Source organism: Nuphar pumila, chromosome 1, assembly GCF_984573655.1.
Source record: "Nuphar pumila chromosome 1, dmNupPumi1.hap1.1, whole genome shotgun sequence".
Taxonomy (NCBI): Eukaryota; Viridiplantae; Streptophyta; class Magnoliopsida; order Nymphaeales; family Nymphaeaceae; genus Nuphar; species Nuphar pumila.
This window is the reverse complement of record NC_143249.1, coordinates 168,399,331-168,687,688: the sequence shown is the minus strand read 5'-3', so window position 1 is coordinate 168,687,688 and position 288,358 is coordinate 168,399,331. Positions and strand designations below refer to the sequence as shown.

The 288,358-nt window shown below is 36.6% G+C and overlaps 2 protein-coding genes and 1 long non-coding RNA gene across 6 annotated transcripts; 1 reads left to right on the top strand and 2 right to left on the bottom strand.

Moving 5' to 3' along the window:
- The first annotated feature begins 68,447 nt into the window (after positions 1-68,447).
- On the top strand, positions 68,448-221,952 carry LOC149851230 (protein TRANSPARENT TESTA 9-like). 4 transcript variants are annotated; one of them, XM_089999380.1, is made up of 21 exons: positions 68,448-68,855; positions 98,631-98,682; positions 98,776-98,852; positions 98,948-99,081; positions 99,172-99,268; positions 99,418-99,475; positions 100,193-100,301; positions 101,075-101,198; positions 101,922-102,111; positions 102,222-102,547; positions 113,697-113,785; positions 113,879-113,949; positions 141,194-141,304; positions 144,913-144,978; positions 177,361-177,498; positions 215,097-215,202; positions 215,286-215,360; positions 215,495-215,541; positions 215,816-215,975; positions 216,150-216,316; positions 221,344-221,952. In XM_089999380.1, the coding sequence occupies exons 1-21, from the start codon at positions 68,803-68,805 to the stop codon at positions 221,659-221,661; spliced, it is 2,568 nt and encodes an 855-aa protein (XP_089855506.1). In that variant the 5' UTR covers positions 68,448-68,802; the 3' UTR covers positions 221,662-221,952. The 4 variants fall into 4 exon arrangements, with proteins under 4 accessions (XP_089855506.1, XP_089855499.1, XP_089855513.1 ...); XM_089999373.1 differs by having other exon boundaries at positions 102,216-102,547; XM_089999387.1 differs by lacking the exon at positions 141,194-141,304 and having other exon boundaries at positions 102,216-102,547.
- LOC149851231 (uncharacterized) lies at positions 87,527-89,068 on the bottom strand. Its single transcript, XR_016430809.1, has 2 exons — positions 88,935-89,068; positions 87,527-87,750 (listed from the first exon to the last, which is right to left on the bottom strand). It is a non-coding gene; the product is annotated as an uncharacterized LOC149851231 (long non-coding RNA).
- A 53,089-nt stretch (positions 221,953-275,041) lies between the features above and the next one.
- Positions 275,042-278,843, bottom strand: LOC149851229 (protein SMAX1-LIKE 4-like). The gene is made up of 3 exons (XM_090008035.1): positions 277,594-278,843; positions 276,690-276,939; positions 275,042-276,502 (listed from the first exon to the last, which is right to left on the bottom strand). Exons 1-3 carry the CDS (start codon positions 278,841-278,843, stop codon positions 275,042-275,044), a joined length of 2,961 nt encoding a protein of 986 aa, XP_089864161.1.
- Positions 278,844-288,358: the final 9,515 nt, after the last annotated feature.

Genomic DNA, 288,358 nt, shown 5'->3' with positions numbered 1-288,358 from the left:
TGGAAGACCCCTAAAATGTGAGTTTTTTCTTAAATTTTCTCGTAATGTAATGTGGAGACATGTTCGTAAAGATGAAGGTACAAATGAGCATTCTTGAAACAATTTCTTACATTTTTTGCTATAATGTGATATAGGACCAACCATGAATAAAATGTTATCATAGGTAATGTGGTGCCCTTATATGAAGATAACTAGGATGTAGTTGTGGAATTGAAGGGTCTCACGATGAGGGATATTTGGTTGCACAACATGAACGAAATTGAGTGCCAACTAGCAAGCTGAGTGGTTCGACAATTTAGCTATGTTCAGCAGCAACCACCGGATCGCTCTAGTGTAGCAAGCAAAATCATTCATGGCACATACAAGGATCAAAAAAAGGATTTCCCAACGTTATTTGAATTCGAAATTGAAGATTGGTACGACATCGGGGAAGTCATCGGCATTATGATACATGATGATGTGGAAGTTAAGGTCTAAACTGAGGAGGAGGAGGAAGTTGGGGCAAGAAGTCCAAACATTCATATAGAAATGGCCCTTTTAAGGAAAGAAAACCAAATGTTAATAAAGTTGCTTAAAAAAAAGGATGTTGTAATAATAAGTCAAATTGTCCTTATCGAAAACATGGAGAAGATCAACAACGACTTAAGGATATGACTAAATGAGTGATTTTGAAGTTGTAATTAATTTGTTGGATTGTATTGGACTCTTATGATTCTTGTTTTGTATATGGAGTTTTAATTAAATTGTTGGATTGTTTTTTACTATTCTGTAATTATTGTAATAATTGTTGTTATAGAATGTATTCAATTATATATGCCTAGTTATTTGATTTGAAGAGCAGTTTTTATAATAACAAGGAAATCTAAAATTTGAATTGAAGTTTAAAATGTGTTTGAAGTGTTCTGTAATAGCAGAGTTTGAAGTTTGTTTGAAGTTTGTTTGAAGTGTTTTAGAACTATTTTGTAATAACAGAGTTTGAAGTTTGTTTGAAGTGTTATATTTTTCTATAATAATTGAAGAGTCATTTAGAGATATTTGCATGATTTCATGCAAATTTATCAAGAATTGAGTGACTTTTCATATAACTATGCAAAATTCTATAAAAAATTGCACAATTCTGTGTATTTTCTTCTAATTGAGTGAATTTCTATCAAACTATGCAAAAATTCTACGCAAATTTGCAAGATTCCATGCAATTTTCAGTTTATTGTAGCGAATTTCCATGAAACTATGAGAAAGTTTTATGCAAATTCATACAATTCTATGCATATTTTCTTCAAAATTGAGCGAATTTTCATCAAACTGTGTAAAAGTTCTATGCAAATTTTCACTATTTCATGCATATTTTCTTCTAATTGTGTAAATTTCCATAAAACTGCAAAATTTTAAGCAAAATTGCACAGTACCATGCATATTTTCTTTTAATTATGTGAATTTCCTTAAACTATGTAAAATTTCATCTATACACTTGTTTAACAATTTAACTATTACAGAACAGATCAATTTATCAAACATCTAAAATTTACAAAACATAAAGAATTTTATATTCAAATTCATCATCTAAAATAGAAAATTTGAAATTTACAATTAAAATTGATGCATAAACATAAATAAACAATTATAAATTTCAACCATAAATGAAGTTTACATCAATATTACATCTATTGTATACAGGGGCGTAGCTAGGATTCATGTGAGGGGGGGGGGACAGGGGTGTAGCAAAAAAAAATGGGTGTGATAGTCGGGTTAAGGGCAGCACCCCAAAAAAAAAATTTGAGATAAAATAAAAAAATGCTACAATTATTAATAAAAATCTATTTCATATGGACAAATCAAACTATCTGTTGCAGTCTTTCTCAACCTCGACGAAAAGTTTTTAAACATTATCTAATGGCAATATATACCAAGTGAGCTCAACTAGGGCCGATAAACTAGCCAAACTAGCTAAGCTTAAAGTGTTCAAGTTTGGCTCATTTTTGTGGTGAGTCGATTCAAGTTGGAGTTTATAACCAACATGAGCTAAATAAACCACGCTTGAACTAGCTTATTTATAGAAAAAAATACATCTAAAAATAATATGTTTGCATCAAAAATGACATTGTTTCGTAGTTGAAAGCAATAAGATTTTATCTCTAAACCTATTGCTTATGGTTAGGCCAACCATAAGGAGTTTGGTGCGATGGCATGAGGCCTAGGCTACTAGGCAGGCAGGTTAAGATCTCATGGGTGTCACCTCTTTGTGCAAGCTTAAGCAAGGCGACGAGGAGTAAGGCCATAGAGTTTTACGCTATGAGGACAATGCCATGTAATCATTTGAAAAAAAATATGGTTCGACACTTCAGGATTCAAAACATTTAAAAAAAATAATTCTTTCTTTTCAAAAATCGGACAGAAGTTGCTTGTATTGCAATATTACCTGTTGGAATGACTCTCTATCTATTGTTCGTGTTTTGGATTTAGATCTGGTCTAGCATGATCCAATCTGAATCTTACACCTACTCGATAGGGATATCAATGGGTTGGGTTTACCCAGACCCAACCCGTACCAAACCCTATAGAGTTCAAGTATGGTGATAAATAAGAAGATCCGATTAAGACTCAGATTCGGACCCAAAAGTATGATTAGTACATGGATTCAGGTATAGTTTGTGAAATTTTATACCAAATCCAGTGTTGATACAAGTTTCGATTAAGGCTTGCAATTTTTCAATATAAAAATGATAAAAATAGTATATTTTATCGAGTTTGGTTTATGTAGTTCTTATCATATCCAGGTATGGTTTCTCTTATGGGGAATCTGATTAAACCTGAGTTCGAAGTCGGTACCATACCCCAAAATCAGAGTCAGGTCTGGTTCCACCTGTGTAGAAATCAAAATCGACCCGTTGACACCCCCATAAAAGAAAAAAAAATTAAGAGAGAAAATTGCAAATCTGAGTTTTATCAACTCCTCACACACATCCACACACGGCTCAAATCTGAACCCTCACACGCACACCAACACACAGTGGCACCGATTCCCCTAATCATACTACGGGCATCGACCCGCACGGAAGTACAAACCCACACGTATGCCAGCCCAAAGCCAGAATAGGGTTGGGCTAGGACTGGGCTTTTAAAAAAAAATTTAACTGGGTCGAGAGGCAGGACTTGGATGCAGCCCTGTCCTGCCCCCCCCCCCCCCCCAGCTTCGCCTTTGCCAGCCCAAAGCCAGAATAGGGCTGGGCTAGGACTGGGCTTTTAAAAACAAAATTAACTGGGTCGAGAGGTAGGACTGGGCCGCCTTTGATTGTATATCAATTTGTGTCCAGAGCTCAGCTAAGTTCACCTCACCATCTGACAGTTCATCATCCAATGGCTTCTCTTCCTCTCCCTCAGCATGATCTTCCTTAAAGTTGTTGCTTACCTTCTTTTCCTCTCCCTCGACCCTCTCTTCCTCCTCCTCAGCATGATCTTCCTTAAGGTCATTGTCTTTCTTCTTTTCCTCCTTCTTAGCCATCACTTTGGCCCACTGTTGCCAGACCTTCTTCCTCTTACGTTTATAAAATTCATCATTTGCTTCCTGTATGTTTCTACATCAGCCTGCAATAAGGGTTATATTAGTAACTTTCTAACAATAGCTTAAAACATAAAATAAAAACAACAAATATTTCACATTCAATGCATAATCCACAATCAAATAAGAGTTATTAATAATTTGAGTGAAATTTAATTCTTTGCCTAAGCCCAAGCAATGCATGTACATGAAAAATATACTACAATCATAGTTGTAACAATGATATAAAGAGTCAATAACATGAGCACATATCCATTGAGCACTACATGAAAACAAGTCATTGTCGATAATATTTATCGTCGGTAATATATGATTTATTATCGCCAATAACATAAACAACAATAAATATCATTGCCATAGGCGTCAACTTTTTATGATCATTTATATTATTACTTTTGATGATATTTATATATCAACATTTTTATAAAAATAAATTCGACAATTTGATATAGTCAGTATAAAACAATTGGCTCTAAAATATCAGCAATAATAGTAATTAAAGGCGATGATAATTATCGCCGGCTATACTAATTAAAATCAATGATAAATATTGTAGTCTATATTATTTGAAGTCAACAATAAATATCATCGGCTATACTAGTTAAAACCGACAATAAATATTGTTGCCTATATTATTTAAAACTAACAATAAATATCATTGGTTATATATTAAAAGTCGATGATAGAGATATTGAAAAATCATATATGTTCAAATAGCTGACGATAATTATCATCGATTATAGTAATTAAATTTGACGATAAATATCATCGACTATATTTAATATCAACGATGATATTTATCATTGATTTTCTATAGGCAACGATAATTATTGTCGTATTTATATTGAAAATCATATACGTCTACATAGCCGATGACAAATATCAACAGCTATGTCAGTTAAAACCAACGATAAATATTGTCGCCTATATTATTTTAAGTTGATGATAAATATCATTCATTATATATTAAAGTCGATAGTAATTATTGTCGTATATATATTAAAAAATTATATATGTTCAAATAGTTGACGATAATTATCGTTGACTATATTTAATATCAACGACAATATTTATTGTCAGCATTGACTATAATTTTTTTTAAAACCCAGTGATATTTATCGTCGATATTGATTATAGTTTTTTTTACAAATTTAAATCCTAGAATTTAAAAAAAAGTGTAACAATATAAACAATTAAAAATAAGAAAATACCATCAAATGAATGGTTGTATCTTACATCATCAAATGAGAAAATACCCTGTCAATGATGGCAATGGATGCTAATCAGAAGGATTAAAATACAGGGTCATGTATCATTAAACAGAAGCTAGCAGAATTGCTACAACTTGAAAACTTTATTGAAAATGAACAAATTATAATTCCAGTTATAAAATCATGCATAAATAGTTTCATTAAACAAAGATACAAATGATAAACCTATGCTTTATGACTTAATAAATTATTTTTCTTTCAAAAAAGATAAATCCATGTTTTCCTAACCCAACAATTTAGGATCACATTAGTTATTTCATGGTCTATATTCTAGAAAATAACCTTTAATTTTTGCTAGTAAAGCAACATAGCAATTGGTTCCTAAGCATTGGTATGTGGTGATATACATAAAACCATGGTTACCATGCCATTCCAAGTGTCAAGCAAACCCCCATATTCAGGTAAGCTGGGTACATAGTGAGTCTGTGTACAGTAAGTGCACAAGAGTGTCACGTCCATATATACATGTACCAATGTGTACATATGCATATGTATGTGTATATCTATATGCTTGTTTGTATCACAATCAACTGGAAAAAATAAGGGTGTGATTGATTGCCTAGGATCTCGTATTGGAAGTGATCTGAGAGCCTATGAACTCAGATCCTAGGAGGAGTTGTTTCGCCTGAACACTGTAATGAAATATGCGAAAAAGAAATGTATGCCCTACAATGGACATTCACACATAGAAATCAAAGAACAAGTCCAAAAGAGGACATACACAAAAGCCAATAATGGCTAGAAAGCATAAAATCTTATAAAGGCACTAAAAGGCTTGAAGAAGCCACACTTACAAAGGGGGAGACCCCACTTATCTATAGGCAAGAGAGAAGTGAGGGAGAGTTAGAGAAAAGAAAGAGAGAGGGACCATTGGGAGTCCCAACAAGGAGTCGTTGGGCTCCCAACAGTCACAATTGTGACCGTTGGGGGCCCAACGACTCTTTGTTGGGGCCCCCAATGGCTGTGCATTTAATGCACAAAAGGTACAAAAAAACAAAAAAGAAATAAGAAAAAATAGGAAAAGAAAAAAGGAAAAAAGAAGAAAAAGAAAAAATCTACAATGCCCCTATTGGGCGAGTTTACAGAACTACCCCTTATCGAGTAGTGTATGATAAATATATATATATATATTAACACCCTCCCTCAAGCTTTACGAGGATACAACGAAAAGCTTGTTGAGAAGAAACATGAAACGAGGAGCAGCAAGAGCTTTGGTGAAGAAGTCCGCCAACTGGTACTCGGATGTGACGTAGGGCAGTGCTATGGTTCCTTTTAGGTATTCATCTCGAACATAGTGGCAATCCATCTCAATGTGTTTAGTACGCTCATGGAAGGTGTGGTTGCTTGCAATATAGATAGCACTCTTGTTATCGCAACACATCTTCGAAGGAATTGAGATGACGATGCCCATATCACAGAGGAGACTTCTAAGCCACACAAGCTCCATGGTTGTAGTGGCCATTGCACGATATTACACTTCAGTTGAGGATAATGACACTTTATGCTGCTTCTTGCATCTCCAAGAAATCATAGAGTCACATAAGAAAACACAAAAACCAGTGGTTGAGACTCTATCATTGGGATTTCCTCCCCAATCAGCATCTGTATAAGCAATTAAATCAAGGGATGATGAAGAGGAAAGAAAAACTCCCTTAGTTATGGTGTTTTTAATATATCTGACAATCCTTAAGACTGCACTCATGTGCACAGTTGTAGGTGCATGTTGAAACTGACTGACAGAGTGAACTGCATAAGCTATGTCTGGCCGAGTGATGGATAAGTATGTCAGAGACCCAACGAGTTGACGGGAGGGAGTAGGATTCTCAAGAAGTGTCCCATCTTCCACCCTTAGCTTTGCATTGATAACTTCAGGGGTTTCTGTCTTCTTATCATCTGAAATTCCAGACTTGGAACAAATGTCAGCAGCAAGTTTCATCTGAGAGAGAATAAACCCTCGGGGAGAATATGCAACTTCAATACCTAGAAAATATCTTAAGAAACCAAGGTCAGACATGTCAAAATTTTCTTTTAAAATTTTCTTAATATCACGGATTCCTTGCTCATCACTTCCAGTGATGATCATATCATCAACATATAGTAGTAGAATAACTACAGAGGACCCTGCACTTTTCACAAATAACGCAGTGTCAGTATAACATGAACGAAAATTTAAGCTAATCATTACATTGCTAAATCTGTCATGCCAAGCCTTTGGAGCTTGTTTTAACCCATATAGTGCCTTTTTTAGTTTAAGAATTTTATTTTCATCAATAGATACTCCTGGTGGAGGATCCATATAGACCTTTTCACTTAGTTCGCCATTAAGAAATGTGTTCTTAACATCCAATTGATAGATAGGCTATTTTTTAACGGATGCAACCGCAATAAGAGTCCTAACACTAGTCATTCTAGCTACGGGAGCGAAGGTTTCTTCATAGTCTATTCTGTACTCTTGAGCATATCCTTTGGCTACCAACCTAGCTTTATAACGTTCTAATGACCCATCACTTTTAGTTTTAATTTTGAAGACCCATCTACATCCAATAGACTTCTTTCCAGTGGGTAATGAAGTTATTTCTCAAGTTTTAGCCTTTTCAAGGGCACTAAGTTCTAGTTTCATGGCTTCAACCCATTGATATTGTTTTTGGCTTCATTATAGTGTGATGGTCCATGATAAGAGTGTAATGCAATTAGGCATGCCCTATATTTAGGTGTTAGGGACTCATAGGACACAAACCTATTCGGAGGATTGGAGATTCGGCTAGATCTCCTTAAAGAGGTTTCTTCTATGTTGGAATTTTGAGAATATTTTTCTAAAGCGCTTATGGGAGTTTCTTGACCACGCCTAGCATATGTTTGAATTGACCTATTTTCAAAATCATTACTTCCATTTTCAACATTACTAAGAGGAGTATCCTCTAAATCATTAGGAACATCTTCTTCGTGAGGAGTCACATCTTCTTGAGAGAGAAGATCAAATAAGAAAGCATATTCGCTTTCATCAATATCTTTATTTTTCTCAAAGCCGTTCTCATTTTCTAAAAAGGTAACATCTTTAGATACATATAGTTTGTTGCTTTTGGGGTCGAATCACCTAAAACCTTTTTTATTTTCTTCGTATCCTAAAAACACACATTCGATAGCTTTGGGAGATAACTTATCTCTTTTATGTGTAAGGACAAAACACTTACACCCAAAAATTCTTATTCTATTAAAATCGGGTGTTCTTTCAAAGTGTTTTTCATATGAAGATATATTTTGTAGGGATGATGATATCATTATATTTATCAAATAAGTGGAAGTTAAGGCAGCTTCTGCCCAATAGCATTTTGGAATTTCTTTGGAAATGAGAAGAGTCCTAATGGTTTCCAAGATGTGTCTATGCTTTCTTTCGACTAGACCGTTTTGTTGGGGAGTCCTAGGACATGACCTTTGATGACAAATGTCATTGGTTTCCAAGTATTCTTGAAATTCATTTGATAGATTTTCTCCACCGGAATCGGATTGAAGAATGGAGATATTAGTTGAAAATTGATTTTTAACAATCATATGAAATTTTTTAAAGAAATTAGAAACTTTGGATTTTAGATTAAGAAAATAGATCCACACATATCGAGTGAAATCATCAATAAAAGTAACATAATATGAGTATCATCCTTTTGATATGACCGGAGAAGGACCCCAAACATCCAAATGGACTAATTCAAAGGGTCTTTTGGACACAAATGTTCTCTTTGGAAAAGGGGTGGATTTCATTTTTCCAAAAATACAACTCTTGCAAACAAAATGTTTCTCATTACAAAATTTCTTTCCAAAAGGAAAGGAGTACATTTTTGAGAAGCTTGGATGTCCAAGTCTTTGATGCCAAGTTTCAATATTTTTATCTTGGACATGATTACAAAATGAGTTAGTGGGAAGTTTCAAATTGTTCATGTAGTGGCAATGGCGGCTCCCGAAGTTGACGGCGATTTGAGTAGAATTTGAAGTGCTTCGGATAGTTGAGCAAGGGAAAAAGACTCTTTCACTTTCATTGGCTCCTCCTTCTTTTGTGGGATTTCTTCAATAATAGCAACTTTACCTTTTGGAGGTTCATTTATCTTTGGACAATTAGGTCTTATATGACCCGGTTCTTGACAATGATGGCAAATGGCTTTTCTATAATTACCATTATAGTTATTTTGCTTCCCAAAGTGTGGAGGCTTATAAGCTTTCATATGATTGTCGGGTTTAGACACGGCAAGAACTTCATCTCTTCCTTTAATCATGCTAAGACGCGTTTCTTCTTGGCATATTTCGGCTATGGCATCTTCCAATGGAAGCGGTTTTAATCTATGAAGAAGGGAGGACCTAACTTGTTCATATTCGGGCCTAAGCCCATGTAAAAATTGGAAAAAGTGTTCTTTTTTCATTTGTTCTTTTCGCATTTCCACATCTTCACTAGATACCCATTTGGGTTCAAGAAGGGATAGCTCATCCCATAAAGGTCCAAGAGTGCTATAGTAATCTGTTACACTCATTTCACCTTGTTTAATGGTACGGATTTTTTCTTGGATAAAGAATTGACGAGCAAGGTCTTTTTGGGTATACATATCTTTCATAAAGAACCATGTTTCATTTGCTAGGCGGAATTTAGCAATGTTGGCGCAAATCTTTAGCTCCACGTTGTTCATGAACCATGCAAGAATTTTTGCATGCTTACTTTCCCAATCTTCTACCTTGGATTGGTGATCTTCAATAGCCTTCATGCGAGCATTTCCTTTTAGAGCTTTTTCTTGATCACCATCCATTTTCGTAAGTTGAAGTTGAGGTTCCCTAATGGTGCCCATAACATATCTCCAAAGCTTTTTACCTTTGAGGTTGTTCTCCATGGCGGCGGCCCACATCATGTAGTTAGTACCATTAAGCTTGAAGGAGAGATCAATCTTTTGTTCTCCTTCCATCATATAATCAAGAATGGAGGACAAACCAAGCGAAAGGTAAAACTAGACAACTAGCTATATGAATCAAGAGCACAACCAAGGCTCTAATACCATGTAATGAAATATGCGGAAAAGAAATGTATGTCCTACAATGGACATTCACACATAGCAATCAAAGAACAAGTCCAAAAGAGGACATACACAAAAGCCAATAATGGCTAGAAAGCATAAAATCTTATAAAGGCACTAAAAGGCTTGAAGAAGCCACACTTACAAAGGGGGAGACCCCACTTATTTATAGGCAAGAGAGGAGTGAGGGAGAGTTAGAGAAAAGAAAGAGAGAGGGACCATTTGGAGTCCCAACAAGGAGTCGTTGGGCTCCCAACAGTCACAATTGTGACCATTGGGGGCCCAACGACTCTTTGTTGGGGGCCCCAATGGCTGTGCATTTAATGCACAAAAGGTACAAAAAAACAATAAAGAAATAAGAAAAAATAGGAAAAGAAAAAAGGAAAAAAGAAGAAAAAGAAAAAGTCTACAATGCCCCTATTGGGCGAGTTTACAGAACTACCCCTTATCGGGTAGTGTATGATATATATATATATATATTACATATATTTTGACAAACACCAGATCATCAGAATTTAGATTGGATATCAAAATTGTGCATCGACCGTTGGTGCCCGTTATGCATGGAGGCAGACCTCCACCAAAGGCAGCTGCATCAGCTGAAGTACCAATCTACGAAGGAAACATGCAGTTAAATATGCTAAGCAATCTTAATTTTGGCATTTAAGAACAGATGAAAAAAAATGTCACAATGTCAAGAATCATGACTACATGGAACCTGGATAAGCTTCTGATCAAAACTCCAGCAAACTCACCTGTGGGAATGCTACTGGATAATAAATTAAGCACAGTTAGTTACAAAAAGACAGGAAATGAAAAGACAGAAAAAGTTGAAATAGGCATAGAAGAAGATGATACCAGTAGGCTGAAGTCTGTACAGCCCTCCAGCATCACCATATCTGCTCTGTCTCACCAAATGAGAGTAAGAAATGTTGATTAGCAATATAAATCTCCAGGTAACCCAATAAGGGATTCACTTTTTGGAATACAATAGTCCAGCTTCCAGTGTCATAATAGACTTTTGTGACCAAGTGAACTGATCAGATACTAATACTATAATCAAGGAGGGTCCCATGATTGAAACTTACTTGAGAGGATTTGCCCTTTTGTTCAGTAGGCAAAGATGGATTTGTGAAATCTCTGTTGAATGAAGAATGCTTTAGACTTCAGAAACAAATTATAGCTAAATAGAACAAGTTTGGAAACATTAACATTACAAACAAAGAAAGATCAAAAGTATAAAGATATCAATTTACCTAAATCTCTTGCAGTGCACTGATATAACATCACCGACTGCATGAATACCATAAGTTACATTTCACAAGCACTTCATGGAGCTTATAAAAGTTTATTTTAGTTGCAGTAACTTAAACCTTATAACAAATCCCATCATGCCACAAGGGCTCCACTCATCTGGCTAGGGAGCAGCTCGTAATGTCATAAGTTGAGAGGACGTCATGAGTTTGAAACTGTGGTGAGCAACATAGCATGGATCAACCTATCGTACTTGGACAGACAGAAAATCAGATCTAATAAATAAATAAATAAATAAATAAATTCCATCATGTATTAGAATAGAAGGTTAAATGCTTTTGAGAGCCACATTGTTAAACAAGCAATGATCATGTTTCAACATGTAGTGTATGAAGTTAAATAAGATAGAGACCGTATATAAGATTTTAGCAGTTAAGAGTTACAAAAGAGAGTTTTTTAGACATGATACAACATTACGGCCAGATTTAGGTCGAACCACAAGGATGGAAACACCAACTGCAAAGCAGGGAGTGAATAAAGTCCTAGACCAATAAAACAGAACTAATCAGATAAAGCTCTACCAATGGAACAGATTTCTTCGTTCTATAATGTACCTGAGGCGCAACATTGCATCATGCCTTCAGCAACATATGAATAACCATTGCGTGCAAATGAGAATTCTAGTAATATGGGAATCACTCTTTTCCTCTGGTCACTAAGATGTTTCAGTTTGCCATGATGTCTCTTGCCTACCCATGGATTCAGCAGAAGTTTGAAAGGTTGAATCAACCGGAAATATTCCTCAAACACACACCGACATCTTTCAGTAGCTCTTTTCAAGATCAAATTCTGCAAGCTATGATTGTTTAAAATGTTTAAGCTCAAATACATCATCAAGATAAGAAACAACACAATATAAAATTCTAACGTTGTGAAGGCCTTCTTCCTCGTGATTGCATTCCAATCACCAATCTTGCAAAATCTATACAATAACATGTTATCATACATCAATAAACCATAATGAGCCCGCATAAATCATACTAATCACTGCTTCCGGAGCCCAAACATTACAAAACTCAAGTCCCAACATAGTAACTACATCCATTAATCAAGATACCAAACCAGAGGCCTGTATCCCGTTATGAGCAACCCCTAGACCGGCCATCAAAAACACAAAAAGAAAAAAAGGGGCCATACCAAGCTTTTTTTTTACAGAACACAACAGAAACACAAAATAGGTAGAAAAAACTGCATTATCAATCAAATTTCAACTCAACCAACACAAAATTCGTACACCAATGAGATTGGCAAGATCAAATTATCGAAACCAAAAATCACGATCGCACAAAAGGCCCAGCTCTTCACAACACGACACCAAAAAGAATAAAGTGAGCCTCAAATTCATTGTGGGTCTACAAACGAGGAATCCTACCCCACATAATCGTGGCCATCCACGTTTCAGACTGCACTCGTAAACGAGGAATCCGACTGGAGAGAAACAGGGCAGAGAAAGAGTGAATGAGATTATTCCGGTGATCAAGATCAGTGGGTTCCATCCAGTAGTATAGCAAAATAAAGAAGGAGAGGGTCGGAAACCACGAGCAGGTCGGGTTCTGGCTTGGTGGTGGTTGTGTGCGACGGTGATTGTGAAGCTCCGATGAAGGAGACATGCCCCCCTGTTATCGGGTCTGAATAATCACGTGGGATTCGTTTCCCGTGCATCAGCATCACTTAGCATCGGAGTCTGATGCATTTGTAAAGACTTAAAGTATCATTTCTCACCATTAACGTCATAAAACGACGTTGTCAGAAAATAACAAAAAATATCTTTCCATCAAAAAAGGTTAAAAGCATCATCGTTTTTGTCATAAAGAGTAAACTCCTCTTCTTTAACAATATCTTCTCACAATATGTCATCCTAAACGTTCCAGATCACCCTTTGATGATGCACCATCATCTACTGTAACAAGAACTCTGATTGATGATGCATCATTTATCATCATGTGTTACCACTGGAGCACCATTTGTCGCTATCTACTGTCATCGGAGCATCTTTTGTCGTTGTTTGTTGTCGCTAGAGCACATTTTGTCATCGTCATCATCTATTATCGGTGGAGCATCCTTTGTCATTGTCTGTTCGTGAGAAATAGTTGAACTACCAAAAAAATCAGCATTTTGTCTATTGTTCATCATGATACCAAGGTGCAAGCATCGAACCGAGTAGACAGAGAATAACGATTTACAACAGATATAATGGTGTCAACGTCAAATTGAGTAGAGTAGCGATTTACAATAAAAATCAGATAAGAGAGTAGTTATTTACAGTAGAAATCAGTTCAGAGAGTAGCGATTTACAGAAGAAATCAAATCAAAGAGTAGCGATTTACAATAGAAATCAAATCAGAAAATAGCGATTATAATAAAATTCAGATTAGTGAATAGCGATTTACAGTAGAAATCAAAACAGAGAGTAGCGATTTACAATAGAAATCAGATCAGATAGTAGCAATTTACAATAGAAATCAGATCAGAGAGTAGCGATTTACAGTAAAAATCATATTAGAAAGTAGTGATTTATAGTAGAAATCAGATCAGAGAGTAGTGATTTACAGTACAAATCAAATCAGAGAGTAGTGATTTACAGTACAAATCAGATCGTCATTCAATTTGCGATATTTTTCAGCAAATCGTTGTTCAATTTGTAGTGTCCTTCAGCAAATCATCATTTGATTTACTACTTTCTTTAGCAAATCGCTATTTCGATTTATGGTGTCTGACAAATCACCATTACGATTTGTAGTCCTCTTTAGTAAATCGTCATTTGATTTGCGACATTCTTCAATAAATCACAATTGTGATTTATAATTTTCTTTAATAAATCTCAATTGCGATTTACAGTCTTTCTTAGTAAATCGTTATGTGATTTACAATTGTCTTCAGTAAATCGCTATTGTGATTTACAGTATTTTCGGTAAATCGTTATTGTGATTTACAGTGTCTTCAGTAAATTGCTATTATGATTTACAGTGTCTTTAGCAAATCGCTCTTGCGATTTATAGTGATATTAGCAAATCGTTATTCAAATCAAAGCCAACTTGTCAGAAGTGTATCTCCCTAACTGAAGATCGTATTTCTGATCCATAAAAAGTGGTGTTCTTATGATTGAATCTAGTTTATTTCTGCTAATTTACAGAGATTTCTATGGTCATTTCATGCCCCATTTTGATTAAAAACCAGACTCGTATCATTCTGCATTATTTATATTGCACAAATTTTAGTCAATTTTCCTAGAGTCATATCTCCCCAACGAGAGATCATTTTTCAGATCTGTAAAAAAGGTTGTCTTCCATTATGTGTCTAGTTTATTCCTGTCAATTTTTAGAAATTTTTATATCTATTTGTTATTTTAATTCTGTTAAAAATCAGAACTGGTTACAAAACTTTAGGTTCTGCAATAGGTTCATTTCCTAAAATAGAATGGTGACTTCCCGAAGTCACCATTTCTAAAACAGAACTGATTTTCCTATTTTGTAACTTAGAAAAGGTTTCTAATCATGTTAGAAAACTTCTCTCATAAATTTGATAAAATTTGAATTCGTATGGCCTCTGAAACATCTAAATTATAGAAGTCTATTCGCTTTTTCTCAAATTCCTGTTTTTGACAAAAGGCCTTCAATTTCAAATTTTTCTTTTATGATTTCTCAAAAATCTTCAATCTTAAATAGTTTTAAAATTATTCCAGAGACTTCATAATGATTATGAGCATTTTGATACATTATTTATTTTATTTTGCTTAATTTTTCTTATTTTGGAGCTTGAAATGCCTATTTTGGATGATTTTCTTCAATTTTCTAATATTGAAAGAAAATTTGACTAACCTTACATTTATTACTAATATGTTTGCTCAATTTTGCAGGTATTTTAATTTCTTTGTTATTTTTCTTTTCAGTTGTTGTATTTAATTCGAGGGTTGTAATTAAATACTCAATGAGAATTTTTACTTTATGCTTAGTATAGGAATGAATGAGCATTTAGTTTAAGCTTAATTCATGATTACCTTGTTCTATTTTTTTTTTTCAAATACACAATGGAAAAACATTATGTATTCATCAATTAAGATAGAATTGCATCATTATTTTTCATCTTTTCCAAATTATTTCAAGTTATTTTCAAATTTCCAAGTGATTTTCAAAATAAGTTTTCAAAAATAATTTTCATTTCTAAATTCAAAGTCATTTTTTATTTCCAATTATAAATTCAAATTTATCTTTTTATTTTATTTTTCGAATTTATTTTTATTTTCATTCAATTTGAAGGTAGATATGCTAAGGCTTAACCTTTGCGTAAAATTGCTTTTTCGTAAGAACTAAGTCACTTGTGCATGGCCTGGATATGACCCAAGGTTCTATCTAAGGGTGGCAAAACCTGACACGAGCCGCCAACCCGCCTCTTAGGCGGGTTCGGGTTGGGAAAAAACGAACTCGTTTAATAAACAGGTTGACCCGCCTAACCCGTATATTAAATGGGTCGGGTTTGTGTTAGGGGTATGCCAACCTGGTTGACCCGTTTAATAAACGGGTTAGGTTGGCGGGTCAACCCGCCAACCTGACCCGCTAACCTGCCAACCCGTTTACCTGACCCAACTAGTTTATTAAGCGGGTTGGTGGGTCATGTCGGGTTACCCGTTTAATAAACGGGTCGGGTTTATGTTTGCCACAGCCGACCCGTTTAATAAACAGGTCGGGTTCGGGTTGAGGTATGTTGACCTACCAACCTGACCCGCCAACCCGACCCGATTGCCATCCCTAGTTCTATCAAACCTTGATAGATGCAAAGTACGTACAACAGTGCGCATCCATTCTCGAGTTAAAGCGTAGTGATTTCTCCGTCAAAGAGGGGAAGTGTTGCCTGAATTCTGAAAAGATGATCACCGAGCTTAAAGGAAATGCACACTTCTTCAGATAAAGAGAGTGAGTGTTGCATAAAATTCTGAAGAAACTCAGCCAAACTCGGAAAGAGCGTAGCATGTTACTTCGTCATATAGAAGAGGTGTTGCCCATATTCCGTCAAGTACTTTCTATAATGTAGAAAGGTTCGATTCACTCATGTTGTCGAAGCAGGGAAAGTGTTGTCAAAATGGTTGGCAGAAGAGTTGCCAGAACCAGTTGAATGACACGAGGATGCCATGTTGTTGGAACGCTGTCAGAATGACCCATTTCTATGTTTCACTTGTAAGGGCACTTTACTCATAAGGGCCGCAGAGCCAGAGTAGTTGTTGCGCCTTGACTAGGCCACTGCTCGTAAGGGCTGCAGAGCCATAGTAGTAGTTGCATCATGAATAGGCCAACTGCTCGTTACGGTGATTCATGCCGAGCATCCAATCTGTTAAGATTGAGTCGTATGCATGCTCATGGATACTGTTATACAACTAGACTTGTAAGGGTCATTGTGCCAGAGTACGTTGTTCACCCAAAAGAGGTGAGGTGCTCGTGATGGTTGTAGTGTCGAGAGCTCAGTTAAGCATGCATATGAATCAGACTTAAATGTCTCATGAACCCCGTGGCTGGTGGCCATGTTAGGGGGGATTACTGAATGGGGTCAGGTACATATACTACTGCAAGTAGAGGATGCATATGAACCGGCCTATTAGGGTTCTCTCTGTACGAGTTTACCGCCCTAACATGGATGGGGTTGTAATTGTTGCAAAAAATTTCTCTTTTCCCTTTCCTTCTTTTCCTTTTTAGGGGAAAAAACAGAAGAGTGATGAGAAACTCTTTGCAAGGTCTCACTTGACTTTTTGAAAAAGATGTTTTAAAATTATTCACTTCCGTTTTAAAATTTTGCGAAAAAAATAGAGAGACGAGATTCGCTTGTCGATACGAGGCTCAATCGTTCTTAGCGCCTTTACCAGAGGTAATTGAACCAAGGATTGAATTCATGCCCTTGCTTTGCCAAAATTTATCTAAGTGATTATTCTAAGTCCTAAATGTTGAGAAACTCTGTTTTGATGTCACATAATATGATACACTGTCGTATTTGATTTTATATGATATATGTCCTCTTGAAAAATGTTATACTATGACTGAATATGTTTTGCCATAAGTCTAACGAGTATTTGATGCAAGGATATCTCACCCAAAAAGGATGGAGACTTCTTGTTCAAGTACAACTAGTGCAATCATACTCCTTAAAGAAAAAGCTTGATGAGTCATGCATTCCTAAAGATCAACTGAAGAGATCGGCTACCTCAAGATGAAGATTTTTTTTTTCTTTAGAGTCATATGTAACAGAACTTTCAGGAACATGCATATTGCATATTACATACTCATTCATAAAAACTATATCATAAAAGTATACGATAGTTTCAAAAAGCTCCTTTTTGAAAACTAATAATTGTACCTTCTTACAACCCTTTATGAAAAAGGTATTTTGACATGTAATAATTGTACCTTACATCATATACAAGACAACATGAAAAGAAATGTAGGAAAAAGACAAAACATGAAATCGGCTACATAAAGAAAAACAAATATAATATGTTTTTGAAAAGACTCTAGTTACCTTCTTTAAAGAAATGATTTCAAATATGGGTAAAAGACAAAACATGAAGATCGGCTACACAAAGAAAACAAATATAATAAAGGTTTTGAAAAGACTCTAGTTACCTTTTTACAAACGCATAGAATGTCGACTTACTTGAAGTCATCATTCTCTTTGTATAGCATTAAATACCTCCTGTAAGAAATCCTTGTTAAAATATCCTTCTCAAGAATGTCGACTTTCTTGTAGTCCTCATTTTCTCTGAAGACTTTGAAAAACACAACATAAAGAAAACACTTGACATGACTATGTATAAATAAATATCTCAAAGCACTCATTGTACTTACACTCATTTAAAGTAAAGAAGTACTTATGTACCTCAAATCATTAATTAGAATAAAGACAAAATCACTATCCAACGTTCAATGTACTAGTGTAAGAAATAGACTTTTTACATAAAATATGTATTACCTAAAAAATTACAACGACTAGTGTACCCTATATTTTACTTTTATGGAAAAAGACTTTTTCGAATTTCTCTAAAGATGTTTTTGAAATGACATATCATTTCACATCTCAAGAAGGCTACGATTTCAAAATGTAACGACTACTTTTTTAAAAGCTATATAAACACACTCAAATAAACTATTCAACATGGAATGGACAGGTGAGCTTACAACAAGAAAAATTCTTATTCGATATTTGAAAAGAGAGCCTTGAAAAAAAAAGAGAAAAAGAAAAGAAAGAAAGAGAAAAAGAAAAGAAAGAAAAGAGAAAAAGTCAAGTCCAGCTCTTTGACAAAGAGTATCCTCTGAGTGACAAACAGAAACATTCTGAGAATCCTTCATTCGTGCATTCATATCATTCTGAAGGTTCTATAGGAAGTATTGTAACTCTGTTATTCACTGTTTTCCTTCTTTGTTGAAAGAAGTAGACCTCTGTGAAAGAGGGTGTTGTCCTTCTCTGTTGAGAGAAGAAGACCTCTGTGGAAGAGGGTGTGCCCCTTCTCTGTTGAGAGAAGAAGACCTCTGAGGAAGAGGGTGTTGTACTATTTATCCGGTGACTCGGATGTTATAGTGGAAAGCTCAAGTGGTTTGCTTGGGGACTGGATGTAGGTCTGGGTATTGACCGAACCAGTATAAATTCTGTGTTTTATGTGTTGTGTCTTATTGCCTGATTATTTTATTTTATCGATCTTTATCGTATTTCACTATTCACCCCCCCTCTAGTGGAATTTCATTTGGTATCAGAGCAGGTTTGCTGGTTTCGACATAACAACTCTTCCAGCACAAATGGCATCTACCTCTTATGCTCGTGATATTGAAGGTCAACACGCATCTCGTCATCCTTTCTTCAATGGCTCCAACTATGGATACTGGAAGTGCAGAATGGCTATATTTCTCAAATTCATAGATTTTGCTGTATGGAAAATTGTTGAGCATCCATACACATCTCCATCCGCAGACTATAACTTATGGTCTGATGAAGAAAAGAAAATGGCAAACCTAAATGCTAAGGCTATGAATGTCTTATATTGTGCCATTGATCAGAATGAATTCAATAGAATATCTATATGTGAATCTGCATATGATATTTGGCATTCTTTGGAGGTTATTCATGAAGGAACCAACAAAGTGAAAGAAGCCAAAAACTCATCTCTTGTCAGAAAATATGAGTTGTTCAAAATGAACAAAGATGAACCCATCACAGAGATGTTTACCAGATTCACCAACATCACCAACGATCTGAAATCTCTGGGTGTAACATATTTCCAGACAGAAAAGGTGAAGAAAATCTTGAGATCTCTCACAACTGATTGGGAGAAAAAGACTACAGCCATTAAAGAAGCTCAAGATTTATCTAAGCTTACTCTGGACGACTTAATAGGCAATCTTATGGCCTATGAAGTCCACATGAAAGAAAGAAGGGAAGAAGAACAACCGATAAAGAAAACTCTAGCTTTCCCAGCTCTATCTGAGAATGAAGACTCATATAAAGAATCCGAAATTGCGCTACTAACCAGAAAATTCCAGCGCTTCATGAGAAGAAACCGGCTTCCAAACAAGCACAAGGAAAGAAAAGATCCTAAGGAAGATCCCATGTGTTATCAGTGTAATAAGCCAGGTCACTTGAGGCGTGACTGTCCCGTTCTCAAAAGAAAGTCCAAGACTGAGGAACCAAAGAAGAGGTTCTTCAAGAAAAGGCTCTGCATGCTCAATGGGATGACTCAGAACCATCCACCAGTGAAGAGTCAAGTGATGATGAAGCCGAAACTGCAAACATGTGCTTCATGGCAAACAAAAGCTCTGTAAGTGAAATTTCTGATTTTTCCTTTGAAGAACTTCTAGATGCTTTTTAAGAACTATTTGAAGAATCTAGAAAATTAAGCTTCAAAAATAAAACTTTAAAATCTAAAAATTTAGAGCTTTCCCAGAAAAATGAAAAACTCAGCAGTGAAAACTCTGAGTTGAAAAAGAAAAATCTTCTTATTACTTCTGAAATCATATCTACTAGCTTCAAGACTAAAAATCTGCAAGTAGAAATTTCAGAATTAAAAAATAAAACTGAAAACCTTATGAAAACGGTTTTCAAGTTTACTAAAGAAAAAGAGAACTTGGATAAACTCCTATCTTCTCAAAAAGTCTCTTTCTACAAGAATGGTATTGGCTACTCTCATTTCAACAAGCCTTCTTGTATGAATCAAAAGACCACTTTTGTGAAAAGTTCGTCGGAACCAAATAAGGAGTATTATAATGTTAATTTTTTTAACTTCTCTAAGGTTGTAGACAAACCCAAATCCAAATGGATATGGGTTCCAAGGTCTAACAAAAAGGGACCCGATTGGGTACCAAAAAGAAATTTTACTTAATGATTTGCAGGCCCCAAACAAGAAGAACAGATGGATTCTAGACAGTGGATGTTCAAAACACATGACTGGACATTCAGACCTCTTTGCTGTTCTTCATAAAAAAGAAGGAGGAACCGTCACCTTTGGTGATAACAACAAAAGTTTGATAATAGGTATTGGTAATATTGGAAATATAGATAAACCTCTTATCAAAGACGTTCTCCTGGTTAAAGGCTTAAAACATAACCTTCTAAGTATTAGTCAAATGTGTGATACAGGTTATAAAATTAGCTTTAATCATAATGCTTGTCTTATAGCAGACACCAATGAAAATATTATCTTAAAAGGTATAAGAAAAAATAATATATATGAACTATACCTAGAAAACATCACAGAACATTGCCTCATAGCTAATAATGACTCTCAACATCTATGGCACATGAGAATCGGTCATGTCAATTCTAAATACATGTCTAAATTAGCTAAAGATAAGTTAGTACGTGGGTTACCCAAAATATCTTTTAAAAAGGATTATTTTTGTGATGCATGTCAATTAGGAAAACTGTCAAAATCTTCTTTCAAATCAAAAAATATCATTTCAAGCAAAAGACCTTTAGAGCTTCTCCACCTGGATCTTTTTGGTCCTTCTAGGATAGCTAGTCATAATCACAATAAATACGTTTTTGTCATTGTAGATGACTACTCAAGATTTACTTGGGTGATATTTTTGAAAAACAAAAGTGATACATTTTGTCAATTTGAAATTTTATGCAAAAAATTATAAAATGAAAAATTCGAAATTGAAGGCCTTTTGTCAAAAATAGGAATTTGAGAAAAAGTGAATAGACTTCTGTAATTTAGATGTTTCAGAGGCCATACGAATTCGAATTTTACCAAATTTGTGAGAGAAATTTTTTAACATGATTAAAAAACTTTTCTAAGTTACTAAATGAGAAATTCGGTTTTGGTTTAAAAATGATGACTTCGAGAAGTCACCGCTCTATTTCAAGAAATGAACCTATTACAGAACCTGAAGTTTTATAACAAATTTTAATTTTTATCAGAATTAAAATAATAAATAGATATAAAAATTTATAAAAATTGGTAAAAATAAACTAGACAAATAAAGGAAGACAACCCTTTTTACATATCTGAAAAATGAGCTTTCGTTGAGGAGATATAACTCTGGGAAAATAGACTAAAATATGTGCAATATAAATAATGCAAAATGATATGGGTCTGCTTTTTAATCAAAATGGGGTATGAAAGAACCATAGAAATCACTACAAATTGGTAGAAATAAATTAGATTCAATCACAAAGATATCACTTTTTACGGATCAGAAATATGATCTTCGGTTAGAGAGATACGCCTCCTGCAAGTTAACCCTTATTTGAATAACAATTTGCTGAAGACATTGTAAATCGTAATAGCGATTTACTGAAGACAATTATCAATCGCAATAGTTAAATGACGATTTGCTGAAGGACACTACAAATCGAACAACGATCTGATTTCTACTGTAAATCGTTAATCTCTGATCTGATTTCTACTCTAAATCGCTACTCTCTGGTCTGATTTCTACTATAAATTGGCAACTCTCTGATCTGATTTCTACTGTAAATTGTTATTGACCAATCTTATTTCTATTATAAATTGCTACTCTCTGATTTGATTTCTACTGTAAATCGCTACTCTCTGATCTGATTTCTACTGTAAATCGTTACTCTCTTATTTGATTTTTATTGTAAATCACTACTCTCTGATTTGATTTCTACTATAAATCGCTCTTTTCAACAGAGAGAGAATAAAAAAAACCACGGCCGCTCAAAGAGAAATCTTATTGCTCTTTTCAACAGTTACAAGAGGGAAAGAAAAGAAAGAATTTATAAAGGCAAGGGCGACAACCCTAAACCTGAACAAGTTGGGTCTGATCCATAAGAAACTGAATCTCAATCATAAGCTTAAAAAAATTTCTTCGAGGGGGGGGTGCTGCTCCCCACGACCCCCCTAGACCCCCGCCCGCTGACCACGCAACTGGACCCGCGCTGGGGGGAACCCTCGGACCCCTTTTCTGTAAGAGAAAAAACTATGAATCAGGCTCTACAACTCATTAGGCAGGAACGAGAAGGCGACCATGTGTTGTAACACAAGCTAAAAACAAAGGTGAAACATGCAAATCTATTTACGGGGAGTGGGAGGACATTTTTATCCAACGCATATCTATGTTACGGGAGGACATTTCCGTCAAAAGAAAATCTACCTTTTTTATATGTTATTTTATTATAAAGTCATTGTGGGCAACATAGGCATATAAATTATTGCGGGTCTCAAGATATTCCTCCATACACACAGAAAAACACAAATTTCTGTTTCGGGGAGAACACACACCACCCTCCCTGAGAAGAGGGAGAGGGCTATGAGACTAAAGAAAATGATGGAGAGTGAGAAAAAAAAAGAAGGGAAATGTTTTGGAAAAAAATGTTTTTAATGTTGAGGACGATAATTATTGTCATTGATAGAATATTGAAATTGATAAATATCGTCCATCCGTCATCACTATATTGACCATGATAAATATCATCATAGATATATTTAAGTCTGATGATATCAGTTTTAGATTAAACTAGTACAAAAATAATTGGTATATAATATTGAAGACGATAATTATCATTGGTTTTAGATTAAATTAGTACATAAATACTCAATATATTGACCATAATAAATATTATCAAAGATATAATATTAATGATGATAATTATCATCGGTAATTAATATATTTTGACTTTTTATAATTGTATATTTATGAAAATTCTAAGTCATTCATTTTCAAGTTTTAAAAAATCCTTTTATACATCGTAATCGGATGATCCAAGAGTTTTTTTATAAAATCATGCATCTAGATCGCATTTGTATGGTGAAATTTTAGAATAAAATAAAAAAACTATAAAAATCTCAGTGCATACCAGTTTAGATATTTGACTCGTAGTTACCCTAGATCAAGAAAAATTGTAACATGAAAACCGATATAAATCAAGATTTTCATAGTTTTTTTTTTTTGCAAATTTAACCCTGTAGATGCATTCAACATGGTCTATTTGCTTGGAATCGACTATTGGATCATCACAATCGGATCAAGAAATATGATTTTTTTATGCTTATATTTTTAAAATTCTAAGCCATTGATTTTCATGACTCAAAAAATCCTTCTTATATATCATATCTATTTCTATGAAACCATACATCTAGATCGCATCCATATTGTGAAATTTTAGAAAAAAAAAACTATGAAAATCTTGATGCATACCAGTTTGCATGTTTGACTGGTTTACGTATTTTAGATAGCCTAGATTAAGGAAAACTTTAACATGTAAATTGGTATGAACCAAGATTTTTATAAGTTTTTTTTTGCAAATCTAACCCTGCAAATGTATTCAACGTGGTCAATTTGCTTGGAATCGACTATTGGATGATTGTAATCGGATAAAGAAATATGATTTTTCATGTTGGCATATTTACCAAATTTTTGAGCCATTGATTTTCAAGACTTAAAAGATCTTTATTATACATCGCAATCGGATGATCCAAGAGTCAGTTTCTATAAAAGCAAGAGATTGCATATGTATGATGAAATTTTGAAAAAAATAAATACAAAATCTATGAAAATCTTGGTGCATACCAGCATATTGATGATGATAATTATCATCGTCAATAGATTATAAATAATCAACATATTGACGATGATAATTATCATCGATAATATGCTGATTATTTGTAATTTATTAACAACATATCGATGCCAATAATTATCACCATAAACAAATTATAAATAATTAGCCTATTGACGACGATAATTATCGTAGTCAACATGTTGATTATTTGTAATCTGTTAAGGACATAATTATCATTGTCAATATATTACAAATAATCAGCATATTAACGTCAATAATTATTGGTGTCGCTGTGTTAAGCATTTGACAGCTTATTGGTGATGATAATTATCATCATCAATGTGTTGTCAATAGATTACAAATGGTCAACATATTAACGACAATACTTATTGTCGCCAATATGTTGATTAATTGTAATATACTGGCGATGATAATTATTGTCGGTTATGCTAGTTTCAAAGTAAAAACAAAAAACAAAAATTGGACATACCTGACGATAAAAATTATCAGCTATATTTCTTATACCGACGATAATTTATCATCGGCTATACTAATTTCAAAATTAAAAAAGAAAATGAACATGACCAATGATAAAAATCATTGGGTATATTTCTTATACCAATGGTTATTTATTGTCAACTATATTAGTTTCAAACTAATAAAAAAAAAAGCAAATTTTGGACATAGCCGATGATAAAAAATTGTCAGCTATATTTCTTATAGGAACAACAAATTTTCATCCGCTATATTAGTTTCAAAATTAAAAACAAAAAACAAAAAATTGGACATAGCCGATAAAAAAATTGTCTGCTATATTTCTTATACCGACGATAATTTATCGTTGGCTAAGTTAGTTTTAAAATTTAAAAAAAAAAACAAAAATTAGACGTAGCCGACAATAAAAATTGTCAGCTATATTTCTTATACCAACGATAATTTATCGTCAGCTATATTAATTTCAAAATAAATAAATAAACAAAAATTGGACAAGCCGAGAATAAAAATCATTTATTATATTTCTTATACTGATAATAATTTATCGTCAGCTAAGTTAGTTTCAAATTTTATGAAAAAACAAAAATTGGACATAGCCAATAAAAATCGTCAGCTATATTATGTATATTGATGATAATTTATCGTCGGCTATGTTAGTTTCAAAATAAAAAACAAAAATTAGATATAGCTGATGTCAAAAACCGTCGACTATATTTCTTATATCGACAATAATTTATCATTGACTATGTTTGTTTTAAAAATTCAATAAATGGATATAGCCTACGATAAAATTTGTTAGCTTTGTGCCTTATACCGATGATAAATTATCATCGGTTGTGTTAGTCTAAAATCGGTGACAACTATCATCGACTATATGATTTTGAGCTGACGATAATTATCATCAACTATTGATTAAAATCGATGACGTGATTATTGGCGATGATTAATTATCATTGTAATTATAAATGGTATTGGGCGATAATTAATTATTGTTATAATTTAAACATGACGATAATATCGTCAGCAATATCTCTTCGAGACCATGTTCTACATCTTTCTATTCATATTATCGACAAGATAAGAGCGACGATAAAATATTGTCGATAATAGATGATTTTACTATGACATAAAATATTGTCAAGATTATATTATTATTGGTGTTGATAATTTATCATTGTTGTTTTTTGGTTGGTAATGACATATTTTCTTGTAGTGTAATGAATATGTGCAAATTCATTACGAGTTCACTTGCTTAATTAGGACTATCTTGCATGACCTTGGCCTTCCAGTCAGTGTAAACATCGTAGCCAAACCATCTTATAAAAAATGAACATGTAATACAACATTTAACCCGACGAGTACTCAAGAAAAATAAGCACATTATTGAATAAGTAATGTTACCATACAATATCTTCAAGATTCTGATAATAAAGATATGTAGACCTCATGAAATTGTACAACCTAAACTCCTTCACATTCATATCCATTTTCGAAAGAACCCAACGATAATTGCCCCAGTTGACATGAATCAATATCTGAAACATAAATCGAGTTTAAGGTTATTGTGTAATTGCAAATTTATTTTATGTAAACGTAAACATTAAGCATACCTTGTCACATTAATATAATGTATATGGCAACTGGTTAGTCCCCAAGCAATTGTGAGCCCCTTTTCAATTTTCTGGCGTCTCGAGCATTTGCTGTAAATTTCAATATTTACCAATTAGTTTCTATTATATGATAGAAAAAACACATAAACATTATTTTCAAAACTTACAAAGAAGTATGTGGTAAGGTAAATGGTCTTTGGCAGTCATGATCCTTTTTGGAATTCTCCATATGCAGCTTTTAAAGTCTCTTCATGAATCTTTTTAGGTGTTGCATCATCAAAATAAGTGATACATTGATGTTAGATTTAAATAAATTCATATACAAAATAACAAACAAACAACCAAATGACATGTGATATACTTACTTCACTGACCAACAATGTTTCTTCTCTTAACAAAAGTATTTCACTAATTTTTAGCTTCTCTATACCTTTTTTATTCACATCACCCTATTTTTATCGCCAATTAAAATCGAATATCAACACATACATGCAAAAACCATTGGTTGTATACACACATAACTCGAGACATTAATAATTATACCTTTGCTACCTCAATTGAAATATTGATTGGGGGTGATGTTGGAGTCAATGACTTGCTCTTGTAGACCTTTTTACACCACATCTATACGTAGCAGACATCGTGAGATATCTAAGATATACACAACAGACATATGACATTGGAAAATTTTATTGAAAAATCCTATATAAATTACAAAGTAATTTTGTAATAGAATACTCATTAAAAAGTAATAACTAAATACTGATTGTGAAGATGTCATAGAGATCAGGAAGGCTCCCTAAGGACCCAAGGATGTCATGGATGAGAGACCCTACCCTCTCTGATGGCTCACTCATCCATGCAAGGACTCTCTCTAATTTGTTTATATCACCAAGAGGTATGCTTTTATTAAGTGCATATTTGTTTAGTTTGTTGATAGCTTTTTTGACATTGTTTGGTGCAAGAAATAGAATTGTATTTGCATTAAAGATGCTCGAGGTACAATTTCAGTATAGTTTGTCATCTTTTTGCGTCAAACTTTTTAATTTTTCCAATGCTTTTTTATCAATCTTTGTTTGCTTGTCAAAATACAAGTTATGCCTTTGTTTGGAGTTCAACTAACAATGAAGATTAGGAATTCAGAAAAAAGACCCCTCTTGAAATTTTTGATATATTCCTTAGCATCTAATTACGTGATTTTTCTTGTTGGTGATTAGTTAAATTCACACCCATCTTCCATCTTTTTGTTAAACTTGTGATTTTCATGTGCTAAGTATTAAATAAAACAACCACAACAGGGAAACATGCATAATACACTAACAAGAATAACCAAACAAAATAAAAACACTACAAGGTCATTAACAACTTATATCTATAGAAAAAAAGATCAAAAGTAACAAGAATTAAAGAAATAAAGTGAAAAAAATAACTGGATAAGTCAATCAATGATGAAATGGAGCAAAAAGACTTTCACAGAAATTGTTGCAATAGTATATAAAGAAGGGTTAGGGTTCTAGAGATAAAGGGTTACTACTCTTTCTACATAAAAATGAAAAAAAGAATAAAATAAACACAAACCTTATATATATACATGTAAATTCGCACGCTAAAATGAAATCCCGCATATCTTAAAGTCGACTACAAGCGGAAGCCCATCATTTCTGCAAACTTTTCATGATTTTCACATTAAAAGTACACTTTCACAACTACCAACACAAAACTATTAATGGAATTCGCACCTAAGAGATTTTTGCAATTATTGTCATAATTTTAGTACTATATATGCGAAAATCGTGAGAGGCGCTCGCTAGGATTGTCGAGAGTTTTGCATCGAATATCATATGAAATTAGTGATTTCTTATGATCAATGTGCGGATTTCATTTTTAGTGATACTTTCCATACAATACCATCATTTTCCATTTAAAATTACTATTTACTTAATTAAATAAATTATGCTGATTATTTATAATCTATTGACGACGATAATATATCCTTGGTAAGTAAAATATAGTAGGTAAGTATTATCATCGGCTATATCCATTTTTTAAAATTTTGAAAGTAACATAGACGATCATTAATTGTCATCAGTATAAGAAATATAGTTGATGAGTTTTATCGTCGACATACAAAATATAGCCTACGAGTTTAATTATTGGTTATATTCATTTTTTTTATTTTGAAAGTAACATAGTCGCCAATTAGTTAGCATTGGTATAAGAAATATAGATGACGATTTTGATCATCGACAATTTCTAATTCCTTTTTTTTAAATCTTATATAGCCAATAATAAAAATGGTCGCCCATATTTTTTACAGTGATTATAATTTATCATTAGTTATCTTAGTTATAAAATAAAAGAAGGATATAACCGATGATAAACATCATCAGCTATATTACTAATACCAAGGATAAATTGTCATTGGCTATATTAATTTAAAACCAATACAAAATATCATCAATGTTGTCCATCTTTTTTAATTTTGAAACTTACATAGTCGACTATTAATTATCATCGCTATAAGAAATATAGGTGATGGTTTTTATTGTTGGTTATATTCTTTTTTTGTTTTACAACTAATATAACCAATGATAAATTATCATCGCTATACGTAATATAGCCAACCAATTGTTATCGTCGATTATATTAGTTTATTTTTTTTTAAAACTCGACAATAATTATTGTTGGCTATTGATTTAACTCGACAATAATTATCATTGTCTTAGAAATGGCAATGATTAATGATCATCGTAATTGTAAAATATTTTTTATGACAATTAATTATTATTAAAATTCAAAGTTGACGATGATATCATTGACAATATCTCCTCCCAACCATCTTTCGCATTTTCCTAATCATATTATCGACAGAATAAGAGTGATAATAAAATATCATCGGCAATATAGATTTTCACTACGACATTATATGTTGTTGGGATTAAATTATTATAACGACGATAACTTATCATCGCTATCTTTTTGGTGGGTAATGACCTATTTTCTTGTAGTGATATGGACATTGCAAGATGTGATTTTAGTTTGAATATTAGTATTTTTTATTACTTATCATAAATGCATAGTTTATGTTCACTACAACAAACCAGTGGATTAGCGATGACCTAAATTCATCGCTAATCTGCCGCTAATCCATCGCTAACCAGATTAGTAACGACTTAGCATCGGATTAGCGATGGATATATTCCATCGTGAATTTTTCGACGCTAATAAGCGACGACATATATTTGTCGCCCTTTCTGTCGCTAAGTAGCGACATACTGTATATGTCGCCAGTTTCGTCGCTAAGTTGGGACAGAATAACGAATGACAACTTCCATCGCAAGGCCGTCGTTACTAAATGGCGACTTCAGTTTGGCGACGGATTTACTGCCATCGCTAATCCGTCGCTAACTTTAACGATAATAATAAATAGCGACAGATATATCCATCGCTAATCCATCACAAACAAGGAAAAAATTTAAAAAAAAAATATTTAAAAATTAAATATCGAGAAAAAATTTCTCGTGCTACAATTTATATTTCTGTACAATTTATATTTCCTGTGAATAAAAAACAAAGTACACATAAAAATACATATAAAAGGAAACTAAAATAATTAATCATTCCACTTTAAAATTTACAAGTTTTAATTATTTACAATTCAACATTTACATTTTGGAAACAAAAAGAAAGTAGAACAAATTCAACACATTAATCTAATCATCACCAAGATTTTGTGCGTCTTCTTGTTCATTGCCTTGATCCGTCCCTTTAGCAACACTACGCTAATTATCACCAGCAACCTACACAAGAAAAGAAAGGTCAGTATTGATAAACAAAATATATTGAAATAAATTATATACCATATGTGATTCTATCATGAATGATATGTGTTCTAAGGCAGTAAAAAACTCTATATGTGATTATATCATGCTCATATGTGTTCTAAGGCAGTCAGAAAAACTCTATATGTGATTCTACCATGCTTATATGTGCTCTAAGGCAGTCAAAAAGTTGTATATGTGATTTTATCATGCTCATATGTGTTCTAAGGCAGTCAAAAAACTGAATATGTGATTATAGCATGCTCATATGTGTTCTAAGGCAGTCAAAAATTTTGTATATGTGATTTTATCATGCTCATATGTGCTCTAAGGCAGGCAAAACTTTATATGTGATTCTATCATGCTCATATGTGTTCTAAGGCAGGTAAAAAACTGTATATGTGATTATATCATGCTCATATGTGTTCTAAAGCAGTAAAAAAAACTCTATATGTGATTCTATCATGCTCATATGTGCTCTAAGGCAGTAAAAAGTTGTATATGTGATTTTACCATGCTTGTGTTGTATATGTGTTCAAAGGCAGTAAAAATATTATACTGAAATAAATTATATCCAATGCACCTAAGTTAAGGCAATCAAAGTTATATGAAATCTAACGATATGCAATATATCACATGAAACTTTCATACCTGAGAGGCACCTGCAATCGAAGTTCCCCTGTTCAGCAAAAAACTGTTGAACTCAACTCAGAGAACGTCGGCGATGGTTTCATGGAGGTAGTCATACATTGTGTCCTTAACGATCTGGCGTACATCATCACCGGAAAAAATAGGATGCTTGGAGCTTATGTCGACGAAAGAAGTCTGTGAGTCGTGACTGGAGGAAGCAACGGCAGGTGAGGTGTTCATATTACTTCCAAACCCGAACACACGACCCTTTTTGGGTTCACCTGCGGTAGTCACCCATGCTGCAGGATCAAATGATGGATGCTGAGTAGAGTCATCGCCATATCGCTCTATCATCTGTTGCTCATATGCCTCCTACAAAATAATGTTTACAATATGCATTAATAATTAAAAATTACAATGTTTATGATAACTTGTATATTACAATGATTATTAATAGAATAAATACATATCGTTGTCGTTCTTGCCTTTTCTGATACGAAGTCTCCTGTGGTCTTCCGTTTATGTGTTTCAACAAACACATCCTTATATGGTACAATGCCTCCTTTTTTTGCTTCCTACGAAGTTAAATGATAAAAGATTTAGTTAACAGGTTTGCAACAATACTTATAAAATTGATAATATATATATATATTGATGAGTTTCCATTTTCTTCAGGTGGCTCCCAAAAGTCTTAGATCCACTTGTGTGTAGATGGGCTTTGGGCATTTTTGCTCGATTTTGTGCATCCTTCGCAGAGCGATTTCAAAATGCATCCCCTGCCCACTTGTCGCATATTCCCTCCCAATAATCTACCCTAATAGTAATAGGGACATGGCTCTTCCACTGTAGTGGATCATCTATTCCGCCAGATGCATTTTTTGCTGCAGTCTTCATATTGTGCAGCATGTCTGCAAATCGATTGTCAGTCACCCTCTGCCACACCTCCCTTGCATCATGTTCCTCCACCGTAGTCGCGAAGCGATTCAAAGCCTATATATATTTTCAGAAAGTTAGTAGACATGACTATAAAAAAAAATTAAATATGAAACACATTAACTATAACAAACAACTGTATATCGTAAATGAGTACCACAATCTGTCTATCACCTCTTTTGGATACTCTTTCTATTGAGCGATCGATCCTGGTAGATGTTGAAGAAGTGAATTCCTAATCTCGTGTACTACTTCTTGTGGCTCAAACCTCATGTTGCACATGAATTGGTATACAATAAATATCAATATAAAATATTTATAAGATATGCAATAAGTAAAAACGAAATACTTGCGGTCGATTATCGATATACACTATTCGAATGAGTCTTCTTGTGCTAGACTGAGAAGACTCTGCATCTTGTGTTGGCTTCTGACTTGTATGATCAACTCGTGTAGGTGGGTCATGTACATGCGAAACATCATCTATAAAAAAATACGTTAGAAATTCTCAGAATGCCCATTTCAACTAATCAAGCATCCAATTAGTTAAATGATATATCTATCACAGGAGCCCATGAAGATGAAGGCTGAGTCTGACTACTACTGGATGAACGACCACTGTAAGCTCCACGAACTATATTCTAACAAATAGAAAATGGCATACAATACATTCAAATAATTTGCATCAAGTATTACAATACATTCAAATAATTCAAATCATTGGAATATTTGCAAATCATTCACATCATTGCAATACATTCAAATCATTCATATCAAGTATTGCAATACATTCAAATCATTCGCATCAAGTATTACAATACATTCAAATAATTCAAATCATTCACATCAAGTATTGCAATACATTCAAATCATTCGCAGCAAGTATTACAATACATTCAAATCATTCAAATCATTCACATCAAGTATTGCAATACAACCCATTCATTCGCATCAAGTATTACAATACTTTTAAATAATTCAAATCATTCACATCGAGTATTGCAATACATTCAAATAGAGGTTTGTATTACAAAATTATGCTCACTAGCTTGAGAATTCTTCCTCATCACTTGTTTGACTTTCATATTCTTCTTTATCTTCTTCTTCTTCTTCTTCATTGTTTGCCCATTCACTTGGTATATCATTTGGATGACATTCTTCTATTAATGTTTCATCGACCAATGAAGATATGACATGCATATCATGCACAACATCGTGACCATAAGAGAAGTCGTAGATATCATATGATTGATAGTAATCACAGTCTTCAGCTAACTTGTCTTCTTGTAACTGATTATACTCAGTGTATAGTTTGGACTTCACCTTGCAAACTGCCCACCATTCATTTCTATCTAATTTTTTTATACTCGGATATAAAGTATAATAAACTTGTTGAGCTTGTGAGGCTAATATGAATGGTTCATATGTTCCAAACCTTGATTTATGATTCACCTTCACAATGCCTAAGGCTTTGTCGAGTTTTGTTGCAGTTGGATCAAACCAATGACACTTGAATAAAGTTACCCTATTATTTATGCCTAAGTAAGTCAACTTCATTATTTCCTCTATAACACCGTAGTAATCATGTTCATTTTCACTGTAGTTGCTACCCTTGACACGCGCACACCACTATTCATCATTGATTTGTTTATACCATAATCTTTTGTATGGAATCGATAATCATTTATGATGTACCCGTTATAACATTGCACAACTTTGGTCGGATCATTTTCTAAATCACATATTCCTTGATCTTTAACATCACCATGGCAGACCTACACACAAACATAAACAATGATTGTGATCACGACCAATTAAGTAACTTAGTGTTGTTTACAAGTACAAAATTTATGTTAGCGTCCTTACCAACTGTTTCAACCACTCCACAAACTTAGTTTCACATTCTTTTGTACTTCTGCATCAGTGAGATGTGAAACTTCTCTTCGCAACTCCAGATCAAATTGTCTGCAAACCATAAATACTTATATTACTAAACCATGTATGCACGTATAGAACATAAAAGGATTTATAATTGTGTTGCGTCTACATATACTTACTTGATGTATGGGTCGATCGCTAAACAATTAAAAAGAATATAGATATGTGTTGTGTCTTGCTCTCGATCTGTCAAGAGTCTTGATCAGCAACTACCAAATGCATGCCCAAGCCCAAGTGGTTGAAATATCGATAGCTTGTTAGCTACAGTAAATTGTTCTTCATCATCGTTACGAGGCGGGCATGTGTAACGTGTTGGAATGTGTGGTTCAAAGTACATAGATAAGAAATTTGAAATCTCTTCTAAAGTGTACGCCTCACAAATAGAGCCTTCTATTTTTGCTTTATTACGAACCTTTTTTTTGAGGTCAAACATGCATCTGTCAAAAATATACATTTCAAATTTGAAATATTTGTCATTGAAGAGACAAATATAAGAAAACATATACCTTTTAAATGGGTACATTCATCGATATTGCACAAGGCCACCAACCCTTAGTTCATATGGAAAATGTATGATTAAATGTTTCATAACATCGCAAAATGCTGGCAGAAAAATCTTTTCTAGCAGACAAACAGTGGTGATGACAGAATCCTCGAGATTCTTTACATCAGATACTACGAATTCCGATGCGCATAATGTTCTAAAAAATTCACTCAACTCAAACAATACTCGCTCATATAGGTTTGTCTAACATATCATGTAATGCTAGGGGTATCAATCGTTGCATAAAGATATAACAATCATGGCTCTTTGTAAACACCCTAAATTTTCATCATTCATTCTCAAATAACCCTCCTCGGGTAGTGCCAACCCTGTTAGGTCAGTGTAAGAGTCAACCCCCGAGTCAGTTTCAGAAAATCACCATTTTACCAACTTTCATTAGGAAAATTACCATTTTACCCCTAGGTCATCCCGGACCCTAGTCAGTTGGAGTCAACAAAGCTCACTGGTCAGTTCAGAATAGTTAGAATATCAGTCATTTCAAGCTCATTTGAGCTCACAGTGAGAAGGCCATTTTCTTATTTCTGACCATTCTTGCAAAAATGGGATCATTTCTTCAGAAATGAGCTCATTTCTCACTCAAATCTAAGCCAATTGTCTCTGAGTCAGTCCCAGTCAGTCATATTCCCCAGAGTCTAACCCGAGTTCACCAGGAGTTCAAGTGCTCCAGTTTCAGTTCAAAACCATTTCTAAGTGTCCAGGAGCCCATTTTAGTCCAGTTCAGCTCTTTCAGCTAAAATTGAGCTGAGTTCAGTCAATTTAGCTAGTGTTCGAGCTTTGATTTTAGTTCATGTCAGTATTACTGACCTTTTTTATAGCTCAAACTTAGCTCAGATTTGTAATTCACTTCGCTTCAGTGACCATTCCCTACTATTTCTCTAAAAATGGCAGCTTTTCTTGAAAGTTTAGTCGGAAAGGTCAGTTGAGTCAATGTCTGGTTAGTTCACTTGAGTTCTGAAACTCTAAAACCCAGCTCAATCTAGCTCATTTCAGTTTAATTCAGCGCGAACCCCAATTTTCAGTGTCACTCTAACCCAGTAGAGTCCCGAAAACCATTTCTAGAGCTATTTTGCAAATTTTATCAATTTTAATGCTTTTTGAACTGGTACAAGTGTCAATCGGGGTCTAACATCCAAAATTCTTCATTTAGGGTCTGTATTTCGCATGTCATTTCTCATCATTTCATATCATTTCTCAGCATTTCATAACATTTCATTCCATTTTTGAAGTCCAGAACTCCAGTTTTATAAATTTCAATCCAGATCAAGTTTCAAAAGCTTTCAGAAATCAATTTCAAACCCCGAGTTTCCAAAATTGACATTTTTACCCCCGGAAGTCTAAATTTGGAAATATTTTCTCGAGAAAAATAATCTGGATTTCTTTCAAAATTAAATTTTTAAATTCTACACTGGATTTGCTTCGCAACGAGGTATTGAACTTCAAAATCCGAGCTTGTTTTAAAAACTGCCAAAAATAGCTTATTTCGTCTCGAAATTTTCTGAAAAGACTATTTTACTCCTTTAATTGTCAAAATGAATTTCAAAAGTGGAATTTGGACCCGCTCTGAGATGGCCCATCCATTTGCATTTTCTTGTTTTAAATTATAAGAAAAAAAAGATTTCTATCTTTTTCTTTGTTTTTGTTTTTGTTTTTTTGTTGATTGTTTTATTTTATTTTATTTTATTCTTCCTAAGGTGGGACCCACAAGGGAGTCAACCACCCTAGCCCACCTTCCAGCCCACTTCCTTTCCCTTTTTTCTATTTTCTTTTTTTTCTTTTTTTTCTTTTTTTTTCTTTCTTTCTTTTCTTTCTTTTTTTTTCTTTTTTCTTTCTTTCTTTTTTTCCTCCTCTTTCTTTCCTCTCTCAGCCATTCACGTGTACCCCTATCCAGCTTCTTCTTCTTCCTCTTCTTTCCCTTTTCCTTCTTCCCTTCCTTCTTTCTTTCTTTTTCCCCAACCTCCAACCCATTCACGTAAAGGGGGGATCTCCTTTTTCATTAGGTCATTAAGACCTAGGTTAGAAGGCAATAAAAACCTAAGTTAGAAACCAAAAACAAAAAAAGAAGGAAAAAACACACGGCTGCCCCCATCTCATCTCATGCCCATTCAATCTCTCTCTCTCTCTCTCTCTCTCTCTCTCTCTCTCTCTCTCTCTCTCTTGGCCTCATTGCAGCAGCTCCACCAAAGCTCCTTCAACCACATAAACCAGCCTTCTTCTCCATTATAGTAGCAGCTTCATCACTGCTCCTCCTTCAACCATTGGCACCACCAAAGGGAACACCAGCCTAGGCAGCCATTGCCACCCTTACATGCTTGCAGCCAGCCACCATCTTCACCTCTTCCGGCCTCTCTACAGCAGCCACTGATACTTCAACCTAGCAGACACCATAAGAAGGGTTCCAGCCAGCGCCACCACCGGTCCAGCCACCATCCTCACCATCGGTCCAGCCAGCCTTCATCACCCTCAATAGCAGTTGCGCTACCCTTTTGCTACAGCAACCGGCGCAACTCCTCTCACCTCCACAGCAGCATAGCCATCTCCAGCAAGCCTCCTTCACACCCTTGCTACCAGCCACAACCAACTTCAAGTGCAGCCACTACCTTCATCACACGTTCCAGCCAGCACCTCCTTCTTGACTTCCAACCATCCTCACCTTGGTGCCTTTGACGCCTCAACTTCCTCAACCTTAGATCATCTCCACCACATCTGCTTTCCTTCAGCCAATCCCAGCAAACCCAAGGTAAGAGCTTCATTTTTTTAATTTTTTTTATTTCCCTTACTTTCTTGCTTAAGGCTACATGGAGTATGGGATCCCTCCGATGGATGGATCGGATCCCCTATCACCATAGCCAAACTTAAGTTAAAATTGTACCCCTGATTATTTTTGTTTTATCATTAAATTCATGTAAATTTTGTATTATAGGCCTCATATTTAGATTATTTTAATGCTTTATAGGTATTTTGATTAGTTTCTTTAATATTTGCTTATTAGTTTATAGGTTTTGATTTTAAGCATCAGTCCAGCCTTCGTTTCATGTTTAATGGTTCATCTATAAATTTCAATTTTTTTATGATAGATGTATGGGTTCATCATTCATCTCTCTGCAAAAATTCGGATCAATTTGAGTTTAATAACTCTATCTAATAAATCCAAACTCTAGATCGGGTTTTAAACCCTCTGGAGATTCCAGATTCCCATTTAGCAGAGTTGTCGACCCAAAATCGCCTTCATGGACGATTCTACTTTCTCTCAAAAAATCACAGTGGATTTGTAATTGAATCTACTTATGATCTGGAAATTTTGAGGATTTTCCTGGCAGTTTTGATCTCTGTCAAAACTCGGATTTCCCAGCTCTCTGAGAAAATCTTGATTTTCCTTCATCAGGGTATAGACTGACCCTAATGCACCGCGTCCTTCCAATAAGTAACCTTTATGCAAAAAACTTTCAACATGAAAGTTGTTTCTAACATAAATTCCTGTCATTTCCCAAAAATTTGGGAACTTTTGGATCTGTTTCAGTATTTTTTACGGATTTTTAATTTCTCTCTAACAGGTTTCAATATCCAGAAATCTCAGAGATTTAGGTCTCTGATACCAGCGTGCCCTTTTCCAAACTGTAACCCAAATCCCAATTCTGTAAAAAAAACAAAATTTTCATATGTTTGTCAGGGACATTTTCCCACAATTTCAGACTTTTTACCATCTGTTTACTATTTTTGCCACATTTTCTACCAAAACCTATTTGTTTCCTTCATTTACTAGAGTCGCCGAATTCCGATCCGACTTGCAGGAGTGGCACAGCTCCGACCATAGGTCAAAACCAGAAAGTGTAAAATGCAAAAATCCTTGCCTTACTGTCCTCTATCACCCCATAAAATTTGGGAAATTTTTATGGAAGTTTGATATCCTAAATCCCATTTAGAATCAACATTTTAGGCAAAAATCACAAAATTTAGGGTTTTTACTTGAATTTCCATATTTAAAAATACAAAAAATTAGATTTTAGAGCTTCATTCTATTTTTAAGGATATTTTAGGTTTTCATGCCAAATTTGGCTTAATTCCAAGTTCATTTGAGTCATATGTTATTTTATCTTTAAATTTAGAAGCAAAAATCAAGCGAAAATCAGGTTAAATTTGATATTTTATGATATTTTCACCTTTTTAGGGTTTTTATCATGTACATGAGCATGTATAATCATATTAGGGTTAATTTCAATGTCATTGGCATTTCACATTTTCTATTTTTGCAAAATTTATTTCAAAAAACCCTAGTTTCAAGGCCATAGTCTTGTTGTCGGGGGCATTTTGGTCATTTTGACCTAAATTTCGAAATTTCAATTTCTAATTCTCCAAAATTGCATGCATATCATCATATTTTATCATATTGTGTTTGATTTAATTCATTTGATTTTCAAATTTCCAAAATTTACAAAAATTCTTTTAGAAAACCCTGATTTCAAGGTCATCAGGGGTATTTTGGTAATTTTGACCACAATTTCGAATTTTCGAGTTTATTTTCGAAATTTATTCATTATTTATCATGTTTATATCAAAGGGGGTATGATTTTGGGTTTATTTCTGAATAATATCTGATAATTTCTCATATTTTCGGATAAATTCAGAAAAACCTACATTTCTGTGCTAACCTTGTTTTCTAGTTTTGCAGGAACATTCAAGAAGAAGATTTAGTTTTTATTTTTTTTATTTCAATTCAATGTAAAAATCAATGTAATATTTCGAATAAGAGTTACTTTTTTGCTTAGAATAGGGTTGCATTGCATATAGTTTAATTTCTACAAAATTTCAATATCTGATGTATGATCCATGTGCATTTATTTTAAATCCACTATGGTTTACACGAATGGCATGTGCACAAGCTCTTATGGATTTTATAAACTCGGTGGGATTTGTATTTATGGCCATATTCAGAATACGAAGAAAACCAAGATTTATGATCTTCATATTAGCCACATTTAGCCTACACACTTAGGCTAACTTCAAAATGCACTGCATTTCTCAATGTTTTAAAAGGATTTCCCAATTCCTCAATTGAAATTCCCTTTTCAAATTCATATTCATTCATTCATATCATTCAAATTACATCATTTTTCAAATCATTTCCCAATTATATTGCAGAAAAATCAGTTTTCCCAAGAATTTCCAAGTCTTTCTTAGGATTTGATTTTCTCAGAATCCTAAGTTTTCAAATGACATTTCAAAGCATTTCCCAAGTTCAAATTAAGATTTTCCAAGGTTTTAACATTCTCAAATTTCAAAATCCCAAGTTTTCAGAAATCGATCTTCTCAGAATTCCCGTTTTTTTTAGAATTCATTTTCCTTTTCAAAAATCCTTTTCCAATGAATTTCTTGAGTTTCTCAGAATTCTCAAATCCATTTCCTTATAAAAGCAATCTAAATCTCAAAATCGATTTTCCAAAGTACAGGTTTTCCTGAGTATTCATTTTCCAATGCAAATTTCTGATTTCCAATGAACTTCAATGATTTTCCCAGGAATTCAATTTTCAAGTACTTTTTCAATCATTTTTCAAGCATAATTCAATTTGCCAAAGCAAACATCATCCTTTCAAAACTTGCATTATTTTCAAAATTTTATAGCACAAGTCTGATTCTCTGTGCATTCTAGGAAAAATAGAGCATAATTTAGATATTTGAGTCAAGTTAAAGCATATAATTGATCCTTGGTTCAATTACCCCTGGTAAAGGCGCCAGGAACGGTTGAACCTCGTACCGACAGGCAGATCCCATTCCACGAAATTTTTCCGCAAATTTTCAAAACGGAGGCGAGTTAATTTTCAAAACAATTTTCAAAACTTTGGTCGAGTTTGACTCGCGAAATTCATTTCTCTCTCACGAGGGAGGGAAAAAAATTTGCGATGATAACAGTTTTGGCGACCGAGATGGGACTTGTCTTCGCCTGATCAATTATGTGCTTTAACTTAGCTCAATTATCAAAATTATGTTCTATGGAATGTTAGCTTTAATTCCTGATATCATGTGAGCCTAGGAGCCTAGACTTGAACCCAGCTAACATGGATTGCATGTAGACTAGGCATGGTTTGGTAGGACCATATTGAGGAGAATTATTCATGGTCACTTAAACCTAGGTCTGTAATACAACACTTCTCAATCTAGGACTTGTATGAAAACAATGTTTGCTTCTTCGAAAGTTTTTGAAATTCTATCTCTTTAGAACTTAGAGCCCTCTATTTTTCTGCATGTGATCATTTTTCAAAAACCCACCTCACCTATGTCTACCCGGTCTTCACGTTGTTGGGCTCTCTTCCAGAACCATAGTTCAGGACCGAGCCTCACAACTGGGCCACTTATTTGGGCTAACGCCCCCCTGCCACGTACCAAGGGCCATAGTCCAACGTATATCGGCAGACGTTCAAGGATGTTGGGAAAACACAAGCCTAGAACCGAACATGAGTTTTATGCTACATACATTGAGCCTCAGCTCGAGTATATCGGCATAGCATGATTGGACACAGTTGATCTGAGCCTAGAGTCAGGATTAGGGTCCTAAAGCTCTTTCAAAATTGATGCATTTAGAGTCAGCTTCTTAGGAATTGTTGTATGTGCATAATTGTTTGATATTCATTTTTGCCTTATTTTCTTCATATTTTTCCCAATTTTTCCAAAATACCGAAATTTTTTCCAAAATACCTCATTTTCCATCTTTTGTGAAATATCTTCTTTTTCTCAAAAACCCTGGACGGTTTTTTCAAATTATCCACCTTTTCTTCAAAACTCCAGTTGATTTTCTATTCTTTCGTTTCTCTGGACTTCGAATTTCCAGTTTTTTATTTTATCCTGCCTGCAATTTTCAAAATTCTTGTATTTTTTCAAAAGTCTAATTTCTAATCTTCACATCTTTCAGTCCAATGGCAACCAGTCAGCTTGACTCTGTTTTTCCTGAGGGTCACATCTCCTACGATGTGCGACAAAGTCTTCCCGAGCATCAAGCTTTCAGCACCGGACCCTTCTTTCCCCGGTGGTACTACATTTGGTTCAAAAACTTCTCTCGTATGTATCCGGACCACTTGAGCGATTGTGAGTTGGAACTGGCATCTGCAGTGAGGAAGTTGACAGTTAATGGCAATCTGATCCATGCACTGGCAGAGCGGTGGAATCCGCGCACTTGCACATTCTGGTTCCCGTGGGGTGAGATGACACTACTCATGAATGAGTTTTCAGAGATTATGGGACTGTCTGAGCCAGCCGGTCAGCCTGGAGATCCGTTAGAGCAGCAGTTTCTAATTAATGTCAAGGGTCTGGACCCTAAAGATGTCATGGCTCGCATGACAGGGCGTAAGTCTTGGCCACTGATTGAAGAAAATAGGAATGAGTACGTGAGCCTGATCGAGATCTACCGGCAGTATGGAGAATTCGCAGAAGTCAGCTCATTGTCCAGAACAGCTCGAGAGAGAATTCAGCATGCGATGGTTTTGTGTACTGTGGGACTTGTTTTCTTTCCAAATGGACAGAATTATGTGGATGTCAAAATAGTTCAGCTTCTGAGAAGATGGGGAAGTCGACAGACCAGTGGTCTTTCGAAAGCCATGGCCGCGCTTGCTTTTCTATACAGAGGACTGACCCGCTTCACACTTGGAGAGTCCATCCTAGTCGAGGGATGTATTTATGCTCTTCAGTCTTGGTTCTCTCAGCATGTGCCGACCAGAGCTAGTTCGTTCAGATACAATGGCAAGAAACTTCTTCCAGTTGCGCGGTACCGATTCATGATCAATTATCTGCAGGAAGAAGAAGTGGTATGAGACTATTTTGATCGAGAATTATCGCCTCCCAGATACACCTATGCATATGGCAAGAGATTCAAGTTGCTTGGTTCATTCTTTTGTGCTTACTATCATCCGGAGCGGTGTGTTCGACAGTTTTCTCAGAGACAGAAGCACATAGAGATGCGGCTGCTATCAGGAGTCGTGCTAGAGTTCGACCTTACATCAGCACAGTGGTCCAGAATATACCATTCTGCCAGATATGGCTGAGACTCTTTTGTTACTCTTCCACTTTTTCTCGGCCCTTGTGTCTCTGCTAGTTATAAAGAGTGGTGGCAAATTGTCTGTCCACCCCCTCTTTCCCAAGTTTATTATTGATACAATCATGTTTTCCTTTCAATAAATAAAAAACTTGCAAATTCTTCAATTCTTGGTTTGACGACCTTGCCTAGGTAACAAGGCATAATTTTTGGTTGTTTATTTTCTTTGCAAAGGAATGACAACGCAATTGTCGTAATCCCAACTATGACTCAATCCCTAGTAATGGGATATTCTTTCAATTGTCTACCAAAATTCTCAGCAAATATTCTCTTCCAATCAAAATCTCTTTTAAAAGCGTAATCATCAATTTTGCCCTGCAGAGAGCATTCATGATATTCGATGGTTCAAACAAGGTCAGGGAAGAAAACTGCACCAGTCGAAGGCATCGCATATTCAACAGCCTCGGACGAAGAGATGGATTCCCCGCGCTCGGGCAAAAATCAAGGGCAGCAGGTTGAGGATGACATGGATCCTCAGATATATGCCATGTTCAAAAAGATGATGAGCAAGATGCTGGCAAAACAAGCTGAAGCCAGTGCAAAGAAGACCCAAGTCAAGCAGAAGGCAAAGGGCCAGGTAGTCAAAAGGGTTTTGAAGTTGTCTAAGAAGCCTATTCAGGATGCTGATACAACAAATGAAGGGAAATCAGTAGAGGACACTAATGAAGAATATGAAGCTCAACAAGCATTTCAAAGATCCCCCCATAGACAAGGGATAGCCTATAAATTGAAGAGTCAAGCAATGGATGATCTAGTCCAAGTGCAGTTGAAGAAAATGGCTGAGGTGATTAAAAATTTGCAAGACCGTGACAAGGGCAAGAAGGTCTTCGCTAGCAAAAACCTCTACAAAGGCATCACTCTTGTCAGGAATAATCAAGATCCAAAAAAAGAAGATGAACTTCGCCTTCTTCGTTAATGCCAACCGCGATGATTGCAAAGATAGCAAAGGCAATCATACAAGTCACAAAGAGAAATCTTCTAAGCAGAGTGGAAAATTGAGTCAACAGAAAGAAAAGATAAAGCGAGACGGTTGGGGTTACGATCGCCAGTTTACTCTCTCGAGCAGTCTCTCGATGAAATCCTTGAATATATGTTGGCCAAAGAATTGGTAAAACTCCCAAAAGTCACAAATCCTCCCACAATCATGGGAAGATTTATGGACCAATTCTGCAAATTCCATCGGGCGGTAGGGCATGATACTGACCACTGTTTTGTCTTCAAGAACATTGTCCAAGATTATATCGACAAGAATTTCTTCGTTGAGAATGAGAAAGGTCAAGAAAAGCCAAAGCACAAGGATTGGAGAAAGGATCAAAAGTTCACCCCTCTGGATCAGACACTAGAAAGTGTTCTGGAATACATGCTCGTAAAAGATATGATCTGTTTACCTAAAGTAGCTGATCCTACAACAGTCATGGGCAGATTCAAAGAAAAAATCTATAAATTTCATCGGGCAGTAGGGCAAGACATTGAGAATTGTTTCGTTCTGAAGAACATCATTCAAGATCGCATCGACAAGATCCTTGTTGAAAATGAGGAAGATACCAGTTGACCATCCTGATCAAGTTTTCCAAGAAACTGATACTGTCAAGGCTATGTCATATTTAATCATTTTGCTTTTTGTCATTTTAAAAGGACAATACAGTCTCAGTTTTCTTACCAACTTGTTATTTCTCTTCAATGATTGAATAAATTACCCATTTTCTTCATAAACTTGATGTCACCTTTTATTCTCCTTCTCTGCAAAATGTTCTTTCATGAAGAATGACCCTTTTCAGAGTCCCAGAATCAATCCAAAGTTAAAAAGCATTCTTCAAATATCAATTACTTATCCTTTCATCCAACTTCTCACTCCCCAGTTATACTGAGGCATTATTTTGAAAATTGTCTTCAAAACATCCTATATGCAGGCTGGATCAAACAAAACATCATGTGAATTCATTTACATCATTTTGCATACATTTGCATTTACATGCATTCATTTGCATCAAATTCATTTCCCCTTCAGGTTAAGGGATAAACCTGAACTTCCCCTTCAGGTTAAGGGATAAACCTGAACTACCCATTCAGGATAAGGGATAAATCCTGAGACCCCGACAGTTGTCTAAGTCATCGTGAGGATGAAGATTGAAAATCTCTCATAAGAATCAGTTGGGTAAATTTTCAAAAATCCAGTGTTCGTGCTGGTAAGATTTTCAAAAACCAGTGTTTGTGCTGGTAAAATTTTCTAAATCTGGTGTTCATGCAGGTAAATTTTCAAAATCCAATGTTCGTGCTGGTAAGTTTTTCAAAAACTAGTGTTCGTGCTGGTAAAATTTTCTAAATCCAGTGTTTGTGCTGGTAAATCTTCAAAATCTAGTGTTTGTGCTGGTAATTCTTCCAAAAGCAGTATTTGTACTGATCCATTTTCAAAATCCAGTACTTATACTGGTTTATTTCCAAAATCTGGTATTCACACTGGTACATCTTTCAAAATCCAATTGTTATTGGTCAGACTTTCAAAGTCCAATTTTCATTGGTTAAACTTTCTAAATCTGGTTTACTGGTTAATGTTTTCAAACCTAATCCATGCTAGTCTAGTTTTCCTTCGGGATTCGAGTTCCGACTCGAATTTTCTTTCCTTCTAACCGGTCTAGTTTTCCTTCGAGATTCGAGTTCCAACTCGAATTTTCTTTTCTTCTAACTGGTCTAGTTTTTCTTCGGGATTCGAGTTCTGACTCAAATTTTCTTTCCTTCTAATTAGTCTAGTTTTCCTTCGGGATTCGAGTTCCGACTCGAATTTTCTTTCCTTCTAATCGGTCTCATTTTTCTTCAGGATTCGAGTTCTGACTCGAATTTTCTTTCCTTCTAATTAGTCTAGTTTTCTTTCGGGATTCGAGTTCTGACTCGATTTTCTTTCCTTCTAATTAGTCTAGTTTTCCTTCGGGATTCGAGTTCCGACTCGAATTTTTTTTCCTTCTAACCGGTCTAGTTTTCTTTCAGGATTCGAGTTCCGACTTGAATTTTCTTTCCTTCTAATTAGTCTAGTTTTCTTTCGAGATTCGAGTTCTGACTCGATTTTCTTTCCTTCTAATTAGTCTAGTTTTTTTTCGGGATTCGAGTTCCGACTCGAATTTTCTTTCCTTCTAATTAGTCTAGTTTTCCTTCGGGATTCGAGTTCTGACTCGAATTTTCTTTGCTTCTAACCGGTCTAGTTTTCCTTCGAGATTCGAGTTCTGACACGAATTTTCTTTCCTTCGAGATTCGAGTTCCGACTTGAGATTTCTTTCTTTCTAATTGATCTACTTTTTCTTCAGGATTCGAGTTCCGACTCGAATTTCTTTTTCTTTCACAATGGATCCAGTTTTCCTTCGAAGATTCGAGTTCCGACCCGAGTTTTTTTTTTCTTCTGAATTGGTCTAGAAAATTAGAGTTCTGACTCGAATTTTCTTTCAAATCAAATTCGAATGTCTAGAATTGGTCTAGAAAATTAGAGTTCTGACTTGAATTTTCTTTCAAAACCCAATTTATTTAGTTTTTTCTTGAAGATTTGAATTCTGATTCGAATCTTTCCTCAAAACCCAGTTTAACACCTGGTCCATTCAAAGCTCACAAGTTGAATCCTTACTTCTTAGACTGTGATCCCTAGGTTAAATTCCTATGGAATTGATAGTTCGTAGGTCGAACCTCTGCAAAACCAATGTGATTTGTAGGTTAAACCCCTTTCAAACCAGTCTCATCCTCAAAAATTCGATTTGTAGGTTGAATTCCTATTGAATTCATGTTGTTCCCAGTGAACCGATGTCGTTCTCAATTGAAACAGTGTCATTCTTAGGTTGAATTCCTATTGAACCCATGTTGTTCCCAATAAACTAATTTTCAATTTTGACCATCGGGTCAATCAATTTCAAAATTTCCAATTTCTAAATTCAAAATTCCAATTTCCAATTTCCAATTTCCAATTTCCAATTTCCAATTTCCAATTTCCAATTTCCAATTTCCAATTTCCAATTTCCAATTTCCAATTTCCAATTTCCAATTTCCAATTTCGGCCCTTGGGCCGCCTAATTACCAATTTCAGACCTCTGGGTCAACCAATTTCCAAAATTCTAATTTCGACCTTCGGGTCAATCAATTTCCAAATTTCCAATTTTGACCTCTGGGTCAACCAATTGTCAAATTTTCAAATTCGATCTTTGGGTCAATCAATTCCAATTTTGACCTTCGGGTCAATCAATTTCTAATTTCCAATTTCCAATTTCCAATTTCCAATTTCCAATTTCCAATTTCCAATTTCCAATTTCCAATTTCCAATTTCCAATTTCCAATTTCCAATTTCCAATTTCCAATTTCCAATTTCCAATTTTCAATTTCCAATTTTCAATTTTCAATTTCCAATTTTTAATTTTCAAATATCAATTTCCAAATTCCAAATTCCAAATTTCCAATTTCCAATTTCCAATTTCCAATTTCCAATTTCCAATTTCCAATTTCCAATTTCCAATTTCCAATTTCCAATTTCCAATTTCCAATTTCAAATATCAAATTTCAAATTTCAAATTTCAAAATTTCAAAATTTCAATTTCCAACTTCGACCCTTTTGGTCACCGAATACCAATTTCAATCATTTCCTCTTGCGAGAGACCCTTTTTAAAGGGAGAGTTTGAGGGAGCTCGTTCTTTTCGCAGGCTATCCTTTGTTCACCTAGCCCCTTTTCAGGGAGAGTTTGAAGGGATTCGTGTCTATGTGAACCGTTTGCAAAACAAAATTCCAATTTCATACAAGGAACCCTTAGTTCAGGGAGAGCTTCGACGGAAGTTCGCTTTCCTTGTGACCATAATTTCGTACTAGGTCATTTCATCGTGAAGGACCCTCTTTTCAGGGAGAGTATGATGAACTCGCTCCTTCATGACCAATTCACCGACCTCACCATTACCGGCCCCCTTTCCATAAGAGAAGCCTAATATTAGGAAGTTTTGACAAAAACTTAATTTCTCTTCGAAAGTTCATTTTGCAAACACCTCTTCTTCAGGGAAGAGAGGAGTAATTTCTATTTCCAATTTCTAAATCTTCTCCTTTGGGGAAAGGAGAAGAAAATTTTTGTCATGGATGCATTGCGTTGTGCTTCAAATACTCGCTTCCACAAAGGATTTCAAGAAAATCTTGCCAATTTGTCATTAAATATTTGTTGATTTCAAAATTTTTATTGCACAAAAACAATACCTCAGAATACCTTCAGTATTATTTCTGAAAGGTCAAAGCTTTCATGAAAAAGGATTCAAAATTCAAATTCTTTCTATTGGCCAACCAAAAGAATGAAGAATAAATCCTCGATATGGCCAGCAAAAGGAAATTCAATGTTGTTGCAAAGCCATAAGTGATCGGTATTGATCGCAGTCAATGGCACATTTTTAAAGATCATTCTTGGAAAATAAAGCAGTCGAAATATCCTGGGTGATACAGAAAAATCCATTAAATCCATATATATCCTCAATCACCTAAGCTGCAATTAAATATCTGCAAAAGGGATCTCTCAATTGTCGTCAAGATGAAGGCGAATTAGGCGAGTAGACCCCCGGGGCCAAAGAAGATTTGAATCATCTCCAAGATGACGAAGTTTGTGACGGATCCTTCCAGGGAAAGTTCAGAGCACCGTCAACATGAAGGCGACTGCAATGAGCCTCCCGACAAACCCTAAAAGATATTTATTTTCTGCTATCATCAACCGATTTCCAACCAATGAGCCAATAACCGTCAATATAATCCCTGAGAGAAAAAGAAGGATCGGAACATCTCCAAGATGAAGGAGTTTGTGACGTACCCTTCCAGAAAAAAAGAGAGAGAGAAAAGTCAGGACATCTCCAAAATGAAGGATGATGTAATAAAATCCCCAAAAGCCTAAGAGAGCTCTAATTCTGCCAATAAAAAAAAATGGGCAGAAAGATCATCATGAGAAAAGAATCCTAGGATATCAGACTGTCGAATTTGCCAAAAGAATCTTCTTTAAAATTTGTGAAATTCTATTATCAATATTCCTTCACCAATTGCTTTCACAATATCAAGAATACTCTCTTTTCTATTCATATCAAGGAAATTGATAGCTTCCTTGAAAGAAAGTCAATCGCAAGCAATTTGAATTCGAATCCTGATTTTACGGAGTTAAGACCAATCAGAGGTAATACTTCAGGTAGAAAAGAGAAAATATTTTCAAAACAATGTGTATCACTTTCAATTACTTTGAATCAACAATAATTTTCAACATTTTGACAATAATTTCTAGCTATCCTGGCGTGAAGCGAGAGCTTGAGGTTCATCTTTGGCACATCTTAACATGAGTTGTTATCCCTTTTAAGGACTTGATAACGAGAGTTTTCAAGGTTTCTTCCCTTCTGTTGGTATAATTTGAGCGCATAGGCTCTCAGATTTGCATACTTCCCTGTGTCCCTACTGTCCCACCATAGACAGTCCAATTTCAGCTTGAGGTTAAGCCACCAATCATTTTCTCGCAAAAGGTCACCAATTTCAAAAGTTATTAGTCTCAGCAATGAGGCGCCCAAAATCAAACCCCTTTTCAAGCTTTAGGGACCCCAATTTCATTCTTTTGCAAAACCCCTATCGCATTCATTGTGCTGAAATCCGAAGGTTCCATCATGGTTTCTTCCTTCGAGGATTTCATTCATTTTCTGCCCAATCAGGATAAGGGTACAAACCTGAGCCTCCTTTGATGAGGTATTTCATTTTTCGCCCAATCAGGATAAGGGTACAAACCTGAGCCTCCTTTGATGAGGTATTTCATTTTTCGCCCAATCAGGATAAGGGTACAAACTTGAGCCTCCTTTGATGAGGTATTTCATTTTTTGCCCAATCAGGATAAGGGTACAAACCTGAGCCTTCTTTGATGAGGTATTTCATTTTTCGTCCAATCAGGTTAAGGGTTAAACCCGAGCCTCCTTTGATGAGGTATTTCATTTCTCGATCAGGTTAAGGGTTAAACCTGAGCCTCATTTTGATGAGGTATTTCATTTCCCGGTCAGGTTAAGGGTCAAACCTGAGCTTCGTTTCTACATGAGGTATTTCCCGTCCCATCCAAGTTAAAGGCAAAAACTTGAATCTCACTTCTTTTGAAGTAAATTTTTCCTCTCTATTCTCCATTTCATATCTACCATTTTCATTAGAGCTAATCTCTTCATACCTAATCAGATCCTTCTAACTGGGGCATTTTTATAGCCAAAATTTGGTGTGTTTTTCTTTGCCACTAAGCTCGTCTTCAAGCCAGCTTAGTAGCAAAGAGGTGCATCTGTAAACACCCCAAATTTTCATCATCCATTCTCAAATAACCATCCTCGGGTAGTGCCAACCCTGTTAGGTCAGTGTAATAGTCAACCCTCTAGTCAGTTTCAGAAAATTACAATTTTACCAACTTTTATTAGGAAAATTACCATTTTACCCCTAGGTCATCCTGGACCCTAGTCAGTCGGAGTCAACAAAGCTCACTGGTCAGTTCAGAATAATTAGAATATCAGTCATTTCAAGCTCATTTGAGCTCATAGTGAGAAGGCCATTTTCTTATTTCTGACCATTCCTGCCAAAATGGGATCATTTCTTCAGAAATGAGCTCATTTCTCACTCAAATCTAAGCCAATTGTCTCCGAGTCAGCCCCAGTCAGTCATATTCCCGAGAGTTTAACCTGAGCTCACCAAGAGTTTAAGTGCTCCAATTTCAGTTCAAAAACATTTCTAAGTGTCCAGGAGCCCATTTTAGTTCAGTTTAGCTCTTTCACCTAAAATTGAGCTGAGTTCAGTCAATTGAGCTAGTGTTCGAGCTTTGATTTTAGTTCATGTCAGTATTACTGACCTTTGTTATAGCTCAAACTCAGCTCAGATTCGTAATTCACTTCGCTTCAGTGACCATTCCCTACTATTTCTCTAAAAATGACAGCTTTTCTTGAAAGTTTAGTCGGAAAGGTCAGTTGAGTCAATGTCTGGTTAGTTCACTTGAGTTCTGAAACTCTAAAACCCAGCTCAATCTAGCTCATTTCAGTTTAATTCAGCGCGAACCCCAATTTTTAGTGTCACTCTAACCCAGTAGAGTCCCGAAAACCATTTCTAGAGCTATTTTGCAAATTTTATCAATTTTAATGCTTTTTGAACTGGTACAAGTGTCAATCGGGGTCTAACATCCAAAATTCTTCATTCAGGGTCTGCATTTCGCATGTCATTTCTCATCATTTCATATCATTTCTCAGCATTTCATAACATTTCATTCCATTTTTGAAGTCCAGAACTCCAGTTTTATAAATTTCAATCCAGATCAAGTTTCAAAAGCTTTCAGAAATCAATTTCAAACCTCGGGTTTCCAAAATTGACATTGTTACCCCCGGGAGTCTAAATTTGGAAATATTTTCTCGATAAAAACAATCTGGATTTCTTCCAAAATTAAAATTTTAAATTCTACACTGAATTTGCTTCGCAACGAGGTATTGAACTTCAAAATCTGAGCTTATTTTAAAAACTGCCAAAAATAGCTCATTTCGTCTGGAAATTTTCTGAAAAGACTATTTTACCCCTTTAATCGTCAAAATGAATTTCAAAAGTGGAATTTGGACCCACTCCGAGATGGCCCATCCATTTGCATTTTCTTGTTTTAATTTATAAGAAAAAAAAAAGATTTCTATCTTTTTCTTTGTTTGTTTTTTTTGTTGATTGTTTTATTTTATTTTATTTTATTCTTCATAAGGTGGGACCCACAAGGGAGTCAACCACCCTAGCCTACCTTCCAGCCCACTTCCTTTCCTTTTTTTTCTATTTTCTTTCTTTTATTTTTTTTCTTTCTTTTTTTTTTCTTTTTTCTTTCTTTCTTTTTTTCCTCCTCTTTCTTTTCTCTCCCAGCCATTCACGTGTACCCCTATCCAGCTTCTTCTTCTTCCTCTTCTTTCCCTTTTCCTTCCTTCTTTCTTTCTTTTTCCCCAACCTCCAACCCATTCATTAGGTCATTAAGACCTAGGTTAGAAGGCAATAAAAACCTAAGTTAGAAACCAAAAACAAAAAAAGAAGGAAAAAATCATGCACATTCAATCTCTCTCTCTTGGCCTCATTGCAGCAGCTTCATCACTGCTCCTCCTTCAACCATTGGCACCACCAAAGGGGAACACCAGCCTAGGCAGCCATTGCCACCCTTACATGCTTGCAGCCAGCCACCATCTTCACCTCTTCCAGCTGGTTCACCTCTTCCAGCTTCTCTACAGCAGCCACTGCTACTTCAACCTAGCAGCCACCATAAGAAGGGTTCCAGCCAGCGCCACCACCGGTCCAGCCACCATCCTCACCATCGGTCCAGCCAGCCTTCATCACCCTCAATAGCAGTTGCGCTTCCCTTTTGCTACAGCAACCGGCGCAACTCCTCTCACCTCCACAGCAGCATAGCCATCTCCAGCAAACCTCCTTCACACCCTTGCTACCAGCCACAACCAACTTCAAGTGCAGCCACTACCTTCATCACACGTTCCAGCCGGCACCTCCTTCTTGACTTCCAACCATCCTCACCTTGGTGCCTTTGACGCCTCAACTTTCTCAACCTTAGATCATCTCCACCACATCCGCTTTCTTTCAGCCAATCCCAGCAAACCCAAGGTAAGAGCTTCATCTTTTTAATTTTTTTTATTTCCCTTACTTTCTTGCTTAAGGCTACATGGAGTATGGGATCCCTCCGATGGATGGATCGGATCCCCTATCACCATAGTTAAAATTAAGTTAAAATTGTACCCCCTGATTATTTTTTTTTATCATTAAATTCATGTAAATTTCGTATTATAGGCCTCATATTTAGATTATTTTAATGCTTTATAGGTATTTTGATTAGTTTCTTTAATATTTGCTTATTAGTTTAAAGGTTTTGATTTTAAGCGTCAGTCCAGCCTTCATTTTATGTTTAATTGTTCATCTATAAATTTCAAATTTTTTATGATAGATGTATGGATTAATCATTCATTTCTCTGCAAAAATGCGGATCAATTTGAGTTTAATAACTCTATCTAATAAATCCAAACTCTAGATCAGGTTTTAAACCCTCTGGAGATTCCAGATTCCCATTAAGCAGGTTTGTCGATTCAAGATCGCCTCTATGGACGATTCTATTTTCCCTCAAAAAATCACAGTGGATTCGTAATTGAATCTACTTATGATCTGGAAATTTTGAGGATTTTCCTGGCAGTTTTGATCTCTGTCAAAAATCGGATTTCCCAGCTCCTTAGGAAAATCTCGATTTTTCTTCATCAGGGTATAGACTGATCCTAATGCACCGAGTCCATCTAATATGTTACCTTTATGCAAAAAACTTTCAACATAAAAGTTGTTCCTAGCATAATTTCCTGTCATTTCCCAAAATTTGGGAATTTTTGGATCTGTTTCAGTATTTTTTACGGATTTTTAATTTCTCTCTAACAGGTTTCAATATCCAGAAATCTCAGAGATTTAGGTCTCTGATACCAGCGTGCCCTTTTCCAAACTGTAACCCGAATCTCAGTTCTATAAAAAGACAAAATTTTCATATGTTTGTCAGGGACCTTTTATCACAATTTCAGACATTTTACCATCTGTTTACTATTTTTCCCACATTTTTTACCAAAACCTGCCCGTTTCCTTCATTTACTAGAGTCGTCGGATTCCGATCCGACTTGCCGGAGTGGCACAGCTCCGACCATAGGTCAAAACCAGAAAGTGTAAAATGAAACAATCCTAGCCTTACTGTCCTCTATCACCCCATAAAATTTGGGAAATTTTTATGGAAGCTTGATATCCTAAATCCCCTTTATAATCAACATTTTAGGCAAAAATTACAAAATTTAAGGTTTTTACTTGAATTTCCATTTTTAAAAATACAAAAAATTAGATTTTCGAGATCCATTCTGTTTTTAGGGATATTTTAGGTATCCATGCCAAATTTGGCTTAATTCCAAGTTCATTTGAGTCATATGTTATTTTATCTTTAAATTTAGAAGCGAAAATCAAGCGAAAATCAGGTTAAATTTGATATTTTATGATATTTTTGCCTTTTTAGGGTTTTTATCATGTACAAGAGCATGTAGAATCATATTAGGGTTAATTTCAATGTCATTGGAATTTCACATTTTCCATTTTTGCAAAATTTATTTCAGAAAACCCTAGTTTCAAGGCCATAGTCTTGTTGTCGGGGGTATTTTGGTCATTTTGACCTAAATTTCGAAATTTCAATTTCTAATTCTCCAAAATTTCATGCATATCATCATATTTTATCATATTGTGTTTGATTTAATTCATTTGATTTTCAAATTTTCAAAATTTAAAAAAAATCTTTCAGAAAACCCTGATTTCAAGGTCATCAGGGATATTTTGGTCATTTTGACCATAATTTTGAATTTTCAAGTTTATTTTCGAAATTTATTTATTATTTATCATGTTTATATCAAAGGGGGTATGATTTTGGATTTATTTCTGAATAATATCCGATAATTTCTCATATTTTCGGATAAATTCAGAAAAACCTACATTTTTGTGCTAACCTTGTTTTCTAGTTTTGCAGGAACATTCAAGAAGAAGATTTAGCTTTTATTTCTTTTATTTCAATTCAATGTAAAAATCAATGTAATATTTGGAATAAGAGTTACTTTTCTGCTTAGAATAGCGTTGCATTGCATATAGTTTAATTTCTGCAAAATTCCAATATCTGATGTATGATCCATGTTCATTTATTTTAAATCCACTATGGTTTACACGAATGACACGTGCACAAGCTCTTATGGCTTTTATAAACTCGGTGGCATTCGTATTTATGGCCATAGTCAGAATACGAAGAAAACCAAGATTTATGATCTTCATATTAGCCACATTTAGCCTACACACTTAGGCTAACTTCAAAATGCACTGCATTTCTCAAAGTTTTAAAAGGATTTCTCAATTCCTCAATTGAAATTCCCTTTTCAAATTCATATTCATTCATTCATATCATTCAAATTGCATCATTTTCCAAATCATTTCCCAATTCTATTGCAGAAAAATCAGTTTTCCCAAGAATTTCCAAGTCTTTCTTAGGATTTGATTTTCTCAGAATCCTAAGTTTTCAAATGACATTTCAAAGCATTTCCCAAGTTCAAATGAAGATTTTCCAATGTTTTAACATTCTCAAATTTCAAAATCCCAAGTTTTCAGAAATCGATCTTCTCAGAATTCCCGTTTTCCTGAGAATTCATTTTCCTTTTCAGAAATCCTTTTCCAATGAATTTCTTGAGTTTCTCAGAATTCTCAAATCCATTTCCTCAGAAAAGCAATCTAAATCTCAAAATTGATTTTCCAAAGTACAAGTTTTCCTGAGTATTCATTTTTCAATGCAAATTTCTGATTTCTAATGAACTTCAATAATTTTCCCAGGAATTCAATTTTCAAGTACTTTTTCAATCGTTTTCCAAGCATAATTCAATTTTCCAAAGCAAACATCATCCTTTCAAAACTTGCATTATTTTCAAAATTTCATAGCACAAGCCTGATTCTTTGTGCATTCTAGGAAAATTAGAGCATAATTTAGATATTTGAGTCAAGTTAAAGCACATAATTGATCCTTGGTTCAATTACCCCTGGTAAAGGCACCAGGAACGGTTGAACCTCGTACCGACAGGCGGATCCTAATCCACGGAATTTTCCCGCAAATTTTCAAAACGAAGGCGAGTTAATTTTCAAAACAATTTTCAAAACTTTGGTCGAGTTTGACTCGCGAAATTCGTTTCTCTCTCGCGAGGGAGGGAAAAAAATTTGCGATGATAACACTCTTCAACCCATATAATTGTCCATCATCAATCTTCACAGCCAGAGTAATGTTAGAGACTTATCCATCTGGATATCTCAATTGTCTCAACCATTGACATACATGCTTTATTTGATCAAGTCTAAGCATGCACTTTGCCTTTGGTTTCAATACTTTGCCATTATACTCTTTGAGTTTCAATTCTGGTCTTTTACATATTACTTTTAAATTCATACGGGCTTTCGAATTATCCTTCGTTTTCCCTTTAACATTCATTACTGTATTGAACACATTATCAAACACATTTTTCTCCGCATGCATCACATCCAAATTATGCCGTATCAATAGGGTCAACCAATATGGTAGTTCCCAAAAAATAGATTTCTTTGTCCAATTGTGATCCTTCTGAAATCCAACGAAGGGTATCAGACTGCGGGCATATGTTAATACACCTGGAAAATATCACAATCTTCTTAAAATCTCTATGCCAGACAATCTTGTAGATGGACCTTCTATTTCAGTTGTGCCTACTATAAATACATTCCTTTGTCGTCGAAACGGATCGATGATGACACTCAAACCAGCAAGGCTTCATTCCATGCGTCAATCTAAAAGCTTTGGTATCTGTGAACACTCAAAATTTTTTAAAATCTTTTAAATATTCCCTTTTTGCCCCTGATTTCATTTTCTGAGTAATTGAGTCACTTAAAAATCTAAATTCCATTTTATTTCTCAAGTTTTTCTGAAATTAAATTCATTTTATATATCTGACTCAATTTCGGATCCGGATCCAGATAAAAGATCCAAACCTGAGCTTCATTATCCAATTTTTAAACTAAATTCTCGAAATTTCCAAAATAACCTTTTGAAAAGCTCAGATAGTTCATTCGGTATCCGTTTGGACCCATCGCGTTATATTCCTCGATTCGAGGTTTAAAACTCGAATATTTTTCTCAAAACTTTGGTCCAAACCCATTTTCTGAAGAAATCAAACCCAAATTTCTTAGAAAAACCCTCTTTTGTAAATATTTCTCAAAAAATACAAAAAAATTTATTATTAGTTTAAATCCTTGTTTTTACATAAATTTTAGGGTTTTATTCCAAAAATATCAAATATATATATATATATATATAAAGTGAAGAAAAGAACAAAAAAAAATAAAAAAATATAGAAAAGAAACAAAATTCGAATTTTTTGAAAAAAAACTCTTTTTGAAAACAATCTTTTAAACTAAAAACAGTTTTTGCAAAAGCTTTTGAAAAAGAGTCGGCCTTTTGAAAATCGTTAAAACGGAAGGGTTTTTACGAAAAAAAGAAAAAATCGTGTTTTCTTTAGGGTTACAAGGGCTCTCTCATGCCTTCTCCACCCCCCCCCCTTCACTTTCTCTCCATCTCGGGTCCCCTCTCTCACCAAAACCCTCAGCCGCAGGATGCTTCCACCAAACCCTCCAGAACCTCCCTCCCCCCCTCCCATGTGCGATCTTCCTCCCTGAACCATCCATCTCCATCTCCCGTTCATCCCCCAACCGAATCCTCCTCCTCTCCCTTTAAGAGAAACCCGCAGGGAACTTCAACCCCATCTGTTTTCACCCTTTCCCCTTTCTTCCTTCACGATCGCGTTTCACCTCCCCACAGTTCACCCCATCTGTTTTCACCCTTTCCCCTTTCTTCCTTCACGATCGCGTTTCACCTCCCCACAGTTCACCCCATCCGTCATCACCCCACCACCCTTCTATACATATCGCTCTTCCTTCTCCCATTGCCTTTTTTCCTCCCTCTGACCCTTCTTATTCTTTTTCCCTTTTCCCTTTCATTTGATTCGATTTCCCATTCGGTTCGAGTGAAGAAAACCGACTGTCTCTCAGCCGGATCGCAGGAAGTTCCAGCTCTCTCTCTCATACCGAACAAGTAAGTAAATCTTCCTTTGCTGATTCTTTTTCAGAGATCCCCTTTCTTTTTCTTCTTAACCATTTCTTCTAATTTCTCCCCATCGATCAAGGGAAGTCAACCCTATAGCAGAAATACCACGAAGGTATGCTCTCCTTCTTCCCCTTTTAAATCTACTGTGAAATACTTCATTTTAAGGTTCATTATTCTTCGTTGTCATTTTTTTTAGGGCACGAATGGTAGGGTCGACCTGCATATAGCAGGATCGACCCACCTGTTGCTGCTACATTAATGGAGCAATCCGAACTCCAACATCTATTTTACTTTCTTTATTTTAAAAATTTTCTTTACATTCAAGTAAATTTTGAGTATCAATCGATTCAGCATATTATTATTCGATTTTCTACTGATATGATCGATTACCCATTCTTTTTTCTTCATTTTCAATTTTGGTTTCTTATTTGCCCTGTTTGACTTATCGTTTGCATCAGTCTGTGAAGCTTGATCTCCTGTTTTCCACTACATCATGCATCAGACATGTTTCCTTGTTCATCCATCGCATTTATATAATGTTAGATCATCATCTCTTATCTTTGATGTGTGTATGTTCTGCATCTTGCTCCCCAGATGGTTTTCCAGTTTCCTCTCATTAATGAGATCATGTGAATTAGTCATTCTTTTAAAATATTAGGATTGTTTTCTGGAAAATAATCTGTAAAATCCACTCATGATCGTGTTCTCAAAGTGAGGAAATGCAGTTGATATCTGCAAGGTTTTCTCTGAAATTGTTGAAGATAACTCGGTTCCATCCCATGACTGTGATGTCTGCAACATGCTCCAGTTACATCATCCGCAGAATCCAACCAGCTGGCCCTTCGCATTTCGACCATTAAAAGGATTCTAGGTCCGAAAGACCAAAGAGAGAATGACTCTGAACCATAGCTGTGATTGAAAATTCAAACTTATCTGTTACGCCTGAGCCTGAGATAAGCCTTGTTGTTCGATGCATCTTAGGCATGCATATACTACATCATGGTTGGAATCACAATCAAGCAAGAACATGTGGTTCCCAGGCTGAGTTAAGGCTAGTTAATGGCTCGTGAAATGTCCAAGGTATCGCTTTCAAGACAAATGAATCCATATCTTGCCATAGGAGTGTTGTTAGTTCCATCTTTGCTATCTTTATCTTTATTTTTATTTTTTATTTTTTACTTTTTATTTTGCCGAAGGTTAAGCTAAATGCTTCATGTTTTCTTTTAAATACCTTTCTTACTTACATTGCCTTAATTTGTTGATGAACAAGGATTCACCCAGAAAGCCAGCTTTAATTGGCAAACCTCGTTCTCTATGTGCTCTAATGGCAGTTATTGCTTGTTTATTTCTTTTATAATTGGTGCCCATGCCTATGATTTAGTCCCCTGCGAGTTAGCATTAGCCATTCCATCATGCTTACTTGATACTACATCTCATCAATTTGCTGGCCTCAGTATATTCTGTATTCAAATAAAAGGTTTTCTGATTTCTAAAATACCATTGTTAATAAGTTCTGCTGGCCCACCCGTAACGATTCTCTAGTGAAGGTTGGGATCAAGTAGATAATAGATCGCTCATCTGAAGGATGTAGGGCCTACCAACAGATTTATAGTCATTACAACTCCCAAAGTCCCCAGTTGGGCTCCCAAGCTTTTGGATATGGGGATCCAAAATGTGTTAGGATCCTGACAACATAATTCATCATGTAAAGTATTAGGTAGTTGTTAGATGCTGCACTGGTGCGTTTCTGTGCCCTATTGCAAGTTGTTTTATTATTTATTCCTTTTAATTTTTGTTATATCAGCTTGAGAACCTTGTTATTTAATGTAAATGCCTTGATTGGAATTTTGACCAGGACCAAGGAGTTAAAGTGCCTAGACTCACTTGCAATTTGATGTGTGAGCTGCAGATAATAATACATCATTGTAGGATGTGCTCAGAGTTGGAGATGTATTTAAAAGCTACATGCATCTGGAAGCCATCCACTTCATCTTTTATTAGACGAGCTGATCAATCTGTATATACCAGTTTTCTACGCTTCTCTAATCACCATTGCTGAGTTGTTCCCAGTTGCCTTGGCTTGCCTCCAGCTCCTTTCATTATTAGCTCGGCTGTGCAGAATGTTGCAGACATGGATACCAGAAAGACTGGAGGCGCTGACATAGCACAAAGTATACATCAAGAAAATAAGAAAAAGAGTTGCATCGATACAAGGGATTTGCTGGCTAGAAGAGACAATGAGAAAATTTATTGTATTTATGGGTAACTGATTCCCTTTGGGTAAAGTTTATATATATTTTATTTCATTCATTGATGAATGTCTCTAAATTGTAATGTCATATTTTATGTATTTGTGGATATAACTCATGCTTGTTTTGCAGGGAATTTCTATTGGTTAAGTTGCTTGCCTATAAAAGAGCTGATTGAAGCCAAACTTGTACATGATTGATCAACTTTGTTATATGGTGAGAGGTAACAACAAACAATAAGATTAGTTAAATATGTGGGATATTCTTTTTAACTGGTAAGAACTAGTGACAAGAATAGTTTATGCGCATCAAGAGAATGAAAAGTGAATATGTTAATGGAGATACTCAAGTTCTTTGGCTTTGTAGAATCTTGTAACATTAGAGGAAGTGCCTTGATGCACGTTAGGAGATTTCTATGGTTACTAACTCTCTTTTGAAGATGCTAAATAACGATCTTAAATGTTGTCCTTAAAGTCTTGTTATTGAACTTTGACTCGTTGTAAAAATGGGCATCATGCTTGTGCTTTGCAGCACACAAATGAGCAATTGAGAAAGCGAAAGTGCTCACGAGTTTAGTGCTTGCCAACCAAAATAACAACCTTCCTACTTCTTAGGTATTGGAGGATTTGTTGCTGAGAACTCACAATGGATTCATTTGTGCATATTTTGGAATACTATAAAATTTCTTTGTAAAGGTTGTCTAGCTTTGATTCTGTGGACTTGTTATATAATTAAGTACATACTAAGATATACTTTATATGGGTTATTTGGTTCGGCTGTTGAGGGGGCCATTAGCTTGTTCCTGTTTGTAAAAAGAAAAGCTCTCTGATTTGTTCCTGACATGCTGTAAAATTTGCTAAATTTCCTGTGTTATTTGGTTTGACTGTCAACATAAGCTGGGTTATTTTAGCCATTAAATCTTATGTTTCCATAGCCATCTGCCGCAACATCCATGGCAATGCCAACAGCTTCCCAGCACCCTATACCTATCACACACCAGCTACACAACAGTACTTTGCTGCGTTTTGCTTTTCCCCAATTAACATTATCTACCCCAGATGTTAAGATTGTTGTGCTTGTGTTATGAGATTAACTGATAGGAACCAATTCATAGGCTTGTTTATTGGACAGTACCCCAGGTTTTTGAGGGCTCACTGAAAATTTCTTAGGACTGTTGTGAATAAGTTGTTTGAGTACATGTATGGAACTCATCCTGGAGTTCATGATATGGCTTGTGATATATTCTTGAAGATTGTTCAGAAGATGCCCTGGTTGGTTCGACAGTTGATTTTTTATGGAGTTACACTTGGAAGGTGATTACATTATTGTCTCCTGACACCGAGACTAGAGCAGAAGTTCAGCTAGCTGCACATGAAGCATTGACTGATGTTCTGGGGGCATTATCTGCTAGTTTTTTTTTTTTTTTTGCTTGAAGATGTTCATCTAAAATGATGAATGATAAGTCAATGGATGGAGAGGCAGATACAAGAATCATTTTGGATTCTTTGGTGAACAAGTTTTTTGACTGCATCAATGATCTTCTTGCAATAAGGAAACTAGCATGCAGTCGGCAAGCTGTTTTAATTTACTGGAAGTGGTGCAATTTGGTTTCATTGTTGTCCAACCTATATCACATATTTGACAATGGAGTTGAGCTGGAAGGTGAAAATTCTTTCCTTCCTATGCTGAGATCAATTAAATTGGTAATGGGGTTGCAGTGTTCAGTAGGGACAGCTTCATTAGATTTATCAAGCATTGGTTTGGAAACTGAGGATCTTTGAGGGAAAAGGTTCACTATTGGCTTTCTCAAGACAATTTTGCATCTTCCTCCATTGAAATACCTCTCCTGAAGAAGTTATATGACTTCCCTGGAAAAATTATTTCAAATCATTCTTCTCACAGTTTTGTTACATTTGATGATGAGGACCTAAGCGTGTGGAAGTCAGAGGCACAGAGATGGGCTAGGATGCTCTTCCTCATTGTGTCAAAAGAGAGCCAATTGGAACATATATTTTCATTTGTCCGAAAGTATGGTTTGACTATCATCTTCAGAATATTCTGACAACGTCAGGACCAACATATCCTCTGCAAAGCTGGAAAGCCAGGGAGCTTCCACAAGTGGATCGAACCTCAACAGTCTGGGAAGAAGTCTGTCTGCAGTATTTGCTGCTTCCTTTGTGATCTCTAATGAATAATAAGAATACAAGAACTACGATCATTCATCAGATAATTGTTCCATAATTGGTCTGATTGAAGGGTCTGATGTGAAGCAAGAAGAGAAAGCTTTACAGATAAACATGATAGAAGCAGGTGAGCATGAGCATGCTTCAACTTCAACACTTTCTGTCACTTTTGGGAAGGGCCCTCATCAACTGAGTTGCAACATTACCTATCTTCCACAAGTATGCTCCATCGGTTGAGGTAAGTATCACCCTTTTTATTTTGAATAAGGGCATCTCTATGTATATTTTCCATATGAGTATAGCATCTTAGATTCGATTTAATATTGTCTATCATTTTTTTGCAAATCTTGCCCTATACTAACTCTGTTCTGCAGAAATCTTTAGAATTTGTTGAAATTCCCTCTTAGATTAGGATTCTATCATAGCATTTTCAATTTTAGGGTTGTAATAGTTAAGATATTAAGGAGAATTTTGTCTTTTCAAAGCATAGATTAGAGTGTATGAGCATTGTAAATATCATAAAATTGCTTATTTTCATGCTTTTATCTTTATTTTTCAAAATCTTACAAATGGTGAAACACGAATGGCACGTGCACCATTTCGTAAGAGGTAAATCAATCCTAAGTTGATGATTTACATCAATGGCCATAGTCAGGATGTAAACAAAACTTAGGATTTTTATCTCTTACAAAATAACACTGGATCCTCTTTATATTTTCCTTAAATATTTTTCTTCTTTTATCCGAATTTAACTTAAAATTAATTCAAAATATATATCAATGGTCATAGTCAGGGTATATTGAGAGTTAATTTCATTTTAAATTCTATAGAAGCACCAAAATGTATTTTATTCTCCACTTGAATTTAAATATAGATTATTATATAATACATTCAATGACCATAGTCAAGAATGTATTATATTTTCAATCTTATTTTAATTCATTTGAAGAATGCGATACGCTTTTCAAAATCAAATTTTAAATTCTTTAAATTCATTCATCATTTAGGATATAACTGCATCATATTTTCAAAATTCCTTTTTCAAAACTCCAAGTGATGTTAATATTTTCTTCAATCAATCTTCAATTCTTGTAAAATCCAATTCATCTTTTCATTTTCAATTCAATTTCATTTTTTTCAATCTCAAAGTTCAATTTGACTTTGAAATTCCAAATTCATTTTATATTCAAAACTCCAATCAAATTCAAAGTTCAATTTAACTTTGAGATTCTTGATTCATTTTCTAAAATTCCAAATTCAAGCTCCAAATTCAGGTCCAATTTGACTTTGAAATCCATTTATTCTCAAATCAATTTTGAAATTTCAAATCCAAAGTTAGATCCAAATCTTGGATTTCAGATTTCGGATCCAATTCCCATTTAGGATTCTGGATCCAGAATCCAACATCACCTTGGATCTCGGACTTCAGATCCAAATCTATTTTAGGATCCAGAACCCAATTCTATTTTGGATCTTAGACTTCAGATCCAAATCTATTTTAGGATCCAGAATCCAACTTCACCTTGGATCTCAAACTTCAAATCCAAAATCCATCTTAGGGTCCAGAGTCCCAATCTATCTTAAAATTCCAGATTTCAGATCCAATTCCATTTTTTAAATCTCATCTGGACTTCTTTTCTATTTATACCATTTAGATCTTCATTTCAAATCTTAAATATGGAATTTCAATTCCACTTCAAACTTCATCTTTTCTCCTAAATCCAGGTTCAAAATCCAAATTCAAAGTTCAATTCTGACTTTGAAAACTTCACTCCTTCTCTAAATCTTCAAATCATTTTTTTCCAAAATCAAAGATTTATTCTCCTAAAAACTCTGATTGTCTTCGAAGACTTAGAACTTCAAAATATCCTTCCTAATCCATCTCAAATTCTAAGTTAGATTCAATCACTCAGAAAATCATTTCTTCACTCCATTATCAAGCCTATCTCAGAAAACTTGGAGATTTCCAAATCATTTTTCAAAAGGAGCATACATCCTTGCATTGCACAAGCATGATTCTTTGTGCATTTAGACTTAGGATAAATCCTTAGATAATATTTAGGCAAAGCAAAAAGGCATAAATTCGATCCTTGGTTCGATTACCATTGGTAAAGACGTCAGAAACGGTCGAACCTCGTACCGACGAGCGAATCCCATCTCTCCATTTTCCCGCAATATTTTCAAAACGAAGGCGAGTAATTTTCTAAATATTTTTAAATAAAGGTCAAGTGAGACCCCGCAAAAGAGTTCCTCTCTCTCTTCTCTTCTTTTCTTTTCTCTTCTCTCTTTCTTTTCTGTCTTTTATTTTCTCCCTTCAAAAAGGAGAAAATAGGGGTTGGAAAGGAAAAAGAGAAGGAAGAGAGAAAAACTCCAAGAGAAGAAAATTTTTGCGATGATCACAATATCCTCCATGCAGTACAGACATGCCAACCTCTCATGTGTGCTCCAACCAGATAACATACCATATGCAAGGAAGTCACTAATTGTTCATAGAACAACGACCTTCATATTGAAATTTTGTTTTTTGTGGGCATCATACGTGGTAACACCGTCATCCCACAGTACTTTTAGTTCATTAATCAATGGCCTTAAATATACATCAAGATTTTGGCCAGATGAGGTCGAACCAGGGATCAACAGAGACAAAAAAATATTTGGATGCATCATACACAAGCTTGATGAAAGGTTGTATGTAGTTACAAATACTGGCCAACATGAGTATGGAGTTGATCTACCTCCAAATGGATTAAATTTATCTGTACATAGACCGAATCTAACATTTCTCACTTCCATTGTGAAGTTTTGATGAGTATGATCAAAGTGCTTTCAAGCTTCAGCGTCAACAGGATGTGTGATCTTGTCTTCATCGTGTCGAACTTTATTTGCATGTCATCTCATGTGTTTAGCTGTCCTTGAAGACATATACAATCGTTGCAATCTAGAAGTAATAGAAAAGTAGCAGAGCGACTTGTATGAAACTTCCTTTGATCTCGTGCTACCATTGTCTCTTGTCTTTGACTTGAACCGAGGATGCCTACATGACGGACATGATATGTTGTTTTCCTGATCCTTGAAATATAACATGTAGTGATTTGAACAAGCATCAATCTTTTTATACCCCATACCTAGAACATTGACCATAACTTTAACACGATAGGAATTTTGTGGCAATTTCTCATCTTTGGGCAACATACTCTTCACAATCATGCACAAACGGTCAAAACATGATTGACTCAAATTATACTCGGACTTCAAATTCATTATTTGAAGAACTGCAGACAAGATAATGTGACTCTCGCAACCGTTCCAAAGTGGTTCATCAGCATCTCTAAGTAAATCATAAAATCTACTAACTGCATCGTTTGATGATTCTTTATCTACTGCAGTTCTTACATCACTAGGACTCATAGTAGAACCCATTTCTGTTCCTGCGACATCAAATATTAAATCCATATATGGATTATCGTGCTCCACATTCACCTGTGCATCAAAATTATTTTTAATTCTTCTCCATGAAACGTCTAATTCTGATAATCACTCACAAAACCCTTTCTGTATAGGTGATGTCTAACGCCATGAGGTTCTACAAATTGATTATTCTTACAAATTTTCCAGGGATACCTAATCCGACCTCTGGGATCCACTATATGACATTTGTCGTTGCAAATTCAATAAAACTTTCAACACCATCTATATATTCATGCGATAACTCATTGTCAACTATCCTACGGTACATCCATTCAAGGTTTGCAGTCATTTTGTCATATGATGTTACAAATAGTATCCTAACCAGTTAAAAGAGAACCATCAGAATGCTATGATGAAGAAAATATCAAATTTATCATGCAATATATGATGTCATACAATCACAAGAATTATGATGCATGCATTAATAACTTAATATTTTCATGTGCAAACTATTCATGACACGATACATTTATTTGAATGATGCTTTCATTATACAATTTCACATGGAAATCATAATCAAATTGAAAATAACTATATGCAAGTATGGATACAATCACATCAAACATTGCAATACATCGAAATCATTCATATCAAACAAATGTCAAACATGTACCTGCAACAAACACACTTCAATATCCCACTAACTACTATTATGCCTAACATGAAATTCGTACTCAAAAAATAAAAACACTTCTATTCTCATACACTAAAATCATGCTCAGTATGATCTCCAAACTCCAACAAAGCAATCCTAGATGTCAACAACTAAGTGAGTATTTGAACAGTAAAGTGTTACATCTAATAAATTAAATAACATGTGATGCGCTTGCATCACTTACTCACCACGGGTATTTACCCGATTTGCATTGTTTTTGTCACTTACTTACCACGTGTGGTGGGGCACAAGCGGGTTCCGTTGAGAAATCTACACAAAACACTGTCTTAAAATGAAGTCACCACCTGCCGAAAAAAAAAACCGAGACAAGGTCGCCCTCATGCCAAAAAACAGGGGGTTGGGGGGCAACCCCCTGCTCCAATAAAAAAAACGGCAGAAGGGCGTCCCCCTACCAAATAAAAAAATGAGGCATGAGAGTGACCCCTACCGAAAAAAACAAACGAGGCATGGATCGCCCCCCTGCCAAAAAAAAAGAGGCACGGGGGCGACCCTCTGCTCAAATAAAAAAACGAGGCAGGGGGGCGACCCCCTGCCGAAAAAAATGAGGCACGGGGGCGACCCCCTGCCCGAATAAAAAAATGAGGCAGGGGGGCGACCCCATGCAGAAAAAAAAAAACGAGGCAAAGGGTTGCCCCACTGCCGGAAAAAAAGGTGGCAGGGGGGCGACCCCATGCCAGAAAAGCAGGGGGCGACCCCCTGCCAGAATAAAACAACAAGGCAGAGGGGTCGACCCTTGCCCGAATAAAACAACGAGGTAGGGGTCCACACCCCCTGCCGGGAAAAACAAAACGCGACAGGGGTTGCCCCCCCTGCCAGAAAAAAAAACAAACGAGGCAGGAGGGTCAACCTCGTGTTGGAAAAAACAAAATGCGGCAAGAGGCGACCCCCTGCCGGAAAAAATAGAACGCGGCAGGGGGTCGCCCCCCTGCCGAAAAAAATAGAATGCGGTAGGGAGCGACCCCCTTGATAGAATGCGGTAGGGGGCGACCCCCCTGCCAGAAAAAAATAGAAGGGGCACGCGGGGGGCGACCCCCCTGCTGAAAAAAAAGAACACTTTACCTGCGGCGGACGCGGTGCGATGGGCGGCGGAACGGGGGGTGACGGGCCGGGGAGTGCGTCGATCGGCGAGGCGACGACTGGGCGAAATGAGGGGCGACAGGCCGGGGAGTGCTCCGAGCAGCGAAGGAAGGCGTCAGGCCGGGCGAAACGAAGGGCGATGGGCCGAGGAGTGCACCGGGCGACAGGCCGGGGAGTGCACCGGGTGACGGGCCGGGCGGCAGAGGAAGGCGTCGAGCGACAGAGGGCGGCGTCGGGAGGGTGGGAGAGAGGAAATAGGAAAAGAGGAAAAATGACTTTAGTTAGAGATTTACGCAAAAATCAGCGACGACTTTGACGACGAATTCCCTCGCCAAGCCATCATAAATTTACAGGAGCTGTTAGCGACATAATATTTCCGTCGCTGACGTTGTCGCTAAGTAGCGACAAAAAACCTTCCGTCGCCAAATCCGTCACTAATCATCGCGTGTGTTGCGACAAAAACATGTCGTCGCTAATCCATCACTACGTAGCGCCAGATTTAGCGACAGAAGGTTTTCGGTCGCTACATCCGTCAATATCACAAATATTAGCGACAGATTAGATTCTCTCGCTAATCCGATGCAAAGTGGCGACAGAAAAAATCCGTCGCTAATATCCGTCGCTACGTCGCATTTTTCTTATAGTGGTTGTTTATAGTGATTAGTTTTGATTTGTTCTTTTAGAATGATATAAATGTTTAGTTTTAATTTTTACTTTTTGGTGTTTTTTTTAATTACCATTCAATCTGAATCCATGAATATTGTGTTATTTAATTTTGGTTAGAATATTAAAGTTTTTCTATATAGAATAAATGAATCATTTATGATATGATGTTTGTGGAAACCATGGATTTGATTTGTTTTTTTTAAACATATTATTAGTATTTTTCTTAAAAAAATATATTGTTAATAATAATTATTTTTGACTTTGTATTTGTGTGCACCCTAAGTTAGAATTGGAGGTGTCAACGGGTTGGGTTGGGTTTGGTTGGGAACCAGTGAAACCAGTCTTGACCCTAATTTTTGGGTAAGGTATTAGATCCAGACCCAGTTCTAATCAGACCCATCATAAGAGAAATCATACCCGGATCCCATAATAACTACATGAACCAGACTCGGGCTATACCGGATAAAACTATATATTTTTTTTATCATTTTTACATTGAAAAATTGCAGGTCTTAATCAAAACTCGGGTAGGGCCCAGGTCTGGCATAAAATTTTACAAACTATACCAGGGTCCACGTATTAATCTTTCCTTCTGGTCCCAAAAAAAAAATATATTTTTGATTATTTTTATTATTTTATGACACGCAAGCATAATGATGCTGGTTCAGCCTGTCATACTTACTATCATAGTGTGCCGACAACATAAACCTCTAAAGTTAGGGACCCTTGCCTCTAAAGTTAGCGAGCGACCATGAGAATCAAACCTTGACGGCCCTCAACCCACCACCGCGCAAGCCTTTTCTTTGTGCTTTTCAGAAATTGAACACCAATCAACCTGGCACGCCGAAAACCAATGCCTGTCTGGCAGGACAAGTTAGTGCACGTCACAATGTGTTGCGAGGTTGCAAGTTCGAATCTTAATGGCATAGTTGTATAATTGGTAACTCCAGCTTTGTCTGTCCAAAAGAAAAATCTGGCAGGCCAAAATATATAACACTGAAGTCACTTTAAAAAGCAAGTTCTTTACTCAGACACTGCCACGTCAAAAAGCATAAGATGCGTTGTTCTATTTTCTGCAGCTGGCAGCATCCCACTGAAAGACGTGATTTTTCGGAGCTACATGGGGTCAATAAAAAACCAAAAGACGACGAGGAATATAACGGTAAATTAGCGGAGGGGGAAAAAAAAAGGCAAAAAGGACTCCCTCTCCCTCCTCCTGCCGAGTGCTAAGCTGTGAACGCCAACGAGAAGCCAGGGCCTCTCCACGAAGAAGAAGAAGAAGAAGAAGAAGAAGAAGAAGAAGAAGAGGAAAGAAAAGAAGGAAGGAGAGGCACAGAAGGAGGAGGAGACGGACTCTTGGTTTCTCCGATTCGGAGTAGGAAACGAACAGATCGAAAATCGAGTATCTATGCGTCTGCGCTCGATCGGTATCGGAAGAGAGCGCGGAATCTGCTCCCTTCATGGGATTTCCCCATGCTTAGCCTCGCTTCCGTGGTCCCCGAGATTCTCCGGTGGCCGATCGGTGCGGTTCTTTCTCCGTTCGTGATCTCTCAACATGTGGTTCTCTTTCTGGAGGAGTCGGAACCGGATGTCGATGGACACTTTCAGGTGCCAATTTCGCTCTTTCTTGTGATGCGGTTTGCGTTTTCTAGGGCTTTCTTTTCCTTTCCCCCCATTTTGGGTTGTGGATTGAATCGAAGCCAAATCTGTGATGCGAAATCGCTGGGGTTTTCCCCTTTCTTTTGTTAGGTTGGAATTTTAGTGCTGAGTTGGCTAATTGAGATTGATTTCTTGGGGAAATTTGATTGATGATTTGTTTCGGAACCAGAATTCGGTGCTGGTTTAGTTGAATTTGTTGATCTTGTTTTGACTTTGGTGTGGCCAACCATGACTTCTGCTTGAATTGATGGAATTCTCCTTTTCCAATTTTTTTCTTTTGTTTGCTTCGGGGATTTTGTGCTTTTCTTCGTATCCTTCTTCTTCGTCCTCTTTTTTCATGGTTTAATTGCTGAACGGATTCATTGATGCTTGTACGTGGAAGGCTAATGGGATCATGGGAATTTCTGCTGGAAATGTGGGGGCTCTGAGGGAAATCTGGAACTTTGGTTGGAATGTTAGCATTTTAGGTGCGATGGAAGTAGAGGAGTGGGAATCAGGACCGTTACTAAGATGCTAGTGTGGTCGCAATTTTGGATACGGTGCACGCAAACGTCACGCTAGTTGCAGGATGATTATTCATATCGGCGAAATGTTCACACGATTTAAGGGATAATGACGTGTTTTTAGCATTTCTCATACTAAAGTAGATATTTTGTGGGCCTTAGCGAAAGAAAATTATGCCCTTGATTGTAAGTTTGAAGTAGTAGGGCAGCATGCCGGACGAGCATTGTTATGGGCTGCAAGGCTGCATGTGAGCTAAGGGCAGGTAGGAGCCAACTTTGTTGGAAGAAAATAAGGCCTTGTAAAGTTTCTCTTAAAAGGATGAGCAGTGTGATACCCACCCGATATTGTCATACATCAAAATAGAATATGGTCTTATGAAGGTCATGTAGTCAAAGAATGAGCAGTGTGATGGCCGTCTATTACGACCTATGTCACATGGATACGGCTACGGATACAGGGATGTGGCCATTTTTATGAAGTTTCCAGTATGACTTGTATATAAAGGGATACAGAGCGGTAGTCAAGGAGTATCCGTGTGACAGATTATGACATGTCATACATCAAAGTAGAATGAGGTTTATGAAGATCTTGTAGACAAAGAATGAGCAGTGTGATATCCATCTATTTCATTATAAACCAGTCACAACCTGTAATTGTCCAGGTTGCCTGCTGTTGGTGCCAGTTTCTTTTTTTTTTTAATGAATAGGCTTCCAGTGGGTTCATTTTTGATAAAGAACCTCTTGTTGACATCTATGTATTTTTCAGTTGCAAATTGAATCACACGTAGAGCTTATAGTAACTCCTAAGAATAAGGATGAATGACTTAAAGAACAACAGAAAAGAAATGAATGTAGTTGAGATTTGTGGCTAGAATTCTTTTGCAAACTGTTTCTGCCATGCTATAAAATCATGCCATATCATATGGTGCATTGCATTGTTTTGTAGTGTCAAAATAAACAACATGATGCAGCCCTTTGTATCAGAAAGAGGCGTATATTGTTTCATTCATCTTTTGTTCTGATTATTTTTGTCTCCTTTTTTTCTTCTTAAATTAATGCGTATTTTAGTTTCAAATAGGAAATAGAGGTGTATTATTACATATAATTTTTGTCCTGATTATTTCAGTTTCGGATAGGGCTGTTTCATCCATATTATCATATACGAACCCCCCCAACACTAAGAATATTGGATTTCCATTCATAATAAGGTTTTGAAGATCCTTTACATGGACATAATTTATCTTTTTTTCTTTCTTTTTTTCTCAAATGGATCATGAATCCTACTAAGCAGAGGGACGCTTCTTGAATATTCATGCTCAAACAAGGTGGTTTTATGAATGTGTGGAAAGAGGACCAATTTATGAGTGACATTGAAGTTTTGGGTGGAAGGTATATTAATGCCAGAAATAAGTGCATGAAAACTTGCTCAAGTGGTTCATGATTATCCTAACAGGACAAGATGTATTTTATGTTCATTTCACTGGGCAATGCATAGAACAACATATCTCCCTATAGTTATGGAAGATTTGGTTGCATCATGTGTTCATATTCTGATTGAGATATGAGGATAAGTGATAGTGAAGTTGCACTGAAGCAGGATTGTGGAGCAAAAACATCTAATTTGTAAGGTCAACCACCAGAACCAAATTGGGAAGATCAAGAAGAAAATTTTTGCCCTTCACCACCATCAGAATTTGAGGAAAATCAAGAAGAAGATCCAATTCTCCGCCACAACCAGTAGGCAGCAGATCTTAGAGGAAATTCTCTAATTATTACAAAGCAATGTAAAAATTAGAGAAAAAAATCCTACGGATTTAATTAAGGAAGAACTGAAAGAAACAGAATAGTGTTATGATCTTAACGATGGAGGATAGATGTATATGTCTATTCCTGCCCTCCGCCATAGAGAGAGGGGTATTTTATTAACTAGTTTGATCTCCTAATCATCCTAACTAGTTATAAAAAGCATAGTGCAGATATTTTCTTAATTTGAACTTATAGATGTATTCTCTATAACTTAGTTAAAACATGTTCTGGATTAAATATTTTGCATGTAGAAGTGTTTTTAGAGAGATAAAAAATCAATGAAAATGAATGACTCACATTGCACAAAAAGTTTGCAATAAAAAGTTCAAATTTTTCTTTAAATTAGTGTGATTCAAATCATGTTTGTTTGTAAATAGACATTCATAATCATATCAACAGGTTGAGATTAAGCAAAAAGCACTTACAATGATATTTTTTGATGTGGTTAGGACAGTGTGTGTATAGTTATTGTTATAGTTATAGTTACTCTCAATGTTGTTAAAAAGAAAAATTGCCAAGAACCCTAAGCTTCAAAAGTTTGCTTGATGGTAGTACTAGAGTTGCCAGTCGAGGAAGCGGGAGTGAGAAGCGAGTTACTTCTAAAATTTTAGGAAGCAGGAAGCACGAAAAAACTTAGTAGCGAATTGAAAATCATCCCAGAAGCGAACCATAAGCGACCTAGGAATCGAATCGAAAGCGAACCGGTATTCGAAGGGGAAATGAAGAGGGAAGCAACCTAAAATTCGAATGAGAAGCGAATAAGAATCAAAAGGGAAGCGAAAATGTAATTATAATTTTTCTAGTTTACCAAAATATAAGATTTATGTTATCATTGACAAAATAAAACATGAGTATATAATATTAAAGTTGATCTATTAATTTCAAAACTGAATTATATATGCAAGCAACTCGGCTGTTAATTTGTTTGGATCATGAAGTCTTGATCAACGTGTAAAAACCTACGTAGACAAATAGAAGCCAAGGTCTTCAATGGAACAAAAGATATTCAACAAATGAGCCAAGTCAAACTGAACAAGAACCCAAGCTTAAGTTTCTTAACAGCTTACTCAAACCACTATTCAACATAAATTTGAAGCTAGAACTTTCTTAAACATTCATTCACATAAAGTATAAACAATGCTCACTACTTGAAAGAAAAATCAAAATTTTATGCAATAACAATAACCAACCTTTATTCTCAACAGGGACAAACTTACATGGAAGCCCATTCTCCTGTGTGCATAATACATACATCTCCACATGTAATAACAGATAGAGGGGGGAGAGAGTGATAGACAAAGAGAAAGGGGAAGAGAGTGAGAGACAGAGAGAGCAAGAGACGAAGAGAGAGGGGGAAAGAGTGAGAGACGAAGAGAGAGGGGGAGAGAGTGAGAGGCAGAGAGAGAGAGAGAGAAAAAGAGAGAAAGAGAGAAAGAGAGAGGGAGAGAGTGAGAGACAGAGAGAATGAGAGAGAGGGGTACCTAAGGGCGCTGATCGCCATTGTTGGAGGTCACCCAAGGAGGCTCAGACACTGATGAAGATGGCCAAGAACTAGAGAGAGAGAGTTCGTTGGAAGACAACCATCAAAACCTATGCAATTTAGGTTTTTTTTTTCTCACAAAAAGACCATTTTGACCTTACAAAAAATAAGTTTTCTTTTTGTTTTTTGGTAAAAAACATTTAATTAGGGGGTAAAACTGTCAAATCGTTAAAAAATAAAGAAAACTCTAGGAAGCGAGCTTCCCAATATCAGGAAGCGAGCTTCCTTATTAACGGAAATCGACCTTCCCTTTATTGGGAAGCACATATCCTGTTAACTGGGAAGTGCGCTTATTCCTAATTAAAATGGGCACTTCCCCGTGAGTTTCGGAAGCACTGCGTTTCATGCTTCCGAAGCGCGTTTCGTGGAAGCGTGATTCCCCTATCCTACCAGCGCTTCCGGTAAACCTGGGTAGTACCTGTTGTCACAATATGAGTTTATTATTGAGAGAATCCCAAGAACACAATACTTGTTGCATGATGTACTCACAGAGGAATTGAAGGATTGCAAATACACTTGATGCAGTTTAGAAGTAATTGGGAATCCTGGCCAATAAAAGGTTGACTGCAATATGGTAATTTCTACAAAAAAAAAAATTAGGGAAAGTTATCTTAAAGAAGCTGATGCAATTCAAGGCGAATATCCCAATATAGATTTTCATTTTACTGCATATGGAAGGATAAGTTGCATAATTGATAACCTTGATGGACACATTTACAACTGAAAGTGTTAACATGGGTGATAGAACAAAATGTGCTCGATGACATCTTGATCCATAAAAGACAACTGTATACAAACAGTTCTTTAATTATCTAATTAGAGAAGAACGGGAAAGGGCATTGAACAAAAATTTCAAAGAATTGATTTTATAGAATACCTAGAGTTTGCATATTTTCAAGATGAAAGTGTATTGTCCTACATTAGAAACAAAGAATGTTGAAGAAAATTATTCACAACTAGAGATATTCATGCATGAAGTGAAAAGCTGTAGAAATTGCAGGAGAAAAGGTAAATGGGTTGTGCATCTGTTATTAGGAAGAATATTTAAGATTTCTCGACAAAGGAGAACCATAATGAGTAGAATGATGTGTCATGCATTAAGGAGAGAGTGTATTCTGTTCATTGAACTTTTGTTGTAAACAGCAAACAAGAATACATTTTGCCGACACCCCATGTAATAATTGTACATTATGACATACAAAAATGTTGTCAGCTCACAAAGTAAATAATTGTACTATATTGGCAGATAGGAATCTATTCTGCCAACTCATTATATAGTTTTAGTTTGTTAAAACTACAGTACCTTCCTGCCTCAAGGGAGCATATGGTTTTTTCCATCAACATTTGCTTTCATTTGTGTAGATTAGAGCTTGTGATGACAGACCCCACTTACTTTCTTCTTGGTTATGTTCCTTACATTTGGTATCAAGGCCTTGTATTTCAAACTTGGCTCCAGAAGGTGGGATAGCCTTTGATAACATCCCTCATTTTCACCTTCTATTGCTTTTATGCCAACTCATCATGACTTCATGCTCTCGGTTGCCACATAAATCATCATTTTCATCTGGTTTTGAATCGAGACTGGGCAAAGTTGTCTTCTGCAACGGACTCTTGGACTTTGGCTTGAAGGTGGATTTTGACTCCATCTTGGGGTTTATGGTAAGTAACATCACAAAAAACTGGAGTGAGCAAATCTATATGGGTAGGATGTAAGTCAGTGGGATACACATACAGCACAAATTCTCCTTATTCCACAATTTCATTAATGGGCATCTCATCCACTTGCAATTCAGTGTATTTCGCTTTAGGATCCAAGGGTGAAAGGGTTGGATAATACATGGCTTACACATAATCATGGGTGACTCATTTCTTTCTTGTATTTTCTTTATTAGAATGTTATATAGCAAGCTTTAACATTGTCATAAGTCTATGTCGAAACCCATCAGGGTAATGAAGAATATAATCTTCCTCCTAAGTTCTCACAAAAGCTTTCAAAAACCTTAATTCAAAAGAACTCGCAGAATGAAGAAGTTTAAGCTATACACTTTTGAATGTGTGATAAGCAAGAACAACCAAAATCAGAAAAATGATTTGCATGCCAAAAAATAGGAACATTTTGCAAAAAAGTTGTCCAGGAGCAAGTAAAATACTCTTTTAAAATCCAGTGGATATCATTGAGAACGAAGAACTTGAAGAATGCTTAGCAGAAAATGATCTTTGAATATTCATCAAGCGAATATGTGGCCTTGAAGCTGATGAAGAAACTATAGATACAATCCATCAAGCTGCAGATCAAGATCACATTTTCAACAAGATCAAAATGCAAAGTGAGATCTTATTCAATGTGATAGTTCAGATGGATAAGAAGATGGGTGGAAATCAAGCCATAAATGTTCAAAGATAGAAAAGTAAGTAGTTTGCAAGGAGGAATTTTGTAACATATTCTTTTGTACTTCCCATCCTCTCCTATGTAACATGGACTCTTCTAACAGGGCACCGTCCCCTCACCCGCCCCCGCACCCATGCGAGTGCGACACTTGGACACGGCTTCCTTTGTGTCAGGTGAAGTCAACCACACTGAGGTCCATTTCTTTCCAAAAGTGGATTCAGTTAACCCTAACCAAGTCCAGTTTTATCTATATTATATACATAAATGCACACACATACATGTAGTGTTAACTTAAAACTGTCCAAAATTATATATATACCCTCCCCGCACCCAAGTTTTTTTAAAGTGCCACATCGCCACCTTCACACCCACACCTATGTGACATAGATCCTCTCAATATTATCGGATTATTCAATCAGTAAGTTCCAAATTAAGCTCTGGCGAGGAAAGAGTTATACTAGGAGATGTGTTAAAGAAAAGTATCTAACTCAGCCTACTATCAAATATGACTAAAAAGACAATTAAACCCATAGACTTATCTAAAAAAGTCAAGGATCATTTGAAATTATAAGTTAAGCAAATCAAGAGAATGACGGGATTAACATCCTTGATAGTCATTCTTGCATAGATTGTCTTAGACAAAGAGCATATATGGTAAAAGTGCTAAGTGGTTGTGGATACTGGTGCCAATCATAACTTCTGTAAAGAAGAATTTGGAAAAGCCTACTATACTATGTCACAGGCAAACAATATTAACAATTACCAGACATGATACTACATGATTTTGCAATTGATATGCAAGTTAAGATTGCCAAAAGAATTGTGTCAATAAGTTTTGTGCAAATAAATGATGCTTGATATGATATGGGAATGGGGTTAGTAACTTTAGACAAATTAGTTCCATATACAGTTAGCGAACTTAGCCTAATTGGGAAGCAAGTGAGTCTGTCTTTACAGGTCTTAATTTATGCAAGGAACGTAAGTGTTTATGAAAAACACTCATGCTCCATCCAGGCAAGAGGTGATGTATTTATAACAAACTAAAATCACAAACTAAGTTGGAAGAATAGATTCCTATCTGTAATATAGCATAATTATTTGCTTTGTGAGCTTGCATAATATATTCTTGTTTGCCATATAATACAATTATTACATATGGAGCTAGTAGAATATATTCTTATCTGACATTTTTAACAAAAGTTCAATTAAGAGAAAATATTCTCTCCTTAATACATCATGCTGTTCTTCTAATTACGGTCCTTCTTTGTTGAGAAATATCAAATCTCATACTTGGGGAAATCTTAGGGAAAACCTCATGATATTTTCTAAAACATGGTTTTTCTTGAGAAACTGTTGGTACATAAAATTTATAACATATAGATAACTATATAGCAAACATATAAATAATAAAAAATTGCAAAGTGTTTTTAATGTGAATTCCATGTATTGAAAATGTGACAATTCAAATAGGTATTCTTTTTGCAAATCTCACATTTTTAATTGCAAAATAATGACAATGAAAAATATCATGTTAAATTCACAATATTCTCAAGATATTGGAATATATATAGGTTTAACATTTGCTAATGTCGTCCCGACCATCTGAATGAACTGGAAATCATATGCGCGGGTCGTATTGACCTAATCGGACCTCATGGATGGATTCGACATGGTCCAAATGCTAGGAATCAGCTTTTGGATAATGTATTTTCGATGAAAAAACATGATTTTATGAGCTGAGAAAATATCATGCGTTGTACGTCATTGATTTTTCAAGTCTCATAAAACCATGCCTACATGTCATAATGGGACGTGGTGCAACTTTTCGTGAAAGTATTTTTAAAAGAGTTTTTCAATGAAAATCGTTTGTGTAAATTGTGCACAAAATTTCAATTTTCGGCCCACTGCCTCACACTAGTGGCACTGGGTCGAACATAGGGAACGTGTTTAAATACTTTTGTACCCCACACAAATACAATCTTTATTGCTTTGAATAAAAATAATTAAATAAATAAAATGTATTACTTTCTGCGGAGGGCTTAAAAAATAAAGAGGCCTTATTACAATCCAACTTAAAATAAATGGCCTTCTGGCCCTAAAAATAAAATAAAATAAAGAAAAGTAAAAATTGCAGGGCTTATTTTCCTCGCAATCTAGTATTCTTATCGTAAAACGCGCACGGCCCTTCGCTATCGCGCTTTTATCCTCAAGGTGAACCCACCTGCAAAGCACAAGAGAAAAACATAAAAACACGAACCCACACACGACCTCTAGAAGGACAAATGTTAGTTACGAGAATAAAATCAATTAAAACTATAAAGACTATTAAAGCTATCTAATTAATTAGCCATGTAACAAATGAACAAGAGAGTCTAACTAACTAAATGACTCAAGCAAAACGTTGAAACCAAACTAACTACACGGTTGATTTGACAAAGTAACTACTAAACAAAACACTATAACAAACTAATTGTTAACAGCCTAATCATGAAATAATTTTGGTCTAAACAAACTACGGCACTACTGATCACAAGAAACCAAAACTTATTTTAAACTAATCTGAATAAAAAAAAGACGCAGAACCTAACTAACAGCTTATCAATGACCGTCACGCTGGACTGTGCACCGATCAGATTATTTTAACTAGACAGATGTTGTGATCTGATCAGATGAAAGGATTCTAACTACCATCCAATGCGATGCTGCACTAAATCACTAAAATAAAATATGAAAGAGAGGACACATGGCGATACACACACTATAGCAGTGGGGCCTGAAACTACAGCTTCAGGCTGCTTCAGCAAGTAACAGATTCACGCTGCTGTGCATGATTTAGAGATCACGCATATCAGCGTTTACAATAAGTCTGATAAAAAAAAACAGTTTTAATGCTGGAGCAATCCTAACAAAATATAACGTTTCCCTTTTTTTTTCTTTTTTTTGTTGTTGTGCAGACCCACACATTAACTCGGTCTGATCTGATCACTCAAGAATCAGATCAGATCAAAAAATCTCAAATGAGATCTGAGCAGCCATGCGTGAACACGCTGGTTCAGGTTGCTCTTTCGGCACTTAACAGATATAAACAAATCTGCCTGAACACACAGATCACTCTGATCTGTTTAAGGTTTCTGATTGGGTCGAAGCCGTGTATCCTCTAAAAAAAAATTCAACTACACCTAACCCAAAGAAATAAAAACCAGCAAAATGCAATGAATCTGATTTACTTCTAATCTAAATGCAAAAAATAAGATAAGAATCAAACTACCCTATATGTGATTTTTTTGAAAGATGATTTTTTATGCATGCTAAACTAAACAAAATAGGTAATATGCAGAAAAGTAATGAGAAGGGTGGGGGGGGGGGGCGAAGAAGCGTACCTCGACAGTTCGCCTTCGACGGAGAGGTTGAGCAGAAGAGCGGTCCTCCAATGAAATCACACGCGTACCACCACCCTCCGAAGACGGGGAGAAGAAGAAACCGACGACAGACAAGGGAAGAAAGGAAGAAAAGAAGAAGAATAGGGGTAGGGACCGGCTGGATAGGAGGGAAAAGAGAGAGAGAAGATAGAGAGGATGTGAGGGGGCGTGAATTCCAATGTGGAAGATGCCCCTCTCTCCTCTCTTAATACTATTTAAAGAGAAAACCTAGGGTTAGTGCCTCTTAAAAAAAATATTTTCTAAAACTCCCCAAATTTTCAAAAATTCAAGACACCCTTTTTAAAATGCTATTTTCAAAAAGGCTATTACAAAAATTATATTTCCAAAAAAACTCAAATGGGTTCACTTTGCAAAATTTTTCTCTTTTTTTGAAATAGACGAAGTGTCATGCCAAAACTTGATTAAATATGGGTATTTAGCCTTGTTTCACATATAATTATGCACATGAAATTTAAATAATATGTATAAAAATTATGCGTGATCAGGATCATCTAAGGGCCAACCTCCACTAACCTAAACATGTAGATCATGTCTGTAAGGTTAGTTTCATGAAAAATAACAAAAAAAAATTAAAAAATGAAAAAGGAAACTCATTTTTAGGTAACGTCAATATGAGCAAATGTTAATACACACACACACACACACACACACACACACACACATATATATATATGTATGTATGTATGTATGAGATAAGTCTCCGGTACACATGTCTATACGGTATAAATGAGTCGGACCTCATAGTGGAAGTTTTGACTCAATATGGGACCGTAGATGTGATCTATAGGTATGATTTAGTCAAGATCAGCCCTTGGATCACGGGATTCTAATGTATAAACAGGTTTTTCTGGCAAATAAAAAATTCAACGGCTGAAATCATTTTGGCTTAAAAACAAATATATATTTTTTGTCAGAAAACCATGGTCCACGGGTTAATCTCCACCAAAGCAAACACGTAGATCACATCTATGATGTCAGATTGAGTTGAAACAACCCGTTCCTATGAGTTTCAATTCATTGATACCGTATGGATGTTGATACCGGAGACTTTTCCATATGTGTGTGTGACACACACATGACAGGGATCTCAGAATTACTGCTATCTTTTTGGTTGGAAGTACCCATATGGGGGAGTTCATGTTGCAATACTGTTTTGCCTTTTTCTAGAGATGTGGTGAATCCTTTAATTTGCTTACTTTCATGCTTGGATTGGCATCTAGTGGAAAGGTCTGGGAGTTGCAGGAGTTTTCTTTTGCATCCAAGGAAGGAATTAAGGCTATAAGTAGCCCTTATATTGAACGTGGAAATACTATTTGAAGATGGAATTTGATTTGTATAATATATTGGTGTAATTATAGATGATTGCTTCTCCTTTTCCTACTAAACATGTTGTTTATCCCAATCTTGAAACTGTTAGAAAAAGACACTTGAAATTTAATAGGATCCTTAAAAAGATTTGTGATGGCAAGAGTAGGGTTTTGTGTATGTTTGGCTGCAGTTCGAGGTTGCTGTTTTTGGTGATTGGTTGGCGAGTCAGTTAGAAACGGCTTGAAAGTTAACCATTTTGACTGAAACATTATTCTCTTTGTTGGAAGATGAAAAATAAAGAAGATTCGGTATTTTTCAGATCCAACTTTGCCTGGTTATATTTTGCCTTCTAAAAGAAAAACTTTGCCTGGTTATAAAAGGTACATGGCTGATTATTTTAATTGGCTTAGTTGTTCTCATCAGACTAGTACCAAGTTGAGACCTTAGATGAGTTAATGTTTTACACATATTTTCTAAATATGTGTAGAACTGTGGGCTGGAGCAATACCTATCTTGAATAATGTATCATGTAATACATGCCCAAGTTGATATGTAAAACATAAATAGGTCATTATTGTAATGAAATAATGTGCACAAGTACAATTTCAAATGTGCACAAATACAAGGCTACTAAGGACAATACACAATAAGCCACAAAGGCTAAGAACAAGAACTTAAGAGCACAAGTACACAAGCCACTAATGGGCTGAACAACATATAAAAAATGCTATTTTATCACCAAAACATGCTCATATAAAGCCTAAAATATATAGGTTAGGTTCCCATATATTTATACAACAAGAAGAGGAAGAAGGGAGGCCTTACTAGCATTTGGGCTAGTCCCAACGACTATAACAGATGGGACAAAAATGCCCCTAATGGGCATGCCTATTACAAAAATAACAAAATTTAAAAATAATAAAAGAAAGAAAAATACAGAAGAAATCCTAAAATACAAACTATATAAAATACATATAAATGTATACTAATATATATACGATATATGTATATATTAATATAAATATATATGTATGAAAACAAATACGTTTAACACCCCCCTCAAACTGATGGTGAAATGACTGAAAATTTGTCAAGAAGCAAAGAAAAACATGGATAAGGCAAACCTTTGGTGAAGAAGTCGGGAAATTGAAACTTTTATGTCTTGTATGGAAGCTCTATGGTTCCTTTAAGGAATTCTTCTTGAACGTAGTGATACTCCACATCTATATGCTTTATGTGCTTGTGGAAGGTATGGTTGCTCGCAATGTAAATAACACTTTTGTTATCGCAACACATCTATTGAGTAGCCAAACAATCTTTGTAGTAGTGGTTGTCATTTTTTGATACTCTGCTTCAGTGGAAGAAAGTGATACCTTTTGTTGCTTCTTACATCTCCAAGAGATGAGTGAATCACCAAGAAAAATACATTAACCTGTAGTAGAAATACAATTACTAGGATTACTTTTCCAATTTGAATCAGTATAGGTAATTAAGCTTAAAGATGAAGAAGAGGAATAAAAAACCCTTAAGTTATGGTGCCTTTTGAATATCTGATAATTCTCATAACAATAACCATGTTGGATACATGTGAAAATTGGCTCGCACTGTGGACCGCATGTGCTATGTCATGTCGAGTGATGGATAAGTATGTGGGATTCAATTAACTAACAATAAGGAGTATGTGGGAAAATATATTAGTTAAAAGAGGTCGGGGTAGGCCTAGGAAGACTTGGATGGAGATGATAGGAAAGGATATGAATGCTTTGAACCTCACCGAGGACATGGCGTTGGATAGAAATGATTGGAGGAAAAGGATTCATGTGGAAGACCCAAAATGAATTTCTTTTTTGGTTCATATCGCTGACCCCAATTGTTTTGGGATGAAGGCGTAGTTGTTGTTGTTGTTGTATCCTCTAAAAATGTGCCATCATTGGCCCCCATTTTTGCATTGATAACCTCAGGAGTATCTATTACCTTTTCATCTGTCAGTCATGATTTAACTATTATTTTGGATGCTAATTTCATTTTGGATAGTAGATATCCTCTCAGGAGTACGCAACCTTAATACCTAAGAAAAATCTCAAGAAACCAAGGTCAAACATATCAAAATTTTTCTTTAAGAATATTTTTAATATCATTTATACCCTTCCTATTACTGCCTATGATAATCATATTTTTCAACATACAATAATAAAATAATTATACTTGTTCATGCATTTTTAACAAAGAGAGCAATGTTAGTATAACATGAAACCAAATTAATATCTGTCGTTACCTTACTAAAATGATCGTACCAAACATAAGGGGCTTGTTTGAGACTATACAAAGCTTTTTTAAGCTTGTTTGAGACTATACAAAGCTTTTTTAAGCTTAAGCAATATCTCACCCTGCAGGAGGATCCATGTAAACCTCTTCATTAATTTCTCCATTAAGAAAAATATTTTTGACATCTAATTTATAGATAGGCCATTTTATGATAAAAGTTACGACTATTAAGGTTCTAACACTAGTCATCCTAGCTACCAGTGCGAAAGTTTTCTCATAATTAATCCCATATTCTTGTGAGTATCTTTTGACAACTAACCTAGCCTTGTATCTTTTAAGAAAACCATCACTCGTAGTTTTCACTCTAAATACTCACCTACAACCTATGGCCTTCTTTCCTAAAGGTAGTTTTACTATTTCCCATGTGTTGGCTTTATGAAGGGCATCTAGTTCAAGTTTCGTTGCTTCTACCCATTGAGAGTGGTCTTTGGCTTCACTATAGTTGGAGGGTTCATAATAATAATGAATAGATATTAGGCAAGCCTTAAAATTAGCTGAGAATGATTCATATGACATAAATTGGTTTGGTGGTTTTAAAAGCCTTTGAGATTTCCTAAGACTAGGTTCTTCCAAAGATGGGTTAGGTTCACCTACAGGTTCATTTTCTGAATATTTTTCTAAGTCACATGGTTGATCCTCACTTTCACGGTTTGTGTAAACACAAATTTCATGTGATGAATCATTATTAGATCTTTCAAGTGAATCATTGGCATCCATATCATTAGACATTTCATCATCCACACTTTCAATATTATATCATCATTCAAATTAGATACTTCTTTTTAGAAACAAAAGATCTATTTGGAAATGTTTGAGATTTTATTTTTTCAAGTATGCAATCCTTACATATAAAATCTTTTTCATTATAAAATTTTTCCAAAAAAGGAAAAAGGATACAACTTAGGGTACATTTGGAAGCGAGAAAAACTCTCATAGGAAAAGAAATTTTTTCCAAAAGATTTTTTTTCGCTTGTTTGTGTAGCATGAGAAAAATAGGCTGGAAACGAAAGAGATTTTTTCGCTTGTTTGTTTGTGCATGAAAAATTTTCCTCTTAGCTAACAAATGGTAGTTCCCCTAAAATATTACTAATCCACTCAACCTGTTTATTGGTTGTGTTTAAAGGGCCCAGCTCAACCCACTCAGAACCTGGCCCGATAAGACCTGTGCCTAGCCCAAACCCAATAACAGTTGGGTCGAGCTCTTTGTGAGCCTGGGTCGATCTTGCTAATACACAAACATGTTGGAGGAGAAGAACATTCAAAGTCATGTGAAAGTTATCATCTATTATCATTTGCAAACCATGGATTTATGATTTCATACAGATTAGAAAAAAAGGAAGGTTCTGGATATTTGTGGCATAAGTTCTACAATGACTTGAATTTTGAACCAAGCACACAAGCAACCTCTCTGCTGTATGTAGACAACAAGTGCAAGGGCAATGTAAATAACTGGTACAGCTACATTGCAGAATTTATGTAGTAAAGAACATGAGTCTGAAGTCTTACTGCTGCGATGCCAATGTAATAAACTTTCCATGAGACAGTATTACTGCATGTGCATACTGCTGCAAAGCCAATTATAAGCTTTTTTTGTTTCATGAAAATATTGACTCAAGAATCTAACTAAAAACCAATAAAACAAGTGGAAACAGAGGATAGGAATGAAGATACTTTCAAATAAAAACAATGCAGTTCTTCCTATTGCATCTTATGTGGTATCTCTACAAACATCCATCATACAGCTTACCTAGGAAAACCTTAACCCCCAAGGATGGCTTCAAGTCTCCATTGGCAGTTCTTCATCTGACTGTAAAACAACTCAACTCCCTTGGGAGCCATTTAGTTTTGATCAAAAGAACAAGCTATACCAACACAACATCAGTGTGCAGAAGCTAACGACCTTCAAATCTTCATTGTTAGTTTAACCTGTATACTCGTCTGTGAATTTTAACCTGCTGTGATCAAACTCTTGCTGTGAGTTTTAACCTGTATACTCGTCTAAACAGGGTTATAATTGACAGTGGCCATGATACCTCATCGCTCGTCACTATCCCTGCTGATTCTGTGCTATTTATTATCAATGAAATGCCATTTCTTTAAAAAAAACTCTGCTGTGAATTTGATGCTTCCAGATCAGTATTCAGTGATTGGTATTTCCTTGTTCACTAGAACTTTATCACAACAGTTTTTGCTCTTATCACAATTCAATGCCACTCCAAATGAAAGAAAAAAGTTTTGACCAATTTCAGTTTCAACTGATATGGCAAAATGAAAACAAAGTTGCCAATTGCAGATGTGGTGTTTCCAGTGCTGCACATGAAATGCCCCTGCTTTTGGCATTTTGTTTGTCGCAAAGAAGAAAAATATAATTGCAGCAGCATACCTAGCAAGCCCTTGTCTGGATCATATTAGCTGAACAGGTTGGCAAAGATCATGAGGAGCAATCTGGATGACGGTATCAACAGTCAAGATCTGCCATCTCTGCCCCATTCAGAGTGAGGATCCGGTGAGAGGTACCCCCTACCAGTAAGCTATCAGGGGTCTCTCCGATCTCTTCAAAGCACCATATCCGGGTTGCTTATGTCTCAGATGGAACCCACAAAAATGAACATGATATATAGCACAAATGAATGGTTGGAAAACCAGGAAATTTTATGGTGGTTTGACGCCATTCATCACCATGGATGATGTGCTTTCGTCACGTTTACCCAAATCATGGAGACACAACAAATTTCCAAAAAAATTTCAAGGGGCAGTTACTTCTTAAAACAAAAAAGATTTGGAGCATCATTTTTAGACTTAGGTTATCATTTACATTGCATTTCATAAGTCTCATCATGTCACTGAGCATTATGTCATGCACCTTTGTAAGTCATAAATGTCATATTTGTCTGTCATGAAGTTCTTTATCTCCATGATTTCATTATCTTATTAATAACATTCATATTGCATCTAGTGATTTAGGTTGTCTCATTTGACCCACAAAGGTCTACAAGTTGGTCCCCTAACAAGTTTTGTTTTGACAAATTTTTTTATAATCTTTTGTTGATTTGATCTGAATTGGGCCTTTTTGCAATGCATTGATCATTATCATAGTTTTTGCAAGAAGTATCATTTTGAGTCAATTTTTAAAAATGTCTTTATCTTACTGCATTTCATCTTGAAACTGATGGACGATCGTCGACAAGACCTCTCACATTAAATGACTATTCATTTTGCTGATGAGACCCTCATGTAAGACAAGGTTCCTGCTTTGTTTTGAGATCGATAGTTGGTCGTTAGCAAGACCCTCCCACTTTAAATGACTAATCATTAAGTCAAGGAGTGAGGAACATCTGAAAATATATTTTGTCAACATAATCCTTCATAAAAAATGGCAATATCGACTTCAAGCAAGCCAAGTTCAAGTATCTTCTGCATTTTTTTTCTCAAAAAGTTGATCTTTCACGAGTTAAAAAATTTGTCTTAAGAACTTGCTTCGTGTTCATCTTTGATTATAATAGGTAAAATCAAAGCATTTCATCATGCATGATCATGCTATGTTTTTGCATGTTACTAACTAGTTTTCTTGCAACCGACATAGTTCCCAAAAACCCAATTGTCTCATTAGGAAAAGCCTATCTAGTCCTGTCTCAGGATCATCTTGTAGATAAACAAACATTAGGTCCTTAAGAAGTCCCATAGATTGATGAAGCAATCTGAAGCCCTTGACGAACATGTAAACCAACCTAAACCCAATCCCTTTCTCATAAATGCACATTTCTAAAATAGGAGCCATGTCATCTTTCCAAAAGTAAAAAATGTCTCAGTCTTTTCGATACTTTTGTCCTAAAAGCTTGTCTTTGTCTTTTCAAAACAAGACTTTGTCTTTTTTAAAAAAGTCTGTCTTTGTCAAAACCATCAACTATCTTTCGTGCTATTTTCAAGAAACAAGACACTTGTTTCATCTTTGTCTGATAGCGTTCAGTCAAGAATTTTCACTCATAATCACTAAATTCAAGTGAAAGACCTCGTGTGAAATGAGGTACTAGCTTAGTCTCCAAACCAACCTCATTTGGTCAGACCTCTTTGTCTATATAGACAAGCATTATAGGGAGACCGTAATGCTAAACTATGTACGCGCCTTTAGTTGCTATTTTGCACCGTTAGAGAGAGAGAGAGAGAGAGAGAGAGAGAGAGAGAGCTTAGTCAGCAGGAGGAACATGGTTGCAGAGTGGAGGGGCTGTCTCTCCCTGCAAACAAAAGAGGCGGGGGGCGAGAAAGGGGCTTTGCCCTAACCGAGAAAGCTTTTGATAAGAATGATTCCTCCACCCCTCTGTAGGAGTCTTTCCTGTAAAAAACAATACTTTTTTTCAACATGATTCTCAGTGAAAAGGTTTTGCTCATTTGGAAAGGTCAGAAAAACCGTACTATTTTCCAACCTCGGCTCACTTCTTCCATATGTTTCCCGCTTCCAAACATGCCTTTAGATAACTAGAATGTCTAAGTCTCTTGTGCCAAGTTACAATATTTTTATCTTGGTCGTTGTTACAAAAAAATTTAGTTGGAATAGTAAAAAAATCCATGTAGTAAAAATCTCCTCTTCTATGTCCACACCCAATCAACTGAAAAGAAGTGTTTTCTCTGGTTACGGGTCATGGATCTGAAGATCCAGACCCGTGACACCCACTTCTTCATTAATGGCATTATGTAATACTGATTATTGTAAAAAGGGTATTCTAGTACCCTAATTTTGTTTGTAATCACATGTTAACATAAAGGAATACACAACAGCCGACCCATACATAGCAGGGTATCGATTTTTCCCAAACCTCTCTCTCCCTTTCTCTATCTCTCTCTGTTTCGCAGCTCTCTCGTGTGGAACGATCGCAGGTTGCAAATCTAACATGGTATCAGAGCCACGCTTCAGTTGAAACTGGGATCGATCCAAAAAGGCACGTCTGAAGATCTTTTTCTCCTCTATTTCCTCTTCTAAAGTCTGAAAATCCAAAAAGGTACGTCTGTTCTTGTTTTTTTTTGGAATCACGACTGACCCAGTCAGTCTCATTCTTTTCATCCCACATCTGTTTCTCGTTTCCTTCTGGAATCACGACTGACCCAGTCAGTCTCAGTCTGTTTCTCATCTCTTTCTGGAATCACGACTGACCCAGTCAATTTTTTTTTTTTTGGGTTCACGACTGACCCAGACAACTCAGATTTTTCTGGTTTCTGGGGCTCACGACTGACCCAACTAACTCAGTTTTTTTTTTTGGGTTCACGTCTCATTCATTCCTTACTTTTCTCCCTACAGTTTCCTTTTCTCTTACTTCGGTGGTGGCCGAACCTTGGTTTCTCCACTGTTTTCCTTTTGTCTCTTGAGTGACTCAGCCCAGATTTCCTCATTCAGCCACTAACAAGCCGATACATTAGGAATACATATTCACATTGATATTTTTTTTTTTGGATTTTCATATCCGATATTCCATTTCATATACAAATCAGAAATCTGATTGACATTCAATTTCTGTTTCATATCAGCAATCTGAATTAGTTCCTGCAAAAAAAAAAAAAAAGAGTTACAAAAACTGCAGGTGTAAGCAGATTGTGCTGAATACATTCTTAATTCTGTGAAACATGAATTCTCTTCCTAACCAGTCAGTTCTTTCTTCAAGTTTCCTCAGTCAACTTGTGTCTGAAAAATTAAATAATGGTAACTTCTTGACTTGGAAGAGGCAAATCATACCTTTCATCAGGAGTCAGGATCTTTCTGGACATCTGGATGGATCTATTCCAGTTCCTCCTGAGTTCATATCACAAGAAGAAAGGGACAACAAAGGGGAATCTACTACCATATATGTTAGAAATCCTGAATTTGTGGCTTGGATGAAAAGAGACCAAGCGCTTGTTGCTTATATTACATCAACACTGTCACAAGAGGTTCTTGTAGCCATTCCAGATGACTACACTGCCATGCAACTTTGAAACAGACTTGTTCAGACATACTCACAGGTTTCTCAGGCCAGGATTATGTTTCTTAAAAGAAAATTTCAAATGTTAAGAAAGGATTTCATGACCATCATGGAATATTTGAACAAAATAAAGGTTATCACAGATCAGTTAGCAGTTGTTGGAAGTACAGTTTCTGATAAAGATTTGGTACAACAAACCCTCAGTGGATTGGGACACGACTATCATATGATTGTCACTTCTCTGTTATGTTTACCTGAGCTGCCCAACTTTGAAGATCTGCGCGCAAAATTGTTACAATATGAGATGAATCTAAAGGGATTTTCTGAAGAATCATCTATGCATGCTGGGGCACAAGAAGTTCTTGCTACAGGGGTTACTTATGCACGCGGACGAGGAAACTATGATATCAAGGGAAAAGGAGCACAAGGAAGAAGTGGTCATGGAGGTCGTGGATTATTGCCTACACCCAACTCATATACCAACCCACAAAGACAGAGGCCAATCCCTACTTGCTTTCTGTGTAATAAAAGGGGGCATATCAAAGCTAACTGCTGGTTCAATCCCCTAAATAAAGGAAAATCAACACAAACTGAAGCAAAAAGAGGCACAGACAATACAAGGACCAACGGCGAAGTAAAAGAGTTGTTGTTGTCAGCCTTAGCAGAATTGAATATGAAACAAAATGAGCAAGGTACTTGGTATGTGGACTCTGGCGCAACGACTCATGTTACTGGTGATGCAGGTAAGCTCCTAAAACTTGTTCCTTACATTGGTAGAAGTAGTATAGTTACTGGAGATGGATCACACCACTCTGTCTCGCATATTGGAAACTCCATCATACCCTTGCCCGAATCTTCCATCAATCTTTCAAATGTTCTTTATGCCCCTAATATCAAGAAAAACATTGTTTTAGTTTCTAAACTTGTTGATGATATCAAAGCCTCAGTTGAATTTTCACCCTCCCTCTTCTGTTCTTGTTAAGGATGTCTGCACGAAGGAGACGTTCGCTAGAGGAAAACGGCAAGGCAATATGTATGTTTTTCAAGAAGATCCTTCAACACATATTCGCTCTGCAGAGCCAAACTTGAAGCTCCAATCATCGTTGTCTTCTGAAAATTCTACCTGCGTTTTTAGTGTCTCTAAAATCAATAAGCCAAACCTTTGGCATGGTCGTCTAGGTCACTGCAGTAATAATTTCATTGAAAAGCTTGTTTCAAGTAACCTCATTCCCAAGTCAAGTTTAGGAATAAATGTAAATGACAACAAATGTTCTAGTTGTCTTTTATGTAAGAGTCATGTTTTACCATTTCATTCTATCAATAAAAGAGCTTCAAGACCTTTTGAGACTATCTGTTCTGATGTTTGGGGGCCTACTTCAGTTGCTTCTATGTCTGGAACTAGATACTATCTTTTATTTGTTGACAGTTATTCTCGCTATTCCTGGATATTTTTCATGAAACATAAATCTAAGACTTTCAAGTTGTTCCGTAACTTCCATTCCTTTGTCAGAAACCAATTTTCTGAAAACATCCTAAGTTTCCAATGTGACGGAGGAGGTGAATTCTCTTCCATTGACTTTACTAACTTTCTTCAAAGTAATGGGATAAGGAAAAAGGTGTCTTGCCCGCACACACCTCAGCAGAATGGGATTGCTGAAAGGAAGCATCGCCATATTGTTGAGAGTGCGATGAGCATGATGCATGATAGTAATCTTCCGGTCACTTTTTGGACAGAGGCTTTTCATTCTGCAGTTCATGTGATAAATCGATTGCCCATGACTATTTTGGAAAACAAGTCTCCTTGTCTCTTTTTGGTATCCACCCCAACTACTATGATTTGCATGTGTTTGGCTGTTTATGCTATGTTCATGTTGACAGTTCAAGGAGACATAAGTTTCAGGACAAGGCTTTGAAGTGCAGGTTTGTGGGTTATGCTGATGACTATAAAGGGTACAGGTGCTATGATTCGGTGAGCAAGCACATCAAAATATCAAGAAATGTCATCTTCGATGAATTGAATTTTGATTGTCAATGTACTGGTTCTTCAGAATCAAAACATAAAGTTCAGGCTTATTATCCTTGGTTGAATTATGAACTTCTCGCAGGAGCTAGTGATGCTTGCTCAAATTGCACTCAAAAGGATAAGATACCTGTGTCTACTGATGGGATGATTGATCATGAAAATACAGACTCAACTTTGAATCCAAGAAGATATAAAGGCTTTGTCTACACTCGACGAGAAAGAGAGTCACCCACCATAGTTGATTCAGACATGGACACATCCTCAACATCCAACATTGTTGATACTAGAAGATCCACACGTTCTCGCCATCCAATTGAAAGGTGGGTCAGTTATGAAAATTTCTCATTAGATTTTCAACTCTTTCTAACAGCCTTGAATAAAGAAGATGAACCCACAACTTTCTCTCAAGCATCAAATTCCAGAAGATGGATTGAAGCAATGAATGAGGAGATGAAAGCTCTACATGAATGTGGCACGTGAGATGTCGTATCAAGACCACCTGACAGAAATGTTGTTGGTTCGAAATGGGTGTACAAAATAAAGTATAAACCAGATGGGACTATAGAGCGATACAAGGCGAGACTTGTAGCCAAAGGTTTTACACAGGAGCAAGGACAGGATTATGATGAAACCTTTAGTCCGGTGGTGAGGATGGGGACAATCTGAGTCATACTTTCTTTAGCTATTGAACACCAATGGACCATTAGCCAACTTGATGTGAAGAATGCTTTTCTTTATGGAGATTTGAGAGAAGAAGTTTACATAGAACAACCCACTGGTTACGCAGAAGGTAATCCTACAAAATATGTCTGCAGACTAAAAAGGGCGATATATGGATTGAAGCAGGCATCTCGATCTTGGTTTGACAGCTTTTCTCTTGAAATACAAAAATATGGTTTTAAGAAATCTCTTCTTGACCACTCCTTATTTATATTTAAGAACCAAGACACAATTACTCTATTGTTGATATATGTGGATGATATCATCATCACTGGCACTTCCAATGAGCACATTGAAGAAGTCAATCATCTCTTGAATCAGAGGTTCAAAATGAAGGACCTTGGCAAACTGCGGTACTTTCTTGGAGTTGAAGTCGACAGTTCCTCTGAAGAAATGACTCTCACTCAACATAAGTATACCATTGATGTTCTCAATAAAGCGGGTATGAAAGACTGCAAGCCCTTAAGCACTCCTAGCGTTCTTCATCAAAGACTTAGCTCTCAAGACGGAGATCCATTTGATAATCCCACACAGTACCGTAGCATAGTGGGTATGTTACAATACCTCACTTTTACTCGCCCTGATATAGTCTACTCGGTGAATCAAGTTTCTCAGTTTATGCATGCCCCATGTGAAGGGCATATGGAAGCAGTTAAACGGATACTACAATATCTGAAGGGAACGGTTGGGGATGGTCTCATATATAAGCGAAAGACAAATGGGCAAAGTGCACATGAGATCACTATTTATTCTGATGCGGACTGGGCGGGAGATCCAGATGAACGCAGATCAACATCCGGCTATTGTGTATTTATTGGGATGAATTTGGTTTCTTGGAGTAGTAAGAAACAAAAGGCTGTTGCCAGATCCAGTACAGAGGCTGAATACAGGTCAATGGCAGCCGCCACTGCTGAGGCTACTTGGGTTAGACATCTACTGACAGAAGTAGGAGAATCGATATCTCGATCACTTCTTTTGTGTGACAACCAGAGTGCCATTAGTATGTCTTTTAATCCAATCCATCACAGTCGTGCCAAACATATTGAAATAAACCAGCATTTTGTGAGACAAAAGGTAGAAGAGAAAGAGATTGAGCCTGAATTTGTTCGAACTACAGATCAAGTGGCAAATATATTTACAAAAGGATTGACAAAAGACAGATTTTGGACGTTAAAAGGCAAGTTGTTCATGATTCAAGATCATGCACAACTTGAGGGAGGGTGAAAAGAAGTGTTTTCTCTGGTTACGGGTCATGGATCTGAAGATCCAGACCCGTGACACCCACTTCTTCATTAATGGCATTATGTAATATTGATTATTGTAAAAAGGGTATTCTAGTACCCTAATTTTGTTTGTAATCACATGTTAACATAAAGGAATGCACAGCAGCCGACCCATACATAGCAGGGTATCGGTTTTTCCCAAACCTCTCTCTCCCTTTCTCTATCTCTCTCTATTTCTCAGCTCTCTCGCGTGGAACGATCTGCAGGTTGCAAATCTAACATCAACTTCCCTAACTAGAGAGCCTGCATTGAGCAACCCTTAGATGAGAAAGAGATTTTACAACTGTGGTAAAAAATTGAGAGATGGAGACAAGATTAGAATTTAATTTTTGAATAATTCTAACTTTTGGAACAATTTTTTTTGGAATTTTCAAAATTTTTTTTCAAATTCTTAATTTCTTGAACTTTTAAAGAGGTTCCATAGGTGGTAGAAACACAAGATGGATAAGAATTGGTGCATGCATCGGATAAGAGAGAATCATTGAGAGTCATGTGAAAAGAGACTCTGGAGTCAAGTATCCAAGGTGTCATACCCGGAGGAGAGAAGATGAGACTGCGACACTCAAATTAGAAGTAGATGTCTTAAAAAATTGTTGTAGGGCCTCTACCAATTGTGCAATAGATAGATATTTAAGCTCAGCGCTTTTTTTGTTGGCATTAGTGTTGTTTTGGAGAAGGTGTCTCTAATTGAAGCCACTTTTGTCTTTAATTTTGGGCAAGTCAGCTTGATGTGCCTTGACTCATTGCAAAAATGACTAATAATCTTCCTTGATCCTCCATTGTTGTCTTCCAAAGTGTGGAGGCGTATAGGTCTTGGTGGAGGCATCGAGTTTGTTTTGTCTTCCTTGTCCTTCTTTAATCTTCCTTCCTCTATACTCAATTCGGTAAGAGTCTCGTAGAGTGAAGGGATTTTAGGTTTATGAAGTAGCATCAGCCTCACCCCCTCGAACTCGGGCCTTAGACCATGAAAAATTGTTGCCTTTTAAGTTTCAAGTTGTTCTTGTCTAAGGCGAAGATATCCGGGAGTCTCCTACTTAGGCTCCAAGACGGCAAGTTCTCTATAGGAGGGTCATTTCGTTGTAACAGTCCCAGATGATTTTGTCACCTTGCTTTAAGGATATCATTCTTTTGTGAATATTCTACCAATGAGCGGTGTCCATAGTATACATGTCCCTTAAGAATTCCCATATTTTCTTAGCAATTTTGAATTGGGTCACACTATTAAGGATAGAGGCGTCGACACTACTCATAATCCATGTTAAGATTTTTGCATTGTCCATTCGCCATTCCATGTGTCTTTTTTCGAACTCAAAGGTTGCGGCGACCTTTTCATATTTATCGAGGAACTTTTTGTTCCCATCCACAATTTTTATAAATGAGTCAAAGCCAGAGTTGCCAGTCGAGGAAGTAGGAGTGAGAGGCAATTCGGGAAGCGGAAGCGGAAGCGGAAGCGGGAAGCGGGAAGCGTGAGACGACTTAGAAGTGAACTGAGAATCGTCTCGGAAGTGAAGAGAAAACAAAGAGGGAAGCAACCTAGGATTTGAATGGGAAGTGAATAGGAATCGAGTTTTCCCGATATTGGGGAAAAAAATTTGTTAAAGGCTCCAAGCCCCCCCCAAAAAGAAAACTTATTTCTTGATATTAGGAAGCGAAATGGGAAGCGAGATGGGAAGAACGATTCCTAATTAAAATTGCCGCTTCTCCGCACGTTTCGGAAGCGTCGCGTTTCGTGCTTCCAAAGCACGTTTCGTGCTTCCAAAGCGCGTTTCGGGGAAGCGTGCTTCCCCATGTCTATGGGCGCTTCCAGTAACCCCAGTCAAGGCTCTGGACAATCAAGCTCAATGTATTTGATGAAGCATTTAGACAAGATATGATTCTCCATCATAGAAGCCCAAGTGCGGTAGTTGCAACCATTCAACTTGATGAGCATGACAAACTTAGACTCCTCCATAATGGACGAGAGAGTTAATGAAGAAGGATGGTCACTTGAAACTTTGGCAGGTTATCAAATTAGAGGCACGAGCACCATGACAGTTCACCACTAGGATCAAGATCCTATTGGCTTTGATACCATGAAATGAAATTTGAAATAATGTGCACAAATACAAGGTCACTAATGGCAATGCACAATAAGCTACAAAGGCTAAGAGCAAAAATTTAAGAGCACAAGTACACAAGCCACTAATGGGATGAAGAACATATAAAAATATTTTATTCACCAAAGAATGCTCATAAAAAGCATAAAATATATGGGTGAGGTTCCCATATATGTATACAAGAAAAAGAAGAGATGCCTTACTAGCCGTTGGGCTAGTCCCAACAGCTAAAGCAGCTGGGACAAAACTGCCCCTAATGTGCATGCCTATTACAAGGATAACAAAATGGAAAAATAATAAAAGAAAAGAAAAATACAAAAGAAATCCTAAAATACAAACTATAAAAAATACATATATATGTATACTAAATTAACTAATATATAGATATATATACATATGTGATATATGCATATTAATATAAATATATATATGTATGAAAACATGATAGAAGCAGGTGAGCATGAGCATGCTTCAACTTCAACACTTTCTGTCACTTTTGGGAAGGGCCCTCATCAACTGAGTTGCAACATTACCTATCTTCCACAAGTATGCTCCATCGGTTGAGGTAAGTATCACCCTTTTTATTTTGAATAAGGGCATCTCTATGTATATTTTCCATATGAGTATAGCTATTGTGTATTTATTGGGATGAATTTGGTTTCTTGGAGTAGTAAGAAACAAAAGGCTGTTGCCAGATCCAGTACAGAGGCTGAATACAGGTCAATGGCAGCCGCCACTGCTGAGGCTACTTGGGTTAGACATCTACTGACAGAAGTAGGAGAATCGATATCTCGATCACTTCTTTTGTGTGACAACCAGAGTGCCATTAGTATGTCTTTTAATCCAATCCATCACAGTCGTGCCAAACATATTGAAATAAACCAGCATTTTGTGAGACAAAAGGTAGAAGAGAAAGAGATTGAGCCTGAATTTGTTCGAACTACAGATCAAGTGGCAAATATATTTACAAAAGGATTGACAAAAGACAGATTTTGGACGTTAAAAGGCAAGTTGTTCATGATTCAAGATCATGCACAACTTGAGGGAGGGTGAAAAGAAGTGTTTTCTCTGGTTACGGGTCATGGATCTGAAGATCCAGACCCGTGACACCCACTTCTTCATTAATGGCATTATGTAATATTGATTATTGTAAAAAGGGTATTCTAGTACCCTAATTTTGTTTGTAATCACATGTTAACATAAAGGAATACACAGCAGCCGACCCATACATAGCAGGGTATCGGTTTTTCCCAAACCTCTCTCTCCCTTTCTCTATCTCTCTCTATTTCTCAGCTCTCTCGCGTGGAACGATCTGCAGGTTGCAAATCTAACATCAACTTCCCTAACTAGAGAGCCTGCATTGAGCAACCCTTAGATGAGAAAGAGATTTTACAACTGTGGTAAAAAATTGAGAGATGGAGACAAGATTAGAATTTAATTTTTGAATAATTCTAACTTTTGGAACAATTTTTTTTGGAATTTTCAAAATTTTTTTTCAAATTCTTAATTTCTTGAACTTTTAAAGAGGTTCCATAGGTGGTAGAAACACAAGATGGATAAGAATTGGTGCATGCATCGGATAAGAGAGAATCATTGAGAGTCATGTGAAAAGAGACTCTGGAGTCAAGTATCCAAGGTGTCATACCCGGAGGAGAGAAGATGAGACTGCGACACTCAAATTAGAAGTAGATGTCTTAAAAAATTGTTGTAGGGCCTCTACCAATTGTGCAATAGATAGATATTTAAGCTCAGCGCTTTTTTTGTTGGCATTAGTGTTGTTTTGGAGAAGGTGTCTCTAATTGAAGCCACTTTTGTCTTTAATTTTGGGCAAGTCAGCTTGATGTGCCTTGACTCATTGCAAAAATGACTAATAATCTTCCTTGATCCTCCATTGTTGTCTTCCAAAGTGTGGAGGCGTATAGGTCTTGGTGGAGGCATCGAGTTTGTTTTGTCTTCCTTGTCCTTCTTTAATCTTCCTTCCTCTATACTCAATTCGGTAAGAGTCTCGTAGAGTGAAGGGATTTTAGGTTTATGAAGTAGCATCAGCCTCACCCCCTCGAACTCGGGCCTTAGACCATGAAAAATTGTTGCCTTTTAAGTTTCAAGTTGTTCTTGTCTAAGGCGAAGATATCCGGGAGTCTCCTACTTAGGCTCCAAGACGGCAAGTTCTCTATAGGAGGGTCATTTCGTTGTAACAGTCCCAGATGATTTTGTCACCTTGCTTTAAGGATATCATTCTTTTGTGAATATTCTACCAATGAGCGGTGTCCATAGTATACATGTCCCTTAAGAATTCCCATATTTTCTTAGCAATTTTGAATTGGGTCACACTATTAAGGATAGAGGCGTCGACACTACTCATAATCCATGTTAAGATTTTTGCATTGTCCATTCGCCATTCCATGTGTCTTTTTTCGAACTCAAAGGTTGCGGCGACCTTTTCATATTTATCGAGGAACTTTTTGTTCCCATCCACAATTTTTATAAATGAGTCAAAGCCAGAGTTGCCAGTCGAGGAAGTAGGAGTGAGAGGCAATTCGGGAAGCGGAAGCGGAAGCGGAAGCGGGAAGCGGGAAGCGTGAGACGACTTAGAAGTGAACTGAGAATCGTCTCGGAAGTGAAGAGAAAACAAAGAGGGAAGCAACCTAGGATTTGAATGGGAAGTGAATAGGAATCGAGTTTTCCCGATATTGGGGAAAAAAATTTGTTAAAGGCTCCAAGCCCCCCCCAAAAAGAAAACTTATTTCTTGATATTAGGAAGCGAAATGGGAAGCGAGATGGGAAGAACGATTCCTAATTAAAATTGCCGCTTCTCCGCACGTTTCGGAAGCGTCGCGTTTCGTGCTTCCAAAGCACGTTTCGTGCTTCCAAAGCGCGTTTCGGGGAAGCGTGCTTCCCCATGTCTATGGGCGCTTCCAGTAACCCCAGTCAAGGCTCTGGACAATCAAGCTCAATGTATTTGATGAAGCATTTAGACAAGATATGATTCTCCATCATAGAAGCCCAAGTGCGGTAGTTGCAACCATTCAACTTGATGAGCATGACAAACTTAGACTCCTCCATAATGGACGAGAGAGTTAATGAAGAAGGATGGTCACTTGAAACTTTGGCAGGTTATCAAATTAGAGGCACGAGCACCATGACAGTTCACCACTAGGATCAAGATCCTATTGGCTTTGATACCATGAAATGAAATTTGAAATAATGTGCACAAATACAAGGTCACTAATGGCAATGCACAATAAGCTACAAAGGCTAAGAGCAAAAATTTAAGAGCACAAGTACACAAGCCACTAATGGGATGAAGAACATATAAAAATATTTTATTCACCAAAGAATGCTCATAAAAAGCATAAAATATATGGGTGAGGTTCCCATATATGTATACAAGAAAAAGAAGAGATGCCTTACTAGCCGTTGGGCTAGTCCCAACAGCTAAAGCAGCTGGGACAAAACTGCCCCTAATGTGCATGCCTATTACAAGGATAACAAAATGGAAAAATAATAAAAGAAAAGAAAAATACAAAAGAAATCCTAAAATACAAACTATAAAAAATACATATATATGTATACTAAATTAACTAATATATAGATATATATACATATGTGATATATGCATATTAATATAAATATATATATGTATGAAAAAATACATTTAACAGCTATTTGGATTAAAGCCTTTGTATATCCACTGTATGATGAAGCACATGTCCGTCTGGTGCATCATCTGCAAGTTTTTTGGGTTCTTGCACCAGACTAGTGCTATTTCAACAAGTGTACTAAATAAAGCATATCTGCTTGTTCTTGAGTCTCCTTAACTCTTAAAAGTTATCTTGGTATTAGATCATTTATGTCTCATCTTGTTGAAAGAGCTTATCAGATCATCTCTATCTGTTCACTCTATGGAATCGTCGAAGAGTTCTCTCATTGTTCTTCCTTAATTCCTGTTCTTGAAATATGAATATGGTGATATCATATTTTCAGAGCAAGCTCCATTCAGTAGGATATGTGCATCTTCTGGATCAAATAATATATGCACAACTTAGCATTGGTTTTTTATGTTGCTATTTTAGACATGTGAATAGTGATGGTTGCTCTATTATTAATAGCTAAAAGCATGTTGGATTGGTAGAGCCATCCTATATTGGCTAAAGCCAAGATGTCATGGGTTTGAACTTCCCCTGAGGGTTTTCTCACCTTTCAAGCAAAGAAATATCATATTAATTTAAGTTTCAATTTGTTTTTACTGATGGAGCTGGAAATTGTCTTGTTTCTTAATTTTATGTCTCAGCAACTTTCATCAGCTATGAAATCTGTGTTAGCTGATACTCTTTCACGTGCAGATATCTTGTTGAGCAGTTGCAGAAAATTCAAATTGTGAATGAGGTTAACAGGGTAATAGTTTGTGGAATTGTATTTTATAACAGCATTGAACTTTCCATTTGTAATCAACACATTTTTTTTATTTTCTTTATGTTCTTTGTGAAGGATTTTGTAATCGAGGCGCTTAGGTTAATTTCGGAGCTAGTGACATATGGTGACCAGCATGATCCCACCTTTTTCGAGTGAGATTTTGTTACACTGGATTTTCTTTTTATTACTTTTTCTTGGCCTTTCATGTGATTATTTTTTTGATTTGGACTATAATCGATTCTTCCAGATTTTTCATGGAGAAGCAGGTTATGGGGGAGTTTGTGCGTATACTTAAAGTAAATCGAACCATGAGTGTTGCACTTCAATTGCTTCAGACACTCAGTATAATGATTCAAAATCTAAGAAGTGAACATGCTATTTGTAAGTCAAGAAGTATGGAACTGGTTATAGAGTTTGTTGTTCTGGCTGCATATATATGATGATTTCTATATTCTATCTTGTGACATGCAGATTATATTTTCAGTAACGAGCACATAAATTCTCTGATTACATACCCCTTTGACTTCCGCAATGAAGAGCTTCTTTCGTATTACATTTCGTTTTTAAGGTTTGTGAAGCAATGGTTGCTTCTAAATCAAATCTTGCATTTTAACATAGCTGTAGCTTTAGCTATGCTTGTTAATTTTATTCTTGGATTTGCTTTTCGATTTCATTGTGTTGTTACCAATCTTTCATTAACTTTATAAAATTTCGTAGGGCCATAAGTGGAAAACTGGACAAGAATACTATCTCGTTGCTTGTGAAGACAGACAATGTAAGTTCAAGGTGTACAAGATATCCTGGAAATTGGACTAAATATGTGCTGTTAACCTGTAAGGCAGGTTATGTCTTTATCCACTTACTAATAAAAAACATTTAAACCCTCTTTTATTAATGAATGATACATATATTATATTTATGTAATTTTTTACTTTAATGATTAGGAAATAAGGTTAACAACTTGCTCAAATTTTAAACTAGAAAATGTGTATTCTGCATTCATTGTCCTCTCTACTCTGTAATTTTGGTTCAAGTTCCCCTTCATATTACCAAAAGTATGGAATTTATTACTAACTTTAAAAGATACACATTACTTAAATTGCGACCCTCATTAGTCAGTAATACACTCATTCATGTATAAGATTGACCAAAATTCAGATTTGAGAAGAGACATGACCATATGATATATTTTTTATTCAAAGTTTTCTGTAGTTATACGAATTGGGATACTTCTGGTCTATTGGGTTTACTAATTTTTTTTGTCTTTTCTGGTTTCTCTGTTGGATATGTTCTTTTGTATTGTTATTATTTACCATGATCAAGGTTTGGTTTATTTTGATGGCTAATTCTTCCAGCAATGTTGGCCGTTTAGACAGACAGATGACAACAGGATACATCTAACATATTACACAGCAAATTTTCTCCATGTTTGAAGTAGTCATCTGCATTGCCTTGTTAACAGTTTTGAATATTTCCTTCTGAATTTGATCAGGATGAAGTAGTTTCTTTTCCACTGTACACAGAGGCGATAAAATTTGCTTTTCATGAGGAGAACATGGTCCGCATTGCCGTTTGTGCTTTGACACTAAATGTCTATCATGGTAAATTCATTTCTTGCTATTCAAATATTTTGGAGAAAAAAATCTATATCCTTGCGTAGTGTTAGAATGGCATGTTCAATCTGCATCACAAACAATGTCTTTCATGATAAGTTCATTTTTTGCTGTTCAAATATGATGGAGAAAAGATCTATATCCTTGCCTAGTGTTAGACTGACATGTTCAGTCACTTTTTGTGGTCTTACGACCTATATCCATGAACCTTATTTCTGAATATTAATTGCAACAATCTTGTGAGAGCATCATAACAATTTTCTTGCAGTAGGAGCCTTTCTTCCATATCTTTAAGTCTTTAATTTTTCAGCATACCTGGAGTGGAAGTCATTGTTGGCCTGTATACTGTGCCCCTTCTCTTCTCTAGGAATCTCCATTGAACACTAATCTTCATGTTCTTTAAAACCTGAATATCACTTTTGTTGGTACATAAGACTTCACTCAACCAATATTGTTCTAGTTAATCTGAAGCTTTCAAGCTGAGTAATATCTTCCCCAATCCCTGTTTTTAGGCTATTGAAAAAATTGACATATGGGACGATTGTATTTTGCAAATCTTGTCATGGTATTGCAGTTATTTTTAGAAAGAGAATTCAACTTTCACCTTTAAGTAGGTAGAAAGTTGGATTCATCTGCTTTAGGTTTCTGCCATTACATGACATTAACCTGCAAGAATATGGATGGCTGTCAAATTTACTTTTGCACAATTCCTATTTTTCATGCATTTATAATGTGATTGCATCTTTTTATGTTTTCTTCAGTTGGAGACGAACATGTGAACAAATACATCACAGGCCCAGTTCTGGGAAATTATTTTTCTGATTTTGTCGCCTATTTCAGAAAGCGGTGCGTCAAACTGGATGAATGTGTCTCTGAAGCTTCAAAGTAAGAAATGTTACTGGTCTGTCAGTTGATATTTGGTATTAAATCTTGCTTCAAAAGCTACTTGATTTCATCTTTAATGACTTTTTAAAGGCCCATTCGAACAGATTTGTCATTCTAATCCAAACTTAAGCACTGAGTTTGGATTCGATAAGTAATCAAGTCAAGTTCTGGTCAGTTGAACTTTATAATGCCGGTCATAAGTATTGCATGTATTCATGTTCCCATGTGTTTGTGTTTGTGCATGTGGATATTATTTTCTAAAAGCTCATAATCCTTAACTTTCACTATAGGGTTGGAAGTTATATATATATATTATTGCAGTTTGTTGTCTCTTTTGATTGCAGAGTTATCTAGTCTTAGGATCAGCCACTCTCGCTCTTTTTCAATTGTCAATTACACATAATTTCCTTAGTTTGTTTTGTAGAAGCTTTATTGATTCTAGTTATCTTTAGAAATGTGCATCTTAAAATCAATGTTGTAAACCATTCAAAATTTACTTACTGAAATTGGTAAAATATCTGATCTCAAAACTAAGCTCGTGAATGAAACCAAACAAAACTCAAGCTTGGCTGGCTGGACTTAGTGTAAGTTCAACATCTTAATAAGCCAGACCACTAGACCTAAAGCTCCACTTATCTTTGCTCATTCATGCCTCCTAGTTATTGCATCAAGTCCTGAGCACTCTTTTGCTTCCTGACAAGCGTTCTCTGACTTGTATGACAGGAACCCTGGATCTGCTCATGCAACTTCTAGTATTAATTCCACAGTTGATGAAATTGAAGACAATCTTTACTACTTCAGTGATGTTATTTCTTCTGGTGTTCCTTGTCTGGATAGATTAATAACAGACAATATCTTGCAGCTTTTGGTGTTTCCATTATTTCTGCCTTCTATTAAGATGGACTTCACTGATGTATGCATGCGCCAAACTTTTTTGTTTTATGACTTCCCTTCTGGTGATTCTTTAAGTGTTATGTTGGATTGCGATACTAACATATCCAATTCTTTGTTGTTTAGTTTCAGATGGTAATTGGCACTACGACATCTTTATTTTTACTTTGCTGCATTCTGCGAATAGTCAAAACCAAAGACTTAGCGAGTGGAATAGGTGCTGCACTTTTCTGCCCACCTGAAGTTTTCATCAAAAAATTGGAAACAAAGTCCAATGGTGACACATACGAGTTCCATGTGTTTCATGAGGAATCAAAGCTGAAGCAAGAACCTCTTTATGGAAAGGAACACATAGAATGTTCGAAAGATACTATGCAGAATATTTCTTCTGCTCATATTGGTTCAGCTGAAGAGTTTTTCTTGCATCATAATTGTAGTGGGAGAAATTTGGCTTTGAGGTGAAACTCTTTTATTTGTCACGAACATAGTCTTATATTCCTTTTGAAATTCATGGTAAATAGTTTGAAACTTTGAATAACCCATCAAATCTTGCTACGTTGCTTTATGGCATCGTATGAAAATTTTCATTTTGTTGGGTTTTATTGTGGAATATCCCCAAAAAATCATCAAGTCTAACATAAATAATTATTTTGAGTAAAATAATTGAATAAACTTTCTTTCAGAGATATTGCTGATGGAAACATCGTATTAACTATTAAGCCACTATATTTTTGACATATCATGATTATATCATGGTTAAAAACTTCAGCAAGGTTTTATTTGGCAACATTTAGGAAAATATTGTGATTGACACTATGCTTGTATGTCGCAGCATCTATTAGTCTAGTTTGTGGTCTGTTGTGTTTGTGTTTTAAGAGACCTCTTCTTTAATTCCACTTTAGTATTTCAGGTGATGAACTGGCCTACTAGCTATCTAGCTTATCATCACCAGTAATCATAACAATATTATATGACTGTAGATCTTGTGTAGGGTTTTCTTTGTAAGGAAGATGTTAGTGAAAAAGGATGGGCTTAATGTTTACTTGTCTTTATCACTTTGCCTCTTTGAATCCGATATAGCTGTGTAAAGTTAATAACACTGGAAAGTAAATATTGGTGAGGCCTGCCATTAGTTAATGGGTACCACTTAATCTCTGAAGCATGTGATGGTACATTATTAGCTTGTTATATTACTTTGAATCATGATTATTTCTTAAGGAAAACAAAAACAAAAACCATTAGTCCCTTCGGGGGGTCTTACCTCTATCGGATACTAACCATTTCTATCGCATTTTGTTTATTTGATTTTGCTATTTAGCTGGTCAACCTGCTTTGTCATTTAGGGTCTTTTTTTTGGGAAAATTCCATATAGGGGCCAACCTTTTGCCCATAATTCCAAATATGGGCCACACTTTTTTGACATTCCAAATATGGGCCATTTTTTTTGAAAACTGTAAAACAAGTGCCTGCATTTATTATTATTATTCTTTAACTCAGGTTAAAACATAAGTTAAATTACAACAGTGACCTTCATCATTAAAAGTTCACCCAGTTTACTTTTTTTTATGAGGATAAGTACATACTTTTCAGTTTTCTAGAGACAATACAAGAAGCATGGCGACTCCTTGGGGGGCAAGGGGTAAGCCCACAGAGTTTTACACTGTCAGGACAGCGATGGCAGACAAAGCTAGCGCGGCTAGATCTCTTATCCTGGGGGTGGTTTCTCTGTGTAAATATAAAAAAGGGACAATACACGAAACCAAAAAGGACTCACATTTTCCAATATAATGGGTGTTGACATGACGTCCCTATTTGACAGTTTCCAGGAAAAGTTTGGTCCATATTTGGAATTTCAGAAACGTGTGGCCCTTATTTGGAGTTATGGTTAAAAGGTTGACCCGTAAATGGAATTTTCCCTTTTCCCACTAATAGAAGACACCTATGACTTTGTGCATGAATTCAAAATGAAGCCACATTTGGCAGCCAAGTCAAAAGGATGTTTATAATCAAAGAGGTTTAATTGGCATGTTCAATAGACCATCATGAGAAGTTTATCTATCATGATTGATGCATGTCTTTGTTTCAGATGGGCTATAAAAAATATTTATTTGTAAGACACAACCTTTGCGCACACCCTTAGTTGTAAGACACTCAGTGATTCGAGTAGAATGCACACCCTTGATTCAACATTTAACTTGACGGACTGGGAATAATCTTAAAATTTTTTTAGCCTAGTCTTGCAAATTGCAACTAGGCTTATTATGGGTTGCTTGGAGGTCCGGCAGTTTGTTGATTATTATACACTAATGCATCAGTTAAACTCAGGCAGTTTGGCTATGGGTTTAAGACAGACTCGTGTAAAACATAACCTTATGACTTGATGTGAACTTTGATCGCTTGCTTAAGAGTTAAAAATATTTAGTCTTTGTCTTTGGAGTCCCCACTGTTCTGTAACTCTTTTAACAACTTAGTGGTCTTGAAGTTTGACTTGGCTCATGTCAACCAGAAATCTCAATTCAAGATTGACTCTTCTTGTTAGATACTCATTTTATAAATGGCATGGTAGACAGTTTTTATTGTTGTCCTATGTTATATGTCGTGTAATACGAAAGCATGGTCCATACAATATTAAAGATTTTATGTGACATTCCGTACGATTGCTTAAAAAAGTTCGCCCTCCTGAAAGTTCTGACACCATTCTTCATCTCTTCCTGATCTTTAATCTAATATTTTTTTTTTCAAATGCAAGCTATTGTTAAAGTAGTATATATATATATATACTATAAATGGCATGTTTGTAATTTACTTTTTGAGTCAGGGGTATTTTGGTCCTTTCCCCTTATAATAAAATAGTCACTAGAGACTGCGTGTAGCCTCTTATTTTTTTATTTTCCTTTTTTTGTCCTTAACCAAAAGGCCAAGGTCTCTTTGGTCTTTGACCAAAGAGCTGTTGGGGGGCTGCCCAACGATCCTATTTATGACCGTTGGGAGCTCCCAACAGCTCTTTGGAGCTCCCAAATGGTCTCCTCTCAAAAGGGGGTTTTGTGTATAAATAGGGGTCAAACCCCTTTTGTTTCTTATTTTGATCAATAAAAGATTATATTTTTTACATTGTTCTTATTGTTGTTGCCTTGTTAGGCTTTTGGATTGTCCCATAGTGGACTGATAAGATATGTATATACTATTATATATGTATATACATATAATATTGTATCTGTATGCACATATTTATGTATATTATATATACATATATTTATACATATATATATATATAAATATAAATAATTGTATAATATATATTATACCCAAGTCAACTATTGGTTGACTTGGGGATGGCTGGCTATTGGATTGCTTTGGATTGGGTCCAACAGCTAGTCCCTTTCTTTTTCCTCTTATTCTCTATATAAAGGATGGGTGTGTGCCTTTGTATGTGTGATAGAGCGATGAGTAACTTTATAGGCTTTGAGTGTTTGAGTGTTGTAGTGAGGCTCTTGTGTAATTTTTCATTTATTTTGTATTATTTGAATTTCATACTTAATGAAATTATTTATTTTTAAGTCTTGTATTCTATGGGTATTTCCATTGTGAATATGTGTTTAACTATATTGTATTCTTGGCTCCAGAGGCGCATTTCAGTGTGCATTGGGATCCGTACCATTTCATGACATGAACTTGTGCATATGCATTTGTATGATTGTGATCTTGTGAGCTCTTAGTGTAAAACCTACTAAAAAAACCTTTTCGGACCCGGGTTGGATTCAGACCCGACCCAGATCTGATAACCCATTAAGGTTATAACACCCGATGCAAGGGTTTGTTAAAACTCCCTTTCTCCCCTGCGCCGCTTTCCCCTTTTCCCCCTCGACTGAAAAGGGAAACCCTTCGAGGGTTTCCCGAATCACGCACCCCCCCTCCCATGAGGGGAAACCCTCACCCCTGCGCTCCTCCTCTCTCGCCTCCCTCTCGTCCCGCTCGCCGCCGGCGACCTCCCAGGTACATTCCCCCTTTTTCTATCTCTTCTTCCTCTCCTTCCTCTGTTAGCTCGTCGGGGGGGCCGGCCCTGCCGCGCCCTCCCTCTCCCGCTGTTGACTTGTTGGGAGGCCGGCAAGAGGCCTACGCCCCCCTGCCGCTCCCTCCCTCTCCCCTTGTTAGCTTGCCGAGAGGTCGACGACCCCTTGCCGCGCCCTCCCTCTCCCTCGGTTAGCTCGCCTGGAGGCCGACAACCCCCTATCGTGCCCTCCCTCTTCCTCTGTGGTTGCCGGAAAGCTGGCACGAGGTCGGCGGCCATTGCCGCGCTCTCCCCCTTCACCCCCTGTCTCCTTGTCCAGCTTTCAGACATGGGGACTGACACCCCCTGCTTCCTGTTTGGTGGCAATCAGAGGGTACCTACCCTTCGACTGGCCTCCCTCTCTATCCTGCAGGCAGGGGCAAACATAATCTAGGCTATTACGGATCCCAATAAAGTGTTATAGGTCCAAAATAAAATTTTTCTCATTAACATTTAATTTAAACTTTGCGAATCCATTGAATTCTTCCTAGATTCAACTTAAGTACGTAAATTTCAAGTTTCCTTATCTGATAAAATTCACGGTTATTACAAATATATTCCATTTTCAAATAGAACCTTTGTTTTCACAAGACCTTTTGAATTGGTGCACTTGGATGTATGAGGTCATTTTCTCATCATATTTAAAGGTGGTTACTCGTATTATGTGACTTTTATTGATGGCTTTACTAGATGTGTGGGTTTACTTTCTTAATTTTAAGTCGAAGTCTTTTTATTGTTTAAAGAATTTCACATAAAAGTTAAGAATCGATTTCAAATCAATATATCTATTCTTAGATCGGATTCGGGTGAGAAATATCTATCAAATGACTTTCAAAACAATTTAAAAAAAATATGATTTTCCATTAAAGATCTTGCCCTAAGACACCACAACAAAATGGACTAGCGAAAAGAAAATATAAGCATATAATAGAAACCGCTAGAACACTACTTATTTATAAAAATATCCCCAAAAGTTTTTGGGCCAAAGGTGTTTTAACTTTCACTTATTTGATAAATCGAATGCCATCATCTACTTTAAAAAATGTTTAACCTTATGAAAAGTCCTCAAAATAACACCCGATTTCAATCATTTATGTTTTTTTGGTTGTAAATGTTTTGTGCTTTTACACAAAAGAGACAAGTTATCACTAAAAACAATTGTATTGTTTTCATTGGATATGATAAAAATAAAAAGGATATAGATGCTTTGATTTCAAAAATAAAAAACTTTGTCTCCAACGATGTGACATTCTTAAAAGATGAAAATGACTTTGAAGAGTATGATAAAAATAAAGAAATAGACTATATGTTTTTGTATGATCTCTCTACGAGAAGATATACATATTAATGATGACTCTTTGAATCATCATGAAATTATAGATGATATCAATCATGAATGCTCTAATATTGAGACATCACCGAGTAGTGATGACGTCATTAATAGATATCCTAAAAATATTCAAGTTTATACCTGGCGTGAGCAAAATAATCCTATTAGTGCCTTAGAAAAATTTTCTCAATATAGTGAGCCTATAGAAGAAACTCCTCTTAGGAGATCTAGTAATGAATCTATTCCACCAAATAGGTTTGTCTCTTATGAGTCATTATCTCTCAATTATAGGTGTAACGCCCCAAAAATCCAGGACTTGTAACTTTTTAGAATAGTTTAGAAAGCTTTGAAATCATACAATTATCAGAGTTTAAATAATACTTCAGCGGAAAATGATATTTTTAAAACCACAAGTCAATGGATCTTGAGCACATTACAGCGTAAACTTTCCTTTTTGTCAAATCCCGCACAACCATTGAAGTCAAATGGTTTAGAAACAGAGTTTCAATAATTGAGAATTCGTTTGTTGAAACCAAGAAGCTTACTAAAACAGTTTTATTAACTCACGGTTTAATAAAAGAGAAATTTTGAAACACACTTTATACCAAATTTACCAACATGTTCTCAGGAGCGTAGCGTCAGGGAAAAAGCTCTATCTTGACCTCATCACGCCATCGTGCCATCGCAGACTGTATTACCTATCCAAAACCTGCCCATAAAATGGGTCAGTTTCACTAAAAACTGGTAGGTGCACAGACAGGACAATATTGAACATAATTAAGCAGAATAATTTAATATGTCAAGTAGACAAGCAATTATATAACAATTTAATTTCAACAAATTCACAGAGCGACTATCATGAACACAATGTTAAAATTATTACAAGCATTCTACTGGCACAAGTAGGCTAACTATTACAAGCAAAGCACTGCACAAGAAAGTTAACCAGCAAAATACAATGCTTCATCAACCACACACACAATTCCATAAGTATTGAACCTGTTGTACCCTATAACTTTCATACGTGCATAACTGAACACATTGTGTGATCGGATTTAAATTATATTTCGATATTAACTGGCCAAGCGGGTACGCACAAGGCACGACTCTAGAAACAGCCTAGACTGATCCGGGGGTTTATTATGCTATGTATTTTATGATAACCCGGATAGCTGACTGAGTCCGCACCTAAGGGGACGGTCGGAGACCAAGAGAGAAATCCCCAAAGCAGCATAAACAATGGATGCATCCCAAACATGGAGAGCTACCACCTAGGATAATTATGGTAGTCTCATTCCCCTAACTCCGATGACTGGGGAAGCCGAGTCTTTTGCTCGTAACTGCCATTAATGGCCTGTCCATCAAAGTTTTGTACCTTCATGTCCTCTCTCCTGACAGGAGTCAGCGATTCGAATGAGTACATCAGGGGTAGTTAACTGAAGACTCATTCTACATACTCTGGTCTTTCGACCCACTCGAGTATCTTGCCGGTGAAGGCGAAAACATCACTTATTTAGGTGATCACAACATTTTGTTATTTGCGCTCATCGAGGTTGCCACAACCTACTCATCCAATCATCGCAACGTAAGAAGACATACTTGTCAAAAAGTACGGTCGTACATGTCATAAGTACGACTACGATGAAAGGGATATGGTTCCACAAAAGAAACCCCAACAGATGTTATCTGCAAAAGAATTAATACAACACAGCCTTGCAAGATAAATCTTGAATTCACTTCATCAACATTTTTCATATTTCATGATGCAAGGTCATCTCGGATCTCTCGTCCGATCAACAAAGTACTTAACATGTTGTGCATGTCTAAAAGTACGCTATACTGAACCAGAGAGGTCTGTGGGCTTCTCAAAAGGAATACCCAACACACAACTTCATAACAACTCAAAGAATATAGGAGTGCTCATTTGGCACGATTCATCCTTAAAAGCCATAATGCCACATTAAGTCATTCACACAAGACACAACACTATCAATCTTACATCCAAAATTTATCTTAGTATCGACATGTTACACTAGTTTGATACATAAAGAATGGGTCCTTCAACAGAACCCCACTCATTCATATGCTCATGCCCCTGATCGGGGTTATTCAAAATGAGCCGCAACTTGAGTCAAGGTTATAAAACATTTCTCCCAAGTGTGTGGACTTGGGAGGGGCCAAATGTGACTTCGCAATCCTGGGAGACTTAATCATACTTTGCAAAAGTTGTGCATTTTGAAGAGCCCTGGGTTTGTAGAAGGAAATCCCCTTTAAAAGAACTATAGTGCTCAAGTGCAACTTCTGGTGTTTTGAAAACAGGTGATAACAGGATATGCACAAGACTACAGTTATGTAAGTACATATTTACCATGAGTGTGAGCATATGCAGGTTATAACATGTCAACAAACAACTCTCGACTTGCGATGCCGCACATCGAGGGAAAAGCACATAAGTAATACATGAGGTACCAACACCATACATTGACCACTTAGACAGGCAAACACATAAGGTCATAAGTAATACACGAGACACAAGGTCGTACCTCACTCAAAGGAAACGTGCAGGCAAAAATGGATGCAAGCAAACAAGGCATATGTATTTCAAGAAATACGAAACCACACCTCAAATTCATAAACACTACGCAAAATAATAATCGAATAATGAAATTGTACATCCACCCATAGAAAGGTACAAGCGAGTATACATGCAAGCAACTTAGGGCATAAGTATTGCAAAAAGTGCGAAACCACCTTCAACACGTAAGCAAATACACAAATTACTACTCGAAGAGTAAAACCGTACATCGACTCATAAACATGGAGACAAAAATAATAAGTCACGCAAAAGCAGTATAAATCTAAGTACAACTAGCATAGACATTTTAATTATTTCACCTTAATTAGATCTTATTGCCCCTTGTGCGACTTTACCCTACCTTGGGATGTCGTGCAACTGCGTACGCCTACGCGTGAGGATAATATGAGGGTTGAGCCGCAGAGCACGATCGAGACCTGTTGCGTAAATCTGCAAGAGTGCGAAACATTTAATTATGTTAATATAATTAATGGTGCAACGGGGCAAGGGTAGAATTAGGCGACAGGGGACGAGGCCTTGCCGACGGCACTAAGGCGGTAGGGGGCGAGCCTCTGCCAATGACAGCGAAATCGACAGGGGGGCAGCCCCTGCCGATAGCAACGAAGCGGCAGGGGTCGCGCCCCTGCCGACGACAGCGAATCGGTAGGGGTCGAGCCCCTGCCGACGGTGGCGAATCGGCAGGGGTCGAGCCCCTGCCGACGGTGGCGAATCGGCAGGGGTCAAGCCCCTGCCGATGGCAGCAAAACAACAGGGGAGGCAGCCTCTGCCGTCTGCATCGAAGGGGCAGGGGGCTTGCCCCTGCCGACGATGGCGAATCGGCAGGGGTCGAGCCCCTGCCGACGAGAGAGGGATCGGGGCGGCAGGAGCCATCAGCCTCCTGCCGACCCCTACGAAGATGGCCCCTGCTGGGTTTAAAAGAAGAGAGGCCGGGAGACAGGGGGACGACCGACTTCCTGTGGGTCGCCCGATCTCTCACAGGGAAGAGAAGGCGTAGACAGGGGCCCCGTAGGCCCCCTGTCGGCCCCTAATGGATACGCAGGGCGCGGCAGGGGTCGCGCGCAGCCTGCCGGCCTCCCTGCGAACCCCTAAGAAGGGGGAAAAAGAGGGAGGTGAAGAGGGAAGGCATGGCACAGGCAGTATGCCGTCTGCCAGCCTCTCGGCACGCCCTCAAAGAGAGGGAAAGAAGGGAGGAGGGGTGCCGCAGGGGTGACTAACCCCCTGTAGGCCCACCTGCAACCTCAAGAGAGAGGGGGAGGCGACAGGGGCCCCGTAGGCCACCTGTCGGGCCTCCGATGGGTACAGGCGAGGCGGGAGGGCGCGGCAGGGGCCGTGCGCTGCCTGTCGGCCTCCCGGCGAGGTGATAGAGAGAGAGACGAAGAGGAGAAGAGGGAGGAGGAGAGTGGCGTACCTGGGAGGCGGTGGCCGGCGTCGGCGTGGGGCGCAACGACGGCGGCGGTGGCGAGCGCAGAGGAGATCGAGGGCAGCGGCGTCGGGAGGAGAGGAGGAGGAGGAGAGAAGGGAGGTGTGCCTCCCCTCCCCTCATGCCCTTCTCTTAAAGACTCGGGGAAGGCGACAATCGGGGAAACCCTCAAGGGGTTTCCTTAATTGTCGAGGAGGGTGGAGCGGCGTGGGCAGGGCGCGGCGCACAGGGGAGAGGATTTGTTTTAACAAATCCTCCCTCTGTGTCGGGTTATGAAACCCTAATGAAGAGGGGCCTGGGTCGGGTCCGGACCCGACCCGGCCCTGGTCCATTTTTTTTTAGCGGGTTTTACAATAGGACTTGCCTAATAGCATTACATTCATACCATGAGCTTTGACATTATAATGAAACTAAAAATGTTTTTCATTGGATTGAAGCTATGAACAAAGAACTAGATGCCCTTAGGAAAGCAAAAACTTGAAATGTAGTTGAGTTACCTTCAAACAAAAAACCCATTTGATGAAGCTCTAGAATGATATGAAGTTAGGTTAGTAGCTAAAGGATAATCTCAAGAATATGAAATTGACTATGAGAAAACCTTTGCACCATTAGCTAGAATGACTAGTGTTAGGACTCTAATAGCTATTGCAGCCACTAAAAAATGATCTATATATCAATTAGATGTTAAAAATGTCTTTCTTAATATAGAACTAAATGAGAAGTTTATATGGATCCTCCGCCGGGATTTGATATTGAAGAAGGAAAATCTCTTAAATATTTAAAAGCTTTGTATGGTCTTAAATAGAGCCCTAAGGCCTATGATATATTAAGTAATGTTACGATTAATTTAAGTTTTCATTCATGCTGTACTGTCACTACTCTCTTTGTGAAAAGTATAGGTACTGGCATAGTTATCCTTCTACTTTACGTTGATGATATGATAATAACATGGAATGACAAACAGGGAGTTAGTAATGTTAAAAATGTTTTAAAAGATAATTTTGATATGTTTGACCTAAGATTCTTAAGATATTTTTTAGGAATTGAAGTTGCATATTCAACAGAGGGTATATACTTTCTCAAATAAAACTTGCTACAAATATATGTATTAAATCTGATATTTCAGATGAAACAAAAGGATGTTGACTAAAAATGATGTCAACAGCACATCCATGCCGTTGATTGTTGTGGTATTTAGTTAGAGGATCATGAGTTTTTGGAGGCGATAATGAAAGTCAAGGTTTGTCTGTGCCATCTATTAATCAACTAAAAAACTGGAGAGATTAGACTGACATTGGATGTGGTCTGTGGTATGAGTGACCAGCTGGCCCATGATTTTCCCCTTGATTTGGATATCCATATCCAGTGTTTCAAACATTCAACAAAAAACTACATAGCCACATAGATTCTAGGTGGTTGACACTTCACATCTGAGGTTGTTAATTCTGAGCTATTCAAAGTTTCAAACCTTACTACTTTTGGATGCTTTTATTATGTTTCCTATACAATTATATTCTTTACATTATGAGGGTAGTTTGGCCTTTTTTTCTTCGCATGCTAGGGGATAACCCCTGTTGAATTCGAACCCGAGACCCCTCAGTTATGATAGTGTGACCTAACCATCCAGCTATCTCATTTGACCTCAGGTTGGCCCTTTTCCCAGGGGAAAAAAGAGGAAAAGAAAAGGGTAGTTTAACGTTTGGCCCTTTTACATATAATGTTCAATTTGTATGGCTCTTACCAAAAGTGAAATGCTTTTATTAGCCACTACTGCATCTGCATGATGTGCATAAGGTAAAGTCTAGCCATGCTGATGATGAAGTATGCCCTTCCAACAAGACATGGAACTCCAGCTGGTAGTTGGTACACCATATTCATGTACGGAGTACTTCCCTTTTGCACCTGGAGTGGTCATGCTTTAATTTTTGTTATTGTTAAAGATGTTGCTTGTTAAGTTCTGCTTTTCTTCCCTGCCTCCTTACTTTATGACCAGGAAGCGGATCTTTCTATCTGTTCATGAATTCTATTTTTTAGAGATACCTTGTCTTTTCATTATCTATGGTTACTTTCTTCTGTACAAAACTTCAAAGGGTTGTTTGAATTTGGAGAAAATCTAATAGCAAAATTCTTGATTTGATAGATGGGCATGCTAGATTTTTGTCCTTTCTGTTGATATCAAGACCATATCTTAACCATAACATTGTTTTATGTAGGGAGATATTGCTGTCGTATATTGTTAATGGGAATGAAGTACAAGTCCTTGGTTCTTTGAGTATATTGGCAACTTTATTGCAAACAAAAGGTTGTAATACTGGGGTTAAAATGCATTCCTTTAGTGGCCTCTGCATCAGGACCATGATTTTTTGTTTAACACAGGAATGCTTGTTTCTTATAGAACTTGATGAATCAATGCTAGATGCGCTTGGAATTCTCCCCCAAAGAAAGCAGCATAAGAAACTCTTGCTGGTAAGTAAGTCACTGTTTCGTTTGGCTTACTCTGTTGAATAAGAAATTATGTTTGTGAGGGAAGATTCGTGTATCATGAAACCACTGTTCCTAATAATATCTTTGATGTTTTGTCTACCTAAACATGGTAACGAGAAACATGTAGTGTGATTAATCCATTTGAGAAATTTCTTGATATTTAATTTCTTATCTTTGTGCGGTAAACATGTATAGTTGATCACATCCTTGGAATTTAATCTTGTAAGGAGTTATTTCTATAAGCACAGAAGAGTTCATATTATGGTCTTTGTACATGAAAAGTCAGAATACACTGAATTACTGAACATGTTACATTTTTATGTAGTAATTAAGTTGTTGATTTAAGGCATCTTTTGTATTATGAATCTTGTAGTTTTATATTATTAAACAATTGCAGAGACCTTCTTGGTTCTCATTGTGGACAATTTGTGTATAATGGCATAATAGGTAGCTACTGGACTCTTCCTTTTCCTATGTTTAGAGATGACATCTTATAACCAGTTGCTTGTCAGACGTTGCTTTGCACAGAGAAGAAATTGCTATGTCACATGGGGCATAAGTCACATACAAAGTCCTGGATTTCATCTCTTTGCTAAATTATTTGCTTATAAATTGTAGAGTGCATCACATGGATTGTTGGGTCAGGAGAGTTTGATTACCTCAGATCTTAGATTCCATGATTTCAATCTGGATCTGAAATCCCAACATTTGATGTGTGTGTGTGTGTGAGAGAGAGAGAGAGAGAGAGAGAGAGAGAGAGAGAGAGAGAGAGAGAGAGAGAGAGAGAGAGAGAGAGAGATCTGGTCCAAGTGTTCTCTGATTTCATATCAAGGATCTGATATCATTTTATGAAATCCATGGTCCCTGGATATGAGATCCAACCATTAGGGGTCGGGGATGAGTCTCTTCTCTTCTTAGATGTTTGTATATGCCGCTACTTTCAGGTTAAGGGCCATTCTCATATCTTTACAGATCCAGTCACTTCCACCTTTGACCAGTTAAGGCTCTATCAAAAAGTGCTTCACCCTCTTCTCCATGGTCTTATCACACTGTTGAGTATTACTCTGACCCAAGGTTCTATGGTACGTTACCCATATCAGTCAGGTCCAAATAAGATACATATCGTTGTAAAGATTTAAGGAGACTTCAATCACGAACCAAAAGTCCACCAATCTTCAACTTTAGTAGATAACAAAAGTGTTCTCTAAAGAACACACTTTCAACACCGACTAAGGGAACCACAAAGTGTTCTAAAAGAACTCACTCACAAATCCCACAAAGAAGATACACAAATGAAAATATAAAAAATATATACTTTATTCAATGGAGAGATTGTGCAAAAGCACACGTTACAAGGAGGGGAAGACCCCTATATATACACATTATGAAGGGGAGTTAGAGATTATGAGGGGAAGACCCGTATATATACACATTATGAAGAGGAGTTAGAGAGAAGAAGACAAAAAGTAAAAAGAGTGCAGACGACTAGAAATCTAGCGGTTGGGGGTTGGGAAGATTTAATCAAATTTAGTTTGACTAAGTCCAAATCTGTCCCAAAAAATATCACTATAAAAAAATAAATTATTTATATATATACGTATATATATGTATATACATATTATTTTATATACATATATATAGTACATAATTATATATGTAGAATTTAATACTCCCCCCCTCAAACTTACAGTAGAGTAATCGAAAGGTTGCCTGGAAGTGAAATGTAGGAGCAAAGAGAGGTTTGGTAAAGAAGTCTGCCAATTGGTACTCTGATGTGACATAAGGCAGATCAATCATCCCTTGAAGGCATTCCTCTCACACATAGTGGCAATCCATCTCGATGTGCTTTGTTCTTTCGTAAAAAGTATTGTTGCTGGCAATATAGATAACACTCTTGTTTTCGCAACACATCTTTGACGCTCCTAGTATAGTGACTTTCATATTAGCCAACAATATTCTCAGTCAAGCCGCCTCTATTGTGGTTGTAGCCATAGTCCGGTACTCAACTTCAGTTGAAGAAAGAGAGACCTGCTGCTTTTTGCACCTCTACGAGATTAACGATTCACATAGAAAAATACAAAAACCCATGGTTAAGTGTCTATTGTTGGGATCTCCTCAATCTGCATCGGAATATGCAAGCAAGGTTAGTGCAGACGTAGATGACATAAAAAGGCCTCTAGAAATAAAAATTTTAAGATATCTAATAATACACAAAATAGCTCTCATGTAAACAGTGCGTGCTGAAACTGACTAGCTGTGTACAACGTGTGCTATATCAGGTCTCGTAATAGATAAGTAAAAAAGATCTCCAATAAGTTGTCGATAAGGGGTTGGATCATCTAGGGGCTCCCCATCATCGATTTTCATCTTGACATTTATCATTGCTGGAGTCTCAACCTTCTTGTCACCTGTGATTCCTGACCTGAGAATAATATCAGAAGCAAATTTAGATTGAGATAATAAGTACCATCTAGGGGAATAAGCGATTCTATGCCTAAAAAATATTGTAAAAAACCCAAGTTAGTCATTTCGAAATTAGTTTTAAAAATCCTTTTAATATTTTGAACTCCCTGTTTGTCACTTCCAATGATTATCATATCACTTACATAGGGCAACAAAATAACAATACCTGCATTAGAATCCTTAACAAACAAAACAATGTTAGTCAATCAAGATCTAAAACCAATATCAAACATAACTTTGCTGAATCTATCATACTGGGCTTTAGGTGTCTGTTTCAACCCATATAATGCCTTTCGTAGGCGAATAGTCTTTTCGTGAGGAAGACTTTACTGGGGGGGTGCCTTCATGTACACTCTATGTCACATGGGTGCGGGTGCGGGGGTGCGGCACTTTCAAAACCTTGGGTGCGGGGGGTGCGGTAGGGGCAAAAATGTAAAATAAATAATATATATATATATATATATATATATATATATATATATATATATATATATATATATATATATATATATATATATATATATATATATATATATATATAGGGTCCGGGGGTTCCCCCCGACGCGGGTGCCGCTGCGCGGTCAGCGGGCGGGGGGTCCAGCCCCCCCCCCCCCCCCCCCAAGATTTTTTTTAAATTCCGCAGCCCATTTCATAGGGCAAAATTATTTTTTTTTAAAAAATCCAAAAAATGGACCGAAATATTGAATACTTTTCAAGTGCACATGGAGGGTTTTGATTTCCTCGCCTAGAATATTGAATACAAGTTTGATCATTATGAGACAATTCATCAAGTGATTCAAAGTCTTTAGATTCAATAACATTCTCCAAATTATGCTCGCAATCACAATTGTCAATATCTTGTTTTAAAACAAGATTAAACAAAAAAGAGTACTCGGTTACTTCCTTCGGTTGATCTTTATTAACAAAATTTTCTTTTTCCAAGAAGGTTATATTTTGAGAGATGTGTAATTTTTCATTTTTAGAATTATAACACCTATATCCTTTTTGGTTATCTGCATAACTAAAAAATGTACAAGGAATAACTCTAGGAGAAAATTTGTCATTTTTATTGGTAAAAATAAAACATTTGCAACCAGAAGTTCGTAATCTTGAATAATCATGGGTGAGTTTAAAGAGTTTTTCAACTGGTGAAATATTGTGTAAACAAGAAGGCATTCTGTTTATAAGATAAACAATACTTGAACTGCCAAAAAAATCTTAGACACATAGCTAACAATAATTTAAGTCCTTGAAGTTTCAATAAGGTGCTTATGTTTTCTCTCTGTTAAGCCATTTTGTTATGGTGTGTGTGGACAGGATCTTTGTGATGTCATGTGAGTGGAGGTAAATTTTAAATTTATTTGACAAAAATTCTCCCCCTGAATCAATATGAAATATAGAAATATCATTTTCAAATCTATTTTTGACAATCTTATAAAAACTTTAAAAATAGGAAAATACTTCAAATTTACGCTTAAGGAAGTAAATCCAAGTATATCTAGTAAAGTCATATGCAAAAATAACATAATATGCATATCTACCTTTAAACACAACTAGTGCTGGACCCCAAACATCCGAATGAACCAACTCAAATTGTAACGACCCCAACTGACTCTTATAAAATAATGAAAATATTATTATTATTATTATGTTTTTAAACAATTGCGGAAACTCACCCAAGGATCCGGGGCACATCACAAATTTACGATTCTAAACCACAAACCAAACTATGCACTGAATCATCTTGAAATAATAATCAAACTTTATTCATTAATATCAAAAAGTCAAATATCAAAGACACAAAAATCATCTATATTAATCGAGCCATCCTGTTAGAACCCAAAACACCATCACAACTCTCGTAGCCTCCAGCTAGCCGGTCTGAGACATCACTGAGCATATGTGCTTATAAAATAGTTTTAAGAAAACAGGTAAGAGCCGAAGTCCTCGTACAAATTCCTCTAAAAATCCAAACATTCAAACAATAAAGGAAATAACATAAACAAATTCATGCATAAATTTTAGAGGAGTAACACAAGCAATAACTTACTACACTCATTTAACCATTCAAACATTTAACCAAATATCATGCAAAACCAAATATTATGCAAAGCCAAATATGCATAAATGCATGCTGAACAGTAAAATATATATGATTTAATGCACATGCATTAATAACTTATTAAGTTATTTATCAGAGTTGCTTTTGCATGCATGTCCTTATTAAATGCACACAAATTTAATTTCCACTTTTCCTTAAACCCGCAGATACTCAAAACAAACACAATTCCTAAAGCTCAAGTTAGGTTTCCAATTGTAGCTTAACGCACAATTTGTATTTTATTACTGAGTTGTACGCTTGTTTCTCGACTGATATCAAGAATCCTCACCTTCTATCGGAACATTAAGTATCCTCACCTAATATTGGGACATCAATGAAAATTATCAACCATTGATGCAACTTTTTTGGTATACTAATAACTACAGCTGAGTCAACACTACCACCCCCAAGCAAAGTGGTTGAATATCCTTAAAACCGTTGCCGGAAGGTGAACTATCATATCGAGTTTAGGGGCACAATCGCACACGGAGTTTTAGTATCCTCGTGGTTCCCCATGACCACCATCCAAGATTTTTATAGTGTGGAAGTGACATAAAGGAAGAGATTAATTACACTGTTTGATCTCTTTTACCAGTTAAAAATAAATTTCAAGTTCGTTACACAAGAACCATTTTGCAAATCCACATGCAAAACAAACAATTTTGGGCCCTGACCCCCACAATTTATCTGTGCAATTAATTTTAGAAAAACCAAAATTTTCAGAAATAAATTTTGCAATGCATAAATTAAATCAACAACAGTTGGAAAAACACATGCTCCTGGCCTACACGGCCCGTAGTGGTTCACATCTGATCACTTACATATCTTAAAAGTAATTCATGCAACTTGCGAAATTTCAGTGAGCAGACAACACACACTGACAACACACACTGTTTCAAAACATGTTCACAATGCACATTCAAAACACAAGATATGAATGCACATTAAGCCAAGCACATACGCATGTGAATACAATGCTTGCATAACACACCATTCATGATCAATTTCATGCATGATCAACCGAACATGCTTATGATCACAATCATGCAAACATCAAATTAATTTCAGGTTCATGCGTATGACATGCAAAATTGTAAACTGATCCATTTAGGATTAGATTCATGTACCGTTTCAAAAAGAATACGTAATTCATTCAGATTTACGTACATGACCAATTTCATATACTCAATTCAACTATGCAATAAATTTACCACTGCTGGTCCGGTTCATGTACATACTCATATTTATGTACATGTATCAACCATAACAAGAGAAGTGCAATTCACGGATCAGATTCATGTACATGAATCGACCGCTCAACTCAACATTTTATAGCTGGTCTAATAATCATGCCAATAACTGGGGCTGGTCTATGTATATGATCAAAATCATGTACATGGGTCGGCCAAGCTGAAAAATACGTGTTAATAGATTGCTGGCTGATCCATGTACATGATCATGATTATGTACATGGGTCGACCAGACCTGAAACAAACCCGTATTCGGCATGTTGGCTGATCCATGTACATGATCATAATCATGTGCATGAGTCGGCCAAACCACAATTACTTATGTACCAGCCTATTGGCTGATCCATGTACATGATCTCAATCATGTACTTGGGTCGGCCAGACAAAAGATATACATATAACAACCTGTACAACATGCTGACTGATCCATGTAGACATATACATATAACATGCTGGCTGCATGCAAACATGAGTACAAAACTGGATAATTTGAAACATATAAATATTTTGATGCATGAGTACCAACTTGACAAAATCTGAATAAAAAACAAATATTCAGATGCATGAACATGTACTTGACCAACCTGAATCAAGACAAAAATATTCAAATGCATAAACATGTAACTCGACAAATCTGAATCAAAACAATATGATCATGCGACTCGTTCTGAACCCAAACAGTATATTCCGATGCATGCATAGATAACTCGACAGATCTGAACCATACATAAAGTTTGTCATTTTTAAAATCATAGCATCTAAATTCTTTCTGGTTTTCACCAAACCCAAGAAATATATATGGTATGGCTTTAGGTGAAAGTTTGTCATTTTTGTTTGTAAGAACAAAACATTTACATTCAGAAGTCCTTAGTCTTGAATAATCAAGAGAGATTTTGAAAAGTTTTAAGGGGAGAGATGTTTTGAATATTCAGATGCACAAGCATGCAGAGCTGAACCAAAACAGATGCACGATTATGTAAATCTAAATCAAAGAAATATATTCAGATGCTTGGTTATGTAAATCTCAATCAAAACAAATATTCAGATGCATGAACATATAACTTGACAGGATCTAAATCCAGATAATACATTCAGATGCATTGGTATGTAACTCAGCAAAAATCTGAATCAAACAAAATATGTTTAGATGCATGTAAATGTGCATAACTCGGCAAATCTAAATAAAAAATATTCAGAAGCGTGAGCCAAACTCGTTAAGTCTGAAACAGTAAAAATATATTCAGATTGCATGGACAACAAAAATCGATAAATCTGAATCATAAACTACGTTCACATGCATGAACAAAAAGGCTTTATATATATATATATATATATATATATATATATATATATATATATATATATATATATAGCATGTATGGACATTAGAAAATCGACAATATGAATTCAAATGTATGAATATCAAAATCGACAAATTTGAAACTTCATGCATATTTTTAGAGACAAATCTGGACTTCATAAGTATTTCAGATGCAGGTTTAATGAAATCAATAAACCTAAATACATGTGTATCTTTGCATGATAAGAAATCTGAATGTCCTTATATATATTCAATGGCATGAATAAGGGAAATCATCAAGCATGGAAAATATATATATATATATATATATATATATATATATATATATATATATATATATAATCGACAGTATGTGTATATATATAACTTTGAAATCAAATTTTCCTTTTTCCCTGTGAAACTTGTGCTTAAATTGATTTATACGATTCCCTTTCCCGTGCGAATTTAGAGAGAAATCCGTACCTTGATTCGTAGCATGAAAAAGACTATTAAATCGATGGATGCTTTGAAAAACATATATTTTCTTCTTCTTCTTCATTCCTTTCTTTTCTCTCTTTCCTTTCTTTTTTTTCTCTCTCTCTCTACACAATTTTTGTTCTCTTTTTTTCTCACCCCTTTCTCTTTCACACTCTCTCTACCTCTCTCTCTCTAGAACACCAGTTCTAGACAGATCTAGAGAGAGGGAGACTATCACCCCTTTTATATTTTTTTAATATTTTCTAAAATAGGGGGTGACGTCCCCTCTAAAAGATCCTCTATGAGATTAGAGTTCTACTATGCACTCTCATCTAGATAACCTTATCTTCTAGATATTATTTATTTTATTAATTATTTTATTTAATATCTCAAAAGAATATTTCAGAGGGTGACACCACCCCCCTCTGGAAAGCTCTATGGGGTAGAGTTCTACCCCACGTAGAACTCTACCTCATCCTTACTTTAATTTAAGTCATTTTTAAAACTTTAAATTCAAGGTAGTTTTAAAATTACCATGGATGAATTTCAGATCCAGATTTAGATCCAAGATCCAAATTCATATCCAAATCCTCATGGATCCAACCTGGACCAGATCCTAGTCAATATGGATTATGAACTGGGTTTAGATCCATACTAACTTGGATCAAACAATGCAGATCTAGTCCGATCCAATCCAGAAAAAGCTCCAAAATAGACGCCAGTCATTTTTGAAAAATGCATTTTTTGGGCCAACCGTAATCCGATTTCAGAAAAATATGTCACCTACGCGATCTACATTCCAAGGCGGATCTAACGGTTGTCATACTGAATTTTGCTTGAATTTAACCTGAATTTTGCTTGCATTTCACTCAAATTTAAAGATTAAAAATTGAAAATTTCTCAAATTATACTTAGCTCAATTAGGTCTTGTCAGTGGGCTTTGGGCCACGTCTAGACTCAGCTGATGTCACCTATATTTTAATATGTTTTCCCATAATTTTGTCAATTTTATAGATATATAATTCAAAAATTACATTTTTTGATTTTAAAAATCATGAAAAAATACGAGATATTACACAAATGGTCTAAGATGAAACAAAAGTTCTATCTTTAAATGACAATCTTTTCATTTTTCCAAGAACACAGTCTTCACAAGTGAAATCATAAATATTACAAAATTTTTTCATACCTGAAAAATATTTGATTTTAGATACACTAGCATGTCCTAATCTTCTACGCCATAATTTTAAATCCATTTTTTGGACATTACAGCATAAACATCTTTCGGTATCTCCAAAAAATCCATATAGTAGAGACCTCCCTCTCTATGGCTTTGCGGAATCAACTTCCTGACTGGCGATCTTAAGTCCAAATAAAATGATACCGTCTCTGGAAGATGATCATTTAAGAAGAGGTTCAAGGACTTCAACTAATTGTGCTAGAGACATGCTTCCATGATTCTTGAGGTGTGATAATGTCCTTGCCCTTTCACTCTTGATAGTCAACCGAAGCAACCTTCTTTTAAAATGTCTCTTTTAGTTTATAACATCGGGGCTTAGTGTGACCCGGTTCATGACAATAATAACAAATGGTTTTCTTTCTCTCATAGTCATTTCCTTGTTTTCTATAGTGAGGTAACTTATATGTACGGGCATAGTTTCTTGCTCTAGAAATGGCTAAGACCAAGTCATCTTCACTTTTGCTTACATGCTTTTTCAATCTATTTTCTTTCATACTCAACTCTTCTATAATATCTTCAATGGAGAAGAATAGACTCTGTAGATTCAAATTCTAGCCTTAGACCGTTAATGAATTGGTAAAAGTGTTCCACATCTATTTGTTTTTGGCGGAGTCCAGTATCTTCGAGACAATACCACTTTGGCTCTAGAAGAGCCAATTCTTCTCAAAGTTCGGATAGGTCATTATAGTATTCTCTAATAGTTTTATCCTCTTGGACCATAGTCTCAACTTTATCTTGCACAATGCATATATGTGCAATATCTTTAAGAGAATACATTTCCTTAAGATAATCCCAAGCCTTGTTAGCATGATCAAATTTATCAAGGTTTGAATATTTTTTCGCATCCACACTACTAATAAGTCAAGACGTGATCTTGGCATGTCCCATCTTTCATTACTTCCACTTCTTTTCATAAGTAGTTATAGCCTTAGCTTTTTTATTTTTGGTTAGAGGCTATGTCACATGGGTGCGGGTGCGGCAAGGGCAAAAATGTAATATATATATATATATATATATATATATATATATATATATATATATATATATATATATATATATATATATATATATATATATATATATATATATATAAGGGGGGGTCCGAGGGGTTCCCCCCAGAGCGGGTCCCGCATCCATGATTGCTCATTAGTGATCAGAAGGTTACCAAACATATTTCTAAATGTTGGGATTTGACTACCTATCATATGGGTGCCAATGAATTCAATGATTTCATAGACTTAGCACGACTGATAGAGACTGATTATGGGTCTTCCTGTTTTACTTGGCATAACAAGCAAGTTGGTCCTAACTATCGTGCCAGTAGGATAGATTGCTGCTTCGTTAATGACCATTGGATGTTCAGATCATCCCAACTCTTCCACCTTATGACAAACCGCAATACGTAGCATAAACAAATGAACTGACTTCAGAGGGAGGACGAATCCTATGTGGTGGGAAGAGAGTATTTTTTGAGAGGCCTCAAATTATTTCTTAAGTTATTTGTCAGGGGCTACATCAATTGTAACCCTTTTAAAGGTTGTCCAGATCCGTGGAGTTGGAAGAAGAGGTGGTTAAGGTGGTCTTTATTCTTGATGGAGATAGCGCCCCAAGCTTAGATGGATACCCAAATAGTTTCTTTACTTCATTCTGTTCTATTGTATCTAAAGACATTTCTGAGGTGTTCAGAGGTTTCTTTTTCAAAGAGAAGATCATGTCCATGATGAGTTGTGGAGCCTGATTCATAGTTTTTGCCCTTGCAGGAAGGGGGGTCCAGGGGTTCCCCCCGACGCGGGTCTCGCTGCGCAGTCAGCAGGTGGGGGTCCGGGGGGGCCGCCCCCTGGCGGGGGGTTATAGGGCGGCAGCCCCCCCCCCCCCCCCCAAGATTTTTTTTTTTAAATTCCGCAGCCCATTTCATATGGCAATTTAAAAAAAAAAATCCAAAAAATGGACCGAAATGACTCTGGGTGCGGTCAATGCACCCAGGGTCGGGTTGATCGCACCCGTACCCACACCCGCGTCGATGCGGGTGCGGCACCCTGCTAGCCGAATCCCTAGGACTTAGGTTAGAGGTACCTATTTTTCATTTTCTACCTTAGTGAGAACTAGCTTGGGTTCCGGATCGGATCCATCTACTAATCCCCACAACCCCTTGTTAAAATATGTTGTACATATATATATTTATATATATAGATCTCGACACATACACATATATATATATATGTCTATGTGTCTATCTACATATATAAATATATATATATTTATATCTTTTGTAAATAGACCCATATAGGGGTAAAACAGTCTTTTTACTTCTTATCGCATATTGTATTTTTTCTCTTTTTCTTTTATTTCCTTTTTTTCTTTCTTTTTTATTTTCTTTATTTTTTTTCCTTTTCCTCCTTGGAATGGGCCCCACCTAGGGGGACGTTGGAGCATCCAACGGTCATATTTATGACCGTTGGAAGGGCTCCAACGTCCCTCTAGGAGCCCTTCCAAGGCCTCCTCTTTTGTCTATAAATAAAGGGGTTTCTCCCCATTGTAATGCATGCTTCTTTGAAGCCTTTTGAGTGGAATATATATTTTTCCTCTTCTTTTGGGTGCCTTACCACTTTAAGTGGTTGTGTTGTTCTTTTGCCCATTAGTGGCTATTTGTGTATGTGCGTGCTCTCTTGTTTTGCTCTTGGAGACTTCATCCGGCACTTCATTACATGGTATCAGAGCCTTGGTTGATAAAGCTTCATCGGATCTTCTTTTGACAAGTAATATCATTCTCTTTAGTGCATTTATATTCCTCTTCTACAAATGGCCAACAAGGATGCAAAAATCGACCTCTCATTCAAATTGGATGGGACCAATTATCGCATGTGGGCGGCCGCCATGGAAAACAATCTCAAAGGTAAAAAACTTTGGGGTTATGTATGTGGAACCATTCCGGAACCACAATTGAAGTTGACTAAGTTTGAAGGTAATGAGGAAAAAGCTTTGAACGAAGAGGAAAAAGAGAAGGCTATTCTTGACTACTCTTCTAAATTAGAAGATTGGGAAAGTGAGCATGCTAAAATTTTAGCATGGTTCATGAACAATGTTGAATTAAAGATTTGTGCAAATCTCGCCAAATTCAAGAAGGCTAATGAAGCTTGGTTCTTTATGAAAGGCATGTACACTCAAAGAGACCTTGCTAGGCATTTCTTCCTACAAGAAAAGGTAAGAGCTACTAAACAAGGTGATATGAGTATTAGGGACTACTATAGTGCCCTATCCTCTTTATGGGATGAACTTGTCCTTCTCGAACCCCAATGGGAGGGTAGTGCTATTGCTATGAGGCAAGAGCAAATGGAAAAAGAAAGATTTTTCCAATTTATTCATGGGCTTCGTCCCGAATTTGAGCAACTTAGAGGATCCCTTCTCCATAGGGCCTCTACTCCTCTAAGTGATATTTTGGCCGACTTATGTCAAGAAGAGACTCGTTTAGCATTAAAACGAGATGTTGATGAAGTTCATGCCGTATCTAGACCCGGCAACAATGTAAGGCCATACAAACCACCTCATTTCTTCAAAAATAATGGTGGTGGAGTAAGGAAAATCATTTGCCATAATTGTAATGAACCGGGCCATATTCGTCCGGATTGCCCAAGATTTAAAAAGAAGGTGGCCTCCGTTGGTGAAGTTCCTCCAAATGAAGACTCAAAGAAAGATGGTGACATAAAAGAGTCTCTTGCTCATCTTACCGAAACTCTTCAACAATTCATGAAGATGAGCTCCTCTCAGTTTTCTTCTACACCATCCACTTCCGGCGCCGCTATCTCCTCCTTCCCAGGTATGACCTCTTGGATTCTTGATTCGGGTGCCTCCTTTCATATGACTCCGAATGCATCACTCTTATCAAAAACAAGTCTCAACAAATTTAAATCTTTTGTCTCCACTGCCGATGGAACATCCTTGGATGTTGAAGGCATTGGGAATCTTGAGAAAATTTATAATGAAAACAAAGAATTTTTTGTTCCCAAAATTCGAATTATTCCAAAACTTAATTTAAATCTATTTTCCGTTTCCCAAATTACCGATTTTGAATGTAATGTCACTTTTTCACCTACCCATTGCTATGTGCAGGATCTCCGGTCCGGGAAGCGGATTGGGCAAGGCCATAGAAGAGGGGATCTTTATTATATGGATTTTTTGTCATTGCCAACCAAATCGTTTTGTAATCATGTTCAATCCAAAGATATTGAGACTTGGCATAAAAGACTTGGACATCCTAGTGTTTCTAAATTGTATCTCTTTCCTTTTTTGGAAAAATTTTGTAATACAAATACATTCACATGCAATGATTGTATCCTTGGAAAAATTCATTCGCTTCCGTATTCTCATAGTAATTTTGTGTCAAAAAGACCTTTTGAACTTGTGCATTCCGATGTATGGGGACCGGCACCCGTTCTGTCCAAGGGAGGCTACTCTTACTATGTTAGTTTTGTTGATGACTTTACTAGATATACATGGGTATACATTATTAAAAATAAATCCGATGTCTTTAATAATTTTAAAGAATTTCATATTCTTATTCAAAACCAATTTCAAAACAATATAGCTATATTTAGATCCGACTCTGGAGGAGAATACATGTTTAAAGATTTTCAAAATTATTTCAAAACAAATGGAATTTTGCATCAACGATCTTGTCCTAAAACCCCACAACAAAATGGTCTTGCGGAAAGAAAACATAGACATTTAATTGAAACTACAAGAACACTTCTTGTTTCTAAAAATGTTCCTAAAAACTTTTGGGCCGAAGCTCTTCTTACCGCAACATATTTAATCAATCGTATGCCCTCTGCTTCTTTAAAAAATGTATCACCTTTTGAAAAATTATTCAAAATTACTCCAGATTTTAATAGATTAAGGATATTTGGATGTAAATGTTTTGTGCTTGTTCAAGGACAAGATAAACTATCACCTAAAGCTATTGAATGTGCATTCATTGGATATGGTGAAAATCAAAAAGGTTATAGATGCTATGACACTCGAAATAATAAACTCTATATATCAAGAAATGTAAATTTTCTTGAAGAACAAAATGGATTTGATGTTCACACATCTAGAGAAAACCTTGACTATTCCTTCCTATTTGATCTTGCTCCTAGAATTGAAACACCAGATGCAAGTACTTGCGATAATACTTGTGATGGCATCTCCCATCATAATGATATACTTCAGCATGGTAATGATTCTCAAGTTGAGAATCTTAATGAAATGAATGTATATACCCGGCGGTCAGGAATTGAACATCAACCTGCTCTTGAAAGATATTCTCAAGATTTCTCATTAGAAGAACCTATTAATGCACCTAGGAGATCTTCTCGTAATAGTAGACCTCCACAAAAATTTGTATCTTATGAATCTTTCTCACCTAATTATAGGGCTTGTCTCATGTTAATTCATTCATATCATGAGCTTACTTCCTTTAAAGAAGCTAAAGATCATCCACATTGGATTGAAGCAATGAAAGTTGAATTAGAGGCTCTTAACAAAGTTCAAACTTGGAGTATTATTCCCCAACCATCAGGAAAAAAGGCAATTGGGTGTAGATGGGTATATAAAGTTAAAACCAAGTGTGATGGATCTCTTGAGAGATACAAGGCTCGTTTGGTTGCAAAAGGCTATGCCCAAGAATATGGAATTGATTATGAGGAAACCTTTGCTCCCGTAGCTAGGATGACTAGTGTGAGAACTTTAATTGCCTTAGCCTCCATTAAACAATGGCCTATATATCAACTTGACGTTAAAAACGCTTTTTTAAATGGAAATTTATATGAAGAAGTGCTTATGGATCCTCCGCCAGGTCTTGAAATTGGTAAAGGAAATATTCTAAAGTTAAATAAAGCTCTCTATGGTCTTAAACAAGCACCTAAAGCTTGGTATGATCTTTTTAGCAAAGTAGTTCTTGATAATGGTTTCTCCTCATGTTATACTGATACTGCTTTGTTTGTTAAAAATTCTAATGACCACATTACAATTCTGTTATTATATGTTGATGACATGATTATCACAGGTAATGATAAGAGAGGTATTAACCTTATTAAGAATATTCTCAAAGAAAATTTTGATATGTCTGATCTTGGTTATCTAAGATATTTTTTAGGAATTGAAGTTGCATACTCTCCCAAAGGGTATGTCCTCTCTCAGATGAAGCTTGCCTCCGACATTATTGACAGATCTGGACTGACTGATGACAAGAAGGTGGAGACGCCAGAAATAATCAATGCCAAGATGAGAGCTAGTGATGGCACTCCTTTAGCTGATCCCACACCTTATCGTCAATTGATTGGGTCGCTCACATACTTATCCATCACTAGGCCCGATATTTCTCATGCAGTTCATAGTGCAAGTCAATTTCAGACCGCTCCCTCCACCATTCACATGGCTGCTGTCATGAGAATTATCAGATATCTGAAAGGCACCATAACAAAAGGATTATTCTTACCCTCTTCTTCACCTCTTACTTTACTTGCTTATACTGACTCTGATTGGGGTGGTAACCCCGATGATCGTATTTCTACCACAGGGTATTGTGTGTTTCTTGGAGAGTCACTTATCTCTTGGAGGTGTAAGAAGCAACAGAAAGTTTCACTCTCTTCTACTGAAGCAGAGTATCGTGCGATGGCCACTACCACCACGGAGATCGTATGGTTAAGAAGTTTGCTTAAAGATATGGGAGTCTCATTCTCAACTCCCTCAAAGCTGTGCTGCGACAACAAGAGCTCTATCTACATTGCCAGCAATCACACCTTTCATGAAAGAACAAAGCACATTGAGATGGATTGCCATTATGTTCGTGATGAGTTCCTACGAGGCACCATTCAATTGCCTTATGTTCCAACCGAGTACCAGTTGGCGGACTTCTTCACCAAAGCCTTGCCATCGCCTCGTTTCTTCTTTCTCCTTAGCAAACTCTCGGTGATCTCACCGTGTGTTTGAGGGGGGGTGTTAAAATATGTTGTACATATATATATTTATATATATAGATCTCGACACATACACATATATATATATATATATATGTCTATGTGTCTATCTACATATATAAATATATATATATATTTATATCTTTTGTAAATAGACCCATATAGGGGTAAAACAGTCTTTTTACTTCTTATCGCATATTGTATTTTTTCTCTTTTTCTTTTATTTCCTTTTTTTCTTTCTTTTTTATTTTCTTTATTTTTTTTCCTTTTCCTCCTTGGAATGGGCCCCACCTAGGGGGACGTTGGAGCATCCAACGGTCATATTTATGACCGTTGGAAGGGCTCCAACGTCCCTCTAGGAGCCCTTCCAAGGCCTCCTCTTTTGTCTATAAATAAAGGGGTTTCTCCCCATTGTAATGCATGCTTCTTTGAAGCCTTTTGAGTGGAATATATATTTTTCCTCTTCTTTTGGGTGCCTTACCACTTTAAGTGGTTGTGTTGTTCTTTTGCCCATTAGTGGCTATTTGTGTATGTGCGTGCTCTCTTGTTTTGCTCTTGGAGACTTCATCCGGCACTTCATTACACCCCTTTCCCCAAATAAGGTGTTTCATAATAGAAGCCCATGTTACGTAACTGAAATTATTGAGTTTTATCGGTTTAATGGTGACATAATCATTGTCGTGTTATCCATTTTTACAAGGGCTAAGAGAAGAGGAAAGAAAGATAAAGATAAAGAAAGAAGGTGTTTCATAATAGAAGCCCATGTTACGTAACTGAAATTATTGAGTTTTATGGGTTTAATGGTGACATAATCATTGTTGTGTTATACATTTTTACAAGGGCTAAGAGAGGAGGAAAGAAAGAGAAAGATAAAGAAAAAAGAGAGAAGAGGAGGAGAAAGGAGAGACAATGAACACGAACACTTGAGCACTAACAAGATCACCAACACTTTGAAGAAGGGTCTTCAAATGAGCTTTAATACTTCCAAGCTTTGATACCATGTAAAGATTTAAGGAGACTTCAATCACGAACAGAAAATCCAATCTTCAACTTGAGTAGATAACAAAAGTGTTATCTAAGGAAAACACTTTCAACACCCTCAAAGGGAACCACAGAGTGTTCTAAAAGAACACACTCACAAACCCCACAAAGTGGATAAACAAATGACAATATAAAGGATATATATTTTATTCAATGGAGAAATTGTGCAAAAGCATACATTATAAGGAAGGAAAGGCCCCTATTACCATATATACACATTATGAAGAGGAGTTAGAGAGAAGAAGACAAAAAGTAAAAAGAGTGTAGGCCCATTCCCAACGGCTATATTTCTAGCTGTTGGGAGAGTCCAATGGCTAGAAATCTAGCCGTTGGGGGCTGGAAAGGTTTAGTCAAACTTAGTTTGACTAAGTACAAATCTGTCCCAAAAAAATATCACTATAAAAAAATAAATTATACACACATATATATATATAGTACATAATTATACATGTACAATTTAACAATCGTATCGTCAATGTTTATTAAAAAATTTCAAAAAATTCCCAAAAATCATGAAAAAACAGCAAAAATTCTAAAAAACAATAACAAATGACACAATGACGAAATGCACAAAATATACAACCATAAAATCACATGAAACATTTATGTATCTATGAGCTGCATAAGACAGCATAACCAGGTTTTTAAAAAATAACACAACAACAACAACAACAACAACAACAACAACAACAACAACGCCTTCATCCCAAACAATTGGGGTCGGCGATTTTAAAAAATAGCACATGAAACAATAACCAAGTTTTTTTAAAAATATACCATTAATCATGGTCATCATTATCTTCTTATTCTTCTTCTCCTCCCTTGAAATTCACATCATCTCCAATGTACATGGGTTCATCATCTACGCCTTGAGCTCCTTCCACGTTTATCCACTGAATGTCTTCTTTATTCAGAATGTGTGTTTCTTCTTGAACTCATACATACAATACATACAAAATTTTCAAACAAATGGGATTAAATTAATCTTTGTGCCTCCTTGATGATAACTTTTCTATTTGCCTAAAAAAGATGATGTGAAAAAATAAAATTAGTTGGGTTTTGTATGATATATTTTTTTAATAAATGCATTAAAATGACAAATAAACTTTATAAATTTATATACCTTTATCTCAACCGTAAGTTGTAGCAAACATAGATGAGGTTATCGAGCCTTTTGTGTTTCAATCCAGTGTTGTAAGTATCGTACCGTATTGTACGATACATAACGTTACTTTTGGGTTTTTGTAATATGATACACATTCATATCGTGATACGAGTGTGTATCGTACCCGTATCGGTTGCATTGTATGATATGCCCATGTATCGTGTCGTACTGTACGATACAGGGTGTATCGTACGATACACCTTCAATACACTTTAAAAAGAACGAAAATTGCTTTTTTTATTTTGGGTTTTAAATACCTTTTGAGGTCCGACTTCTCCATTTATTTAGAGGCCATTAGAAGTGCATTTCCACCATTATTTCAACCAAAGAAGTGGGTTAAGTTAAAGAAAAATGTATTTTCATCATTTTTCTACTAAAGAAAATGGGTTAAGGTAAAAAATCTTTATTATGAGTAAAATTATAAAGCTACTCTTCAATTTTTTTTTGTCTTGGGGGGCGCTACCCCCCTACAACCCCCACCTGCTTAAAGATTAAAGATTTATATCAAGGTAGAGATCAGGCTCCATACTCCTGCAACAAAGATGACATTAGATGATCCAGCATGACAATAAGGCACTCAAGTAATAAGTGAAAACCGATTGAAAATCGAGTTCAACTATTGCCATAATATTTTTGTTTATGTAATATGAAATTATGAGTCTTGTGGTATGTTCTTAATTGCAAGATATTTAATATTTTGCATTGTTCTTATGCGATAATTGATGTTTGATGATGTCTTATACAACTCATAGAAACATAAATGCTTCATATGTGATTTTATTGTTGTATTTTGTGCAATTCATCATTGTTTCATGTGATGATTTTTTAAATTTTTTGCTAATTTTTTTGAATTTTTTGGATTTTTTTATTAAAAATTTACTATATGCTTACAATACGATACGATACGGTGTTACTTTGGGTCCGATCGATACGAGTAACAATACGATATTTACAACTTTTCTCAAATCTATTTATTTGTTTTGTATATATTTTCTCAAAGTCACTCTAATTTCTCTCGCATCCACTTGCACTATACGTTTGACTAAGAGTGCGAATGTCAAAGGCTCTGAAGTTTGGAACTTTACTTTCAAACCTGGTCTACTACATGTCTGAAAAAAAAACAAGAAAATGAGAAATCAATAAGACTAACATATACAATCATACAAAACATCATAACTAAATATCAATATGAAATTAAAATTGAAATAGACAAAATAAATTACCTAGACTCATCGTGACACAGTTTCACACTATTGTAGGTCTCCCTATATCATACAATTCATTATGATAAATCTCTATTTCCTTGTGAATTTGATCTTGAATGTCATAATCAAGGTTTAACCTTTCAATGCAATCCAAGAGTCCCTTGTTGACTTCCCTATCTATTTTAAACGTAGGGGAGTATCTGAATGCATGATTTAAACAATATGTTGCCACGTGAAGAGGTTGATGAAGTTGCGTAGTCCACCTATGATCAATGATGTTTCATATTAGGATATATTATTTTTTTTCTATTCAAATTATCTCTAATGACCTCTTTTGCTTTATCCATGACCTTATAGAGATAACCCATAGCTGATCTGTCTTCATTGTCAACCAATCGAAACAACTTCACCAAAACACTTCACGCATGAATCTCAGAATTCACTTCTGAATACAATATCCATAATTTCTCTTTACTTTATTTTTTGTGCATGGGGATATGCATTCCATGCATCTGAAGAAAACATTTTTTTAGTGCAGTTCTATTCTTTACTAGACTTTGTACTGTAAAAAAAATTCGTAGCAAATCTAGTAACTTTTCAACTGAACACTACTAGTGTAATTTCTCTTCAAGTTCAAAATCCATGCATGATTGTAAATAAATTTAATAACTTGGCAATATTCAACTGTGTTTTATCTCATCCATGCTACTGATGTCCTCAATCATGAGGTTTATGCAATGGGAAACACACGAGGTCTAAAAGAATGACTCATTTTTCTGCTAATTCTTTACCCGCTGCCATATAATTTGCTCTATTATCAGTAATGAATTTAATAATATTTTGAGGTTGAACATCTTCTACAATCTGGTAAAAAACCCTCAGCAATACATCAGTTTTCTTGGGCATATCAGAAAAATGAATTGATTTCAAAAACATGGTTCCTTTGGAGCAAATAGACAAGAAAATTTATCAAGGTCCTTGACTTTCTGTCTGTCCACCCATCTGTCATGATGTTGCACCTAATTTGTCTCCATGACTGCCGCATCTCATCACATTATGCCTTCACTTCATTTACATTAGTATGTAATATTTTTCATCTCAAATCCTGATATAAAGACATTTTATACTAAGACTCGATACTGGTTATGACATTTTCCATGATCTAAAAATGAAAATAATTTGCTGTATTAAAAGGAATGCAAGGATCATGGAACCATCTCCCAACTGCGACATTCAATTGCTCAACTAAATGTCGAGGAGTCATGGCAGTATGAATGTCAGGTTGTACCCTAGGAACAATCATAGGAAGGTGAAAGCTCCTAATAGATTATCTAGCTTTACCTCATCTCGAAGAACTCCTTCCTACAACTCTTTTTCCTCTTTTCATGCCGACAACACTACTACTAACACTAACCACACATTTTCCTTTCGCTGCAGAACTTTCTTCTTCTAATGCTATGCTAGGGGTCATATGATCAAAAGTGGGGAGCTCATCTTCGTCCTCCCAGGACTGTGTATACCCCATTTCTGCCTCCCTCATATATTTTCTTATTTTTTTTCTCTCAGACCAGTGAATAATTGTTGGCATTAGCATTTCACGACATCCGACAAATCCCTTGACATGCAGATGACAACATTTAGGTGTGTCCCGGTTAAATGATGCTTCAACCGAGAGATACCAATCGAGAGATGACAACATTTAGTATGACAATAGTTGCACTCGATTTTCACTCGTTACTCGAGTTTCCTATTGCCATGATGGATCATTGGATGTCATATTTCCCCAAAAAGCTCAATAAGAAGCAAAGAATAGTTTTTTTTTACCTTAGCCTACTTCTTTGAGTGAAAAAATTATGAAAATACACTCTTAAACAAACCGCAAAATCCCTCTCCCTTGTGCACGGATCGACTCCTAAATCGCTCTCACGAGTCCTAGGGTGCGTGGATACTTCTCTAATATCTTCTACACAAATGAGGGAGTCCTCAAGCGGTCTTTAAAACCCCAAAAGGCAAAAACACGATTCGATCTTTTTTTAAGTGCGTCCATACTGGATCGTACGATACACCGTGTATCAGACGATACACCGTGTATTAGACGATACAACATGTATTGTACGATACATACGATATGCACTCGTATTACGATACAAGTGTGTACCGTATCGATATCCCTCATAGTAATGATATGTATCGTACAACGTTGCTCTGACCATTCCTTCCCCACTTTTGTTTTTTTTTTTCTTCTATTTGATCCCAACTGGCAATGTGCTCTACCACTTTACAGAATTGGGGAACTGTCTGCGAAGACATATTCTTTTCTTACTGGCTAAATATAGTTTTGACCATAGTCACCTGTATTGTTGTAATAGCCCACCGAGGGTTTTGTAATGAAATACAAGCTCACAAGAGAGATGCCACAAGAGGCAATGGAGAGATCTCAACCACACAATAATGAAGCCACTAATGGCAAAATAAAAAGAACCACAAAGTGCTTAAGCACAAGATCACAATCAAGAACACATAAAATAAATAATGATGGATTTATAAAATGCTAAAAGCATTACATTTGAGAGGGGTCAATTGTTAAAATGTAAACTGCAATATATATATATATATATATTATTTAATATTATTATATTTTCTTTTATTATTTTCTTTTTCTATTTTTTTATTTTCTTTTTTAGCATCTAGTTCAATAGAAACTAGATATTTTGATCCAGTCAAGTTCCTGTTGGAACTTGACTGTGCAAGTAGCTGTTGGACTGTAGTCCAACAGCTATAATAAATGTTGTTGGACTATAGTCCAATAGCTATAATAATAAATGCTGTTGGACTGTAGTCCAACAGCTATATTAAGAGACGTTGGAATCCAACGTCTCTTTTTGGAGAGCTCAAAATGAGCTCTCCTCTCTATCCCATTTTTTTGTATATATAGGGGTGAACCCCTTCAATGTAAATAACTATGCTTCTTAAGCATTTTGTTCATGAATAAAGTATTATTTATTTTTCAAGTGTTCTTCCCTTTATACCCTTTCAAGGGTCATGCTTGTAGTGTCTCCAATAGACACTTGTTTGTGAGTTATTTGTGCATTTGTTGAAGACCACCATTTCATTACATGGTATCAGAGCTACGAAATCCTTAGATCTTGAAGTGCTTCCGCCTCGATTTCCGTGCCACATTTACAAAAGGTGTTTCATCACCTTGTTCTTGGCTCAAGAAGATTTGTTTGAAGAAAGGCGAACTTGTGCTACAAAAAAAAAATTGGTTTTGTATCCTCTCTTATTCCTTTGTCTACTCTTTCTTTTCTTTTTATTTTTCTCTCTCTCTCCTCCTATTTATTCCTCTCTTACCCTTGTAAAAGATGGATGACAATGATAAGATCACCATCATTCCTATGAAGCTAAATGATACTAACTATGTAATGTGGGCTTCGATTATGAAGCACCACATTTGGGGAAAAGGTTTATGGGGTATAGTGGATGGTTCCGATTTGGAACCTAAACTATCTCTTACCAAGAAAGAGGGTGATAAAGAGGTTCCTCTAATGGAAGAAGAGAAGAGTAAGGCGTTAGCCACTTATGAAAAGAAATGGAAAGAATGGAGGATAGGGCATGCAAAAATTATGTCATGGCTCATCAATAGCATAGACATTAAAAAATGCTTTAGTCTAGCTAAGTTTGAGCATGCCGATAAGGCTTGGGAATACCTCAAAAACATGTATTCCCTTAAAGATATTGCACATGTATGCAATTTACAAGATAAAGTTCGGACAATGACTCAAAAAGATAAAACTATTCGAGAATATTATAATGAGTTGTCCGAACTTTGGGAAGAGTTGGCTCTTCTTGAGCCCAAATGGCATTGTGCCGAAGACATCGAGCTTCGCCAAAAGCAACTCGATATGGAACATTTCTATCAATTTGTGAATGGTCTAAGGCCAGAGTTTGAATCCACCAAATCGGCCCTTTTACATCGTGGAAAAATTCCTTCTATTGTTGATACTATAGAAGAGCTCACTATGGAGGAAAATAGACTTAGAAAAAGTACTCCAAAAGTTGATGATGACTCCGTTTTAGCTGTATCTAGACCGGGGAATCATACTCGTACTTACAAGCTGCCTCATTTTGGAAGGCAAAACAGCGACTTTGATAAAAGAAAAGTTATTTGTCATCATTGTCATGAACCGGGGCACTATAGGCCTCAATGTCCAAAGTTAAAAAGAAGAGAAGAAAAAAGAGTTGCATCTGTTGAATCTGAGTCAAAAGATCAAGATGCACCTGTGTCTATGGCTCAACTGATGGAAATCCTTCAACCTCTTCTCAAAGAGTATCCTCCTCAACCGAAGCCTCAACTGGAGCGGCAGTTGCATCTTTCTCCGGTCCAGGTAACTTTCCTTGGCTTTTAGATTCTGGTGCTTCTTTTCATATGACCCCAAATGTTAATAGTCTATCCGAATGTCTTAAAAATGACTCAAGTGTGTCAAAGGTTTTTACAGCCTTGGCCTCCATTAGAACATGACCTATCTTTCAATTAGATGTCAAAAATGCTTTTCTGAATGAGAATCTCGTTGAAGAAGTATACATGGAAGCCCCACCTGGTATTAGTATCCCTAAGGGTAAAGCTCTTCGTCTAGAAAAAGCTCTTTATGGTCTTAAACAGGCTCCAAAAGCCTGGTATGACCGATTTAGTCATGTTATGCTTGATATTGGTTTTCAACCTTGTTTAACTGACACTGCTTTGTTTGTTAAGAAATCTGATGCATGCATCATTCTTCTTCTTCTCTATGTGGACGATATGATCATCACCGGAGGCGACAAACAAGGAGTTGCGAATATCAAATCTCTTCTTAAAACTCACTTTGAAATGACTGACTTAGGTTTATTAAGATATTTTTTAGGCATTGAAGTTGCTTATTCCCCTCGGGGGTATTTGATATCTCAATCTAAATTTGCTCTTGATATCGTTTTCAGGTCTGGAATTACAGATGATAAGAAAGTAGACACTCCAGAAGTTGTCAATGTTAAAATGAAAATTGATGATGGAGAACTTCTTGATGATCCTACTCCTTATAGACAACTTGTTGGAGCTCTTTCTTATCTTTCCATTACTAGGCCAGATATAACTCATGCGGTTCATACAGTCAGTCAGTTTCAGCATGCTCCCACCTCCGTGCACATGGGAGCGATTTTGCGTATTATTAGATACTTAAAATCCTCTCTTTCACGAGGACTCTTCTTGTCTGCTTCATCTTCATTAAATTTAATTGCATATACTGATGCTGACTGGGGAGGTGATCCCAATAATAGACACTCAACTACTGGTTTTTGTGTGTTCCTAGGTGAAACCTTAATTTCGTGGAGATGCAAGAAGCAGCAGAAAGTCTCTCTTTCCTCCACCGAAGCTGAATACAGAGCCATGACAACCACCACTATGGAGGTTGTTTGGCTCAGACGATTGCTAGCGGATATGGGAGCTAAAGTAACGCAAGCTTCAAAGATGTGCTGTGACAACAAAAGTGCGATCTACATTGCAAGCAACCGGACATTCCATGAGCGCACTAAACACATTGAGATGGACTGTCACTATGTCAGAGAGGAATACTTACATGGAACCATTGATCTGCCATATGTTACATCAGAATATCAATTAGCAGACTTCTTCACCAAGCCTCTCGCTGCTCCCAGATTTCACTTCCTCTTAGACAAACTTTCGCTCATTGTACCGTAAGTTTGAAGGGGAGTGTTAAAATGTAAACTGCAATATATATATATATATATTATTTAATATTATTATATTTTCTTTTATTATTTTCTTTTTCTATTTTTTTATTTTCTTTTTTAGCATCTAGTTCAATAGAAACTAGATATTTTTATCCAGTCAAGTTCCTGTTGGAACTTGACTGTGCAAGTAGCTGTTGGACTGTAGTCCAACAGCTATAATAAATGTTGTTGGACTATAGTCCAACAGCTATAATAATAAATGCTGTTGGACTGTAGTCCAACAGCTATATTAAGAGACGTTGGAATCCAACGTCTCTTTTTGGAGAGCTCAAAATGAGCTCTCCTCTCTCTCCCATTTTTTTGTATATATAGGGGTGAACCCCTTCAATGTAAATAACTATGCTTCTTAAGCATTTTGTTCATGAATAAAGTATTATTTATTTTTCAAGTGTTCTTCCCTTTATACCCTTTCAAGGGTCATGCTTGTAGTGTCTCCAATAGACACTTGTTTGTGAGTTATTTGTGCATTTGTTGAAGACCACCATTTCATTACATCAATGACCCCTATTTATACACCAAAGAGGACCAAGGGGGGTGGTGGTGGTCTCATAGAGCCGTTGGGAGCTCCCCAACGTCTCTATGTCTAGAGACCAAAATACCCTTGGTCAATAGAATAATAAAAGGAAAAATTAAAATAAGAAAAATACAAAATAGTCCTTGGTGGACTGTTCTAATTACATATGACAAAAAAACAAAAATGCCCCTAAGGGTTATAACAAATTACAACCATATGCATACATATTTCAATATATATATATATATATATATATATATATATATATATATATGCATACATTTTATCACTCTCCCTCAAACATACAGTGAGATCACCAAAAGTTTGTTAAGGAGAAAAATAAAACAAAGTTTAAGAATAGTATTGGTGAAGAAATCTGCAAGCTGGTATTCTGATGTGACATTACGACAACTCAATAGTTCATTTCAGATACTCATCACGTATATAATGACAGTCCATCTCAATGTGTTTTGTTCTTTTATGGAAGGTGTGATTGCTTGCAATGTAGATTTCTTTTTTGTTGTCATAACACATCTTCAAAGATTTAGAGATGAAAACTCCCTTGACTTGAAGAAGATTCCTTAGCTATACAAGCTCCATTGTTGTCATAGCTATTGCTCGATATTTTGCTTTAGTTAAAGACAACCAAACCTTCTGTTGTTTCTTGCACCTCCAAGGAATTAAGAAATCTCTTAAGAATACACAAAAACTAGTAGTTGAGATTCTATCATTTGGATCACCACCTCGGTCAGCATCAATGTAAACAGTTAAATCTAATGATGAGGAAGAGGATAAGAAAATCCCTTTTGAGATTGTGTTTTAATATATCGAACAATCCTCATAACTACACCCATGTGTACTGTGGTAGGAGCATGTTGGAATTGACTTACTGCATGGACTGCATGAGCTATATCAGGTCGGGTGATAGGAAAATAGGTGAGAGATCCAATAAATTGGCGATATGGAGTAGAGTCATCGAGTAGTACACCATCTTTAAGTATTAATTTAGCATTTATAATTTTTGGGGTCTCTACCTTCTTTTCATCAGAAATCCCTGATCTAGCACATATGTCGGCTATCAATTTCATATGAGAGAGAATATATCCATTGGGTGAGTAGACAACCTCAGTTCTTAAAAAATATCTAAAAAACCCCAAGTCATACATATCAAAATTTTTCTTTAAAACAAATTTAATTTCAATAACTTCTTTGTCATTTCCTGTGATGATTATGTCATCATCATATAGAAAAAGAATTATAATCTTAGTACCTGTTTTCTTGACAAAGCGAGCAATGTCAGTGTATAACAGGATATAAATCTCAAATTAATCAAAATATTACTAAATTTTTCATACAAAGCCTTAGGGTCATGTTTAAGACCATACAAGGCCTTTTTGAATTTCAAAATTTTACCATTAATATTAACCCTGGAGGGGGGTCCATGTAAACTTCCTCACCAAGTTCTCCATTTAAAAAGATATTTTTAACATCTAGTTCATAGATTGACCATTGTTAAATATAGGCAATGGCAAATAAGGTTCGAACACTAGTCACTCTTGCAAATGGGGCAAAGGTTTCCTCATAATCTATTCCATATTTTTGAGCATATCCTTTGACAATTAATCTTGCTTTATACCTTTCTAATGATATGTCACTTTTGGTTTTGATGTTGTTCTTCCATGAAGTGCATATTTATTATAAAATTCTTATGAAAATCATAATTGAAACCCTAGCAAGCGTTGGTGGGTGAAGCCTCTGGTGAAGACCAGCTATTTTCATCGGGAATTAATTCAGTGAAGGATGTCATCAGCAGTGAACTTGATATGTACCTGCAAAAACTCAAGGTATTTTATGTTGCTATTTTCTGGTGATCTATTTTTTTTGTTAGCTGACTTCGGTCTTTTGAGGACTTTATTATTATTCATATGCATTGAGGACATGTGGTGCTTCTTTCTTTCTTTCTTGGAAATAGATAAATGTGCAGTTTGATGCTTCCGTAATTTAAGTGGAAAGGAACTGAAATCCCATGAATCTTATAAAGATAGTGTCCTTATAGAATGATCAACACTTTGAATCATTTGGTCATCCTTTCATGAAAACCATACTGGAGCTAATTTCACATCCATAACATTTTTTGCTGAAAACCTGGATATGCAAAATACATGAAACCTGTGCTTTATAGCATTCATTGGTATGATTTTGGAAAACATTATTTCAAATGCACTTGAGGTTATGTACATTCTGAATAATCACATATAAGAAGACTGAAAATTTATTCTCATTAAGGGGATGATTTGTAGATTTTGTTATATGATGAAAGAATATGTAAGGAATATCTTCGTAAGGTTTTTTTTACTGGTGTTAGCCATAAAGCATATTTTGAGTGCCTTTTTCATGTAATAATTTTTGGTGATAAATCTTGAGATGTAGATGAAGTCATACTTTTTCTGTGGAGTATTTTGTGTAGCGGTGACCATCTGGCCTGCCCGTCAACGGGCTCGCCTGGTCGGAACAGCCACTGAAAGCCCGACCTGATTATTATCGGGTCGGGCCCAGCCCAACACTAATGGGGTTGGGCTTTCTAGCTGTTGTCCATGACCTGTCCATAGGTCTGGTAAATGAACTGAGCAAATCGTGACTCAGTTCGGTTTGGCATGTCACAAACTCATGTCACAAACTCATTCATGATCGATTTGTATAGCTGGCAAGCGAAGCCATGATCAGCTCGTTTAGCTTAAACGAGTCGAGCCCGAACACAGATGTTCAGCTCCCCTCGGCTCAGCTTGGCTTGGGAGAGCTCGGATAGATAATATATATATATATATATATACATTTTTTTTGTATAATATATATTTTAAGTGTAATATATAAAAAGAAGAAAGCATAAAATATATATACAAAGAAAAGGATGCATACAAAGTTATACACAAAATACGAACTATTAAGTGTAATTATAAAATATATATTTTAAGTGTAATATGTAAAACAAATATTCTGTGTATAAATAACATGGAATGTTTTTACACGATCCAGCTCGTGTTCAGTTCGTCTCATTCAGGGATGAGCCAAGCTCGAGCTCTGCTCGGCTTAACACGAGCATGAGCCGAGTCACATGCTTAGTCCACTGGTAAATGAGCTGATCCCAAACATGCCCTGTTGTTGAAGCTTCCCTTGAAGATTGGGAACAGAAGTAATTGCAGATTCAAGTAACCTTAGCTTCTAAATGAAATGGTAAATGAAATTACTTGAATGTTCTCATGCTTTGCATGAAACATTGTCTATTCAATAAAAGCACCAAGCGGCTAAAATTTCACCAGGACATAGAATTTGGTTCGCAAAGTGCATTACTTGTAAAGCCTACACCTGTGGATTGAATTTTCTTCACCACTTATCCACCTTTCCCACCCAAGCAGCGATCTTGTGAGGAAAAAACACAACGAAATAGTAAGATCCGATGATACTTTGGTACTTTACCCAACAGAGCCTGCTCCGTACTAGAAAGAGTTATGGACATGCTTAACTAGATCACTCTCAGAGGGATGCAAAAGAGACCATTCATTTACTAGGATTACACCCAAATAAAGACCCACTAGAAGAGATATATTTAATATTTAAACATGTATCTGAATTGACCTTTAAATACGAGGAGTTGGAAGCTAAACCATTCAAACTGTTTTATTATAAAGATCTAAAGAGTCCCTGGAGTAAATGGGGCAGCTATCCCCAGACATAGCATCATAAAGATTCTAGTGGGGGTGGGGGGGGGGGGGGGAGGGGGGGGGATAAACAGCAGTATTAACTATCTTGATAACCACCATTCCCATAATGTTTAAGAGGAACTGAAAAAGTAATAGCTCCCCAGTGAAGCACACATTGTGCTTCAAGATGGCCTTCCCTTGGTCAAGTTGAATGGTTTATGACTAGGGGAAAAAAGATGACGGCAGTATCATCATCCTGGCCTAGCAACAATGCCATTCATTAAAGCATGCATCCCATTCTATTCTATTCAATAATAGTCACAATATCATCCTGAAAAGTATGTTTGATATATGGGCTTCTATCGGCCAACTACCATAATCTTTAAGGATCTTCAGAAAGATCCGGATGATATCCGTCTGACCCTTGGACTGTTGGAGGAGATTCCAAAGCCACAAGAGAACCATTTGAGGGAAAAAATGCTCCTAAATTTGCAGATTGGATGAATTTGAGGGTGCAATGCTAGGCAGGCCTGAGAGAGAGAGAGAGAGAGAGACTCTTCTGATGTGATATGTCATGTTACATCATGTCTATTGAAGCCAGCTAGATTATTTACTTCTTGAGCCCCTCACATTTTCCTCTTTTTTATAATTTGAAATGATGTAAACTTTACATTGATAGAGGTGCTTTAGGGTTTTGTTTCAAAACTTTTTACTTTCTTTTGTTCTTAATGTCGATAATAAGGGCACGACTCGGGACAGGACCCAAGCTTGAGCCCGACCCGACTTTTTTTTGGCAGGGACCTCATTTTGAGGCCCGAGCCTGACCCAAATTGGACCGGGCACCCAAGAGCCCATTGGGTTCCCGGCCCGATGGCCGCCCCTAATTTTGTGTCTTCTTCCTTTCAATTCTTAAATTTATAGGGGGCTGATGGTAGAAATAGATTGAATTGTTTTGGATAAACTTATGGTACCATATGCAACACTTAATGTGCATGGAAAAACACTGGAAAACATGATTTTACATTAAAAAGTGAAAAACTGGAGCATGGAAATTACATCTTACAAGCACAAATAGCCCTTCCCTTTTCCCACCAATTGAAATCAAACTTAGAATGTATAATTTAGAACAAAAAATTAGTTCAAAGAAGGAAAGATTCATCCTAAGGTCAGGGCAAATTGGTTGTGCATGGTATTGATTTTGACTGTGTCCACTTGTGCAATAAAGTGTCCTTTGTCCATGTCCACATCCGACAGTGTCAATACAAGCTACGTGGGCAGATGGGTGTGTCCTTGTATTGTTGATACCTAGGCTAAGCCCCATTTGGGGTTTTCAAATCCTACCAAGACAAAAAAAATTCCAGAAAACAGTCAGGCTTGATAAACCTACAAAATCCAATTTGGTCGCTTTACATGTAAGTTTATATCCAGTGAGGCTCGGGAAGTTAATAGGATCAAAATTTGCTCCTTCCTATCTGAGTCAATATGAAGAAAAATTTGCTTGTGCTACATACATCTAGGTTGAATTCGGTTTTCCAATATACCAATTCGAAACCCTTCAGATTCCAACTAAATAAGTGTACACTTGTTTTCAACAAAATGTAAATAGTGAAAAAATAAGTAGATATAATAAGATTGATTGATATGATTGACACACCTAGTCTAATAATCTTAGATTGTTTCGCAGCTTGCTTCATCTGCTCATTTATTCTATTTGAATTGATCACAAATAAGCTCTCTTTGTGTTATTTTTATAGGATGAATATGGTTTATCATGTTCAACTGTTGACCCTGGAACAAGTTCTCAAAAGCTTCGGTATCAGGTTTGTTTTTGTATGTCTGATTAAATTTTCTCATGGATGAGTGCTGCACATTTCATGTGTGAAAAAAAATGTAATATACTTGTATAATGAGCTAAAGAGACTAGTAGAAATATGCTCTAGATTATTTATTACTAGTAATAACTTGTAACCTGTTTAGTATAACATGGTCACTTACCGATATATTTGGTTTCTGCTTGTCATAAGTTTCTTTTCAGTAAATTGTGTAGTGCTTTCAAGCATATTCTCCATCTTTATGATCATATGTTCACTTCATGCTTTTTTATTCATGTATATGTTGGCATGATAGACAGATGCATAAACTATAAGATGGCTATAAATGTAAAAATGTTCAGACATTTGTCATGATCAAAAACAAAAAAATGTTTCACGTGTCCATTTGCTTAATGTATTGTCTGTAATGAAGCCTTAAAGCAAACACAAATATAAGCCAATAAGGACTAATCACAAGCCACTAATGGGCTCACACACACAAGAATCACTCAAGAGGCGCAGAATATTAAAAATAATGTTACACTTAGCCAAAGCTTAGCTTGAAATGGGACAAGAAGTCCCCATTTATAGAGGTAATACAACTCAGTTTGGGGGCCCAAGTATAGCAGTTGGGTGCTCCCAATGGCTAGAAATATATGGTCAAATGTGTAACGAAATATGCGGAAGCACAAAACACAAGCTACTAAGAGCTTACAAGATCACAATCATACAAGTGCACAAGCACAAGTCCGTTATGGAACAATACGAAAGCCTATTAAGGCAACAATAATAAGAACAAAATATAAAAAATATAATCCTTTTATTGATCAAATGCTTAACACAAGCATTAAAGAAACAAGAGGGGTTCTACCCCTATTTATACACAAAACCCCCTTTAAAGGGGAGACCGTTGGGAGCTCCAAAGAGCTGTCGGGAACTCCCAACGGTCACACATATGACCATTGGGCAGCCACCTCACAGCTCTTTGGTCAATTACTAAAGAGCCCTTGGTCATTTGGTCAAGGACAAAAAGAAGAAAAAAAGGCTACAAGTGTTAAAATGTACCTCTTTTATATATATATATATATATATATATATATATATATATATATATATATATATTACATCAATACCCGATAGGCGTATTTTTGTAATTTCACATAGTTGTTTTAGAAAACAACTATTTTCGGTTTTTGTTAAAATGTATTTTTCTTTTTTTATTTTTTACATTTATTTTTTGTAATTTTTAAGGACCAAAAGGGGCTCCAACCATAGAGTCGTTGGAGCCCCCAACGGTCACAAATGTGACCGTTGGGGGCTCCCAACGACTCCATGGGAGCCCCCTTTTGGGCTCTCCTTTTGAGGCCTTTGGCCTTCCTTTCTCTCCTCTCCCTCTTGTATAAATAGGGGTGAACCCCTTGTATATTTTTCATTCTTGAGAGCTCTCTCTCTTTTCAATAAGAGGCTTTTTATATTGTTGCCTTCTTAAAGGCTTGTGCTTGTATTGTCCCTTAGTGGACTTGTGATATTGTCTCTTTTATTCATTGTTGTAAGTGCTCATAAGCATTCTTTATATTTCTGCAATATCTCATTACATGGTATCAGAGCCACTCGATTCTTGAAGGAAAGGTGTGGTTCGTGTATTTCATATTTGGTGGATCTCTTCTCACTTCTTGGCAACATCATGGAGGCAAAGATTGACCTATCCTTCAAGCTCAATGAAAAGAATTATATGATGTGGGCATCGACAATGAAAAATAATCTCAAAGGAAAGAAACTTTGGGGTTTTGTCATGGGTACCGTTTCGGAACCTAAGCTTATGCTCACGAAGAACGAAGGAGGTCAAGAAAAGGCTCTTGAAGGAGATGCTCGCCTCAAGGCCATTGAAAATCATCAAAAAGAAGTGGAAGATTGGGAAAGCAATCACGCAAAAATCCTTGCGTGGTTTATGAACAATGTTGAGCTTAAGGTATGTGCTAATATAGCTAAATTTCGTAGAGCCGATGAGACTTGGTCCTTTATGAAGGGTATGTATACCCAAAAGGATCTTGCAAGAGCATATTTCTTGCAAGAAAAGATTAAAACCACCAAACAAGGTGATTCTAGCATTCAAGACTATTATAGTGCCCTAAACCCACTATGGGATGAATTGGCTCTTTTGGAGCCAAAATGGGTTTCTATGGAAGATATTGATTTAAGACAAAAACAAATGGAACAAGAACGATTGTTTCAATTTCTTTTTGGGCTACGTCCCGAATTTTAGCAAGTGAGATCCTCACTTCTCCATAGATCTATTTTTCCTCCTATTGAGGATGCTATTGCCGAAATCACTCAAGAAGAGACAAGGCTTGGCATGAGTAAACATGTTGATGAAGTACTTGCCGTATCAAAACCGGGTAACAATGTAAGAACCTATAAACCTCCTCATTTTGGGAAACAAGGAAACTACAATGGAGGAAGAAAAATGATTGTTTGTCATCATTGCTATGAGCCGGGTCACATTAAACCCGCTTGCCTAAAGCTTAATGGAACTTTCAAGCCTAAGGTGGCCTCTCTTGAAGAAACTACCACCAAAGAAGATGAAGGCAAGAACAATGACTTCAAGGAAACTCTTGGACAAATATCTATGGCTCTCCAACAAATTCTAAAAGTTTCTTCCTCCACATCGGGTGCGGCTATTGCTTCTACATCATCACCCGTTACGTATTCTTGGATCCTTGACTCCGGAGCCTCTTTTCATATGACCCCCCATGAAAATGCACTTATTGATGTTTGCACCAATTCAAAGGACTCTTGTGTCTCTACGGCTGATGAAACCTTTTTAAAAATTTCAAGTATTGGCTCTTTTAAAGATTCTCAAAATTTTTGTGTTCCAAAAGTAAGAGTTGTTCCCAAACTAAATTTAAACCTTTTTTCGGTCTCTCAAATTGCCGACCATGGATGTGAAATATCTTTCTCAACTAATGGTTGCTTTGTGCAGGATCTCCGGTCCGGGAAGTGGATTGGGCAAGGCCATAGAAAGGGAGACCTCTATTATATGGACCATCTCGATCTCGCTACAAATTATTTTTGTTCTTATGTCCAAGAAAAAAACATGAAAACTTGGCATAAAAGACTTGGTCATCCAAGTTATTCCAAAATGTATCTCTTTCCTTTTGAAAACAAATTTTGTAAGGAAAAATAAATTAATTGCAAAGATTGCATTTTTGGAAAAATGAAGTCTATTCCATTTCCAACTAAAACTTTTCTTTCATCAAGACCTTTTGAATTGGTGCATTCGGATGTTTGGGGGCCTTCTTCGGTTATGTCTAAAGGGGGCTATTCGTATTATGTTACTTTTATTGATGACTTTACTCGGTATGTTTGGATTTATTTTCTTAGTCATAAATCAGAAGTATTTACCTTCTTTAAAGATTTTCATAAAAAAATTCAAAATCAATTCCAAAATAACATATCTATTTTAAGATCCGATTTCGGTGGCGAATATTTATCTCACGAATTTCAAAACTATTTAACCCAAAATGAAATTTGCCATCAAAAGTCATGTCCTAGGACTCCTCAACAAAATGGCCTAGCAGAAAGGAAACATAGGTACATTATAGAAACTGCTAGAACATTACTTGTTTCTAGGAATATTCGAAAGAAGTTTTGGGCCGAAGCCGTTCTAACCGCAACTTATCTAATCAATAGAATGCCCTCTTCTAAATTAAAAAATGCTTCTCCCTATAAAAAGCTCTTTATACTTTCACCCGATTTCAATCGTCTTTGTATTTTTTGTTGCAAATGTTTTGTCCTATTACATAAAAGGGATAAGTTGTCTCCAAAAGCAATTGAATGTGTTTTTCTAGGATATGGTGAAAATAAAAAAGGGTATAGATGTTATGATTTTAAGAATGATAAACTATATGTTTCAAAAGATGTAACATTTCTAGAAGAAGAGACCGGTTTTGATAAAATAGAAGAAACAAATGAAATTGATTACATATTTTTATATGACCTTATTGATGACATACAAGAAGATTTTCTTGAAAACATAGAAGATACACGTGAGGCATCCCATCTTGATATAATACCCTCAAATGATAGTGATACAAATATGAATGTTTACTCAAGAAGAAATCAAGAAAATCCTATTAGTGCCCTCGAAAAATACTCTCAAATTTCTGAATCTACTAAGGAACCACAAGTTAGACATTCTTCTAGAATATCAATTCCCCCAAATAGGTTTGTATCCTATGATTCCTTAACACCCAACTATCGGGCATGTTTAATAACCCTACATTCTTATTTTGAACCCGCTCACTATAATCAAGCTAAATCTATACCACATTGGGTTGAAGCAATGCAAGTTGAACTAAATGCATTAAAAAAGGCTAATACTTGGGAAATAGTTAATTTACCCTCACACAAAAAACCTATTGGGTGTCGCTGGGTCTTCAAAGTTAAAACTAAAAGCGATGGCTCTTTGGAACGATATAAAGCTAGATTAGTCGCTAAGGGATACTCCAAAAAATATGGCATTGATTATGAAGAAACATTCGCTCCCGTAGCTCGAATGACCAGTGTCAGGACCTTAATAGCTGTCGCATCAACCAAAAAATGGCCTATTTACCAACTTGACGTAAAAAATGCCTTTTTAAATGAAAGTTTAAGTAAAGAAGTTTACATGGATCCGCCACCCGAAATTAATATTAAGCAAGGTCAAACACTTCGGCTTTTGAAGGCATTGTATGGCCTTAAACAAGCTCCTAAGGCTTGGTATGATCGTTTTCAGTTATATCATGATAAAATTAGGATTTCACTCTTATTATACTGACACTGCTATTTTTGTTAAAAATGCAGGTACTAGTATCGTAATATTGTTACTTTATGTTGATGATATGATTATCACTGGGAATGATCAAAATAGTATTATTGATGTTAAAAATATGTTAAAAAATAATTTTGATATGTCTGATTTAGGTTTTCTTAGATATTTTCTTGGAATTGAAGTTGCATACTCTTCTCGAGGATATATTTTGTCACAGATGAAGCTTGTTGCAGATATCTGTTCTAAGTCTGGGATTTCTGATGACAAGAAAGTGGAGACTCCCGAGGTTATTAATGCCAAATTACGGTTGGAGGATGGGGTTCTTCTGGAAGACCCCACATCCTACAGACAACTCATTGGGTCTCTTACCAATTTAACCATCACCAGACCAGATATCGCCCATGCGATTCATTCAGTTAGCCAATTTCAGCATGCTCCTACAACTGTCCATATGAGTGCTGTTCTCCGGATCATCCGCTACATTTAGAGTACCATCAATAAAGGGCTATTTCTATCCTCCTCTTCTTCCTTGAATCTTCTTGCTTATACTGATGCATATTGGGGAGGTAATCCCAATGATCGAGTCTCAACTACTGGTTTTTGTGTCTTTTTAGGGGACTCTTTGATTGCCTGGCGATGCAAGAAGCAGCAAAAAGTTTCACTATCATCCACTGAAGCTGAGTATCGGGCTATGGCAACTACGACAATGGAACTTGTATGGCTTCGCAGTCTGCTTAAAGACATGGGGGTTGATATTACCGAAGCTTCAAAATTATGTTGCGACAACAAGAGTGCCATCTATATTGCGAGCAATCATACCTTCCATGAGCGTACAAAACATATCGAAATGGATTGCCACTATGTTCGTGACGAATTCTTACGAGGAACAATTGCTCTACCGTATGTTACTTCAGAATATCAGTTGACAGACTTCTTTACTAAAGCTCTTCTGGCTCCTCGCTTCATGTTTCTTCTTAGCAAACTTTCCGTCATTTCCCCGTAAAGTTTGAGGGGGGGTGTTAAAATGTACCTCTTATATATATATATATATATATATATATATATATATATATATTACATCAAGACCCGATAGGGGTATTTTTGTAATTTCACATAGTTGTTTTAGAAAACAACTATTTTCGGTTTTTGTTAAAATGTATTTTTCTTTTTTATTTTTTACATTTATTTTTTGTAATTTTTAAGGACCAAAAGGGGCTCCAACCATAGAGTCGTTGGAGCCCCCAAAGGTCACAAATGTGACCGTTGGGGGCTTTCAACGACTCCATGGGAGCCCCCTTTTGGGCTGTCCTTTTGAGGCCTTTGGCCTTTCTTTCTCTCCTCACCCTCTTGTATAAATAGGGTTGAACCCCTTGTATATTTTTCATTCTTGAGAGCTCTCTCTCTTTTCAATAAGAGGCTTTTTATATTGTTGCCTTCTTAAAGGCTTGTGCTTGTATTGTCCCTTAGTGGACTTGTGATATTGTCTCTTTTATTCATTGTTGTAAGTGCTCATAAGCATTCTTTGTATTTCCGCAATATCTCATTACAACAAGCAATCCCTAATGGATATTTTATTACAAGGGGAAATAACAAAAATACCCCTGACTCAAACATATCATTTATAATATATATATATATATATAATATTATTTTAACACCCCCCTCAAACTTATGGTGTAAACACCGAAAGTTTGTTAAGAAGGAACAAAAAACGTGGAGCAACATAAGCTTTAGTAAAGAAGTCCGCAAGCTGGAATTCAGAAGTGATAAAAGGCAACTCAATAGTTCCTCTTAAGAATTCATCACGAACATAATGATAGTCCATCTCGATGTGCTTGATATGCAAATGAAAGACATGGTTGTTGGCAATGTAAATTTCACTTTTATTATCGTAACACATCTTTAAAGGTTTGGAGATGTCGATACCCATATCTCTGAGAAGATTTCTTAACCATATAAGTTCTATAGTTGTATTTGCCATATTTCTGTATTCGACTTCAATAGAAGATAATGAGACCTATTGTTTCTTGCATCTCCAGGCAATAAGAGAATCTCCTAGAAAAATGCAAAAAACATTAGTTGAGATTCTATCATTAGAAATATATCTGATGATTCTTAGTACAACACTCATGTACACAGTTGTTGGAGCATGTTGAAAGTGACTAGCAGAGTGAACTACATTTGCTATATCTGGTTTGGTGATAGACAAATAAGTTAGAGACCCAATTAGCTGTCTGTAAGGTGTGGGATTTTAAAAAAGGTTCTCATATTCAAGTCTTAATTTAACATTCATCACTTTAGGAGTTTTCACTTTCTTATCATCTGAAATACCAAATTTAGTACATATATCTGCAATAAGTTTTATTTGAGAAAGTATGTACCCTTTAGGGAATATGCAACTTCAATTTCTAAAAAATATCTCAAGAATCCTAGGTCAGAAATATCAAAATTATCTTTTAAAACATTTTTAACATTACTAATTCCTTGTTTGTCATTTCTTGTTATTATCATATCATCTATCTACATAGAGTAGAAGGATAACTATACCAGTACCTGTGGTTTTACAAGTGTCAGTATAACATGAATGAAAACCAAAATTAATCATAACATTACTGAATCTATCATATAAGGCCTTAGGAGCCCGTTTAAGACCATACAAGGCTTTTAAAAGTTTAAGAATTTTGTTTTTCAATATCAAATCCTGACAGAGGATCCATATAAACTTTTTCATTTAGTTCTCTATTAAGAAATGTATTTTTAACATCTAATTAATATATAAACCATTTTTTTGTTAGTGCAACAACTATTGGGGTTCTAACACTAGTCATTGTAGCTACGGGTGCAAAGGTTTCCTCGTAGTTAATTCCATATTCTTGGGAGTATCCTTTAACTACTAACCTAGCTTTATAGCTTTCTAGAGTTCCATCCAGAGTTACCAGTCGAGGAAGCGGGAGCGAGAAGCGATACGGGAAGCGAGGCAGTTTCAAAAATTTAGGAAGTGGGGAAGCGTGGGACCACTTAGAAGAAAATTATGAACCATCTCGGAAGTGACCTAGGAAGCGAACCGGAAGCGAGGGGGAATCGTCGGGGAAGCGCGCTTCCCATAAATGGGAAGCACACTTCCCATAAATGGGAAGCACACTTCCCATAAATGGGAAGCACACTTCCCAAAAAAGGGAGACACTTCCCCATGCGTTTCGGAAGCGCGACGTTTCGCACTTCCGAAGCGCGTATCGGGGAAGCGCGCTTCCCCTTACTCCTAGGCGCTTCCGGTAACTCTGTTTCCATCACTCTTGGTTTTAACCTTAAAGACCCATCTACATCCAATGGGTTTCTTGTTTAAAGGTAACATAACTACTTCCCAAGTTTTTTCTTTCCTAACGGTATCTAGTTCTATGTTCATAGCTTCAATCCAACGAGGAACATTTTCAGCTTCATTGTAATGTGAAGGCTCATGGAATGAATGTAATGCTATTAGGCAAGTCCTATAATTAAGAGATAATGACTCATAAGAGATAAACCTATTTGGTGGAATAAATTCTCTACTTCTAAGAAGAGTTTCTTCTATAGGCTCACTATAACAACAAACAACAACAATAACGCCTTCATCCCAAAACAATTGGGGTCAGCGATATGAACAAAAAAAGAAAATCATTCTGGGTCTTCCTCATGAATCCTTTTCCTCCAATCATTTCTATCCAATGCCATGTCCTCGGTGAGGTTCAAAGCATTCATAGCCTTTCCTATCATCTCCATCCAAGTCTTCTTAGGCCTGCCCCGACCTCTTTTAACTAATATATTTTCCCATTTCTCCATCCTTCTAACTGGAGCATCATTAGGCCTTCGCCGAATATGTCCAAACCATCGTAAACGATTCTCTCTCATCTTATTTTCAATAGATGCAACGCCTACCTTCTTATGTATCTCCTCGTTTCGAATCTTATCTTTTAGTGTATTTCCACACATCCATCTAAGCATACACATCTCAGCTACACTCATTTTTTGAATATAATGTCTCTTGGCAGCTCAACATTCCGTACCATATACTAAAGCAGGCCTAATAGTGGTCCTATAAAACTTTTCCTTCAACCACAATGACATTCTACGATCGCACAACACTCCAGTTGCACTTTTCCATTTCATCCACCCAACCTTTATTCTATGATTTATATCTCCATCAATTTCTCCATACTTTTAAATGATAGATCCCAAATATTTGAAAGTCATCCACCGATATTTCTTGCTCACCAAGCTTCACTACACTCCCATCACTACTTCGTTGCTTACTAAACCAACATTCCATATATTCTGTCTTACTCTTACTCAACTTAAAACCTCTTGCTTCCGATGTCTGTCTCCATAATTCTAACTTAGCATTAACTCGAGCTCTAGACTCATCAATCAAAACAATATCATCAGCAAATGACATACACCACGATACATTTTCTTGAATTGATCTCGTAAGCTCCTCCATCACTATAGCAAATAGGAAAGGGCTTACTGCAGATCCTTGATGTAACCCAACCGTTATAGGAAAATTGGTTGTCACCCCTCCACAAGTGCGGACATTGGTTACTACTCCTTCATACATATCTTTAATTATACTAATGTACTTGAGAGAAATACCTTTCTTCATAATTGTCCACCAGAGAACATCCCTAGGTACTCTTTCGTATGCCTTCTCCAAATCAATAAAAACCATATGCAAATCTTTGTTCCTCTCTCTGTATCTCTCAATAAGTTGTCTAAGAAGATGTATAGCTTCCATAGTTGATCTTCCCGGCATAAAACCAAATTGATTCTCCGATATCATGACAACCTTCCTCAACCTATACTCAATCACCCTCTCTCAAAGTTTCATAGTATGACTCATGAGTTTTATACCTCGATAGTTTGTGCAATCTTGTATATCACCCTTTATTCTTATATAGAGGCACCAAAGTACTCTTCCTCCACTCATTAGGCATCTTATTTGTCCCCCAAATCTTGTTAAAATGATTTGTCAACCATTTTAAACCTTTCTCACCCAAGCATTTCCAAGCCTCGATAGGTATACCATCTGGGCCAACTGCCCTTCTTGATTTCATTTTCTTCAAAGCCTCTGCAATTTCTTTCTTTTGAATCTTGCGCATGAAGTCACGATTCATCTCATGAAAAGGAATGGAGAAGTTTTCAAGATCCTGAGCATGACTTCCATTAAATAGCTTATTAAAATAATCTTTCCATCTCTCCTTAATCTCCTCATCTTTGACTAAAACCCTTTGCGTTTCATCTTTGATACATCTAACCATACCCAGATCCCTTGATTTCCTATCTTTCATCTTTGCAAGCCTATAAATATCCTTCTCGCCCTCTTTGGTATCCAACTTGTCATAAACCTCTTTATATACCTTATCCCTCGCGTTTCGAACTACTTTTTTAGCTTCCTTCTTTGCTATCATATACTTCTCCAAATTCTCATTATCACGACTCTGAGTTAGATTTCTATAACACTCTCTTTTAACCTTAATAGCTAATTTGACATCCTCGTTCTACCACGATGCGTCCTTACCTAGCGGTGCACCGCCTTTAGACTCACCCAATACTTCCTTAGCCACCTTTTTCATGCCACCCGCTATCTTATTTCACATTGATTCTGAATCCTCCTTGAGACACCAATCAACTTCCTTAACTACATATTCTACAAACATTCCTTGTTTAGCTCCTTTTAGTGCCCACCACTTAATTCTAGGATCTATCCTATGTCTATCCCTTTTGCGACATTGTCTAATTCTAAGATTTAAAATTAAGACTCTATGTTGTGTAGCTACACTTTCTCTTGGTATAACCTTACAATCGATCCAACAACCCCTATCTCTCTTTCTAAGTAGGAAAAATCTATCCGACTTGTATTAACCCCACTTTTAAATGTTACTAGGTGAGACTCCCTCTTCCTAAACCAAGTGTTTGCTAAGATCATATCATAGGACAAACCAAAATCTAAAATCCTTTCTCCACTTTCCTTTTTTTTTCCTATACCATAGCCTCCATGGATACTCTTAAATCCATCATGCCTACATCCCATTAAGGTCACCGTCGATGAAAAGCCTTTCTCTATAAGATATCCCTTGTATTACTTCATCTAAATCTTCCCAAAATTGATGCTTAATGGAATCATCTAAACCTACTTGAGGTGCCTAAACACTAATAATATTAATAATATCCGTACCTAATACTAATTTAATAAGTAAAATCCTATCACCCTTCCTACGGACCTCAACTATATTATCTATAAACTCACGACTCATAACAATCCCTACTCCATTCCTATTCCTATTTATTCCTGTATACCAAATCTTATATCACCAAGGTTCTATCACTTTTGCTTTCTCACCTACCCATTTGGTCTCTTGTAGACATAAAATATCAATCTTTCTCTTACACATAACATCTACTAACTCTACCAACTTACCCGTTAAAGACCCTATGTTCCAAGTGGCTAACCTAATTTTATGATCTTGGACTAACTTTTTTACCCCCACCCGTCCAACAAAGTGAGGGAACCCTTGCCTACTTGACACCACACCCGAGCGCCGGTGTGACGCGTCGCTTCTGGGTGACGACCTAGCAACCCTTGCCCATTTATCACTGCCTCCGGGCCTATAGAGTACAACACGTCGCTCAGTAGGGAACACCCCAACGAAATTCTCATATTGGTTCATATTCATAGGGTGTGACTAAGTTTTTATGTTGGCTGTCACTGGCCTACTACAACCCTCCTCCTTTATCCGGCTTGGGACCGGCAGTGTATAACTAAACAGTTATACACAGGCGGAGTTATAAACAGTTATATACAACAAAATTCTCTATAGGCTCACTATATTGAGAAAATTTTTCTAAGGCACTAGTAGGATTATTTTGCTTACTCCAGGCATAAACTTGAATATTTTTAGGAGATCTATTAATGATGTCATCACTACTCGGTGATGTCTCAATATTAGGGTATTCATGATTGATATCATTTATAATTTCATGATGATTCAAAAGAATCATCATTATGATGTATATCTTCTCTTGGAGAGTGATCATACAAAAACATAGTGTATTTCATCCTTTTTATCATGCTCTTTAAAACAATTTTCATCCTGTAAGAATGTTACATCTTTGAAAACATAAAGTTTATTATTTTTGAAATCAAAGCATCTATATCCTTTTTGATTTTCACTATATCCAATGAAAACACATTGAATTGCTTTGGGAGATAGCTTATCCCTTTTGTGTGAAAGTACAAAACATTTACAAAAAAAAATTCGTAAATGATTGAAATCGGGTGTTATTTAGAGAAGTTTTTCATAAGGAAAAACATTTTTTAAAGAGGATGATGACATTCTATTTATCAAATAAGTGAAAGTTAAAATAATTTCGGCTAAAAAACTTTTGAGAATATTTTTTGAAATAAATAGAATTCTAGTGGTTTCTATTATATGCCTATATTTTCTTTTCGCTAGTCCATTTTATTGAGGTGTCTTAGGGTAAGATCTTTGATGGCAAATTCCATTTTGTTTTAGATAGTTATGAAATTCATTGGACTTATATTCCCCACCCGAATTTGATATATATTGCATTGAAAATGAATTTTAACTTTGATATGAAATTCTTTAAACAAGGAAAAGACTTCCGATTTGAAATTAAGAAAGTAAACGCAGACATATCTAGTAAAGCCATCAATAGAAGTCACATAATACAAGTAACCACCTTTAGATATGACCAGAGAAGGATCCCATACATTCGAGTGCACCAATTCAAAAGGTTTTGTTGAAACAACGATTCTCTTTGAAAATGGGATAGATTTCATTTTTTCAAGAATACAATCTTTGCAAGTCATTTTTTTCATTACAAAATTGTCTTCCAAAAGGAAAAAGATACATTTTAGAATAGCGTGGATGCGCAAGTCTTTTATGCCAAGTTTTAATACCCTTGTCTTGGACAGAGTTATAAAAGGATTTTAACGGAAGAGACAATGAGTCCATAAAGTAAATATCTCTCTTTCTGTGGCTTTGCCCAATCCGCTTCTTGGACCGGAGATCCTGCACAAAGCAACCCTTAGATGGAAAAAATATTTCACATTCATGGTCGGCAATGTGAGAAATAAAATAAAAAATTTAAATTTAATTTGGGAACTACGTTTGGGACAAAAATGTTTTCTAAATTTTTTAGAATTTAATATTCCTATACTCTTAATTTTCAAAATGGTTCTATCTGTCGTAGAAATACAAGATAAGTTTGAGTTCATGTATATATTGGATAAGGCATTCTCATGAGGGGTCATATGGAAAGATACTCCTGAATCTAGAATCCAAGGTCAAGATGAGGAGGCAATAGCAGCACTCGATGTAGATGAAGTTGCTTTAAGAATTTATTGAAGTGCTATAGATATTTGGCCAATTGTGTCTTTAAGATCCTCTCCACTTTTGCCTTCTTCCTTCTTGGGAGTAGATTCTTCAGCGAAAGCAACCTTATACTTGAAGGTTCCATTCAACTTAGGGCAAGCGAGTTTAATGTGACCTGGCTCATTACAAAGATGATAAATAATCATTTTTCTTCCACCACCATAGTTATTTTTTCTCCCAAAGTGTGGAGGCTTGTAGGTCTTAACATGATTATCGAGTTTAGATACCACCAACACTGTTAAAATGTAACTTTTCATATATATATATATATATATATATATATATATATATATATATATATATATATATATATATATATAGAGAGAGAGAGAGAGAGAGAGAGAGAGAGAGAGAGAGAGAGAGAGAGAGATTATATATGTACATATATATCTCTATACATATACAAATTTATATATTGACATATCATTGTAAAACTCGATAATGGTATTTTTGTCTTTTTTCCTTTTACACATATTTCAATTGAAATATGATTGTATTTTTTACATTTTATTTTTCTTCTTTTTATTTCATTCTTTTTTTTTCTTTTTATTACAAAATAGAAGGACCATTGGCGGCCCCGCCCTTCTAGTCGTTGGGGCCCCAACGGTCATTAATATGACCGTTGGGGCTCCGAACGACTAGAAGGGAGCCCCAATGGCCCCTCTCTCTCATTTGTTCTCCCTCTATATATTTGAGGGCTCTCCCTCTTGTAGAATAAGGGTTTTTACCCCCTTCCACATAATGAAGATGTATATTTTGTAGCCTTTGTAGCTTTGCCCCTTCGTGGGTTTATGTGTTGACACATTACTTGCTTTTGTTTACCCATTAGTGGGTGTGTGTATTCGCACTTCATGTGCACGTTTATTGGTTCATTATTGAACCTAATGTATTCAAAGTCGTTTCCTTACATGGTATCAGAGCTCGGTTGGGATCGAGTTGTTCTTTGTTGCATCAAGAAGCGTGCTATTCAAGAAATTTTAAAGAAAAATAGTGAAGTTTTCATTTCTATCACTCTTTTCTTTCTTAAAGTTATTCGGTATGCATTCCATTCCTTTAAGTGTCGTGCATTATGAAGAATTAGATATGTTTTGCATATGTGTTCTCTTTGTCATTATGAGTTTGGATTATTAACATTCCATTGAACTCTTTTCGTATATTATACCTTTTCGCATGTCTTTCTTTGAAAATTTTTAAAACCAATGAACTTGTTTTTTCGAAAAATTAAATATATGATTGCTCAAAACATGCTTTAATGGGTCGGTAAAAATTTATGACCATTGGAGTTTTGAACTTATATTTTATACCTAATTTTGTTTATAAGAATACCTTTTATATGAAAGGTAAGTCTTTAAGAAAGTTAGGTTAAAATGTTTATGAGATATGTAGTGTAAAGCTATTGATCACATACTCTTCTACACTCTCAGCATAGTTGATTGGTTTGTATTGAAGGTATGTGTTTATCTACTAAAAAGTCCTATACGAGGCTTCTCATAATATCATGTCTCTTTGAAAAATGATTGACATATATTATCTATGAAAAATTCCTAATTAAGTTTTGATTCCCCTACCTAATGTGTCCTTTTCATATGCGCAATATTTGACTAAGAAGACATCTTGTAATACCGGTTGAATTAAGTTTTTAAAATGATCTTATGAAATATGGTTATTCTCTTTGCATCTTTTTACTCTTAAAAGATTCCTCAATTTACTTTCAAGAGTGTGTTTCATTATAAAATTTATGGTCTTCATTAATGTTTGATGCATACTTATTGCATTAGGAGTTGGTTATAACCTATTAAGTCATATGTTTTTGATAAAAGTATGAATTTCTCCTCATCAATAAATGTTTGATTTATGCCATAGTGCAATCTTATTATTCTTCTTTGTTGGGATTTCTCCCACTTTAATGAAGTTTTTCTTTTTTTTTTGTGTGTACCCTCCTTTGGGGATTATGTGTTTGAACTCTCTTTGAGAGGCCTTTCGGTCCTTGTAATCTTCTTATGAGTATATACTCTTTGTGAAGATTTCATGGTTGTTGTGAGAAGATTTGTTGTGAACATTATTTTTAAAGTTACAATAGTGGTTTTCATGAGATTTTCAAACTTCATAATCTTACCATCTTTATGAATGCTTATGTTGTCCTAAATTTGTTATTTGCTCATATTAAGATTATTGTCATTCGAAGATTGTATTGCGTAAAAATGCATCTATTATCATTTGCTGTGCATATAATTGCACTTTATATCTATCATAGTTAAAGGCTTGATTTGATTCTTGGATTATTCCAAATCGGTTCTTGCACATTACGTTGCTTAATATTTTATGTTGTGTTTGTGGCATAAATAAGCCTTTTGATATAAATGACTTTGTTTTGAAGATTTGATCATGATTAAGCATAATTCGTGTTTATGCAAAGTTATTGTTATAAGACATATTGTTGTGATTGATTATGTTGGATCTTTATTTGGAAAATGTTTCCTTAAAGTGTTTTTTGCCTTTTTATGGCATTTATAATTATTCATCACAGGTTGTTTGATGCATCATTTGTTTGGCCTTATTATTGTTTTTTTTTTTGAGATGTTTGTTGAGGTGAGTTATGGGCACCTCGTGTTATGTCATTTTAGGTTGTCAACTTGTAGTTTGACCCTAAAATGACTTGTTATGTGATCTCTAATTATGAGTGTGTCACTCATTTATTTTTGGCCATTGTTTTTATGGATGCTCTTAATTATGTGAATCTGTGTTGGATATATGATGGTTGAAACCTTAAATGTTTTAAGGTATATTAAAATCAATGTTTTATTTGTTATATGTTTGTCATTACAAATCTTATTGCCTCAAAAGTCTTCTCCTTTTATAACTCTTATCTAAGTGTCATCATATGTAGACAAGATTTTTATTACACCTTTGTGTGTTGGTAGCTCTTTGTTGGCTTTGTTCTCTTGGTCTAGTAGTTGAACATACTTGTCTTGATTGTTATTATATATAGACAAGGCACATTGATTCACACCATGGTGTGCGATTTTAGTCCATATTGACATTTGTGTCCTTGTTCTAGTCACTTAGATGTATGCCCATGGTTGGCTTCTTTCACTCATTTCAAGTGCCATTTTATGTAGACAAGAGATGTATTGTGTTTTAGCCCATGGTTGGCTTGATACTCTTGTTCTAGTAGCTGAACATACTTGATTTTGAGTGTCTTTTTACGAAGACAAGAGATGCTTTTGGTCCATATTGACGTGTATTTTCTTGTTCTTGTCGTTGATACACTAATTTCAAGTATTATTACATGTAGACAAGAGGTGTTTATACACACCTTTGTGTGTCTTTTGGCCTTTAATGGCATTATGATTATGTTCTTGTTCTAGTAGCTTATACACTTGATTTGTGAGTTTTGGAGGACTAATGAGGTAGTTGCTTGTAGTGGATGAACTATTGTTGAAATTTGTGAATTTTCATTCATATTTTGTCTTTTAAAGATATAAGTGAATCATATCATTAATATGTATATTTTAAAATCAGATTGATTTTTTGGCATTTAATCTATATATTAAGTGCTTATTGTTTTGGCCACCTTTGTATTTGATATGCAAAATGAGTTTTTGTAATTGCAATCATTTGAGTGAGATGTTCCTAAATGTGTAAGGTTCTCTACTCAAATAACACTCATTATTTTGCCTCTTAAGTGAACTTAAAACCTTTTGAACTCTTGTGTTTTATACACTCCTTTTATGCTCTTGAGCATTTTTTTCTTGAACTCGTTTTCAAAAGAATTACTAAAATCAATTACACTTGTCTTTCTATCTTGTAAGCTCAAATAATATTACTTGACTAAAGTATAATTGAAGCATGTTCATTAATGACTCTTTTTAAGTGTTGATTCATTTCATGATATTATATGCATATGCTCATTATGACCTTTAGTCCCTCATTCAATAAATTATGAGCAACTTATGCCTCTTCGTAGGCTTTTTGTGGTGTCCCTTAGTGGACCATTGTGTTATTCCTCATTATGAGGTTGTGTTTGTCCAATGTTGGATCTTATGAATGCATTATGCATTCTTGTAATTCGTTTCCGCTCACTCTTTAACATGGTATATGATTATGAAAATTGGTTTTCTAAAATCATTTTGCATACATAAGTAATTATCTTGTTCTGTCAAATCCTGTGCTTCAAATAAAATAATTGTGTTTTTACTATGCACCATTACTTTTGGATGAATCATATGATATGGTTTTTGGTTAATTTATCTTGTTTGGAATATTTCACTTGATTAAAGTGCAAAGATATCTTTTACTTGGACCTTTTTTTTTTGGTTTGTTCCACAGGATCTTGAAGATAAGATGAAAAGAAGTACCTTGGATAGATCATAGAAGCTGCTCTCCATTAAAGTCAATTAGAGGAAGATATTTGCAAATCTCCATGGCATCCTTACTGAAGATTCTTGAAGCCTTGAAGATTTTTCCTCGTGTATTCTTCAATCTTTTCGTTTCCCCACGCAAAGATTGAGGGGGGGTGTTAAAATGTAACTTTTCATATATATATATATATTCATATATTTAGAGAGAGAGATATGTACATATATATCTCTATACATATACAAATATATATATTGACATATCATTGTAAAACTCGATAATGGTATTTTTGTCTTTTTTCCTTTTACACATATTTCAATTGAAATATGATTGTATTTTTTACATTTTATTTTTCTTCTTTTTATTTCATTCTTTTTTTTTCTTTTTATTACAAAATAGAAGGACCATTGGCGGCCCCGCCCTTCTAGTCGTTGGGGCCCCAACGGTCATTAATATGACCGTTGGGGCTCCGAACGACTAGAAGGGAGCCCCAATGGCCCCTCTCTCTCATTTGTTCTCCCTCTATATATTTGAGGGCTCTCCCTCTTGTAGAATAAGGGTTTTTACCCCCTTCCACATAATGAAGATGTATATTTTGTAGCCTTTGTAGCTTTGCCCCTTCGTGGGTTTATGTGTTGACACATTACTTGCTTTTGTTTACCCATTAGTGGGTGTGTGTATTCGCACTTCATGTGCACGTTTATTGGTTCATTATTGAACCTAATGTATTCAAAGTCGTTTCCTTACAAACACTTCATCACAACTTTTACTCATAACAAGGCGAGTTTCTTCTTGAACAATTTCGACAATAGCATCTTCAAGAGGAAGAGGAGTATATCTATGTAGGAGAGATCTAACTTGCTCAAATTCGGGACAGAAGCTATACAAGAATTGAAAAAATTTCTCTTGTTCCATGCGTTTTTGCCTAAGTTCCACATCTTTAATATAGCAACCCACTTAAGCTCTAAAGGTGCTAGTTCATCCCATAGGGGATTCAAAGAACTTTAAAAGTCTTGGACACTTAAGTCCCATTGCTTGGTGGTTCTAACTTTTTCTTATAAAAAATATGCTCTTACAAGATCTTTTTAGGTATACATACCCTTTATAAAAAGCCAAACTTCATTGGATTTTCGAAATTTAGCAATGTTTGCACATATCTTATGTACAAAATCGTACATCAGTCAAATAAATTGCGTAAGCAATGCACGATGTACAAAACCGTACATTGGCTAAATAAACTGCGTAAGCAATAGCTTGTGCACGTAATAGCGCGGCGGCAAAGTAAATGACATAAAGCGATACTCGATGTGCGAAACCACACATCGAGCTAAAAAAATTGCGTAAGCAGTGCACGACGTACAAAACTGTACATGTAACGCCCCAAAAGTTCGACTTGAGACAAGAAAATTTGAATGAAATTCCCTTTGAAAGTCGGAGTTTGCAGCGAAGATTTTTAGTGATACAAGAGGTTTTCAATAAAAAGCACAAGTCAATTCTTCTGAGTACGTTAGACAAAAGATTCAACAAAAAACCCATTTCTTAGCTACACCAGACAGTAAACAAAAGATAAAAAAGATTTTATCGGAAAAAGGTTTAGCTTATACAGAACACTTGGGTCATCCACCCCTAAAAACAAAAGTACAAAACCCGAAGCGAAATAGCCAGAACACCAACAAGAGAGGAGAGGCCTTGATCATGTAGCATTGCACTATCGCCTGTGATGAGAGCCTACCCGTCACCTACACCCATAAGCATGAAGTCAGTCATGTAAAAACTGGTGGGTGCGCAAAAAGAACAACTAATCTAACACATGCTCATATCAAAGCAGATAGAATCCTTATGATAGAAACTGGTACAACAGGCGGAAAAAGTGACTAACCAAGATTGTAGAAAAGCTAACATATGTATCATCATGAGCATAACCAGGCTAATCGTACAGTGATAACAAATCTAACTGTAATCAGTTTCAACAGGGCTAATCATGCATACTTTTTAACTATCACAAGTAGCAAACTAGTAGCAAGGTAAAACATGCAGTCAAGCTCAAGAGCAAAGAACTATTGTGACATCACCAAGGTGCAAGTCTAATAATTCTGTGAGCATGTCATATTTTGTTCTGATTATTAGCTGACCATTGTGGGTACGCACAAGGCACGAAACGTAGAAACATTCGAGATCGATTCGGGGGTCCATTATGCTATGTATTTTATTATACACCGAAATGACTGACTGAGTCCGCTCCTAAGGGGACGACCAATGGCCAAGAGAGTAAGTCTCCAAAGGCATATAAGGCCTATGGATGCATCCAACTTCTGCAGAAGTGCCAGGCAGCTACCACCTAGGATAATTATGATAGCCCCCTTTTTCCATACCTCCGATGACTTGGAAAAACTGCGTCATTGCTCGAAATAGCCATTAGCGGCCTGACCATCGGAGTTTTTGTACCATCCATCCTCTCCCTTGATGAACCATCTCGAACAAGTACGACAAGGGGTTTTTCTTCATCGTCGCCTTGTTCTATATGCCCTGGTCTATTCGATCCACTCGAGTATCTTGCTTATGAATATTCACAATTACGTTTTATTGCATATCATGAGGTTTATCCACCTCGTGCTACTCATCGTAGTATCACACAACATCATCGCCAAGGGATGCGACTACGATGATAGCCAAGGGCCACAAGGAGGCACCCAAAACGAGCTCAAACATGTCAACATTCTCGAGAAAAACCTGAACAACAGAGGCAATGGTATAACCGCATTTTATATGACGCATGCAAGAAATAAAGCAGTAAGAGTGTAAACAAGCAAGTCAAGAACAAAGCCAAGGCGCGTAAAGCACGGGGCAACAGAAAGTAGAGTGCTGAAAAGTAAATAGCCAAGGCCATAAAGTGCGGGGCGACATAAAGTAAAGTGCTGAAAAGTAAATAGGACAAGGATCGCGAAACCACGTCCTTGAGTTAAAAGGCAGAAAATCAAGCCTAGGCACATAAAGCGCGGCGACAACAGAAATGTAAAGTGCAGAAAGATAAAAAACACAAGGATTGTGAAACCGCGCCCTTGAGTTAAAGAACATACATATATAACTTATATGTATACGTATATAATCGTCCTCTTGCTCAATTATTTTTTCTTTAATTTGGTTTTGTTAATTCAAGGTCCCTTTTACGCAACTTTCCCCTACCTTGGGGAGTTGCGAGTTCCCGAACGCCTGCGGGAGTAGGTGGGAACGGTCTCGGGCCACGGGACACGAGTGCGCTCCGTCGTGCAACCTGGAAGTGCAAAAAGGTTAGCGTGAAAGCCAAAGTCAGAAACGGGTTCAGCAACATCTGCAACGGTACTGGACCACCCAGATAGGTAGGGAGCTCAGCTCCCTACGAAAAGGCAGTGGAGGGAGCAAGGCAAGCGGGACAGGGGGAGTAGAGCCCCCTGTCGACGAGAATGGAGGGACAGGGGGAGTGGAACCCCCTGTCGACACAGCAAATGGCAGGAGGCTCCGCCCCCCTGTCGGCATCAAAAGAGGGACAGGGGGAACAACTGTCCTTGTTGACACAACAGATGGCAGGGGGCTCCGCCCCCCCTGCCGGCAACAAAAGAGGGATAGGAGGAACGGAGCCCCCTGTCGACACAGGAGATGGCAGGGGGCTCCGCCCTCCCTGCCGGCAACAAAAGAGGGACAGGGGGAACATAGCCCCCTTTCGACACAGCAGATGGCAGGGGCCTCCGCCCCCCTGTCGGCAACAAAAGAGGGACAGGGGTGCAGAGCCCCTTGTCGACACAGTAGATGGCAAGGGGCTCGGCCCCCCTGCCGGCAACAAAAGAGGGACAGGGGGAACAGAGCCCCTTGTCGACATAGCAGATGGCAGGGGGCTCTGCCCCCCTGCCGGCAACAAAAGAGGGATAGGGGGAACAGAGCCCCCTGTCGACACAACAACTGGCAGGGGGCTCTGCCTCCCTGTCGGCAACAAAAGAGGGATAGGGGGAACAAAGCCCCCTGTCGACACAACAGATGGCAGGGGGCTCCGCCCCCTGTCGACAACAAAAGAGGGACAGGGGGAACGAAGCCCCCTGTCAACACCGCAGATGGCAGGGGGCTCCGCCCCCCTGTCGGCAACAAAAGAGGGACAGGGGGAACGAAGCCCCCTGTTGACATAACGAATAACAGGGGGCTCCGCCCCCCTGCCGACAAGAGAAGAGGAACAGGGGGAGCGGAGCCCCATGTTGACACAACGAGCCACCGAGGGGGGGGGGGTTACTAGAGGAGAAACGACGACGACCTCTCTGGCGTCACCGGAAAAAGCAGCGAAAACCCAAAAAGAAAGGATGACGATCAGAGCGGTTGACAACCACACCTAGGAGGATGGCGGCTGGAGGCCGTCAGTGCGGTTGTCGGAGAGAAGAGGTGGCCGACGGGTTCGATCGACGGCAACCGAGGTCGGCGGCCGCAGTGGGAGGAGACGGGAGAGACAAAGAGGAGAGAGAAGGGGCGAGGGCTTTTGCCCCTCGCCCGAGGTGCCTGTGTCTTTTCAAAGACACAGGCTTCTCGAGTATTCGAGAAGCTGGGTCCGGACTGGGCTCTGATCCGGGTCCAACATAGATCTGACATAGCGGACCGACCGCGACACGTGCCTAGCGTGTGTCCGACACGTGCCTAGCATGTGTCCGACACGTGTCAAATATTTTTTTGTGGACTTTACAGTACATCAGCCAAATAAACTGCGTAACCAATGCACGATGTACGAAATTGTACATCAGCCAAATAAATTACATAAGCAATAGCCTGTGCACGTAATAGCCGACGACAAAGTAAATGACATAAAGCGATATTCGATGTGCGAAACCACACATCGAGTTAAATAAATTACGTAAGCAATGCACGAGGTACGAAACCATACCTCAGCTAAATAAATGCGTAAGCAGTAGCCTATGCATGTAATAGTGAGACGACAAAGTAAAAGACATAATAGAAAAGGACAAGGATTGCAAAACTACGTCCTTGAATTAAAAGCGTACATATATATATTTAATATATATACATTTATTTATGTTCATTTACAGGTTTTAGCATTGTCCTTTCATTATTCTTTGTGCAATTTTCTCCTACCTTGAAGTTTGTCAGATTTGATGACGATTCCGAGTGTAGGTTATCAGGGGCTTGTGCCTTAGTGCGCGTATAGAGTCTGTTGCGCCGATAGGGTGCGCTAAAGTATTCGTCACACTTCGTAAATATGAACAAGGGAAATCCTTTTTTAAAATTGTGCATTTGTGCCTGGTTCGTGTAGCAGGGGCCAAACCCGACCCTGATTCAAGCCGCCCGGTTGGGCCGAGTCCAGAATCGGTGTGAGTCGAGCTGGGACCCAATGTTAGTTGGGCTCGGCTCGACTGAGCCCGACAGGCCGTAGACAGGAACCAAGTTGGGCTCGGTAAAGACTGAGCTCAACCTGGTTGAGTTTGCCCAGTATGGCTAGGCCACTACCGCAGGCAGTGGCCAGCCCATGGCCGTTCAAGCCACGATCGAGCCAGATTCGATTGGAACCCAACCGAGCCGGGCTCGGTTCCGGTTGACAAAGGCAAACAACAAAAAAAGGGAGGGTGCAGGCTTGGTAGTTAGGCCAGTAAGAAAGTGAAAAATACACTACAACAAATGTCTCTCAACAAGTTCTCACAAATACACCATAAGAACCACAAAGGTTCACAAAGAGAACTCAAGAATACACACTACCCGAAACGGGTATAAAAATATGAAAAATAAACCACTTTATTGATTTAGGATAAAATCCGAAACAAGAGTGAGTATTTACAAGGGGAATAGCCCCATATTTATAGAGAGGTAGAGAGAAGCCTTAAGTGATCTGTTGGACTCTCCAACGGCTCTAATAGAGCCATTCGGGAGTCCAACGACTCCTTTTGGATTTACCTTTTTGACTTGGTAAAAAGGTACCTTTTTGACTAGTTCAAAAGGTAAAGGCCAAATCAGTCCAATGATGGACTGGTTTGGCTAATTTTAGTTGTATTTCAACTAGAATTAATTAAACTAAAAATCCTAACTAAAAAGGAGATAAAACATTATATGTCTATGAGATTACATATGAGATATTATATGAGATTACATATTTTAACACTCCCCCCTCAAACTTACGGTTGGATAATCAAAAGTTTGCCTAAGAGAAAGTGAAACCTAGGAGCAACGAGAGGCTTGGTGAAGAAATCGGCCAGCTGATATTCTGAAGCAACATAAGAAAGATTAATGGTGCCACACAAAAATTCCTCTCGAACATAATGGCAATCCATTTCTATATGCTTGGTGCGTTTATGAAATGTCCGATTACTTGCAATATAGATAGAGTTCTTGTTGTCACAACACAGATTTGATGCTTTTGGACTTTTAACTCCCATATCGGAAAGTAGACGTCGAAGCCAGACTAATTCCATAGTAGTTGTGGCCATTGCCCTATATTCAACTTCAGTTGATGAGAAAGAGACCTTTTGTTGCTTCTTACATCGCCAAGACACCAAAAATTCTCCCAAGAAGACACAAAAACCTATAGTTGAGTGGCGGTCATTTGGATCACCACCCCAATCTGCATCAGTATAAGCAAACAATTCTAAGTTAGAGGAAGCGAATAAAAATAATCCACGAGAAATAAAATTTTTGATATATCTAATAATACGTAAAAACTGCTCCCATATGAACAGAAGTTGGAGCATGCTGAAATTGACTGGCTGTATGGACTGCATGTGCAATGTCAGGTCTTGTGATAGATAGATACGATAGAGCCCCAACAAGTTGCCTATACGGAGTCGGATTCTCGAGTGACTCTCCATCATCAATCTTCATTTTGACATTCACAATCTCAGGAGTATCAACCTGTCTTTCATCTGAAATACCTGACTTGACAACAATATCCAATGCAAACTTAGATTGAGTTAGCAAGTAACCTTTAGGTGAGTAGGCAACTTCTATACCAAGAAAATATTTCAAAAAACCCAAATCACTTATTTCAAAATGTGTTTTGAGAAATTTCTTAATATCATAAACTCCCTATTTATCACTTTCAGTGATGATCGTGTCGTCAACATAGAGTAGAAGGATGATAATACCTGCATCAGAATTCTTAACAAACAAAGCTGTGTCAGTAAGACAAAATCGAAAACCAAAATCAAGCATAACCTTACTAAACTTATCATACCAAGCTTTTGGAGCTTGCTTGAGACCATATAAAGCCTTGTTTACGCGGAGTGTTTTTCATTTAGGTATATTCATTCCTGGTGGTGGGTCCATGTATACTTCTTCAGCTAAAGTTCCATTTAGAAAAGCATTTTTAACATCCATTTAAAAGACATGTCATCTCTTTATTGATGCAAGAGCTATTAAGATTCTAGCAGTGGTCATTCTAGTTACTGGGGCAAAGGTCTCTTCATAGTCTATTTCATATTCTTGAGAATAACCTTTTGCCACAAACCAAGCCTTGAATCTTTCAAGAGTGCCATCACTCTTGGTTTTCACCTTGTACACTCAACGACAACCAATAGGTTCCTTGTTGTTTGAAGGATGATCTTGAAAGGTCCAAGTATTTGCTTTTTCTAAGGCTTTTAATTCGACTTCCATAGCCTTGACCCATTCTCGTTGATCCTTGGCTATATCATAATTGGGAGGTTCTTGATAGGAATGAATTAGGGCAATGAAGGCTTGATGTTTTGGTGAAAAAGACTCATATGACACAAACTTTGCAGGAACCCTCGAGATGCTAGTGAATTTTCTAGATGAAGACGCAAATTCCTATTCCCTTGTGTATTTATCTAGGGTACACTGTCTTTCTAAATTTTCTCGTCTAGATTATTGAATACAATCTCGTCTATTTCTAACAGGATTAGAATCAATCATATCCATCTGATCATCTAGATCAATTTCTCTTTCACTATCCTTTGGAACTAGATCCAACAAGAAGGAATACTCAACTATTTCAGTAGAGTTTTTGTTTTAAAAAAACTTTCATTTTCTAGAAAGGGTACGTTCCTTGAAACATGTAACTTGTTGTTTTTATGGTCAGGGTCAAAACATCTGTATCCTTTTTTATTATTTGCATATCCTAAAAAAGCACAGGGGATAGCACGTGGAGAGAATTTATCATTCTTATCTATAAAAACAAAGAACTTGCACCCAAACACCCTCAGTCTAGAATAATCAGGTTTTTGTTTAGAAAGCTTTTCAGTGGGAGAAATATTGTTTATTGAGGATGAGGGCATCCTATTAATAAGATACACAGCACTCAAAATAGCTTCGGCCCAAAAAACTTTAGGAACTTGATATGTGATAAGTAGTGTTCTAGTTGTTTCTATAATGTGTGTGTTTTCTCCAAAGTTACCAGTCGGAGAAGCGGGAGCGGGAAATGATACGGGAAGCGGGAGCGGGAAGCGAGGCACTTTCAAAAATTTAGGAAGCGGAAAGCGTGGGATAACTTAGAAGAAAATTACGAACCGTCTCGAAAGCGATCCGGAAGCGAGGGGGAAGCGAAAAATGAAAAAATGGGGAAGTGAGGGGGAAGCGTGCGGGAAGCCTGGGGGAAGTGCGCTTCCAAAAAAAAAGCGTGCTCCCCTGCACGTTTTGGAAGTGTGACATTTCGCGCTTCCGAAACGCACTTCGGGGAAGTGCGCTTCCCCATGTGCCTAGGCACTTTCGGTAACTCTGGTTTTCTCTCAGCTAACCTATTTTGTTGAGGGGCATAGGGACAAGATTTTTGGTATGAAATTCCATGTGAGTTCAAATATTCTTTAATTTCAGTTGATAAAAATTCTCCCCCTGAATCAGTGCGAAATCTTGAAATATCATTCTTAAATTGATTTTTGATCATATTATGATATATTTGAAAAAAGAGAACACTTCAGATTTGTGTTTGAGAAAGTAAATCCAGGTATATCGTGTAAAGTCATCCACGAAAATTACATAGTATAAAAACCCACCTTTTGACGTAACTGGTGTAGGACCCCAAGCATCAGAGTGAATTAATTCAAGTGGTCGAGTGGAGACAAAAGTTCTTTCTTGAAATGCTAGTCGTTTCATTTTTCCAAGAATACACTTCACAAGCGAAAGTTTCAAAATTACAAATTTTTTCCATGTTTGGAAAGTACTGAAGCTTGGATATACAAGGGTGACCAAATCTTTGGTGTAAAAGATCCAAGCCTACTTTTTGAACATTGCAACATAATTTTTTTTTGGGTAATTCCAAAAAGATCATGTAATATAAGCCTCATTTTCTATGGCCTTCCCCAATCAGCTTCCCTGACTGGTGATCCTGTACTCAACAATCATGAGAAGAGAAAGAAACATTACACCCATGATCAGTTAATTGAGAAACAAATAAGAAATTTATATTAAGTTTGAGGATATATCTAATTTTTGAAACACAAAATCCTTTTGAGTTTTAAGAGTTATTTTCGAAATTTCCTATTTCTTTTATCTCAAGGGATGTTCCATCCGCAGTAAAAACACTCGATCCACTTGAGTCATAACAATGCAACAACAATTTTAAATTTGGTGTCATGTGAAAAGAAGCACCAGAGTCAAGAAGCCATAGGGTTTACCTTGATCAGAGGTGCCATCAGAAGAGATCACAACTCTAGCAGAGGGAAAAGTTCCTTTAAGAAGAGGTTGTAGAGCCTCCACCAACTGAGACAGGGACATGTTTCCAATGGATGTCTCATTTGATTCAACAACAACTACATTCTTCTTATATGATTTTTTCAACTTTGGACAGTAAGTTTTAACATGTCCGGGTTCATGACAGTAATAACAAATAAATTTTCTCCTTTCAAAATCACCTTCTTGCCTTTCATTGTTTATTCTCCCAATATGTGGAGGTTTGTATGTGCGAATGTGATTACCTGGTCTAGATACAACTAAAACTGTATCATCATCACTTTTGTCGACTCGTTTCTTGAGTCTATTTTCTTCCATACTTAGCTCTTCAATAGTATCTTCAATAGAGGGAACCTTTCCTCGATGTAGAAGAGCGGACTTGGTTGATTCAAATTTGGGTATCAACCCATTTATAAATTGAAAAAATGCTCCGCATTTACTTGATTTTGGTGAAGCTCAATGTCTTGTGGACAATGCCATTTTGGTTCAAGAAGAGTCAACTCTTTCCATAGTTCGGATAAGCTATTGTAGTATTCTCTAATACTTCTCTCCCCTTGAACCATATTCCGAACCTTTTCTTGTAAGTTACATATATGCCCAATATCTTTAAGAGAATATATTCTCTTAAGATATTCCCACGCATCATTAGCATGTCCAAATTTTGCGAGACTTGAACACTTCTTTATGTCTACACTAGAAATTAGCCAAGACATGATCTTGGTGTGACCCATTCTCCATTCTTTCCATTCATTTTCATATGTGGAGATGGCCTTAGTTTTTCCCACCTCCGAAAGAGGTATTTCTCTTCCACCTTCTTCTTTAGTGAGCGTTAGTTTAGGTTCCTTATCGGTTCCATCAACTAAGCCCTATAGACCCTTTCCCCAAATAAGATGCTTCATGATTAAAGCCCATGTTACATAGTTTGAATCGTTGAGTTTTATGGAGTTAATGGTGACATTATCATTGTCATCCATTTTACAAGCTTGAGAATGAGAGGGGAAGACGAATATTTTTACCACAAAGATCGAAAATAAGTAGCCTTCCATGCCCTTCAAGGCTACACACGAGCACTCCTTCAAAGAGACTTCACTTTCTTGAAGAGTACTTGCATGACACACTTCCCAATACACGTCCACCGACCTTGCTCTAATACCATCTAAGAAAGTGAAAAATACACTAAAACAAATGTCTCTCAACAAGTTCTCATAAATACACCATAAGAACCACAAAGGTTCACAAAGAGAACTCAAGAATACACACTACTCGAAACGGGTATAAAAATATGAAAAATAAACAACTTTATTGATTTGGGATAAAATCCCAAACAAAAGTGAGTATTTACAGGGGGAATAGCCCCATATTTATAGAGAGGTAGAGAGATGCCTTAAGGGATCTGTTGGACTCTCCAACGGCTCTAATAGAGCCGTTGGGGAGTCCAACAACTCCCTTTGGATTTACCTTTTTGACTAGTCAAAAAGGTAAAGGCCAAATCAGTCCAATGATGGAATGGTTTGGCTAATTCTAGTTGTATTTCAACTAGAATTAATTAAACTAAAAATCCTAACTAGAAAGGAGATAAAACATTACATGTCTATGAGATTACATATGAGATATTATATGAGATTACATATTTTAACAAGGCCGAGCCCAGCCCTTCCTCGGGATAGGACCGAGCCTAGGCTCGGTCCTCAAATGTTGAGAACCGGGCTGGGCTCAGTTTAGACCAAGCCCAACTCGGTAAGCCCCTCCCCCCCTTAGCTACAGCAACCTGCTACAGCTGAAGGGCTCGGATAGAAGACGGGGGCAGGAGGGGGTGGGATGTGGCTTCAGCTGCCCTACCATGTCAGTAGGGGAAAAAGAAGCGGTCGGGGGGTGTCGCTCCCTGCCTGATGGCCGAAAAACAAAAGAAGTCTGGGGCGGCGGCTCTGCCCTCCGATAGAAACAAGAAAGGGGTGCCGCCCCGTGCCAGTTGGCCGGACACAGGCGACGACAGGAGGGTGCCCCTCCTGCCGGCTAAACCTGAGAGAGAGAGAGAGAGAGAGAGAGAGAGAGAGAGAGAGAGAGAGAGAGAGAGAGAGAGAGAGAGAGAGAGAGAGAGAGAGAGAGACGCGACGCCCCTCCCTGCGAACCGAGGAGTCAGAGGAGCAAGAAACAGGGGAGGCAGGAGACATACCTGAGGGGGGCTACTCCCGGTGAGGCTCTCGACGAAGGGGTCTTCGACTCCTAAGAAGAGAGCGAGAGACACGAGGATCGAGAGGGAGAGAGCGAAACTTGGTGAGAGAGGGAAAGCACAGAGAGGGGGAGAGAGGGGAGGGCGGCCGACTGGAGGTTGTCGGCTCTGGCAGGGTGATCGGAAAAAGAATAGGGAGAGAGAAGAGGAGCGAGGGCGAAGGGGGTTTGTCGGGGAGAGACGCAGGGGTTTTGCATTCTTTTTGTAAAAGAAAACCCCCTGCGGGGGGTTTAAATAAAAACACAAGGCGGGGGCTCGTGATCCAAAACGATTTTTTTTTCGGGTTTTTAACATTGTATCCCCTAGTATGAAGCATGTCCTATAGGTATTCTTTTTCATTGAGAATTGAAATTATTATAACTAATATATTTGGTAGCATGATTTGGAATATCTGCTTCACTATGTCGCGATACATGAACGTTGTATGACACAAGTTTTGTATAACTAGGACAAGGGGCACGTCCATACATCTTTACATACTCGTGTGTGTGTGTGTGTGTGTGTGTGTGTGTGTGTGTGTGTGTGTGTGTGTGTGTGTGATTATATACATAAATTCTTGATCTCATGCAATAAAGCAAGAAATATCATCTTGAATATAGATTCTTGAACAATAATTATTGGCTGTTAATTAAATAATAAATCTAAGTTAGAAAACTAAAATGCATGTAAGCAATAATAAATCGCAGAAAGAAAGAAACACAAGTAGCTACAAGATAAAGTATCATGATTGTAACAAAAAAAGGGGCCGTGATGTTGACCATATCCACACAGGTTTGACTGTATTTTCAAGGCACGGTGGCGTGACTGGTGTTGACATATGTCACATGGGTGCAGGTGCAGGTGCAGGTGCAGGTGCAACACAAGAATTTTAAAAATATGGGTGCAGTGGTGTGGATACATATATTGCTCAGACATTGGTTGTGATCAGACCCAAGTCCTAAAAGAAAAAGATTTTTAATAGGACAACACAACAATTGGACACTTCACTTAGCATATGTATCCCATGTTGACACAACACAACAATTGGACACTTCCTGGACACAGTAAAACCAGTGTCGGACACAGTTAACATTGTGTTATTAACTCTTCTATTTCCTTTTATGTTCTTGATTACTAACTTTATATTCAATTGTGTTGTTTTTGTTCTTTTAAAACTTGTCATCAACTATGTCACACAGACTCTTCTAACAGGGCACCGCACCTGCGTCGCACCCGCACCCAGGACGGTGCAACACTTGGACACAGCTTCCTTTGTGTTAGGTGAAGTCAACCACACTGAGGTCCATTTCTATCCAAAAATAGATTTAGTTAACCCTAATCAAGTCCATTTTTATATATATTATATATATAAATACATAATTGCACACACATACACATAGTGTTAACTTAAAATTGTTAAAAATTATATATATATATATATATATATATATATATATATATATATATATACCCTCCCGCCCCCCCCCCCCCCCTCCCGCACCCAAGTTTTTTTAAAGTGCCGCATCGCCGCACCCGCACCTATGTGACATAGGTCATCAATTACATTACATTTTAATTTCATACTAGTTTTAATATTTGATGTTTTTAATTATAATGATATCAAGAGTTTGCTTTAGGTTTTACACACACACACATCCGTGTGTGTACTCCATGTTCCTATGTCCTAATTTTTTAGAATTTCCATGTCCTACCAAGTATATCTGCGTCGTGTCCTGTCCTGTTTCAGCATCCATATCCATCTGGCATCCATCTGACATATGTTTTGCATTTGATTAGATTTGACTGAGAACTTAAACCAGTTCTGGGTCTGATTAGGTTGGACCCGTAATTGAGACCAGTTCAGGGTAGATTTGTTTGGACCCAGAATTAGTCTCATTTCTGGGTCCAATTGATCAGACATACAACCTACCAATTCTGGATCCTAAAACCTTGTTCTGATTAGGCCTCTTGCTGTCTTTTTTTTAAGTAACTGCCATAACTTATGGTGCTCTACTCTTGATTTGCATAGATCTGATCTCTAAAGGCAAAATTTAACCTCTGGATCATGTTTAGCAGGATCTTATTTACTTTTGTTATGTGTTAAAGTTGACTCTAACATGATGTTTTGGGCCATTTTTGAATGATCCTCACTCATCTTTATGAATTGGGACCCATTGATTTTTTCAATATATTGAAAAAATTGAGTTTTTTAATGTGTTTGAGATTGTCAAACCTACTAACATGGTAAATAAATCATGTTAAAGACATCTGTATGGTTAGATCCAACACTTTAGCTAGATCAATGCAAACAGTAGTGCATACCATCACTAGGTATCATGGTTCAAAACCACATTACTCTCTCTCTCTCTCTACACACACACAGATATATATATATATATATATATATATATATATATATATATATATATATATATATATATATATATATATATATATATATATATATATAATCTGCAACCCTTGCACCCATGTTTTTTGAAATTGCTGTGTTGTACCCAACACACCTGCACCTACACTCACATTGCATAGGGTGTTGTGTCTTGCAACAAGATACACACAAGGTGAAGCATCTGTTTGATGTAGCTTCTTCATCATATGTTTCTTCCTGTTGTTGAAATCCATGTTAGTCTTGAATAAATAGTTGTACCAAAGAACTCCTAAATACATTTGAAGACATTCATCTCTCTTGGTTGTGTCAGGTCCATTACATCCTCAGTTTCTAAGTTCTTTAATTGATCTCATTGTCAATTTCATGACTGATATCCTGAACGCTTATAGCTATAAGATGCAAGCATCTTTGTCATGGCAATTTTAACATACCACAAGCATGATTATAGCATACTGGGAAATTTATGCATGCATTTTGAGCTGGAAGCTTATATAATCACTTTAAAGGCTTTAGTTTGACAAATTTTCTTTATCGTTAGGTGCTCGATGCATTAGTGCATCTTTTTAATAGGTCAAACATTTCTGCTGAGATATTGTGGCATACTGGGTGGCTGTTGCGTCAACTACTTCCTTATGGTGAACAAGAATTTAATAATGAACATCAAAAACTACTCCAGGTAAGATGAAAGACCTGTTTATAAGGTTGAATGAAATATTTCATTGCAATCAAGTGTAACAAAGAACAACAAATGACAGTTGTGTATATGGCCTTTCTATTTTCCTTATAGCATGTTCATGATACAAATTGTGGACTTTACTCATTTGCTATATGTATTGGGAATATGGGGCTTGATCCCACTTTTATGGTTAATGGAAGCATACCCATTATCTTTTGATTTAGTTCCATGTTGCACTTCATTTATTAGATTTGCTTTGTTAGAATATTCTGGCATGTTAAAAGCTTTTTCTAACATGTCCAACTTTTAGTGGTAAAATACATCTGTAACTTTGCATCCATTGTTCAAGAGATGATTGATACAAATATTGTTTACATGGATTACTGGGATAAAATATTTTATGTACTCTTCTACCTTGCAGTCATGTAGGATGTTCAACCAGTACGACTCCTTTGTCAGTTGCCTATTTGGCCCTAAACTAGAACTCTTTTGGTTGTTACCCTCATAATGGGGATTTATTGGGTTTGGGCCATATTTGACTGCATAGTTGCACATGAACAGATGCACATCATGATCTATTAGCTTCCTGCTACCACCAGGCAATAGTGAAAAGATGTCACGACTGGGTCTGGATCTCAGGATCCAAACCCAATTCGTTTTATATTAAACACATGCTCATTAATGGCATGTGTTGTAATTTTCACACATTATATAATGGGTATTCTTGTACCCTAATTGCTGTATCTCTATATAGTTAATGAAAGGCAACATCGTATACCCTAATTTGGGTTTTGTGCATCCACAACCTACTCTCTCTCCTCTCAGCTTCTCTCCCTGTGAACGTATGGTGGAATACCATTATCTAACATGGTATCAAAGCTCTAGATCCACCCTTGAAGATCACGGTCACCTCATGAGCATCTAGCCAAGGCTTCTTCTTCTCTTCTAAGGTACTTCCCTATCGGTTCATCTCATTTCTTCTCCTTTTACAATCCAAAAAAAATTTTTTTTTTTGCCCATTAATCACTCATTCTCCTCTTCTCTTGGCTGTTTCTTCCCTCGCTTTAACCTCTTCTCTTGGCTGTTTCTTTTCCTCTGTAGCCATCTTGGTTTCTAAAATCTGCATCTACCCTTTCTCTTTTAAAATCTGAATCTGCGTCTGTCAATCGTATTTTCTTTCTCTCGCTTCTCTGCATATCTTTCCCATCTCAGAATTCTGCATCTTGGTTTCTAAAATCTGTATCTACCCTTTCTCTTTTAAAATCTGAATCTGCGTATTCACTGTTTTATTGTTCTAATCTCATACTGTTTGACGTGATTCCATTTTCTTTTCACATCACGTCCATATCATTTCTTGATTTTTTTTAAGAAAAATAAGGTAAGTTTTAGATCTGAGTAAAATATCAGATTCCTTTTTCCTTTGGGTTTCCATTTCTTTTATTCCTCTTTGCATTTTTCGAAAAGAAAACACGTTACATTCAAACGTGTTTCTGTTTTCCTTTTCATTGACTGATCTTTATTCAAATCAGTTTGCTGCATAAACTCGGTTTCTGTCTTGGGTTGATCTGCAAAAAAAAAAAGACAGTCGAGTTCTCTGAAACTGCGTCTTGGTTCTGACCTTTATTTCTGACTTTTATTTGTTGTTCTTTCAAAGTCTTGCTTTCGCCTTCAATTGCCTATGGATTCCTTTTCTGCTTCTCAATCTGGTCTTTCTTTCAACTTTCTAAGCCAACTTGTATCTGAAAAACTGAACAACTCCAATTTTCTCACCTGGAAAAGACAAATCATCTCATTCATAAAAAGCCAGGACCTTTCTGGACATCTAGATGACTCTGTTTCTGTTCCCCCAGAGTTCATTTCACAAGATGGCAAGACTGGGGAGGGTGACACTTCCATCACTTTTGTCATAAATCCAGAATATATATCCTGGATGAAGCGAGATCAGGCTTTGGTTGCCTACATCACTTCCACCCTGTCATTGTGGCAATCCCAGATGACTGCACGACTATGCAGTTATGGCATCGTCTTGTTTAGACGTATTCTCAAGTTTCTCATGCCAGAATTCTATTTTTAAAGAAAGAGTTTCAAATGTTGAGAAAGGACTCCATGTCTGTCATGGAATATTTAAACAAAATGAAAACTGCAATAAATTTTGAGCGGGCTGGGACCCGATTATCATATGATGGTTACTTTCTTGCTGTGTTTACCAGACTTACCTACTTTTGAAGATCGTTGTGCTAAGCTCTTACAGTATGAGATGACTTTGAAAGGATTCTCTGAAGGTAATCACAATCCCATTGGAGCACACAATGTTCTTGCCACAGGAGTTAACTATGGTCGAGGATGTGGTAGGTATGAATATCGAGAAAGGGGAGGTCAAGAGAGGAATGAACAAGGAGCTCGTGGAATATTACCTACTCCCAATATGTCTCCTAATCTGCAAAGGCAAAGAACAATACCCACCTGCTTTCTCTGCAACAAAAGAGGGCATATAAAGGCAAATTGCTGGTTTTACCCGCAAAATAGAGAAAAGCAATTGGAGACAAAAAAGGGAACAAATACATTAAAGAATAATGGAGAAGTCAAAGAACTGTTATTATCTGCCTTGGCTGAATTGAACATCAAACCGAATGATCAAGACACTTGGTATGTTGATTCTGGTGCAACCACTCATGTCACTGGTGATGCTGGTAAGCTCCTAAATCTTGTTCATTATGTTGGTAGAAATAGTAGTCACTGGAGATGGGTCTCACCACCATATTTCGTACATTGAAAATTCTGTAATTCCTATGTCCAACTCTTCTCTTGCTCTTTTAAATGTCATTCATGCTCCTAATATCAAGAAAAATATTGTTTGTCTCTAAGCTTGTGGATGACATTAATGCTTCAGTTGAGTTTACTCATTTTTCTGTTTGTGTTAAGGACCTTCTCACGAGGGAAACGTTCGCTGAAGGAAAACGTCAAGGGAATATGTACGTGTTTCAAGAGAATCCTTCCTCTCGTGTTCAGCCCGTTGACTCCATCTTGAAGCTCACATCATCATCTTCAGTTCCTTCTGATAGTGTTTTTAATCTTTGGCATGGTCGTCTGGGTCATTGTAGTAGTCGCTTTATTGATAAACTTGTTTCAAGTAGTCTTATTCCCAAGTCAAGTCTGAGTTTAAGCGTCGATAATAGAAAATGTTCTAGTTGTCCTCAGTGTAAGAGTCATGTTCTTCCATTTTATTCCATTAATAAAAGAGCTTTAAGACCTTTTGAAATTATATGTTCTGATGTTTGGGGTCCGGCTCCCGTTCCTTCAATGTCTGGCACTAGATATTATCTCATTTTTGTTGACAGTTATTCTCGATATACATGGATCTTCTTTATGAAAAGTAAATCTGAAACCTTCAAGTTATTTCAAAATTTTCATTCCTTTGTCTAAAATCAATTCTCTGAGAATATCATTTGTTTTCAATGTGATGGGGTGTGTGGGTGAATTCTCTTCAAATGACTTTATTAGTTTCCTCGAGATAAATGGAATAAGTAGGGAGGTGTCTTGCCCTCATACACCTCAGCAGAATGAGATTGCTGAACGGAAGCATCACCATATTGTCGAGAGTGCAATGAGCATGATGCATGATAGTAATCTTCCAGTTACCTTCTGGACAGAGGCTTTTCATACAACAATCTATGTCATAAATCGATTGCTCATAAACATCTTGGAAAAAAAATCACCCTATTTCTCTTTGCATGGTGTGCATCCAAACTATCATGATTTGCGTGTTTTCGGGTGTGTATGTTATGTTCATGTTGACAGTTCCATACAACACAAGTTTCAGGATAAGGCCTTAAAGTGCAGATTTGTTGGGTACACTGATGATTACAAATGCTACAAATGCTATGACCCTGTGAGCATGCGCATCAAAATATCTAGAAATGTTGTGTTTAACGAATCAAATTTTGGCCATAGTGCTAACACTTCTTCAGAAATTGAAGTCTATCATCCTTGGTTGAACTGAGATCTCTTTTCTAGTAAAGATGATGCTTGTTCTTCTGAATGTAATCAAGGAGATGAGGGAAACGTACCTACTGCTGCGAAAAGAACTCAGGAAAATGTGATTTCTGAACCACTGTTGGCGTCCGAAAGTTATAAAGGCATTGTTTACTCTAGACATGAGAAGGAGATACCTCTCAACTCTAATCAGGAGCAGAATTCTCCTTCTGTTTCCATTCAATCACCTATTCACAGAAGGTCTACTCGATCTCGACATCCAATTGATAGGTGGGTTAGTTATGAGAACTTCACGATGGATTTTCAACTCTTCTTAGCCTCTTTGGGCAAGGAAGACCAACCCACGACATTTTATCAAGCAATAAATTCTAAGCGATGGATTGAAGCCATGAACGAAGAAATGGAGGCTCTTCATGAATGTGACACTTGGGATATTGTTCCCAAACTACACAATCGAAATGTGGTTGGGTCAAAGTGGGTGTATAAGATAAAGTATAAGTCGGATGGTACTATCGAGCGATACAAGGCTAGACTGGATGCCAAAGGCTTTACACAAGAGCCAGGACAAGACTATGGTGAGACCTTCAGTCCGGTCCTGAAAATGGGCACTATCCGAATCATATTATCATTGGAAGTTGAGCACTAGTGGACTCTCAGTCAACTGGATGTGAAAAATGCATTTCTACATAGAACTCTGAAGGAGGAAGTATACATGGAGCAACCCACTAGGTATGCCGAAGGGAACTCTAAAGAATACGTGTGCAAGTTAAAGAGAGCCATATATGGTCTGAAGCAGGCATCTCGATCTTGGTTTGACAGTTTCTCTCTTGAAGTAGAAAAAATATGGCTTTAGTCGGTCTCTTCTTGACCATTCTCTATTTATATTCAAATGCAGAGATATAGTTACCCTGTTGTTGATATATGTTGATGACATTATCATTACATGCAACTCTAATGAACATATTGAACAGGTCAAAGAACCTTTGAACTATAGATTCAAGATGAAGGATCTTGGTAAATTGCGATACTTTCTTGGAGTAGAAGTTGACAGGACTCCTGAAGGCATGACACTTACTCAGCATAAGTATATTGTTGATGTTCTTAACATGGCAGGTATGGAAGATTGCAAGCCTCTAAGCACACCCAGTGTACTGTATCAGAAACTCAGTTCCCAAGATGGAGATTTGTATGAGGACCCTACATGATATCGCAGGGTAGTAGGAATGCTTTAGTATCTTACCTTCACTCGGCCTGACATTGTCTACTCTGTCAATCAGGTATCTCAGTTCATGCATGAACCGTATATTGGACATATGAAAGCTGTTAAACGCATTCTTCGATATTTGAAGGGAACTATTGGAGATGGTCTTCTGTATAGAAAGAGTATGCATGACCATCGTATGCATGAACTTCTCACTTACACGGATGCAGATTGGACAGGAGATCCAGATGAGCGTAGACCAGTCTCAGGATACTGTGTTTTCATTGGCCTAAATCTTGTCTCCTGGAGTAGTAGAAAATAAAAGGCCATAGCCAGGTCGAGCATAGAAGCTGAATATAGATCAATGACAGCTGCTACAACCAAAGTAACATGGATCAGACACCTGTTGGCAGAAGTAGGAGAATCGATTTCTAAAAGCATTCTCTTGTGTGACAATCAAAGTGCTATCAACATGTCATTGAATCCTATCTACCACAGTCGTGCCAAGCATATTGAAATTGATCAACATTTTGTAAGATAGAAGGTCAAAGAGAAGGAAATTGAACCAGAATACGTTCGGACTGATGATCAAGTTGCTGACTTGTTTACAAAATGACTTATCAATGACAAATTTTGGATGATAAAAGGCAAGTTGTTCATGGTTCAAAACCATGTACAACTTGAGGGATGGTGAAAAGATGTCACGATTGGGTCTGGATCTCAGGATCCAAACCCAATTCGTTTTATATTAAACACATGCTCATTAATGGCATGTGTTGTAATTTTCACACATTATGTAATGGGTATTCTTGTACTCTAATTGTTGTATCTCTATATAGTTAATGAAAGGCAACATCGTATACCCTAATTTGGGTTTTGTGCAGCCACAACCGACTCTCTCTCCTCTCAGCTTCTCTCCCTGTGAACGTATGGTGGAATGCCATTCTCTAACAAATAGCACTACTAAGAACTGGAAAACACTTGATGTGGACTGATACATGATATAGGTAGGTTGATCTTGTTTAGGTTTGATTGTTTGTGACTGCTCAACATATCTTTGACCGACACCATCCTAGGTGTCATTTTGGCAAAAAACTAGTTGTTGGACAATACATTTTCTTAAGTGATGCCTCGTTGAAAGAAAAATCAGTAGGGGGGGAGGGGTCCAACAGGGTAAGAGAACATCAAAGATGACAAAAAAAATTCTAAGCGGATATAAGTAGAGTTAGTTCCTTATTCATCAGAGGACTACAACAACAACAACAACTACGCCTTCATCCCAAAATAATTGGGGTCGGCGATATGAACCAAAAAAGAAAATCATTCTGGGTCTTCCACATGAATCCTTCTCCTCCAATCATTTCTATCCAATGCCATGTCCTCGGTGAGGTTCAAAGCATTCATATCCTTTCCTATCACCTCCATCCATGTCTTCCTAGGCCTACCCCGACCTCTTTTAACTAATATATTTTCCCATTTCTCCATCCTTCTAACTGGAGCATCATTAGGCCTTCGCCGAATATGTCCAAACCATCATAAACGATTCTCTCTTATCTTATTTTCAATGGGTGCAATGCCTACTTTCTTACATATCTCCTCGTTCCGAATCTTATCTTTTATTGTATTTCCACACATCCATCTCAGCATACGCATCTAGCTACACTCATTTTTTGAATATGATGTCTCTTGGCAGCCCAACATTCCGTACCATATAGTAAAGCGGGCCTAATAGTCGTCCTATAAAACTTTCCCTTCAACCGCAATGGCATTCTACGATCGCACAACACTCCAGTTGCACTTTTCCATTTCATCCACCCAACCTTTATCCTATGATTTACATCTCCATCAATTTCTCCATACTTTTGAATGATAGATCCCAAATATTTGAAACAATCATCCACCGATATTTCTTGCTCACCAAGCTTCACTACACTCCCATCACTACTTCGTTGCTTACTAAACCAGGCATAAAACCAAATTGATTCTCCGATATCATGACAACCTTCCTCAACCTAGACTCAATCACCCTCTCCCAAAGTTTCATAGTATGACTCATGAGTTTTATACCACGATAGTTTGGATAGCTGATGTAGGGGATTTCTAACCCTCAATCGCACCATCATTTTCTTTCAACCAAATATGCCACCAGGCAACAGTGCACCACCATTTCACCTTCATCTCCATACCTTCCATCTGAGCTTCATTCATTTGAAAGAATAATTTGCCTGATAGACTTTATGCAAATACGTATCATAACTATGAAGGAAAATAATATGATATGCACTCGTATCACGATACGAGTGCGTATTATACCTATATCGTATGTATCGTACGATACATGATCGACACACTTAAAAGGGCCAAAAGTAATTTTTTCGTTTTTGGGTTTTAAAGACCTCTTGAGGGACGACTCTTTCATTTGTGTAGAGGCCACTAGAGAGGTATCCACACACCCTAAGACTCGTGGCAAATATTTAGGGGCCGATCCATGCGCAAGGGAGAGGGCTTTTGCGATTTCATCAAGAGTGCATTTTCACTCAAGAAAGTGGGTTAAGGTAAAAAAAAACCCGATTCTTTCTTTTTTATTGAGCTTTTTTTGGGGAAGATGACATCAAATGATTCGTCATGGAAATGGAGCGCTCGAATAATGAGTGAAAACCGGTTGAAAATTGAGTTCAACTATTGCCATACTGTTATTTCGGGTGGTATCTCTCTGTTGAAGCATCATTTAGCTAGGACACATCTCCATGTTGCGGCCTGCACGTTAAAGAAATTGTTGGATGCCTTGAAATGACAATGCCAACAATTACTTACTGGTTTAAGAGAAAAAAGACAAGAAAAAGAGATGAGTGAGGCAAAAATGAGGTATGCGGAGCCCTGAGAGGACGAAGATGAGTTTTCTGCTTCTGATCCTACAACCCCTAGCATAGCATCAGAAATAGAAAGTTCTGCAGCGAAGGGGAAGGGTGTAGCTGGTGCTAGTTGTAGTGCCACATACACAAAAAAAGAAGAGAAAGAGGAGGGAGTTCTTCGTGAGAAGGTAGAGTTAAAGGCTCTATTAGGAGTTTGTTTCCTTTTATGACTGCTTCTGGGGTGCAACTCGACATTCGTATTGCTATTACTCAGCATTGAGTCGAGTAGGCGAACGTCGGGTTGCGCCCCAGGGGCAGTCATAGGAGGAAAAACGCTCTTAATAGAGCCTATAGGTCTACCTCCTCCCGAAGAACTCCCTTCGTATTGCTATAACTCCTCAGCATTGAGTTGAGCAGGTGAATGTTGCGATTGGGAGATGGTTTTATGATGCCTGTATGCCTTTCAATGCAAAAAATTTATTTAATTTTTAGGCCATGACAGATGTCATAACCAGTATTGGGCATAGATACAAGATGTCTTGATATCATGCTTTAAGAAGAAAAATTTTAGATACTAATATGAATGGAGTGAAGGCTTATTGTGATGAGAGGAGGCAGTCATGCTGAGAGACTGGGTGTAGTATCATGGCAGATGGGTGGACAAACAAAAAGTTAAGGACCTTGATAAATTTCCTTGTCTATTGTCCTAAAGGAAACATGTTTTTGAAATCAATTCATTTTTCTGATACACTCAAGACAATAAATGTATTGCTGATGGTTTTTGACCAGGTTGTGGAAGAGGTTCAACCCCAAAACATTGTACAATTCATTACCGATAATGCAACAAATTATAGGGCAACTAGTAAAGAATTAGCATAAAATTTTGGGTCATTCTTTTGGACCCCGTGTGGTGCCCATTGCATAGACCTCATGCTTGAGGACATCAACAACATGGATGAGGTACACCAAATACTTGAATGTTACCAAGAAATTACTAAATTTGTTTACAATCATCCATGGGTTTTGAGCCTAATGAGAAAGTACACTGGTGGTGCTGAGTTGATTCGTAATACAATTACTAGATTTGCTACTAATTTTTTTACAGTGAAAAGTCTAGTAAATAATAGAGTTGTACTAAACAAAATATTTTTATCGGAAGTGATGCATATCCCCATGCACAAAAAAAGAAAGCCCAAGGAAATTATAGATATTGTATTAAGAAGTGAATTTTTGGATTTATGCATGGAGTTATTGAGAATAATTATACCTTTGGTAAAGGTGCTTCGATTGGTTGACAGTGAAGACAAACCAACTATGGGTTATCTGTATGAGGCCATAGATAAGGCAAAAGAGGCCATTATAGATAATTGGAAGGAAAAAAAATTATACATATATGAAACATCATTGATCATAGGTGGACTGGGCAACTTCATCAACCTCTTCATGTTGCAGCATATTATTTAAATCCTGCATTTAGATACTTCCCTACGTTTAAAATGGAAAGGGAAGTTAACACGAGACTTTTTTATTTCGTTGAAATGTTGAACCTTGATTATTTTATTTAAGATCAAATTCATAAGGAAATGAAAACTTATGATAATGCATTGTATGATATGGGGAGACCTGCAGCAGTACAAAATCGTGCCATGATGCGTCCATTATTTTGTTTATTTAAATTTTAATTTCATATTGTTATTTAGTTATGATGTTTTGTATGATTGTATATTTGTTATTGTCTTATTGATTTTTCATTTTCTTGGTTTTTTTCAGACATGTAATATGCAAGGTTTGAAAGTGATGTTCCAATTTTGAGAGTTTTTGTCATTCACATTGTTAGCCAAACATATAGTGCAAGTGAATGCGAAAGAAACTGGAGTGTCTTTGAGCAAATCCATACTAAAAGAAGAAATAGATTGAAACATGCAGAAGGAAGATGCGATGCACAACCACCTGTGTATATATATATATATATATATATATATATATATATATATATATATATAGAGAGAGAGAGAGAGAGAGAGAGAGAGAGAGAGTCAGCTGCACAATAAAAAACTCGTTAACTGTTATTAGGGCTTCTCTCTATGTTAAATAGAGAGAGGCTAAAAAGAATAATTACATCTAAAGCCCATTATGAAAACAAAATTTCAAATAGCCTTTAATATAAAAAGACTTAACTTAAAACCACCTATTCTCAACACTCCTCCTTAAGTTGGAGCATAGATATCAATCATGCTCAGCTTGTCACAACATTTTGAGAAATTTGGTCTAGCAAGAGGTTTTGTAAACATATCTGCAACTTGGTCTTCAGACTTTAGATATTTGGTAGTGATATGACCAGCTTGAACCATATCTCTTACATAGTGACAATCAACCTCAATGTGCTTTGTTCTCTTATGAAATACAGGATTGTTCGCTATATATGTTGCAGCTTTGTTATCACACATCATGGTCATGGGAGAGGAAACCTTCACCTGAAGATCATGAAGAACAGTACGAACCCATATCAATTCAGCAGCTGTTTGGGCCATAGCCCGATATTCTGATTCTGCACTCGACCTAGAAACCACATTTTGTTTCTTACTTCTCCAAGAAATCAAGTTGTCTCCTAGAAACACACAGAATCCTGTGGTAGATTTTCTATCCACTACAGATCCTGCATAGTCAACATCAGAATATGCCACTATCTCCAGAGTTCCACCTTTCCTGAACAATAACCCCTTTCCAGGAGAAGATTTTAGATATCTGAGAATCATAATAGCTGCATTCCAGTGTACTTCAGTTGGTTTGTCCATAAACTGGCTAACTTTGCTTACTGCTAAAGCAACATCCGGCCTGGTCACAGTTACATACAGTAGCTTCCATACTAGGGAGCGATAGCTTTTGCTATCAACCGGTTTTGACCCTTCTTCAAACAACTGAACTTTATGGTCCATGGGAATATTTGCTGGTTTAGCTCCCAACATTCCCGTTTCCTTTAATAAGTCAAGAACATACTTCTGTTGAGACAAAACCATCCCTTCACGGCTCCTGGCAACTTCTATACCCAGAAAATACCTGAGTGAACCAAGGTCTTTTGTAACAAAGTGTTTTTGAAGATGAGCCTTTGTGGCTTCAATAGCTTTCACATCATCTCCTATAAGAATGATGTCATCCACATATACCACCATAACAACTATGCCAGAGCTAGTTTTCTTTATAAATAGTGTATGATCTGCTGCTGACCTATTAAAGCCAAAGCGTGACATCACTTCAAACAACTTTTGAAACCATGCACGAGGACTTTGTTTCAAGCCATAAATCACCTTTCTCAATCTGCACACCTTCTGACACTCCCCCTCAACCTCGAATCCTGGAGGTTGTTGTATGTAAACGGTCTCAGATAAATCCTCATATAGAAATGCATTTTTCACATCTAATTGGTACAAGCTCCAACCATGCTGAACAGCTACTGAGAGAACAAGACGAATGGTACCCATCCGTGCAACAAGAGAAAAGGTTTCAAAGAAATCAATACCATATGTCTGAGTATACCCTTTTGCTACTAATCTGGCCTTGTACCTTTCAATAGAACCATCAGATTTGTACTTTATTGTTTATACCCATTTACATCCAACAATGTCAGCATCTGCTGGTGAATCAACGGGATCCCATGTATGCTGAGATACTAAAGCATCCATTTCTTCTTACATAGTCAACTTTCAACGATTATCAAGCTCTGCCTGCTGATAGTTCAGAGGAATAGTTTCAGCAGATAAGGCTGAAATAAAAGACTTCATCTGATTTCCAATTCTGGCATCGGAGACAAAATGAGATATGGGATATAAGGTACATTGTCGTGTCCCCTTTCGTAGAGCAATAGGCCTGTTATCATCATCATGAAGATCACTATTGTCAGTAGAACTTACCTCAGGGGAAGAAGAAGATGAAGGCACTTGCGGAGGTGGAGCTCTACGCACATATACCAATGGAGGATTATGAAATCTGGAAGAGGATGAAGTTTGGTTCGGTAATGAGGGCACGGATTCCAAAGGAAAAGGAGGTATAGGTAATGGAAAAGACTCAACTGGATCAACCTGCAGTGGGGAACCAGTACTAAAGTAATATGGAGTGGATTCCAAGAAAGATACATCTGCACTGACATACTCTCGGCGAGAAATAGGATCATAACATTGATATCCCTTTTGATTTTTGGGATAACCTATAAATATGCATTTTGTAGCTTGAGGAGCTAATTTATCACGGTCAGGGCCAAGTTTGTGTACAAACAAGTACATCCAAATATTTTGGGCGAGAAGGAGAAGTGGGGTATTGGGTTTGAGGATATGTAATGGAATTTGATCACCCACAGAAGACGAAGGCATGTGGTTGATCATATAGCAAGCAGCGATAATCGCATCACCCCAGTATAGCGCAGGAACATTGGATTGAATCATAATGGTCCTGGCAACATCAAGCAGGTGCCGATGTTTTCGCTCAGCCACCCCATTTTGTTGAGATGAATAGGCACATGAAGTTTGGGGTTGGATGCCATTATCTTGGTAAAATTGTAACAGACCTTTTGATTTAAACTCGAGAGCATTATAAGTGCGAACAATCTTGACAATAGATTCAAACAAAGTTTTTATTTCAAGAATTAAGGATTTGATAATACTTGGAACTTCAGATCGTTCCTTTATTAAAAACACCCATGACAACTTAGAGAAATCATCAACAATAACAAGGTAGTAACGACACTGAGTCCTAGTAGGAATCTTACTAGAACCCCATACATCTTCATGAAGAAGTTCAAAAACTTTATTACTAGACTGACTATGACTCGAAGGGAACAAACTTCGATGATGCTTTCCCAACTGACATGCTTCACACTGAAATGATGTGGTGGAAGGAATTTGAGGAAAGACCGAACGAGGCTTTGACAATGAAGGATGACCAAGACGACGATGCCACTGAACAGGACTGAATGAGTGTTCCACTGCAGCATGAACATTACCCATTGGATGATCTAGGTAGTAAACTCCATTTTCTTCGTAGCCTCCACCAATCTTCTTCCCCGTCAGCAAATCCTGAAAATGACAACCCATCAGATCAAATATTACTTTACAGTTTTGTTCTCTTATAAGGCAACTAACAGAGAGTAAACTTTGAGGAAAGTTTGGAGCATGAAGAACATTTTGCAACTGTAATGAGGAGGATATAGAAATATTTCCCTGACCAACAACCGAGAAGGAACTTCCATCGGCTAATGAGACTCCTCGATGAGCATTAATATCCTTTATATATGAAAAAACAAGTGAATTTCCACACAAATGTCTGGATGCACCAGAGTCAATAATCCACTTACTGTCAGTCGGATGAAGATGATTTTCGGTTGAATAGGCAACACCAGCTACAGGAGGGGTGAAACTCAAAGGACGAAGAACTATCAACTCATTTTCTTCAGCAGCATGAACATTACTCATTGGATGATGTAGGTATTTAACTCCATTTTCTTCATAGCCTCCACCAAAGAGTCGTTGGGGAGCCCCCAACGGTCACAAATGTGACCGTTGGGGGCTCCCAACGACTCCTTTGGGAGCCCCCTATGTGGCTCCTCTCTTGTTATAAATAGGGGTCTCCCCCTTGTAATTTATTCACTCTGTTGGAGGAGCTTTTGCTCCATGTAATGGGTGTTACACCCTTCCTCTCTTCAATAATATCAACTTATGCCTTATAGGCATTTTTGCCCCTTTGTGGGTTTATGTGTTAGCACATTATGTGCTTGTGTTTTCCCCTTTAGTGGGTATGTTCGCACTTTATGTGCATGTGTATTGGTTCATTATTGAACCTAATATATTCAAAGCCGTTTCCTTACATGGTATCAGAGCAAGGTTGGGATCAAGTTGCTCTTTGTTACATTGGGAAGCATGCTATTCAAGAAATTTTAAAGAAGAATGGTGAAGTTCTCGTTTCTCTCTTTTTCTTCTTAAAAATATTTGGTATGCATTATATTTCTTTAAGTATTATGCATTATGAAGAATTAGATATGTTTTTGCATATGTGTTTCTCTCTTTTGCTTCTTAAATTATTTAGTATGCATTATATTTCTTTAAATATTCAGCATTATAAAGAATTAGATATGTTTTTGCATATGTGTTCTCCATGTCATTATGAGTTTGGATTCTTAACAATTCCATTGAACTTTTTATATTATTCTCTTTCGTATATCTTTTCTTGAAAAATAAGTTTTTTAAAGTAAGTTATGTTAGAAGTAAAATGTTTGTGAGAGATGTAGCATTGCTCACATACTCTCATCATAATTATTTCATATTAAAGGTATGTGTTTACCCTCTAAAATGTCCTATATGAGGTTTTTTCATAATAACATGTCTTTGAAAAATGATGTTTTATTTTCCTACCTAATGAGTTCTTTTTCATACGAGCAATGTTTGATTAAGAAGGCATTTTTATAATATCGGTTGAATTAAGTTTTAAAAATGATCTCATAAAATATGGTTATTCTCTTTTCATTCTTCAATTCAATTTCAAGAATATGTTTTATTATAAGATTTATGATCTTCATTAATGTTGCATACTTATTACATATGTTTTAAATATTTCATGTTGTGTTTATTTAAAACATATTCATGCCATTGGTTATAATCTATTAAGTCATATAATATTATGAATTTTTGTTTATAGATTTATGCCATAACGCAATCCTAGTATTCTCTTTGGGATTTTCTCTACTTTAATAGTTTTCCCTCTTCCTTTCGTATGTACCCTCATTTGAGAATTTTGTTTGTTGGATCTCTCTTTGAAAGACCTTTTGATCCTTGTGAATCTTCTTATGAGTATATACTCTTTGAGAAGATTTCATGATTGTTATAAGCTTCTTTTTAATATTGGTTTTTTATGAGATTTTTTAAATATTACCATCTTTGTGAAAGCTTGAGAGTCTCAAGCATTTGCTCCTTTTATAAAATACATGCATTATTGCATGTTTGCTATTATTATGCTTTTTGCGTATTTTGTTCAAGTGTTGTGAGAGTGTCTTCGTACACTTCTTTTATAAAGTATTCATGCTTGTATGCGTATTGTCTATTCATAGACATTTTCACATGGTACTCTCTTTTCAATAAAGAGATGATATATATTGCCTTTCTTAGGGCTTGTTTTGTCCCTTAGTGGACTTGTGAGATTGTTTCTTTTATCATTATAAGTGCTTCTGCAATATCTTGTTACATGTTGCCTTAAATTTGCTCATTTAAGATTATTGCCATTCTACATCTTGGTATGTATATAATTGCAATTTATAAAAGCTTGATTTGATTATTTGATTATTCCAAATCCGTCCTCACACATGACATTGCTTAAATATTTCATGTTGTGTTTATTAAGTCTTTTGATAATGATCATGATTGAACATAATTTTGTATTTATGCAAAATTATTATAAGGCATATTGTTGTGATTAATTATGTTGGACCTTTGAATCAACCATCTTTGTAAAATCACATATTTGGAAAATGATTTCCCTAAGTGTTCATTGCCTTTTTATGACATTTATTTTTATTCATCACAAGTTATATGATGCATCAATCCTTTTTGTATGGCCTTATTGTTATATTAGAGATGATTGTTGAGGTGAGTTAAGGGCACCTTGAGTTATGTCATTTTAGATTGTCCAATTACCATATTAAAGATGGTTGTTGAGGTGAGTTATGGGCACCTTGGGACTCTAGAATGATTTGTTATATGATCTCTAATTATGAGTGTGCCACTCGTTTTCTTTTGGCCATTGATCTTATGGATGCTCTTATTTATATATAAATGTGATGGATATATGGTGTTTTGGAACCTTAAATGTTTTAAGGTATATTTAATTCAAGGGTGTTGGGGATTATTGCCCAACCTTTTATTGCTTATGAATCTTATGAGTGCATTTGCACATTTGTGATTTAGTGTTTTGTGCTTATGTGCACAAGTGTTCCAAGTGTTCTTGTTGTGCGTATGTGCACATATTTATTTTCAAAATATTGTCCAAGGTTTTATTTATATGTTTGTCATTACAAGTTTTATTGCCTCAAAAGTCTTCTCCTCTTATACCTCTTATCTAAGTGTCATCATATGTAGACAAAACATATTATTACACCATCGTGTGTTGGTAGCCCTTTGTTGGCTTTGTTCTCTTGGTCTAGTAGCTGAACACACTTATCTTGAGTGTTATTATATGTAGACAAGACACGTTGATTCACACCATGGTGTGTGATCTTTAGTCCATGTTGGCATTTGTGGCCTTGTTCTAGTCGCTGAGATGTATGCCCATGGTTGGCTTCTTCCACTCATTTCAAGTGTCATTTTATGTAGACAAGAGATGTATTGTGTTTTAGCCCATGGTTGACTTGATACTCTTGTTCTAGTAGCTGAACATACTTGGTCTTGAGTATATTTTTATGTAGACAAGAGATGCTTTTGGTCCATGTTGGCGTGTATTCTCTTGGTCTTATCGTTGATGCACTCATTTCAAGTATTATTACATGTAGACAAGAGGTTCTTCTTCACACCTTTGTGTGTGTTCTTGGCCTTTAATGACATTATATTTATGTTCTTGATCTAGTAGCTTATACACTTGATTTATGGGTTTTGGAGGACTAATGAGGTAGTTGCTTGTAATGGATGAATTATTGTTGAAATTTGTGAAATTTCATTCATATTTTGTCTTTTAAAGATACAAGTGAATCATATCATTAATATGCATATTTTAAAATCAAATTGATTTTTTGGTCACCTTTTATATTTGATATGCAAAATGAGTTTTTGTAATTGCAATCATTTGAGTGAGATGTTCCTAAATGTGTAAGGTTCTCTACTCAAATAACTCTCATTATTTTGCCTCTTAAGTGGACTTAAAACCTTATGAACTCTTGTGTTTTATACACTCTTTTTTTTATGCTCTTGAGCATTTCCCTCTTGAAATTGTTTTCAAAGGACTTGCTAAAATCAATAACACTTGTCTTTCTATCTTATCGGCTCATGTAATATTACTTGACTAAAGTATGATTGGTGTCACAGGCCTATTTCCTTCAATGGGCCAGCGCGGCACGACGGTCCTTCCTTACCGCCGCAAGCCTACTCGTCAGCTCGCTTGCCGGTCGCGGAAGCTTGTAATCAGAGTGCAAGAGAGCAAGAGAGAATAGAGGGAGAGAAATTGCAATCACAAGAAGCAATCACAACGAGAGTGAACAAAAGAAAGCTCAACGCATTTACTTCATTCACAATTTTGCCCGCAGGCTATTACAGTTCAAGTATACGGCCTGCCCCTTCGGGGTATTGATTCACCTGAACCGGGCAGCTTACATCAGACTCAACAAAAGCAAAACAGACTCTAAGCTCAACTGTACACTGTAAGTCGCAAGGGAACACGCTCCCCCCTTCAAATCATGCGCCGTCCTCGGCGCCATCTGTTTCGTGGTAGGCCCTGACTTCAGCCGGGTAGCGGCTGTTCATTCGAAATGTGGGCTCCCACGTTGGTTCCGCTGTTTTCTCCCACTGCACCAAGTATTTCTTCGCTTGTCCCAAGTAGTTGACCTTGTGGCGAAGGATCTGACTGAGGTGCTTCTCGGCCCGTTGTGCTGCCGGGGCCCTCTGCATGATGGGAGCGCGTTGCGGCACACTGCGTTCCGAGTTTCCATCATCTGGATGAAACTGTTTGAGGTTGCACACGTGGAACACCGGGTGCACCTTGAAGTCTGGGGGCAACTCCAGCTTGTATGCCAGCTTGCCCACCTTCTTTGTGATGGTGAAGGGTCCCTCATACTTTCTGAGTAGTCCGCGGTGCCGCCCACGGAAGATGCCTATGCGACCAGGATATAACTTCACCAACACTTGGTCCCCAACTTGGAACCCTGCGGGCCGACGGTGTTTGTCCGCCCACTTCTTCATTCTCTTTGCCGCTTTGTGTAAGAATGCCTTCGCTAACTCATTTTGCTCGTGCCAGTCGCGAACAAACTGATAGGCGAATGATGGCCTTCCCTTTTCCTGTGTGGCAAGAGTGTGTGGGGTTAGTGGCTGCTGCCCCGTGGCTATCTCGAACGGACTGTGGCCTGAAGACTCGCTCTTCTGCAGATTATAACAAAACTGTGCCACATCAAGGAGCTTCACCCAATTTTTCTGATTGGCACTAACAAAGTGCCTAAGGTATTGCTCCAGTATCCCGTTGATACGCTCTGTCTACCCATCTGTCTGCGGATGGAAGCTTGTTGAAAACAGAAACTCAGAGCCAAGTAGTCGAAATACTTCACGCCAGAACTTGCCCGTGAAGCGAGCATCGCGATAACTCACAATGCTCTTTGGTATGCCCCAGTGCTTCACCACATGCTTTACGAACAACTCTGCAGTCTTCTCCGCAGGGCACTCCTTGGAAGCTGGGATGAAGGTGACATACTTTGAGAAACGATCCACCACAACCAAAATAGAACTGAGGCGCTCTACCTTTGACAAACTAACAATAAAGTCCATGGAGATGCTATCCCAAGGACGTTCTGGAATTGGTAGAGGCTCAAGGAGACCGACAGCCTTCTGGTTTGTCCCCTTATCTTGCTGGCAGATGAGGCATGTCCGCACATACCCCTCAACGTCGTCTCTCATCTGCGGCCAATAGTAGCCGCGCTCAAGGAGTGCTAAGGTCCGCTCCTGACCAGGATGGCCGACCCATAGTGTATCATGGCACTCCTTGAGTAGCTCTCGGCGAATGCTTCCCCACCGTGGTACAAAGATGCGTCCCCCTTTTGTTACGAGGAGGCCATCCTGTAGCCAAAATCGCCGAGTCTTCCCTGCCTGCGCTAGAGAAACAAGGTGTTGTGCGGTCGGATCTTGCTGCGTACCCTCACGGATGCGGCTCAGCAATGCACCCTCCAAATGCACTTTAGAAGACTCCGCACGCGCAACTGCCAGTTCAGCCCTACGGCTCAGGGCATCCGCCACAACATTGGTCTTTCCAACCTTGTACTCCAAGGCAAGGTCGAACTCAGCCAAAAACATCTGCCATCGAGCTTGTTTAGGCGTCAACTTCTTTTATGTCTGAAAATAGCTCGTGGCCACGTTGTCCGTCTTGACGACGAACTCGGCACCCAAAAGGTGGTGTCGCCAGGTCCTGAGGCAATACACAATGGCGGTCATCTCACGTTCGTGCACTGTGTAACGCCTCTCTGCATCCTTCAACTTACGACTCTCATATGCGATCGGATGACCATCTTGCATAATAACTCCGCCAATGGCAAAGTCTGAGGCATCAGTGTGGACTTCAAAGGGTCTCGAATGATCAGGCAGTCGCATCACTGACTCCCTCACTAAGGCTTTCTTCAAGCCATCGAAGGCATCTTGGCACGCTCCTGTCCAGAGCCATACCCGATTCTTCTTTAACAAATCTGTGAGGGGCGCAGCAATGAAGGAATAACCTTCGATGAAACGCCGATAATAGTTTGTCAAGCCAAGGAATGACCGCAATTCTGGAACTTTGCTTGGCGGAACCCATTTCTGGATGACCCTTATCTTCTGCCCATCCATACGCAGCACACCACGCCCCACAACGTGGCCAAGGAAGCTGATCTCCTTCTGCCCGAAGAGACACTTCTCTCGTTTGACACAGAGGTCATTCTCCTTCAGCACCTGAAACACTGTTCGCAAGTACCCGACATGTTCCTCCATGTTGCTGCTGTAGATCACGATATCATCCAGGTAGACTACCACAAACTTGTGTAAGTAAGGGTAGAAGATCTGGTTCATTAAAGTCGTGAAAGTGGCTGAAGCATTTGTCAACCCGAATGGCATTACTAGAAATTCGTAAGCACCATAGCGGGTGACGCAAGTTGTTTTCGGCTCATCACCTTCGGCAATCCTCACCTGTCAGTAACCCGATCGCAGATCTAGCTTGGAAAAGATACGGGCACTGCCTAGCTGATCGAACAAGTCTGCTATCAATGGCAATGGGTACTTGTTCTTCACCGTGACCTTGTTCAAGGCACGGTAATCCACACATGACCGTTTAGAACCATCATGTTTCATCTGGAAAAGAACCGGGGCACCAAATGGGGTTTTTGATGGACGAACAATGCCTGCGTCCAACATCTCGTCTAACTGCCTGCGCAGTTCCTTCAGCTCAGCTGGCCCCATACGGTATGGAACCATTGCAGGAGGCTTCACTCCCGGGGTCAACTCAATCTTGTGGTCAACCTCGCGTCTTGGCGGAAGACGCTTTGGCAATTCCGGGGGCATCACCCCCCGAAACTCCTCCAATAGTGGGGCTAGGGTCGGTGGCACTGCTGCTTCCACCTTCCCTTCCTCTGCGCGCACTGCCACTAAGAATGTCTGCTCCCCATGCTTGACACCCTTCTTTAGTTGCATTGCCGACAACACTGAAGACTTGCCTTTCTGCGTAAGGCACTGCACTGTGTGGGACAGGTCTGACTCCATGATCGTCAGCGTGTTGAATTTTGGCAACATCATAACATTCTGGCTTCGCAGAAACTCCATACCCAAAATCATCTTAAAATCGTCCAGGGGCACCACAGAGAAGTTGGCTTTACCGACCCAACTTCCCACTTGAATAGCCACATCCCTTGCTTCACCAAGGATGGGCTTTGCCTCAGAGTTTACCGTTTTAATGGTCCTCTACTTTGGCCCATGCTTCAAGCCCAACCGCTCTGCCTCTTCCCGCGAGACAAAGTTGTGTGTGGCCCCGGAGTCTATCATTGCTGAAGTAGACTTTCCATTCATAATAACTTCAGCGTACATGAGTTCCTTACTGACCTACATGTTTTTAGCTGCACAACTTCTGGCTGCATTGATCGATCGCATGACGCCCATCCTCGGTTGCATGGTCTCAGCGTCACTGCATTCAGTATCGCTGCATTCTTCCTGTGCAACATTGGCTTGCCCTTCGTCCTTTACAAGGCGCTTTGGGCATTGCCGGACGATATGTCTATCACCACAGAACCAACATGTCACAACCGCATCCTTGTTGCTGTTGTTATGCTTTGTGTAGTTCTGTTTCTTTTCGGATTGATGGCGTGTCGATGCCTCACCTTTATCGTTGCGCTGCTCATCCTTCTTGCCTCCATGGTCAGGCTTCTTCTCAACTTTGGTTGATGGGGTGAAAGGCTTGCGCTGAGTGTCAACTAAGCGCTCAGTCGCCACATATGCATCTTCCAAAATACGGGGATTGCTCCTTTCCACTTCAGGCTGTGCTCATGGTTGAAGTCCCACAATGAACCAGTTGAGCATGTCATCTTCTGGCATGTTGGGTATCTCCAGCATAAGCTTCTGGAACGTTCTGACATAGTCTTGCAACGAACCAGTATGTTTGAGCTCACGAACCATCCAGTAAGCCTGTCTCTGCGCATTTCTTGGCATGAAGTAGTTGCGCAACTCTACTTTGAAGTCATCAAAGGTGTCTATCACACATTGACCCCTCTGCATATCATTGCGCTTCCGCCTCCACCAAGCGATAGCATCACCATCAAGCAAGGCCGCTGCAGCCTTGATCCTCATATCTTCGAGGGTCACATTCTAGATATCTAAGTAGTCTTCTACTTGGAATAAGAAGTTCTCAATGGCCTTGCTGTCACGAGAACCATTGAATTTTGCGGGTCAAGGTACATTAATCCTTGATGGTCTCTCACCATTTCCGCCATTTAGGGTCACCGTCCGCTGCAACGTACGGTTCCTCAACTCAAGATCGGTCACTGTAGTAGTCAATGAAGTGACCTGCCCCATTAGTAAGTTCACCTGCTCTTGCAGGCTCGCCACCACATCATTCAATCCATTGAATGATTCACATGCGCGTGAAATCGCTTCATCATGCGAAGTCACATCTTCCACCAGCTTGTTAACAATTTCAGCCAACTCTTCTTGGCCCCGAGGTGAACCCATCTCCTCAGCTTCGGCAACTGCCTTGCCTTTGGTGTTGCGCAAGTGTTGAGAAGGCGCCACGATGTCTTGCTCACAAATCGCAGCCTGTCGGCGTGTCTGTCGACACCGACTCCGGAGTCCCTTCCCCAGCACGAGAACGGGCTCTGGTACCACTTGTCACGAGCCTATTTCCTTCAATGGGCTAGCGCGGCGCGACGGTCCTTCCTTACCGCCGCAAGCCTACTCGTCAGCTCGCTTGCCGGTCGCGGAAGCTTGTAATCAGAGTGCAAGAGAGCAAGAAAGAATAGAGGGAGAGAAATTGCAATCACAAGAAGCAATCACAACGAGGGTGAACAAAAGAAAGCTCAACGCATTTACTTCATTCATAATTTTGCCCGCAGACTATTACTGTTCAAGTATACGGGCTGCCCCTTCGGGGTATTGATTCACCTGAACCGGGCAGCTTACATCAGACTCAACAAAAGCAAAACAGACTCTAAGCGCAACTGTACACTGTAAGTCGCAAGAGAACAATTGGAGTATGATCATTAATGACTCTTTTAGGTGTTGATTCATTTCATGATAGTGTATGTTCATTATGGCCTTTTGGCCCTCATTCAATAGATTATGTGCAACTTATGCCTCTTCGTAGGCTTCTTGTGGTGTCCCTTGTGGACCATTATGTTATTCCTCGTTATGAGGTTATGTTTGTCCAATGTTGGACTTTATGAATGCATTATGCATTCTTGTAATTCGTTTCCGCTCCCTCTTCAACATGGTATATGATTATGAAAAATTGGTTTTCTAAAATCATTTTGCATACATAAATAATTATCTTGTTCCATCAAATCCTGTGATGAATTATGCATAGAATATCTTTTTGCACCATTACTTTTGGATGAATTATATGATATGATTTTTTGGTTAATTCATCTTATTTGGAATATTTCACTTGATTAAAGTGCAAAGATATCTTTTACTTAGACCTCTTCTTGATTTGTTCCACAGGATCTTGAAGATGAGAGGAAAAGAAGTACCTTGGATAGATCATAAAAGGTGCTCATCGTTAAAGACTTTGGAGCAAGACATTTGCAAATTTCAATGGCTTTCGGACTGAAGGCTCTTGAAGCCTTGAGATTCTTCCTCTTGCATTCTTCAATCTTTTCGTTCCCCCACGCAAAGTTTGAGGGGGGTGTTAAAATGTATCATTCAATCTTTGTAATCTTATATATATTTTATATATATAAAGGATGATATGCATATGTATCTTCCTAATTATATATATAAAATATATATTTCTCTATTATTAGGTATAGGGGTAGTTTAGTCATTTCCCCTTTTTACACATATTCCATTTGGAATATGTTTGTAATTTTATTTTTCTTTTTTCATTTTTGTGATTTGCGCCACCTAGGGAGGCTCCCAACGACTCCTTTGGGAGCCCCCTATGTGGCTCCTCTCTTGTTATAAATAGGGGTCTCCCCCTTGTAATTTATTCACTCCGTTGGAGGAGCTTTTGCTCCATGTAATGGGTGTTACACCCTTCCTCTCTTCAATAATATCAACTTATGCCTTATAGGCATTTTTGCCCCTTTGTGGGCTTATGTGTTAGCACATTATGTGCTTGTGTTTTCCCCTTTAGTGGGTATATTTGCACTTTATGTGCATGTGTATTGGTTGATTATTGAACCTAATATATTCAAAGCCGTTTCCTTACACAAACATATTCACAAGTTTCGCAGGCACGAATGGTTTTTCTCAAGAGGGAATTTCAAATGCTGAGAAAAGATTCCATGACCATCATGGAATATCTGAACAAGTTGAAGACTATCACAGACCAACTTGCAGTTATAGGATGCGCGGTGAGTGACAGTGATATGGTACAACAGACTTTGAGTGGATTGGGATCCAACTACAATATGATCGCCACTTCACTATTGTGTCTCCCTGCCCTTCCTACCTTTGATGAGTTGCGAGCAAAATTGATTCAGTATGAGATGACTCTGAAAGGGTTTTCTGAGGAATCTCACATTCACACAAATTCTCAGGAAGTTTTTGCCACAGGAGTGACTTATGGTAGAGGACGAGGACGAGGAGGACAAGGGCAAAGTGGACACGGAGGGCGTGGTCTGCTTCCCACTCCAAATACGTTACCTCATGCGCAGGGATCAAGATTCATTCCTACATGCTTCCTTTGTAACAAAAAAGGGCATATCAAGGCGAATTGTTGGCATAATCCAGAGAATAAAGGAAAGGGTCCACAAACAGAAAACAAAAGGAAGTTCTCAAATAGTGGAGAGATTAAAGATCTGCTGATATCTGCCTTGTCAGAGTTGAAATTGAAGCAGAGTGATGAAGGCACTGGGTTTGTCGACTCAGGGGCAGCGACTCATGTGACAGGTGATGCAGGTAAGATTTCTAATCCCATTCCTTATTTTGGAAAAAGTAAGATTGTCACTGGAGATGGATCCCACCATCCTGTTTCTCATGTTGGAAAAACTGTCATTCCCATGTCATATTTCACTCTTACTCTTTCAGACGTGCTTCATGCTCCTGACATTAAGAAAAATATTGTCTCCGTTTCCAAACTTATTGATGATAATAATGCTTCAGTTGAATTCACTCCCTTCTCTGTGCAGGTCAAGGACCTACGCACGAGGGAAACATTCGCTGAAGGAAAGAGACGAGACAATATGTATGTCTTTGAAGAAGCTTCTTGTCATGCTGTTCGCCCTGTCCACCTGAACTCAAAGCCCTCATTAGAGTCGTGTTCATCCTCTTCTGCTAATGTTTTTAGTATTTCTGAATGTAATAAGCCATTCATATGGCATAGTCGGTTAGCACATTATGGGAGTCATTTTATTGAGAAACTTGTATCTAATAATCTCATTCCAAAAGAAAGTCTCAATAGGGATGAGAACAATCACAAATGTTCTAGTTGTCTTTCCTACAAGAGTCATGTATTGCCTTTTCATTCCATTAATAAGAGAGCTTCAAAACCTTTTGAGATAATTTGTTCTGATGTATGGGGACCCGCCCCAATTGCCTCTGGTTCTGGAAGCAAATACTATCTAATATTTGTTCATAACTATTCTCGATACACTTGGATATATTTCATAAAAAATAAGTCGGAAGTCTTCTCTTTGTTTCAAAATTTTCTTTCCCTTGTCAAAAATCAATTTTTTGAGTCCATTCAATTTTTCCAATGTGATGGAGGTGGGGAATTCTTGTAACGCCCCAAATTTCAAACTTGCGAACCCTTTTCAGAAAAGCAGGCAAGAGACTAGAAATATCTCTTTCCTTCAGAGTTAGTTTATGAAATCAGCGGAAGATTTGTCTTTTATAAATCATAAGGCAAGCTGACAACTTTGGGCACGTTAGCTAAAAGAACCAAAAATGACAAGATTCGAATATCCTAAGGGAAATCCGATACGAACCCAAGCGTCCAGGACGCGAGCTAAGAGCAGGAAGAAGTCTTGAAGCCATCTTGCAATCGCGCCATCGCCCGTAGTGTACCTAATAAACACCTGTACCCATAGAATGAGTTAGTTTCGCGAAAAACTAGTAGGTGCACAAGAGAGACTACAAGGAACTGAATTAAGTACATTTAATTCAGTAGGCTACGCAGTTTAAAGCAGATATGCAGTTAAACATGTAAGCAATGCAAGCAGGTGAATAGTGCAAACACGTAAGCAGTACAAGCGAATAAGGCGTGCGAGCGAGTAAGTAGTGCAAGCGAGTAAGCAGTGCAAATGCGTAAGTAGTGCAAACAGTAAGCAGTTCAACGCAAGTAAGCAGTTCAAAGCAAGTAAGAAGTGCAACTGACCAACGCAGCATACGATCAATTTGATCGTAAGTTGAGAACTACTACACAACAAGCTTGTCCTCGTTCCTAGAACGAGGTCTCTGCATCTAATCACCATCAGGACATCGTTTGTCGCTCACTACTTCTAACAAACGCATTGTCCTGAACAACCTTAATCTATCCTTATCTCTCAAAGTCTTACGCGGCTAACCGTCACCGGTTATGACGCACTAAGGCGTCATACTTTCTCAGAGAAGCTCACCCTTCCGTAGAAGGTCCAAAACATGATCACTAACTCAAATCACTAACGATCTGATTCTCACATCTGAGTCATGCACATAATCATGCTAAAACAGAAAGCCGAAACTATGAATTCATAGTTGACTATCACAAACAATCTCAGAAGATCGTCACAGCTCACCATAACTTTTTATGGTAAGCGAAAACACAAGATCCACGTCGGATCGTTCGGTCCGAGAGATATACGACCGGACAAGGAATTACCGCCCTAGAGGGTATACCTGATCTTGGACCCTACACTTCCTCACAGGAGTTCACCGTCTTTGCGGCTACCCGTTCGTGGACAGTGTACATCCTCACAGAGAATCTCTCTGTCTAGCCGGGTCACTCGATCTGGGAAAAGTATAACCTCACAGCGAAACCTTTGGGAAACCGGTCCCCAACAGATGCCATATCCAATGAAAATCATTGCGATAAACACATCAACACAAATGACCTCTCTCGGGGTCGATAGCCACTAATACGAACAACAAGATCAACGCTCGGATCACTTGGTCTGGGACATGTATAACCTCACAAGGAATTCCGCCCTAGATGATATACCTGGTCTTGGACCATACACTTCCTCATAGGAGTTCACCGTCTTTGCGGATACCCGTTCGTGGACAGTGTACATCCTCACAGAGAATCTACCACTCTAGTCGGGTACCTGGTCTTGATCATACACGCCCTCGCAGATAATCCTTTGGAGATCAGGTGCTCGACAAACACCCTACTCGGTGATACACGCATCTATACAATCGACTGCTCCGAACAGTTTACTACTCTCGATGTCATTAGCTACAATATGGGCACAAGCATGTATATCAGCAATATGCATCGTATCACTCCACGCAGAAGCATATAATCCTACGCATCGTATGATTGCTACAAGGAATATTGCAATCCTCAAATAGGCCCTCAAAGCATGTGTAAACGACACATGAGAACGCGCAGATATGAAAATTCAGTTGATTCTATTGGCGAAGGGTAACTAACTCTACCCGTCAGCCAAACAAAACAAATGAATAAGACAAGCACTCATAACAATGCTCGTAAAACATATAATTACCATAAAATGGCTCAATCCATCAACAAGTAATTAAATTAATCGTAAGGCATAAACCATTACATCACAAGCCATTCATAAGCAATCATACGGCAACAGTTATATCACACTATGTAAGCAGCTTATAAGACAAGCGACCACATCAATCCTAGTTGCCACCAGTTCGTAGATTACGAGCTGTATGCAATCACATCAATCATAAGAGATGCAAGCCAACAAGTGCTACACTACAATAAGCACCTAACAGTTCGACCAAGGGATAAAGCAAGTCACATGCTAATATGTAGCAACTGGTATAATGCTATTATTATAAGCATTTAACTAGCATGAGAAACTCCTTATTACTCTGCAAAGAACTGCGTAAGCAGTTTAACTAACTAGAGTAACGCCTTGACAGGCGTGCACAGTTCAACGAGTAGCATACTGAACTATCGAGCAAGCAAGCGAATTAGTAGTGCAAGCGAAACAGTAGTGCAAGCGAAGCAGTAGTGCAAGTGAATCAGTAGTGCAAGCGAATCAGTAGTGCAAGTGAATCTCACGACCCGTGACCAGTGTGAACAAACCTTATGTTTTGATAATTACTGGCCTGCGGGTACGCGCAGGCAAAACATAGAAACAACTGAGACTAGTTCAGGCGTTTGTTATTCTATGTATTTTCGATAACCCGAATAGCTAGTTGAGTCCGCTCCAAAGGGGACGACATTAGCCGAGAGAGGATTCCCCAGAGGCTGAAAAGCAGTGCCACAGATATATCCAACTTCTGCAGAAGTGTTGAGCTAACTTGTGTAGCCCCTATCCCCTAACTCCAATGACTGGGGAGGCCGGATCTTTGCCCGTGGGGTGATTGTTAACAACCTGTCCATTGGAGTTTTTGTACCGATCTGTCCTCTCCCTTGACAAACAACCAGAAGCGAACGGGTGCGTTAGGGGTTGCTTAACTAACGACCCATTCTATGCTGTGGCATTTAAACCACTCGAGCATCTTGCCTGTGAAGGCGAATGTGATGTCATTTATGTGATTACAGCATTTTGCATTTAGCGTTGTTCGAGGTCGCACGACCGTCTCATCTGATCATCGCAGTACTAGACGTGTCGTGCACGACTACAAGTACTCTAGGATGAAGGGTGTATAGCTCCTCCATAGAAGCCTTAACAGGAGTGTTTCACAAAGATGTAAAGTTTATCAACTTTACTTTATCTTTTGAAACAACAGTACTTTGTGCCAACATTATGCATGTGATTATCTCGAATCACATCCGCTATCGGGGTATCTACATGTCTCGCATGACTCGATACCGGCCTCGATAGACGGGATACGGGTTTCTCAACAGAACACCCGCTAAGAAGTTCGCTCGAACCCCCAATTCGGGATCACCCGAGATAAGCCAAGAAGGCGAGCAAAGCCAGCCAGTCACATCCTTCCAAATGCTTCGATTTGGAGTAGTCTTTGATGCTTTTGCGCAACTCCCTAAAATCTCAAGTCGACTCTGTAGGACTGCGCACACGAAGAGTCAGGATCCTTGCGAGGTATCCCTCTCCTTAAACGGAGGTGTATCGCCAGCTCCCAACTGAACTCTTGTCGCAAGAGTGAGTGATAGATGTCTCTTGCATCCTCCACGAGGATGCCTTTAAGGCATACGCAAAGAGCAAGAACCTGCACGTCATCTGCAAAAAGCAAGGCAATACCAACACATATGCAAAAGCAAGAGCCTAGGCGCAACGACAAAGTAAAGGCGGTAAGCAGAAGTGCAACGCAAACCCTCGCACAACGCGCGACGGCAAGTAAAGACTGTAAGCAGGAGTGCAACGCAAAACCTTTGCACGACGCGCAACGGCAAAGTAAAGGAACTGTAAACAGGAGTGCAACACAAAAACAGTGCGCGATGCGCAACGGCAAAGTAAAGGACAAGGATCGCGAAACTGCGTCCTTGAGTTAAATGTGTACTCGTATAAATATATATGATATATATATGCATATATATTTATTTAATTATCCTCTTTAGTTAATTGAACTCAATTCAATTGTCCAAGTCTTCTGTGCAATCTTCCCCTACCTTTGAGAGTTGCAAGCTTGCTGTCGTCCGCGGATGTACGCGATTGGCGGCTCGGGTCGCGGAGCGCGAGCAGGATCCGTCGTACGAGCTGCAAAAGTAACGATCTTAGCAAGCTAATACCAAAATAGAAAGTCAGGGGCACTATCACTGTCCTGACGTAAGGGAAGCAAAGGCAGGGGCATTGTGCACATGTGCACCTGCTATAAGCGCAAGAAGCAGGGGCAGGGCCACGAGCCCCTGCTGACATGCTGTCAGCGAACAACGGGGAGGCAGGGGGTCGCACCCTTGCCCGAAGAAGACAACGAGAGAGGCTTCGCCCTGCCAGCCAAGAGAGCAAGGAAGCGAGGCCCTTCCCTGCGAGCCACTAAGGGGGAAGCAGGAGGTTGCACGTTGCCTTTCAACAACGAACGGAGGCCCGCCCGATGCCAATGAAAACCGAGGCGAGGGGGCTTGCCCCGGTCTGCCGAAAAACAGTGAAGGCAGGGGCGATGCCCCTGCCTAACGAGAAAAGAGGCACAGGGAGGGCTCGGCCCCCTCCCTTGCCGTAACAAAGAGCAGGGAGGGGCTCAACCCCCTCCCCCGTCAAAACAAAGAGCAGGGAGGGGGCTCAGCCCCTCCCTTACCGTATCACGAAGCAGGGAGGGGGCTCAGCCCCTCCCCTGCCAAACGAAAGGGCAGTGCGGGGGCTCAGCCCCTCCCCTGCCTAAAAGGGAGCAGAGAGGAGGGGCTCGGCCCCTCCCCTGCCGTGACAGAGGGGACAAAGAGGAGGGGGTCGAGCCCCTCCTCTGCCGTAACAGGAGGCAGGGAGGAAGGGCTCGGCCCCTCCTCTGCCTTGACAGAGGGCACAGAGAGGAGGGGGCCGAACCCCTCCTCTGCCGTAACAGGAGGCAGGGAGGAGGGGCTCGGCCCCTCCCCTGCCTTAACGGAGAGCAGCCGAGAGGAGAGAGAGAGTGGCGAACGAAAGAGGTGGAGGTGCGTACCTGGTGGTCGCCGGCGGTGGCATCGTCGGCGTCGGAGGGAGGTCGCAGGTGGCGGCAGCGTTGACGTCGGGTCGACAGGGGCCTCCAGAGGGTGCAGAGACGAGAGAGTTCGAGAGGCGGTGAGGGAGAGAGACAGTGAGGAGGGGGGTTCGTGAACCTCCCTCACCTCCCTTCCCTCGACCTTAAGAGGCACGGGAGAGACGGTCGGGGTGCCCGACCGCCTGTCCCCCCTTTGGATCCGGGTCGGGTCCAAAACTGGATCCGACCCGATCCAATTTTTTTTTTTTGCTTATTACATCCTACCCTCCTTAAAATAATTTCGTCCGCGAAATTTCTATTGCATTCATTGGTCAAAATACAAGTCAGGGAATTTTTCCCTAATATTTGACCATTCGTAAGCCGAATCTTCGTTCGAGTTCCTTACCATCCTTGAAGTAAATAAGGGATACCAAGGATCAAAAATCTCAGGAAGCTCGAAAAGAAGCCAAAAACATCTGTACTATTCATGCGTAACATGAGTAGTTCACAAAAACCCAGCAATGCTGGTACATAAGCATAGCATGTCAAGCCATTTAGCTTAACAACGCTAAAAACATCTATAAAATAAGAAAAATTTATGTTTCATGACAGCAATCTTCCCATCAACCTATGGACAAAAGCTTTCTATTCTGCCGTGCATATGATAAATAGACTGCCTATGGTTGTTTTGGAAAATAAGTCTCCTTATCACTGTCTTTTTGGAACTCATCCTAGTTATTATGATATGCGTGTTTTTGGATGTGTCTGCTATGTGCATATCGATCAGTCCCTGAGAAATAAGTTTCAAGAGAAGGCCCAAAAGTGCAGATTTGTGGGATATGCAGATGACTACAAAGGATATAGGTGTTATGATCCCACCAACAAACGCATCAGAACCTCAAGAAATGTTGTCTTTGATGAACAAAATTTTGATCACGGAGCTGACACAACGAATATGCCAACTGAAATTTACTATCCTTGGCTGAGCTCACAACTTTTTGCTGGCTCCAATGAAGCATGTTCCTCAGATTGTGTGCAACAAGGAGAGGTGTTTAAGAACACTGGGACGTCGGGGTCACAGAATGCAGAGGAAGTACCGGGCAGATACAAAGGCATTGTCTATTCTAGACAGAGACCGACAACATCAAGCCATTCAGATCATGTCTCAGTCGCCAATCCTGCGCCTTCTCATACTCTTGCAGCCAGAAAATCAAACCGCATACGACATCCTATTGACAGGTGGGTTAGTTATAACAACTTCTCCTTGGATCTTGAACTGTTTTTAACTGCCATCAATAAGGACGAAGAGCCCAACATGTATTATCAGGCAACCGCTTCTATGAAATGGGTAGAAGCCATGAATGATGAAATGCAAGCCCTACATGAATGTGGAACATGGGAAGTTGTTCCCAGACCACCTGACAAAAATGTTGTCGGATGAAAATGGGTCTACAAAATCAAGTACAAACCAGATGGAACCATTGAACGATATAAGGCAAGGCTTGTAGCAAAAGGATTCACTCAAGAAGCAGGGCAAGACTATGATGAGACTTTTAGTCCGGTTGTAAGAATGGGAACGATTCAAATCATCATTTCCCTGACTGTTGAACATGGATGGAAGTTGAGTCAGTTTGATGTAAAAAATGCATTCTTACATGGGAATTTGAAGGAGGAAGTATACATGGAACAACTCCCTGGATATCAAGAACAAAATTGTAAAACCCATGTATGCAAGCTAAAAAGAGCCATCTACGGCCTGAAGCAAGCATCTCGCTCTTGGTTTGATAGTTTCTCGCTAGAGATTCAGAAACATGGATTTGCACGTTCCATGCTGGACCACTCATTATTTATTTTTAAAAGCCCGCCTGTGACCACTCTATTATTAATTTATGTCGATGATATTATCATCACAGAAAACTCTGCGGACCACATCTAAGAAATAAAAGACTTATTAGGTCAAAGGTTCAAAATGAAAGATCTTGGAGTTCTACGCTATTTTCTTGGTGTAGAAGTTGATAACCAGGCTCATGGCTTGACACTCACTCAACACAAGTACACCGTAGATGTTCTCAGCAAGGCAGGCATGAAAGACTGCAAACCTCTGGGAACTCCGAGTGTACTTCATCAAAAACTTAGCGCTCATGATGGAGATCTGTGTGATGACCCCACCAGGTATCGTAGCATAATAGGAATGTTACAATACCTCACATTCACTAGACCTGATATTGTTTATTCAGTCAATCAAGTGTCTCAATTTATGCATACGCCACGTACTGGACATATGGAAGCAGTCAAGAGGATCCTTAGATATCTGAAAGAGACTATTGGGGATGGATTGATATATTTACCACAGTCATATGGCCAAGACGAGCACGCAATTACTGTATATTGTGATGCAGACTGGGCAGGAGATCCTGACGAACGAAGATCTACATCAGGATATTGTGCCTTCATTGGAAGAAATTTAGTCTCTTGGAGCAGTAGAAAACAAAAGGCTATCGCTAGATCAAGCACTGAGGCTGAATATAGATCCATGGCTGCTGCCACTGCCGAAGTCACATGGATCAGGCATCTTCTAACAGAACTAGGAGAAAAGATCTCCCACACTATTTTGCTCTGTGACAATCAAAGTGCCATCAACATGTCATTCAATCCAGTACATCACAGTCGTGCCAAGCACATTGAGATCGACCAACACTTTGTGAGACAGAAGGTTGAAGAAAAAGAGATTAAGCCTGAGTTTGTCAGCACTGAAAGACAGGTTGCAGCCATATTTACCAAAGGGTTAACCAAGGACCGCTTTTGGATGCTTAAAAGCAAGTTGTTCATGGTTCAAAACCATAATCAACTTGAGGGGGGGTGAAAAGGTGCAAAGGATCTGACCCGATCCATGTAACCAATCCATGTAACTCTTTTTACATTTATCAAGTCTCGATACACCAGACCCGAACCCATACTGTAATGTAAACTTAAATACACAAGTTAGGTCACGATTTCTTTTTTACTAAAATCGTGGCTGCCGTAATCTCTCTCTCTCTCTCTCTCTCTCTCTCTCTCTCTCTCTCTCTCTCTCTCTCTCTCTCTCTCCCCCTCTCTCTTCTCTTTCTCAACGCAGGTGCAGAGAAAAACTTTCAATGACGTCCAGTGTTGTAATTCTGGGGTTCATAGTGTCTTCCGCTGGAGTTAAGGCCGATCCTGCAAAGATCTGTGCGATCGTAGATTGGCCTACCCCAAAGACGATCGGGGAGATCCGTAGTTTCCACGGGTTAGCTACTTTCTACCGTCGTTTCGTGCAAAATTTCAATACCCTCATGGCCCCTATCACCGACTTCCTGAAAGGTTCTAGTTTCCATTGGACGCCTGCCGCGGGCCGAGCCTTTACGCTCATCAAAGAAAGAATGACTAGTGCCACTGTCCTAGCTCTTCCTGATTTCAATGCCGTCTTTGAGGTTGAGTGTGATGCCTCAAAAGTGGGAATTGGTGCCGTCTTGAGTCAGAACCGCCGACCGGTTGTCTTCTTTAGTGAGAAGTTGACTCAGGCCAGGTGCCAGTATTCCACTTATGATGTTGAGTTCTATGCCGTTATACAAGCCCTACGTTATTGGAGGCATTATCTCATCTATAAGGAGTTTGTCTTGTAGACGGATCATGAGGCATTGAAGTACCTGAATAGTCAGATGAAGCTGAGTGCTCGTCATGCCAAGTGGGTTAGCTTCTTGCAAGAGTACACATTTACGATTCGCCATCAATCTGGTACTCTGAACAAGGTGGCTGACGCTCTTAGTAGGAAGAATAGCCTTCTGATGACTATGTCAGTACAAGTCATTGGGTTCGAGCAATGCAAGGAGTTGTACCCTACAGACCCGAATTTCCAGCGGGTCTGGGAAAAGTGCATCGCCCCTGATGGCACCACTGACTCAGGTTTTATTATCCATAATGGCTACCTTTTTCGAGGTAATAAGTTGTGTGTGCCTGCTTTCTTCCTTAGACTAAAATTGATTTCTGAATTGCATGAAGGAGGACTAGCTGGGCATTTTGGACACGATAAGACGTTCGCACTGTTGAATGAACAATACTTTTGGCCAAAAATGCGTAAAGATGTTGTCAAGTATGTTTTAAGTTGTCGATTGTGTCAAGTGTCCAAGGGTCGTCGTCAAAATAGTGGTCTGTACACTCCTTTGCCAATTCCTGAGCGGCCTTGGGAGCATGTATCCATGGATTTTATCGTGGGTCTTCCCCGAACATCACGTCGTTTTGATTCCATCCTAGTGGTAGTCGACAGATTTTCCAAGATGGCTATCTTTGTCCCGTGCAAACGAACCACTGATGCCTCGTTGGTAGCCTCATATTACTTCAAGGACGTGGCCCGTTTTCATGGCTTGCCTCACTCGATCACCTCGGACCGTGACACCCGCTTTTTGAGTCATTTGTGGAAGTCGTTATGGGCCTTACTGAAAACCAAGCTCCAGTTTAGCAGTGCATATCATCCTCAAACGGATGGCCAAACCGAAGTTGTCAACCACACTTTGGGAAACCTGTTATGGAGCCTTGTGGGGGAAAATTTCAAAACTTGGGACCTTGTATTGCCTCAAGCCCAGTTCGCTTATAACAGCTCCATCAACCGGTCTACAGTCAAATCTCCGTTCCAAGTGGTCTATGGTCGGTCACCCACCCATGTCATTGACCTAGCCCCTGTGTCTGGTCTTTCCGATCCAGCCTCAGATGCATTTGATGCGGTCAAATATATGCGTGATGTCCACAGACAGGTCCGAGCCAAACTTGTTGAAAGCTACGGCGCCTATAAATCTTCAGCAGATCAATGTCGGCGTGATGTTCAATTCAGGGTCGGTCAGTTAGTTTGGGTCTACTTGCGTCCTGAGCGTTTCCCTGTAGGTACCTATAGCAAACTGAGTCCTAAGAAGTATGGTCCTTTTAAGGTTCTTCAGCGACTGGGTCTGAACGCCTACCTCCTTGAGTTGCCCGACGATTGGCACATTTCGCCTATTTTCAACGTGTCTGATCTATATGCTTACTGTGGCGACAACAAGTCGTCAAAGCCGACTTCTTTCCAACCGGGGGAGAATGATGCAGAGCAGGAAGGAACCAGGTCCATACAACCTGACCTTGGCCACAGACCAGATCCACATGAAGGGATTGAAGATCGGACCCAAGCAGAGGATCCGACCGAGCACACGGTACCGGGACGCGGGGATGTGGCGCCCCTGCGTACCTACTCCAGACGAGTACGAGGCGCGCCGATCCGGATGACCCAGATCTAGCAGGAAAATGATCCGGATCCCATCTCGGGTCCATGACTCGACCCGAGACCCAGACCGACTTTATAAAACCCTCCTCTAGGGTTTAGTGTGGGGGACAAAAGATTGACTCTACCGCAACTTTTCTTTGTATTTTTTTTTCTATTGCAGCATCTCTTTCTTTCATTCTTTTGTTCGTTAGTTCCTTGCAACCCAACAACTCTCTGTTGAGTCTTTTCGTTTCCCTTCTTTTCTTTAAATTGTGAGCATTGTTAATCATCAAATAAAGTTTTGCTCGGATCCATTGTTCCGGGCTTTGTGGCTACATATCGATTCTGTGCTATTGTCTGCTGCCCAACTGTGCCTTGAAGAAGCTACCCACAACAACCCAATGGTAGCATAGTACCGATCCATCCACAACAACTCCATTGTCAACGTTGGCACCCACGAGGTTAGTTGTTCTCTCTCTCTCGCTGCATCAGATTGTCACTACGTCAGAGAGGAATATCTACACGGGATAATTGTTCTGTCATATGTCACTTCAGAATATCAGTTAGCAGACTTCTTTACAAAGCCTCTCGCTGCTCCCTGATTTCACTTTCTCTTAGACAAACTTTTGCTCATTGTACCGTAAGTTTGAGGGGGAGTGTTAAAATGTAAAATTGTGCATATATATATATAATAATATTATATTATTATATATATAAATATATTTTTCATTTGTTTCTTTTCTGTAATTTTTTTCTTTTATTTTTATTTTCTGTCTTTATGTCATCTAGTTCAGTTTGAACTAGAATGACTCTTGCTAGTCAAGTCCTGTCCAGACTTGACTAGAATGACTCTTGCTAGTCAAGTCCTGTCCAGACTTTACTAGCAATAGAGTTGTTGGCCTGACACAGTCCAACAACTCTTAATAGAGCTGTGTCCAACAACTCTATTAAGTCCTCTTTCAGCTGTGTATATAAAGGGGTGCAGCCCCTCTTGTATTTTATTCCAATGCTTCTTAAGCAATTGGTTTTTCATATCAATAAAAAATACATTTTGATTTTTATTTTGTTTCCAGTTATACCCTTTTTAAGGGTTATGCTTTAGTGTTATTCTTGACACTTGCCCTTGTGAATCTAAGCTCGTGTTTCGAAGATCCCCATTTCATTTCAGAAGATAATGATGATGAAGAAGATGATTATGATTATTGAGGTTTTATATAATATGTTTTAAAAAAAATTGGTTTTGTTTATAAACTTAGGTTATTTTGTTTTTGTTATGTAATATGAAAGAATGAGTCTTGTGCCATGTTCTTAATTGCAATATATTTAATATTTTGCATTGTTCTTGTGAGATATGCATGAAGTATTATCTAGGGGTCTCAACGGGTCAGGTTTGGTTCGGACCCAGGTGGAACCGGACTTGAGCCAGATTTTCGGGTATGATATCGGCTCCGGACAGGGGTCTAATCAGGTCCACTATAAGAAAAACCATACCCAGAACCAATAAGAACTGTATGAACCAAACTTGGACCATACCCGGTAAAACCATATTTTTTATCAATTTTATATTGAAAAATTGTGGGTCTTAATCGAAACTTGGGTCGGGTTTGGGTTCGGGTCTGATATAAAATTTCGCAAACTATACCGGGGTCCATGTATTAATCGGATCTTTGGGTCCAGACTCGGGTCTTCTTATTTATCACCTTACCTGGACCTTATAGGGTTTGGTTCGGGTCGGGTCCTGGTAAAACAGGCCCATTGACACCCCTAATATTATCTATGGTTCTATATTAGTTGATGTTTAACGCTGTCTTATGCAGCTCATAGAGACATAAATGCTTCATATGTGATTTTATGGTGTATTTTGTGCAATTCATCATTGTTTCATGTGATATGATTTTTTTATAAATTTTTTTGCTATTTTTTTCTGTTTTCTCTTGATTTTTTTTTGGATTTTTTAGAAATTTTTTATTACAAATTTACGATACGTTTATGATACGATATGGTGTAACTATGGGCTTGACCAATACAGGTTACAATACGATACATACAACCTTGCTGTGAACGTCCCATTCTGGCTACAGCCAACTTGAATGATAGTATTGTTTTTGGACAGCAAAAAAGTCATACTCTTTTTAACATATCCGAGACATTTGTAACATATTCACGCTCAAGTCTTTTTCTTGCCAATGGTAATCACCTTCTTGTTTGTGCAGGATTCATACGACAAATGCTCTAGTGGTGTTCTTAGGGAAGTCAAAGGTTGCTGGTGTGATTTGCTTATAGCAGTCATCATAGAAGAATGGAAGAATTGCAAGAAAGGTATAAGTTTGGCCTTTGAACCATTAGCTTTTCAGTAATGATTGTGGTTGTTTGCAATTGATTTCAAATTACTTCTATTGTAGCAATTGAGGCTTCATCACCACAGAAAGATCTCAAGTGTATTATCATGCCTCATCAGCACATCTGCTCTGATGAAGGTTAGCTGTAGAAATTTGTGATTGTTGAAATGTCACAAGTGTAGGAATGGTCGTTAAATTCTTAGACTGCTTGCATACTCAACTTCATTCTTCCTGGCCTGTTACTAATACCATTTGTACTTGACTGTTTTTAGATGCCTCATCTGCTGCTGCTGGTGAGAGGATGTGTGAGACAATAAAGGTAATCGTGGACTGGTTGCATCTTTTGTAGAAAAAACGTGATGACATGTCAATAAATCATGCTGTTTTCATCCAAGAGAAAAGTGTTTTTCAAGTTGAATATTTTTGCTGTTTATATTTCGTCACTGAATGTATTCATTCGGTACAAAAAATATGGAAAGCAAGCAAGGTTAAAAGTATAATAGTCCATGTCATATATTTGTGACTATCTTTTTTAATCCCTTTTCTAGTTTTCACACTGGTATATCTGTTCTTTTCTATTTGTGAATGTTCAGGTGTTTGTACTTCATCATCAACTTAGAATTTTATCCTATGGAGGAACTTTGCCTGATCAGCCTCGAGTCAGTTCTCCAAAAAATATCACTACGGAGACCAGAGCAAAAAGATCTGGCCTGGATGTTATTAGTCCAAATCCAGGCACCGAAATAAAATTGGGTTAGTTTCGAATACTTGATAACATGGCTTCTTATGACATTCAATGTTGCTTTAATCACATTTTTTGGATGATAACTGTCTATTTTATTGAATAGTAAATATATATATATATGTATATATATATATATTGTCATTTGTAAACCATGTTCACTATTGCCATGGTGCCACCTGCAGTTGATGCAATGCCTTGTAGAATCTCATTTGAGAGAGGCAAAGAGCGCCATTTTTTCTTTTTAGCAACCTCCACGGGAACATTAGGGTGGGTCCTTCTAGCAGAAGAATTGCCCCTTAAGCCACAATATGGAGTTGTTCGTGTTGCAGCACCCTTAGCGGGGTCCAATGTATGTACAGTTTCAAGTTATCTTTTTGAAGTTAACATCTTTTGCTGGACTGAACTTGATTTCTCCGGAATATTCTTGCTGCCAAACCCAAGCTTGAAAAATAGACTTTACATTTTATGGACCTTGGCAAGTGTGTCTCTTGACTCTGGAGTTCAATTAGTAAAGGAGTTTTTCTCTTGTTCTGTTTTGAGCATATAAAAGTTGAAAATTGATGAAAGTGCTCAAGTGAAGAAAACAGTTGGAATCATAAAAATCCTAAGACCCACTATTCCATTGCTAATAGGAGGAATTTTCTAGTGTGCAACCTTAAAAGGATTTCTCAGTCTACCACTCCATAAATGTAATTATTTTTAAATTGTACAATTTACTGTTTTGAATGCCAATTCTGTTTTGAACAAGTCTTCACTTGCTTGAATTATGTCGCTAATGATGATTGTTTATAACAAACACTGTGTTTAACAATGTCCAAAACATAGTTTATTTAACGATATATAATGCACTCTTTTCTTACAGTTCCATAATTGTATTGCAATATCTTGGATAGATTCATTGAATTTGACCACTGATCATGCTTGCTTGTAATAAGCGGGCATCAAAATATACATTCTTCAGTTGAATACAAAACTTTTATTGTATTCATTATTTTTTGTGCATATTTTTGTCATATAAATGCATATCATATTTTGTATTATTAATAGAGAAAAGAAATTGTTGCATACACAAAAAATGGAAAGGAAAACAATTAGGATTAGATCGGACCTTATGTTCAGTAGAAGCCATTAGAATTAAGACAGTCTTGACCAAGAGCAAATAGTTCAGTTTGAGTAATATCATCACTTCATTTGCTGAAAGACTTAAGGGAGTTTTGGTTTACTCTTTTGAAGTTGATTATTTTCCTGATACAAACACATTTAGGATGTTGCATTTTTCAATTCTGATGACTGAGATGTTGCATAAATTTAGAAGATTTGGTTCTGGGGTGCTTTCACTTGGGAATTGTTTTGTCAATAGAAGTTCCATGTGAGGAGAGGTGTGTGCTAACATATAATACTAGTCATCTATTGGAGTGCATGCATGTGAAAGGCTGTGATTGGATACTGAATTAATAGGAAATGTTTTGGAACAATTTTTTTATCCAAATCATGCCTTCTGACGGACTGAAGCTTGGACTTGTTATACCAAGAGCTTTTACTAGTTTAATCTCTTGAAGTGTTCTATTGCCCTTTAAAAAAAAGCTTATTGAGAGAGAAAAATGCTATTATTTGGATTTAGAAATTGTTCAATGTAAGAATATTGCATGGAGGCATCCATGCATGTTTAGATGTGTTCTTGTGTGACTAGCATGTTAATGCAGCCTTATGTACGTATATACTTACATGCAGGGTTAATATCTGGTCATGTCGACCTGACTGTCCTAATCAGCTAGAAATCAGACACACAGGTTGTGTCCACCCAATTGGACCTCATAGATGGCTTGTCGATCCAATTGGACCTCGTAGATGGATTGGGCATGGTTCAAATGCTAGGAACCAACTCTTGGATTGTGTTTTCTCAATGAAAAACACAATTTTATGAGCCAAGAAAAATATTGCACATTGTAGGCCGTTGATTTTTCAATGCTCATAAAATCATGCCCCTCTGCCGTAGTTGGATGATGCAAGAGCCAATTCCCACTAACCAAACCATGTACATCACATTTTTAAGGTTAGTTTCATGAAAAGAAACAAAAATAAAATAAAATAATGAAAAAAAAGTTGGACGTCATGGCCACCTGACCATATATTAACCTGTACACGCATAAACATGTATAGGTGTTTATTTTTTTATATAAAATCTTTTTCAAGAAAGGTGGAAAGCAAATTCTTTGCAAGGCTTCATAGAGACAACCATATATTAGAAGGATGGTGTTCATCTATAAATTACTTTTCTTCAGGCCAATTTTGCCGTGAGAAAATAGACAAAATGAATTACTTCGCTCAACCACCAGCCACTTTCATTAACTATGTCAGACAAACTGAGAACGAAACTCTACAGACTTTCTATCATCTTAGCTTTCTATCGACTCAACCTCTTCCCTAAGCAGCTCTCTGCCCAAATGCTTCGCCCTGTGGTTGCCAGTCCAAACTCTATAGTTGGCATAGGTCAAGATTAGGAAGATGAGAAAAAGGGAGATGAATTGTGCTCAATCAACTATTTGAGCCTTTGGCTTTTCCCAAAAATAACTGTGACTACTAGTGCTGCTGCTTCATTGTTATCCCTACTATGTTTGTTGTCTATGATACTTGGTGCATAGTTTAAAAACTGGCTGGGTCAACACAGTGACTCGGTTGACTCGACCTGGATCTCCGTCACTGGGTCAAAAAACTGGTTGAACTTGGTTTTTACAAAACTCAGCAGAGTCATGGGCTAGTCATGCATATATATACATAATTACATATATTATATATATAATTACATATATTATATGAAATATAATATAAATATTATGTATATTATATATGAAAATATGGTTATACTTGTATTAATAAAATTATACATTAAATATATTATAAAAAATATCATATAATGTATATTATAATTTATATATAATATATTGGTAAAATACTATAAAATATAGATAGTATATACATATATTTATATATTTTATATAAAATATAAAGTTAGCATGACCCGGCCGAGTCACTGACTTGACCCGCCCGAGTGACGAGTCACTCAAGGACGAGCTGAGTGACGAGTCACTGAGTTTTAAAACCATGACTTGGTAAGCCACTAGTGATGAAAGTGCTGCTTTATCAACTATTTAAGGTGGCTATCTGTGAGCTTTAATTGGAATGTGCCTAGAACCCAAAGGCAATGGCTTTAGAAAAGGGATTAATGCAGGGAGTATCTTTTCCAACCATATTTCTTTGAAATAAGAAGCCTAGTGAACTTCCAATTTAGGTTTCGCTTAATAAATCAAATACAAAGATGGTTGAAGGTAACTGTCCTTTTCTTAGATACTGAACAAATCATTGAGATTGAGCCATGATAAAAACTTTGCGGCCAATCAAATGAATTTGTGTAAGCTATAACTTCTCTGCAAATCTTAGATTGGAGATGTTCCACAGAAAAGTGGGTTTTTTGCTTTAGATTCTTTCTTGGGATAGGGCCTTTATGGTGCGGATAAATAATTGGGGAGGGACCAACTCTGAGGAAGATGAATTTCTACAGACTATGTTAAGAGGATATTCCATGGAATAGGAGTCCGGAAGATAATCGTGAATAACATATTCATCTTATACTGCTTGCATCATCACACTGATCCTTGTCTGAAATTTAGGGTTTCTTTGGTTTAAGTTTCATCAACTTTCTTTAGTACAGTTTCCTAAAGGAGTGATCATAGAGCTATGCCCAGTTCATTCATGGTAAAACCTTGCAATATAGGATGTTCATGATAGGTTACTCATGGAAGTTTGCGACAAAAGCTCTGGCAATATAGCCTTTCTCAGGTCTCATGTTGCTTACTAAAATGATAATAAGGGTGCTACTGCTTTCCCTTTTAACGTATTCAGTGTCACTGCCATGCCTTCAGGGTTTTTCAGATGCAGGCTAGCAAACTCTGCTATTGCAAAATTAATAAATTAGTGTTTCCAGGAGAGTACTTGTGGTGAACAGAGCCTTTCAGGGACATTATTTACATTGACAGGAAAATAAGGTGTTACTGCCAAAGAGAGATTCCCACTATGGAAAATAAACTTGTCAATGAAAAAAATATTAAAATCACAAAATGATGCGCGTTAGGGGAGCTGGGCCTGAAGTAAGGAAAATGGGAGTTCCAATTAGTGATAAAATCATGGCGATACAATTTTTATCATATTTTTCAGTATAGCATGATAAAAAGTGTTTTGTTGTAATATTAATGTAATTTTATTGGTTTAGTTTTTTATTTTACTTGAGAAATTTATGTTTTTTTAATTCACAAAGATATTTCAAATATTACCCCAGAAACAATTCTTTAAGTATTACAAGAATTTCCTTGCTGAGAAAATCCTAAGAATGGTGATGCTGACCATGGGCCAGTCAACATTCATATCCAAATGGTTTATCTGAAAAAAGAACAAATCTAGGGTCTCAAGTTCTGATAACCAGAATATGTCCATCCATGTGAACCTATTGACAATGCACGAGTTTATATTTGAGTCCAGATCAAGTTCAGTTCATGGCAAAATTCACTTTTTTAAACATGCATGATTTTCCTTGAGAAAAACCTTGTGTGGCACTGATCATACGCCGGTTGGCATTAATCTACAAAAGGCTTATGTGAAAAAAAAGGAAACAGATCTAAGGACGTGAACTGAGCAAGCTTAGAATCAACAGTTCATGACCAAATTATTTATGCTGGGTCCTGCTTCTGGACGCTGTTACTTATTGTCCGACTCTTACAATTTGATGTCATTTAACATTTTGAAGATCTCCTCTAGGTTGCCTTACAGTCTGAGGTTTTAGTACTTGAAATACATGCTTTTCAGTTTTCACCTTTTTCTAAAAGGCACTTTATTTTTTAGAGTTTCATTTCTGAACTCTTATTTATTAGAAAACAAAAACCTTAAATAGAATTCATGGCAGTTATGGTGTTCACTATTGAAGGTATGGTTTTCCATCTGCCATACTTTAGATTATAAAACTGAGTATGCTTCATTCAGGGATTTTTTTGCTCACTATTTTGGTACTAGAGAATTTTAACAGAAAACAGTCGACTCGTGAAAAAGTCAAACCTATAAAAGATTCCAAATTTCACCTGTTCAAAATGAGAAAGAGGTTCATAGACTAATGCATCAATGGGACCATATCATATTATGTTTATATTGTGTAGTTGAAGGTGAAAATTATTGTGCGGTAAGACAATGCAGTACATGAAGAACTTGGGACACTTTAGGCACTGTCACGCTTGAGCAGGAATTTAGTGATCTTTTGCCTACTTATTTCTGTGACTAAGACGTTATTATATGGTATGCTTTGCTGCACTAACATCTCATTTCTTCCAACAGCCCAGAATTGATGATGAGCATTCCAAGTGGTTACACTTGCGAGTCCGTCCATCTAGATTACCCTCCAAGGACCGTCTTAAGTCTGAATCCATTGGAAAGGTGAAGGCGAAGCCTCTAATTGATGGAAGATGGACTCTTGCTTTTAGGGATGAGCAATCTTGTAAGAATGCAGTGACTATGATACTCGAGGAGATGCATCTGCAAAGCAGGGAGGTGGAGACGAGATTGAAGACATTACTGAACCTTGATAGTCCCTCTTCTCAAGATACAACCGATCTGAGTTTGGATCACTCTGATGCAATATCTCATCTCTTGTAGATATCAATATCTTTTGCACTCCTGTTTTATCTCCCGAGTGTACAAAAAAAGAAAAGCCGCAACCCAGAAACTCTAGTTTGGCATGGATGGGAGCGGCACACAACCAACTGCATTAAGTTGACGCGGCCCCATTCTGTATATTATGAGTTTATTAGGCAAATCAGTGATATATTGCTCAATGTAGATTAGAATTTCAGTGCCAATTTTTTGTACAGTATCTCTGTTTGTATTCTAACATTGTTAAGCTTAATGTGCATTCTTTAATAAGCCCATATTTGGGTTTCTTTTGTAGAACGCTTTTGAGTTGCTTATGTTGCAGAAGTGCTTTTTGGTCCCAGAAAAACCATTGCCTGATTTATTTCAACCAGATCTTCACATAAATCACAAATTACAAATATATCATTGCAGAGATTTCACATAAATCACAAATTAGATGCGTTTACCGACATGTCCTACAATTTTTGCCATTTTTCTCATGTCCAAAATTACAAATATCTAGTTTTAAAATGACTTTTCTACCTTTTGTACATGCGATTTCTTAAATATATGCATTTTTTCTCTCAAATATGTAACTATTTTTAGCAGAACAATCTTGTATCTCTCTGATCCGATGTCGGAAACTTGTGTTTTTATAGTTGTCAGAAGGTTGAGATATATGCCTGTAACTTTCTTGTTATAAGTCAAAACCGAAAACCCCTTTAGGATTCTTTTTTTTGCATTCAAAAATCAAAATAGAAGTATGCTCTGCAAACTGAAATAGGCACAATTGTGTTTTTTTGTTTGTTCTATGTTATTTTTTAGTCATATGCATTTAAAATTGATAAAAATGAAAAAAAGAATAGAGATAGATCAAGATGTTAGCTTTTGAATGCTACCAAGATCATCTTGATCTGATAAGCAGTTGTGGAGAAACGTTTTCAGATAGACTGATTGATTGTTCCAGTTTGTAGACTGTTTTTATTTCGATTTTGGAGCTAAAAAATGGGAACCCTGGGGTTTTTTTGGTTCTAACTCAAAGCAGAAAAGTTATAGACTAATGTCTCAACTTTTCAACGAATGTAAAAACGCAAGTTTTCGACGTTGGAATGGAGAGATACAAACCTCAACAAAAAATATATATGCGATTTTTGCATATATTTCTTGTGATTTTTTCTTAAATATATGCAATTTTTTTCCTAAACATGCGATTTTTGTATATATTTTTTGTGATTTTTTCTTAAATATATGTAGAGTTTTTCATATATATGCAAATTTTCTCCTATACATGTGATTTCTCTTAAATATATTGTGATTTCTTTTTATATATATAATTTTTTGCTCATAAAAATCATATATATTTAAGAGAAAAATCACACATTTGAAAGAAAATCACATATAAAGGAGAAAAATCATATATATTTAGGAGAAAATCACATTGAGGAGAAAAATCATATATATAGGATGAAAATTACATATATAGGAGAAACTTTGCATATATTTAATAAAAAAATATAAAAAATATATGTAAAAATCACACATATTAAAGGAAATTCACATATATAGGAAAAACTCTACATATATTTAAGATAAAATCATAGAAAATATATGCAAAAATTGCATATATAAGAGAAAAACTGCATATATACGAGGAAAACTCACATATATGAGGGGAAAAAATCATAGGAGGATCTCTGCATATATTTAAAGAAAAAATCACAGAAAATACATGCAAAATTTATATATATATTTTCTGCATAGCAGTTTCTATTCTCAAGTCTCTATCTCTCTGCTTTAATATCGAAAACCTGTATTTTTATGATCGTTGAAAAGCTGAAATATAGGCCTATAACTTTTCTGTTTTGAGTCAGAGCAAAAAACTCTTTTTTTATCTTACTCAGATGGGCAGTTTATTGATCAAATATCAATTACCGTAAAGGGCAAAAAAGTAAGTTCCCTTGAGAAAATATGAAGCATAAAAAGAAAAAAGAATGAGAAAAGGCAAGTACGCTGCCATCATGAAATAGAAATGATACCACCAATAAAATAAATTTATTAAAAAACGGGAAAGGTAAAATGAAATTAAAGATGAAAAAAAACAAGTGGATTGAGAACATAAATCCAAATCCTGTTGTGTATGGCTTTTATGTGGGACTGGGAATGAGACGAGCTGCTCACGGCTCAGCTTGTAAGGAGCTCATTCAAAATTGTCAAATGGGCTCAGTAAGCCAAATGTAAACAAGTGTTCGGCTGGGTTGGGCTTGGCTTATATAGGCTCATTAGCCAGTAATAAATATAAATTTGCATATATTTTATTAAGTGTAGATGGTTGAAGTGTTTAGCTTACACACGATAAGTTTAGAGTTCAAATCTTATTGCTTATAGCCTTGAAACCGTGCCTTTATTTTGTAAATGAGTCTGTTCATGACTCGCTCAATTTCTATTATTATTAGCTTTGAGAAAATATGCTTTTTTAAAGACCCAACTCATTTAGCTCAGGTTCACCATGAGTTTGAGCTTAGCTCAATTCGCTGTAAAGAAGCGACCAGAGCTTGGTCATCCTCTGTTTGGTTGTTCGGCTTGTTTACCAACCCTACTTTTATGTATAAGAAAACCATGTTTCAAAAAAAAATATTGATACAATAAAAATGACATGTTTTAGTAAAACCCCACAATTTGCTAAATCGGCCTGACAACTTTGTTAGGACCCTTTTACCCTTCACATGTGTGAAACTCATGAATTTTATGCGAAATATCACACCGCTCGTCGGGTATCGACATGATTATGGCAGCAAACTCTTTATCCTTTTTTGCATATTGTGCTTAAGTTTTGCACTACCTATGATTTGTTAACTACAATTTGGCCAATATTTCAGGTGTTTTGTTTTGTTTCCTTGAGGGTGGTTCATAATTGGGGTTGTATTTTTTATGGTAAATGTCAGACAACCAATATTTTGGCTATGGAGCAGGCTTCCTCTCTATTCACATGTCAAGTTGATGACGTGCATCTTAGTAGATAGGATGCCTTAGTATGTAGTTTTTCTTCTTTGGCATTTCTTGTTGTTCTCCAATAGTAGCAGACGATGTGAGTGTGGGTACCTCAAACACAGACTTCTTAGTTGACATATTGTGTCAAACTCTGCAAACTCAACATTAAAGTATACACAATATTAAGAAGCATAAAATTTATTCATTAATGAGAATAAATTATTAGTTGTAGTTGTCATTACTACTCTAGTAACAACAACACTTCATACAAAATAACTTAAAGGAAATTGAGCAATAAACTAAACTAAAAACATGAGCCTCACGCCTCTAGGATTTAGAAGATGAAACTGCTCATAGCCATCAAACAATGTTTGTATGTAGTTCAAAAAAGCTAAACGAAAAACATGCTTAAAAATATGAAATAATGTTTAATTATATAAAATAAGAAAAAGAAATTTTTTAATGCCTCTAATACTGCTATAGTTTACCGAAAAACTCATAAAGAGAGGTACAAGAGAGAAGATGCAACAACTTAAGAAAAATGGTTATCGAAAAACTCTTCAAAAATATTGTGCTTTCCAAAAAAACTCATCATTAAGAATATGCTTATCGAAAAACTCATCGTCGATGAATGTAAAAAACTCAATGATGAAGTGCCGCCAATGAATTGCTAAAAAATGGCCAAAAATAGTTGGCAAAAAAGTCAATGGATTTTTTTGCGGAAGATCAAGAAGGAGACCTCAAGTTGGGAACCACAAAGAAACCCTAGAATATGCAATATTAACATTGGGGCAGCAAACAATCGCTTTTTATACACTCGAAGAGTCTCTAATTTGACATGTTTCCCAAAATATCCTATAATTTTTTATATTCTCTCCATATCCAAAATTGTAAATATCCAACTTTGGAATGTCCTTTTTACCCTTCACATGTGTGAAACTTATAAAGTTCACATGAAATTTTGCTCCATTCGTCGGGTGCTGCATACACCCAGAGTTTATAGATGGCTAAGTAGCCTCTTGTCCCCATCCTACAAAGGTTAAATGACAAGTCTACCATTAAGTTCTAGGTAGTAGTACCACAACTCTGCAGAGTTAGGATACATGCCCGATGTTAGCCCGACAATGTATCAGGCATAGGCCGATACGAGGACCATGAGTACATCTCACAACCATTGCACCACATGGTTAATCGCTCTGGATAGACCCAGTTAGGCTTTTGAGAAAATACTAAAACACATAAAATAATAAACACCTCAATGGTTGTTTCTGGGTAGCTATACCCTCTATTAGAATCACTTATGTCATATGCCTAAGCATCATGAGGTAGACTTATAGATTGCTAATGTTTACGAATGTCATTGCATATGAGTCTGCATGTGAATGAAAAGGATATGCATAATTGGTCATGAGATCGACCGAACGATAAATGTCAAATGAGTTGATTGAAAATCATATGAGATGCATGTATGTATAACACACACTAGAAAGGTCGTGAGAATGGATATGTTCCCTAAATATATAAATGCATTAGTGCATAATTAATCATGAGAATTGACTGGTTCTTTCTGCATTTAATAAATATGGATTTCAAGATAAGCATGTAAATGAATGTGATTGTCACATATTGACTTGTCATATGATTAACTTGAGTATTCTTTTATGAAAGTATAAATGTCAATGTCTTAATTCATTATAGACTTTTATGTCTTGTTTGCTTGATAAGCATGTGCGTATGATATATGCTGCAATGGTCAATGAGATTTGACTTATTTGTTTACATGTAATCTGCGAATGCATATGATATAATTGCAAGGGACCCATAAATCCTGATTTGTGTGGAAAGTATGTACATGTGTTTCATGTTGTAATAGTCAAATCAGATTTTAACCTATTTTTCTTACGTAATTATATCTAATATGAATGATTGAATAAATAAATGATGGAATGAATATATGAATGTGGATTCTCTTGATCCTTATTTTATAATTCTGGGCATCACATTATGATTATACCAATACAAACTTGATTGTATTCTTCAAGTTTAGTTTTAGATATTCTACGAGCATGTTGTATTAATGCCCAAACAAATTACAGATATCATCCTAGAAAATTGAGACAGAAGGATGAGTCCCAGCTTCTTGGAGGACCTTTCTGTTACCTAGTTATCGATCTCTAAGAGATCAAAACATTTGTTTTGAATTTGAATATTTTAACGTATTAAACATTTCTATTATTTGGAATAGAATGAAACCTTTTGCTCATGTCATGGATTATTTTTAATTTCAAAGGTGAAGCTATTAAGCTCACCCCTTTGAATATTTCAAATCTCAATCTTATTACGTAACTCCTCAAATGTCTTAGCATTTAAATATATTGTCTTTCATATTTATTATATGATCTCCAATAGTATAATAAACTCAATTGAGTTCTGTCTACATATGGTTTCATACTGTACCTGATACTGGGAGGTTAATATACACTCGCGCTTGCGCTCAGGCGGTCTATCTAGTATTTAAAATGGTTGGAACGTGAGCATAGATGAGCATGTTAACGCATTACCCTTTGAAAGTCATGTTTAGTTTTACACATGAAATTTTTTAAATTTTCTCGAAGTTTCGGGTTTTAAGAAAAGTTTTAAAATGTTGGATATTTGTAGGACGTTACAAAAATGCATCTCACACAACATCCCCTTCACTTCCTTAGATAGTATTAGGAACCACTTGTGGGCTTAAAACCAGTTGAACCAACAAGTGTAGGATATTGGATCTTCTAAATCTTTTGGTTGCAGTCATAATTAATTTTGCTAGAATCAATCAAATTATTCATTGAATTACATATATAAATATAATTTTTTAACAATCTAGTTATCCTAATGGTTACATGCTCCATACATACATGATTCAACAAGAAAATACACATAAATTGTCGTGGAGAGATTTTATCTCTATCTAGTTATAATACACATAAATAAAAATGGTTTTGTGTTATATTAATGATTGCCTAGAAGATAAACATATAATTGATACTTGTTTGTGAGCACCGCACCTTATTTTTTGTTGCAACCTCTCTCTTGGAGCTTCCAATTTCTCCTCCAAGATTGGATGCTCCGACTCTTGAGGATGATTTTCCTTATGATCGTCCAGTGCACTCTCCATCTCAGCCTGAACATTGCCCTCACCACCTGATTGAGCAATAGGAGCCTCACTCAAATCCACTTCTTAAGGAGGGCCCATATTAACCTTAACCTTAAGGTTTGCATATTTTTCTTGGAGTGGTACCTCACCACTAACATTGTAGCAGGCTGCATCGTCAGCCTCATCTATCTGCTCATTGAGATTTGCAACAACATCAGAGTGAGCCAATGGGTAACTATTTTTTACCTCTGAGTCACCCTCTCATTCCTTAAATGTTTACAAGATAGGAGACAACATTGCAGCCACAAACCCTTCAACCTTTTCTACACATTCTACCGTAGATATGCGTCACTTTGAAATTGTTAGTTGTTGTTTGCCCAACATTTTTTTGTTTCCAGCTGATTATTTAAGTACAGACTTTTGAGTTTACAGAGGGTGTCTTTTTGTGAAAAATGTCTGACACTCAAACTCTTGGCAGTGGATGTGACTCCCTCTCTATCCACATGGCAAGCAAGCTTTGTGCTTCATAGTATGCAGTCAGTTCATAAATTTTCTTCTTTGTCTTTTTTTGTTGTCCTCTAACAATAAAAGATGATGTGTTTGTGGACCCCTCTGACGCAGTCCTCTAAGTGTCCATATTGTATTAAATAAATTGATTTTTTTTTATAATAACAAGACATGAAATATAGGTAAATAGGTGGCCAACAGAGAACATAGGCTATTGAAAAAGCATTGTAAAAACCCGAATCGTTAAGGAAACAATAGAGAAAATCAAATAGTGTTCCCAACATATCATGTTTATCATACAAGATACGCAACATATAAACAATAAAACTGGAAGATAGAGGCATATGAATCATCAAAACAAATGAAAAAATCACTATTTCAAAAATAATTGGTTCAACCATTAAAGATGTGCTTACCAGAAAAAATTGTTTTCAATGATTTCAGAATACTCGAGGATGAAGTGTCATTGGAATAGTTGTTGAAAATGTCATAGACGGAAAGCAAGTTGGGGACTACTGGTTAGGGATCACAAAGAACCCTAAAGAAATATGTGAAAATAGCCCTCGAGTGCGAAGAATCAGTTTTTATACCCAATCATTAAGGAGTGCAAACTTCATAAGGCATATGTGAACTTCATGAGGTATAAGCACACTTAGGTATTTGCAAGGTTATGAGGTTCAATTTACTAGGATGTTTGCACCTATTTTTATGCTAACTTTTGCGATATATGCGAATTTAGTCAGATATTGACAAAGTTTCAATGTTTTCGAGAATGTTTGCACCTATTTTTACATGAACTTTTTACATATATACACACTTATTCAGGTTTTTGTGTGGTTACGAGGATCAATTTAACATGTTTGCACCTATTTTTATGCAAACTTTTGAGGTATGTGCGAACTTAGTCATATATTGGCAAAGTTTTGAGGTTTTTGAAGATGTTTGCACTTATTTTTATGCGAACTTCTTACATATATGTGCACTTAGTCAGGTATTTGCGAGGTTACTAGGTTTTAGTTTAACTGAATGTGTACATATTTTTATGCGAACTTCTAAGATATAGGTACACTTAATCTGATATTTGCAAAGCTTCGAGGTTTGAGTTTAACAGGTCCGCACATATTTTCATGTGCACTTATATATATGCACACTTATTCGGGCATTTGTGAAGTTTCAAGGTTCGTGTTTGAAAGGATGTTCGCAAATATTATTACGCGAAATTCATGAAGTCTGGAAAAAAATGTAAGAACCTCAATTTAAGTAGGAGTATATGGCACCTGATGAATGGAGCGATATTTCGCGAGAACTTCATGAGTTCCACGCATGTGAAGGGTAAAAAGTACATTCCAAAGCTGGCTATTTATGATTTTAGACATAAGGAGAATATAAAAAATTGTAAGACATTTTAGGAAGCATGTCAAATAAGTCATATTGTATGGTCATTTATGTTTGTTCACACGATTTTTAATGACTGGTACCAGATATATGTGATTTTGTTAAGGTATTTGCAAAGTTACTATTATAAAGAGGTTCACAAAACTTGCTTTTGTGAACTTCGTGAAGACTGCAGAAAATATGTGTGAACATACATTTAAGTAAGGGTTAAAGAAAGGAGAAAGAAGGTTTGCACAATTTCTCACGACTTTGGTATAAAATCAGTGATTTTAGTAAGGTATTTGTGATTTTATGATTAACGGAGAAGACTGAATAAATAGCATAATTTTTTGCATGCTTCATGAAGTCCACAAAAACAATACAAACCTCCTTTTAAGTGGGAGTTCTCCAATCTCAAAAGCACCTGAGGGGAGGTAGAGGAAGACTCAGCTAACAAGAAGTTTGACCCATGCGCAGTGAGGTTGTTGCGAACCTCATTGACCAGATATATGAAGTTGGAGACACGACCATGGAGAATATAGATGATAGTGAGGGTAAAGGAGGCACCTCAACAAGGTGAATGAGAAGAGATACCTCAACAATGGGAATGGGAGGATGCACCTTAGCAAGGAGAGGAAGCACCTTAGCAAGGGGAATGAGAGGAGGCACCTCAACAAGGGTAGGAGGAACTCAACAAAAAAGGGGAGGGGGAACCTCAGCAATGGGCAGAATACAATGTAAGCTCCGTGGACGAGATCAAAGCGGGGAAGAAGGTCTATTGCTTTTGGATAGGTACTTTGGCCATTTGTTACTTTGTATATAAATGTTTGTAAGATGTTTGCAATTATTTTCTATTTTATATTCAATAATTTATTATTGTCATATATACTATAGGAGCCGCAAGGCAAGGAGAGTGATCGTACATACCGCATGCACCAGTTCTATTGGTTCCAAGCACAACAATGGTTCCTAATTCTATCGAAAGATATGAAGGACAGGCTTGATTGTATGTATTTCTGAAAATTTCTAGAGATCACATAATGGAACATCAGTCACCCCCTCATAGAGGCTGTTGTGCAGTTTTGAAATGTGTCAACCAACACATTCCAGTGTATAGATATTGAGATGACCATAATGTTGGAGGATGTGGCAGGAATCACCATATTTAAGTGTTATGGATAGCCAATGGGTAGACATCGGTGGGGAGATTTAAAAAACATGTGTGATATTTTGTAAAACCTGATTTTTTTTGGGATTTTTTTTGGAAATAAGTAAAAGAATTTTTTTCTTCAAAATGGTTAAGATAATTCAATAGAATATTAAATGTATTGAATCCAAATGAATTTTGGATCTGAATAAGGTTATATAAAATGAAATATGTGAATTAGATATAGCAAGTGGATTCAGATCCCATATGGATATGAAAACCAATTGGAATTCAATTTGGATTCTACTGGATCCAAATATCGTATAACCCAATCAAGATTAAGAAACCAACTAGCATATTTTATGGATTTGTAATACTTGAGAACTCAAATCGAAAATCCAAGACCCATTGAGGAAAACCCCAATAAAGGTAAATTTAAATTAAAGTAGAAAAAACTTGCAGTGAAATGAGATGTGGTGTAGTGAAGAGGTTTGTTGCTTCTTGAGGGAGTGACGTAGGTTTAAATCCCACCTCACCCACACGTACGACTTAATGATGAAACATTATATTCTTTTTGACAAAAACACATAATACTTACACTTATATAAGTAAATTAAAGAAGACTCTAATTACAACAAAATAAATCATAGTGCAGTAGAGAGGTTCATGGCCTCTTTGGGGAGTGACCCAGGTTCAAATCCCCCCATGCACAGAGGTTTCTACTTTTTCATACTTTGGTTTCTTTTTACAAAAGAAAATCTAGAATCAAATAGTAAGTTTATATACTTTATTTATAAAGAGATAAGCTAGTCGAAAACTCTAAAATGAGAAACTCGATTAGGGTTTTTACATTAAAAATACCTTGATTCTAAAAAGATGAAGAAACAATCATACATTTTTCCCTCTATGGGTTTCAAGATAAGATAAAAAAAAAGAATGAGAAGTTTGAAAGTTTGAATTAGGAAGTCAACTATTTTTCCTCTACATCCACGATTTTCGTGATGGGGCTTGTGTGCATAGCTAGAAGAAAGGGCAAGAGCAAAAAAGGATATTGAGAAATTAAATAAGGGAAAAAATGAATAGGTGTGAATGAGGAGATGGGAAAACTAATAAATAGCATTTTGATAACTTTATCAAAACGATAACCTTGAATTATTGTTAAAGGAAGGGCGATTTTCAAGAGTTTGAAATTTTGGCCATGAACAAAAAAAAAAAGTTAAAAAGGAGAAATTCTTGAGTGCTAAAAGATAGGTTACACGATTTTGGTGGTTGGATATCTCTCTTGTTTAACTCATATCTCTCTCGATTTCTCCTCTCTTCCTTTCTTTCCTTCTATCTTCATTTCTACCGTGCAACCATCTTTACTTGAGGTGCTAGACGAAGGAACGACTGAAGGAGGGTGTGCGAACATAGATTCGGCCAAACCGTGCAAGAGTATTTGGTGATTCAACTTATTGGAAGAGGTAGGAAGCCATATATCTCTATGCGTGTGTCGTGTTATGTGTTTATACCAACCAGTCTCAAAAAATTAGTTGGATCTCTCTCATATATCAATCAAAATTTGCAAACAAGGACTATATCCTAATCTACACACATTGAGATTTGGTGTATTTATTTGATTTAGTTGAATTTGTATCTTAGGGGATATGCCTGTTGCAACATGAGACTAGTTTCTATTATGTTTGCAAGACTGTATTGATGTTCTAGTCTGACCTATTTCAGAAGAACATCTGTATCTCTTAGAAAACATATATAAAAAATATAAATGAGGACTTTATCTTGATTTACACATTCTATACTTAAATTTTTTGTATTTATTTATGGTAGTATCTGTAAACACCCCAAATTTTCCACATCCATTCTCAAACAACCCTCCTCGTGCAGTGCCAACCCTGTTAGGTCAGTGTAGGAGTCAAACCCTAAGTTAGTTTCAGAAAATTACCATTTTACCCATTTTCATTAGGAAAAATACCATTTTACCCCTAGGTCATCCCGAACCCCAGTCAGTCGGAGTCAAGTAAGCTCATTGGTTAGTTCAGAACATTTAGAATATCAGTCATTTCAAATTCATTTGAGCTCACAGTGAGAAAGTCATTTTCATTTCTGATCATTCCTGCCAAAATGGGATCATTTCTTTAGAAATGAGTTTATTTCTTGCTCAAATCCAAGCCAATTGTCTCCGAGTCAGTCATACTCCCCAAAGTCTAACTTGAGCTCACCAGAAGTTCAAGCACTTCAGTTTCAGTTCAAAACCATTTCCAAGTGTCCAAAAGCCCATTTTAGTCCATTTCAGCTCTTTCAGCTGAAATTGAGCTGAGTTCAGCCAATTGAGCTAGTGTTCGAGCTTCGATTTTAGTTCATGTCAGTATTATTGACCTTTTTTTAGCTCAAAGTCAGCTCAAGTTCGTAATTCACTTCACTCCAATGACCATTCCGTACCATTTCTCTAAAAATGGCAGCTTTTTCTGAAAATTCAGTCGGAAAGGTCAGTTGAGTCAGTGCTTAGTCAGTTCATTTGAGTTCCGAAACTCTAAAACCCAGCTCAATCTAGCTCATCTCAGTTCAATCCAGCTCGAACCCCAATTTTCAGTGTCACTCTGACCCAGTAGAGTCCCGAAAACCATTTATTGAGCTATTTTGCAAATTTTATCAATTTTAATGCTTTTTAAACTGATACAAGTGTCAATCGTGGTCTGACATCCAAAAGTCTTTATTCAAGGTTAGCATTTCGCATAGCATTTCATGTCATTTCTCATGATTTCATATCATTTCTCAGCATTTCATAACATTTCATTTCATTTTCGAAGTCCAGAACTCCAGTTTTATAAATTTCAATCCAGATCGAGTTTTAAAAGCTTTCAGAAATCAATTTCAAACCCTGGGTTTCCAAAATTGATATTTTTACCCCCAAGAGTCTAAATTTGGAAATATTTTCTCAAGAAAAATAATCTGGATTTATTTTAAACTCAAAATTTTGAATTCTACACTGGATTTGCTTCGCAACGGGGTATTGAACTTCAAAATCCGAGCTTGTTTCAAAAACTGCCAAAAATAGCTCATTTCGTCTAAAAATAAATTTGGAAGTATTTTATCGAGAAAAACAATCTGGATTTCTTTCAAAATTAAATTTTCAAATTCTACACTGAATTTGCTTCGCAACGAGGTTTTAAACTTCAAAATCCGAGCTCGTTTAAAAAACAACAAAAAATAACTCGTTTCATCCAGAAATTTTCTAAAAAGACTATTTTACCCCTCAAATCATCAAACCAAATTTCAAAATCGGAATTTGGACCTGCTCTGAGATGGCCCATCCATTTACATCCCCCTTTTATTAAAAAAAAAGGTGTTTCTTTTCAAAAAATTTTATTTGTTTGTTTTTATTTTATTTATTTTATTTTGTGAGGTGGGACCCACGAGGTGGTCACCCAAACCTCCAGCCCCCTCTCCCTTCTTTTCTTTCATTTTTATTTTTCCCTTTCTCTTTCCCTTTTTTTCTTCCTTTCTTTCCTTTTTTCTTCCTTTTCTTCTTCTTCTTTCTTTCCTTCTTCCCTTCCCTTCTTTTCCTTCCTCTTTCTTCCTTCTCCATCCATTCATGTAAACTCATTCCTCTCTCTTTTCATTATCCCCTCTAAAACCCTAAGTCCACTCTCATTAAAGACCTAAGTTTTGTTTTAACCAAAAAAAGAAAAGAAAGAAGCACAAAAAAAAACCTACGGCTGCCTCTTCCCATCTCTCTCACATCTTCCCATCTCTCTCTCCCTTGAACTCTCTCCTTCCCTCCCCTTGGCTGCTGCAGCCACAACAGTCACCAACTTTTGGCAGCCACCTCCAACTCCTCCCTCTGTAGCAATTGCAGCCACCACACAAGACACCAGCTGGTCCATCATCTCCAACTCCATCAACGGCTCCAGCTCCGCCAAGGTACATCATCTTCCCCACCGGTTTAGCCACCCTTCTTGGCAACACAGCAGCATCCCTACCCAAGCTAAGGTAATATCCCTCATATCCAAATTCTTCATTATATGCTATATATCTGTTTTAGTTCTTATATATATATATATATATATATATATATATATATATATATATATATATATATATATATATATATATATATATGGATTTCATAGGTTTGCTATTGAAAGAGAAGAATCCGTCCAATCAATGGACCGGATCTTCCCTTCTCGTAGCCACAAAAACAAGAATGAATATGATTCATGCCCCCTGAGTTTTCATGTTTTCTTTCAAGTTTAAATACATTTTACGTTCTGTATATTACAGTTAATTTCATTTTTTTCTTGTTATTTAATTCAGTTTATATTGGTAGTTTACCATGTTTCGTCTTAGGCGTCTGGTTTAGTTGTCATTTCACGCAGAAATTATCTTTTATAAATTCTAAAATTTTTAGTGTAGTTATGTTATCTTGTCTGCGACATCATGCAAAAAAAATATGATTCAATTTGGGTTTTGGAACCCATCTAAACCGATCAAACCCGACATCGGGTTTTTTGTCTTTTTGAACTTCCAGTTTGCGCTTTAGCAGACAAGAACCTCCGGTACCACCTTGTGAGAGATCCGGATTGCCCTACAAAAATCACAGTGAATTTATGATTGAATCTACTAATGATCTGGAAATTTTTAGGTTTTTCCAGTTAGTTTTGCTCTCTGTAAAAAATTGGATTTCTCAAACCTCTAGGAAAATCTCGATTTTCCTTCATCAGAGTATAGACAGACTCTAATGCACTGAGTCCGCTCAATCCGTAGCTCGTCTGCAAAAACTTTTAACATGAAAGTTGTTTCTAACATGTTTTCTTGTCATTTCTCAACATTTGGGGATTTTTGGAACTGTTTCAGTATTTTTCCCAAAATTTTTATTTCTGTCTGACAGATTTTAATATCCCGAAATTCCAGAGATTTAGGTCTCTGATAACAGCGTGCCCTTTTCCAAACCGTAACCTGAATCCCAATTGTGTCAAAAGATAAAACTTTTTCCTGTTTGTCAGGCATATTTTTCCACAATTTCAACCTGTTCTCCATCTTTTTACTATTTTTCCTACATTTCCTACCGAAACCTGTCTGTTTCCCCCAAATCCTAAAGTCGCCGGATTCCGATCCGACTTGCCGGAGTGGCAGAGCTCCGACCATAGGTCAAAACCAGAAAGTGTAAAATACAAAAATCCTTGCCTTACTGTCCTCTGTCACCCCATAAAATTTGGAAATTTTTTATAGAAGTTTGATATCCTAAATTCCCTTTAGAATCAACATTTTAGGCAAAAATCACAAAATTTAGGGTTTTTACTTGAATTCCCATATTTTAAAAATACAAAAAAATAGATTTTCGAGCTCCATTCTGTTTTTAGGGATAGTTTAGGTGTTCATGCCAAATTTGGTTTAATTCCAAGTTCATTTTCTCCATGTGTTAGTTTATCTTTAAGTTCAGAAGCGGAAATCAAACAAAAATCAGGTTAAATTTGATATTTTATGATATTTTTGTCATTTTAAGGTTTTTATCATGTACATGAGCATATAGAATTATATTAGGGTTAATTTCAATGTCATTTGCATTTCACATTTTTCAATTTTGCAAAATTTATTTCAGAAAATCCTGGTTTCAAGGCCATAGTCTTGTTATCAGGGGTATTTTGGTCATTTTGACCTAAATTTCGAAATTTCAATTTCTAATTCTCCAAAATTTCATGCATATCATCATATTTTATCATATTATATTTGATTTATTTCATTTGATTTTCAAAATTCCAAAATTTACAAAAATTCTTTCAAAAAACCCTGATTTCAAGGTCATCAAGGGTATTTTGGTCATTTTGACCCCAATTTCGAATTTTCAAGTTTATTTTCGAAATTTATTCATTATTTATCATGTTTATATCAAAGGGGGTATGATTTTGGGTTGATATCTGAATAATATCCGATAATTTTCCATATTTTCGGATAAATTCAGAAAAACCTACATTTTTGTGCTAACCTTGTTTTCTAGTTTTGCAGGAACAATCAAGAAGAAGATTTAACTTTTATTTCTTTTATTTCAATTCAATGTAAAAATCAATGTAATATTTGAAATAAGAGTTACTTTTCTGCTTAGAATAGGGCTGCATTGCATATAGTTTAATTTCTGCAAAATTCCAATATCTGATGTATGATCCATGTGCATTTATTTCAAATCCACTATGGTTTACACGAATGGCACGTGCACAAGCTCTTATGGAGTTTATAAACTCGGTGGGATTCGTATTTATGGCCATAGTCAGAATACGAAGAAAACCAAGATTTATGATCTTTATATCAACCACATTCAGCCTACACTCTTAGGCTAACTTCAAAATGCACTACATTTCTCAAAGTTTTAAAAGGATTTACCAATTCCTCAATGAAATTCCATTTTTAAATTCATATTCATTCATTCATATCATTCAAATTGCATTATTTTCAAATTCATTTCCCAATTCCATTGCAGAAAAATCAGTTTTCCCAAGAATTTCCAAGTCTTTCTTAGGATTTGATTTTCTCAGAATTCTAAGTTTTCAAATGACATTTCAAAGCATTTCCCAAGTTCAAATGAAGATTTTCCAATGTTTTAACATTCTCAAATTTCAAAATCCCAAGTTTTCAGAAATCGATCTTCTCAGAATTCCCGTTTTCCTGAGAATTCATTTTCCTTTTCAAAAATCATTTTCCAATGAATTTCTTGAGTTTCTCAGAATTCTCAAGTCCATTTCCTAAGAAAAGCAATCTAAATCTCAAAATCGATTTTCCAAAGTACAAGTTTTCATGAGTATTCATTTTCCAATGCAAATTTCTGATTTCCAATGAACTTCAATGATTTTCCCAGGAATTCAATTTTCAAGTACTTTTCCAATCAATTTTCAAGCATATTTCAATGCTTCAAAGCAAACATCATGTTTCTCAAACTTGCATTATTTTATAAATTCCATAGCACAAGCCTGATTCTTTGTGCATTCTAGGAAAAATAGAGCATAATTTAGATATTTGAGTCAAGTTAAAGCACGTAATTGGTCCTTGGTTCAATTACCCCTAGTAAAGGCGCCAGGAACGGTTGAACCTCGTACCGACAGGCGGATCCCATTCCACGGAATTTTCTCGCAAATTTTCAAAACGGAGGCCAGTTAATTTTCTAAAACCATTTTCAAAACTTTGGTCGAGTTTGACTCGTGAAATTCGTTTCTCTCTCGCAATGGAGGGGAAAATTTTTTGCGATGATAACAGTATCCTAGGAAATATGTTTGTTGTAACATAAGACTAGTTTCTTTCCTGTTTGCAAGAGTGTATTGATGTTCTAGTCCAACCTATTTTAGAAGAACATCTATATCTCTTAAAAAATAAATCCTAAAAATATAAATGAGGACTTTATCTTGATCTACATATTTTGTTCTTAAATTTAGTGTATTTATTTAATTTATTTGCAGTAGTATCCTAGGAGATATATTTGTTGCAGCAGGAGACTAGTTTCTGTCTTGTTTGTAAGACTATATTGATTTTCTAGTCTGACCTGTTTCGAAAGAACATTTGTATTTCTTAGAAATTGAATCCAAAAAATATAAATGAGGACTTTACCTTGATTTATGCATTCTGTACTTAAATTTGGTATATTTATTTGATTTATGTGTAGTAGTATTCTAGGAGATATGTTTATTGCAATAGAAGACTAGTTTTTGTCCTGTTTGCAAGACTATATTGATGTTCTAGTCTGACCTGTTTTGAAAAAACATCCGCATCTCCTAGAAGACAAATCCTAAAAATATAAATGAGGACTTTATCTTGATTTACATATTCTGTACTTAAATTTGATATATTTATTTGATTCATTTGAATCTATATCCTAGGAGATATGTCCATTTCAACAAGGGACTAGTTTCTGTCTTGTTGCAAAACTATACATATTTCTCTAATTTGACCAATTTCGGGGAAAGACCTATATCTTCTAGACAATGAATCCAATAAATATGAATAAAGATTCTATCATGATCTACATATCAAGAACTTGAATTTTGTATATTTTTTTGATTTAATTGAATATGTTTAATGAGAGATATGTCTATAGCAACAAGGAAGATTTTATTCAGATGCAGAACGATTTTGACTTATCTTGAGTTATAACTCTAGAGATAAGTCATATACATATAGATATACGTAAATGTATATTGAAGACATTTATTTATACATGTGGTTTTATCGAAATTAAGATTGTGTTTATATGTATATTCATTAGTATACAAGAATGTGTTATAGCATGAATACCATATCTATGATGCTAATTGTTTTGCATATAAATTGAATATATGATTCACATGACCATGTACAATGCATGAAAGCGTGTTGTTAAAGACATTATTTTGATAATTGTACGGTTATGAATATTGCAGCGTCCTGAATTATGTGAAAGCTTGAGATTGAGCTTGCGGTTCCGCATAACCCTTGTAATGTCATATGAATACTCCTCAAGGGTTATACTTGATCAGTGGGGTACAATGCATACACCCTAATTAAGAAATAATATTTGAAATAGTTCAAGTACAAGTATTCAGCTCGAATTTGAGTCATAATTCTAAGAATTTTTGTTGGTGCCTATTGAACACTAGGTTAGTAATGTGCATACACTTGATCATCCTGAGTGTGAGTTTGTGATTTTAGAAATTCCTTGTGGCACAATGACTCACATGAAGAAATAAACATAATTTAATATATACACATATAACCTAACTGCGAGATTCTGGGTATACCTGAAAGATGATATATGTTACTGGTTTCTGAAGATTCTAAGTATACCTGAAAGACAGTGTATATTACCGGACCCATGTTCTACCATTGAGAGGGTAGATGGTACAAGCTCCGTTGAATAGTTATATTTTTGTGAGAGTGATACGTTTCACCCGGTCTCCAATTCTCGGAGTTAGGGGCCCAGACTACCAATGCATCCTTGATGGTAGATTTAAGTCTTTTGCAGAAGTTTTCAAGGTGCAGCCTATTTCTAGCTGCCATTGGGGAGTACTCTCTTGGTCACGAACCGTCCGCTTTGGGTATCAGTACGACTAGTCACACAGGGTATTAATTGGAAAAGCATAACAAACCCCCATATGGTCATGGTCCGCTACGATGTCGAATGCTTGTGCGTACCCATAGGGTAATTAACAAGAGAAAAATAAAGCCAGCTCACCTTTTAGATGTCTTTAAGTACATACACTGCTAGATGTTACATTTGTTATAACATAGTTGAGGTTCATTTATGTGAAGCATCATTCAATAATATTTTTCTTATGTACTGCATCATGAACTGTTTGCATTTGATGACTACCATAGAACTCTTATGAAATGTTATTATTTTATGTGATGCACTTATACTTATACACATGACACTCAACATATTCATATTGATATTATGCTTCTTACTCAGACTGATTATAGTATGAGGCTTCTACTTCTCTAGTTTTTCGTAGAAAGCGAATAAGGTACATGGAGCGTATTGTAGCATCGTCGTGGGCAGAACCATGAGATTCATTATTTGTGATCTTGCATAACTCTGATAAACCTTTTGATATTTTATTAATGAGTTTGTATTAATTTTGGATATATTATTTATTGATGGTAATAAATGTTACTCGAGTATTCTCTTTTATACCTTGTAACTCGCCCAATTATTTGACCGAATAAGTTAACTGATATTCTGCTGTGATATATTTAAAAAAAAATTATTTTAAAATTTTTGAATCAAATTTTTGGGGCATTACATATTTATTTTGGAGCGAAGGATGATGTGTTTCTAGAAAAAAGTCTGAAGTTATCATTGTTGAGAAATCACTTTGACCCCAGTTGGGTGAGGAGAATGAAGGGGAAACTACCATATATTATAGGAAAGTCCAATACTAGTAATATTTTGGATAAAAAACTGAGGGCATTCTTATTCTACTTCTTTGGCATATACATATTCATCGACATTAGTGAGAAGTCGATCGATAATATGTATAATGAACTTCCACACTTGTAATTGTACAACTCTATGCAAGTTTGAGTAGCATGAGGATTAGAAGAATAAATATCGCCAGCATGTTGGTGTTGTTGGTGGTAGTTATTTTTGCATTTGTACCTAAATTGTTGATTTAGACTAAAATATCATTTAACATTTTTGATGTAATATTCTGTGTATTAATGTGTTAATCATTGTATGAATCCCGAAAGGTTGGAACATGGGAGCACATATCTATTGGAAGGCCTTTGAGATGCCACACTCTCCTTAAATGTCCACATGTTGCAATATGGAGTCGGCCAAACAACAAAGAGGGGACTGATCGAAGAGTGTCTGGTCATCAGATAGACAAAGTCTGTTACATAAACTTATTATGAATAATGACAGACAAATCTAAGTATTTTTTATAATATTTCATACTTGTTCAAGTAATGAAATATAGGACTAACCATGAATAGATGTTCATTATATAGGTAAAGTGGTGCCCTACAAAGGTGCAGAGCAAGAGGAGAATCAAGGTGTGCTTATGCAAACAAAGGCCATCACGAGGATAAACATTTGGTTACACAACATAAATGAAGTTGAGCACCAAATGGCTAACCGAGTGGTTCGACAAATTGGCAATGTTCAACAACCAACCGTTCATTCTAGCGCAATTAACAAAATCATCTCGCTGATAATAAATAAGATGATAAAGGATTACCCCATCTTATTCTTCTCCAAATTTAAAGACTGACGCGATGACAGCGAAGACATCAACTTGTTCTCCATGGTACTTGTTAACGATAATGAGGATGTAGTTGCTCAATCCTAGCATTTTGCAGGTAGTCGCTCCAGAAAGAGTACCATTGAGGAGGAGGAGGAACATGCACCGATGAGTCAAAAGCATAAAAAACTGACAAATGGAGCAACAACAAAGTTGGCTTTTATACAAGATAAAATCCACATGTTGAAGGCTATGCTTGCTATAAAGGATTTCATTATACAAAATCAAGCTTAGCTTATCGATAACTATTCTAGGGTCATCGAGGAGCAACAAGCATGCTTGAGGAGCTATGAGTGAGTATATTTATTTTTTAATAAATGAATGAATGCATGTATGAGCATGTTCATTTTTGAATAAATGAATGAATGTATGTATGAGCAGGTTCTTTTTTGAATAAATGAATCAATATATGTATAAGCATATTCATTTTTGAATAAATGAATGAATGTATGTATGTATGAGCACGTTCATTTTTTAATAAATAAATGAATGTATGTGTCAACTGGTTCATTTTGAATGAATGAAATGAATGAATGTATGAACATGTTCATTTTTAAATGAATGAATGAATGTACATGTGAGTATGTAAGAGTGGGTTCATTTTTTAGAAACTCTGAAAATAATTATTGCAAATCATAATCCAAAGTTGCAATTTTTTAGGAATTCTACAACAAATTATTGCGAACATTGATGAATATATGCAATTTGAAAGAATTTTGGGACATTTGCAATGCAAAATAAGTGTTTTTTTTTCAATGTTTCACAACAAGGACAATGCGAGGATGCGAAACTCTGTAAAAAAGTTTTGTGAACATAAGGAATTTCATGACTTTTGCAAACAAAGAATTGCATTTTTTTGGGAAATACACAATAAATTTTTTAGAACAAAGACAGATATATATGATTTGAAAGAAATTCAGGACATCCGCAACACAAAATAAGTGTTTCCTTATATGTGATTTCAATACAAGATTTATGATTTTAATCTAAGTGTTTTGCAACAAGGACGGTGCGAGGATGCAGAACTCCATAAAAAAGTTTTGTGAACATAAAATTTTTGCAACTTTCGAAAAAGAAGTTTAAGAACAAAGAGTTGCATTTTTTAAGAAATCTATAATAAATTATTGTGAATAATGATGAATATATGCGATTTAAAAGAAATTTGGGACATCCACAATACAAAATAAGTGTTTTTCTTTATATGCAATTCCAATACAAGATATGCGATTTTAACGTGTTTTACAACAAGAACGGTGCTGGGATGCAGAACTTTGCAAAAAAGTTTTGCGGACATAAAGAATTTTGTGAACATAAAGAATTTTGCGAAGAAAAAGTTGCATTTTTTAAGAAATCCATAATAAATTATTGTGAATAATGATGAATATATGTAATTTAAAAGAAATTTGAGACATCCACAACACAAAATAACTATTTTTCTTCACATGTGATTTCAATACAAGATATGTGATTTTAACCTAAGTGTTTTACAACAAGAACGGTGCGAGGATGCAAAACTAAGCAAAAAAGTTTTGTGAACATATGGAATTTCGTGCCTTTTGCAAAACATTTTTGTGAACAAAGAGTTATGATTTTTTTGAGAAATTTGCAATAAATGATTGTGAACAATGATGAATATATGAGATTTAAAAGAAATTTAGGACATCTATAACACAAAATAAACATTTTTCCTCATATGCGATTTCAAGACAAGATATGTGATTTTAACTTGAGTGTTTCGCAACAAAGATGGTGCGAGGTTGCGAAAAAGGTTTTGCGAACATAAGGAATTTTGTGACTTTAAAAAAATAGTTTTGCGAACAAAGAGTTGGAGACATTCACAACACTAAATAAGTGTTTTTCCTTATATGCATTTTCAACCTAAGATATACGACTTTGTGAACATAAGGAATTTTGGAACTTTTGTAAAATATTTCTATGAACAATGATGAATATATGCGAGCAATAACGATTTTGTTAATTTTTTATGTTTTGCACATGTCCTTTAAAAACATACAAAATTTACAGAACAGTAAACAAGAAATATTTAAAGAACAATGGCAAATCTCATAATTTATATCCTTAAAGTTTGATAATTTATAAAGCTTGACAAATTTAAACACATTAAACATGAAAAAAGTAGACTATAAAAAAGACAAAGAATTTAATCAGCTATAAGTTTTGGCTCAATTAAACATGAAATATTTAAAGAATAAATTTTAACTCGTAATTTATATCATTAAAGTTTGACAATTCATAAATTATAATATTAATCTACAGATAGTCTCCATAATTGCCCACAGTTTTGCAGCCTCTATCTTCATAACATCTGTCACTGCAACCTTTGTCTGCGTAGCCTTCACCTTTTTGGTATTCAATATTTTTTACTGCGGTATTATTTTGTTCTTTGCCTTAGCATTCTTCTTCATTTTCTTATATAATGAGATCATACGATTCATGTAGTTTGTGACATAATTATAAAGAAGGGACTATCAACAAACAACTAATATAGTTTACCTTCCATAAACATCATAAACAAGGACATATAGAAGGACAACTATACAACTGTTATAGCTGCAACATAAATATTCTAAGTCAACAACATGTACAGAACATTAATTGCATTAACAAACATATAAGCAAGAAATTACTCATTTTTTTGCTGAGGAATATCATCCACAAGTGAGACCATCAACTCGAAGTTACAATTGTAGTCCATCAACGCTGTAAAAACTTAGCCTACAACAAAACATTAAACCTACCGAGTATGAGAGAACAATAAGATTATGTTTCAATAAGTAATCTTAACTTACTATGCTGCAAACATTCTTATGTGCACAAGTTATGCTACGAATTAAATTATACAACTTGAACTCCTTTTCCTTCAGGTTTATTTCCCAAAGAACTCTATGTTTTTTGTCCCAATTGATAGAAAATAAGACCTGCAACATAAATCAAGTTTAAAGTCTCTTTGGATACCCAAATTTATGTTTTCTATATACGTAACATTGCTTCAAACCAAACATAGGGCATGCTATCATCAACATCCAAACATCCAATGGTACCTGTAAACACCCCAAAATTTCCAAAAAATCTAAAAAAAAAATCTTTTTGCCCCTGACTCCATCTTCTGAATAATCGGGTCAATTTTTAAATCAAAAATTCCATTCATTTCTTGGATTCACTGGAATCTAGACTCAATTTTCATCTCTGACCCAATTTCTGATCCAAATCAGATATCCAGATTTGATTCTGATCCCGGATCTTCTATTCTTCAAAAAATCAAAAAAATCAATTTCTCCATATTTTCTCAGAGGTTTTCTTAAATTCAGGGTCCAATCTCAATTTGAGATCTGAATTCTAAATGTTTGATCAAAATTCCTGGACCCGGATCCATTCCTAAAACCCAATTTCCAAATTTAACCCGATATTTTCCAAAAACCTCATTTTAGAAAATCTTGAATACTTTAAAATAATAATTTTACAAAAACCCTTCAAAAAATTCATTTGGGTCCCGCTTGCTAAAATCCTCTTGCTTCCCTTATATTTTCGGATTTTTCTTCCAAAATTCAGAAAAGAGTAGTTTTATCTACTTGTTGAAACCCTTCTTTAGCTAAAAACCCTGTTTTTTTTTTTAAACTCTTTTCTAAAAACCTTTTATTGAAATCTTGAAAATGGCATGGGACCTCCATTGTAAAATCCATAACAGATTTCCGTTATAAAAAGGAGCCGAAGGCTCCCTTCCTTCCTCATCGCATCTTCACCCCTCCATTGTGTATAATCACCTTCTTCTTCCTCTCGATCCCCTTTTTCCCCTCTTTTTCAGGCTCTCCCTAATCAGCAGAAAATATCAATCGTCCCTGCAAGGTTCACGGTGAGTAATCCTCCTCCTTCGCTTTAGATTTCCTGTAAATATTCCTTTCCTTTATTACCTTGTTCTGTTATGATTATATTTTTCTGTGTTTTTCTTTTTTTTTAATGCATACACGGTGTGATCGGTCTGCATATAGCAAGACCGATCCACCCAATGCTACAACAACGGGATGCATGTGTTCCAACACTTTTTCTTTCTTTTACAATTTACCCCTGATTTTTTTTTGTAGTTCTCACATATTTTGAACGTATGTTTATGACTCGATTTCCATTTTCGTTATATGTTTATACATAATTATTCTTTCACATTTTGATTTCCCATGCTTATCTCAATTTTTGATTTGCGTTGGACCTTCGGTTTTTATCCTATATATTTCCTCGCATGCTGGCAACCGACGATGCCTCGCAATGGCATCGTCGATTCATCTGAGCTTTTTGAATAACAACTTACATCTGAGCTTGTTTTCCTTTCTCCTCTTCAATTTTGATTTCCCTTTTGATCCTCAACCCTCTGCATGTGGTTCATTTTCTTTCCTAGTTTCAATCTTTGGTTTACGTCCTCCTTTCCCTTGTGATGTTCAATTTTCCATGTTATTATTTTTGCCTTCAGTGAAGTTGATCATATCTTAATCTCCAATTCCTCTACGATGCTGTCATTGTGTATTTTCTCTTTTTTTTTTGCATTTTAGTTTATATTTGATTTTCTGTTTTGGGTATGTGTCTTCTTAATTACGTTTTAAGGTTTACCTGCATTTTCTTTACATCATTCTATAGTTTTCCTGCATTCTTTTCTTCTTTGCATCCCTTGAATAGTATTCCTGGTTTTATCATCCCCTGGTGTTTCTTGTTCAAAATTCACCATGTAGTGTCCTACCTTTTTGTATAAGTTCACGGTACCCCTGCACCTCGCTGTTAAATTCATTGCTATCCAAATCACTGGAGCATCTTGCATAAGGTGGCATTTTCTGCAATACATAATGCTCATCAGAATATCAATTCGCGTTATCCCACCCTTTTGGTGCCTATCTTCGTTTGTATAAAATCCATTTGCGTGAATTGTTCATGTTGCGGCACTTTCTCTTGTGCGTATTGTCATTTGTATGGATTCCCATATCCTCACAAGAAGATTTTTTTTTCTCCTCACTACATTTTGATAAATTAGACCTTTTGATTTTCTGCACCTGATGGTAGGAATTGACAGATCAATCATCTTTCCTTTTAATAGTTTTAATATTAGCATGATGTTTTCTTTCTTTCTTCTGTGTTGTATCATCACTTAAGTTGGTTCTTCATAGCATGATGATGTAGTCTCAAGAGTTGCATACTGAGTGGCCCTGTAATCCACTCATATCTCTTACCCCGTGTGCATTAGGTAAATTCCTGTGAAGACGAAGATATCATCATTTCTGGAGTTCAGTTGAACTCCAGCATCTTTAACATGCTTGTTATATATATATATATTTGTACATAGGAAAATATAAATATATATATATATATATATATATATATATATATATATATATATATATATATATATATATATATATATATGTATACATTCTGTATCATGGAGCCATGGTGATTTTCCCGTTACAGGTTTGGTTTCCTTTTTAGAAATCATATTTAAGGAATGGGGGATTGTTGAGAACTATTTGTTCTGTTGCAATAATATGCTGATCTTTGATATTATCAAAATGATGGCTACCTATGCTCTTATATGGAGTCCCATGAATGAATCATGCACTGTTTGAGAAACAACTCACATTAAGTAGGTTTTACTAAATTTGTTGGTCATTTTCATGTGGAAGATCCCACCAAGGTTTTGTTATAGGATCAATTTTACAGGTTATGCCCCTAATCTTACGTTGGACCAAAAGCTACAATTTGAACGTACATAAAATTCATGCCAAATCCTGGTTCATGCTTTTGAATCTTCAGTTATGTGCAAATTAGCCATGTAAAATACTAATTCAAACACCAGCATCATCAAGATGATGTCACTGAGATTGTGGAATTCTACTGGTTTTACTTGCTTTAAGGACACCGTGACTTGGTGTTATACATGACTGGAGGTGGCCCATACACTTCTAGATACAGTAGCTCATGAAGGGGTCGTCTATACACAACAATGAAAAACTCATCTGGTGACTGTGCTATGTTTTCATTCTCATGATGGAGGAAGATATCCATATGGCGTTCAACAAAGAAGGATGATACCTTCATTTAGAGTATGCTCTGAATGATCCACTCGTTTCCAGGAGGTAGATATATCCTTTAGAAGAGGGCTTTTGAACTTGCTTTTGCTGATGTAAAATGTGTTTTCACAGTAATTCTCTGTAGGGTAAGTCGGAGTAAAGTTTTTTTTTTCCACAGCAATGTATACTTTAGTCTCATAATCACCATTCACAAACATTTCAAGTTAGCATAATCTCAACTGTTTACATTTCGCAACATTTTCATATGACATTTCGTATGGTTTTATGATAACCATTGATTAGCTTGTATCCTATTCATTCATTTATTTATATTTTTACTAACAACTGGTTTTGCTTCTTTTAACATCTCAGTTGATCACAAGTATCATTATTCTATATATTTGTGCATAAATTTTTGTTGCAATATCGAAATTGCTATACCATTCCTCATCAGACTGAACTGACATGGAGGCATTCCTATGTGACTTTTTACTTCAAAAAAAAAAAATTGTTGCTTTAGTTCATTGCATCAAATAGGCTAAACTATCACTATATTGTGAGTCTTAGTAGTTCAAAGCATCATATCAGCACCTGGCACCTCCATTTACTCTCACCTACCTGCTGCTATTTTACTGTTACCTTCAGAATATCCATAAGCTTCATCCCTGTGTATTCATATCCCACTGCTGCATTTACCTGCTATCACACACCCACGATACCCTCTTCACAACATTTCTTACCCTCAAAACACCCCACAACACCTCTACCTACTCACTGTTCACCACCTGTGCACTTCCACTTGCATTATCCCCACCACTTCAACCGCACCTTCTTGCACTCACCCACTTAACATCCATTTCCCAAAACACCATCCCTTGTTCACCCCTTCATAGCATAAGCTATCACTTATGCTTCTCCTGTGCTCCTTATACTCATTTCATTGTCCATCTTCACAACCTCCCTTCACAGCACTCTTCACTGTCACTGTAGTATACCTTATATACCTGTTGTCATCACCTCCTTCACCTTACAACACGCTGCCTCCTTTCCCTGCACCTTTACACGGCTATGTACGTGCTCTGCATATGCCTACCTTACCTTTCTCATCCTTTACACAGTCCAAAACTCCACCGACAACATTACCTCCTCTTTTGGCCATCAATTACCATAACAACATCCCTTTACTGCAAAGCCAATGCCCTACCACCTGCTACCTGTATAGCTACCACCTTCCCCTTTCTTCTTGTACATCTCCCCATTATACTGTAGCATCCCTATATATCCTATACTGCAACACCCTTTTACCATATCAACCCACTACTGAAAAGCTCCATCCAATGTTGTCACTATAGCAACACGTCCCATTTCCCCCACCTGCATTTGCACACAGCACATTGCCACCTCTGTATATTCGCTGCCAATGCAAATGGTTCCCACTTGTGCATCCTGTTTCTAGTAATTTCACTTGATGTATACATCATGCTTCGGTCCAATGGTGTAGACAATTCTCATTCCAGCAGCATATAGATATTGATATCATATGTAATCTCTCTCATCCTAGCAGTATATACATATACATTTGCATTTATAATATGACTTCCTTCATTTCCTCCTATGCTCATGTTTGGCTAACTTGGTTTTGCAAGGGTTATATAGAAAAATTTGTTTTCCTTCTTAGTCTAGGAATTTGAATTTAAAATCAATGCTGCAATGACTAGATATCAATAAGAATTTCATATTTCTAACATTAGAGTAGAATGTATGAGCATGTAAATATCATGAATTACCTGTTTTTATGTCATTTTTCTTTATTTTCAAAATCCTCAAATGGTGAAACACGAATGGCACATGCACCATTCTAATGAGAGATGATTAATCCTAAGCAAATGACTCACATTGATGGCCATAGTCAAAATGTGGGCAATGCTTAGGATTCTTATCTTTTATGGAATAATACTGGATCCACACTGGATCTTTTTAAAAAATCATCATATTTTCAAATATTTTCTTCCTTAATTAGAGTTTAACTTAAAATTAACTCAAGATATATATCAATGGCCATAGTCAGAATATATTGAGAGTAAATTTTATTTTAAACCCTACAAAGGCACCAAAAATGTATTTTATTCTTCACTTGAATTTAAGTACGATTACTATATAATACATCTTATGACCATAGTCAGAGATGTATTATATTCTCAATCTTATTTTAATTCATTTAAAGAACGAGATATGATTTTCAAAACCAAATTTCAAATTCTTTCATTAATTTCATCATTTAGGATAGAATTATATCATATTTTTAAGATTAAGTGATTTTGAGATATATTCTTCAAATGTCTTCTTCACCTCTCAGATCAATCTTCAATTCTCATTTGTAAATTAAAAATCTCCTTTCTATTCTCAAATTCTATCTTACTTCAAAAATTCAAAACTTCAATTTCAAAGTCCAATTTGACTTTGAAATTTCAGACTCATTTTTATATTCAAAGATTCAATTTCAAAGTCCCATTTGACTTTGAAAACTCAAATTCATTTCTAAATTCAGAATTCAATTCCCGATTTCAGATCAAATCTCAAAGTTCAAATTCAACTTTGAAATTTTCAGATTCATCTTCTGATTTCAAAACTCAAGTTTGAAAATCAAGTTGCATTCTCTATCCTTCTTCTCAAATTTTGAAAATTGATCTAAGGTTTCTCAAATCCAATTTCAAGTCTATCTGGGTTCCAAAATCCAAATCTATATTTCCAAAGCCCAAACCCATCTTCGGATCTCATTTGGATTTCCAAAATCCAGATCCATCTTCAAATCTCATATGGATTTCCAAAATCTAGATCCATCTTCTAAATTTCCATATTGGATTTTAGACTTCGGATCCAACTCCATTTAGGATTCCAGATTCTGAATTCAACTCCATCTTGGATTCCAAACTTCGGATCCAATTCCATTTAGAATTTCAGACTTCAGATCCAACTCCATTTAGGATTCCAGATTCAACTCCATCGAGGATTCCAAACTTCGGATCCAACTCCATTTAGGATTCCAGATTCCAGATTCAACTCCATCTTGGATTCCAGACTTCAGATCCAATTCCATTTAGGATTCCAGATTCTGTATTCAACTCCATCTTGGATTTCAGACTTTGGATCCAATGTCATTTAAAATTCCAGATTTCGGATTCAAATCCATCTTGAAATATAGATCTAAAAATCCAATTCTATCTTTAATATCCACCTAGACCTAAGACCCATTCTGATTTCAAACTTTGAATCTAGAATTCCACTTCATTTCTCAAAAATTCTATTTTGCCTTTTCAATCTATTTTTGAAGTCTATATTCATTTTTCAAATCTCCCTTCTTCAAAATCAGGTTCATCTCAATCTTTGATTATTTCAAAACTCAAGATCTATTCTAAATCTTAAGTTAGAAAATCTAACTTCGCCAAGTCCGTCTTCAAACTTAAAAAAAAAACCATTTCTTCATCATATTCTTCATAATTTCAAAATCACTTGGATAAAATTTCAAAATTCTTCTCAAAAGAGCATACATCTTTTTGCATTTACACAAGCATGATTCTTTGTGCATTCTTAGACTTAGAATAGATTCTTAGACAATATTTAGGTAAAGCAAAAAGGCATAAATTCGATCCTTGGTTCGATTACCCCTGGTAAAGGCGCCAAGAACGGTCGAATCTCGTACCGACGAGCGAGCCCCGTCTCCCTTTTTCCCCCAAATATTTCAAAACGGAGGCGAGTAATCTTTTAAATCTTTTCCAAAATTAAGGTCAAGTGAGACCTTCGCAAAAGAGTTTCTCTCTCTCTTTCTTTTCTTTTCTCTTCTCTTTTCTTTTCTGTCTTTTATTTTCTCCTTCAAAAAGGGAAAATAGAGGTTAGAAAGGAAAAAAAAGGAAGAGAGAAGGAATACAAGAGGAAAATTTTGCGATGATCACAGTACCCTCTTCTTGTCCTTTAGTTGTTATCATTTGTTGTGACCAATCAATGTTTATAAGTTAGTTTTTGTTAGTCGATAGTAAAACAACAAAAACATCAATTTTTATACTCGCAAAAAAATAAGGGGTAAGGTAAACTGTCTTAGGAAGATTATATCCTTTTTCCATGAATCAGTTGTGAGCTTTTCTAAGTCTTTCTATGAATTTTGCTAAATGCTATATATATGGTACATTCATATTAGATTTATTTGATTTCAAACATAACAAAAGAGCAAACAAATGAACATGCAAACTTAACACTTATGTCACTTGTCATCAAAGTATCTATATAAAATTCATATTCTTTTGGCTCATTTTGACTTTTCTCACCAACCTTTATAAGTATCTTAGACATTATAATTACTTTCTTGCTTGGGGCTGAGGATGAAGGTTTAAAAAAATTTTTGCTACGACGTTTCTAGTATGATTTATTAACTATTCATTGCAAACTACCTAAAATATACATATAAGACATTGGACGTTATTAACAACCTACGCAAAAAACAAATACACATTATACCGATACAATTAACTCTAGCCTCATTACACTAACAAAGAAACATTGAAAATTAAATAAAAGATAAACAAACACACACAAATCATCTACAACACAAACATAATAAGCCCTAAATGCTAAATCACGTGAAAAATATTAAATAAAGTATAGGACAAGTAAACATCCACAAACAAAAATGCATGGGCCTAGATGATGCTCATTTCTACAAAAAAAAAGTTTGAAATGAGAATAAAATAATATGCACATATATATTGTTTGTAGAAACTCACCTTTCGACCTAACCGGGGTTGTAACCTTGTCGGAATGCAATAATGAAGTGTTGTCAATAAATCACTAGAAAATAGTGGCAAAAAATAATTGCCAAAAAAGTCACCAATTTTTTTTTTGCGGAAGATCAAGCAAGTTGGAGAGCATAAAAAAACCTTAGAAAATACAAAAATAATCCTGGGGTGCAAATAATCGCTTTTTATACCACAAAAAACTGCAAACATGAAAATCATATTTTATAGGTACGAGATATATATGATTTTGCTAAGGTATTTGAGAAGTTATTATCATAAGGATGTTCACAAAACTTGTTTTTGCGTGCTTTGTGAAGACCATAAAAAAATATGTTTTAACATACATTTAAGTGAAGGTTAAAGAAAGGAGAAATGAGGTTCCCAAGATTTTCCATGACTTTGGTATAAAATATGCGATTTTACTAAGGTATTTGTGATTTTATGATTAATAGAGAAGACCATATAAACAACATAATTTTTTACATGCTTCATAAGGACCATATAGAAAATGCACGAACCTCCTTTTAAGTGGGAGTTTGTGATACCCGACGAATAGAGTGGTATATCGTGCGGACTTCATGAGTTTCGCACATACGAAGTGTAAAAAGGTCTTAACAAAGTTGGCTATTTGTGGTTTTTGTCATTAGATGATTTAGCAAATTATGAGGTTTTTAGGAAAAGCATATCATTTTCAGTACAATCATTTTTTGTTTATTCTTTGGATGAAATAAAATGCCATAGAAGGTATCACATTATAAGAGATTTGAGTGAAAACACCTTTTAGGTGCAACTTGTAGAATATGGTACCGCTTTGATTTGTAACACTAACCGCAAATTACATCGTTTCGGTTAGTATGACTTGATTTGCCTAACATATGAGGGTTTTAACATGTTTATGAATTTTAACATTAGATGTAGATATCAAATTGGATCTAAAAGCTAAAAAATATTTAAAATTTGGGTAATTTGAGAAAAAAATAAGAATTGATATTTTTTATATACAAACCAAAAACCCTAAAATGCACATTCATAATCATTTTATATACAAACTAAAAGCCAAAAATACAAGAAAATAAATTATATTCATATATACAAACCAAAAACCACGCCCCTTGCCTCTCCCCCTTTGACTCCGGCCGGTTCTCCCCATCCACCTCCACCCACTCTGTTGTCGTCCCCCAACGATGTCGCCGCCCTTCTCTCCTGCATCAGAGCCTCACGACAGTCACCCTGACCTTATCTTCCCAGAGGCCCCCCTAGATGAGAGCCTCGACCACTCCTGCTATGACCGCCATGCCTCGCCTCCACCTCCGACCACTTCACCGTCTGCCCAACAATGTGTCTGCCCTCCTCCCCTACATTAGAGCCTCTTGGCAGCCGCCCAAACCCCATCTTCTAGAAGGACCCCTGGACAAGACCCTCGGCTACTCATGCTCAATTTGAGGGCTGCTACCACCACTGTGAGGTCCCCGAACACTAGGTAGTAGAACATCTCCATCACTGAGAAGAGGTCCCTCTGCATAGTAGAGAGAGAGAGAGAGAGAGAGAGAGAGGGCGGGGCACCCCATTGAGACATTTTTTTTTATTTGCTCCCCTCATCCCTGTTATTTTCATAACAGGGGTAGAATGAAAATAACATCATTTTTTATGCGATGATCGAAGTTTCCTGCATCCACCACATCCAACATTTGTTCGAATGGAGAGGGTGTTGTGTGTTCTCCCCGAAACACAAATTCGCGTGTTTCGATGTGTACGGAGGAATATCTTAGGACCCACGATAATTCATATGCCAATGTTGCCCACAATGACTTTATAATAAAATAACATATAAAAAAGATAGATATGTTTTAGACAAAAATGTTCTCCCGTAAGATAGATATGCGTTGGACAAAAATGTCCTCCCATTCCTCGTATATAGATTTGCACATTCCATCTTTGTTTTCAGCTTGTGTTACAACACATGGCCGCCTTCTCATTCCTGCCTTGTGTTAGATAGAAAACATTCCCGGGTTCGTTCCTACCTCATCGAGATAACTATAAATCAAATGCCTGGTTCGATCATTGGTGGGCGTCATAGAGGGATTTGTCGGCCATCTCTTTTTACAATCATCTCTTCTTCATTTTTGTTAGGCAGTATGGAAAAAAGTAATGACGCACAAACATTCCAACAAATGCCATTAAAGCGTGGTGAGTACCTTTCCGTGTCATCATGCTATTGTTGAAGAACGTATGTCATTGTGAGTATAATTAAGGCATTGTTTTGTTATTGCAAGTAGATTTTATCGTTTCGACAGTTGGAAACTTGAAGATATTTATAAGACGTTGGGACCTGTTAACAAGAATGCTTGGTTACAAATGTGAGCAAGGGCCTCTACCCCATCCGGTATCATCCATTCACTCAGTATATACAATATAACACAAATTGCGGTTGTAGTGTCGATTTGGTGATATTGTTTTGTTTGTTAATATCGATTTGTAAGTTATCAAGCCAAAGAGAAGTGAAAATTCTTACCAGCTTTCTTAGAAATGGGAACTTCAGGGTCATTAATTGATGAAATAGGGAAATGTTCATCAGCGGGTTCAATCTTTGGCTTCTTAATGTCAGTCTAATTACTGTTTTTGTCATCACACCCTCTCTTTTCTCGAGCAAATGAATGAGGCAAAACTGCCTCTGCAAATCGCCTTTTTTAGAATGAAGCTTCCCGATATAGTGTTTTTGGCAGCTTCCCGATATCGATTTGGTGATATTATTTTGTTTGTTAATAGCGATTTATAATATATTATGCTGAATTGTCGTATATCGATCTCTAAGATATTATGTATTTTCTAGTGTCGATTTGTGAGATATTTTTTTGTTTGTTAATATCGATTTGTAATATATTATGATGAATTGCCGTATATCAATTTGTAAGATATTATGTATTTTCTAGTGTCGATTTGTGAGATATTGTTTTGTTTGTTAATATCAATTTGTAATATATTATGCTGAATTGTCGTATATTGATTTGTAAGATATTATGTGTTTTCTAGTATCGATTTGTGAGATATTGTTTTGTTTGTTAATATCAATTTGTAATATATTATGCTGAATTGTCGTATATCGATTTGTAAGATATTATGTATTTTCTAGTATCGATTTATGAGATATTATTTTGGTTGTTAATCTCAATTTGTAATACATTATGTTTAATTTCCGTATATCGATTTTTAAGATGTTATGTATTTTCTAGTATCGATTTGTGAGATATTGTTTTGTTTATTAATATCAATTTGTAATATATTATGTTGAATTTCCATATATCAATTTATAAGATATTATGTGTTTTCTAGTATCGATTTGTGAGATATGGTAAATGGTTGTTAATATCGTTTTGTAATATATTATGCTGAATTGTCGTATATCGATTTGTAGGATATTATGTATTTTTTAGTATCAATTTATGAGATATTGTTTTGTTTGTTAATATCGATTTGTAATATATTATGCTGAATTGTCGTATATCGATTTGTAAGATATTATGTGTTTTCTAGTGTCAATATGTGAGATATGATAAACAATTGTTAATATCGATTTATAATATATTATGCTGAATTGTCATATATCGATTTGTAGGATATTATGCTGAATTGTCATATACTGATTTATAATATATTATGTTGAATTGTCGTATATCGATTTGTAAAATATTATGTGTTTTCTAGTGTCGATTTGTGAGATATGGTTTTGTTTGTTATTATCTAATTATAAGCTATTATGTTGTTGCTTTGATACTGTGATTCATTCAATCATTTCTTTGCCTTGCTTAACTAATCAGTAGTCGTTGTTATATGCATCTTGAATAAATCATAGTAAATGTATGTGTTGGCTAACACAAATTGATATTTTTCTCATGACAGTGTTGAGCGTATCAACTAGTTGCAGTGAAGATGATGTGTCTCAATCACTGAAAAGTCATGGAGCAACGAACATCTGTACTATCGACACACCTGAAGAAGTGAATATGTGCACTAATGATGCACATGATAAGAAGGGTGCAGGCATTAGATTCACTCTAGACCTGAATATTCCAGCAAACGAAATGCAACTCGATAATGATATTCCAGCAGACAAAATGCAATTCGATAATGAGGTAGACAATCATGATAGTGCACTTGACAAAGGTGCAGGCACCTTAAGTCTACATGATAGTACACTTGACTCTCTTCCCGTAGAGGGAATGCAGTTTAATAATGAGGCAGTTGCATACAAATTTTACAATGATTATGCCTTAAAACTTGGCTTCAGTGTTAGAAGGTATTCTTGGGCAAAAAATGCACAGGGTGTCGTGGTGAGAAAAACATATGTTTGTTCTAAGCAAGGTTGGAAGAAGTCAAGTGAAAATCCAACAAGGAGCAAGCCAGATTCAAGATGCAGCTGTCCAGTGAAAATCGTGTTAAGAAGACTTCCAAATGGGAAATATGTAGTCGGTACTTTAATCAATGATCATAACCATGAATTAGTTGCTTCATTTATGACTCCTATGTTAAGGTCACATCGTAAAGTAACTAAAGCGCATGCTGCAGTTGCTGAAATGGCTGATAGCGCAGGCATTTCACCAAGGAAGACATATAATTTATGCATGCACGTAGATGGTGGTCACGAGAATGTACCATTCACACCTATGGATCTAAGAAACCACTTGAGAATGAAGAGGTCAGAAAACATGAAGAATGAAGGAATATGTTCTTTGGTTGATTACCTACAGAAGCATTCAAGCAAAGACCCTAGTTTTTTTAGTGCAATGCAACTGAATGAAGATGAGTATGCTGTGAATATGTTTTGGGCAGATTCAAAGTCAAGAGTAGATTATGAATGCTTCAATGATGTGCTTGTTTTTTTTATACGACAGTGAAGATTAATATGGAATAGTGGCTATTTGTGAAGTTTGTCAGAGTGAACCATCACTCACGGAGTTGCATATTAGGCGGCGCTTTTTTGTATGATCAGACTAAGAAAACCTTTAAGTGGTTGTTTAGATTATTTACACAGGCAATGAATGAGAAGCACCCTGAAGTTGTACTTACAGATGGTGATCATGCAATTGCGGCTGCAATGTCTCATGTATGGACATATGCACATCATCGCCTATGTTTATAACATATCTGTCAAAATACAGCAAAGAACATATGACACATTTTTAATCAGAAGATAGGGTTTGATAAAAAGTTTAGATAGTGTGTACTTGAGAGCATAGAGGAGGTCACCTTTATATCTGATTGAGAGCAAATGATTCAGATGTACGACCTTGAAGACTGTGTGGTTACAACATTTATATGCACACAAAGAGAAGTGGGCATTGGCATATGGAAGACAATACTTTTGTCCAGGTATAATAAGCACACAAAAATTTGGATTTATGCATGTTACACTGAAAAAAAACCTTGTATTCATGTTTAACAATGTTTTGCTTCATGAAACAATATGAATTATTTGTAGGCGGTTTAAGACTGAACGAGCTTGAATAAAATGTGAAATGCTTCAACACTCGCCCTATAACTTTGGGCATGAAAATATTGACGTGACCTGCAGATCTGTATACACTAACTGTATTTGAATGAACTAAGAAGGAGGTTATACAGGTCATGAATTGCAACATAGAAGGACATATGCAATATGGGAATATGCACAAATACTATGTTGTATGGGAGGACGAAGAGCATCCAAAAAGGCAAGAAGCACATGTTACGTACAATGTTGACAACAAAACAGTTGAATGTACGTGCAAAATGTTTGATATCAAAGGTATTTTATGTCGTCATGCATTAAAGGCACTTAATCAAGAGAAGATACAAGAAATACCCGAGTCATATATAATGCAAAGATGGATGAGACAAGCAAAGATTGAACTGCTAGATACAAATAATGTCAGTTCATCTAATGTTAATGAGAAGTGTTACATAGCCTCCCGTTACCAACAACTATGTAGGTCACTTATGCATATTGCAGATTTGGCATCGAAAAGCGAAGAAGTCTATGTATGTATGAGAAAAGTGTCAAAAAAAAACTTGGAAAAGTGTAGTTAATTCACCATGAGTTTGTTGCAGCTCGTGATGACCAATCTAAGAAAATAGAACCGAACAACGTAGGTGAAAATAATGCTTCCCCTTACCCTTGTGAGAAGTTGCGTCGAAGCATAAACATCATTTTCGACAAGTTAGACATAAACGTTGTATATTATGATGAAAATATTCACCTAGCAAAGGGCATCAAAAGGAAACCTGCCTCTGATCGCAGTCATCGGAGGACAAAGGGTGGAGTAGAATTGGTTGGCAAGAAAATGTCTAAGAAAAAACCAACTCCTAAGCAACCAAGCCCTTCGCATGAACAGGTATGTAATACAATATATTGCTTCCCATGTAAATTGTATTACGTGCAACCTATCAATATCTAACTTGTGTAATTTTCAACATACGGCAATACCATACAGACATGCACTACAACGTTGTAACCCGCAATCCACCCGACCTGTTTGAGTGGAATGATTGCATGAGTTTGACAAGTCTTTTGGTATGTAACAATTTTGGGAGGATGTTTGCATTTCTTGTTGAACTTAATGTAGTGCCTGATATTATTCTGTTTCATGACAGACTCAGTTCAATTCAAAAGTGAGCAACGCAACACAGGAATCGCGTGTAGATTCTTCAGCTACAAAATAGTTGTAGCATTTAACTTTCATTAGTATAAATCGTTGTAATGTTTACCATTCTATAATTCTTTGTTGTAAATCGATAATTCTTTGTTGCAATTCTATAATTCTTTGTTTTAAATTAATGATTCTTTGTTGCAATGTTATAATTCTTTGTTGTAATTCTACAATAGAAACCATACTACAAATATCATAAAAATTGACACTAGAAAACACATAATATCTTACAAATTGATATACAACAATTGAGCATAATATATTACAAATCGATATGCAATTCAACATAATAGCTTACAAATCGATATTAACAAACAAAACCATATCTCACAAATAGACACTAGAAACACATATTATCTTACAAATTGATATACGACAATTGAGCATAATATATTATAAATTGATATTAATCAATTCAGCATAATATCTTACAAATTGGTATACGGCAATTCAGCATAATATATTACAAATCGACATTAGAAACCAAAATAATATCTCACAAATCGATACTAGAAAGCACATATTATTTTACAAATCGATATACGACAATTCAACATAATATATTATAAATTGGTATATGTCAATTCAGCATAATATCCTACAAGTCGATATACGACAATTCAACATAATGTATTACAAATCGATACTAACAACCAAAACAATATCTCACATATTGACACTAGAAAATACATAATATCTTACAAATTGATATACAATAATTCAACATAATATATTGCAAATCGATATTAACAAACAAAACAATATCTCATAAATCGACACTGAAAAACACATAACATCTTACAAATCGATATACGACAATTCAGCATAATATATTACAAATCGATATTAACAAATAAAATAATATCTCACAAATCGACACTAGAAAACACATAATATCTTACAGATCAATATACGACAATTCAACATAATATATTACAAATCGATAATAACAAACAAAACAATATCACCAAATCAACACTCTATTGAGAAGCTTCATTCTAAAAAAGGCAGGTTGCGGAGGCGGTTTCACCTCATTCATTTGCTCGAGAAAAGAGACGGCGTGCTGACAAAAATAGTAATCAAACTGACATTAAGAAGCCAAAGATTGAACCCACTGATGAACCTTTCCCTATTTCATCAAAATTTGTATACACAGTCTACAAAATATGTTTCAAATGTCTGTACACAAAAAATTTAGAAATTGAAAGTTGAAGCAAAAATTGCTATATCTCTCTCAGCAGTAGAACATAACCCTCTCCACGTTATCCTTGAGAATAGGTAAAACATAATATCTTACAAATCGATATATGGCAATTCAGCATAATATATTACAAATCGATATTAACAACCAAAATAATATCTCTCAAATCGATACTAGAAAACACATATTATCTTACAAATCGGTGTACGATAATTCAGCATAATATATTACAAATCGGTATATATCAATTCAGCATAATATCTTACAAATCGATATACGACAATTCAACATAATATATTACAAAGCAATATTAACAAACAAAACAATATCTCACAAATCGACACTAGAAAACATATAATATCCTACAAATCGATATACAAAAATTCATCATAATATATTACAAAGCAATATTAACAAACAAAATAATATCTCACAAATTGACACTAGAAAACATATAAAATCTTATAAATTGATATACGACAAGTCAGCATAATATATTACAAAATCGATATATGTGTGTTAGGTTCATAATTTTGGTTTATGGATCAATGTGAATTCCTATTGATATCTTAAAAATCGATATTTAGAATAAAAAAAAATCTTAAAATGATATTAAGAATCAAAACAATATCTTAAATCGATATTAAGAATCAACATAGAAATCGATATTAAGATTCAAAACAATATCATAAAATATTAAGTGCTTTCTAGTGTTGCTTTTACGTATCTCACAAATCGACACTAGAAAACACATAATATCTTACAAATCGATATACGACAATTCAGCATAATATATTACAAATCGATATTAACAAACAAAATAATATCTCACAAAAATTGATATAATATCCTATAAATTATAAGATGTGTCGATTTGTAAGATATTTGTATTATGATTTTGAAACACGCGCCTGCAGAATTTATATTGTTGCAATTTGGGCCCTTGAGGTGGCAATTTGCGTATTCAACATACATGTGTTAGGTTTGTAATTTTGGTTTATGAATTAATGTGAATTTTGTACACAGTCTTATAAAATTTGTATACACAGTCTATAAAATATGTTACAAATGTCTGTACACAAAAAATTTGGAAATTAAAAGTTGAACCAAAAATTACTATCTCTCTCTCAACAGTAGAACGTAACCCTCTTCACGTTATCCTTGAGAACAGGTAGACGTTTAAAAGGAGTTCCTCTTACTCCTTGGGGCCTCACGTCCTTCGTAGCTTTCTAGGTAATCTTGTAGTCTGGGTTTTTGTATCTTCTGCAACTAGAAAATCCTTCATTTTTTTGCATAGTTCTGTGCAGAATCCAGGTATATCATCCTGAAAAAAAACTCCAAAAGTCAGACCAATATAAAAATGTAGTCATCAATAATATAGGATAATAAAACATGTTTAAGTGTACAACATACAACAGTGAATTTTTGTGCTCGTCCATAATATATTGATTCAATATACTTTATTACAAAGATGCTACAATCAACGCCATTATTTTATAAAGGAGTATGATTTGCGACGCGAAGCCTCCAACGGCCAATGTCGATACCCAATATGTCTTTGAAAAATCCGACCTGTGATTTATGCAAAAGCAAGTAAATTTCGGGCCACGGTACAAGATACGATAATCTTAAAGATATAAACTTACCAAATGCACAATGTCACAATCTACACCAATGTTATAGTCCAAGGAGTTGTATAACTATATTTTTTGTTCTTGTACATCCAACATGTATAATACCCAATGCTTTTCCGATTGCCATAATGTAGGAATCAATATCTGTAAATCGATTATAAAATATCTTAAAAAATGGATATAGAAATGCATACTGATACCATAAAAATCAATGTTAAGAATCAACATATAAATTGATATTAAGAAGCAAACCAACATCTTAAATCGATATTAGGAATTAGCATAGAAATTGCTATTAAGAATCAGAACATCTTAAATCGATATAGAAATTCCTATTGATAGCTTAAAAATAGATATTAAGAATCAACATAGAAATCAATATTAAGAATCAAAATAATATCTTAAATCGATATTAAGATTCAGAGCAATATCTTAAATCAATTTAGAAATTCATATTGATATCTTAAAAATCAATATTAGGAATCAAAACAATATTCTAAATCAATATTAAGAATCAAAGCAACATCTTAAATCGATATGAAAATTTGTATTGCTATATTAAAAATCGATATTTAGAATCAAAACAATATCTTAAGTCGATATTAAGAATCAAAACAATATCTTAAGTCGATATTAAGAATCAAAATTATATCTTAAATCGATATTAAGAATCAACATAGAAATCAATATTAAGAATCAGATCAATATCTTAAATCGATATGCTGAGTTTTCTTACACCTTGTTTTGTAGATGTTGCACTGAAATTAGCTGAATATTCAGTAAACAAACTGTAGCATTATATTCAGTAAATGAATTGTATACGACGTAAAAAAATGAAACAAGTTATAGGAATCAAAAGTACCTTTTTTTATGGACGTTTGACTAAATCACAACGTCCTTCGATATCAATACAACTTTTGCGATGAAGGAGGCTAAAGGAAATGTCAGTTTTTCTGTTCGTTGCTCATGAAGCAGGTTATAGGAAAGGTTCCTTTTCTTCTTTAAATGAAATGTTGCTTGTTCTATGCTCTTAAAGAAAACGTCTTGTGTTCCTTGTGGAATACACTACTGAATTTATGCGATGCTTCATTCATTTATTCTTCACGTCGTTTCACGTCCTGCCATTTTTTAAAAATTATACAAAAAGATTATTAACAAATAAATAAATTATATTATGCATTAATTAAAAGACGTCATTTCATTTGCTAGTATCATCGAAACGACGTTAGTACGTGTAAATGAATGATACGTTGCATAACATCAATAGCATGTCAGATGACGTTGCCTTAAACTCTAGACCCTAAACTAATGTTATGCGATGTTCCTTGCACCTAAAGAAAATGCTATAAATAATAAACCCTAAACTAGTAATTGCTTAACGATTGAACAAACCTAAGTACAAATTATGGTAAATTCATAATCGTATACCTAGTAATCGCTATTTCAGGAATCGCTATATAAAATAAACTCAAAACAAGTAATCACTATAGGATTTAGCAAACGTAAGTACAAATCATGGTAACATCATAATCGCTATACCTATTAATCGATATACTAAGTAATCGCTTATCACATGAAACACTATGAGTAATAAACCTTAAACCGGTAATCGCTATACGATTTAACAACATTAAGTATAAATCATGGTAACTTCATAGTCGCTATACTGAGTAATCGCTATTACATGAATCACTATACATAATAAACTAAAAAATAGTAATCGCTATACGATTTAGCAAACGTAAGTACAAATCATGGTGACTTCATAATCGCTATGCCTATTAATCGCTAAAATAAGTAATCGCTATCACAGTAAACACTATAAATAATAAACCCTAAACCAATAATCACTATATGATTTAGAAAACGTAAGTACAAATAATGATATCTTCATAATCACTATAATGAGTAATCGATATATTAAGTAATCGCTATCACAGGAAACACTATAAGTAATAAACCCTAAACTAGTAATCGATATACGATTTAGCAAGCGTAAGTACAAATCGTGGTAACTTTATAATCACTATACATAGTAAGCGCTATATAGAGTAATTGCTATCACAGGAATCACAATACATAATAAACCCTAAGACAATAAGCGCTATACGTAAGCACAAATCATGAAAGAATTATATAATTACAAACCTAAGTTTATTTAGTCTTATTGATTTTTCAGTGGTACTTCTGTGTTACACTTATTAAGGAAAAAATTATATAATTACAACAAAGAATGATAGAATTACAACATAGAATTATCAGGATACACAAATCACATAATATGTTTATTCACTGGCACTTGACGACTCAGATGGACATAAAAACCATTTCTTTCTTGGACTTGGTGGAGTCGCTTTATTCGGTGGCCTCTTCGTTCCCTTGATCCTATTAAACCTACTAGTAATCATCTCAACCAGTGACCCAATTTGTTTACTCAAATTCTATACATCCTTCCGTAACTCCTTATTTTCACTCTCCAGCATCGCTAACCTTTGGTCGGATGATACCTTCTCCTTTGAGAGTTGTGTTTGCTTCTTATCGTGTACTGCAACAAAGCGAATCATAGTATTCGCCAAATAGAAATGATGGACATTACGTCTATGTTGAAGGATGACATGCTCGGTGACAAGAGTGAACTCACTTTCAGGTTGCTTCTCCTCAATTTGTCGATTTCCATGCATGGGCTGCCAATATTGTTTAAAATAGTTGGGGTCATATTGTCATTCTTTATAATCATATGGTATGGCACAAACCCCTCATTTGTTCCAGCTATCCAATTGTTTTCTGAAGCGTTCGTGCCAATTCACGTTCCTGGCCCCACCACTATTCATCTTCCTTTTCAATACCACAAACAATTTTGGTATCGACTGTCCCGAGCCAGCTTGTAAGAGTACTCAACTACCACGTTGCAACTTGACTTCACATTTGCTAAAGAGCCAAATATCGCAGACAGACAGTCTCGTAGGCTCGACAATAACCTCATTGTCCTCATCCTCTCCATCCCCATAAGGTCTCCACAAAACTTGTATAATCAAGATTGTGATTTATATATAGACATAATTATTCATGCAAAATGTTGAATGCGATAACGGTTTGTACTAAAGAAGACAAAATGTTGAATGCGATTATTAGTTAAGAATGCTAAACATTACAACGATTTACACTAATAAAAGTTAGATGCAAATCAATAACGATTTGTATAAAGGAATACAAAATCCTAAAGCGATGATTACTTAAGAATGCTAAACATTACAATGATTTACGCTAATAAAAGTTAGATGCAAATGCGATAATGATTTGTACTAAGGAATACAAAATCCTAAAGCGATGATTACTTAAGAATGCTAAACATTACAACGATTTACACTAATGAAAGTTAGATGCAAATGCGATAATGATTTGTAATAAGGAAGATAAAATCCTAAAGCGATGATTACTTAAGAATGCTAAATATTATAATGATTTACGCTAATAAAAGTTAGATGCTAAGGAGATAACGATTTGTACTAAGGAAGACAAAATCCTACACGATGATTACTTAAGAATGTTAAACATTACAACAATTTTAAACCATTTACCTCATTTAATTGCAACCCATCTAAAACGAACTGAGCATTTTCCTCCTTGACATTTATTGAAGCTCACTAGCCAATCTTGGGAAAACCACAAACCGCAGGACCACACTGAGGATGTAAGGCGACAATATGCTCCCACGTCCAGGCCTACAAAAACAATATATTAGTAAGACTACAACCTTCAACGAGCTTAGTCCACAAGCACTAAATATGTAATAAACAAATACCTGAACAAATGGCCAAAATCCTCCGACTGTTTTCGTACCCCTACTCGCACGGTAAAGTTTACTGTATAAGTGTGCGAGCATAGTAGCATCCCATGCCAAGTTGTAGACTTCATCTAAGTCTTCCAAGAACTGCAACCACAAGTAACTTATTCTTGAACTAGAACAATCGAAAAATAAAGTAAGTCCAAAAAAATAAAGAAGGAAGCCGCGCAACTCTTGGTCAGCTGCTTCAGATGCACATGCAGCGGACCGACCTTCCCATTTATTACGGAAAAAAAAAACTTTCATCAATGAGAAATTGCTTCCACCAGAAATACACTCACGCCATTCCTCCATCGACATTCCTAGAAGGGCCGTGCAATTGTCCCTTGGGTTATAGTTTGAATCCTGTGTTAGGGCAACACTTCCATGGCACTTAAGACCTGTAATCCGTGTCACATTTTCTAGCGTCATGGTGATCTCAAAACCTCCAAACTAGAACGTGTTCGTCTTATGATTACACTTATTGACCAGGTGGGTCATGGTGTTCCAGCAATTTTCAAAATAATGTTGGTCTAGAAGGCCGCCGAAGTGCATCTTTCGTAATCGGTCTTTTTGATATTCACTCAACTTTCTGAACCACGACAGAACTACAATTCACTGACACCGCCCTTTCAGCTTTTCACCTGCTGCTCTACTTCTCTTCTGACATGCCTATAACGCAAAATATCAAATCACTGTTAATCGCTATCACAATAATCGCTATACAGAGTAATCACTATACAAAGTAATCGCTATCGCAGTAATCACTATACATAGTAATCACTATACAAAGTAATCGCTATTCATAATAATCGCCATTCATTATAATCGCTATACATAATAATACCTACAACAGTACATCGTGACATACAATAGCGATTAACGTACCTTGGTCACACTTTTCTCCTTTTCATCTCCTCCCCTCCTCTGCTTTTGTACTTCTTCCTTCCTTTTGGTATTAACAACCATCGTCTGCTTTTTCCTTTCTCTTTTCTTCTCTTTCTCCTGCTTCTTCTTTAATTTTTTCTTCTCTTCCTCATCATGCTTCTTCCTTTCTCTTTCCTTCTCTTCCTCGTCCTCCTTCTCTTTTCTTTGTCTTTCCTTCTCTTTCCCGTCCTCCTCCTTCCTTTGCCTTTCCTTCTCTTCCTCGTCCTCCTTCTCTTTTCTTTGTCTTTCCTTCTCTTTCCCGTCCTCCTCCTTCTCCTTCCTTTGCCTTTCCTTCTCTTCCTCGTCCGCCTTCTTCTTCCTTTGTCTTTTTTTCTCTTCCTTGTCCTTATTCTCCTTCTCCTTCCATTGCCTTTCCTTCTCTTCCTCATCCTGAATCTGCTTCCTTTGCCTTTCCTCTTCCTTCTTCTTCAATTGTCTTTGCTTCTCTTTCTCCTCCTTCTTTTTCAACTGTCTTTTCTTCTCTTCCTCGTCCTTCTTCTTCTTCAATTGCCTTCGCTTCTCTTCCTCCTTCTCCTTATTTTTCTTTTGCTTTTCCCTCTCCTCCTTCTCCTCCTCCTTTTGCCTTTGCTTCTCTTCCTCCTCTTTATTCTTCCTTTTCTTTTCGCTCTCCTCCTCCTCCTCCTTTTGCCTTCGCTTCTCTTCCTCTTTATCCTTCTTTTACCTTCACTTCTCTTCCTCCTTCTCCTTATTCTTCCTTTGCTTTTCCCTCACCTCCTCCTCCTCCTTTTGCCTTCGCTTTTCTTCCTCTATTACCTTATTATTCCTTTGCTTTCTCCTATCCTCTACCTCCTCCTTCTTTTGCCTTGATTTTCTTTGCTTTTTTTCATTATCCTTCTCCTTCCTTTCATTTTGCTTCTCTTCATCATCCTTCTTCTTCTTTTTCATCTGTATTTCTTCCTCATCATTCTTCGTTAGATTATCATCTTTAATATCTGATGGATTAGGCTTCGCTCTATACTTTACCAGCAATTGCTCCATTTCTTTATCATTCTCAATCTTCAATATTCTGTAGTACGCTTCTAATTGCTCATACAAAGCATACTATTCGACGATTTCGTCAAGAAATTTCCCCACTGACGATGAATCATTTCTTCTCTTAGGAATGTAAGCCATTAGTAACCTGCACAACACAAAAACTCACCGAGACGGCAAAGGGTGCTCCAATGAAAGAAGATGAAGAGTTAAATTTTTTATGGAACATTTAGGGAGAAATATTGCGAAGAGCTCCTTTTATAGCCGAGGAGTTTAATGCTTATGGGACCCACCAAAGATTTTTTATCGGTTCACGTTTTTGGCAATTCACGTTTTATAATAAAAGATTTTATAATGATGTCTTTGTTGGCCACAAAGATTTGCCTTTGTTACAAAAATATTGTCATAGTATAGCGCAATTCAATGATAAAATATCATGTAAATCGATATGGAAATTACTTTTGATAGCTTATAAATCAATATATAGAATCAAGATAGAAATCAATATTTAGAATCAAAACAATATCTTAAATCTATATTAAGAATCAAAACAACATCTTAAATAGATATGAAAATTCCTATTGATATCTTAAAAATCGATATTTAGAATCAAAACAATGTCTTAAATCGATATTAAGAATCAAAATAATATCTTAAATTGATATTAAGAATCAGCATAGAAACTGATATTAAGATTCAGAACAATATCTTAAATCGATTTGGAAATTCGTATTGATATCTTAAAAATCGATATTTAGAATCAAAACAATATCTTAATCGATATTAAGAATCAAAACAACATCTTAAATCGCTATGAAAATTCCTATTGATATCTTAAAAATTGATATTTAGAATCAAAACAATATCTTAAATCGATATCAAGAATCAAAACAATATCTTAAATCAATATTAAGAATCAGAATCAAAATCGATATTAAGATTCAGAATAATATTTTAAATTGATTTGGAAATTCGTATTGATATATTAAAAATCGATATTTAGAATCAGAACAATATCTTAAATCAATATTAAAAATCAAAACAACATCTTAAATTGATATGGAAATTACTATTGATATCTTAAAAAATGATATTTAGCATCAAAACAATATCTAAAATTGATATTAAGAATCAAACAATATCTTAAATCGATATTAAGAATCAACATAGAAATCAATATTAAAATTCAGAACAATATCTTAAATTGATTTGAAAATTTGTATTGATATCTTAAAAATCAATATTTAGAATCAGAACAATATCTTAAATCGATATTAAGAATCAAAACAATATCTTAAATCAATATGAAAAATCCTATTGATATCTTAAAAAATGATATTTAGAATCAAAACAATATCTTAAATCGATATTAAGAATCAAAACAATATCTTAAATCGATATTAAGAATCAACATAGAAATCGATATTAAGATTCAAAATAATATCTTAAATCAATTTGGAAATTTGTATTGATATCTTTAAAATTGAAATTTAGAATTAGAACAATATCTTAAATCGATATTAAGAATCAAAACAACATCTTAAACCAATATGGAAATTCCTATTGATATCTTAAAAATCAATATTTAGAATCATAACAATATCTTAAATCGATATTAAGAATCAAAACAATATCTTAAATCCATATTAAGAATCAACATAGAAATTAATATTAAGATTCAGAACAATATCTTAAATCGATTTGAAAATTCGTATTGATATATTAAAAATCGATATTTAGAAGTCAAAACAATATTTTAAATCGATATTAATAATCAAAACAATATCTTAAGGGTTTAGTGTTTAGGGTTAGGGTTTAGGGTTAGGGTTTTTATGGTTTAGGGTTTAGGGTTTAGGTTTTTTAGGGTTTAGGGTTCAGGGTTCAGGGTTTAGGGGGAGGGTTTTTATGGTTTAGGGTTTAGGGTTTTTAGGGTTTAGGTTTTTTAGGGTTTAGGGTTTAGGGTTCAGGGTTTATGTTTTAGGGTTAAGGTTTAGGGTTTAGTTTAGGTTAGGGTTTAGGTTTAGGGTTTAGGGTTTAGGGTTTAGAGTTTAGGGTTTAGGGTTAAAGTGTTTACAATTAAAGGGTTTAGGGTTTAAGTTTAGGGTTAGGGTTAGGGTTTTTAGGGTTTAGGGTTTAGGGTTTAGTAATATATTATGGGTTTAGGGTTAGAGTTTAGTAAGATATTAAGGGTTTAGGGTTTAGAGTATAGGTTTAGGTATAGTAATATATTATGAGATATATGTACCGATTTGTAAAATATTAAGTGATTTCTCGTATCGATTTGTTAAATATTATAGTATATAATTGAAAACTGTGCGCAAGGAATTTGCATTATAGCGACATGAGGTGACCATTTGTGTGTTCATATCGTTGCTCATTTAGCAATTTCTATGGAAATCGCTACAAAGCTTCATACCTATAATTAAATAGCTGTCACGTGAATCGCTATCATCAACAAGTATACATCGCTATTTTATCAAACGTATAAGTCGTTCTTGCTTTAAACGTACAAATCACGGCTTCAAACGTACAAATCGTTGTAGAAATTGCACCCTTCATAAGTATAAGTACATATCATTGTAACGTTTGGGATTCAACAGTAAACATCGTTCCACATCCCGCTCGTTGTTAAAAATTGATATGCCTTGTGAGACTTGGATTCCGATTGACAATTTATGTGATTTATGCAATGGTGTATATGTTGGCCACAACGATTTGCCTTTGTATAGAAGATATTAGAATAGTATAACGCAAATCGTGATTTATAAGCTATTATGATGAATTTTCGTATCGCTTTGTAATATATTATGTGACATGTATATCGATTTGTAACATATTATGTGTTTGCTAGTGTCGATTTGTAAGATATTTATATTATGATATTAAAACATGTGCGTGCGGCATTTACATTGTTGCGCGTTTGCGGTGGCGATTTGCGTACTCAAATCATTGTTCATTTAGCTATTAAAATTGAAATTGTTTTACTGCGTTGTAGCTGTCATTAAATCGTTGTCACGTGAATCGCTATCATCAACACACATATAGGATAAGTCATTTCTTTAATTGGCACGGTAAATAACAACTTGATGCATAGTATAGTGTGATGCAACTGACGATCATGATAGATAACATGAAGAATGATGTTCATGTAGATTTAATTTTGCATGGTCGGCATGAAGAAATCTTTTTGCCTCATAAGTGCATGTAGTTTTCATTCTCCTCCTCCTTCTTCCTTTGCTTTTCCTTCTCTTCGTCATCCTTCTTCTTCTTCTTCATCCTTAGTTCTTCCTCATCTTTCTTTGTTTGCTTTTTATCTTTAATATCTGATGGATCAGGTTTCACATAATAAATATCCAACAATTTGTTCATGTCTTTTTCATGGTCAATGTTCATTATATTTTGGTACTTTACATAACCCTCATATATATCGGATTGGCGGATGATTTCTCCAAGAGTCATTCCCTCCAACGACGAAGGCTTTCTTGTCTTACAAATTGTAGTCATTGCTAACCTGCACAACACATAAATTTAACCACAAATCGTTTTAGAAATCGAATCCTTCATAAGTACATATCGTTGTAAATCATAAATCTCTACTGTATTAAATGTATAAATCGTGGCTACTTTAAATGTATAAATCATGAATCATAAAATGGCTAAATCGCAACTGCTTGAAACATATAAATCATTGCTGCATCGAACAAATCGCTACTGCATTAAATGTATAAATCATTGTTAAATTCAAACTTATAAATCGTTATAGAAATTTAGCCTTCATAAGTACATATCGTTGTAATGTTTGACCTTCATAAAAACAAATCGTGCTAACATTTTTTTGACGCCTAGAAGGTGGATAGGTACAAATCGATTTGTTTCAGTATAAAAATAGGTGTTATTTAGCATAAATAGTATAACCAGTTGTAAGATTTAGCATTCAGATTTACATAACGAAAATCGATTTGTTTACATAACGAAACCTTACACAAAACTTACTGAAAGGACACAAGTTTTGCTAATCCGACAATAGAGGAGAAACACCTAGAAAGTAGATGCAGTCGATGGTGGCAACGGTGCTCCGACTACGCTCCGACGATAGTAGACGATGAAAAGGAGTGATCCGGCGGCAGCAGATGACGACAAAGGGTGATCCCGCGGCAGCAGACAACGTCAAAGACTGCATCGTCAAAGGGAGCTCCTGTTACAGCATATGGTGCATCGTCAAAGGGTGAGATAGAACGTTTAGGGTGACATATTACGAGAAGCTCTTGTTAAAGCAGAATTGTTTACTCCTTAGAGAGATAATGATGATGATTTTAACCCTTTCTCTCTTCTGGCGGGAGGACATTTTTGTCCTTTACTCGAAACGTCGTTTCATGGCACTAATGGCGGAAAAGGGTACTTAAGTCTTTGCAAACAAATCGAACTCTGATGCTAAGTGATGCCGACACACACGGGGAAACGAGCCCCACATGCTTACATATGTGGCGCTCATTCAGACCCTGGAACACGCACCTGCGTGTTTCAGGGGGAAACATATAACCTGCTTCGGTTAGAATGTATCTTTTTCGTCCCATGCAACATGCGGGATGAGCCATCAAACATGTCCTTAAGGAACAAGCTCAATTGCTCTTGTCACTAGTAGTGCTAAAAGAAACATATAATTATCCATGAATGTCCACGTTGTCCACACATCGTCATTAAACAATGGACATTAAGAACACAACATCAAATGTTGAACTTGCTACAGTTGTTACGGAACGAACAAAAGAAGTATTCTGTTACATTTTTTTGTTCATTTCGTCCAATCCTAGACAAGCTATCAAACATACTCTAAGGGCGTGTTTGAATCCATGTCTGCAGGATGCACTGAGCACAGGCCTCACACTCATTTGTGCTCATGCAAACATGTGACATGTCGATGAAACTTTGGTGTGAACAAGGTGGGACAGCATGTCCTGTCCTGTTCATGGACAATACAGGACATGATGCACTGTCATGTCCTCTGCTGTCTGTGATTCAAACGCCCCCTAAAGACACAAGGGGCTTGACTATGGTGGGGGGCCCATCCCAGTTTCTGAGTATAGTCAACAATTTTCAACTTTCAAACTTGAACCTTTAGGCTACTTTTGGTCAATTGACACAACCCCTACCTTTATTCTGCCAATTGGACCTTAAAAAACAGAGAGTGTTTTGATCCCTCTGCATCCACTTTTAACAATTGCAGTGGCTGCCCCACATACGGCCGGCCATAAAGCGGAAAAATTATCCCTGTTTTTAAGTGCTTACATGCCTTATGATTGCTTGATTAGTGAATTAGATATTTGTTCTTATTTGCAATTTGGTACGGGACTCTATACCGTAGGCCTTTGTTTCCTTTACGTTCTTTTCTTGTGCCGTATGGTATTTTGTTTTCTTATGTTTCCTTGTTCTCCACTTTTCTGGTGGACCACTTAAAAGTAAAAAGCTACCAACTCTTGCATGCATGCTATAGTTTATCCATTATGCTCTCTCTCTCTCTCTCTCTCTCTCTCTCTCTCTATATATATATATATATATATATATATATATATATATATATATATATGGGGCCTCGGCTGTCAACGGGTCCACTTTGTATCGGATACCCAAACCCGAATCCCTGGGTATGGGCATGGAGCATGGAAAGTGTCAACCCGTACCCAACCGGAACACTATGTGAGAGGTCTAGATCATGATTTTGCCGCCCACCTGGCTTTTTTGCAGGGTACCTGTCCTGACCTGATTATTATATATATATTTTTAATAAAAATAATTTTTTAAATTTATGTGGGTCTGGGTTTAATTTTGGTATGAAGGCGTTGTTGTTGTATGTGGGTCTGGGTTTAGAACTATTTTCGTGACCCAACAAAACCCAAACCTGGTTATTGGTTATATGGGTGATTCTGGGTCAATCCTGACCCGACCCGTTGACACTACTACTACTATACTCTCTCTCTCTCTCTCGTTATTAACCCATTACCAGTTTTATGTGGGTCATGTATCTGGTCCAACCCCGTGGAATTTTGAGGGTAAACTTTTAGTGGTTGAACCTTCTATGACTGTAATGAGGCTCCTTCTCCCTCCCCATTGTTGTAGGTGCTTCCTATTTAAAATTGGCGACACATTTTTTTTTTTGACAGAGAAAGCTGGGGTTAGCTCGACCCCTACCAGTTATACAACCATACTATTGGGATTCGAACTTGCAAACTCTCAGCACAGGTGACGTGGACTAACTGCTCCAGCCAGACAAGCGCCGTTGGTAAAATTGGTGATACATAGGCACCCTAAATTGGCTACCTCCCCGAGGCAGTTGGCTTCCAATGAAACTGCCCCCTCCCCTATGAAAAGTACAAGGTCCTCAAAAATCAAACTAGTGCACCCAACACAAAATTGGCAAATTCAGGCCAGGTCGAGCTGCAGGCAACCTAACAAATAGACATCTATGGGAATTAACTTGTGATAGTTAAGGCTACCATTTGGATCGGCCTATATATATATATATATATATGCAACTTTTTGAGTTTGTCTGATTTTTCAAGTTTTCGAAATGTTTATTAACGTGATTCCATTTGACTCGAACCTATTTCGGGCATGTTTTGGAAAACTAATTCAATTCAAAATCGATTCTGACAACTTTGGTGTGATGTACCAAAGTTGATGAAGTTGAAAAGTTTTCCCTGGACCTAACCAAAGAGGGAAAAGGTTACTGCTGATGCAGGCCCTGATTCAAGTCCCTTACTGAAAAGGCATTTCAAGTTTGGATAGAAATCAACTAAGCAGCAGGCCATGAGTAACAGGAAGAACAACCAGCAGTAGCAATATAGCCTATGAAGTCATTTGAATATTTGATTTTAGTAGTACGGGACTCCTTTCGACTACTACATGCCTATTTAAGCTCATTTGATGCAACTTTAATCCAGACTCCAGAGTTTGTTCATGAAAATGTACAGTCCTAAATTTGAGACTCAGTTTATCCAAGCCGAGAGTCTCCTGAAACATTACTATCATTGCTGATCATCATAACGTGTCCATCATTATCATCACTGTTGTTGTCACTGTTACTATTATTAAGTAAATAGAATTTATGAGAGCAAAGCCTTTTTTTAAGGACCAACGCTACCAATAAAAGTACGTCTGTTAATGTATTCTTTTAAGTGCCAGCATAAGCACTACAAATAAATAAGTACTATGTAGGGATTTTCAAGAGAGAGAGAGAGTAGTCTCCAAGGGAATATACAATCTTACACTAACAAGAGGAAATCAGGCATAACAGTCTCTTGTCATTTCATTGCTGAAAGTTACACTATACCAATCTCGTTTGCAACAAATGAAACGGTTAATCTCAACCTATTTACACACTAAGAGTTCCTTTCAACTATCAACAACATTTGTTTGAGTTTCTGGTCATCAAAGACAATTTCTATTCTGTTTGGAAGAGGTGAACCTTGATACCCACATTCCCAGACACTCTCTTTTTCAAACTGAAGGCAGAGTTTTACCTTAATCCTTTCCTCCTTCCTCATGTTGCTTAGAGTTTCCATGCATTTCTGGAGAACATTTCTAATCCAATCATCCATCAGAGAATTAAGAAATGAACATGAAGCACCAACTAGTCTCTCAAGGACCTCTTTCTCAACATGAAAGGGCCAGTCTCTATCTTCAAGAGCTTCTCTAAAGCCACTCCTCAGCCTCAGAAGAAAACACTCTGAAACCATGTTAAGATCAGGAGGGAGGTCAAGAATGAAATGTTGCTTGATCTTACCAAGGAACGAATTCGAAGCAGAGTCAGCATTCTCCATGTTTGTGTGTGGTGTTTCTTGAGTCAAGTCACTATGAATGACAACAATTGACTCTTCTGTATCTTGTTCTTGTTCTTGTTCTTCCTCTTCTTGAGCAAACATATTGAGGTCCAGTGCACTCGCACACTGCTTTTTTTTGCTATTTTTCTTTGTGTCTGAACCAACACTTTCAGATTTTCTCTTTGTCATTTCATTTTCTTCTTGGGATTCAATCTGATCACTGCCCACATGCAGTTTCATTTGAATTACACCTGTTTTCTGTTCTTGAAGATTGGTTAACGAACTACCACTTGTCATGATGATTATACTACTAGTTAGGAACGATTCCTTGCCATTTGGGTCATGGAGTTTTCCATCTACCATGGCATTTCTGATTAGTTCCAGAAAGGATATATCTGCGTGATCGATATCTTCAATGAAAATCAAGCCTTGGGGGTTGGATTTTAGATATTCTATCATCTTCTGTGCAGCCCCTTCTCTTGTTTTCATGTTCAAATGAAGTCTGTCAACTGATCCAAAGAAGGAATGTGCAACTGTCATTGCTAGCCTTCTCTTTCCAATCCAGTCGGAACCAGTTAAGAGAAACCATATGTTTTTCAGTTCTGACATAGCTTCTGATACGGAAGGTATGATTTTGGATTGCCAAGGTAAGTTCTCGAGCAAGTCTCTACATAATTCTTTGCTAGACACAGTCACTCTTTTACTACTTTCAGCAACCCAAGTGCACGGCAAAAATGCCTGCTTATTATTCTGAAAGTCATCATCCTTGAAAGTATTACGGACCACAGAATGAGACCCTACTTGAGTGCCTATATCAAGCGCAAGAGTAGTTTTGACTTCAGCAGAGCCTGCTCTAGCCTTGCTTTTGTCATTAGGGGAGCTGTTACACCACCATGGGAATGATGAACTGAAGCTCTGAGGATACGACGATGCCGAAATCTGGCAATTATTCCCACCAGATCTTTCTCCAAGGTTTGAATGGTCGAACTGAACTTCTCTTGATTTCCTATGAATGTGATTCTGCAATGGATGGTTTAAACTTTGACACAGTCTGTTCCATTTTTTCTTTAGTACTAATAGCTCTCCGCAGGGGCCACCCTGATTAATTTTGCACATGTGATCAATCTAGATATTCACTAGGCTTATTTTATATGCTTAAAAAGCAACAAAAGAGTAAATAACTCGATCAATGAATAAATTAATCTACCTTGTGATTGTGTGTTCTATAATGTCTCATCCAGTAAGGAAAATTGGAGGGACCATTTTCTGTCTCATTGGAACTTTGATGCTGCTCTTCTTTTAAGAAAACCCCGGCTTCCTTTTCATAATTGGAAGCACATTCTGCGCACAAGATGAGTTTATCATAATCATCGTCCTTGATGGCAGCAGATTTTAATATCTGCGTTTGGTGTAGATATTGTTGCGTGTAATTGGCCCTTGTTATCGAATCCAAACCACTGCATTCACATTTAAAGAGGAAAAAAGAATGCGAATTAGTCTTTAACAGAGTTTTCCGCAAACAAATCTTCCATATCAAATTCTTAAATGGTTTCCCTCCTGCTGTTATTGTCTTATATTTTATTGTTTCCCAAGTTTTTATTTCTCTGCAGACTCATGATTTTTTAACTTCCTAATCATGGTTCTCACTACATCTCCTCTATTCACCTTTCTATGATAAGCATAATTTAATACATGTTGCAGTAGAAGAAGTGATAGTGCTAAAAAAGCAATCAGTTTCAACGCTCGAAATGCTGTAGTGGAATTCTGGTCAGCACTATTAAGACAAGAAGAATCCACCACTGTGATCTAGTCAAGACTATTTTCTCCAAAAATGGTTGCTTTTAAAAAATCATCAGAACATTATCTAAATGAAAATCATCAGTCATACATCTCTAGCATTCATCTTTTTTTTTTCTTTAATTTTCATCTAAACATAAAGAGAATAAAATTCAATACCATCTTAGTGTTGTCCTAGTCCTTTCTAAGCAAGGACTTAGCTATAAAACCAAAAAAAAGAGAGAGAAAAACAAGTACCCTGGCCAATAAAAGAAAATAAAAATAGGTTGAAAAATTTCTCAAACTAATTTTAAGTGAAATTAGAAGAAATTCACCTGGCTGAATGCATACTTAACGCTAGGCCACCTGAAGGAACTGGAACAGCCTGGAGAGCCCACTGGTTTTCTAGTGAAGGTTGCCTCATTTGGCACCTCATGTAAGTCTGAGTATTTGCAATGCCCAACAGCCACAACTTGTTGTGGTGGCCAAAATCTGACAGAAATCTCCCGATTTCTGTAATCAAGTGTTCAGCTGGGTTGTAATCTCTAGAAACTGTATCCTTTTCCAAGTATTCCTCCACCACCCATTTCAAGTTCCCTGTATAGATGATGACTCCACACATGCAAAAGCTCTGAACCACTCTTCTTAGGTCTGCAACCCTCGACTGAACATCTTCCTTTTTCATGATTCTAATAGAAAGAGTCGAGAATTCGAGCGCCAAGAACTTGACTGATCTCAGTTCTTCAGGAACATCCCCTGCTTCCATCTTGCGTTTGAGCTCCAAAACAACGTCGCATGTGCTAGCCACTGAGTCCCCAACAAGAACTATGTTCCTTTTCCTTCTCAGCAACAGAACATCAATAACCAATCTCAAATCTTCCTTCTCTGCTGTAGAATGCTTCCAATTAGAAGAAGCAAGGAAGGAAGAGTTGATGAGTGGGCTTTCATTAATGAAGAAAGGAGGGCTCTGTTTGACAGAGTGAAGAGAAACAGAATTAGCCCAGTGGGTGTTCCAGAAACTGTGGCCTGAACCAGTGAAGAAGGCCTCTTTGGGCTCAGAATCAGCATAGGAAGTGAAGATTGAATCAGAGTCCTCCAGGTTGTTCTTCACAGAAGTACTTGAGAACCCTGCCTCTCTCATCACCCTGCTAACGCTTGGATCATCAAGAATAGATATAATTAGCTGTTCTAGCTCAACCTTGATGGCCAAGAGAGGCTGCTGCTGCTGCTCAAGGCATCCTCTCCTCTGGTGAGCCTGAGCTCTCTTGAGAGCAGCAACCAGAGCATTAGAGAGAGAAGGTTGGGACTGCAGAAGGGGGCCTGCTGCCGTGGGAAGGCGGTTGAGAGCGACGTTGAAGCAGAGCTCAAGAGCTCGGCATTGAAGAGGGTGGAAGGTGGGATGAGGGTGGGATTTGAGGCAGACTCTTCTGAAAAGGCTGGACCTTGAGGAGAGCAGAGTGGCTGCAACGTGAAGAGGGGTGACCTGAGCATGGCCTCTTCTTCTTGCTAGTGTCACTGCTTGCTTTATAACTCCTGCAGCCTCTGTGTCGAGGGTCTGCTGCACTGTGCACGCCCCTGCACGCATTCCTCACTCCCTAGCACCAACCACACTCACCCCAACTTTTTCTTCTTCTTTGGCACCTCTTCCTCTTAGAAGATGAATACCACCGTTACCATCATCCCCTACTTCTCTTCTTCTTATTATTAATATTATTATGAGATGAGAAGCAAGACTACCAAGACCACCATATTCTTCTACTCATTTGAAGATGGTCAGCAGTTCACCTTTTTCTGTTGTGTAAAATAAAAGAACACAGCAAAGAAGCAAAGAAGAAGACTTTAAGTGGTTCAGCCAGTATGGCTTACATCCACGGTACAACCATAGAGAATCCTTTTTCATACAGAGAACAACAAATACAAAGGGCTTAATATAGCCCAACCATAAGAGGCGATAAACATAAAGAAAAGTAAAGCTAATCTTTCCAAAAAAGAGAAAAGGAAAGCGGCTCAGGTTGCACAAGGAAAGACAAACTTAACACTCCCCCTCAAGTGGGGAATGTATATCAAAACAACCTCACTTGTTCAAAATGATTTTAAATTGAGCACAACTTAATCCCTTAGTGAGAGCATCGGCAAACTAATCTTGACTCTTGGTAAATGGAGTACATATTTCTCCTTTTTGAATTTTTTCTCTAATGTAGTGGCAGTCAATCTCGATGTGCTTCATTCTTTCATGAAAAACTGGATTGGCAGCAATATGAATAGCAGACTTGTTATCACAATACATATTTATTGGCAATTCAATGCTAACTCCTAATTCAGTGAGAAGAGACTTGGTCCATATCAATTCACAAGTAGTAGAGGCCATTGCACGATATTCGGACTCAGCGCTGGATCTTGAAACTGTGTTTTGTTTTTTGCTTTTCCAACAAGTAATATTTCCTCCAATAAAAATACAATATCTTGTGGTAGACTTTCTGTCTGAAGATCCTGCCCAGTCGGCATCAGAATAGCCTTCAATTTTATGATGGTTATTTTTGGTATAGAGAATACCTTGCCCAAGACTACTTTTGATGTGTCTGAGAATACGATCAATAGCGTTGACATGGCATGGCTTTGGATCATGCATGTATTGGCTAATAACGCTGACAGCATAAGCAAGATCAGGTCTTGTCATAGTAAGATATATAAGCTTTCCTACCAGCCTCTGAAATTGTTCAACATCTCTTTTTGAAAGACTTTCTTCATCAGTATCGAACCTAACATTAGTCTCAATAGGAGTATCGGCAGGCTTAGATCCAGTTTTACCTGTTTCTTTGAGAAGATCCAAGGCATATTTTCTTTGAGATAGAAAGATTCCCCTTTTTGAGTAGGCAACTTCTATTCCAAGAAAGTACCTCAATTTTCCAGTCTTTAATATCAAAGGCTTCATGAAGGTACCTCTTGGTATTGAGAATTTCATCCTCATCATTTTCTGTTATTATAATATCATCAATATATACCAATACAACAGTGAGATTGTGACGATTTTTAAGAACAAAGAGAGAATTATCAGAAATACACCTTTTGAAACCTTTTTTCTCAAGAGCAAGACTGAGTTTAAGATACCAAGCTCGTGGAGATTGTTTTAACCCATAGATAGCCTTTTTTAATTTGTAAGCAAGTTCTGGATTTCCTTCTTGGGGGTGTCCAGGAGGTAACTGCATATAAACTTCTTCTTCTAGATCTCCTTGAAGAAAAACATTTTTAACATCAAGCTGAAATATTTTTCAATTATAATTGCAAGCCACAGACAAAAGAATCCGAAGACTATTCATTTTGGCCAATGGGGCAAACGTTTCTTCATAATCAACACCATAAGTTTGAGTAAATCCCTTGGCTACTAGGCGAGCCTTAAAGTGCTCTATAGTACCATCACTCTTATATTTTGTTTTATATACCCATCGACATCCTACAGCCTTTTTATCTTTGGGTAGCTTGCAGATTTCCCAAGTTTCATTTTTATTCAAGGCATATAATTCTTCCATCATAGCTTTAATCCAAACATCTTGACTTTTTGCCTCATTAAAAGTGCTAGGTTCTTGCACAATAGAACTAAGAAAAGCAACATACCTTTTTGAGAGATTGTTGTAGCCAATGCATTTTTCAATAGGATGCTCAGTTGTCATGTAAGTGACAAAATCTCTAAGATAGCTTGGTGGCCTAATAGTCCTCTCAGATCTTCTTATAGATTGCTCCTCCGACTGATTTAATGAGTCACTTGGCTGGGTGGCTTGGATATCACTTGGCTGAGTATGAGTTATAGCTTCAGTGTTGCTAGCTTCAACAGGTATCACATCATCAAAAGGGCTTGGCTGAGTATGTGGCTGAGTATGAGTTATAGCTTCAGTGTTGCTATCTTCAACAGGTATCACATCATCAAAAGAGCTAACATTAGGAAGGACAATAGAATCAAATATATTTTTCTCCTCCTGATGAAGTTTTTTGGTTTCATCAAAGTTTTCTGAAAAATAGGGAGCAACTTCATCAAAACTAACATCTCTAGAGATATAAACGACTATGAGTAACATCATAGCATTTATATCCTTTCTTGGACGAAGAATATTTTAAAAACAGACACTTAATAGCACGGGGAGTCAATTTGTCCTTTTCATATGGGCTGGTGGATACAAACACAGAACAACCAAAAGTCTTAAGATGACTAAGACTCAATTTTCTTCCTTTGAGAATTTCCATCGGAGATTTTCCATTAAGACGTTTACTAGGGAGCCTGTTGATTAGATAACATGCAGTAAGAACAACATCACTCCAGTAGTATTTAGGAACATTCATTTGAAAAAGTAAGGCTCGAGTTTTTTCCAACAAATGCCTATTTTTTCGTTCGGCGACTCCATTTTGTTGAGGTGTCCCAACACAAGAAAATTGATGGTCAATACCATTTTCTTTTGCAAAAAACTCAAAGAACTGGTTTTTAAATTCAGTTCCATTATCAGACCGAATAGCTTTAATCTTGGCCCCATATTGAGTCTCAACAAACCTGTAAAACTCCCTGAATTTAGAAAGCACTTCATTTTTTGTTTTCAACAAGAAAATCCAAGTAAGTTTGGAGAAATCATCTATAAAAGTGACGTAGTATCGAAAACCAGAATATGAATCAATAGGGGCTGGTCCCCACACATCAGAATGAATCAATTCAAACATGCAAGAAGAAACAGTCTCTGAAGTAGAAAAAGGACGACGTGATAATTTTGCAAGTCTACAAATATCACAATTATTGCAATCAAACTTATGACCAAAAAATAAGCTTTCAAGAGCATAATTGGATGGATGTCCAAGACGAAGATGCCATAATTTACTCTCTTCTCCCCTTGACATGAACGCTCTACAGTTTTGCTCAAGAATATAAAGCCCATGAACTTTTTTTCCTTCACCAATCGTCCTCCTCGTCTTGCGGTCCTGAAATAAAACATTAGTTGAAGAAAAGGTGACAGTACAATCGAAGTTTTCAACTATTCTGGCAACAGACAACAAGTTTGATGTAAACTGAGGAATGTAAAGAACTTTGGAAATAGTCTGATTGTTAAAAAAGTGGATTTTTCCAATCCCTTCCACTTGAACGACTTTTCCATTGGCAACAGTAACAAGTCTCTTTCCATGATCATAACTGAAATCTTCAAGAAGAGAAACATTTTTTGCAATATGTTCTGAAGCTCCACTATCAATTATCCAGGTGTCATAAGAGTTAAAAGGCATACCTTTATTTGTAGAGCTTATGGCAGAATGGGAGAAAGCAGTTCCGGTCTGACCATCTTTTAGAGATTGGAGAATATCAAAGATCTTGTCTAAAGACCGAGTGTTATCAGATCTTTGTTCTATAGAAGCATGCACCAGTTTTTGCTTTTCAGTGCCAGGTCGACCATGAAGAACCCAACATCTCTCACGAGAGTGTCCCTCTTTTTTGCAATGAGTGCAAAACCATTTCTTGTTTTTAGCCTTTCCACGATCATCAAGAGTTTTCAAGGCTTCTGTTTTAACACTGAAGGCAGTTTTATCAGGAGTTTCAATCCTGCTGACATGGTTCATAACCTTCCTTCTTGATTCTTCTCTCATAAGAGTAGCAAAGACAGAGTTTAATGAAGGAAGCTCAGAATTCATAAGGATCTGGCTTCTCATTTGTTCAAAATTAGATCCAAGGCCAGTGAGTAATTGAAAAATGCGTTCTTGCTCTTTGGCTTTATGGAGAAGCCTAAGATCAGTGATAGTGGGGGAATAGGAGTCCAATTCATCCCACATCATACGCATTTTACTAAAGTACTCACTAAGAGGAAGATCACCCTTTTTTAAATCATGTATGTCTTGAGATAATTGATATATTCGGGCAATATTATATTGTTCTCCATACAATTCACTAGCTGACCGCCAAACATCTTCAGCAGTATTAAGAAACAAAAAACCTTCAGCAATTTTTGGTTCCATAGAGTTAAGTAACCATGACATAACTAAGTCATTATTGGATTTCCATTCATCATATTTTGAATCTAAGGTACCGGGATTAGTGATCTTCCCATTTATAAAGCCAAGTTTAGATTTGCCACTCAAATAGAGTGAAACGGCTTTAGACCAAGCAATGTAGTTTGTCCCATTTAATAATATAGAAGTGATTTTGGAGCTAGGGCTGACCTGTTCGTGCAAAAAAACAGTTGTGCTGGATGAAGACTGACTAGGATTTTCATAGTGTCGATCCGCCATGATAAAAAAAATGACAACCCCTCTAACTAATCTGACAAGCTTCAGCCCTTCTAACTGATCTGATAAATTTCAGCAATATGAACCCACTATTCGGACAATACTGGTAGCAAAAAAAACATGCGACTATTCTTGGATATGCAGCAGCGAACTCCGAAGAGGCAAACACAAACAGGGAATGCAGCAGCAACTCTGGCTGGAAGCATCAATCATAAATCTGCAGAGATCTTTTGAAACACAAAAGAAGCGTGACTGCCTTCTCTCATTCAGCAACCTGTAATCAGATCTGGGTGCTGGAAGGCATCAGCAATCAACAAAAAAGAATCCGCAGAAGTGTCTCCTGTCAGATCCGGATGCTGGAAGGTCTCCACAATGATGATCTGGAATAGCAGCAGATCACCCAAACGTGCAGGAATCCTGAGAGCTTTGATACCATGTAAAATAAAAGAACACAGCAAAGAAGCAAAGAAGCAAAGAAGAAGACTTTACGTGGTTCAACCAGTATGGCTTACATCCACGGTACAACCAGAGAGAATCCTTTTTCATATAGAGAACAACAAATACAAAGGGCTTAATATAGCCCAGCCATAAGAGGCGATAAGCATAATGAAAAGGAAAGCTAATCTTTCCAAAAAGGAGAAAAGGAAAGCAGCTCAGGTTGCACAAGGAAAGACAAACTTAACATGTTGTATGCTCTATGAGAGTGTCACCAATGTCACTTCTACCATTATCACCAACAGGTTGCAATTGTCATCACTCTTGAGCATTAGCAAAGGTTATGACTACCACCTCCATGATCATGGTCAAACATCAACTTCCTCTTAAAAGAAGGTTGAGAGTGGCAACTACCACCACCATCTTTCTTACGCTTCTTATTACTTGCTCACTCTTGATCGCAAGACAGGAGGTTTCCTATTTCTCAAAAGAAAAATAAAGATAGGAGGTTTCCTTTCAAAAAAAAAAAAAAAAAGACGGGAGGTTTCCTTTATTCTTTTTTTTTTCATTTTTTGCCCTTTTTCTTTGTTTTTTGGTGTGGCTTCTAATAAAAGACAGTGACCACATAGACCCATGCAAGCATCACAAGGACCCACAATTCAAATTTTAATTACAACCTCTCTCTCTCTCTCACACACACAGTTTGCCACAGACCCCGATAGAATACTTTATTTATTCGTGACAAGGGTATGATGTGGATATAAAAGAAGTGAAAAGAAAAAGTGATGGAAACTAAAGATGAGTCCTTTTCTTTATGTTTCGTCACACATAGACTCCCACGCCAATTCCTCGTAGACCAGGAACCCCGACATTACCTGCCTAAAGTTTATTCCTCAAGTACTCCAAAATCAGGACTCTGTCTGCTATCCTATCATTCTTCACTTTTCCCACTCTCGCTACAATCTTTGTCTTAATCCCCGACGTTATTGCCTCTAACAACAAGTGAACGATAATCTCCCTTTGTTTATCAACCTGCTGGTGTGAGCGCGCGCGCGTACACACATACACACACACACGCGCGCAAGCACTTTCTTTGAAAATCTCGTGATTTTAACGTGACATTTTTAAAACCAGATATAATCCTAAAACAACACAATATTTTCAAAATATCACCTATTTTTTTTAAATATTATGTTTTTATCACAGAATTATCATATTACAAACATGATATTTATATCTTCATATGGTTTATATTTGCATTTTTCTTATATTTTTATATATTTTCTTATGTATTTGTAAAATTTTAAAATAGCAGTATTTTCCCAAGAAATAAGATTTTTAATTTATCATGCAATTTTTCTTTGCCGAGAAAATATCGATTTACGATGATGGTCTGCCACGTGTAAGATTTCAAGGGTTTGAAAAATGACCCATAATGTACGAAATTTTCATGACCCAAAATTTATATTTACATAAAAAAATCTATAACTCAAAGTGTGATCCCTAGCAAAAAAGACCATGTTGAGCACATAAATAAAGTTAGATTGAGTTGATACAACATGCAAGTATGATTCCTCAACTAGATTATACACGCAGTCAACCATAACACAAACATTGTACCATCTTAACTTATTGTCCTTGATTTACCTTAGATTTAAGCTCCAGAAGCAAAATTTAACCTTTGGATCATGTTTAGCAGGTTTTATACGTGTTCAAGTTGACTCAAACATGATGTTCTAGGTTATTTTTAAACCACTCTTAACTTCAGGAATTGTGAGCCGTTGATTTTTAGCATATTCAAAAGTAAAATATTATGATGTATTAGACATGATAAAACTTTCTAATATGCTAAACACATCAGTATAGTTGGATTTGATTTTTTGTAGCTAGATCTACACAAACAAGAGTGTACCACCACATGGCATCTCCTGGTACTTAAACACCGTATGTATATGTATAATTGGCTACACTCTAGAGTATTGTATTCTGTAACTGAAACTTATAGATTTAAGCCTTATTTGATCAATTTGACCCAACAGATGTATTCAACATATCATTTATTAAGTAATGTACTTTGGATCGAGAGCTTTTAAGTTTCAACACAAAATGATTTTGTCAATTGTGAAATTTTGATGCATTATGGATAGTTGAAATTTGAAGCCCTTAAAAGATCTCAGTTAGACCATCTAAAACTTGTTTTTGACTAAAAGCCCATATAGATCATATCCATAGGGCTTAATTCAAAAAAATGTCAAAAAATCTATTTTTACTAGATTGGATGGTACAGTCAAGGATATATATATATATATATATATATATAAACAAGAATGCCATGTCCGTGCTGTATCAATAAAAGTGTCATGCTAAACTGATTAATCAAAAACCGCAAAATCGTGTGGTTCAAGTAGACCAAAAAAGGATTTTTCTATCTTTTTCAAAAAGGAGTGGGTGTAAAAAACTGTATAGGGTAAGATTTCAGTAACAAATTCTTTTCTAGTCAAGTTCTAAAAGAAACATGGAGGTTGACTAACTCAAAAAATTGCATTTGAACTTAGAACGTCTTTCTGATTTGAAAAAGGTTAATTGAAAATTGAAAATGTTATGCTCTTATTAATGTAAGGATATGTTAGCCATCGCGGCAAGTTGTGTTTCCTAATGAAAATGAGAGTGTATAGGTGTACTTTTTGTCGATTTTGAAAGTCCATTTTCTGCCAAAGCTATGAAACGGAAGTCCAAGTTACTTGTAACTAGGGCTGGAGTCTGGACAACAGGCCGGGTGGCCCGTGGTCTGGACTGATGTGCCTGTCTTAGGCCTAGTTTTCGAAAGAAGGTTTGACCTGAACCAGGCTTAAACCCAACTGATAAAATATGGGGTCGGGTCAGGCCAGCCTTTTGGGGTATATATATATATATATATATGTGTGTGTGTGTGTGTGTGTGTGTGTGAAAATGAGTCCATCTTGGATCTCATTTATTTTTCAAAAAATGAGTATACTGTACAATAAAATTGAGGTATTTTTGAAATGTCCTATAATTTTTGAAATCCGAACGATGCTAAAATTTGCAAACATCCGGTTTTAAAATAACCATTTTAACTTTCGCACAAGCAAATTTTTTGAAGTTCGTGCGATATATTGGTACACACTTTGTGTATCGCAACCATGAAACTAAAATATAGAATCACACGATTTTTTCTGCCGACCTCACGAAATCTGCATAACTATATTTGCAAACTTTCAGTAACTCATACCTGTCAAAACTTCACAAATATTTTACTAACTTCACATATATAGTATGAAGTTCACACAACCAAATCTACGAACTTTCAGTAACTGAAATATGTCAAAACTTCACAAACATTTCACTAAAATCACATATACAACATAAAGTTTGCATAATTGGATCTGTAAATTTTCTGTAACTAAAATCTATTAAAACATCACAAACTAACTTCACATATATAGTACAAAGTTTGCATAATCAAATCTGTAAACTTTCTATAACTGAAACCTATCAAAATTTTACAAATATTTTACTAAATTCACATATATAGTACGAAGTTCACATAAAACTATGCAAATCTCCTTTAAATAACTGATCCTCAAGGAGACCTGCAAATATGGGGTGATCTACACAATTTTTTTGCGTGTGATTTTTTTTACGTTCACGTGCTTGTTGAATCATATATATGATCATTTTTTTCTCGTTTGTTTCTGAAAAGAATCTTAACCGTTTTATATCTATAACCCGCAACATGTTTTCTCTTCTCTTATGGTGATTCTCATGATTTTGTTTTGCTGCATTCCAATGAGGTTGCAGTATTCTTTTTATCGGCTTCTCAAGTTAAGTCGAAAGGTGAGTTTCATACAATATATATATATATATATATGCACATTATTTTATTTCATTACAAACTTTTTTCTTAGTTTGTAGATATGATCATTTAATAGCCTCATGTATATTTATGTTTGGTTGTTGTTGTAGATGTTTTTTGTATATTTTTTTATATTTTATTTAATATTTATCATGCGATTTACTGTTTAGGATTTTTTTATAACTATATATTTGTTTGTGTTGGTGTAATAAGGCTAGGGTTTATTGTGTACAAGCATTGAATAAAGTTTAGGAGGTTAATATAGGTAATTGGTTTTCAGAGTGGTTGTTGTATGTAGTTATATTAATTGTATGTATAAAGTGTATATAGATGATATTTTCTCACATGCTATTTTCATTAGATGAATGATGTATTGTGTGGTTGGTATAGGTAGTTAAAGATGGCCTTTGAAAGGGTTAAAGTATACTATTGTAACATTGATCACCCTACTTAGAGATCTATAGTGGTCTCTAAAAATAGTAGCTATAAGAAATTTATAACATTAATGTCTCATAAAATCGACTATGTGAAAGTGTCAATGATCA

Excerpts from the sequence above, each read along its gene's own strand:
- LOC149851229 (XM_090008035.1), bottom strand. The coding sequence starts at position 278,843 with ATGCGTGCAGGGGCGTGCACAGTGCAGCAGACCCTCGACACAGAGGCT. Across the intron at positions 276,940-277,593 it reads TTAAGTATGCATTCAGCCAG|TGGTTTGGATTCGATAACAA; the intron begins GTGAATTTCTTC and ends ATGTGAATGCAG. Across the intron at positions 276,503-276,689 it reads ATAGAACACACAATCACAAG|AATCACATTCATAGGAAATC; the intron begins GTAGATTAATTT and ends CATCCATTGCAG.
- LOC149851230 (XM_089999373.1), top strand. The coding sequence starts at position 68,803 with ATGTGGTTCTCTTTCTGGAGGAGTCGGAACCGGATGTCGATGGACACT. Across the intron at positions 98,683-98,775 it reads TTGTGAATGAGGTTAACAGG|GATTTTGTAATCGAGGCGCT; the intron begins GTAATAGTTTGT and ends TTCTTTGTGAAG. Across the intron at positions 102,112-102,215 it reads TTAAGATGGACTTCACTGAT|TTTCAGATGGTAATTGGCAC; the intron begins GTATGCATGCGC and ends TTTGTTGTTTAG.